The sequence below is a fragment of the Ranitomeya imitator genome, chromosome 1 (genome assembly GCF_032444005.1).
Source record: "Ranitomeya imitator isolate aRanImi1 chromosome 1, aRanImi1.pri, whole genome shotgun sequence".
Classification (NCBI taxonomy): domain Eukaryota; kingdom Metazoa; phylum Chordata; class Amphibia; order Anura; family Dendrobatidae; genus Ranitomeya; species Ranitomeya imitator.
The window spans coordinates 499,523,696-499,812,053 of NC_091282.1; positions in this window are offsets into that span (position 1 = coordinate 499,523,696).

Below are 288,358 nucleotides of genomic sequence, written 5' to 3' on the forward strand. Positions count from 1 at the left end.
CCATCAGAGCGAACTCATGGTACGCACAATGTATACAGCGGTGCAGTCGTCTACGGTAACTAGTCAGTGGAGGACTGACGTGTTTAGTGACTGTAAACTGAAGGATATCATGTACTGTGGAAAGCTGTGAGTAAAGAGACATTAACACGGTGGTGCAGTCGGTTTCGGAGGTGGACTGTCTTGTGCCTGGCAGTGAACCGGAGGTAGACTATCCTGTGCCCGAAGGAGGACTGGCATGTTTAGTGACTGTAATCCGGGGGATATGGTTCCCGGCAGCAATCCGGAGGATACCCGGTACTATGTAGTACTGTGAATTGGAATTTAATGATACATACTTGTGTGAACTGGACATTAATGCTGTGAAGTAACCGCATTAAAGAGTCTTTGATTTGGAACTCTGTTTGGTCACTGCTTCCTTACTACGTAAGTGTGCTACCGATGCACTACAGCAGTGACATACAGTATATCTCCCCTCCTTTACTTTACCAGCGACTTTGTCACACTACATAGAAAAATAGCAGGTATCGAATGCACATGTATGACCTGTCATGATAGAACTATAGCACATATCCATGAGCAACTAGGATGGCAAAATCTCTGACATACTAATTTTTCAGGGGGTGATACCTGGAGTAGTGAGTGTTCTGGAAATTTCATTAAAAGAGTTTAACCAGTGAGTTATAATTGATATTGTGTGAATAACCCTCTAAAGGATTCCTCTCACAGCCCCAAGACCCATGATGTATAGGCTGTCTGAGATGACTTCTTGTGGGCACCTGCTGTGGACCACCAATGATCAGAGAAAGAAAAAAGCAATACAGAGAAAGATGCACACCTAGAGATTAGATGGGTGATTGAAGCTGGATGCAATAGTGTGGGGAGTGTGCTTAATGTGAGAATACTGAATGGGGTAAAGTGGAAAACCCAGGACGTAAGTGTACAGCCTATAAGGAATGGGGGTGCAAGGTCTTGGTGTGCTTTCTGTGGGGAGCTTTGTCTGTCACCAGTAATGGGGGGGTTACTGGATGTGGTTCCTGACTCTCTCAGAGCTCAATGTGGCTCTCGAGGTAAGAAAAGATGGGGACCACTGGTGTAGTACTAAAGTATATTACATTATATCACTACTAGAGTATAGTCATACAGCACTATGTGTGTGGCATACATGACCATAATCATGACATAGCAAACAACATAGAAAACCTCCACCATTATTGATCCAGCCCTGAATAAATAGTCTGAAAAAAAACTTGAGAATGGACGCTTAAACAGGCAGTTGTTCTCCTGTGGCTAATTCTCTTTATTAATGTAATAAAAACAAAGTACCTGTGCATCCTATACTCATACTGCTGATAGTAAAGACATATGGCTCTGCATCTAGGATTTTTTTCCTGCAATCAGTGTAAAAGTAATAATGAAAGTGTTATACAAATATAAGTGGGCTGAATGCCTTTTTTCTTTATTTCCTTCCAGGCATAGATTTTTCTTTTTCTGGTCACCATAATGGAATGAAATGTTTAGTCCTCCCTATTGTCCTCCCTCGGAGCATGAGTTTATTGTTTAATGTTTTAATACATTGCCCATAATGCAGGGGTTTGGGACATCATGATTAGTGATGAGCGAATTTGTTGGGAAAATGATCACCAAACACAAATTCATCATGAATATAGCACATTTGGATTGGTGATCAGAAACACAAGCAAAATTTTATGAAATCGGTAACATTCGATAATAAGAGCAGGAAAATATTTGCGTGGCCACAAAAGTATTTTCAGCACTTTTTCAACTATAATGGTGGTGCATCATTAGCATTTGTTTGATTAGGAGAAGGGGTTTGCAGAGCTCAGAGGCACGGCGTTCTTGTAAACTTTTTTTTGGTCCTAACTTTATGTGTGCACATTGCGGCTAGCCAATCAGAGCATATAAAGAGCGGACATCTTGTTTTAGTGCCATTTTGACACTTTAACAGCTCAGAGAGGCTGCTCCTGACGCTGCCACTGTTAGCAGCAAGGTTTTAGCTAGTTAGCTAGGCGATTGTATATCAGTCAGATAGTGTAGCTAGCTAGTGTCCAGTGTGACTGTTAAAATTACCTTACGGCACTTTTTGGCCATTGTTGAGGTCCACAGACAAATCCAGCAGGACACATGTCCTACAAATGTGTTGTGCACTGCTTCTATTGTGCTTCATGCACTAGTATAGCATTCTAAATAATATTTTTTTTACCAGCTACAGTAAATGTGAAACAGCCTGCTGTATCCCACCTTGTCATTTAGTGCTGTGGTGATATGAAACTGTCTGCAGACCTAACGCCAATTAAAAAAAAATTATAATTTCTCAGTTGCAAAAAGTTAGACAGCTCGCTCTATCACACTTTGTCATTTTGTTGGGTTTAAATTAAGCTGCCTGCAGATCTCACACACATAACAAAAACATTTTTTCTGTTGCCAAACGTCATATAGTAGGGGGCCTGAATTTAAAATACTTTGCAGCATCTAGTGTGTTATAGAGGCCTGATCCAGAGGCCTCCAAAAAATTCTTCTGTTCCTTGTGTCATACAGTAGGGGACCTGACTTTCAAATAGTTTGTAGCATCTAGTGTGTTACGAGGCCTGATCCAGAGGCCACCAAAAAATTCTTCTGTTCCTAGTGTCATACAGTAGGGTGTCTGACTTTAAAATACATTGTAGCATCTAGAGTGTTATAGAGGCCTGATCCAGAGGCCACAAAAAACAATTCTTGTATTCCTAACGTTGTACAGTAGGGGACATCTGACTTTCACATTGTTTGTAGCATATCTTCTTTGTCATACAGGCCTCATCCACGCTCAAACAATTATTTCTTTTGTGACTAAGGTGATCCAGCATGCCATGTTTCACCTTGGAATTTACTGCCGCTGAATTTCAGCTGTTTGCAGAGTTGATAATCTAAATTTTTGTTGCAAATACTGTGCTCCTACCATACTATCTGAGCATCATGCCTGTGAAAAAGCAAAGCCATGGTGGAAGGGGAATTAGGCTTGGTGTTAAAGGTGTACGAGGGGTAGGTGGTAAGGTTAGTGAGGCACTAATAAATCAACGTCATATCCTATGCAGACATCTCACAACTTCTGTTACTGGATGGGCTACTCCACTACCTTTCTATGGCAGATGCACAGTGGTACACCTTGTTTATGAGGCCCAGAAAGAGCATGTGCTCAAGTGAATGGCAAGCGTCGCTTCAAGTGGCCTCTTCTCCTTTTCCTCCACCTCAACATCACACCCAGTACAGTTCACAGAAGTGGCAACCAAATTACTCTTGCTTTTCCCTACGCCCCAACTCTTCAACCATACAATGACCTGTATGGAACCACAGATGGGTAAGTCTGAAGATCTGTTCTCACATTCTATGCCATGGTCATCAGAAGTGTACTCAAAAGCTTCACAGAGTCAAGAGGAGGAAATCTGCACCGATGCCCAAATTTTTTTAGCTTGGATCTGGGACAGGACAAGTAGGGTCTGAACAGCATCCTGACTCTGTCGTCAGATGTTAACCCCTGGGTTAACATCTGCAGACTGTACTGTGCTGTTAGGGCAGGAAGAGGAAGAGGGCGACTCCAATGGCGAGGAATGTGATAACACAGAGGATGACGATGATGAGGTGTTAGATCCCAGTTGACATGAACATAAAGGCACACAGCTGAGTTGATCATCTGAGGAGGAAGATGAGGAAGTTATGTTGCGTTGTACATCACAGACACGTAGTGATGCAGCTATGACAAGCAATGCATCCTCAGTCATAACTGTGGCTGTGACCGGCAGCATCCGCAGGTCTGCAGCTCACAGGGGTTCCAAGGGTTGCCTAGCCTGGGCCTTTTTTAACATTGCAAAGGATGAGCCAACTCACGTAATTGGCCAGCTTTGCAAAAAAAACTGAGTAGAGGTAAAAAGTGCAATAATTCGACTACTACATGTATGAACCTTGACATGCACAATCAAAATGCATTGCCGGGGGAATCCCACTGCATAAAAATGCACTGCTTCTGCCTCCTCTGTTACCCTGCCAGCTATTGTGATGCAGGCCTTAGACTGCAGAACCTTGGTTTCTTTACCTGCTCCAGTCACGCTGACTGAAAGCCCACCGTCAGCTGTAATGGAAGTGGACATGCCTGCTGTTTTTGACCGATCTCAGAGAATAAGCACACCACAACCACAATCCACCATAACATCTCCGCCTGCACATCTTTCATGGTCCAGCAGTTTCTCTGGTTCACCATACTTCGCCCTCAGCACTGCAGCCAGCCCACGATTTCCTCCTATGCATGACAAAACTAAGAGGTTGAACTCCACCATCTCCAATCTGTTGGCAAAAGAAATGCTGCCTTTCCGCCTGGTAGATACAGTTTCCGAAAGCTTATTGCTGTCACAGTACCCCAGTACCAAATGCCCAGTCGCCATTACTTTTCTAAGAAAGCTGTGCCTGTCTTACACCAGCATGTCACAGACAGCATCACTCGTTCCTTTCTATGTCTTACATTTCACAATAGACACTTAGACGAGTAAGCATGGTCAAGGGCAGTACATTTCACTGACTGGGCACTGGGTGACTCTGGTGGCTGTGGGATTAGGCGCTGCTCCACAAGTCTTGGTATCCCCAAGGCTTGCAGAACAAACCTCTACATATAACACTGCTTCTGCCTCCTCCTCTATCTCCTCTAGGGCCTCCACTTGCACCCTCAACCTCTGCCTTAATGAGTCACGAGTTTTAACTGTGCAGAGCAAATCCTCAACACCTCCGTACTGCCAGCGTCGGACTGGAGTAGTGTGGGCCCACCAGAGAAAATCATTCTAAGGGCCCACCATGCTTAAGGGGTACTAGATGCAGAGTCATCCCTTTTTCACTGGATCCTGCATCAAAAAAACGGTCCGTCGGGCAGAGAAAACGTTCAGAGGAACGTTTTTTGCTAGCTACAAAGAGCATCGCTGCGTGGGAACGCCGGTAGGTGAGAATACCGCGATTTTTTTATTATTTTTTTTACCTGGTTTGTGTTGTGTATGCGTTTTCGCAGCGGAAAACCGCTGCGAAGACGCATACACAACAGGTGCACACAGCTTCGACGGGTCCGTCAGAAAGACGGGCCCAGTGCACACGTTTTCCACAATCTGCACAGGATCCGTCATTTCAACGTCTTGATGGATCCTGTGCAGATTTTGAAGATGGAAGTGTGAAAGTAGCCTTAGTTTCCATCTAGCTAAGCACCCTTACCGGCAGCAGATAATTTTATGTAAAACCTAGAACAATGATATTCTATAAGCACAGAAAGATTTTATTATTTAGACATGTGCCACATACACACAATAGACACGACACATACACACCAGTCACACGCTAGACACAGGATACATACATGTGACACACACACCAGTCATATGCTAGCCACATGACACACTCACGTACCATACATACACCAGTCACACACTAGATACAGGATTAGAGATGAGCGGACCCCTAGATGTTCGGGTCCGGCCGAACAGTTAAAAATGAGACCAGGTTCGGGTACCAGAACAGTACCTGGACCCTATTCATTTGAATGGGGGGTCAATACATCCAGTGTTTACCACTCTGTCAGATGCAAGACAGAGCAGCAAACACTGCTTCTGATCCGCCAGTCAGACAGCTGATGTTCACACGCTGTCAAATGATGTGAGCCCACAGCTGTGATCGGAGGTATAAAGTTTACCTCCGTCACTGGCGTCGGCTAACCTCATCGAGGTTACGGCAAGTCACTGAGGCTATGTTCTCAGCCAGGCCCCTGAACTGCGGTGACCTTGGTGAGATCCCCACTAGCACAGTGAGAAAGTCCCACAGTGCAGAGGCGGTGAACTCACCAATGGGCTTTTTCTCACTCCCCCCCTCTTCTCCACACAGCCCTGGATCACCTCTTTTTCCACAAAGCTCATCATCCCCCCTTTTCCACACAGCCTCCTCATCATCCCCCCTTCTCCACACAGCCCCCTCATCGTCCCCCCCCCTTTTCCACAAAGCTCATCATCCCTCCTTTTCCACACAGCCCCCTCATCATCCCTCCTTTTCCACACAGCCCCTCATCATCCCTTCTTCTCCACACAGCCCCCTCATCATCCCTCCTTCTCCACACAGCCCCCTCATCATCCCTCCTTTTCCACACAGCCCCTCATCATCCCTTCTTCTCCACACAGCCCCCTCATCATCCCTCCTTCTCCACACAGCCCCCTCATCATCCCTCCTTTTCCACACAGCCCCTCATCATCCCTCCTCCACACAGCCCCATCATCATCCCTCCTTCTCCACACAGCCCCCTCATCATCCCTCCTCCTCCACACAGCCCCCTCACCATTCCTCCTTCTCCACACAGCCCCCTCATCATCCTTCCTTCTCCACACAGCCCCCTCATCATCCCTCCTTCTCCACACAGCCCCCTCATCATCCCTCCTGCTCCACACAGCCCCCTCATCATCCCTCCTTCTCCACACAGCCCCCTCATCATCCCTCCTCCTCCACACAACCCCCTCACCATCCCTCCTTCTCCACACAGCCCCCTCATCATCCCTCCTTCTCCACACAGCCCCCTCATCATCCCTCCTCCACACAGCCCCCTCATCATCCCTCCTTCTCCACACAGCCCCCTCATCATCTCTCCTTCTCCACACAGCCCCCTCATCATCCCTCCTGCTCCACACAGCCCCCTCATCATCCCTCCTCCTCCACACAGCCCCCTCATCATCCCTCCTTCTCCACACAGCCCCCTCATCATCCTTCCTTCTCCACACAGCCCCCTCATCATCCCTCCTGCTCCACACAGCCCCCTCATCATCCCTCCTTCTCCACACAGCCCCCTCATCATCCCTCCTCCTCAACACAACCCCCTCACCATCCCTCCTTCTCCACACAGCCCCCTCATCATCCCTCCTTCTCCACACAGCCCCCTCATCATCCCTCCTCCACACAGCCCCCTCATCATCCCTCCTTCTCCACACAGCCCCCTCATCATCTCTCCTTCTCCACACAGCCTCCTGATCTCTCCTTCTCCACACAGCCCCCTCATCATCCCTTCTCCACACAGCCCCCTCATCTCTCCTTCTCCACACAGCCCCCTCATCATCTCTTCTTCTCCACACAGTCTCCTCATCATCTCTTCTCCACACAGCCTCCTCATCATCCCTCCTCCACACAGCCCCCTCATCATCCCTCCTCCACACAGCCCCCTCATCATCCCTCCTCCACACAGCCCCCTCATCATCTCTCCTCCACACAGCCCCCTCATCTCTCCTCCACACAGCCCCCTCATCATCTCTCCTTCTCCACACAGCCTCATCCTCCCCCCTTCTCCACACAGCCCCCTCATCATCTCTTCTTCTCCACACAGCCCCCTCATCATCCCTCCTCCTCCACACAGCCCCCTCACCATTCCTCCTTCTCCACACAGCCCCCTCACCATTCCTCCTTCTCCACACAGCCCCCTCATCATCCTTCCTTCTCCACACAGCCCCCTCATCATCCCTCCTTCTCCACACAGCCCCCTCATCATCCCTCCTGCTCCACACAGCCCCCTCATCATCCCTCCTTCTCCACACAGCCCCCTCATCATCCCTCCTCCTCCACACAACCCCCTCACCATCCCTCCTTCTCCACACAGCCCCCTCATCATCCCTCCTTCTCCACACAGCCCCCTCATCATCCCTCCTCCACACAGCCCCCTCATCATCCCTCCTTCTCCACACAGCCCCCTCATCATCTCTCCTTCTCCACACAGCCTCCTGATCTCTCATTCTCCACACAGCCCCCTCATCATCCCTTCTCCACACAGCCCCCTCATCTCTCCTTCTCCACACAGCCCCCTCATCATCTCTTCTTCTCCACACAGCCTCCTCATCATCTCTTCTCCACACAGCCTCCTCATCATCCCTCCTCCACACAGCCCCCTCATCATCCCTCCTCCACACAGCCCCCTCATCATCCCTCCTCCACACAGCCCCCTCATCATCTCTCCTCCACACAGCCCCCTCATCTCTCCTCCACACAGCCCCCTCATCATCTCTCCTTCTCCACACAGCCTCATCCTCCCCCCTTCTCCACACAGCCCCCTCATCATCTCTTCTTCTCCACACAGCCCCCTCATCATCTCTTCTTCTCCACACAACCCCCTCATCATCCCTCCTCCACACAGCACCCTCATCCCTCCTCCACACAGCCCCCTCATCATCTCTTCTTCTCCACACAGCCTCCTCATCATCTCTTCTCCACACAGCCTCCTCATCATCCCTCCTCCACACAGCCCCCTCATCATCCCTCCTCCACACAGCCCCCTCATCATCCCTCCTCCACACAGCCCCCTCATCATCTCTCCTCCACACAGCCCCCTCATCTCTCCTCCACACAGCCCCCTCATCATCTCTCCTTCTCCACACAGCCTCATCCTCCCCCCTTCTCCACACAGCCCCCTCATCATCTCTTCTTCTCCACACAGCCCCCTCATCATCTCTTCTTCTCCACACAGCCCCCTCATCATCCCTCCTTCTCCACACAGCCTCCTCATCATCCCTCCTCCACACAGCCCCCTCATCCCTCCTCCACACAGCCCCCTCATCATCTCTCCTTCTCCACACAGCCTCCTCATCATCCCTCCTCCACACAGCCCCCTCATCCCTCCTGCACACAGCCCCCTCATCATCTCTCCTTCTCCACACAGCCTCATCCTCCCCCCTTCTCCACACAGCCCCTTTCAAGTTACATCAAATAAATTCATCCTCTGACCACTCACACTGAGTCCTGGGTCTTCATTCCTGTCTGTGCAAGGATCCATTGTGCAGACCCTCATTCCTCTCCTCCCACAGTTCCATAGTGCAGCCCCCTCGGTCCTCTACTTACAGGGCTCCAGCAGCCTCAGTCGGCACAGCTCTGCTTCCTGCTATCAGGTCACTGGTCTGATGGAGGCCCCGCCCCTTCCAGTGACATCATGCCCTCAAAAAATCAACTCCGTTCTAGACGCTGTGTGCAGTATCTCACAGCCTGTGGCTCTGTGCTGTGCGTGGCGCTGTGCGGGTTATTCTATACCTGGTGCCGGCCGCCTGCACTGCTCCTCAGTAACATATGATGTGAGGTGAGAGCTTTCTATCACCTGCGCCTGCCGCTTCTATTGATCTCATGAGCACTTGCGCAGCTGAGAGAGCGGCGCCAAGACATCAATAGAAGCCGCAGCAGGTGAAGAGAAAGCTCTCACCTCACATCACATGTTACTGAGTGGTGCAGGCGGCCGGCACCACGTTATGGAATAACACTCACTGCTGGGTGCATGCAATCATAATACAGGACAGAGCAGGAGTCTGGTGAGGGGGAGGGCCCTCTGGGGGGAGGGCCCACCGGAGGATTCTCCGATCTCCCAGTGGGCCAGTCCGACACTGCGTACTGCGCAGCCAGGGCTCACCGCAATCAGGCAGTGTTAAAATTGATATGCCTTGGTGATCGCAGTCATACAGCTGAAGAGTTGTGGACAGCTATTCAGGCTGAGTTTGATCAATGGCTGTCTCCGCTGAATCTGCATCCAGGGAAGGCCGTGTCCGATAACGGTGTGAACCTGGTGGCGGCCCTATGGCAGGGAAAGCTTGCACACGTGCCTAGCATGGCTCACGTCCTCAACCTGGTGGTACAGTGTTTTCTCTGCCATTATCCTGGCCTGGGTGAGATGCTCCAGAAAGCACATAAGCTGTGTGCTTATTTCCGCCAAGTCAGGTCATTGACTTGCATCGATACAGAGGTCTTTGTCCATGCCAGTTAACAGGTTGATATGTGATGTGCCGACACTGTGAAATTCTACTCTGCACATGTTGCAGCAACTGTGGCAGCAGCAACGAGCCTTGATGCAGTATGTCATGTCATGTAGCCTGGACCAACGCAGTACGTGCGTGGTGCATATCACATTTACAGAGTGGGCACAGACTAAGGACCTCTGCACCCTTCTGCACAGTTTTGCCATGGCTACTAAGATGTTTAGCCCTGACTCCGCCATCATCAGCATCACTATTCCGGTCATCTATATGCTGGAGCAGACTTTGAATAGCCTGTGGGAGGAGATGGTGTCCCTGAAGAAGAGGAGGAAGCAGTGGAGGATGCGGAAGGGATAAGTTCCAGACTTGTCACACAGGCGGATGCCAAGATAGGGTGGATTACTGCAATCGAGGGGGGCTGGTGATATCAGACAAACTGTTATTGAAGGTGCAAGATCTGAGGAGCAAATGGAGGAGGAAGAGGTGATGGTCGAGCAACTGTCAGATGAAGAGGATAATCTTCCCCTCTTTGTTGTTTGTGGTTGGCAGGAGTGGTTGAAGGAAACAAGCATCATTGTTACCCAGCCACAACACAGCATGGACTTGGACCTCATGGTAGAGCCTGACATATGAGTGCCTTCTTGCTGCACTATCTGCAACATGATCCCCGTATAGTTATGATTAGGAATACTGCTGAATAGTGATGGGCGAACCCCCCGATGATTGGGATCAGCGGGTTCGCCCTTGTTTTTCTGTAAAGTTCGAGATCAAAACTATGAATTAAAACATGTGGAATTATATACTTAACAAAAAAGTGTGAAACAACTGAAATTATGTCTTATATTCTAGGTTCTTCAAAGTAGCCACCTTTTGCTTTGATAACTGCATTGCACACTCTTGGCATTCTCTTGATGAGCTTCTTCAAGAGGTAGTCACCGGGAATGGTCTTCCAACAATCTTGAAGGAGTTCCCAGAGATGCTTAGCACTTGTTGGCCCTTTTGCCTTCACTCTGCGGTCCAGCTCACCCCAAACCAACTCGATTGGGTTCAGGTCTGGTGACTGTGGAGGCCAGATCATCTGGCGTAGCACCCCATCACTCTCCTTCTTGGTCAAATAGCCCTTACACAGCCTGGAGGTGTGTTTGGGGTCATTGTCCTGTTGAAAAATAAATGACAGTCCAAGTAATCGCAAACCGGATGGAATAGCATGCCGCTGCACGATGCTGTGGTAGCCATACTGGTTCAGTATGCCTTCAATTTTGAATAAATCTCCAACAGTGTCATCAGCAAAGCACCCCCACACCATCACACCTCCTCCTCCATGCTGGTGGGAACCAGGCATGTAGAGTCCATCCGTTCACCTTTTCTGCATTACACAAAGACACGGTGGCTGGAACCAAAGATCTCAAACTTGGACTCATAAGACCAAAGCACAGATTTCCATTGGTCTAATGTCCATTCCTTATGTTCTTTAGCCCAAACAAGTCTTTTCTACTTGTTTGTTGCCTGTCCTTAGCAGTGGTTTCCTAGCAGCTATTTTACCATGAAGGCCTGCTGCACAAAGTCTCCTCTTAACAGTTGTTGGAGAGATGTGTCTGCTGCTAGAACTCTGTGTGGCATTGACCTGGTGTCTAATCTGAGCTCCTGTTAACCTGTGATTTCTGAGGCTGGTGACTCGGATAAACTTATCCTCAGAAGCAGAGGTGACTCTTGGTCTTCCTTTCCTGGGGCAGTCCTCATGTAAACCAGTTTCTTTGTAGCGCTTGATGGTTTTTGCCACTACACTTGGGGAAACTTTCAACGTTTTCCCAATTTTTCAGACTGACTGACCTTCATTTCATAAAGTAATGATGGACACTTGTTTTTATTTATTTAAGGTGAGGTTAAGCTTGAGCCGTTCGGGTCCTCACCATGTGCCACTTGAGGGCTGTTCTTAGCAGCAGACCCACAGGGCCAAAGTAAAGATACGAGGTACCAAAAGCAAAGTCAGAGACGTAGTCAGGAAGTCAGTGGTTGGGGCACGCAGCAAAGGTTCAAAATATGTAGCCAGGGTTTGAAGCAGAGAGAACAGACAAGACGAGAAGACAAGTGGGGTCGGTAACAGGAGGGACAAACAATGAAACACCTTGACTGGGAACTAGATGCAAGCTGCAAACTGGAACCAAAGTTCAGACAAAAAGAGTGGAGGGAGGTGCTGCCTGATATATCCCCTGATGCCAGAGGACAGGTTAGGGAAGCTAACCTCTAAAGGACACAGCAGGGTTAAATTCCTGCAATGTCTGGCCATGCTTCCCTACAGCCAGGTGGAAACAGCAGTGCTTGGTAGTACTGCAAGAGTGAACTCAGATGATCTGACACGAGGAGAAGCAGAGTGTTGAGTGCAGTGAATGCAACAGCGGTGAGAAGGCGTGCAAGTTACTGTCATGACAGTCAAACATCAAATCCAGCTTATGTGGACGATGTGGTCAGATATTTCTTTTTGCAGACCCAGAATGTCTGTACTTATTTTGACAACATCATGATTACTCAGCATTCAATATGGCAAAAAAAAAAAAAACATTAAGAAGGCAATCAGATCACATAGTACTACGGATTAATGGCATCTTAACTGGGAAACATGTACAACTATTTATCTTCCTGTGGTTTTTCTAATTATTGCAAAGTATAGTCACAAAATAATATAAGCGTCCCCCAAAAATAAGTTTAGAAAAAATTGCACTTTTTTGGTTGTTGAACTGGTTATTGTTGTGATATAGTTAAAAATATAAATATTAAAATCTGCACAGTAGTGCAATCATAAAGGTCTGTATGACATAACAGTGGTGAATTATGAGAAGTACTATTCCTGCCTATATGAATGGTAGTCTAGAATTCAGAATAAAATGTCCACTGGATACAATGTTGCAAAATGTTAAGCTTCCAGAGCCACAGGAAAAACATTAACTGTAGACCATTCAAAAGTGCTGTTACTTGCTCAGCATTTGTGAGTTTTGAAGTATCTCTGTAGATGAATGGTCAGCGCGTCAAAGTCTCCCGGCAGCAAACTGCCTAAACGGTGTGACGCCGGAGCACCGCAAGACTTTGACACGCTGACCATTCATCTACAGAGATGCTTCAGAATTTACAAATGCTGAGCAAGTAACAACACCGATGAATGGTCTACAGTTAATGTTTATCCTGTGCACCAGAAGCTTCAATTTTTTGCAATATTGTATGAAGTGGACATATTATTCTGAATTTTAGACTACCATACATATCGGCAGGAAGAGTACTTCTTACAGTTCACCACTGTTATGTCATAGACACCAGGGCCGGATTAAGAGTAGCCGAGGTCCTGGGCAGTTTAGGGGGAGTGGGCCTTCACTGCACCCGATGTACCACATGACATGTCACATGGTTTTCTTTGAGAAATCATGTGATATATGATTAACACACTTGTGCACATGTAAGGCAACGGGGAAAGCGGTCTGCTATGCGCACAAGGCAAATATTTCCCCCTTATGTACAGTGCTATAAATAGTATTCTAAATTATATTTAACACTATGTAATAAAGAAAGATACTATATAATATGGGACAGCGTTATATATAATAGGGCATGCTATATAATATGGGACAGATCGCTCAGTGCGCGTTGTTTAAAGCGGTGGTCCGATATTATATTTTCATCCTAAATTCTATTTAATGTCAAGTCTATTTTTTCTAACATACTTTAATTAAAAAATCCTCTTCCAGCACGCACTACACTAACTAACAGCTTTTTTTTTCTACTACTTCGTATTTGATGACATTTCATGTGAGTATTCCAGTGCACACTAGATAGTGAAACGAAGTGTCAGTGACTACTGCAACCTCTTCCCCATCTCTAAAACGAAGCTTCAATGGTGACTGCATGGTCCCTGCTCTACGGAACATGCGGTGGTTGTCAATTCCGAGGCTCAGTAGATTACTGTCACTGTACACTGTTCTTCTTATTGCATAGTGACAGTGTGCTCGCTCACCGGGTCAGATCAGAAGCCAGCAACAGAATGCAAATTTAGTGCACATTGTAAGGAGAGAATGCAGCGAGCAGAGACCAGCACCACCAGGGCTGAGACAAGGGGTAGGCACCTGATTATGGCACCAACTCCTGCCTACCCGAGGGGGGCGCACTTGAAAAAAAAAAGTTGCCGAATGGCTTTGGCCACCTGGCACTTTCCCCTGGACGCAGACATTCAGCATAGTGACAGCCACAGTGCAGGCACAAAGATGAGTGATGTCAGTCACTGACACTGCTCACCCCTCTCTCTGCCTACACCCTGGCTGTCACTGCCTCCCTGCATTCCACTGTATTCACATCTGTCAGAAGGTAGGGCCCTCAATTCATCATTATTTGCTGTCCCCCACCCTCAATTCATTAACACTTTCCCACCCCCCTACCCTAAATTCATCACCATTTGCTTCCCCCACCCTCAATTCATAATTTGTTCTCCCATCCTCCACCCTCAATTCATTATCATTTATTGTTCCCCAACCCTCACCCTCAACCTTCATCATCTTTTGCTCTCCCCACCTTCAATTAATTATCACTTTCTCTCCCACCCCCTACCCTAAATTCATCATCATTTGCTTTCCCCCACCCTCAATTCATGTATTCTCCCATCCCCCACCCTCAATTTATTATCATTTATTGTTCCCCAACCCTCACCCTCAATTCATCATTATTTTCTCTTCAACACCCCAACCCTCAATTCATCATCATTTGCTCCCCCAAAACCAATTTAATTCGTTTTATTTAAAAAAAAGAAAGAAAAGCTTTTCATACTTATTGTAACACTAGTCACAACCCACAGACAAGTCGTGAGTCAGCGAAGTCAGATGTTCCGAGGTCAATACCAAAAGAGCACGTAGTAAACCAAGGTAAAAAATGAAGTTTTAAGTCAGGTCACATTACAGGGTAAGAATACCAGATAAATAGCAGATAAGCAAAGGGGCAATAACAAATTGGTAGTCAGAACACGGTCCAAAGGTCAGCAGCAGAAGATTAGTACTCACAGCATAGGGATCAAGCGAACACACACCAGGGAGCATAAGCTTTTGACTGGCAGTGATCTGGGCACATGTGGGTAAATATTTGTCCCCACTCATTCATTTTTCTGTAATCTACTTATGGTTCGATTGTACTGCTGGATCTGTTACAGTTCACTGCTCCAGGATCTAGGCACTTGCGAACGTGCTCACCACTACTCGGTACTCTCCCGAGTATCACTCTGCTCGGTGTACTCGGCGAGCACCGAGTATTTCCAGGATTATTCGGCGGGAACTTGAGTCTCTGCCCTGCAATTTTGGCACTCTTTAGAGTGCCAATGACCATGCAGAGATTGTCTGCCATGTACTGTAATGCTGCAGCATTCTTTGTTGTGGTATTACAGTGATTGGCTGGCCGCACAGTTGCATCAGGTCTATGAGACCTGGCGCCGCCCTGCTCGCTGCATTCTGCTCTGGAGTCAGCTAGTGTAGGGAAAGCTGCTGCTGACATAGGGTCAGAATCGTTCTTTTAATTGTGTGGGTCTGCTACTGTTCAGTCCACAAATCCTGATAAACCAACTGTCCTTTTTAGGGCTAATTCGGGGCTACATAGATTGCAGCGCTAGGTAGGCAGGGGAGTCTATGTGCACAGATCCACATCAGTGCAAGGTATGCAGGCATACAGGTGCAGGCAGTACATAGATCTCACTGCATACCTCAGAAAGCTCCATTACCGCCTGCTGCTTATTTTATATATACCTAGCTGCAGTTATCCGTGGCAATTTTTTTTTTGCAGCTTAAACCTGCTCTTTTTACTATACAGCAATCCATAGCCCCCTTTTTTCTACATTTATTTGCTTGGTCACGCTGCAAACTACAGCCAGGTCATTGCAATAGAAGAGCGTGCAAATCTAAGAATTTAATTTTTTTTTGTCCCAGGCATCAGATGTGAGTGTGCCCAAAAATCTGTCCTTTTTTTGTTACTATCGAATATTTTGTAGTGTCTTACAACATTTTTGCAAGTAGAGGAGCTGCGGAGACACCATCATGTGTTTCTCAACGCAGGCAGTGAATAGCCAGGCCTTTCACCGGGAAAAACCCCGAAACAGCTGTCTGTGGATGGATACCATGCTTGGCATAGGTGGTTTTCCTTTATTGGATGTTTTCCTTTATTGGATGCTGCCCTTCCCTTGGTTGTTCCTTCCCGATGAAAGGCCTGGCTATTCACTGCCTGCGTTGAGAAACACGTGATGGTGTCTCCGCAGCTCCTCTACTTGCATTTGCATATTTGGGGGCAGTGTTCTGGATCACTGCGTTGAGAAACACGTGATGGTGTCTCCGCGGTGTTGGATGTTTTGGTCTCCACGAGGTCAATCATCCGTGCCTTTATAGACTTTCTACTAGGCACTGCTCCTGATAGCCAGTTTCCTACTCCACACTGATGAGGGGCAAAAAACCCCGAAACAGCTGTCTGTGGATGGATACCATGCTTGGCATAGGTGGTTTTCCTTTATTGGATGTTTTCCTTTATTGGATGCTGCCCTTCCCTTGGTTGTTCCTTCCCAATGAAAGGCCTGGCTATTCACTGCCTGCGTTGAGAAACACGTGATGGTGTCTCCGCAGCTCCTCTACTTGCATTTGCATATTTGGGGGCAGTGTTTTGGATCACTGCGTTGAGAAACACGTGATGGTGTCTCCGCGGTGTTGGATGTTTTGGTCTCCACGAGGTCAATCATCCGTGCCTTTATAGACTTACAACATTTTTGGACACCATTTTGCTGCCCCAAAAATCCAGGAGCTGACCCCAAATTTTTTAGCTACAGTGCTTAGATTATCACTGAGTTGTATGCCACATGTATCGCATATCATTGCTCAAAATATCTTACAATTTTAGTACTCCAATTTTTTTTATGTCATAGCCAACTTATTGACACAATTTTGGTGGGCCCAAAAACTCAAGGCCACATTTTGATCAGTCTGTTATTTCTGGCTGATGCCTGGTGTATCTGTGGTGTTAAAATCCTTGCTTTGCAGGCATTCGTTGCATAGTTCTGCTTGCATTCTTTGGTCTACTCAGTATTTAGTGTTTTCAAAAATCTAAACTAAAAAACAATTTATACAGTCTGTTATCTCTGTCAGATGCCTGGTGTATCTGTGGGGTAAAAATCTTCACTTCGTAGGCATACGTTTCATTGTTTTGTTTGCTAGCCTTGGTCTACTCAGTATTTAGTGTTTTCAAAAATTACAAAAAAAAAAAAAAAAATGCATAGTCTGTTATCTCTGTCAGATGCCTGGTGTATCTGTGGTGTAAAAATCTTCACTTTGCAGGCATGCATTGCATTGTTCTGTCCGCAAGCCTTGGTCTACTTAGTATTTAGTGTTTTCAAAAATGACAAAAAAAATGTATACAGTCTGTTATCTCCATCAGATGCCTGGTGTATCTGTGGTGTAAAAATCTTTGCTTCACAGGCATACGTTGTATTATTTTGTCTGCTAGCCTTGGTCTACTCATTATTTTTTGTTTAAAAAATATTTAAAAAAAAACCAAAAACATATTTTAACTGTCTGTTATCTCCGTGAGAGGCTCGATGTATCTGTGGTCTCCAAATACTTGTTTTTCAGGCATATTGATCACATATAATTTTTCTCCAAATAAATTCATTTGTATTGATCTTTTCAAATATTTCAGTAGTCCATTTCAAATGGGCAAAGCAAGGGGCAAGGAACTTTGCATCGCAGGCATACGTTTTATTGTTCTGTCTGCTAGCTTTGATCTCAGTATTTAGTGTTTTCAAACATTACAAATTTTTTTTAAATGTATGCAGTCTGTAATCTCCGTCAGACGCCAGGTGTATCTGTTGTGTAAAAATCTTCGCTTCGTAGGCATACGTTGCATAGTTTTGTCTGCTAGCCTTGGTCTACTCAGTATTTAGTGTTTTCAAAAAATGCAAAAAAACATAAAAAAAATGCATAGTCTGTTATCTCTGTCAGATGCCTGGTGTATCTGTGGTGTAAAAATCTTCACTTCGCAGGCATGCGTTGCATTGTTCTGTCTGCTAGCCTTGGTCAACTTAGTATTTAGTGTTTTCAAAAATGACAAAAAAAATCTATACAGTCTGTTTCTCCATCAGACACCTGGTGTATCTGTGGTGTAAAAATCTTTGCTTCACAGGCATACGTTGCATTGTTCAGTCTGCTAGTCTTGGTCTACTCAGTATTTAGTGTTTTCAAACATTACAAAATTTTTTAAAAAAAATTATACAGTCTGTTATCTCTGTCAGATGCCTGGTGTATCTGTGGTGTAAAAATCTTCACTTCGCAGGCATGCATTGCATTGTTCTGTCTGCTAGCCTTGGTCTACTTAGTATTAGTGTTTTTAAAAATTCCCCCAAAAATGTATACAGTCTGTTATCTCCGTCAGACGCCTGGTGTATCTGTGGTGTAAAAATCTTTGCTTCACAGGCATACGTTGTATTATTTTGTCTGCTAGCCTTGGTCTACTCATTATTTTTTGTTTAAAAAATATTAAAAAAAAACCTAAAACATATGTTAACTGTCTGTTATCTCCGTGAGACGCTCGATGTATCTGTGGTCTCCAAATACTTGTTTTTCAGGCATACTGATCACATATAATTTTTCTGTAAATAAATACATTTGTATTGAGCTTTTCAAATATTTTAGTAGTCCATTTAAAATGGGCAAAGCAAGGGGCAAGGGACGGGGAAGTGGACGTGATGCTGATGGTGCATGCAGAGGACAAGGCCATGGCCAAGTTGAAAGTGGGCCACAACAAAGACCAACATCTTCTCGCTCAACCTTCCTGTCCCAGTTCCTAGGGTACCACAGCACACCACTATTGAAGCCAGAGCAGTGTTAAACAGTTGTTGGTTGCATAGTGGATAAAGCTTCCAGTCACTTAGCCGCCGCCACCACCACCACCACCATGTCTTCCACACAGTCAAGTCCGACTAGCCATGAGTGTGGACCTGATATTACTCACCCTGATCCTCCTTCCTGCCACCATGCCGAGTGCCCTGAGACAACTAATTCCACACTTGGACACTCCGAAAAGCAGTTTTGCCTTTAAAGATTCCGAACTCTCTGCTGGTTAACTTGAAGTGGGGCCAGATGAGATCGCATGTAGCAGTGGCCAAAGATTTGAACAGCCACAGTCACACGAAGGTGATGGTGGCAAAGTGACACAAGAGGTTAACAATGATGAGACACAATTGCCAGAAAGTCAGGAGGAGGTTCAGGGTGCGGAGGTGGAAGACAAGGTGGTGGATGACATAGTAACTGACCCAATCTGGCAGGAGGACAGCAGCACACATGGGAAAGGAGGCATATCACCCCAATAGGCAGGAAGAAGCAGTGTGGTGGACACAGACAGAAGGCGTGCATCCGTTCCCCGTAACACCAACATGATGGAAGTTGCCATTCCAACTGTTAGATCTTCCCGAGTCTGGTTATTTTTTAAAGACTCTGCCGATAACCCCAAACAGGCGAGTTGCAGCACCTGCCATGCCCACATCGGCAGGGGTAGCAAAACTACCAGCCTGAACACCACCAGCATGATTAGGCACATGTCAGCAAAGGACCCGACTTCACCGTGCCTGTGAAGATGCCTCAGGCCCTGCACCTGTTGTTGCCCACAATCAACCAGCACTATCATCAATCCCATCCACGTCCTTGTCCCAGCCGAGCCTTCAGTTGTCTATATCCCAGTCATTGGAATGCAAGCTGAAATACCCAGACAATACACCACAGGCCACAGTACTAAATTCTAACATTTCTCATCTGCTTGGGCTGAAAATGTTGCTTTCAGGCTCGTTGAGACAGAAGCTTTCCGCAACCTGTTGGTGGCGTCCGTCCCAATGTACTCAGTCCCCAGTCACCACTATTTCTCGCGGTGTGCTGTACCAGCATTACACCAGCATGTGTCCCACAACATTACCCGTCCCCTCAACAATGCTGTTACTGGGAAAGTCCACCTAACCACAGACACGTGGACAAGTGCTTATGGCCAGGGATGGTGTTATGATAGGCAATTCAGTACCACAATGGACATAGCGGTCAGAGCACATACAGTGATCTGACAATAACCCAAAATCATAGAACGAGCTCTGAGACGTGGGAACTCTGCAGACCGCAATCCCTAATCCTCTCCAAACAACACTAGAGGCAGCCGTGGATTGCGCCTAACTCTGCCTATGCAACTCGGCACAGCCTGAGAAACTAACTAGCCTGAAGATAGAAAATAAGCCTACCTTGCCTCAGAGAAACACCCCAAATGAAAAGGCAGCCCCCCACATATAATGACTGTGAGTTAAGATGAAAAGACAAACGTAGGGATGAAATAGATTCAGCAAAGTGAGGCCCGACTTTCTTAACAGAGCGAGGATAGGAAAGATAACTTTGGGTCTACACAAAACCCTAAAGAAAACCACGCAAAGGGGGCAAAAAGACCCTCCGTACCGAACTAACGGCACAGAGGTACACCCTTTGCGTCCCAGAGCTTCCAGCAAAACAATTAGACAAGCTGGACAGAAAAAATAGCAAACAAATAGCAAAGAAGAACTTAGCTATGCAGAGCAGCAGGCCACAGGAATGATCCAGGGAAAAACAAGTCCAACACTGGAACATTGACAGGAAGCCAGGATCAAAGCATTAGGTGGAGTTAAGTAGAGAAGCACCTAACGACCTCACCAGATCACCTGAGGGAGGAAACTCAGAAGCCGCAGTACCACTTTCCTCCACAAACGGAAGCTCCCAGAGAGAATCAGCCGAAGTACCACTTGTGACCACAGGAGGGAGCTCTGCCACAGAATTCACAACAGGATGGTACATCTCACTGACGGCTCACAGGGTTAACATAGTGGAAGCTGGGACCCAGTCGGACCTTGGGATGGAACACATCCTCCCCACGCCAAGGATTGTGGGCCCTATGTCAATCAGGGTTGCCCCCACAATCTACAGCTCCTGCTCCTCCTCCTCTTCAGCCTCCACCTCTGAAATCAACACATAAGCCAGAAGCTGGTAGCACTGCAGCACTGCCTCAGCCAAGCAGCAACAGGCTGTGTTGAAGCTAATCTGCATAGGTGACAAACGGCACAATGCAGAAGAGTAGTGGACAGCACTCAAAGAGCAGTCAGATATTTGGATGACACCGCTGAACCTACAGCCAGGCATGGTCGTGTATGACAATGGCTGGAACCTGGTGGCGGCTCTGAGGCAAGGTGAGCTCACACACGTACCTTGCTTGGCCCATGTGCTTAACATCGTGGTTTAACATTTTCTGAAAACCTACCCGGAGATGCTGGATCTGCTAGTGAAAGTACGCCATCTGTCTGCCCATTTTAGAAAGTCAGTCAGCTACAGCTTCAGCCGGCCTTGCCATGTTTCATTAGCGTTTGCAGCTTCCGGCTCCCCAACTGGTGTGCGATGTCCCCACGCTCTGGAACTCTACGCTACACAAGTTGGAAAGGATTTGTGATCAGAAGAGGGCAGTTGTTGACTACCAACATCAACAAGGCCGTCGATATTCAGTTCGGACTCCACACATAAGAACTCAGGAGTGGACATGGATGTCAAACATATGTACCAGCCTCCAAAACTTTGAGAACTGCACCAAGATGGTGAGCATCAATAACGCCATAATTAGCATCACCATCCCGCTTCTCAGCATTCTGAAAACCTCTCTGCTCACAATTAAAGAAGATGCATTGCAGGCAGAGCACGAGGACATGGATCAAGGAACCATACAGGGGGATTACACTCAGCGCAGCCTCATGTCTTCCCAATGTGGATTGGTAGGCAATGAGGAGGAGGAGGAGGAAGAACAGGAGCTACTTTCATGCGCTATAGATGGTATTACAAGCACAGCTGTCATACTGTCTGTTCAGCAGGGATGGCCTGAGGACAGGGAGGAAGAGGACAGCATGGTTAGTCATCCTATTAGTGAGGACACGGAAGTCTTGCCTGTTAGCAGTCTGGCATGCATGGCTGACTTTATGTTGTGCTGCGTTTCAGGTGACTCTAGCATTATAATAATTTTGGGTGACAGTCATTACTGGTTGGTAACACTTCTAGACCCACGCTACAAGGAGAACATTCAATCTCTTCTGCCAGAGACAGAGAGGTGTACTAAAATGTTTCAGTACCAGAGGGCCCTTGTAGCGGAATTACTTAGAAATTTCCCATGTGAGAATGCTGGCAGCAGACGTCAGAGTTTGTTGTACAACCAAGAAGGCCAAGTGAAAGAGACAGAAGTGCATTTCAGCTCAGGCAGGGGAACAATGGCAAAGTTCTGGGACAGGTTTCTCAGACCCTCCCATTGTGCCAGGACAGAGGCCAGGACAGAGGCAAGGGTTGGTGTCACAAGAAGAGCAATGTTTGGGAAGATGCTGAGGGAGTTCCGTGCAGATCGTACAAACATCCTCCGGGATTCCTCTGTGCCTTTTAATTATTGGGTATCCAAGCTGGACACGTGGCATGAACTGGTTCTCTATGCCTTGGAGGTCCTGGCCTGCCCTGCTGCTAGCATTCTGTCAGCAGGTTTTTAGTGCCGCTGGTAGAATTATAACAGATAAGTGCATCCGCCTGTCAACTGAAAATGCTGACAGGCTGACTGTTATGAAAATGATTATTTTACCACACCGGTATGCATTTGTACCATACCAGTAGGAAGTGACCCAGAGAAAGAAATTATAAAAATTAAATCTTTATTGATTACGTATATAAAAACAAGAAATAGGTTAAAAAGGCAGGGGAGTGAAGAAATAACCTCCAAATAGATTGGGAAGGAGACAGCAGAATATCCAAAAAGGATACAGTTTTTTGAAAGGAAAAGGATTACAGATATCCAATGTATAGAAGGGCAAATAGTAGAGACTAGACCACTATAAATCCCAAAAATAAAACTCCCTACTTGTAATGCATTTAAACCACAGATATGTAAATAGTTATGCATATAGGTAGGGTGGATACATCATTCTCCGCCACTAGAACACCATGGTGAACATGTTCTGTGCTGCTACAGCCATTCAATTTTTGGCCAAGGGCATCTATGATCCCCATAAATAATTTAAAAAAAATGTAACCCCCATGGGGAAATGTTTGTCAGCCTATACACTTAGTGTATGGATATTACAAGTCTAGGAGACACACTCCTTTGTAATGGGACAGTTTTTTATGAGGCCCTCTTGTTTCTTCCAAAGGGGATTGGGGTGCATGCAAATTTGGGTCAAGGCAGAGCTTGCATAAGGAAACAGTATGGCAGGACCAACTGAAGAATGTGAATGTGGCTTTTCCTGTGGCCATCTAGTACCTAGGTTCAAAGGCTTATTGGGGTGCATATGACTTGATAGCAGGGCAGGCCTTGCAGGCAATACATAGGAAAACAGTATGGCAGGACCAACTGAAGAATGTGAAATGGCTTTTCCTGTGGCCATCCAGTACCTTGGTTCAAAGGCTTATTGGGGTGCATATGACTTGATAGCAGGGCAGGCCTTTCATTCAATGCAATATTTTTTCAGGAGGCCCTTCTGTACCTCTCATGAAAGGGTTATTGGGTTGCATTGTAATTCCTGGCAGCCCAGCCACTCACTGCATAGGCAATAACAGCATAGGAGACACACTGTTTAATAAGGGCCCTTTAAGAATATTAGTGCCGCCTGATGCCCCTCTAAAAATAGACTTTGTGACTTTAAGAGTCCCTCCTTCATAAATGAAACAAGATGTGTCTCCTTATGTGTCACACACCACATGGCCAGCTAGGGTTGTTAAATGTTACAATGACATTTCACAGTAATATATTTGTATTGGTTGAAAGCAATGTTAACCCCTTAGCGACCGCCGATACGCCTTTTAACGGCGTCCGCTAAGGGTACTTAAACCACAGCGCCGTTAATTAACGGCGCTGTGGAAAAAGTAAATAGCGCCCCCCAGAGGCCAATTTTCTCCGGGGTCTCGGCTATCGGGGGTAGCCGAGACCCCAGAGAACGTGATTCGGGGGGTTTTTAACCCACCCCGCATTTGCGATCGCCGGTAATTAACCGTTTACCGGCGATCGCAAAAAAAAATAAAAAAACGCGATCTCTTTTTAATTTCTCTGTCCTCCGATGTGATCGCACATCGGAGGACAGAGAAAAGGGGTCCCAGGTGGCCCCCCAATACTCACCTAGCTCCCCCGATGCTCCTCGTGTCTCCCGGTGGGCGCCGCCATCTTCAAAATGGTGGGCGCATGCGCAGTGCGCCCGCCGGCCGGCACCGGGAGAATCTTTGGTGTCTCGGCTGCTGGGGGTAGCCGAGACCCCAAAGAGCATGATCGGGGTCGGTTTTACCGACCCCTGTTTTGCGATCGCCGGTAATTAACTGTTTACCGGCGACCGCAAAAAAAAAAAAAAAAAAAAAAGTAAAGTGTAATTCTCTGTCCTCTGATGTGATCGCACATCAGAGGACAGAGAAATAGGGGGATTCGGGGACCCTACAATACTCACCTGTGTCCCTGGATCCTCTTGCTGCTCCTCCTGGCCGCCGGCAGAAGAAAATGGCGGGCGCATGCCCAGTGCGCCCGCCATCTGTCTCCATCTGCCGGCCGGCAGGAGAACAGCAGTTGGGGCTAAAATTAGGGTTAGGGTTAGGGGTAGGGTTAGGGGTAGGGTTAGGGTTAGGGTTAGGGTTAGGGGTAGGGTTAGGGTTAGGGTTAGGGGTAGGGTTGGGGTTAGGGTTAGGGTTAGGGTTAGGGGTAGGGTTAGGGGTGGGGTTAGGGGTAGGGTTAGGTTAGGGGTAGGGTTAGGGGTAGGGGTAGGGTTAGGGTTAGGGCTAGGGTTAGGGCTAGGGTTGGGGCTAAATTTAGGGTTAGGGTTGGGGCTAAATTTAGGGTTAGGGTTGGGGCTAAATTTAGGGTTAGGGTTGGGGCTAAATTTAGGGTTAGGGTTGGGGCTAAATTTAGGGTTAGGATTCTTTCACACTTACGTCGGTACGGGGCCGTCGCAATGCGTCGGCCCGACATACCGACGCACGTTGTGAAAATTGTGCACAACGTGGGCAGCAGCTGTAGTTTTTCAACGCATCCGCTGCCCAATCTATGTCCTGGGGAGGAGGGGGCGGAGTTACGGCCACGCATGCGCGGTCAGAAATGGCGGATGCGACGTACAAAAAAACGTTTCATTGAACGTTTTTTTGTGCCGACGCTCCGCCAAAACACAACTGATCCAGTGCACGACGGACGCGACGTGTGGCCATCCGTCACGATCCGTCGGCAATACAAGTCTATGGGCAAAAAACGCATCCTGCGGGCACATTTGCAGGATCCGTTTCTTGTCCAAAACGACGGATTGCGACGGAATGCCAAACGACGCAAGTGTGAAAGTAGCCTTAGGGCTAGGGTTAGGGTTGGGGCTAAAGTTAGGGCTAGGGTTGGGGCTAAAGTTAGGGTTAGAGCTGGGATTAGGGTTAGGGTTTGGATTAGGGTTGGTATTAGGGTTAGGGTTGGCATTAGGGTTACGCTTGGGATTAGGGTTAGGTTTGGGATTAGGGTTAAGGTTAGGGTTGTGATTAGGGGTGTATTGGGATTAGGGTTAGGTTTGAGGTTAGGGTTGAGATTAGGATTAGGGGTGTGTTGGATTTAGGGTTTTGATTAGGGTTATGGTTAGGGTTGACATTAGGGTTGTTTTGGGGTAAGGGTTGTGATTATGGTTAGGGTTAGTGATTAGGATTATGGATCAGGATGGGATTAGGGTTAGGGGTGTGTTGGGGTTAGGGTTGGAGCTAGAATTGGGGGGTCTCCACTGTTTAGGTACATCAGGGGGTCTCCAAACACGACAGCCAATTTTGCGCTCCAAAAGTCAAATGGTGCTCCCTCCCTTCTGAGCTCTGCCGTGCACCCAAACAGTGGGTTACCCCCACATATGGAGCATCAGCGTACTCGGGATAAATTGGACAACAACTTCTGGGGTCCAATTTCTCTTGTTTCCCTTGTGAAAATAAAAACTTGGGGGCTACAATATCTTTTTTGTGAAAAAAAAAATATTTTTTATTTTCACGACTCTGCATTCTAAACTTCTGTGAAGCACTTGGGCATTCAAAGTTCTCACCACACATCTAGATAAGTTCCTTGGGGGGTCTAGTTTCCAAAATGGGGTCACTTGTGGGGGGTTACTACAGTTTAGGTATATCAGGGGCTCTGCAATCGCAACATAATGCCCACAGACCATTCTATCAAAGTCTGCATTCCAAAAAGGCGCTCCTTCCCTTCCTAGCTGTGCCGTGCGCCCAAACAGTGGTTTACCCCCACATATGGTGCATCAGCGTACTCGGGATGAATTGGACAACAACTATTGCAGTCCAATTTCTCCTGTTACCCTTGAGAAAATAAAAACTTGGGGGCTACAATATCTTTTTTGTGGAAAAAAAAATATTTTTTATTTTCACGACTCTGCATTCTAAACTTCTGTGAAGCACTTGGGCATTCAAAGTTCTCACCACACATCTAGATAAGTTCCTTGGGGGGTCTAGTTTCCAAAATGGTGTCACTTGTGGGGGGTTACTACAGTTTAGGTACATCAGGGGCTCTGCAATCGCAACATAATGCCCACAGACCATTCTATCAAAGTCTGCATTCCAAAAAGGCGCTCCTTCCCTTCAGAGCTCTGCCGTGCGCCCAAACAGTGGTTTACCCCCACATATGGCGCATCAGCGTACTCGGGATAAATTGGACAACAACTATTGCAGTCCAATTTCTCCTGTTACCCTTGTGAAAATAAAAACTTGGGGGCTACAATATCTTTTTTGTGGAAAAAAAAATATTTTTTATTTTCACGACTCTGCATTCTAAATTTCTGTGAAGCACTTGGGCATTCAAAGTTCTCACCACACATCTAGATAAGTTCCTTGGGGGTCTAGTTTCCAAAATGGGGTCACTTGTGGAGGGTTTCTACTGGTTAGGTACATCAGGGGCTCTGCAAACGCAACATAATACCCGCAGACCATTCTATCAAAGTCTGCATTCCAAAATGGCGCTCCTTCCTTCCGAGCTCTGCCGTGCGCCCAAACAGTGGTTTACCCCCACATATGGGGTACCAGCATACTCAGGACAAATTGGACAACAACTTTTGGGGTCCAATTTCTCTTGTTACCTTTGTGAAAATTAAAACTTGGGGGCTAAAAAATCTTTTTTGTGGAAAAAAAATTTTTTTTTATTTTCACGGCTCTGCATTATAAACTTCTGTGAAGCACTTGGGCATTCAAGGTTCTCACCACACATCTAGATAAGTTCCATGGGGGGTCTAGTTTCCAAAGTGGGGTCACTTGTGGGGGATTTCTACTGTTTAGGCACATCAGGGGCTCTCCAAACGCGACATGGCGTCCGATCTCAATTCCAGCCAATTCTACATTGAAAAAGTAAAACGGCACTCTTTCTCTTCCAAGCTCTGCGGTGCGCCCAAACAGTGGTTTACCCCCACATATTGGGTATCGACGTACTCAGGAGAAATTGCACAACAACTTTTGTGGTCTAATTTCTCCTGTTACCCTTGTGAAAATAAAAATTTGTGGGCAAAAAGATCATTTTTGTAGAAAAAATGCGATTTTTTTTTTCACGGCTCTACGTTATAAACTTCTGTGAAGCACTTGGGGGTTCAAAGTGCTCACCACACATCTAGATAAGTTCCTTAAGGGGTCTAGTTTCCAAAATGGTGTCACTTGTGGGGAGTTTCCACTGTTTAGGCACATCAGGGGCTCTCTAAACGTGACATGGCGTCCGATCTCAATTCCAGCCAATTCTGCATTGAAAAAGTCAAACGGCGCTCCTTCACTTCTAAGTCCTGCGGTGCGCCCAAAAAGTGGTTTACCCCCACATATGGGGTATTGGCGTATTCAGGAGAAATTGCATAACAAAATTTATGGTTCCATTTCTGTTTTTACACTTGTGAAAATAAAAAAAATAGTTCTGAATTAAGATGTTTGCAAAAAAAGTTAAATGTTCATTTTCTTCTTCCACATTGTTTCAGTTCCTGTGAAGCACGTAAAGGGTTAATAAACTTCTTGAATGTGGTTTTGAGAACCTTGAGGGGTGTAGTTTTTAGAATGGTGTCACACTTCATTATTTTCTATCATATAGACCCCTCAAAATGACTTCAAATGTGATGTGATCCCAAAAAAAAAATGGTGTTGTAAAAATGAGAAATTGCTGGTCAACTTTTAACCCTTATAACTCCCTAACAAAAAAAAATTTTGTTTCCAAAATTGTGCTGATGTAAAGTAGCCATGTGGGAAATGTTATTTATTAACTATTTTTTGTGACATATCTCTCTGATTTAAGGGCATAAAATACAAAGTTTGAAAATTGCAAAATTTTAAACATTTTCGGCATATTTCTATTTTTTTCATAAATAATCGCAAGTAATATCGAAGAAATGTTACCACTAACATGAAGTACAATATGTCACGAAAAAACAGTCTCAGAATCAGCGGGATCCGTTGAAGCGTTCCAGAGTTATAACCTCATAAAGTGACAGTGGTCAGAATTGCAAAAATTGGCCTGGTCATTAAGTACCAAATTGGCTCTGTCACTAAGGGGTTAAAGTTGAAAAACCCTGCGTGTGAACATAGCCCAAGTGATGGAGGAACATTTTGGTCTGGGGTTAATTATTTTGCCTTATATACAAGTCATTACCCTGGAAAAGGATGTTCCTTAACATATTTCCCAGCAAAATCCATTTTGGTTTAGTTTTTGCATGTTTTTTGGGGTACCTGTAAAAATGGCATGAAACTCTGACAACATTGCTTACAGCTGTGACCTTGGAGTCAGAAATGCTTCCAGGGCTAATCCCCATGATGTTCCCATGTCATTTGAGCAGTGTTTCCATCATTTTCACATGTTTTTTAGACCTTTATAGGACCCCCGGAGGAATGCGGTAAAAATACTCGGGTCTCCCATAGACTTACATTGGGCTCGTTGTTCTGGCCGAGTACCCGAGTATTCCAACTTGCTCAACCCGAGCAATGAGCACCCGAGCATTTTAGTGCTCGCTCATCAATACTTATTATTAATGAAAGGGGTCACTGCCAGTGTGAGATGGGATGACTGACATTCTTCTCTCCTGACCTACATGTCTCAAGCTGGTAACTCCCCCTTTTATTTAAATTAAGCTTTAAAGGTAGAGTGGGGGAAGTAAGTATTTGATCCCTTGGTGATTTTGTAAGATGCCCCCGGAAGAAGCTGGCGGCGAAACGCGCGTCAGGGTGAGGGGACGCCAGGATCATCCACGTTGTAGGTAATTATTAACTCTTCACATTGCATTGGCTATGTTATATCGCTTCTAATAGCATTTTACATTAGGAAGATTGTTTGGCATGTATTCCAAGGGCCACTAGGCAGTGTGGGCAGATAAGAATTTTTCTATGTCCCTGTATGATAATTGTAACCCAGGGTATATTTGCTAGTACAGACTGCTTAGGGGATATTTGGGCCTGGGTATATTAATACACATGTTCTGGACTTTTGTTGGATTTATTTTGTTTGTTAAAGACCTTTTGTGGTCAGTGATATAATAAAATATATGTGATCAGTGGGGAATTTTCCTATTTACCTTATATACTCGAGTATAAGCCGAGATTTTCAGCCCACTTTTTTGGGCTGAAAGTCCCCCTCTCGGCTTATACCCGAGTCATACGCAGGGGTCGGCAGGGGAGGGGGAGTGGGGGCTGTGAAATTATACTTACCTACTCCTGGCGCGATCCCTGCAGATCCCTGGCTTCCCCGGCGCTGGCAGCAGCAGATTCTTCCTGTACTAAGTGGTCACACGGTACCGCTCATTGCAGTAATGAATATGCGGCTCCACCTCCCATAGAGGTGGAGCCGCATATTCATTACTGTAATGAGCGGTAACGGTGACTGCTCAGTACAGGATGAAGCTGCGGCATCGGAGAAGCCATGGACCTGCACAGCGCCAGGACCAGGTGAGTATACGGGGAGGGGGAGCGCTGCGCTGCACGATAGTCACCTGCTCCTCGTTCCGGGCGTAGCTCTGTCTTCCGCTGTGATGCTCAGGTCAGAGGGCGCGGTGACGTGGTCAGTGCGCGCCGTCTGCTGAACATCAGTGCGGAAGACAGAGCAACGCCTGGAACAAGGAGCAGGTAACTATTGAAAGTGCCGGGGGCCTGAGCGACAGAGCGGTGAGTATGTGATTTTTTTTTTTTTATCGCAGCAACAGCAAATGGGGCAAGTGTCTATATGGAGCATCTATGGGGCCATAAGGTTTGTGCAGCACTATATGGGGCCATAACATTTGTGCAGCACTATATGGGGTGTTGTGAATTCTGTGGTCAAGCTCCCTCCTGTGGCCATGAGTGGTACTTCGGCTGGTTCTGTCTATGAGCTTCTTCTGGTGGATGTGAGTGGGGCTGCGGCTTCTGAGTTTCCTTCCTCAGGTGACAAGGTTAAGTCGTTAGGTGCTGCTCTATTTAACTCCACCTAGTTCTTTGTTCCTGGCCTCCAGTCAATGTTCCAGTATTGGTCTTGCTCTCTCCTGGATCGTTCTTGTGGCCTGTCTACCCTGCATAAGCTAAGTTTTGCTGGTGTTACTTTTGTTTGCTATTTTTTCTGTCCAGCTTGCTATATTGGTTTTTCTTGCTTGCTGGAAGCTCTGAGACGCAGAGGGAGCACCTCCGTACCGTTAGTCGGTGCGGAGGGTCTTTTTGCGCCCTCTGCGTGGTTGTTTGTAGGTTTTTGTGCTGACCGCAAAGCTATCTATCCTATCCTCGGTCTATTCAGTAAGTCGGGCCTCACTTTGCTAAAATCTATTTAATCTCTGTGTTTATATTTTCATCTTTACTCACAGTCATTATATGTGGGGGGCTGCCTTTTCCTTTGGGGAATTTCTCTGAGGCAAGGTAGGCTTATCTTTCTATCTTCAGGGCTAGCTAGTTTCTCAGGCTGTGCCCGAGGCGCCTAGGTCTGGTCAGGAGCGCTCCACGGCTACCTCTAGTGTGGTATGATAGGATTAGGGATTGCGGTCAGCAGAGTTCCCACGTCTCAGAGCTCGTCCTGTGTTATTAGTAACTATCAGGTCACTTTGTGTGCTCTTAACCACTAGGTCCATTGTGGTTCTGAATCACCAGCTCATAACAGTACTGGAGGCCCAAAGTACTAATGCTTCTCAATAGAGGGAAAAGAGAAGTTCTGAGACCATTTTTTTTTCTCTGCACTGTGTTTTGTCTTTCTTTTCCCCTAGACATTTGGGTGGTTCAGGACACAGGTGTAGTGATGGACATTAAAGGTCTGTCTTCTTGTGTGGATCATCTCACTGCAAGAGTACAAAATATTCAAGACTTTGTGGTTCAGAATTCTATGTTAGAACCAAGAATTCCTATTCCTGATTTGTTTTCTGGAGATGGAGCTAAGTTTCTGAGTTTTAAAAATAATTGTAAACTGTTTCTGGCTTTGAAACACCGCTCCTCTGGTGACCCACTTCAACAAGTTAAGATCATTATTTCCTTATTACGTGGCGACCCTCAAGACTGGGCATTTTCCCTTGCGCCAGGAGATCCTGCATTATGTAATATTGATGCGTTTTTTCTGGCGCTCGTATTGCTTTATGATGAACCTAATTCAGTGGATCAGGCTGAGAAAAATTTGCTGGCTCTGTGTCAGGGTCAGGATGAGGTAGAGATATATTGTCAGAAGTTTAGGAAGTGGTCTGTGCTCACTCAATGGAATGAATGTGCGCTGGCAGCAATTTTCAGAAAGGGTCTCTCTGAAGCCCTTAAGGATGTCATGGTGGGATTTCCTATGCCTGCTGGTCTGAATGAGTCTATGTCTTTGGCCATTCAGCTCGATCGAGGCTTGCGTGAGCGTAAAACTGTGCACCATTTGGCGGTATTATCTGAGCATAAACCTGAGCCTATGCAATGCGATAGGACTTTGACCAGAGCTGAACGGCAAGAACACAGACGTCAGAATGGGCTGTGTTTTTACTGTGGTGATTCCACTCATGCTATCTCTGATTGTCCTAAGCGCACTAAGCGGTTCGCTAGGTCTGCCACCATTGGTACGGTACAGTCGAAATTTCTTTTGTCCGTTACTTTGATCTGCTCTTTGTCATCCTATTCTGTCATGGCATTTGTGGATTCAGGCGCTGCCCTGAATTTGATGGACTTGGAGTTTGCTAGGCGCTGTGGGTTTTTCTTGGAGCCCTTGCAGTATCCTATTCCATTGAGAGGAATTGATGCTACGCCTTTGGCCAAGAATAAGCCTCAGTACTGGACCCAGCTGACCATGTGCATGGCTCCTGCGCATCAGGAGGATATTCGCTTTTTGGTGTTGCATAATCTGCATGATGTGGTCGTGTTGGGGTTGCCATGGCTACAAGTCCATAACCCAGTATTGGATTGGAAATCAATGTCTGTGTCCAGCTGGGGTTGTCAGGGGGTACATGGTGATGTTCCATTCCTGTCTATTTCATCATCCACCCCTTCTGAGGTCCCAGAGTTCTTGTCGGATTACCGGGATGTATTTGATGAGCCCAAGTCCAGTGCCCTACCTCCGCATAGGGATTGCGATTGTGCTATCGATTTGATTCCTGGTAGTAAGTTTCCTAAAGGACGACTGTTTAATTTGTCTGTGCCTGAGCACGCCGCTATGCGGAGTTACGTAAAGGAATCCTTGGAGAAGGGTCATATTCGCCCGTCGTCGTCGCCATTGGGAGCAGGGTTCTTTTTTGTGGCCAAGAAGGATGGTTCGCTGAGACCTTGTATTGATTACCGCCTTCTAAATAAAATCACAGTCAAATTTCAGTACCCCTTGCCGCTGCTGTCTGATTTGTTTGCTCGGATTAAGGGGGCTAGTTGGTTCACCAAGATAGATCTTCGTGGTGCGTATAATCTTGTGCGTATTAAACAGGGCGATGAATGGAAAACAGCATTTAATACGCCCGAGGGCCATTTTGAGTACCTGGTTATGCCATTCGGGCTTTCTAACGCTCCATCAGTATTTCAGTCCTTTATGCATAACATCTTCCGAGAGTACCTGGATAAATTCCTGATTGTATACTTGGATGATATTTTGGTCTTCTCGGATGATTGGGAGTCTCACGTGAAGCATGTTAGAATGGTGTTCCAGGTCCTGCGTGCAAATTCTTTGTTTGTGAAGGGGTCAAAGTGTCTCTTTGGTGTTCAGAAGGTTTCATTTTTGGGTTTCATTTTTTCCCTTTCTACTATCGAGATGCACCCTGTTAAAGTTCAGGCCATTTATGATTGGACTCAGCCGACATCTCTGAAGAGTCTGCAAAAGTTCCTGGGCTTTGCTAATTTTTATCGTCGCTTCATCAATAATTTTTCTAGTACTGCTAAACCGTTGACTGATTTAACCAAGAAGGGTGCTGATGTGGTCAATTGGTCTTCTGCTGCTGTGGAAGCTTTTCAGGAGTTGAAGCATCATTTCATGGTGCGTATAATCTTGGGCGTATTAAACAGGGCGATGAATGGAAAACAGCATTTAATACGCCCGAGGGCCATTTTGAGTACCTGGTTATGCCATTCGGGCTTTCTAACGCTCCATCAGTATTTCAGTCCTTTATGCATAACATCTTCCGAGAGTACCTGGATAAATTCCTGATTGTATACTTGGATGATATTTTGGTCTTCTCGGATGATTGGGAGTCTCACGTGAAGCAGGTTAGAATGGTGTTCCAGGTCCTGCGTGCGAATTCTTTGTTTGTGAAGGGGTCAAAGTGTCTCTTTGGTGTTCAGAAGGTTTCATTTTTGGGTTTCATTTTTCCCTTTCTACTATCGAGATGGACCCTGTTAAAGTTCAGGCCAATTATGATTGGACTCAGCCGACATCTCTGAAGAGTCTGCAAAAGTTCCTGGGCTTTGCTAATTTTTATCGTCGCTTCATCAATAATTTTTCTAGTACTGCTAAACCGTTGACTGATTTAACCAAGAAGGGTGCTGATGTGGTCAATTGGTCTTCTGCTGCTGTGGAAGCTTTTCAGGAGTTGAAGCATCGTTTTTCTTCTGCCCCTGTGTTGTGCCAACCAGATGTTTCGCTCCCGTTCCAGGTCGAGGTTGATGCTTCTGAGATTGGAGCAGGGGCTGTTTTGTCGCAAAGAAGTTCTGATGGCTCGGTGATGAAACCATGCGCCTTCTTTTCCAGGAAGTTTTCGCCTGCTGAGCGCAATTATGATGTTGGCAATCGAGAGTTGCTGGCCATGAAGTGGGCATTCGAGGAGTGGCGTCATTGGCTTGAAGGAGCTAAGCATCGCGTGGTGGTCTTGACTGATCACAAGAACTTGACGTATCTCGAGTCTGCCAAATGATTGAATCCTAGACAGGCTCGTTGGTCGTTATTTTTCTCCCGTTATGACTTTGTGGTTTCGTACCTTCCGGGCTCTAAAAATGTGAAGGCGGATGCCCTGTCTAGGAGTTTTGTGCCCGACTCTCCGGGTTTGCCTGAGCCGGTGGGTATTCTCAAAGAGGGGGTAATTTTGTCTGCCATCTCCCCTGATTTGCGGCGGGTGCTGCAAAAATTTCAGGCTAATAGACCTGACCGTTGCCCAGCGGAGAAACTGTTTGTCCCTGATAAATGGACGAGTAGAGTTATCTCTGAGGTTCATTGTTCGGTGTTGGCTGGTCATCCTGGAATCTTTGGTACCAGAGATTTGGTGGCTAGATCCTTTTGGTGGCCGTCTCTGTCGCGGGATGTGCGTTCGTTTGTGCAGTCCTGTGGGATTTGTGCTCGGGCTAAACCCTGCTGTTCTCGTGCCAGTGGGTTGCTTTTGCCCTTGCCGGTCCCGAAGAGGCCTTGGACACATATCTCTATGGATTTTATTTCGGATCTCCCCGTCTCTCAAAAAATGTCGGTCATTTGGGTGGTTTGTGATCGCTTCTCTAAGATGGTCCATTTGGTACCCTTGTCTAAATTGCCTTCCTCCTCTGATTTGGTGCCATTGTTCTTCCAGCATGTGGTTCGTTTGCATGGCATTCCGGAGAACATCGTTTCTGACAGAGGTTCCCAGTTTGTTTCGAGGTTTTGGCGAGCCTTTTGTGCTAGGATGGGCATTGATTTATCTTTTTCCTCGGCTTTCCATCCTCAGACAAATGGCCAGACTGAACGAACCAATCAGACCTTGGAAACATATCTGAGATGTTTTGTTTCTGCTGATCAAGATGATTGGGTGTCCTTTTTGCCTTTGGCTGAGTTCGCCCTTAATAATCGGGCCAGCTCGGCTACTTTGGTTTCGCCGTTTTTCTGCAATTCTGGTTTCCATCCTCGTTTCTCTTCAGGGCAGGTTGAGTCTTCTGACTGTCCTGGTGTGGATACTGTGGTGGATAGGTTGCAGCAGATTTGGCCCCTTTTAGTGGACAATTTGACATTGTCCCAGGAGAAGGCTCAACGCTTCGCTAATCGCAGGCGCTGTGTGGGTCCCCGACTTCGTGTTGGGGATTTGGTTTGGTTGTCATCTCGTTATATTCCTATGAAAGTTTCCTCTCCTAAGTTTAAGCCTCGTTTCATTGGTCCGTATAGGATTTCTGAGGTTCTTAATCCTGTGTCTTTTCGTTTGACCCTTCCAGCTTCTTTTTCCATCCATAATGTATTCCATAGGTCATTGTTGCGGAGATACGTGGCACCTGTGGTTCCATCCGTTGATCCTCCTGCCCCGGTTTTGGTTGAGGGGGAGTTGGAGTATATTGTGGAGAAGATTTTGGATTCTCGTATTTCGAGACGGAAACTCCAGTACCTGGTTAAGTGGAAGGATTATGGTCAGGAAGATAATTCCTGGGTCTTTGCCTCTGATGTTCATGCTGCCGATCTGGTTCGTGCCTTTCATTTGGCTCATCCTGGTCGGCCTGGGGGCTCTGGTGAGGGTTCGGTGACCCCTCCTCAAGGGGGGGTACTGTTGTGAATTCTGTGGTCAAGCTCCCTCCTGTGGCCATGAGTGGTACTTCGGCTGGTTCTGTCTATGAGCTTCCTCTGGTGGATGTGAGTGGGGCTGCGGCTTCTGAGTTTCCTTCCTCAGGTGACAAGGTTAAGTCGTTAGGTGCTGCTCTATTTAACTCCACCTAGTTCTTTGTTCCTGGCCTCCAGTCAATGTTCCAGTATTGGTCTTGCTCTCTCCTGGATCGTTCTTGTGGCCTGTCTACCCTGCATAAGCTAAGTTTTGCTGGTGTTACTTTTGTTTGCTATTTTTTCTGTCCAGCTTGCTATATTGGTTTTTCTTGCTTGCTGGAAGCTCTGAGACGCAGAGGGAGCACCTCCGTACCGTTAGTCGGTGCGGAGGGTTTTTTTGCGCCCTCTGCATGGTTGTTTGTAGGTTTTTGTGCTGACCGCAAAGCTATCTATCCTATCCTCGGTCTATTCAGTAAGTCGGGCCTCACTTTGCTAAAATCTATTTCATCTCTGTGTTTCTATTTTCATCTTTACTCACAGTCATTATATGTGGGGGGCTGCCTTTTCCTTTGGGGAATTTCTCTCTGAGGCAAGGTAGGCTTATCTTTCTATCTTCAGGGCTAGCTAGTTTCTCAGGCTGTGCCCGAGGCGCCTAGGTCTGGTCAGGAGCGCTCCACGGCTACCTCTAGTGTGGTATGATAGGATTAGGGATTGCGGTCAGCAGAGTTCCCACGTCTCAGAGCTCGTCCTGGGTTATTAGTAACTATCAGGTCACTTTGTGTGCTCTTAACCACTAGGTCCATTGTGGTTCTGAATCACCAGTTCATAACAGTGGGGCCATAACATTTGTGCAGCACTATATGTTGCCATAACAGTTGTGCAGCACTATATGGGGCCATAACATTTGTGCAGCACTATATGGGGCCATAACATTTGTGCAGCACTATATGGGGCCATAACATTTGTGCAGCACTATATGGGGCCATAACATTTGTGCAGCACAATATGGGGCCATAACATTTGTGCAGCACCATATAGGGCCATAACATTTGTGCAGCACTATATGGGGCCATAACATTTGTGCAGCACTATATGGGGCCATAACATTTGTGCAGCACTATATGGGGCCATAACATTTCTGCAGCACTATATGGGGCCATAACATTTGTGCAACACTATATGGGGCCATAACATTTGTGCAGCACTCTATGGGGCCATAACATTTGTGCAGCACTCTATGGGGCCATAACGTTTGTGCAGCACTATATGGGGCCATAACGTTTGTGCAGCACTATATGGTGCCATAATGTTTGTGCAGCACTATATGGGGCCATAACGTTTGTGCAGCACTATATGGGGCCATAACATTTGTGCAGCACTATATGGGGCCATAACGTTTGTGCAGCACTATATGGGGCAAGTGTCTGTATGGGGCCATAATTAACGTTAGTGGAGCATTACGGTATATGGGGCAAGTGTCTGTATGGAGCATCTTATAGGGTCATAATCAAGGTTTGTGCAGCACTATATGGGGCAAATACCTTTATGGAGCATCTTATGGGGCCATAATCAGCATTTGTGCAGCATTATATTGGGCAAATGTGTCATCTTATGGGGCCATTATTAACCTTTATGCAGGATTATATGGGGTATATTTTAATATGGAGCATCTTATGGGGCCCATCATAAACTGTATGGAGCATTTTATGGGGCTCCTGATTCAATATGGATATTCAAAAACACTTAACCTACTGATGTCTCAATTCATTTTACTTTTATTGGTATCTATTTTTACTTTTGACATTTTCCGGTAGCTGCTGCATTTCCCACCCTAGGCTTATACTCGAGTCATTAAGTTTTCCCAGTTTTTTGTGGCAAAATTAGGTGGGTCAGCTTATACTCGGGTCGGCTTATATGCGAGTATATACGGTAAGTTAATCTGGCATCCCCTAGACGGCATTTTGCTTTTTTATTATTGTTTTTTATAGTATATTGTTATTTGTGATTTTAATAAAGAAAATTGTGGTTTTAATATGGCTATGTGGATCTCTTCTTCGTCCCTAGCATTTAATAATGTGGGATTTTTGTTGTTTTGCATTCGATGAAGTTCCCTTAAAATATTGAAGGATGTTAATTGATTGATTTTGTAAGTTTGCCCACTGACAAAGACATAAACATTCTATAATTTTAAGGGTAGGTTAATTTTAACATTGAGATATAGAATATCAAAAATAAAATCCACAAAATCACATTGTATAAATTATATAAATTTGTTAGCATTTTGCAGTGAGAAATAAGTATTTGAACCCCTACTAACCATTAAGAGTTCTGGCTCCTACAGACCAGTTAGACGCTCCTAATTTACTCGTTACCTGCATTAAAGACAGCTGTCATAAATAGTCACGTTTATAAAAGACTCCTGTCCACAGACTCAATTAATCAGTCATACACTAATCTCTACAATATGGGCAAGACCAAAGACCTTTCTAAGGCTGTCAAGGACAAGATCATAGACCTGCACAAAGCTGGAATGGGCTACAAAAGCATAAGTAAGATGCTGAGTGAGAAGGAGACAACTGTTGGTGCAATATAACGAAAATGGAAGAAAAACAAAATGACTGTCAATCAACATCGATCTGGGGCACCATGCAAAATCTCACCTCATGGGGTATACTTGATAATGAGGAAGGTGAGAGATCAGCCTAAAACTACACGGGGGAAACTTGTTAATGATCTCAAGGCTGCTGGAACTCACAGTCACCAAGAAAACCATTGCTAACACATTACTCCATAAAGGTTTAAAATCCTACAGTGCCCGCAAGGTCCCCCTACTCAAGAAAGCACATATGCATGCCCGTCTTAAACTTGCAAATGAATACCTGGATGATTCTGTGAGTAATTGGGAGAAAGTGCTGTGGTTATATGAGACAAAAATTGAGGACTTACTTTAACTCAACTCGCCATGTTTGGAGGAAGAGTATTGCTGCCTATGACCCAAAGAACACTGTCCTCACTGTCAAGCATAGAGGAGGAAACATTATGTTTTAGGAGTGTTTCTCTGCTAAGGGCCCAGGGCTACTTCACCGCATCAATGAGAGAATGGATCGAGCCATGTACCATAAAAATCCTGAGTGACAACCTTCTTCCCTCCGCTAGGACATTAAAAATGGGTGGTGGCTGGGTCTTCCAGCAAGACAATGACCCAAAACATACAGCCAAGGCAACAAAGGAGTGGCTCACAAAGAAGCACATTAAGGTCATGAAGTGGCCTAGCGAGTCTCCAGACCTTACTCCCATAGAAAACTTATGGAGGGAGTTGAAGCTCTGAGTTGCCAAGCGACAGACTCAAATCTTTATGATTTAGATATGATCTGCAAAGAGGAGTGAATGAAAAAGAAGCAACACGGCACTCGTACTAATAATCAGAATAGGTGCTCAAGTAGGGTATCCAGCCCAGGAATCCTAAATCAGAAAAAACTTGGCACTCAAGAAGAATTTTGGTGTAAAGAAGAAGATCCTTTAATGTGCATCCACAAAGATATAAGTTTGAACATTTTCGGTCCACATCCGGACCTTCATCGGAACAATTTTATTGGCATAGTAGGTAAGCATGTATGGGGTCAGTGTTGGTTCGAAATTGATTATTCAACTGGCCTGGATGCAATGGGAGATCCTGTGGATGTCAACGCACGTGGAATGCGGCGGAAGGGATCAAATACTTATTTCCCCCACTGTAAATCTGTCTGGCTTATATATCTTAACAGCATATTGAGAAAAATGTGCATTTCTCTGGAATAAGACATTAGATCACAGATATCAAGGTATCATTTTATACAACATTCTATGACCTGCTTGCTCATACTAAGACATTAGATCACACATATCAAGGTATCATTTTATACAACATTCTATGACCTGCTTGCTCATACAGATGGCTTAGGAGGGTTAATGCTACTGACAGATGTCCTTTTAGCTCAAAATTGTCATCGTCACTAAGGGTTTACACAACACAATACAACATCAAGTCAATTAAACATCAGAGGTAGATCTTCAACATGTTGAGTTAGTTTCAGGTACATTTCAGAAAAGTAAAGACAATAAGTGCATCATAGTGCCACTCTATTATTACAACCCAGAATACAAAAATGCCCAGATGTTGGGAAGAAGAGCAGAGAGACAAAGTCAAAGGAAAAAGTGTTGAAGGTGTCACTCACAATTTACCCCCACCTTGCTGGTTTATACTCAGAGATTAACACCTATTAGTGCCTTTTGAGTAAATGGTAGTGGTGTGTATTGCTGTAATCCCAAATGGTGCCAATTTCTAATTTTGAAGCATAAGCAATTGTGAGTCATTTTCATCTATTTTGATTCAAATGATAGTGAAAACAGGTGCACTGGTGAGCCAACAGAAGACAACCCCCCAAAAAAGGAATGGTTTTGCAGTTGGTGGCAGCTGATAATTACTATTTGCTTATCTGATTGATTTTTTTTGTAGTTTTTCATAAATGCTGGGGTCCTTGCCAGTAATGGAAGGATGAAGCAGTACCAGCAGATAATTCAGGTTGAATAAGTACATCTATATGTGGTTTTTCAAGAAGGTTTGTTGTGTCTCCCGGCATGGTCTCAAGAACATGGAGCAGATACCATGCCACCAGTCATTAGATGAGGAGAACTAGGCAAGGCTATAGAAGGATTTCAACCCAACCATGCAGAAGGATTCCTTGATCCAGGTCTCTAAGGAGATCCCCAGGACACCATCTGCCATCTCATGAGGAGCATTCTCAGATGTTGTTGGAGTGTATGCTTTCATGGGGGGGTCAAACACACTGCTGAGTCACACTATGAGTTGCTGTGATGAAATTCCAGCAAATTGGATCTGCCTGTGCATTCATTTTTTTCCTTTGATTTTCACTGTGATTTGGTATACAACCCTCAGTTTGTCAATGATTTTGGTTACCATTGACCTTCAATGTCATATTTTGGTCTCACTATTTATAACTTTTGTTCATTGAGATACAATGTAAGATTGTGCGAAAGACTTAGTGTGAATGGCCTAATTTATTTTGGCAGTATTTGTACGCCAAAACTTGGAGTGGAGTCTACTGAGAGGAAAAGTCCAATTTAAAATGTGATCATCTTTACTGCACTGTGATATGCCAAGTTTACCTAAATTTTGAGGCTAAATTACCTACTAAATATAATGATTTTTTTTTACCTATGCCTCATGTACTCTACTCTGCGGAATCTCTAAAAGACTGGTAAGCATATTCTGACTTAAATGTACAACAATAAACCAACAAGTCAAAATTAATGACACTCAAATAATTGGTAGCTTACTAATTCCCTAATTATTTGTGAGATATTAATTATTTATATAATGTGATAATTTCCCATGGTGCAACAATATGCTTCATTGTATTCATCGCAATTTGAAGTTGCTGGAAATCCACAGCTGTGGAACAAAAGTTATTCTTCTGTTGTCTAAGGTCTGAATGCCATTTTCTTAATAACCATTCTTTCTAATACCATGATAAACAGAAGCCATATAAAATGAACTGCACGTCTAAAACAAAATCACTTACAGTAATTAAGCAATTAAGTTATAATAAAGCGAGCAATTACTATCCAGTTTAGCCCTCAAAGAGTGAGCTTAGCCAACAATTGACCTAAGAGAAAAGTGATTTTTTTTAAAACTTTTCATAGTTTAAAAGGCATCACTGCTTATTTTTCTATTAATTATTACTGTTTTATAAAGTAGGGGACTTTCATGTTATTAGAATCTACAAAACCAAGACCTTTCTCCTAACAAAACACATTAATATTGAATTCAAATAGTTGATGCGTTGCTAGAGCTAAGTCAGAAGGGTAACAATGAATACAATATTAATCTCCTTTGACATGGCCTGTTGTACGTTGTTAATGGAATAAGAGATATCCAATAATATGCTGAAGACGAACTCCGACTAAAGATTATTCTGTTTTATTGAATAAACAGTATCTTAATGGGTAATTATAGACCATAAAGAATTGGGACAAATTTGACTTTCCTCCATTCATAATGCTGCCTGCTTATCCATGATCTAAGGCATTTCACAACTTTTTATTACACTTATGGGGAATTTACTAAGACTGGCATTTTATATGTTGGACTGAAAGGGGACGTGTCACTATTGTAATCGCACAGAAATGCAAACTTGCTTACATGCCTTAGCCTGCTATCAATAAGTTTATTAATAGTTGTTTAACCCCTTTACCCCCAAGGGTGGTTTCCACTTTAATGACCAGGCCAATTTTTACAATTTTTACAAATTTTTTCCCACAAAAATTATTTTTTAGCCCCCAGTTTTGTATTTTCCCGAGGGTAACAGGAGAAATTGGACCCCAAAAGTTGTTGTACAATTTGTCCTGAGTACGCTGATACCCAATATGTGGGGGGTGACCACCGTTTGGGCGCATGGGAGGGCTCGGAAGGGAAGGAGCGCCATTTGGAATGCAGACTTAGATGGAATGGTCTGCAGGCGTCACATTGCGTTTGCAGAGCCCCTAATGTACCTAAACAGTAGAAATCCCCCACAAGTGACCCATATTGTAAACTAGACCCCCCCAAGGAACTTATCTAGATGTGTTGTGAGAACTTTGAACCCCCAAGTGTTTCACTACAGTTTATAACGCAGAGCCGTGAAATTAAAAAATCCTTTTTTTTCCACAAAAATTATTTTTTAGCCCCCAGTTTTGTATTTTCCCAAGGGTAACAGGAGAAATTGGCCCCTAAAAGTTGTTGTCCAATTTGTCCTGAGTATGCTGATACCCCATATGTTGGGGTAAATCCCTGTTTGGGCACACAGGAGAGCTCGGAAGGGAAGGAGCATTGTTTTACTTTTTCAAAGCAGAATTGGCTGGAATTGAGATCGGACGCCATGTCGCGTTTGGAGAGCCCCTGATGTGCCTAAACAGTGGAAACCCCCAATTATAACTGAAACCCTAATCCAAACACACCCCTACCCCTAATCCCAACGGTAACCCTAACCACACCTCTAACCCAGACACACCCCTAACCCTAATCCCAACCATATTCCCAACCGTAAATGTAATCCAAACCCTAACCCTAAATTTAGCCCCAACCCTAACCCTAACTTTAGCCCCAACCCTAACTGTAGCCTTAACCCTAGCCCCAACCCTAGCCCTAACCCTAACCCTAGCCCTAACCCTAGCCCTAACCCTAACCCTAGCCCTAGCCCTAACCCTAGCCTTAACCCTAACCCTAACCTTAATGGGAAAATGGAAATAAATACATTTTTTTTTATTTTTTAATTTTTCCCTAACTAAGGCGGTGATGAAGGGGGGGTTTGATTTACTATTTATAGCGGGGTTTTTAGCGGATTTTTATGATTGCCAGCCGTCACACACTGAAAGACGCTTTTTATTGCAAAAAATATTTTTTACATTACCACATTTTGAGAGCTAGAATTTTTCCATATTTATAGAATTTTTTTATGTTTTGGCGCTTTTATACGATAAAAACTATTTTATAGAAAAAATAATTATTTTTGCATCGCTTTATTCTGAGGACTATAACTTTTTTATTTTTTCGCTGATGATGCTGTATGATGGCTTGTTTTTTGCGGGACAAGATGACGTTTTCAGCGGTACCATGGTTATTTTTGATTGCGTGTTATTCCACTTTTTGTTTGGCAGTATGAGAATAAAGCGTTGTTTTTTGCCTCATTTTTTTTAAATTTTTTTTACTGTGGCATTTTATATGTTGGACTGAAAGGGGACGTGTCACTATTGTAATCCACAGAAATGCAAACTTGCTTACATGCCTTAGCCTGCTATCAATAAGTTTATTAATAGTTGTTTAACCCCTTTACCCCCAAGGGTGGTTTGCACTTTAATGACCAGGCCAATTTTTACAATTCTGACCACTGTCCCTTTATGAGGTTATAACTCTGGAACGCTTCAACGGATCCCGGTGATTCTGACATTTTTTCTCGTGACATATTGTACTTCATGATAGTGGTAAAATTTCTTTGATATTACTTGCGTTTATTTGTGAAAAAAATGGAAATTTGGTGAAAATTTTGAAAATTTTGCAATTTTCCAAATTTGAATTTTTATGCAATTAAATCACAGAGATATGTCACACAAAATACTTAATAATTAACATTTACCACATGTCTACTTTATATCAGCACAATTTTGGAACCAAAATGTTTTTTTTGTTAGGGAGTTATAAGGGTTAAAAGTTGACCAGCAATTTCTCATTTTTACAACACCAATATTTTTTAGGGACCACATCACATTTGAACACATTTTGAGGAGTCTATATGATAGAAAATTACCAAGTGTGACACCATTCTAAAAACTGCACCCCTCGCGGTGCTCAAAACCACACTCAAGAAGTTTATTAATCCTGCAGGTGTTTCACAGGAATGTTTTAAAAAAAATTGCATTTAACTTTTTTTCACAAAAAATTTACTTCAGCTCCAATTTGTTTTATTTTCCCAAGGCTAAGAGAAGAAATTGGACCCCAAAAGTTGTTGTGCCATTTGTTCTGAGTATGCCGAGACCCCAGATGTGGGGGTAAACCACTGTTTGGGCGCATGGCAGAGCTCGAAAACGAAGGAGCGCCGTTTGACTTTTCAATGCAAAATTGACTGGAATTGAGATGGGACACCATGTTGCGTTTGGAGAGCCCCTGATGTGCCTAAACATTGAAACCCCCCACAAATGACACATTTTTGGAAAGTAGACCCCCTAAGGAACTTATCTAGATGTGTGATTAGCACTTTAACCCACCAAGTGCTTCACAGAAGTTTATAATGCAGAGCCGTAAAAATAAAAAATCATATTTTTTCACAAATATGATCTTTTCGCCCCCAATTTTTTATTTTCCCAAGGATAAGAGAAGAAATTGGACCCCAAAAGTTGTTGTGCCATTTGTACTGAGTATGCCGATACCCCAGATGTGTGGGTAAACCACTGTTTGGGCGCACGGCACAGCTCGGAAGGGAAGGAGCGCCGTTTGACTTTTCAATGCAAAGTTGACTGGAATTGACATGGGACGCCATGCTGTGTTTGGAGAGCCCCTGAGGTGCCTAAGCATTGAAACCCCCCACAAGTGACACAATTTTGGAAAGTAGACCCCCTAAGGAACTTATCTAGATGTGTGGTGAGCACTTTAACCCACCAAGTGCTTTACAGAAGTTTATAATGCAGAGCCGTAAAAATAAAAAATCATATTTTTTAACAAATATGATTTTTCGCCCCCAAGTTTTTATTTTCCCAAAGGTAAGAGAAGAAATTGGACCCCAAAAGTTGTTGTGCCATTTGTTCTGAGTATGCCGATACCCCACATGTCGGGGTAAACCACTGGTTGGGCGCATGGCAGAGCTCAGAAGGGAAGGAGTGTTGTTTGACTTTTCAATGCAAAATTGACTATAATTGAGATGGAACACCATGTCCCGTTTGGAGAGCGCCTGATGGGCCTAAACATTGAAACCCCCCACAAGTGACACCATTTTGGAAAGTAGACCCACTAATGAGCTTATCTAGCTTATGACAGCTTTGAACCCCCAAGTGTTTCACTACAGTTTATAATGCAGAGCCGTGAAAATAAAAATTATTTTTTTTCCCAAAAATTATTTTTTAGCCCGCTGTTTTGTATTTTCCCAAGGGTAACAGGAGAAATTCGACCCCTAAAGTTGTTATCCAATTTGTCCTGAGTACGCTGATACCCCATATATTGGGCACATGGCAGAGCTCGGAAGGGAAGAAGGGCCATTTGGAATGCAGATTTAGATGGATTGGTCTGCAGGCGTCACGTTGCATTTGCAGGGCCCCTGATGCATCTAAACAGTAGAAACACCCCACAAGTGACACCATTTTGGAAACTAGACCCCCAAGGAACTTATCTAGATGTGTTTTAACAGCTTTGAACCCCCAAGTGTTTCACTACAGTTTATAACGCAGAGTCGTTAAAATAAAAATTAATTTTTTTCTCACAAAAATGTTTTTTAACCCCCCAAATTTTTATTTGCCCAAGGGTAACAAGAGAAATTGGACACCAATAGTTGTTGTCCAATTTGTCCTGAGTATGCTGATACCCTGTATGTTGGGGTAAACCCCTGTTTGGGCGCTTGAGAGAGCTCGGAAGGGAAGGATCACTGTTTTACTTTTTCAACGCAGAATTGGCTGGAATTGAGATCGGACTCCATGTCGCGTTTGCAGAGCCCTGATGTGCCTAAACAGTGGAAATTCCCAATTCTAACTGAAACCCTATCCCAAACACACCCCTAACCCTAATCCCAACCATAGCCCTAACCACATCCCTAACCCTGACACACCTCTAACCCTAATCCCAACCGTAAATGTAATCGAAACCCTAACCCTAACTTTAGCCCCAACCCTAACCCTAACTTTAGCCCCAACCCTAACTTTAGCCGCAACTCTATCCCTAACTTTAGCCCCAACCCTAACTTTAGCCCCAACCCTAACTCTAATTTTAGCCCCAACCCTAACTTTAGCCCCAACCCTAACATTAGCCCCAACCCTAACCCTAACTTTAGCCCCAACCCTAACTCTAACTTTAGCCCCAACCCTAACCCTAACTTTAGCCCAAACCCCAACCCTACCTTTAGCCCCAAACCTAACTTTAGCCCCAACCCTAACCCTAACATTAGCCCCAACCCTAGCCCTTACTTTAGCCCAACCCTAACTTTAGCCCCAGCCCTAACTCTAGCCCCAACTCTAACCCTAGCCCCAACCCTAACCCTAGACCGAACCCTAGCCCCAACCCTAACCCCAATCCTAGCCCCAACCCTAGCCCCAACCCTAGCCCTAACCCTAGTCCCAACTCTAGCCCCAACCCTAACCCTAACCCTAACCCTAGCCCTAACCCTAGCCCTAACCCTAATAGGAAAATGGAAATAAATACTTTTTTTTAAATTTATTATGTTTCCCTAACTAAGGGGGTGATGAAGGGGGGGTTTGCTTTACTTTACTAGCGGGTTTTCTAGTGGATTTTTATGATTGGCAGCCGTCACACACTAAAAGACGCTTTTTATTGCAAAAAATATTTTTTGCATTACCACATTTTGAGAGCTATAATTTTTCCATATTTTGGTCCACAGAGTCATGTGAGGTCTAGTTTTTTGAGGGACGAGTTGATGTTTTTATTGGTAACATTTTCGCGCATGTGACATTTTTTGATCGCTTTTTATTCCGATTTTTGTGAGGCAGAATGACCAAACACCAGCTATTCATGAATTTCTTTTGGGAGGGGGGGGCGTTTATACTGTTCCACGTTTGGTAAAATGGATAATGCAGTTTTATTCTTTGGGTCAGTACGATTACAGCGATACCTCATTTACATTTTTTTATGTTTTGGCGCTTTTTATACGATAAAAACTATTTTATAGAAAAAATAATTATTTTTGCATCGCTTTATTCAGAGGACTGTAACTTTTTTATTTTTTCACTGATGATACTGTATGGTGGCTTGTTTTTTGCGGGACAAGATGACGTTTTCAGCAGTATCATGGTTATTTATATCCGTCTTTTTAATCGCGTGTAATTCTACTTTTTGTTCAGCGGTATGATAATAAAGCGTTGTTTTCTGCCTTGCTTTTATTTTTTTTTGTTCAGTGAAGGGGTTAACTAGTGGCATAGTTTTATAGGTCGGGTCGTTATGGACGTGGCGATACTAAATATGTGTACTTTATTGTTTGTTTTTTTATATAGATGAAGAAATGTATTTATGGGAACAATATTTTTTTTACACATCTAAAAAAAATTTTTTAAACTTTTTTACTTTGTTCCAGGAGGGACATCACTGTATAGTGACAGATAGCTGATCTGACACTTTGCAGAGCACTGTGTGAGATCAGTGATCTGGCGTGCCCTGTTGCAGGCTTACAGGCGCCTGCTCTGGACCCAGAAGAACTCCCTGCAGGACCCGATAGTAGCCCCGTGGCCATTTTGGATCCGGGGCCTGCAGGGAGGAGACGCTCGGTACAAGGTGAGCACATTGCCTTGTACCGATCGTCTCAGGGAAGCACGCAGGGAGCCCCCTCCCTGCGTGATGCTTCCCTGTACCGCCGGCACACTGCGATCATGTTTGATCGTGGTGTCCTCAGGGTTAATGTGTCGGGCGTGGTCCGTGACCGCTCCTGGCATATAGTGCTGGATGTCAGCTGCGATAGTCAGCTGACACCTGGCCGCGATCGGCTGCGCTCCCCCTGTGAGCGCAGCCGAACGCGTATGACGTACTATCCCGTCGGTGGTCATACAGGCCCACCCCACCTCGACGGGATAGTACGTCATATGTCAGAAAGGGGCTAAATACTTTTTTCCCCACTGTAACACAAAGGTCAATAGCCTGACAATAAAGAAATTTTGAGATATACAGTCGAAACCAGAAGTTTACATACCCTATATAAGAAGACACATATGCATGTTTTTCTCAAGATCTGACAAGAAATCAGAATAAACCTTTCCCGGTTTAGGTCAATGTTGTGAATTCTGTGGCAGAGCTCCCTCCTGTGGTCACAAGTGGTACTTTGGCTGATTCTCTCTGGGAGCTTCCGTTTGTGGAGGAAACTGGTACTGCTGCTTCTGAGTTTCCTCCCTCAGGTGATCTGGTGAGGTCGTTAGGTGCTTCTCTACTTAACCCCACCTAATGCTTTGATTCATGCTTCCTGTCAATGTTCCAGTGTTGGACTTGTGTTTCTCTGGATCATTCCTGTGGCCTGCTGCTCTGCATAGCTAAGTGCTTCTTTGCTATTTTTTCTGTCCAGCTTGTCTATTTGTTTTGCTGGAAGCTCTGGGACGCAAAGGGTGTACCTCCGTGCCGTTAGTTCGGTACGGAGGGTCTTTTTGCCCCTTTGCGTGGTTTTCTTTAGGGTTTTGTGTAGACTGCAAAGTTATCTTTCCTATCCTCGTTCTGTCTAGAATATCGGGCCTCACTTTGCTGAATCTATTTCATCCCTACGTTTGTCTTTTCATCTTACTCACAGTCATTATATATGGGGGGCTGCCTTTTCCTTTGGGGTATTTCTCTGAGGCAAGGTAGGCTTATTTTTTCTATCTTCAGGCTAGTTAGTTTCTCAGGCTGTGCCGAGTTGCATAGGTAGCGTTAGGCGCAATCCACGGCTGCCTCTAGTTGTGTTTGGAGAGGATCAGGGATTGCGGTCTGGAGAGTTCCCACGTCTCAGAGCTCGTTCTATTATTTTGGGTTATTGTCAGATCACTGTATGTGCTCTGACCTCCATGTCCATTGTGATACGGAATTGCCTTTCCCAACAGTACAGGAAGCCAAAAGTACTAATGATTCTCAATAGAGGGAAAAAAGAAGTTCTGAGACCATTTTTTTTTCTTGGCTTTGTGTTTTGTCTTTTTTTTCCCCTAGACATTTGGGTGGTTCAGTACACAGGTGTAGCGATGGACATTAGAAGTCTGTCTTCATTTGTGGATCAGCTCTCGGCAAGAGTACAAAAGATTCAAGACACTATTGATCAGAAATCTATGTTAGAACCAAGAATTCCTATTCCTGATTTGTTTTTTGGAGATAGAACTAAGTTTCTGAGTTTCAAAAATAATTGTAAGTTATTTCTAGCCTTGAAACCTTGTTCCTCTGGTGATCCAGTTCAACAGGTTTTGATTATTATTTCTTTTTTACGCGGCGATCCTCAGGACTGGGCATTTTCTCTTGCGCCAGGAGATCCTGCATTGAGTAATATCAATGCGTTTTTCCTGGCGCTCGGATTGCTGTACGATGAGCCTAATTCAGTGGATCAGGCAGAAAAAAATTTGCTGGCTCTTTGTCAGGGTCAGGATGAGATAGAGGTATATTGCCAGAAATTTAGAAAATGGTCAGTGCTCACTCAATGGAATGAATCTGCACTGGCAGCTATGTTCAGAAAGGGTCTCTCTGAAGCCCTTAAGGATGTCATGGTGGGATTTCCTATGCCTGCTGGTTTGAATGAGTCTATGTCTTTGGCTATTCAGATCGGTCGACGCTTGCGTGAGCGTAAATCTGTGCACCATTTGGCGGTATTACCTGAGCTTAAACCTGAGCCTATGCAGTGCGATAGGACTTTGACCAGGGTTGAACGACAAGAACACAGACGTCTGAATGGGCTGTGTTTCTACTGTGGTGATTCCACTCATGCTATCTCTGATTGTCCTAAGCGCACTAAGCGGTTCGCTAGGTCTACCACCATTGGTACGGTACAGTCAAAATTTCTTCTGTCCGTTACCTTGATCTGCTCTTTGTCATCATATTCTGTCATGGCGTTTGTGGATTCAGGCGCTGCTCTGAATTTGATGGACTTGGAATATGCTAAGCGTTGTGGGTTTTTCTTGGAGCCCTTGCAGTGTCCTATTCCATTGAGAGGTATTGATGCTACGCCTTTGGCCAAGAATAAGCCTCAATACTGGACCCAGCTGACCATGTGCATGGCTCCTGCACATCAGGAGGATATTCGCTTTCTGGTGTTGCATAATCTGCATGATGTGGTCGTGTTGGGGTTGCCATGGCTACAAGCCCATAATCCAGTATTGGATTGGAAATCCATGTCGGTGTCCAGCTGGGGTTGTCAGGGGGTACATGGTGATGTTCCATTTTTGTCAATTTCGTCATCCACCCCTTCTGAGGTTCCAGAGTTCTTGTCTGATTACCGGGATGTATTTGATGAGCCCAAGTCCGATGCCCTACCTCCGCATAGGGATTGTGATTGTGCTATCAATTTGATTCCTGGTGGTAAATTCCCAAAAGGTCGACTGTTTAATTTATCCGTGCCTGAGCACACCGCAGTTATGTGAAGGAATCCCTGGAGAAGGGGCATATTCGCCCGTCATCGTCGCCATTAGGAGCAGGGTTCTTTTTTGTAGCCAAAAAGGATGGTTTGCTGAGACCTTGTATAGATTATCGCCTTCTTAATAAGATCACTGTTAAATTTCAGTACCCCTTGCCTTTGTTATCTGATTTGTTTGCTCGGATTAAGGGGGCTAGTTGGTTCACCAAGATTGATCTTCGTGGTGCGTATAATCTGGTGTGAATCAGGCGAGGCGATGAATGGAAAACTGCATTTAATACGCCCGAGGGTCATTTTGAGTATCTAGTGATGCCATTCGGACTTGCCAATGCTCCATCAGTGTTTCAGTCCTTTATGCATGACATCTTCCGAGAGTACCTGGATAAATTCCTGATTGTGTACTTGGATGACATTTTGATCTTATCGGATGATTGGGAATCTCATGTGAAACATGTCAGAACGGTTTTTCAGGTCCTGCGTGCTAACTCTTTGTTTGTGAAGGGATCAAAGTGTCTCTTTGGTGTGCAGAAGGTTTCATTTTTGGGGTTCATCTTTTCCCCTTCTACTATCGAGATGGATCCTGTTAAGGTCCAAGCTATCCATGATTGGACTCAGCCGACATCTCTGAAAAGTCTGCAAAAGTTCCTGGGCTTTGCTAATTTTTATCGTCGCTTCATCTGCAATTTTTCTAGTATTGCCAAACCATTGACCGATTTGACCAAGAAGGGTGCTGATTTGGTCAATTGGTCTTCTGCTGCTGTGGAAGCTTTTCAAGAGTTGAAGCGTCGTTTTTCTTCTGCCCCTGTGTTGTGTCAACCTGATGTTTCTCTTCCGTTCCAGGTCGAGGTTGATGCTTCTGAGATTGGAGAGATTGTCGCAGAGAGGTTCTGATTGTTCAGTGATGAAACCATGCGCTTTTTTTTCCAGGAAGTTTTCGCCTGCTGAGCGGAATTATGATGTGGGCACCGAGAGTTGCTGGCCATGAAGTGGGCATTCGAGGAGTGGCGTCATTGGCTTGAGGGAGCTAAGCATCGCGTGGTGGTATTGACTGATCATAAGAACCTGACTTATCTCGAGTCTGCTAAGCGTTTGAATCCTAGACAGGCCCGTTTTGACTTTGTGATTTCGTACCTTCCGGGCTCTAAAAATGTGAAGGCGGATGCTCTGTCTAGGAGTTTTGTGCCCGACTCTCCGGGTTTATCTGAGCCGGCGGGTATCCTCAAGGAAGGAGTAATTGTGTCTGCCATCTCCCCTGATTTGCGGCGGGTGCTGCAAAAATTTCAGGCTAATAAACCTGATCGTTGTCCAGCGGAGAAACTGTTCGTCCCGGATAGGTGGACTAATAAAGTGATCTCTGAGGTTCATTGTTCGGTGTTGGCTGGTCATCCTGGAATCTTTGGTACCAGAGAGTTAGTGGCTAGATCCTTTTGGTGGCCGTCTCTGTCGCGGGATGTGCGTTCTTTTGTGCAGTCCTGTGGGATTTGTGCTCGGGCTAAGCCCTGCTGTTCTCGTGCCAGTGGGTTGCTTTTGCCCTTGCCGGTCCCGAAGAGACCTTGGACACATATCTCTATGGATTTTATTTCGGATCTTCCCGTTTCTCAAAAGATGTCAGTCATTTGGGTGGTCTGTGATCGCTTTTCTAAGATGGTCCATCTGGTACCCTTGTCCAAGTTGCCTTCCTCCTCTGATTTGGTGCCATTGTTCTTCCAGCATGTGGTTCGTTTGCTTGGCATTCCAGAGAATATCGTTTCTGACAGAGGTTCCCAGTTTGTTTCGAGGTTTTGGCGAGCCTTTTGTGGTAGGATGGGCATTGACTTGTCTTTTTCCTCGGCTTTTCATCCTTAGACTAATGGCCAGACCGAACGAACCAATCAGACCTTGGAAACCTATCTGAGATGCTTTGTTTCTGCCGATCAGGATGACTGGGTGTCCTTTTTGCCTTTGGCTGAGTTCGCCCTTAATAATCGGGCCAGCTCGGCTACCTTGGTTTCGCCATTTTTCTGCAATTCTGGGTTCCATCCTCGTTTCTCTTCAGGACAGGTTGAGTCTTCGGACTGTCCTGGTGTGGATACTGTGGTGGACAGGTTGCAGCAGATTTGGACTCATGTAGTGGACAATTTGACCTTGTCCCAGGAGAAGGCTCAACGTTTCGCTAATCGCAGACGCCGTGTGGGTCCCCGACTTCGTGTTGGGGATCTGGTTTGGTTATCTTCTCGTCATATTCCTATGAAGGTTTCCTCTCCGAAGTTTAAACCTCGTTTCATTGGTCCTTATAGGATTTCTGAGGTTCTCAATCCTGTGTCTTTTCGTCTGACCCTCCCAGATTCTTTTTTCATACATAACGTCTTCCATAGGTCATTGTTGCGGAGATACGTGGCACCTATGGTTCCATCTGTTGACCCTCCTGCCCCGGTTTTGGTGGAGGGGGAATTGGAGTATATTGTGGAGAAGATTTTGGATTCTCGTGTTTCAAGACGGAAACTCCAGTATCTGGTTAAATGGAAGGGTTATGCTCAGGAGGATAATTCCTGGGTTTTTGCCTCTGATGTCCATGCTCCCGATCTTCTTCGTGCCTTTCATGTGGCTCATCCTGGTCGGCCTGGGGGCTCTGGTGAGGGTTCGGTGACCCCTCCTCAAGGGGGGGGGTACTGTTGTGAATTCTGTGGCAGAGCTCCCTCTTGTGGTCACAAGTGGTACTTCGGCTGATTCTCTCTGGGAGCTTCCGTTTGTGGAGGAAACTGGTACTGCTGCTTCTGAGTTTCCTCCCTCAGGTGATCTGGTGAGGTCGTTAGGTGCTTCTCTACTTAACCCCACCTAATGCTTTGATTCATGCTTCCTGTCAATGTTCCAGTGTTGGACTTGTGTTTCTCTGGATCATTCCTGTGGCCTGCTGCTCTGCATAGCTAAGTGCTTCTTTGCTATTTTTTCTGTCCAGCTTGTCTATTTGTTTTGCTGGAAGCTCTGGGACGCAAAGGGTGTACCTCCGTGCCATTAGTTCGGTACGGAGGGTCTTTTTGCCCCTTTGCGTGGTTTTCTTTAGGGTTTTGTGTAGACCGCAAAGTTATCTTTCCTATCCTCGTTCTGTCTAGAATATCGGGCCTCACTTTGCTGAATCTATTTAATCCCTACGTTTGTCTTTTCATCTTACTCACAGTCATTATATGTGGGGGGCTGTCTTTTCCTTTGGGGTATTTCTCTGAGGCAAGGTAGGCTTATTTTTTCTATCTTCAGGCTAGTTAGTTTCTCAGGCTGTGCCGAGTTGCATAGGTAGCGTTAGGCGCAATCCACGGCTGCCTCTAGTTGTGTTTGGAGAGGATCAGGGATTGCGGTCTGCAGAGTTCCCACGTCTCAGAGCTCGTTCTATTATTTTGGGTTATTGTCAGATCACTGTATGTGCTCTGACCTCCATGTCCATTGTGATACGGAATTGCCTTTCCCAACAGGTCAATTAGGATTGCTATAATTATTAATGTTTGCCAGAATAATGAGAGAGAGAATGTTTTAAGGCATTTTTATTACCATATATACTCGAGAATAAGTCGAACTGAGTATAAACCGAGGCACATAATTCAGCCACGAAAAACTGGGAAAACTTATTGACTCGAGTATAAGCCGGGTATGCATTGTCCCCTTATCCTTATCCTGGTATACATGGCTCCCCATCCCCTTCCTTGTATGCATGGCTCCCCGTCCCTGTATGCATGACTCCCCGTCCTTGTATGCATGGCTCCCCATCCCTGTTTGCATGACTCCCCAGCCCTGTCCTCGTATGCATGGCTTCCCGTCCCTGTATGTATGGTTCTCCATCCCTGTATGAATGTCTCCTTATCCCCATCCTTGTATGCATGGCTTGTCATCCTTGTATGCATGGCTCCCCATCCTAATATGCATATCTCCCCGTCCTTGTATTCATGGCTCCCCATCCTTGTATGCATGGCTCCCCATTCCTGTATGCATGACTCCTTATCCCCGTCCTTGTATGCATGGCTCCTTATACCCTATCCTTGCATGCATGGCTCCCCGTCCTTGTATGCATGGTTGCCCATACCCGTTGTAAGATTGCTCTCACTAAGTGTATTGGGGGACACTCGCTTGGCACGGGATTTACGTAGTCAGGCACGATTTTTGAACACAAAACAGTCCATACGGTTTATTAAAGGGTCATAAACCGAATATGCACAGTTCATATTATACCTTCAAACACAATAGACACCAACTGGTGATATTGACTTGCAGCAACTAAAGACGCTTCTTTTACGGCTTTGATCCATGGACACTAAACATGCTGGGCCTCTCACTTCGCCCAGTACCATGGGTGTCCGTACGCCGTACACTCCACCAATGTCCATGGAGCACAACAGGCACCAACATGCGACATTACAGTTTGCAGCAACTAAACACGCTGGTCCTCTCCTGACCAGTTGCCGTGGGTTACCACACAGTTCATATCACAAGTACCAACAGTCTGTACAGGTACCTGACGGGAGCTCCTGCTCCACCTGCTGATTCCTTGTCAGTCCTCTGGGAAAGCTGCCTCACGGGAATCACCAACTTGCCTTTGCAGCATATCTTAGTCAGTCCAGATCCACCGAAGGACATTTGCTTCCCCACATGAACCGCACATGTGACCTGTCCAGGTGCTATTCAGGACCTTGTCCAACACCCCAGGCTACCAGGTCAGTCCAAAGCCTCACCATGTGCTCTTCAGGACTCCTACTCCCAGGAAATCCAACACAGGTAGTTCAGTGTGCTATTCAGGGATCCAGTCCTACTCCCAGGACCTCCCAACACACAGGCTCTCCAGGACCTTCCACACAGGAACTTCACAACCACCATACACAGGGACCATGTGACCCACACCCTGGTCACAGTATATATCCTTAACCACTCCCCTGGGTGGGAGTGTGGATGTGTGGCTAGTTTGTCCCACCCATCTCACATAACTAGTCCTGCCAAACCTCCCATGACTATTATACAACACTATAACTATAGGACTACAGGTCCCAGAACACCACATCGCTTCAGGCTGGCAGCGCAGAGTCTCCTCCACTGTGACACATATATCGGCCATTCACCACAATGCCGGACTTTGTCACATAATCACATCCATGCATGCAACTGCCATGCACTCTCACAGCCTCAATACGCCTCTGTGCGTACACTGGGGAGACCATGCAGCGCCCCCTACCTGTTACAGGGGTCACTGCATCACACCGTATGCATAACTCCTTATCCCCATCCTTGTATGCATGGCTCCTCATACTTGTATGCATGGCTCCTCATCCTTGTATGCATGGCTCCCTGTCTTTGTATGCATGAAGCCCCGTCCTTGTATGCATGGCTCCCTGTCCCTGTATGCATGACTCCTTATCTTCGTCCATGTATGCATGTCTCCTTAAACCCTATCCTTGTTTGCATGGTTCCTATAAAAAAACAAGTCCTACTTATTTTTCCTGCATGCACTTGCTGCATCTCATTCCTGCCCCAACAGCTCTTACGTCCTAGCGATCTCATGTCCCCGAACATTAAAGTAATGAATATTCACTCCACACCTATGGGAGTGGAGAGGGGTGAATATTCATTACCTCAATTAGCGGGGGACATGTGGTAGCTTGGCCGCAAGACTGGCACCAGAAGGAGATGCAGCGAGGGCTGCGGCTGTAACTGTGTGCGCCATAAGAGAAATGAATATTCACTGCCAGCGCAGTGAATATTAATTTCTCTTTAGCAGTGGGCACATTTACAGCTGCAGCCGCTGGCTCCTGCCTCTGTGACCCGCTGCTTCGTGGCTCCCCCTCCCCTTCGTCTTTCCGAGTGGGGGCATTTTCACCACAAAAAAGTGCTGAAAAACTCGGCTTATACATGAGTATATACGGTACTTACTGCAAGGTCAAGATAACATATGTTTCATTAGTATTTGGTACCATTACCTTCAAACTGAATGACTTGGGTCAAACCATTGGGATATCCTTGCACAAGCTTCTCACAATAGTTGGTCGGAATTTAAGTCTTTTCCTTCTGACAAAACTGGTGTAACTGATCCAGGTTTTAGGTTGCTTTGCTGGCACTTGCCTTTTCAGCTTTGCCCATAAATTTGCAATTGAATTGAGATCAGGGCTTTGTGATGGCCAATCCAAAACATTGACTTTGTTATCCTTAAGCCACTTTGTTACCATTTTGGCAGTATGCTTTGGGTTATAAAAGCTAAAAGTTGGACATTTTTCATTTAATTTGCTAAAGAATAAGGCTAGGTTCACATTGCGTTAGGGCAATCCGTTTAGCGCATAGTGCTAGCGGATTGCGCTAACGCAATGTCTTTATAGGGGTCGCATTTGTAGTTCCCGCTAGTGCAAATCCCCGATCTGCGCTAGCGAGGAACGGACCTCGGACGCACCTCGGATGCTGCAAGCAGCGTCCGAGGTCCGTCACAAAATAATGGCACATCGCTAGCGCATGCCGAAAATGGCATGCGCTAGCGATGCGCTACAGAGAAAAATCACATTGCTGTCATTGGGTGCGCTAACGGACCTGTTGCACGGCGATAATTGCGACAATTTCGCCATGCAACGCAGTCCGTTAGTGTTAACCCATTAATGCAATGTGAACCTAGCCTAACTCATTTACGAATTGATGGCAGAAACACATCTCAAAAAATTTGGAATAGGGTTAACAGAAGGCTGAAAAATTAAGTGGTAACATAGTAACATAGTAACATAGTTAGTAAGGCCGAAAAAAGACATTTGTCCATCCAGTTCAGCCTATATTCCAACAACTTGAGGGACTATTTTGAACTACAACACATGAATATGCATAAAAAGAGCATATCAAAGGTCATTTTAGCACTGAAACATGTACGAAATGGAAGTTGCGGATAAGTGATGTTGTATTAGATCCGACAGGTGAAAACAGATATAAGTGATCCTATATCTGTTTTCACCTGTCGAATGTTATAAAACATCACATCAGCAACTTCCGTTTCATACACGTTTTCAGTGCCGAAGTGTCTTTTGATATTTCAATGTCTTTACTCATTCTTCAGACCACAAATTTGCCATTTTGCAGTGAAGCAAGCTTATATATATATCTATAAAAAGATCATGTTAGAGAGGTAGAGTCTCTCAGAAGCAAAGATGGTCAAAGGTTCATCAATCTGTGAACAAATGCATCTAGAAATTCCAAAACTATTTCAGAAAATTATATACAATATAAAAGTGTTTCTCACAAAATTAGAATATCATCAAATCGTTAATTTATTTCAGTTCTTCAATACAAAAAGTGAAACTCATATATAGTCATTACAAACAGAGTTTTTATTTATGTTAATGATTATGGCTTGCAGCCAATGAAAACCCAAAAGTCATTATCTCAGTAAATTAGAATAAATAGCACAAAACACCTGCAAAGGCTTTCAAAGCATTTCAAAAAGGTTCCTTAGTCTGTTTCAGTAGGCTCCACAATCATGGGGAAGACTGCTGACTTGACAGGTGTCCAGAAGGCAGTCATTGACACACTCCACAAGGAGGGTAAGCCACAAAATGTCATTGCTAAAAGGTCTGTCTGTTCGCAGAGTGCTGTATCCAAACATATTAATGGAAAGTTGAGTGAAAGGAAAATTATAACATATAATAATCTAATATAATATATGAGTTTCCTTTTTTATTGAAGAATTGAAATAAATTAACTTTTTGATGGTGTTCTCATTTTTTGAGAAGCACTTGCAGCAGATTTGTATAGTAGAGCTTGATTTAACAGTGCTGTAACCTTGACATAGCAGACTTGTACAGTGGGACTTGATGTATTAATGCAGGAAGTACAGTTATATAGTGGATCTTGATCTAGGAGAGCTGGAACCATGAAATAGCAGAGTTATCTTTGCAGTGGATTGAAGGACCATTACTCACCTTTGAAATCATCCCACATCTCATCCAGCCTTTATGTTCCTTCCGAAATAACTTGGTGTACAGCCACATGACTACTGTAGCCAACCACTTGTGTCTACATTATTAGAGCCAGGAGCGGACACAAGCAGAAGAAGGTCCCTATACAAGAACAATGTATGGGAACTTTGCAGACCATTATCTCAACATAATGCTCAATTATCATCTATTTTGAATGTGGATGTGGTCTCTTTACCCCTTGGACCCCTAGTAAGTCCACTCGTGTGTACAGCATAAGACTCAAGACTCCTATAGTGAGTGTTTAGCTGCAGCAGTTACAGGAATGTGCAGCTTGTCAACTTTGTTTCTGTAAACAGAATAAAACCTTTTCTGCATGCTATTTCTCTAATTTTACACCTAAATGCCTGGATAAGGCTAGGTTCACATTGTGTTTAGTACAATCCGTTTAACTGATCCGTTAAACGCATGTACTGAAATGAGCCAAATTTGGTGAAAATTTGGCTTACGTTAACGCTGCGTTATGACATTTTGCTGTCCGTTTGCGAAGCATTCGTTTGTCTGCCTTCAGGCACTGTCAATAAAGTTGTTCTCTTTTTTTTTCTATTTTGTCAGCGTTGGGTGTGTGGATATAACATTCTCCATTTTGAAAGCATTGAGTGAACTTCTGCTACAAGCAAGATTTTTTTGTCTGAGCTTGTTAGATTTCGCCTGATGCAGTTGCGACTTCGGAGGAGAAGGCGTATTTCCCAAAGGAGATATTGGATCCATGAATTTTTTACGGAATACATATGGTGCCTTTCACACCCTGTAAGTTCAGCTTCGGGATCATCCCTTTAAATTTCAACGTTATCTTCGGATGTTCATTGAAACCTTTGATATTCTGCTCTCACATGTGAAAGACGAGATACATCGTCAGCGCAGCACTTTCTGTGATAGTATTTGTGCGGAGCAACGTTTAGTGGTGACTCTTAGGTAATTATCTTTTTATTTTTAACATTTTTCTATTGACAAAGACAGGATGTAATTTATCGTGGAGCATGCCTTTTAATTATGTACACTTTGGCAATTGTCCTATTCCATTTTAACTTGCCTTTATTTTCGTTGTCCTTAAAAATCTTAACAATATGTCCATAGTGCTAATTTTTTTTTTTTTTTGATTGTCGACAGATATCTGGCTACCGGAGAATCTTTTGCATCACTGCATTTTCAATTTCGACTGGGGAAATCAACCATTTGCCAACTAGTTCGTGAAACTTGTGATGCCATTTGGAACAACTTGCAACCACTTGTGCTACCAGCCCCGTCAACAGAAATGTGGCTATCGATTTCCAAACATTTGAGGATGTGGCTAATTTCCCCAATTGCATTGGTGCCGTGGACGGCAAGCACATTCGGATTCAGAAACCAGTGCATAGTGGATCCCTATACTATAACTACAAAAAATACTTTTACATTGCATTGATGGCTATTGCGGATGCTAGATACCGTTTTGTTGCTGTGGATATTGGTGCATATGGACGGACGAACGATTCCAGAGTCTTCAAAGAGTCCAACATGGGGAAATGTTTGTACAGCAACAGCTTCAACATACCCTCAGCATGACCACTTACGGGGACTGAATGGCCCAAGTTTGCCTTATGTTTTAGTTGGGGATGAGGCCTTCCAACTTGGATGCAATCTCCTAAAGCCGTACTCAAGCCGTAGTCTAAACAACACAAGACACATTTTTAATTACAGCTTGAGCCGGGCAAGACAATATGTGGAATGTGCCTTTGGTATTTTGACCGCAAAATGGCATATCTTACTAACTTGCATGCAACTGCAACCTGAAAATGTGGACCGGGTAGTGAAGGCATGCATCTCTCTGCACAAATTTGTTTCCAGACATGAACCCCAGGTGGTTGACCCCGATGACTATGAGTCAAACCTCAAGAGCATTGATTCGACTACTGTTCGGTCTACAGTTGAAATAATGAGGATTCGTGATCAATTTGCAAATTACTTCATGCATGAAGGTCTTGTTCCATGGCAAGACATACACGTATGAAAATGTTAAAGACTGTTTATACTGGTGCAATGTGTGGGGCAATTCTTTGTTAATTTTTTTTTTTTAGTTTATATAACCTTAATAAATTTTAAAAAGTTCAATCCATACAAGAATATGAAATGTTTAATAACAGCAAAATTTACTAAAAATGTTTTGAAGACATTGGTCGTTCAACCTGATTGTTGGTAGACATTTTAACATTTGTGATCCAATAGGGATGAACAAAAATATACACAATTAACTTTGGTACACAAAAATTTAACACAAACATTTTAAAGGCTGTAATTGCCAAAGTTTGGTGATTTTTTAAACAGTAGTTACAGACTGTGATATTGCGCAGGCGTATTCTCTGCCCAACTGTACGCTGGACTGATACATTGCCTTTGCATTTCCATACTCGATTCATCCTGGCCTCTGTATTGTGGTTTGTATGATGGCATGTCCATGGTTCTTGGTCTCGAGGAAGTGGGTTCCTGAGGGGCCAAAAATTCCTCGAAGAGGTCATGAAATCTTTGCCTAAACATTAACTTTCTGTGCGGCGGTATCTTTTGGGCTACAGGCACATATGACAAAAACAGGAGCTTCCACTCATTGGCTGCATATACTGATTCACGGGATTGCAATTCCATAATTTTCCGCCTTAGATCTCTGTGTTCACTGCGAAACAGATCCTGTAACCGTTGGAGTCCATCGACAATTATGGCATCGACTTCATCTTTGGCAGATGATCGCTTGCGTCCGCGGTGTGCTTGCAAATGGGCACTGACAACAGGAGCCACAGTACTACTCTCCATTGATCGTGGCTCGCTCAGGCCAGACACATCTTCAGCGCCGGTCTGCTGGCTTGTTTCCTGTTGAGATGGCTCCGGTTCCTCTGCCTCTCGAGGCGCAGCAGCACTGCATATCGTTTTATAACAAAAAAAAAATATATATATATATATATATATATATATTTCAGAGATTTTAATTAAATATTTGGTCCTCTTTCACACCGTAAACTTTTTACTTACGAGCACTGGGACGTTTTTTGTAGAAACAACAATTGCTCATAATGAACAAAAGGGGTGACACATTTGCCACCAGATCCACTGGGGGTGTTTTGGCTGCTGCGGAAGTCCTGTACAAATCGATCTCTAATGGATCTCCACCGGGTATGGACAGCATCGGCTTCAAAGAAAAAAACAAAACAAAAAATTATTTGAGAGCTTCCAAACTTTGCATTTTAGCAATTTTGAGTTCAGCAATAATTACCAATTTTTTTCATAGAGGATGCGGACTTATCCAAATACTATGGGTCCAACTGGCATATTATTTTCTCCTACAACTTCCGGTTTTTAATAATATCGCTGTGGGAGCTGTCACTTTGATCCCATATGGATGGATTCGCTTCCACTAGTGTTATTAGTTTTCTATGTCCAAGGGCTTTTCGTCAACCGCAATGTTCCTTCTTTTTTTGGCGGGCTGCTTGGACTATGTAAACACAAAACTTTATATTAAAATGTATACGTTAATTTTTGGTTGCATACATTTATCTCATCCCAACACTATATTATTTTTAAGGACAGTTTTCCACATTTTTTACATTTTTTAACACTTTTAACTTTTAACAAATTATATTGCAATGTTTAATCATTTATTTTTGTTGGTTGTCCTTGTACTGTTTGGTTAATGTTATGACATGTATGTAGTTTTTAAACCAGGGTTTTAAATGTTGTTTTATATATATTTTTTTTGTGTTATGCTTGTTTTGTATGCTTAATGATTTATTATAAAAAAAAAATAAACTAATTTAGTATTTTTTTTTCAAAAAGGTATATTTTGCGTGATATTTACCACTTCTAGGTGAGGTGAAGACAGACGGCGAGGCTGATTTTTTTTTTTTCCTTTTTCAGCAACCTGCAGTGTAGTAAAAGGCAAAAAAAAAATTGCAATTCATGTATCAATTAATTTATGTGTAAAAAGACACAGAATTTGTGGCATATATCTTCTTGGACACTTTGGACACTTTTTTTGGGGGTGGCCTGGCAGGTTCGGGATCAGAAGATTCCTATTTGCAATAAAAACATGATTACACATTTTTACCTCAATACACTCGAGTGACACACAACATTTATTGTGGCTTTTTAAATCGAAAGCCTACCGATTGTGATGAGAAGACTGCAGACACGCTGCTGCTGCTCGATCCCTCACTATCCGACATCTGCGTACAAACAAAACAATACATTTAGTACACATACATCTGACGGCCACTGCACATTCAAATGATGTATACAGAAATATTTGATACATAGAATTGTACTTACATTGCCTCTGATCGCTCACAAGATACACACACTGTGTTGCTGGCGTTTTCAGAGTGTGTTTGCAGAGTCTTTGCTCCAAAATGACTGAAATCATATTTCCTGTCACATGACCCCATGAACTACCCTCATTAACGCAATCCAACGCATGGTTTAATTTGGACATTTTGCTTAATTTGCGTCTTTCTGCATTAGCAATAGGCTTCAATGGCAGAATTAACGCTTCCATTACTCTTGCGTTAGCTTGACCGGACCCGAAAAAGCTGCAGGCCGCGTTGGAAGGTGCGTCATAAAAAAATGGAATGTTGCAAACGCATGCCAATTTTGACATGCGTTACGATGTTGTTCATAGAAATGCAAGTCTATGGGTGCCTTACAATGTCCGTTATATTGCGTTTTGCCAACCTAAAAACGTGTCCGTTAGACGGACTGCCCTAGCGCAATGTGAACCTAGCCTAATAAAATATAACAGAATGGATTTTTCATCCAAATGCCCCAAACTTTGCCAACGCTGCATTGAGTGTTCAGAGTCTTTCTTGTAATAGCGATTTTTGAAGTAGAGTTTTTCAACACACAATTAATTCCAAACATACTTTGGAGTATAGGGAAAGATATATTCTCATGTAATAATATCAAGAATAAATATTTTGCTCCAAAATACCTTTAAACTATCCAACAGAACATGGCAAAAATCATAATAAATCTGCACTCAAAGTGAACCACGGTGGCTCAGTGGTTATCACTGTTGCTTTGCAGCCCTGGGGTCCTGGGTTCAAATCCCAGCAAGGACAATATCTACAAGGTGTTACACCCGGTCCGGTCTCTGTACCTTTGCGGGGTCCCGGTCGGGACTCCCGCTCTGTGCTGGCTCCACGCGGTCTGGATGCAGCTTCTTCCTCTCCTGTTTCCTGGTGTGCTGCCAGCCAGTTCTCAGGCAGAGTGCTTAGGGTGCGCGCTCGTTCCCGGTCTCTTAAAGAGACAGTGTGCATTTTTAAAAATATGCTCCTGGCCAATGACGTGTTATTCATTGCTATTTCTAGCTCCTCCACCATAGGGAGGGCGCCGGAGCAGCAAGTACCCACTGTTGCTTACTTTCGGATCCTGTCTGCATGTGCTCCTGTTTCTGAAGTGCTTTTGCTAGTACTCCGCTTATTCTGTCTGTTTCCACAGATCATCAGCTACCGGTTACCCGGCTATCCTGGACGACGACTGTTCTATCTACGCAATCCCCTCTCGTCCCGCCAATCTGCCATCATCATATCCGGACAATGCCAGTACCATTGGAACCAGCTTACCCGTACATCCGGTATCACCTGGTTAGCTCCACGTCTCCCGCTAACCCCGCTTGTCCGATTGTCCCGCTGGGACAGCTGCCATGAGTTCGGGGTCTAACTGGAGGTAACACCCGTGTCCCCCAGGCTTCCCACTCTGTCCCTGTTTGAGGGGACTTACCACGAGTGTCTGGAGCTCATGTAGTCATGCCCCCTTCGGAACCTCCCGGACCGTGGTCCCGAGGTTCCACATTAAACCTAAATAAAAACGAATGTGAACTTCAACTTCTGTGCCTCTGTTTCCATTTGTTACACAAGGAGCTTGTATGTTCTCCTTGTGCTTGCGTGGGTTTCCTCTGGGTTCTCCGATCTCCTCCCACACTCCAAAGACATACTGGAATTTAGATTGTGAGCTAACAATTGGGACAGTGCTCATAATGTCTGTAAAGCGCTGCGGAATATGATGGTGCTATATAGGCAAAGCCTAATAAATACTTCCCTCCCTGTACTTATCTCTATTACAAGTGAAGAACTGAAAAATGTTCAACTTCCTTCTGCAGGTGGATTAGCACGAGAGAATGTGCATGGGGAGCAATTTGTGCATATTGGGGGTAACCATGAAAATCAGCTTGTGTTTTTGTGTGCGAGATGATCATTTCTTCCCTGTAACTAGGGCTAATATATCAACTTTAGAAACAGTGAAAAATAGGGATAAATAAAAACAAATTTATATAACGGCTACAAACAATAAAATAGAGATATTTATTATGAAATCAAGAAAGGAAAGAAATTGCTGCCTAATTGCCCAAACCACAGCTTTCAGCCCTGTCCCCATCAAATCAGTGATGTAGAATTGATTGCCTAATTGCTGAAATCAGATATAACATATTGAAAATAAAATGTTACATATTGTTATATTTTTGGGGGCTTTATTTTGTATGATTTTTTACATAGCAATTTTATTGTGCTAGCCGTATCCCAACTCTAAGTGTAATCATAGCCTCAAACCTAACCCTAGCTCTAAGCCAAACCCTAAGCATTACCCTAAGCCTAAATATTTCCCTAGCCTTAACCCCAGATCGGATTAGAAAAGAATAAGGCCTCTTTCACACGTCAGAGTCTACAGTACGTGTGATGTCAGTTTTCACAAGTACCGGAGACACTAACTGTGTTTTTTCATGGACCGTGTGTTGGGGGTCGAGTTCCCGCCTCTGCACAGGGAAATCTCGAGCCATCTCCTCTGCGGTCTCCCATTCTTCTCCTGCCGCAGTGGAGCCTGCTCAGTGGAGATGTCAGTCCCAGTGTCTTGCTCAGTCTCACTCTGTGCAAAGGGTTACTGCTGCTTTTCCAGCTTCTGTCATTGAAGCCAGTGCTGGGCAGTGGCGAGCAGACTCTTTTGGGACTAAGTCCTGCTTTTCCCCTTCTGAGCATGCCCAGGGCAAGATCTCCCATTGGGGATCGAGGGTCACATGCTCAGATACTGCAGCAGATCCCATTGGTCCTCCAGGAAGGTCCTGAAGGTACTCAACTTCTGTAGCAGCCTCCCATTGGTCCTTCTGGGAAGGTCCTGTACATGCTGCAGCTATATAAGGTTCACATGACCGCACGGCCATGCGCTAGTGTACATTTGTATACGTGTGTGTGTGGTTGAGTGAAAGTCGTTCTTTAAAATCCCCTCCCTATTGTATGACTGTTCGCATATGGTGTATGGCTGCTATCTAGCGCCCGACTGAACTCACAGCGTTAACACACGAAACAGCATCTACTGCTGTGACCTCCAGTGCAGCGCCACGTGCCATTAGTGCTCTTCCTTAGCCCAAATCTGAGTGGTTAGTGGCATCCGCCAGTATGGCACAGTTTGCACTCTTGTGCTCTAACTATTATTTAAGTTCACCTCTTACACCCAGTAGCGGTGTCGAGCGCAAGTAGTCTAGACGGACTCAAATCCCAAGTCTTGGGACTGAGCTCAGTGACTATTTGCTTGCGCTCTTTTGTGCGGTACCACGGCCCTGTGATGACTTAACAGGGTTCGCTTACACCAGCCATATAGCGCTGCCATTTGCTAGCAGCAGGTTCTCACCTGCATGGTGGACCCCGGACTGCGAACACACCTAATAACATCTCACCTTTTTCTCGGTGCGTTCCGCCAGTCCTAACACCGTGTGTCCGAGTGACCCACACGTAGACAAGTCTGTTTTTGTGCAGCTGCACGGACCCATTCAAGTCAATGGGTATGTGTAAACACGTACCACACACGAATGCCGTCCGTGTGATGCATTAGTATCACACGGACAGCCGCCAGGGAAGAAGCATTACAGTAAGCACTGTTCCCCGGCGGCAGGTGATAAAGCCGGCTCTCATCATTCTCCCCTGCTCTGCCGGCAATCCACAAGAGCAGAGGAGAATGATGACAGTTATATTAAAGTCTGAACAATGACAGCATGTGGGGGCTTTTGGGACTCTTACCCCCATCATCCAATACCTGCTGCCGCTAGTAAAAGTGTCAGCAGGAGCGGATGATCCACAGCTGCCGCCTGCGATCTAACTAAATAAATGAATGAAAAACCAGATGTGGGTTCTCGCCTATTTTCATGAACCAACCAGGCAAAACTCACAGCTTTAAAAAAAATGTGTGGGGTCATCCCCATTTTGAACAACCAGCCTTCCCGAAGCTCACAACTGGGGGCTGCTATTCTCAGACTGGTAAGGGGCCATTGCTATAGGCCCCCCAGCCTAAAAATAGCAGCCTGCACCTGCCCAGAAAAGTCACATCAATTTTCTATTTTCTGGTGCTTTGCCCGGCTCTTCCCACTTGCCCTGTAGCGGTAGCAAGTGGGGTTAACCACTGGTGAATGAGCTGCTGAGAGCGGTAACATCATCGAGGCCGGGCTGAACTGCGGTGACGACAGGACCATGGGAAAAAGCCAGTGATGATGTCACCGCTGGTGAATAACGCTGTGCTCTCAGCAGCTCATTCACCAGTGGTTTTCAGTGGGGACGGTAGCATCTTGGCACCTTTGTGGGACAGAACGACGGACAGGAATGGTATATTGTTTTTTTATTTTATTTTTATTACAGGAGATTGAGGGCTTTGGGGAATTACATGTTGCAGTAAGTATAGTTTAATTTAGAATATTAAAGGAGTCTGTGCAAATTTTTCAAATAAAGGATTTTATTCTGGCTGTGTCTTCATTTAACACATAACTATAGGATTAGTAATGGAGAGGTGTCTTATAGACACCTCTCCATTACTAAGCCATGGGCTTGATGTCACCTGACATTACAGAGGTGACATCAACTCCACAAATATTAACTCCACTTGTCACCGATACGAGGCAAGTGGGAAGAGCCGGGCAAAGCGCTAGAAAAGGTGCATCTATAGTGCCTTGCAAAAGTATTCGGCCCCCTGGAACTTTTCAACCTTTTCCCACATATCATGCTTCAAAAATAAAGATACCAAATGTACTGTAAATTTATGGTGAAACATCAACAACAAGTAGAGCACAATTGTGAAGCTGAACGAAATTTATTGGTTATTTAAAATTTTTGTGGACATTCAAAAACTGAAAAGTGGGGCATTCAATATTATTTGGCCCCTTTAACTTAATACTTTGCTGCGCCATCTTTTGCTGCGATTACAGCTGCAAGTCGCTTGGGGTATGTCTCTATCAGTTTTTAACATCGAGAGACTAAAATTCTTGCCCATTCTTCTTTGGCAAACAGCTCAAGCTCAGTGAGGTTTGATGGAGATCGTTTGTGAACAGCAGTTTTCAGCTCTTTCCACAGACTCTCGATTGGATTGAGGTCTGGACTTTGACTTGGCCATTCTAACACCTCAATATGTTTATTTGTGAACCATTCCATTGTAGATTTTGCTTTATGTTTGGGATCATTGTCGTGTTGGAAGACAAATCTCCATCCCAGTCTCAGGTGTTTTGCAGACTTCAACAGGTTTTATTCAAGAATGGTCCTGTGTTTGGCTCCATCCATCTTCCCATCAATTTTATCCGTCTTCCCTGTCCCTGCTGAAGAAAAGCAGGCCCAAACCGTGATTCTGCCACCACCATGTTTGACAGTGGGGATGGTGTGTTCAGGGTGATGAGCTGTGTTGCCTTTATGCCAAACATATCGCTTGGCATTGTTGCCCAAAAGTTCGATTTTGATTTCATCTGACCAGAGCACCTTCTTCCACAATTTTGGTGTGTCTCCCAGGTGGCTTGTTGCAAACTTTAAACAACACTTTTTATGGATATTTTTTGCCACTCTTCCATAAAGGCCAGATTTTTGCAGTGTACGGCTGATTGTTGTCCTATGGACAGACTGTCCCACCTCAGCTGTAGATCTCTGCAGTTCATCCAGAGTGATCATGGGCCTCTTGGCTGCATCTCTGATCAGTCTTCTCCTTGTTTGAGATGAAAGTTTAGAGGGACGGCCGGGTCTTGGTAGATTTGCAGTGGTATGATACTCCTCCATTTCAATATGATCGCTTGCACAGTGCTCCTTGGGATGTTTAAAGTTTTGGAAATCATTTTGTATCCAACTCTGGCTTTAAACTTCTCCACAACAGTATCATGGACCTGCCTGTTGTGTTCCTTGGTCTTCATGATGCTCTCTGTGCTTCAAACAGAACCCTGAGACTATCACAGAGCAGGTGCATTTATACGGAGACTTGACTACACACAGGTGGATTATATTTATCATCATTAGGCATTTAGGACAACATTGGATCATTCAGAGATCCACAATGATCTTCTGGAGTGAGTTTGCTGCACTGAAAGTAAAGGGGCCGAATAATATTGCACGCCCCACTTTTCAGATTTTGAATTTCCACAAAAAGTTAAAATAACCAATAAATTTCATTCAGCTTCACAATTGTTTTCCACTTGTTGATTCTTCACCAAAAATTTACATTTGGTATCTTTATGTTTGAAGCATGATATGTGGGAAAAGGTTGAAAAGTTCAAGGGGGTCGAATACTTTAGCATTCACTGTAATAGAAGTGCCTTTTCTGGGTAGCCGCGGGCTGCTGTTTTTTTAAGGCTGGGGGAGCTATATCAGTGGCCCCTTACCAGCCTAAGAATATCAGCCCCCAATTGTGAGCTTTAGCAATGCTGGTTGTCAAAAATGGGGGGGACCCCACACCGTTTTTTTCAGTTATTTAATTAAAAAAAACAGCCTGGGAACCCCTTTATTCTAGATAACCAACCTTGCTGAAGCTGACAGCTTAGGATTGCAGCCCCCAGCTGTGAGTTTTGCCTGGTTGGTTCAAAAAAATAGGGGGGAACCCACGTCAGATTTTTCATTCATTTGTTTAGTTAGATCGCAAGTGGCGGCTATGGAATACCCCGATCATTCACTCCTGCTGTCACTGTTATTAGCGGCAGCAGGTGTTAGATGATGGGGGTAAGAGTTTGAAAAGCCCCCACCTGCTATCATTGTTCGGACTTTAAGATAACTCTCATCATTCTCCTCTGCTTGCGCCGATTGCCAGCAGAGCAGGAGAGAATGATAAGAGCCGACATCAGCACCTGGCTCCAGGGAACAGCGCTTACTGTAGCGCTTCTTCCCCGGCGGCCTTACGTGTGGTACTTATGTGACACAAGGGTGGCACACTGTTGCCACACGTAGTACACACATGGACACGTTTTTTTCCGGTACTGGAAATTAACTGATGTGTGAAATCGGCCTAAAACTGTAAATTTTATTAGTGAATGTGTAGAGCACTTATTTCAGTGCTGCCTTCATTCATTAGCAGCTTATATTCTGTCATCTTGGTTTCTGCCTATTTGCCGCGCAATATCACTGAGAGAGAAAAAGCAGCCATACTTGCAATACCATGTCCAGTCACAAATGCACAAACAGGATGCAGCAGGTCCCCCAAGATAAAAGCAGGCTCAGCACAGGTGCAAAATACTGGGGTCATCTTGCATACACTGCTATTCTGAGGTCTAGCCATAGATGTTCAATGATGTTCAGATCACGGGACTGTGAGGGCCATTGTAAAACCTTCAGCTTGTCCCTTTTCAGGTTGTCTATCTTGGATTTTGATGTATGTTTAGAATCATTAATATCCATTTGTAGAAGCCATCCTATTTTCTACTTCAACTTTTTTACAGATGGTGTTTTGCTTGCATCAAGAATTTGTTGAAATTTCATTGAATCCATTCTCCCTTCTACCCATGAAATGTTCCCCGTGTCACTGGCTGCAACACAACCCCAAAACATGATTGATCCACCCCATGCTTAATGGTTCACGAGATGTACTTTTTTTCTGAAATTCTGTGTCTTTTTTTTCCACGTATACAGTACTTTTGATCATTGTGACCAAAGAGTTCTATTTTAACCTCATCCGTCCACAGGGCTTGTTTCCAAAGTGCATCAGGCGTGTTTAGATGTTATTTTGCATACTTCTGATGCTGAATGTTATGGTGAGGATGCAAGAGAGGTTTTCTTCTGATGATTCCAGAGTCTGTTAAATCTTTCTGAAGGTCTTTTGCAGTCAAGCAAGGGTTCAAGGGTTGCCTCTCTAGTAATCCCACAAGCAGATCTCACTGACATTTTGCTTGGTCTTCCAGACCTTATCTTGACTTCCACTGTTCCTGTTAACTGCCATTTCTTCATTATATTTCGAACTGAGGAAACGTTAACTTGAAAACCCTTTGCTGTCTTCTTATAGCCTTCTCCAGCTATGTGGGCATCCCCCATTTTCATTTTCAGAGCGCTAGGCCACTGCTTAGTAGAACCCATGACTGCTGTTTTTTTGGCACAAGGTTAGAGTAGGCTGTGTTTTTATAAAGCTGGGAAATTTGCACCACCTGGCCTTTCCTAATGATGATAGTGAAAACGCTATTTAAGGTCTCAAACATTGGTCAAAGTTATCTGAGCACACAAATCTCCAAGGGTGCCCAAACTTTTGCATAGGCCCATTTTCCTTTTTGCAATGAAAATGTGTAATTTTTAACTTTAGGCCTTATAGAGATGATTTAATCTTCAACTTTTTCACAATAACAGTAATTTTGACCAGAGATGCCCAAACTTTTACATGACCCTGGATACTACCGTAACTGATAGTGGACACAATTGAAGGTGGTTTCATATCGTGTTTAGGTACCCATTCAGTATTATGGGGGATACGGACATATGTGCCGAAGGGGCGATAGACTATAATAGTGCTGACAGAGTGAACATGCGCTCTGCCGTGCTTAATTATCTGGCAAATATGCCTACTGGAGGTGGACACTCAGACGTAGGTATCTGTGTCTGGGTGTTCAAGTCCAGTAGGTGTACACCCCCATTTTGCAGGGTATTCGAACAACTGGGCCACTGAACGGGTGTCTAAACGCAATGTGAAAGCACCCTTAAAAAAGTACATTTGTCATCTTGTGCTATATTTACATTTTCTTGTGATATTACAAAAATACTTTTATAAAAATGACCTAAACATAAAACTCCGTGTATTACAAGCAAAAGCTGCAAAAATATTTCAAAGAGAAAAACTTTACAGCTTTCATACACACATGTCCTTAAAAATATGTCGGGTAAATAACAGGGATAAATGATCTGGTCTTAAACTACAATGTAAATTGTAGGCTTACAGAGAAAATGCAACAAAATCACAACATTTCTGCAACTTGGAGAATGTCAGAACAACTGTAATCGAGCCCTGAGAGTTTTCATTTAACATGGCATTTTGTTGCCACTCCATCAGCAGATGTTGTCAATGTTTACATAGGCCTCTTCAAAGCTTTGATCATTATGCTATCACTCTGCTTGTGCTTACAGGTGACTTATCTCCTGAAAATTAATTCACAGTGACAGTGTCTGATAAATGTTTTAGACTGAAATTTAATTAAGTGAAACCCTGGGAATCAGCATGCACCTTGGTTGCTTCTTCTCTCTGTTTATCTCTGTAATTTTAACACTACATGATGCATTTTGAATTGCATAAATGCTCCATAAAGAAAACAGTCACTTAAAGCTGAAGTGAAATTAAATAGGCACACATGATTTTCTTTTTTGTTTTTAGCTTCTTTTGGTGACATTTGTTCAGAAATGAATCAATATCCAAGTATGGTTATCCTCAGTTGTGGCAAAACAACTATAGTGCCATTTCAGGGGCTACTTTCTAGATGCAACTAGAATCTTTGCATATTGTACACTGCTCCAAAAAAAAAAAGTGCACAGTTAAATCTCTCTTCAGATCTTTAACCTCTTAGTGACAGAGCCAATTTGGTACTTAATGACCAAGCCAATTTTTAGAATTCTGACCACTGTCACTTTATGAGGTTATAGCTCTGGAAAGCTTGAATGTATTCCACTTATTCTGAAAATGTTTTTTCAGAACATATTATACTTCATGTCAGTGGTAAGATTTATTTGATATAACTTGCGCTTATTTTTGAAAAAAAATGAAATTTTGCAAAAAAATTTCAAATTTAGCAATTTTCAAATTTTTAATTTTTGAACCCTTAAATCAGAGAGTGGTGTCACACAAAATAGTTAATAAATAACATTTCCCCATGTCTACTTTTCATCGGCACAATTTTGGAAAACATATTTTTTTTGGTAGGACATTATTAGGGTTAAAATTTGACCAGCGATTTATAATTTTTCCAACAAAATTTACAAAACCATTTTTTTTAGGGACCACCTCAAATTTGAAGTGAGTGTGTGGGATCAATATAGCAGAAAATACCCAAAAGTGATGCCATTCTAGAAACTGCACCCCTCAAGGTGTGCAAAAACACATTGAAGAAGTTTATTGACCCTTCAGGTGCTTAACGAGACCTAAAGCAATGTGGAAGGAAAAATGAACATTTTACTTTTTTCACCAAAAATTTATTTTGGAACCATTTTTTTTTTAATTTTCACAAGGGTATCAGGAGAAAATAGACCACAAAATATGTTGTGCAATTTCTCCTGAGTACGCCAATACCCCATATGTGGGGGAAAACCTCTATTTGGGCACATGGCAAGGCCCAGAAGGGAGGGAGATCCATTTCACTTTTTGAGCTCAAAATTGGCTGGAATCAATGGTGGTGCCATGTCGCATTTGGAGACCCCCTGATGTACCTAAACAGTGGAACCCCCAATTCTAACTCCAACATTTACCCCAACACACCCCTAGCCCTAATATAAACTCTAACCATAACGCTAACCACAAACCTAACCCTAACACACCCCAACCCTTATCCCAACCCTAACTGTAATCCCAACCATAGCCACAACCCTAAACCTAGCCCAACCCTAAGTTTAGCCCAACCCTAACTTTAGCCCCAACCCTAACCCTAGCCCGAACCTTAACGCTAGCCCAACCCTAACCCTAGCTTTAGCCCAACCCTAGCCCTAGATTTAGCCCAACACTAACCCTAGTTTTAGCCCAACAGTAACCCTACCTTTAGCCCAACTCACTTTAGCCCAACTCTAACCCTAATGGAAAAATGGAAATAAATATATATTTTTTATTTTATTATTTGTACCCAACTAAGGGGGTGATAAAGGGGGTTTTATTTACTATTTTTTTTATTTTGATCACAGTGATCAAAATGAACCAAAAGGAAAAATGTTCTATTGTTGCCGGGTGCCGGCAGGCAGATCTCGGCGGGCGCACCGCACATGCATTCGCCATTTTCTTCCCAGAAGAAGACTCCTCTGGCCCGGGGGAATCCATAGGGGGTTGCAGGGACATCGGAGGTACCAGTGGGGATCTGGGAGGGATCTCTCCTCTGATGTGCTGAGACCGTGGAGAAATTCCGACTCTGAGGGGCGCTATACACTTATTTCCCAGCGCCGTTAAAAAGTGGTGCTGAGGCATAAGTACCCTTAATTGCTGCCGTTAAAAGGCATATCAGAGGTCATCAAGGGGGTAAGAAAGGAAAAATAGCATTGAAAAAGTTAATAATGTTACTTGCTTCTACTAATCTTCCCCCTTCCATCACGATCTTGCATTTCCCTACTCATGTTGGATGTACCCTTCCCCTCTTTTAACCAGCTGTTTCACAACCCTAAGCCCAGACCTGTCAGTAACCGGTCAATAAATTAACAATCAATATATATTTGTAGAAAGGATTCAGATTCAGACATGTGGGATGGTGTCTGTAGCAAACCATTAGCAGAAAGAATTTAGATTCAGAAATGTCGCCTGGAGTCTTATTATTTTACTATGGGCCTAAAACAGGGCCTAAAACAGTCAGGTAGTTTTTGTGCACAGCGGCTATCTCTGTTGGTACAGACCGTTCGCAAACTGCCAGCAATTCAGTGACTTCTGCTGACATCACGATGACAGAGCACTGTTGACGGGGTGTGCCTGATGACTTCATGCTGATTGACAACCATCTTCCTGCTGTCCATATTTAGGGAGCTGGCTGTCAATTAGCATAATGTCAGAGTCACACCTCATCGACAGAGCAGCCCGGAAGAAGAAGAGCTACTCTGTTGATGTTGAGCACCTGAATCGTCGTTACAAGTAGGGTTGAGCGAAACGGATCGGTCATTTTCATAAGTTGCCGACTTTTGGCAAAGTCGGGTTTCATGAAACCCGATCCCTGTGTGGGGTCGGCCACGCGGTTGGCGACCTTCGCGCCAAAGTCGCATTTCTATGACGCGTTCAGCGCCATTTCTCAGCCAATGAAGGTGGACGCAGAGTGTGGGCAGCGTGATGACATAGGTCTCAGTCCCCACCATCTTGGAGAAGGGCATTACAGTGATTGGCTTGCTTTCTGCGGCATCACAGGGGCTATAAAGGGGCGTGCACGCCGACAGCCATCTTACTGCTGCTAATCTGAGTATAGGGAGAGGTTGCTGCCGCTTCGTCAGAAGCAGGGATAGCGTTAGGCAGGGTACATTAACCCCCAAACTGCTTGTGCTGTAGCGATTTCCACTGTCCAACACCATCTTTTGTTTGCAGGGACAGTGGAGGCTAGATTTTTGTTCCTCAGCTCTGTAGCTCATTGGGCTGCCCTAGAAGGCTCCCTGATAGCTGCATTGCTGTTTGTACACCGCTGTGCAAACCAACTGCTTCTTTCAAAGCACAAATCCTGTTGTTCCTTCCTTTCTGCACAGTTATCTTGTTTGTTTGTCCACACTTTTGTGTGCAGCAGTCCTTTTTATTGCTGCCTGCCATACTTTTCTGAGATTACTGTAGGAAGATAGTAATTGTAGTACAGTCCCTTTTTTTTGTTATATCTCTTCAAGCCACTTTCTGCCACAGAAAATATACTCTAATACAGTGGCCCAGATTTATTCACTAGTCTCCCCGAAAAAAAAGGTGGCAGATTAAAATTGCCAAATCTGCAACAGTGCCAGTGGCATCTGTCTTTCATTTTCTGCCACAGAAAATATACTGTATTACAGTGGGCCTGATTTCTTCACAATTCTCCCAGAAAAAATAAAACAAGTGGGAGATTAAGATTGGCAAATCTGCATCACTGCCAGTCCTGTCTGTGGCATCTGTCTTTCATTTTCTGCCACAGAAAACCTACTGTATAACAGTGGGCCAGATTTCTTCACAATTCTCCCAGAAAAAATAAAACAAGTGGGAGATTAAGATTGGCAAATCTGCATCACTGCCAGTCCTGTCTGTGGCATCTGTCTTTCATTTTCTGCCACAGAAAACCTACTGTATAACAGTGGGCCTGATTTCTTCACAATTCTCCCAGAAAAAATAAAACAAGTGGGAGATTAAGATTGGCAAATCTGCATCACTGCCATTCCTGTCTGTGGCATCTGTCTTTCATTTTCTGCCACAGAAAACCTACTGTGTAACAGTGGGCCTGATTTCTTCACAATTCTCCCAGAAAAAATAAAACAAGTGGGAGATTAAGATTGGCAAATCTGCATCACTGCCAGTCCTGTCTGTTGCATCTGTCTTTCATCTTCTGCCACAGAAAACCTACTGTATAACAGTGGGCCTGATTTCTTCACAATTCTCCCAGAAAAAATAAAACAAGTGGGAGAATAAGATTGGCAAATCTGCATCACTGCCAGTCCTGTCTGTGGCATCTGTCTTTCATTTTCTGCCACAGAAAACCTACTGTATAACAGTGGGCCTGATTTCTTCACAATTCTCCCAGAAAAAATAAAACAAGTGGGAGATTAAGATTGGCAAATCTGCATCACTGCCAGTTCTTTCTGTGGCATCTGTCTTTCATTTTCTGCCACAGAAAACCTACTGTATAACAGTGGGCCTGATTTCTTCAATATTCTCCCAGAAAAAAATAAAACAAGTGGGAGATTAAGATTGGCAAATCTGCATAACTGCCAGTCCTGTCTGTGGCATCTGTCTTTCATCTTCTGCCACAGAAAACCTACTGTATAACAGTGGGCCTGATTTCTTCACAATTCTCCCAGAAAAAATAAAACAAGTGGGAGATTAAGATTGGCAAATCTGCATCACTGCCAGTCCTGTCTGTGGAATCTGTCTTTCATTTTCTGCCACAGAAAACCTACTGTATAACAGTGTGCCTGATTTCTTCACAATTCTCCCAGAAAAAATAAAACAAGTGGGAGATTAAGATTGGCAAATCTGCATCACTGCCAGTCCTTTCTGTGGCATCTGTCTTTCATTTTCTGCCACAGAAAACCTACTGTATAACAGTGGGCCTGATTTCTTCACAATTCTCCCAGAAAAAAATAAAACAAGTGGGAGATTAAGATTGGCAAATCTGCATCACTGCCATTCCTGTCTGTGGCATCTGTCTTTCATTTTCTGCCACAGAAAACCTACTGTATAACAGTGGGCCTGATTTCTTCACAATTCTCCCAGAAAAAATAAAACAAGTGGGAGATTAAGATTGGCAAATCTGCATCACTGCCAGTCCTGTCTGTGGCATCTGTCTTTCATCTTCTGCCACAGAAAACCTACTGTATAACAGTGGGCCTGATTTCTTCACAATTCTCCCAGAAAAAATAAAACAAGTGGGAGATTAAGATTGGCAAATCTGCATAACTGCCAGTCCTGTCTGTGGCATCTGTCTTTCATTTTCTGCCACAGAAAACCTACTGTATAACAGTGGGCCTGATTTCTTCACAATTCTCCCAGAAAAAATAAAACAAGTGGGAGATTAAGATTGGCAAATCTGCATCACTGCCAGTCCTTTCTGTGGCATCTGTCTTTCATTTTCTGCCACAGAAAACCTACTGTATAACAGTGGGCCTGATTTCTTCAATATTCTCCCAGAAAAAAATAAAACAAGTGGGAGATTAAGATTGGCAAATCTGCATCACTGCCAGTCCTGTCTGTGGCATCTGTCTTTCATTTTCTGCCACAGAAAACCTACTGTATAACAGTGGGCCTGATTTCTTCACAATTCTCCCAGAAAAAATAAAACAAGTGGGAGATTAAGATTGGCAAATCTGCATCACTGCCAGTCCTGTCTGTGGCATCTGTCTTTCATTTTCTGCCACAGAAAACCTACTGTATAACAGTGGGCCTGATTTCTTCACAATTCTCCCAGAAAAAATAAAACAAGTGGGAGATTAAGATTGGCAAATCTGTATCACTGCCAGTCCTGTCTGTGTGGAATCTGTCTTTCATTTTCTGCCACAGAAAACCTACTGTACAACAGTGGGCTTGATTTCTTCAATATTCTCCCAGAAAAAACAAAAAGGGGGAGATTTTTATTGATAGTGTGTGCATCTGCGTCAGTCCTGTTAGTGGCATATCTGTCTGCCACTTAAGCTGTGTACTGTTATACAGTGGGCCTGATTTTCCCTGCAGTCTCACCCACCTATAAAGGGAGATATAAATTCACCACAAGTTTGAGTACACCTTGTAACTGGTTTTACAGTAACAAATACCGTTTGTTTGTTTGGCTACGTTTTTCAAACAATGAGGAAGTCTGGTGGAAGAGGTCGTGGCCGTGGGCGGTCATTGCAAGCAGGTAATGATGGTAGTGGTGGTGGAGCATCAGGTGGTCGTGGGAAAAGCAATATAGCACCTATGTCTTGAGTTGTTGAGCCAGCGTCATCGTCTGGCTACACAAGGCCTCGAACGCTCCCTTTTCTGGGAGTAGGAAAACCGCTTTTAAAGCCGGAGCAGCAGGAACAAGTTTTGGCTTTCCTTGCTGACTCTGCCTCTAGCTCCTTCGCCTCCTCTTCGGAAACTGCTAAATGTAAAAGTAGCGTGTCGTCAGTGAATGTTCACGGTCAGGGACAAGTCGCTTCCTTGACTTCTTCACCAAGAGCAACAGAGAAGGATGCATCAGGCGACACAACGGGTTACTCCATGGAGCTCTTTACACATACCGTTCCTGGGTTAGAAAGGGAAATTGCTAACAGGCAATGCCCATTACCAGATGAATCGGACATGGAGTGCACAGATGCACAGCCACAGCCAGATTACTATGCTGTTCCTTTGACTCAGATCAGAACATTGCCCTCGCAGTGTACTGATCCAGAATCTGACCCTGATGAGACTATGGAGCCCTGTCATGAACGCTATAGCACCGGCTTACACGGTGACACAGAGGAAGTTGCACATGACATAGAAGAGGAGGTCATAGATGACCCAGTTGTTGACCCCGATTGGCAGCCATTGGGGGAACAGGGTGCAGGCGGCAGTAGATCTGAAGCGGAGGAGGAGGAGGAGCTGCAGCAGGCATCAACATCGCAACAGGTTCCATCTGGCAGGCCCGTATCTGGCCAAAAACGTGTGGCAAAACCTAAACCAGTTGTAGGACAGCGTGGCCATCCGGTTAAAGAAACTCAGTGTGCAATGCCTGAAAAGGTATCCGAGACTAGGAAGAGTGCAGTCTGGCATTTTTTTTAAACAAGATCCAAATGATCAGCGCAAAGTAATCTGTAAAAAATGTTCAAGGGCCTTCAGCAGAGATCAGAATGTTAAAAGTCTAAATACAAGTTGCAAGCGTAGACATTTAAACACCATGCCCTTGCAAGCCTGGACTAACTACCAAACGTCCCTTAACGTTGTTGTACCCTCTCACAATGAAGCTAGTCAGCAACGCTACATCCCTTCCCTCACTGTAAGCCCTCCGTTTACCGCACCACCTGCACTAAATGTGGAGGTTTCGTCGCAAGGCAAAAGCAGTCAGGGAATCACCAGGTTCGTGGTAGGAAACACTGTATGTAGGGCACCAGCAAGAATACCATCTCCAACCCTCTCTGTCTGCCATGTCCACCGGCACCCCCGCTAGTTCCACCATCTGCAGCTCTCCAGTCCAGCTCACCCTACATGAGACTCTCGTTAGGAAAAGGAAATACTCATCTTCGCATCTGCGTACACAGGGTTTGAACGCCCACATTGCTAGACTAATCTCGTTAGAGATGATGCCTTACCGGTTAGTTGAAAGCGAAGCTTTCAAAGCCCTGATGGACTACGCTGTACCACGCTACGAGCTACCCAGTCGACACTTCTTTTCGAGAAAAGCCATACCAGCCCTCTACCAGCATGTAAAAGACTGCATCGTCCATGCACTCAGGCAATCTGTAAGTACAAAGGTGCACATGACAACAGATGCATGGACCAGTAGGCATGGCCAGGGCCGTTACGTCTCCATCACGGCACACTGGGTTAATGTGGTGGATGCAGGGTCCACAGGGGACAGCAATATTGGGACAGTTCTGCCTAGCCCACGGTCTAGGAAACAGTTGGCTGTAGGAATTCACCCACCCTCCTCATCCTCGTCCTCCTGCAGAAGCGAGAGCTCGTCCACAGACCGCAGTCGCACGAGCACTCCATCCGCAGCTGCCACTGTTGCACACGAGGTGTCCCATTATAGGACAGCTAGTGGCATGCGTCAGCAGGCTGTATTGGCAAAGAAGTGTTTGGGCGACAACAGACACACCGCAGAAGTCCTGTCCGAGTTCTTGCAGAAAGAAACTCAGTCATGGCTGGGCACTGTACATCTTGAGGCAGGCAACGTAGTCAGTGATAACCAAAGGAATTTTATGGCTGCCATAGCCCTTTCACAACTGAAACACATTCCTTGCCTGGCTCACACCTTAAACCTGGTGGTGCCGTGCTTCCTGAAAAGTTATCTGGGGTTACCCGACCTGCTCCTCAAAGTGCGCAGACTTTGCTCGCATATCCGCCATTCGACCGTACACTCCAGCCGTATGCAGAACCATTAGCGGTCTTTGAACCTTCCCCAGCATCGCCTAATCATCGACGTTGCAACAAGGTGGAACTCCACACTGCACATGCTTCAGAGACTTTGCGAACAGAGGCGTGCTGTTATGTATTTGTGGGAGGATACACATACACGGGCAGGCAGTTGGATGGCAGACATGGAGTTGTCAGGTGTGCAGTGGTCGAAGCTACAAGACCTGTGTCAAGTCCTTCAGTGTTTTGAGGAATGCACGCAGCTGGTTATTGCAGACAACGTCATAATAAGCATGAGCATCCCCCTATTGCGTCTGCTGATGCAACGTTTGACGCACATAAAGGAGCAGGCGCCTGCAGCCGAGGATGAGGGAAGCCTTGATGACAGTCAGCCATTGTCTGTTCAGGGCAGTCTACAGGACGAGGTGGCGGGCAAAGAGGAGGAGGACGAGGAGGATGATGGGGATGAGTATTGTTTGGATGAGGAAGCTTCTCAGGGCTACAGAAACTGGTGGCATAGCAAGGCCAGGTTCAGGGTTTTTGAGGGAGACAAGTGACGTTGATTTGCCAGAAACTGCCCCTCAACCCAGCACAAGCACAGATTTGACAACTGGAACATTGGCCCACATGGCGGATTATGCCTTGCGTATCCTCAAAAGTGACCCACGCATTATAAAAATGATGACCGATGACGATTACTGGTTGGCCTGCCTCCTTGATCCTCACTATAAAGGCAAATTGCAAAATATCATGCCACATGAGAACCTCGAACAAATATTGGCAACCAAACAAGCAAGTCTTGTAGACCGTTTGATTCAGGCATTCCCAGCACACAGCGCTGGTTTTCACACGAGCTGCAGGGGGCAACAGGGCAGAAGTGTTAGAGGTGCACAAATCAGAAGTGGCGTTGGACAGAGGGGTTTTCTGACCAGGTTGTGGAGTGATTTTGCAATGACCGCAGACAGGACAGGTACTGCAGCATCAATTCAAAGTGACAGGGACATTTGTCCAGTATGGTTACTAACTATTTTTCATCCCTTATCGATATTCTCCCTCAACCGTCATTCCCATTTGATTACTGGGCATCCAAAATAGACACCTGGCCTGAATTGGCAGAATATGCATTGCAGGAGCTTGCTTGCCCAGCAGCTAGTGTGCTATCAGAAAGAGTATTCAGTGCTGCTGGTTCAATATTGACCGAAAAAAGGAGTCATCTGGCTACCCAAAATGTTGATGATCTAACCTTCATTAAAATGAACCACTCATGGATTTCTAATTATTTTGCCCCACCTTTCCCTGCTGACACCTAGCATTCCTATAAAAAGGTCTTGCTTGTGGAATGGTCTTACTGACTGTCCCAATCTCTTAATTTGCAGTTGCTGTTTGTCAAGCATATGACATGTTTACACCTCCCTAAATGGGCTAACTCATCCCACGGGGCCGTGGTCTCGCCACTTGGTGCAAGCACCCGTGAGAGTGCCATTTGTCTGAAGAGGTGGGTGTGCCCTCTTTTGGTCGACGGCACTGCCACTGGGTCTGTCATAGTACAATGAAGTGTCTCTGGCGGTGGTGGCGCGCACCCAACGTCAGACACACCGTTGTAACATGAGGGGCACTGGGCCTGTACCGCCGGCCACAAGAGAGTGTTCCCCCCAGCTCAAACAGTGCTCTACCACTTGCAAAAGTATCTCTCACAGCTCCACCAATGTTTAGTCTATGGGCTGAAATCTTTCAATGCCTGGCACTGACAATACCAATTTGTTGACATGTATGATGCTAGTTAAAATAGTCAGGGGCCGTGTCCTATATTTACACCAGTAAATACTTTGCGCCAAATTACTATGTCTGAAAGTCAGCAGAGGAGCCCACCCCTGTACCTAAGTATGCCACCCTTTTTTTTTTGTTTTGTTGTTTTGCGAGACATTAACATCTATTTATTTTTTGGGAGTACTAACTGTGTCAGACACTCCTTCCAATTGTCCTCCGCTGACCACACCAATGCTGCCTGTGTACCCCTACCACATAATTCTAACTGCATTGAGCAAAATTTTTTTATTTTAGGCCTACTAAGTTTGTCTGCGGTCCCTCCTTCCAATTGTCCTCCGCTGACCACACCAATGCTGCCTGTGTACCCCTACCACATAATCGAAGCTGCATTGAGCCTAATTTATTTATTTTAGGCCTACTAAGTCTGTCTGCGGTCCCTCCTTCAAATTGTCCTCTGCTGACCACACCAATGCTGCCTGTGTACCCCTACCACATAATCGAAGCTGCATTGAGCCTAATTTATTTATTTTAGGCCTACTAAGTTTGTCTGCGGTCACTCCTTCCAATTGTCCTCCGCTGACCACACCAATGCTGCCTGTGTACCCATGTAACCTTTTTTAAACCTGCAGCGAGCCAACTTTGTGTTGTAAGGCCTACTAGCAGTGTCTGTCTGCGCCACTCAAAACAGCTGTCCTCCTCTTAAAAAAAAAAAAATGAGCTGCAATTGTCTGGTTTTCAGCCTGTCGGAATTTTAAAACTGCATTGGGGCCACAAGGTTCGTTGGTGTCTACAAACTGTGTCTGCAGCTCCAAGGTGTTCTCCAGGTTGCCTCTCTCTAGCTTCTATCTTCAAGCTCTCGTTAAGTAGTTGTTGAAACAACACTGCATTAGGCCTACAAGTTGGGTCGGGGTTGTAGAGACGGTGTCTTCCGCTCCAAGGTGTTCTCCAGGTTGCCTCTCCCTAGCTTCTATCTTCAAGCTCTCGTTAAGTAGTTGTTGAAACAACACTGCATTAGGCCTACAAGTTGGGTCTGGGTTGTAGAGACGGTGTCTGCCGCTCCAAGGTGTTCTCCAGGTTTCCTCTCCCTAGCTTCTATCTTCAATCTCTCGTTAAGTAGTTGTTGAAACAACACTGCATTAGGCCTACAAGTTGGGTCTGGGTTGTAGAGACGGTGTCTGCCGCTCCAAGGTGTTCTCCAGGTTGCCTTTCTCTAGCTTCTATCTTCAGGCTCTCGTTAAATTGTTTTTAATATAACACTGCATTTGGCCTACTTGTTTTGTTGGCCCTACTAACGGTGTCTGCCGCTCCTTGCTGTTCTCCTCCACTGAGCAAACCAGTGCCGCCTGTTTACTACTGTTGCCAATTTTGAACTGCATTTAGCCTACTTACTGATTTGGGCCTACTCACTGTGCCAGCCTCTCATTACAGTTGTACTCCACTGAACAAAGCCATGCCCCCTGGTTAGTCCTGTTACCAATTTTGAACTGCATTTAGCCCACTTTATTATTTGGGCCTATATCTGTGTGTTTCCTCCTCATCTTGCCAATTGCCCAGCCAGTGATAGATGAGTCTGCTGGTACATTGACCCAGAACGCTACATTCCCCGTGCATGCTACACAGCCAGAATGTGACCCTGCTGAAAGTCAGGTTCCCTTTCCCGCATACTATACCACCTTACACAGGGACAAAGAGTGAGGTGCAGATGAAAGTAGGAAAAAACAAAATCCAGCTCACCATACCGACATTCCCAAGAGCTCGGAGCACGGAACCGCTGTGTCAGGGCGTGGACGAACAGGAAAGAGAAGGAGATCCAGCTCAACGAAATAGTGAAAAATCCATAATTTATTTCACTTAAAATATAGTGAAAGGACAAAACATCAGCATACAAAAAAATTTAAAACCAAGGTCAACGCGTTTCCGGTGACTAAGCACCCTTAATCATGATACCTGGTACAAGACATGTCTATACTTTTATACTAGTATCCAGTCATCACTCCAGTGTTGCAATTGGTAGAATTGTCTAATCAAGCAAAAATAGGCACACATGATAATGGAAGCAAGACAAGTTTGATAGAAATACAAAAACAAATGTTTTAGCTAAACAGAAATGCAGAGAAAACAGAAATAGCACAAAATACAAGGACTATATACAGAATGAAAAAACGAAATGACATTGCAATAATCATTAAATAAATCCAAGAATATGATAGTAACATAGTATGTACAGTGTCATATGTCGTGAACCCACATAACAATATAGAAAAAAACTATATTAGTCAAGAAAAAAAAACAAAAAAAAAAACATCCTTAAATAGACACAAACTCGTGTGAGTTCTTGAGAAAATAAGACATACATGTAAGTCTCGTAATGAATAAAACTACAGAATTCCCTAGTACCTTTGAAAATAGCGAGCTCACAGACTAGCATAGATGGAAAAACAGAACAGTCAATGGCAGGAATCTCCCAAACAGGGAGCTGTAACAGCCAAAATAGGTTGGAGCAAATAGGTAAAAGCACAGCTGCAGACGCCGTGACAATGTCACAGCGGCCGGCAAGCAAGGGGAAACAAAAGGGCAAATTGATAGCTATTAGCCTCACAAAAGAGTCGTTGATTATACAGGAAATATAAACTACAAATTTAGTTACTAGATGTCAGAAAAACTATATTAGTCAAGAAAAAAAGAAAAAAAAAAAATGATGAAAGTGCAGGTTCATTCATCAGGTGGGGGGGGGGAATACTCGTTGGCGACGTCACTGGCACAGGGCCCCTCATAGTACGCAAAAGTGTCGCTGCCTGTGGGAGGCGCCCCCGCTGTGCAAACACACCGCCATACTTTGAGGGGCCCTGTGCCAGTGCCAATGCCAACGAGTGGGCCCCCCCTGCTTGCTCAGGATCACAGCACTTGCAAAGTTGAAATACTTACCTCTCCCTGCTCCACTGCCGTGACGTGGTCCACATTTCCTGGGCCCACTAAATACTTGAACCAGCCCTAACCCCCCAACTTTAGCCAAATGACCACCAATTTCCAATGCCTAACTATTATTATAAGGTAAATTAAGATTGGCAAGCTTCAGTAACAAGAATGGATGTTTTTGCCATTAAAATGGGCACTGTAGGTGTTTTCCTGGCCCCCACTCACTGCCGATTAGGCTTCCCCATTGACTTGCATTGGGTTTCGTGTTTCGGTCGATTTCACTCGACTCGAGTTTTGAGATAGTCGGGTTTCGCAAAACCCGACTCGACCCAAAAAAAGGAAAAGTCGCTCAACCCTAGTTACAAGCAGTCAATGACCACTCCGAGCCAGTACCAGGTAGAACAGTCAGATAGTTAGCAATAACTGCTTGTTTAGGCCCATAGTAAAAGAAGGAGTCCTGGATAAACCCTTTAACCAGTTGAGGGCTGGATTCCTAATCAAAATAAATAATTGAAACCATTGGTGGATCCAATTTGTGTGAATTTATTTTTAAAAGCTCATCATGTGTCTCAGTATTGTGTACCTTAATGTGATTGCATGCACTCCTGAAGATATCTGAGAAAGCTCCTAATTCTAAAAGATATCCTCCAAGTCCTGGATCAAGGCATCAGTGAGCTCCAAGATAGGCTATGGGACTACCTAATGGTGTCTTGGCTATCTGGAATCTTTTTAGCAGAATTTAGCAGCTTGAAAATAAACACTAGAGGTAGAAAGGAGGAATAGTAGAGATCTATTATATAATTGTCTAAGGTCCACTTCCTTCTTTCTGTCTGTCTGTCTTTCTGTAACGGAAATCACAAGTCGCTGATTGGTCGCGGCAAAACAGCCACGACCAATCAGCGATGGGCACAGTCTGGCGGCAAAATGGCCGCTCCTTACTCCCCGCAGTCAACGCCCGCTCCATACTCCCTGCAGTCAGCGCTCACACAGGGTTAATGGCAGCGTTAGCGGACCGCTTTATGCCGCAGTGTAATGCACTCTGTTAACGCTGCTATTAACTCTGTGTGACCAACTGTTTACTATTGACGCTGCCTATGCAGCATCAATAGTAAAAAGATCTAATGTTAAAAATAATTTAAAAAATAAAAAATAGTTACCGTATATACTCGAGTATAAGCCGACCCGAGTATAAGCCGACCCCCCTAATTTTGCCACAAAAAACTGGGAAACTTATTGACTCGAGTATAAGCCTAGGGTGGAAATGTAGCATTTACCGGTGAATTTCAAAAATAAAAATAGATCATTATTGCCCCATAGATGTGCCATATAGTGCTCTGCATGTTCATTCTTGCCCCATAGCTGTGCCATGTAGTGCTCTGCACCGTTCATATTTCCCCATAGCTGTGCCATATAGTGCTCTGCACCGTTCATATTTCCCCATAGCTGTGCCATATAGTGCTCTGCACCGTTCATATTTCCCCATAGCTGTGCCATATAGTGCTCTGCACCGTTCATATTTCCCCATAGCTGTGCCATATAGTGCTCTGCACCGTTCATATTTGCCCATAGCTGTGCCATATAGTGCTCTGCACCATTCATATTTCCCCATAGCTGTGCCATATAGTGCTCTGCACCGTTCATATTTCCCCATAGCTCTGCCATATAGTGCTCTGCACCGTTCATATTTCCCCATAGCTCTGCCATATTGTGCTCTGCACCGTTCATATTGCCCCATAGCTCTGCCATATAGTGCTCTGCACCGTTCATATTTCCCCATAGCTGTGCCCCATATAGTGCTCTGCACCGTTCATTATTGCCCCATAGCTGTGCCATATAGTGCTGTGCACCGTTTCATATTTCCCCATAGCTGTGCCATATAGTGCTCTGCACCGTTCATATTTCCCCATAGCTCTGCCATATTGTGCTCTGCACCGTTCATATTGCCCCATAGCTCTGCCATATAGTGCTCTGCACCGTTCATATTTCCCCATAGCTGTGCCATATAGTGCTCTGCGCCGTTCATAGTTCCCCCATAGATGCTCCACATAAATCTGTGCCGCTGCTGCTGCAATAATAAAAAAAAAATGCCATACTCACCGTTCTTGCTTGCAGCTCCCAGCGTCCGGTCCCGGCGTCTCTCCGCTCTGACTGATCAGGCAGAGGGCGACGCGCACACTATATGCCTCACCTGAACAGTCAGAGCGGAGAGACGCCGGGAAGATGGAGCGGCGCCGGGAAGATGGAGCGACACCCGGCGTGTGGAACGGGGATAGGTGAATATGCAATACTTACCTGGTCCCGGTGTCCGGCTCCTTCTCCCGCACAGCTGGTCTTCGGTGCCGCAGCTTCTTCCTCTATCAGTGGTCACCGTTACCGCTGATTAGAAAAATGAATATGTGGCTCCACCCCTATGGGAGGTGGAGCCGCTTATTCATTTCTTTAATGAGCGGTCCCACGTGACCGCTGAACAGTGGAAGAACTGCAGCACTGAAGACCGTGGGACGGCAGGGGGAGCGCCAGGATCGCTGGAAGCAGGTAAGTATGCCTCAGCACCCTCACCCCCTCACCCGCAGACCCTGCCACCCACCTTGACTCGAGTATAAGCCGAGAGGGGCACTTTCAGCCCAAAAATTTGTCCGCTACGTCATCATCTCGCGAGACCGCAATGCACTCTTGGGAACGGACCATGCGAGGAGCATCGGAAAACGCTTTGCCTGGATCCGGGGGCTAATGGAAGGTGAGTATATAACTATTTTTTATTTTAATTCTTTTTTTTTAACAGGGATATGATGCCCACATTGCTACGTGGGCTGTGCAATATACTACGTGGGCTGTGCAATATACTACGTTGGCTGTGCAATACACTATGTGGGCTGTGCAATATACTATGTGGGCTGTGCAATATACTATGTGGGCTGTGCAATATACTACGTGGGCTGTGCAATATACTGCGTGGGCTGTGCAATATACTGCGTGGGCTGTGCAATATACTACATGGGCTGTGCAATATACTGCGTGGGCTGTGCAATATACTGCATTGGCTGTGCAATATACTGTGTGGGCCGTGCTATACACTACGTGGGCTGTGCAATATACTATGTGGGCTGTGAAATATACTACTTGGGCTGTGCAATATACTATGTGGGCTGTGCAATATACTATGTGGGCTGTGCAATATACTACGTGGGCTGTGCAATATACTACGTGGGCTGTGCAATGTACTACGTGGGCTGTGCAATGTACTACATGGGCTATGCAATATACTATGTGGAGGTGCAATATACTACGTGGCTGTGCAATATACTACATGGGCTGTGCTATATACTATGTGGGCTGTGTTATACACTATGTGGCCTGTGTTATACACTACGTGACCTGTGTTATACAATACGTGGGATGTGTTATACACTACGTGGGCTGTGTTGTATACTGCGTGCGTGGTCTGTTATATACTACGTGAGCTGTGTTATATGCTACGTCGGCTGTTATAAACTACGTGGCTGTGTTATATGCTATGTGGGCTGTTATACACTTTGTGGGCTGTGCTATATACTACATGGCTGTGCTATATACTCCGTGGGCTGTGTTATATACTATGTGGCTGTGCTATATACTCCGTGGGCTGTGCTATATACTCCGTGGGCTGTGCTATATACTCTGTGGCACTGCTATATACTACGTGGCTGTCCAATATACTACGTGGCTGTGCAATATATTATGTAGCTGTGCTATTTACTACGTGGGCTGCTATATACTACGTAGCTGTTGTCACGATCGCCAATACTTACCAGTCCGGCCGGCGCGCTCCCAACGTCCCTCCTCTTTCTGGTCGGCTCGGCTTCTCTGCTTCTCGGCGCATCTGCGGTCCGCGCATGCGCCGTAGGGTCTCTTCTGCCGCTCTGCCTGCTGGGAGGTTGTGACCCGGTGGCTCCGTCTCCAATATGGCGGCGCCCACCGGGTATTTCTGTTCGGCGCTTCCTCAGGTAAGCGCCTGCATATCTTCGCTGTAGCGTTCCTGCTAGCGCCAGCGTCGTATTTGGGCCCATCCTGAGGATTCCTTTCTGGGTTCCGTTTCTCCGGTTTCTCCCTGTTCCTCCGGTTTTCCTCTGTTCCCTGTTCCTGCTGGTTCCTGGTTCTGCCTTATCCTAACATTAGTGTTTTTTCCTTTTCAGCTCTCCACCTCGTCTCCCTCTGCGTTCCTGCTCTGCTGCTTCACCCAGTCGTCCCTTTGGCTCCGGCAGTTGCGGTTCCATCCTCCTTGGGCCTGCTCCTAACACTCCCTGTATAGGGGGTGCATCCATCAGGTTTGCTCGCCCTGGGGGGCTCTGGGACCGTGACCCAGAGGGTCCACTATTGGGTTCACTACATCTCGTCTTCTCACCCCCGTGTAGCGTAATAGCTGTGCTATATACTACGTGGCCGGCCGCGAAAAATTCAGCGACAGGCGCAGTCTGGCCGTGAATTGGCGCGGGATTGAACCACGCTTCGCTAATTGGTCACGGCCGGCCGAATCCTGTGTATTCAATGTATTATTCTAAAATCTTCATAAATAAACTACATACATATTCTAGAATACCCGATGCGTTAGAAATGGCCAACCATCTAGTAATTAGATATTTGGCTGGAGCAGAGCAAAGAGGAAGGTGAAGCAACTCCAGACAATCACATTGTTGCAAACATTATACTTTCTTAATATCCAGATAATGGACAGTTGCCTAAGTGGCCTTGAAAGGCCTAGGATATATCAACGGTGCTTTCTGGAATAACACAGTAAACCGATGTGGACTAGTACAAAGGGAGCCAGCCATAGGAAAAGGAAACGAGACCCAGTGCTGGAGGCACAACAGGTCGGTAAAAGTATTATCATTTATTATTACTTATTATAGCGCCATTTATTCCATGACACTTTACATGTGAAAAGGGATATACATAGCAAAAACAAATACAATAATCTTGAACAAAACGAGTCACCGACTGGTATAGGAGGAGAGACAACCCTGCCCGCAAGGGCTCACAATCTGCAAGTGAATGGTGAGGATACAGAAGATGAGTGTAATTAACCATTTACCGGCGATCGCAAAAAAAAAAAAAAACGCGATCTCTTTTTAATTTCTCTGACCTCCGATGTGATCGCACATCGGAGGACAGAGAAAAGGGGTCCCAGGAAGCCCCTCAATACTTACCTATCTCCCCCGATGCTCCTCGTGGCTCCCGGTGGGCGCTGCCATCTTCAAAATGGCGGGCGCATGCGCAGTGCGCCCGCCGACCGGCCCCGCGAGAATCTTTGGGGTCTCGGCTGCCGGGGGTAGCCGAGACCCCAAAGAGCATGATCGGGTCGGTTTTACCGACCCCTGTTTTGCGATCGCCGCAAAAAAAAAAAAAAAAAAGTCAAAGTGTAATTCTCTGTCCTCTGATGTGATCGCACATCAGAGGACAGAGAAATAGGGGGATTCGGGGACCCTGCCATACTCACCTGTGTCCTCCTGCTGCTCCTCCTGGCCGCCGGCAAAAGAAAATGGCGGGCGCATGCGCAGTGCGCCCGCCATCTGTCTCCATCTGCCGGCCGGCAGGAGAAGAGCAGTTGGGGCTAAAATTAGGGTTAGGGTTAGGGGTAGGGTTAGGGTTAGGGGTAGGGTTAGGGGTAGGGTTAGGGGTAGGGGTAGGGTTAGGGTTAGGGGTAGGGTTAGGGGTAGGGTTAGGGGTAGGGTCAGGGGTAGGGTTAGGGCTAGGGTTAGGGGTAGGGCTAAATTTAGGGTTAGGGTTGGGGCTAAATTTAGGGTTAGGGTTGGGGCTAAATTTAGAGTTAGGGTTGGGGCTAAATTTAGGGTTAGGCTTCTTTCACACTTACGTCGGTACGGGGCCGTCGCAATGCATCGGCCCAAAATACCGACACACGTTGTGAAAATTGTGCACAACGTGGGCAGCGGATGTAGTTTTTCAACGCATCCGCTGCCCAATCTATGTCCTGGGGAGGAGGGGGCGGAGTTACGGCCACGCGTGCGCGGTCAGAAATGGCGGATGCGACGTACAAAAAAACGTTACATTGAACGTTTTTTTGTGCTGTCGGTCCGCCAAAACACTGATCCAGTGCACGACAGACGCGACGTGTGGCCATCCGTCACGATCCGTTGGCAATACAAGTCTATGGGCAAAAAACGCATCCTGCGGGCACATTTGCAGGATCTGTTTCTTGTCCAAAACCACGGATTGCGACGGATGCCAAACAACGCAAGTGTGAAAGTATCCTTAGGGCTAGGGTTAGGGTTGGGGCTAAAGTTAGGGCTAGGGTTGGGGCTAAAGTTAGGGTTAGAGTTTGGATTAGGGTTAGGGTTTGGATTAGGGTTGGTATTAGGGTTAGGGTTGGCATTAGGGTTACGCTTGGGATTAGGGTTAGGTTTGTGATTAGGGTTAAGGTTAGGGTTGTGATTAGGGGTGTATTGGGATTAGGGTTATGTTGTGAATTCTGTGGCTGAATTCACTCCTGTGGTCACAAGTGGTACTGCAGCTTCTGAGCTTCCTCCCTCAGGTGTTCTGGTGAGCTGTTGTGAATTCTGTGGCTGAATTCACTCCTGTGGTCACAAGTGGTATTGCAGCCTCTGGGCTTCCTCCCTCAGGTGTTTTGGTGAGCTCGTTGGCTGCCTTGCTATTTAACTCCACCTGAGTGTGTCTTCCTTGCTCCTTGTCAATGTCCCAGTGTTGGATCTGAGCTACTGCATCTTTCCTGTGGCCTGCTGCTCTGCTAGATAAGTGTTACTTTGTTTTTGTTTCCGTTTTTTCTGTCCAGCTGTGCTATTCTCTTTTGCTGGAAGCTCTGAGACGCAAAGGGTGCACCGCCGTGCCGTTAGTTCGGCACGGTGGGTCTTTTTGCCCCCCTTTGCGTGGTTCTGCTTTAGGGTTTTTTGTAGACTGCATAGTTCTCTTTGCTATCCTCGCTCTGTCTAGAATATCGGGCCTCACTTTGCTGAATCTATTTCATTCCTACGTTTTGTCTTTTCATCTTGCTAACAGTCATTATATGTGGGGGGCTGCCTATTCCTTTGGGGTATTTCTCTGAGGCAAGTCAGGCTTGTATTTCTATCTTCAGGCTAGTCAGCTCCTCAGGCAGTGCCGAGTTGCATAGGTAGTGTTAGGCGCAATCCACTGCTGCTTTTAGTTGTGTGAGGATAGGTTCAGGTATTGCAGTCTGCAGAGATTCCACGTCTCAGAGCTTGTTCTATTGTTTTTGGGTTATTGCCATATCACTGTATGTGCGCTGATTACTGCACACTGTGTTGCCTGATAGCACAGCATAACAGTACAAGGAGCCAAAACCAATGATTCTCAATAGAGGGAAAAAAGAAGTCCTGACATCATTTTTTTTTCCTCAGCTCTGTCTTCAGTTTTTTTTTTTTTTTTTTTCCCTAGACATTAGAGTGCTTCAGGACACAGCTGTGGACATGGATATTCAGGCTCTGTGCTCCTCAATGGATAATCTCGTTATAAATGTACAAAAGATTCAAGATACAATTGATCAGAAATCTATGCTAGAACCAAGAATTCCTATTCCTGATTTGTTTTTTGGTGACAGAACTAAGTTCCTGAGCTTCAAAAATAATTGTAAGCTATTTCTGGCCTTGAAACCTCATTCTTCTGGTAATCCTATTCAACAGGTTTTGATTATTATTTCTTTTTTGCGCGGCGACCCACAGGACTGGGCGTTTTCTCTTGCGCCAGGAGACCCTGCATTGAGTAATGTTGATGCGTTTTTCCAGGCGCTTGGATTGCTTTACGATGAGCCTAATTCAGTGGATCAGGCTGAGAAAAATTTGCTGGCTTTATGCCAGGGTCAGGATGATGTAGAAGTATATTGTCAGAAATTTAGGAAGTGGTCAGTACTCACTCTGTGGAATGAATCTGCACTGGCGGCTTGGTTCAGAAAGGGTCTCTCTGAAGCTCTTAAGGATGTCATGGTGGGATTTCCTATGCCTGCTGGTTTGAATGAGTCTATGTCCTTGGCCATTCAGATCGGTCGTCGCTTGCGCGAGCGTAAATCTGTGCACCATCTGGCGGTATTGTCTGAGAGTAAACCTGAGCCTATGCAGTGCGACAGGACTATGACTAAAGTTGAACGGCAAGAACACAGACGTCTGAACAGGCTGTGTTTCTACTGTGGTGATTCCACTCATGCTATTTCTAATTGTCCTAAGCGCACTAGGCGGTTCGATAGCTCTGCCGTCATTGGTACTGTACAGTCCAAATTCCTTCTGTCCATTACCTTGATATGCTCTTTGTCATCGTATTCTGTCATGGCGTTTGTGGATTCAGGCGCTGCCCTGAATCTGATGGATTTGGATTATGCTAAACGTTGTGGATTTTTCTTGGAGCCTTTGCGGTGTCCTATTCCGTTGAGAGGAATTGATGCTACACCTTTGGCCAAGAATAAGCCTCAGTACTGGGCCCAGCTGACCATGTGCATGGCTCCTGCACATCAGGAAGTTATTCGCTTTCTGGTACTGCATAATCTGCATGATGTGGTCGTGTTGGGGTTGCCATGGCTACAAACCCATAATCCAGTATTAGATTGGAACTCTATGTCGGTAACCAGCTGGGGTTGTCAGGGAGTACATGGTGATGTTCCATTTTTGTCTATTTCGTCATCCATTCCTTCTGACATCCCAGAGTTCTTGTCTGACTTTCAGGATGTATTTGAAGAGCCCAAGTCTGATGCCCTACCTCCGCATAGGAATTGTGATTGTGCTATCAATTTGATTCCTGGTAGTAAATTCCCTAAGGGTCGTTTATTTAATTTGTCCGTGCCTGAACACACCGCTATGCGCAGTTATGTGAAAGAATCCCTGGAGAAGGGACATATTCGCCCATCGTCATCACCATTGGGAGCAGGGTTCTTTTTTGTAGCCAAAAAGGATGGTTCGCTAAGACCGTGTATTGATTACCGCCTTCTTAATAAGATCACTGTTAAGTTTCAGTATCCCTTGCCATTGATATCTGACTTGTTTGCTCGGATTAAGGGGGCTAGTTGGTTTACTAAGATTGATCTTCGTGGTGCGTATAATCTGGTGAGAATCAGGCAGGGAGATGAATGGAAAACGGCATTTAATACGCCCGAGGGTCATTTTGAGTATCTGGTGATGCCGTTCGGACTTGCCAATGCTCCATCTGTTTTTCAGTCTTTTATGCATGACATTTTCCGTGAGTATCTGGATAAATTCCTGATTGTTTACTTGGATGACATTTTGATCTTCTCTGATGATTGGGAGTCTCATGTGAAGCAAGTCAGAATGGTTTTCCAGGTACTGCGTGCTAATTCCTTGTTCGTGAAGGGATCAAAGTGTCTCTTCGGTGTGCAGAAAGTTTCATTTTTGGGGTTCATCTTTTCCCCTTCTACTATCGAGATGGATCCGGTTAAGGTCCAGGCCATCCAGGATTGGACTCAGCCGACATCTCTGAAAAGTCTGCAGAAATTCCTGGGCTTTGCTAATTTTTATCGTCGCTTCATCTGTAATTTTTCTAGCATTGCCAGACCATTGACCGATTTGACCAAGAAGGGTGCTGATTTGGTTAATTGGTCTTCTACTGCCGTGGAAGCTTTTCAGGAGTTGAAGCGTCGTTTTTGTTCTGCCCCTGTGTTGTGTCAACCAGATGTTTCTCTTCCGTTCCAGGTCGAGGTTGATGCTTCTGAGATTGGAGCAGGGGCGGTTTTGTCACAGAGAGGTTCTGGTTGCTCAGTGTTGAAACCATGTGCTTTCTTTTCCAGGAAATTTTCTGCTGCTGAGCGTAATTATGATGTGGGCAACCGAGAGTTGCTGGCCATGAAGTGGGCATTCGAGGAGTGGCGTCATTGGCTTGAGGGAGCTAAGCATCGCGTGGTGGTATTGACTGATCATAAGAATCTTACTTATCTCGAGTCTGCCAAGCGCTTGAATCCTAGACAGGCCCGTTGGTCGTTATTTTTTGCTCGTTTTGATTTTGTGATTTCGTACCTTCCGGGCTCTAAAAATGTGAAGGCGGATGCTCTGTCTAGGAGTTTTGTGCCCGACTCTCCGGGGTTATCTGAGCCGGCGAGTATCCTCAAGGAAGGAGTCATTGTGTCTGCTATCTCTCCTGATTTGCGGAGAGTGTTGCAGAAATTTCAGGCTAATAAACCTGATCGTTGTCCGGCCGAGAAACTGTTCGTCCCTGATAGGTGGACTAGTAAAGTTATCTCTGAACTTCATTGTTCGGTGCTGGCTGGTCATCCAGGAATCTTTGGTACCAGAGAGTTAGTGGCTAGATCCTTCTGGTGGCCATCTCTGTCACGGGATGTGCGTGCTTTTGTGCAGTCCTGTGGGATTTGTGCCAGGGCTAAGCCCTGCTGTTCACGTGCCAGTGGGTTGCTTTTGCCCTTGCCGGTCCCGAAGAGGCCTTGGACACATATTTCGATGGATTTCATTTCTGACCTTCCCGTTTCTCAAAAGATGTCGGTCATTTGGGTGGTCTGTGATCGCTTTTCTAAAATGGTCCATCTGGTGCCCTTGGTTAAATTGCCTTCCTCCTCTGATTTGGTGCCTTTGTTCTTCCAGCATGTGGTTCGTTTGCATGGCATTCCTGAGAATATTGTTTCTGACAGAGGTTCCCAGTTTGTCTCGAGGTTCTGGCGAGCCTTTTGTGGTAGGATGGGCATTGACCTATCTTTTTCCTCGGCCTTCCATCCTCAGACTAATGGCCAGACCGAACGAACCAATCAGACCTTGGAAACATATCTGAGATGTTTTGTTTCTGCTGACCAGGATGATTGGGTGTCATTTTTGCCGTTGGCTGAGTTCGCCCTTAATAATCGGGCCAGCTCGGCTACCTTGGTCTCTCCATTTTTCTGCAATTCTGGGTTCCATCCTCGTTTCTCTTCAGGACAGGTTGAGTCTTCGGACTGTCCTGGTGTGGATTATGTGGTGGACAGGTTGCAGCAGATCTGGACTCAGGTAGTGGACAATTTGACCTTGTCCCAGGAGAAGGCTCAGCTTTTCGCTAATCGTAGACGCCGTGTGGGTCCCCGACTTCGTGTTGGGGATCTGGTTTGGTTATCTTCTCGTCATATTCCTATGAAGGTTTCCTCTCCTAAATTTAAACCTCGTTTTATTGGTCCGTATAGGATTTCTGAGATTCTCAATCCGGTGTCTTTTCGTCTGACCCTCCCAGACTCCTTTTCCATACATAATGTATTCCATAGGTCGTTGTTGAGAAGATACGTGGCACCTATGGTTCCATCTGTGGAGCCTCCTGCCCCTGTTTTGGTGGAGGGGGAATTGGAGTATATTGTGGAGAAAATTTTGGATTCTCGTGTCTCTAGACGGAAACTCCAGTATCTGTCAAATGGAAGGGTTATGCTCAGGAGGATAATTCCTGGGTTTTTGCCTCTGATGTCCATGCCCCAGATCTTGTTCGTGCCTTTCATGTGGCTCATCCTGGTCGGCCTGGGGGTTCTGGTGAGGGTTCAGTGACCCCTCCTCAAGGGGGGGGTACTGTTGTGAATTCTGTGGCTGAATTCACTCCTGTGGTCACAAGTGGTATTGCAGCCTCTGGGCTTCCTCCCTCAGGTGTTTTGGTGAGCTCGTTGGCTGCCTTGCTATTTAACTCCACCTGAGTCTGTCTTCCTTGCTCCTTGTCAATGTTCCAGTGTTGGATCTGAGCTACTGCATCTTTCCTGTGGCCTGCTGCTCTGCTAGATAAGTGTTACTTTGTTTTTGCTTCCGTTTTTTCTGTCCAGCTGTGCTATTCTCTTTTGCTGGAAGCTCTGAGACGCAAAGGGTGCACCGCCGTGCCGTTAGTTCGGCACGGTGGGTCTTTTTGCCCCCCTTTGCGTGGTTCTGCTTTAGGGTTTTTTGTAGACTGCATAGTTCTCTTTGCTATCCTCGCTCTGTCTAGAATATCGGGCCTCACTTTGCTGAATCTATTTCATTCCTACGTTTTGTCTTTTCATCTTGCTAACAGTCATTATATGTGGGGGGCTGCCTATTCCTTTGGGGTATTTCTCTGAGGCAAGTCAGGCTTGTATTTCTATCTTCAGGCTAGTCAGCTCCTCAGGCAGTGCCGAGTTGCATAGGTAGTGTTAGGCGCAATCCACTGCTGCTTTTAGTTGTGTGAGTATAGGTTCAGGTATTGCAGTCTGCAGAGATTCCATGTCTCAGAGCTTGTTCTATTGTTTTTGGGTTATTGCCATATCACTGTATGTGCGCTGATTACTGCACACTGTGTTGCCTGATAGCACAGCATAACAGTGAGCTCGTTAACTGCTTCATTACTTAACTCCGCCTGATGCTGCTATCCTTGCTCCTTGTCAATGTTTCAGTGTTGGATCTGAGCTTCTCCTGATTGTTCCTGTGACCTGCTGCTCTGTATAGCTAAGTGCTTTTTGCTTTTTTGTTGCTTTTTTTCTGTCCAGCTTGTCTTTTGTTTTGCTGGAAGCTCTGAGACGCAAAGGGTGTACCGCCGTGCCGTTAGTTCGGCACGGTGGGTTTTTTTTTTTGCCCCCTTTGCGTGGTTTTGCTTTAGGGTTTTTTGTAGACTGCAAAGTTCGCTTTACTGTCCTCGCTCTGTCCTAGAATATCGGGCCCCACTTTGCTGAATCTATTTCATCCCTACGTTTTGTCTTTTCATCTTACTCACAGTCATTATATGTGGGGGGCTGCCTTTTCCTTTGGGGAATTTCTCTGGGGCAAGTCAGGCCTATTTTTCTATCTTCAGGCTAGCTAGTTTCTTAGGCTGTGCCGAGTTGCCTAGGTAGTTGTTAGGCGCAATCCACAGCCGCTTTTAGTTGTGTTTAGGATAGGATCAGGTGTGCAGTCTACAGAGTTTCCACGTCTCAGAGCTCGTTCTTGTATTTTTGGGTATTTGTCAGATCACTGTGTGCGCTCTGATCGCTAAGCACACTGTGTTTCTGGATTGCCTTCATAACCCCTGTCATTAGCAAACATAACAGTACAAGGAGCCAAACTAATGATTCTCAATAGAGGGAAAGAAAAAGTTCTGACATCATTTTTTTTTTTTTTTCTGCTCTGTGTTCACTTTTTTTTTCCCCCCTAGACATTTGGGTGATTCTGGACACAGGTGTGGACATTGATATTCAGGGTCTGTGCTCTTCAATGGATAATCTCGTTATAAATGTACAAAAAATTCAAGATACTATTGATCAGAAATCTATGTTAGAACCAAGAATTCCTATTCCTGATTTGTTTTTTGGAGATAGAACTAAGTTTATGAGTTTCAAAAATAATTGTAAATTATTTCTGGCCTTGAAACCTCGCTCCTCTGGTAATCCTATACAACAGGTTTTGATTATTATTTCTTTTTTGCGCGGCGACCCTCAAGACTGGGCATTTTCTCTTGCGCCAGGAGACCCTGCATTGAGTAGTGTCGATGCGTTTTTCCTGGCGCTCGGATTGCTGTACGATGAGCCTAATTCAGTGGATCAGGCTGAGAAAAATTTGCTGGCTTTGTGCCAGGGTCAGGATGATATAGAAGTATATTGTCAGAAATTTAGGAAATGGTCAGTACTCACTCAGTGGAATGAATCTGCGCTGGCAGCTTTGTTCAGAAAGGGTCTCTCTGAGGCTCTTAAGGATGTCATGGTGGGATTTCCTATGCCTGCTGGTTTGAATGAGTCTTTGTCTTTGGCCATTCAGATCGGTCGACGCTTGCGCGAGCGTAAATCTGTGCACCATTTGGGGTACTGCCTGAGGTTAAACCTGAGCCTATGCAGTGCGATAGGACTATGACTAGAGTTGAACGGCAGGAATACAGACGTCTGAATGGTCTGTGTTTCTACTGTGGTGATTCCACTCATGCTATTTCTGATTGTCCTAAGCGCACTAAGCGGTCCGCTAGGTCTGCCGTCATTGGTACTGTACAGTCCAAATTCCTTCTGTCCATTACCTTGATATGCTCTTTGTCGTCGTTTTCTGTCATGGCGTTTGTGGATTCGGGCGCTGCCCTGAATCTGATGGATTTGGATTATGCTAAACGTTGTGGGTTTTTCTTGGAGCCTTTGCGGTGTCCTATTCCATTGAGAGGAATTGATGCTACACCTTTGGCCAAGAATAAACCTCAATACTGGGCCCAGCTGACCATGTGCATGGCTCCTGCACATCAGGAAGTTATTCGTTTTCTGGTGTTGCATAATCTGCATGATGTGGTCGTGTTGGGGTTGCCATGGCTACAAACCCATAATCCAGTATTGGATTGGAATTCCATGTCGGTATCCAGCTAGGGTTGTCAGGGGGTACATGGTGATGTTCCATTTTTGTCGATTTCGTCATCCACCCCTTCTGAGGTCCCAGAGTTCTTGTCTGATTATCAGGATGTATTTGAAGAGCCCAAGTCCGATGCTCTACCTCCGCATAGGGATTGTGATTGTGCTATCAATTTGATTCCTGGTAGTAAATTCCCTAAAGGTCGATTATTTAATTTATCCGTGCCCGAACACGCCGCTATGCGCAGTTATGTGAAGGAATCCCTGGAGAAGGGACATATTCGCCCATCGTCATCACCACTGGGAGCAGGGTTCTTCTTTGTAGCCAAGAAGGATGGTTCGCTGAGACCGTGTATTGATTGCCGCCTTCTTAATAAGATCACTGTTAAATTTCAGTATCCCTTGCCATTGTTATCTGACTTGTTTGCTCGGATTAAGGGGGCTAGTTGGTTCACTAAGATAGATCTTCGTGGTGCGTATAATCTGGTGAGAATCAGGCAAGGAGATGAATGGAAAACTGCATTCAATACGCCCGAGGGTCATTTTGAGTATCTAGTGATGCCGTTCGGACTTGCCAATGCTCCATCTGTGTTTCAGTCTTTTATGCATGACATCTTCCGTGAGTATCTGGATAAATTCCTGATTGTTTACTTGGATGACATTTTGATCGTCTCAGATGATTGGGAGTCTCATGTGAAGCAGGTCAGAATGGTTTTTCAGGTCCTGTGTGCTAACTCTTTGTTTGTGAAGGGATCAAAGTGTCTCTTCGGTGTGCAGAAAGTTTCATTTTTGGGGGTTCATCTTTACCCCTTCTACTATCGAGATGGATCCAGTTAAGGTCCAAGCCATCCAGGATTGGATTCAGCCGACATCTCTGAAAAGTCTGCAAAAGTTCCTGGGCTTTGCTAATTTTTATCGTCGCTTCATCTGTAATTTTTCTAGCATTGCCAAACCATTGACCGATTTGACCAAGAAGGGTGCTGATTTGGTTAATTGGTCTTCTGCTGCTGTGGAAGCTTTTCAGGAGTTGAAGCGTCGTTTTTGTTCTGCCCCTGTGTTGTGTCAGCCAGATGTTTCTCTTCCGTTCCAGGTCGAGGTTGATGCTTCTGAGATTGGAGCAGGGGCGGTTTTGTCACAGAGAGGTTCTGATTGCTCAGTGATGAAACCATGTGCTTTCTTTTCCAGGAAGTTTTCGCCCGCTGAGCGTAATTATGATGTGGGCAATCGAGAGTTGCTGGCCATGAAGTGGGCATTCGAGGAGTGGCGTCATTGGCTTGAAGGAGCTAAGCATCGCGTGGTGGTATTGACTGATCATAAGAACTTGACTTATCTCGAGTCTGCCAAGCGCTTGAATCCTAGACAGGCCCGTTGGTCGTTATTTTTTGCCCGCTTCGACTTTGTGATTTCGTACCTTCCGGGCTCTAAAAATGTGAAGGCGGATGCTCTGTCTAGGAGTTTTGTGCCCGACTCTCCGGGTTTATCTGAGCCAGCGGGTATCCTCAAGGAAGGAGTCATTGTGTCCGCCATCTCCCCTGATTTGCGGCGGGTGCTGCAAAAATTTCAGGCGAATAAACCTGATCGTTGTCCAGCAGAGAAACTGTTCGTCCCTGATAGGTGGACTAATAAACTTATCTCTGAACTTCATTGTTCGGTGTTGGCTGGTCATCCTGGAATCTTTGGTACCAGAGAGTTAGTGGCTAGATCCTTCTGGTGGCCATCTCTGTCACGGGATGTACGTACTTTTGTGCAGTCCTGTGGGATTTGTGCTAGGGCTAAGCCCTGCTGTTCTCGTGCCAGTGGGTTGCTTTTGCCCTTGCCGGTCCCAAAGAGGCCTTGGACACATATTTCGATGGATTTCATTTCTGACCTTCCCGTTTCTCAAAAGATGCCAGTCATTTGGGTGGTCTGTGATCGCTTTTCTAAGATGGTCCATCTGGTGCCCTTGGCTAAATTGCCTTCCTCCTCTGATTTGGTACCTTTGTTCTTTCAGCATGTGGTTCGGTTGCATGGCATTCCTGAGAATATTGTTTCTGACAGAGGTTCCCAGTTTGTTTCAAGGTTTTGGCGAGCCTTTTGTGGTAGGATGGGCATTGACCTATCCTTTTCCTCGGCTTTCCATCCTCAGACTAATGGCCAGACCGAACGAACCAATCAGACCTTGGAAACATATCTGAGATGTTTTGTTTCTGCAGACCAGGATGATTGGGTGTCCTTTTTGCCGTTGGCTGAGTTCGCCCTTAATAATCGGGCCAGCTCGGCTACCTTGGTTTCTCCATTTTTTTGCAATTCTGGGTTCCATCCTCGTTTCTCTTCAGGACAGGTTGAGTCTTCGGACTGTCCTGGTGTGGATTCTGTGGTGGATAGGTTGCAGCAGATCTGGACTCAGGTAGTGGACAATTTGATCTTGTCCCAGGAGAAAGCTCAACTTTTCGCTAATCGCAGACGCCATGTGGGTCCCCGACTTCGTGTTGGGGATCTGGTTTGGTTATCTTCTCGTCATATTCCTATGAAGGTTTCCTCTCCTAAATTTAAACCTCGTTTTATTGGTCCGTATAGGATTTCTGAGGTTCTCAATCCTGTGTCTTTTCGTTTGACCCTCCCAGACTCCTTTTCCATACATAATGTATTCCATAGGTCGTTGTTGCGGAGATACGTGGCACCTATGGTTCCATCTGTTGAGCCTCCTGCCCCGGTTTTGGTGGAGGGGGAATTGGAGTATATTGTGGAGAAGATTTTGGATTCTCGTGTTTTTAGACGGAAACTCCAGTATCTGGTTAAATGGAAGGGTTATGCTCAGGAAGATAATTCCTGGGTTTTTGCCTCTGATGTTCATGCTTCCGATCTTGTTCGTGCCTTTCATGCGGCTCATCCTGGTCGGCCTGGGGGCTCTGGTGAGGGTTCGGTGACCCCTCCTCAAGGGGGGGGTACTGTTGTGAATTCTGTGGCTGAATTCACTCCTGTGGTCACAAGTGGTACTGCAGCTTCTGAGCTTCCTCCCTCAGGTGTTCTGGTGAGCTCGTTAACTGCTTCATTACTTAACTCCGCCTGATGCTGCTATCCTTGCTCCTTGTCAATGTTTCAGTGTTGGATCTGAGCTTCTCCTGATTGTTCCTGTGACCTGCTGGTCTGTATAGCTAAGTGCTTTTTGCTTTTTTGTTGCTTTTTTTCTGTCCAGCTTGTCTTTTGTTTTGCTGGAAGCTCTGAGACACAAAGGGTGTACCGTCTCTTTGCTATCCTCGCTCTGTCTAGAATATCGGGCCTCACTTTGCTGAATCTATTTCATTCCTACGTTTTGTCTTTTCATCTTGCTAACAGTCATTATATGTGGGGGGCTGCCTATTCCTTTGGGGTATTTCTCTGAGGCAAGTCAGGCTTGTATTTCTATCTTCAGGCTAGTCAGCTCCTCAGGCAGTGCCGAGTTGCATAGGTAGTGTTAGGCGCAATCCACTGCTGCTTTTAGTTGTGTGAGGATAGGTTCAGGTATTGCAGTCTGCAGAGATTCCACGTCTCAGAGCTTGTTCTATTGTTTTTGGGTTATTGCCATATCACTGTATGTGCGCTGATTACTGCACACTGTGTTGCCTGATAGCACAGCATAACAGTGAGCTCGTTAACTGCTTCATTACTTAACTCCGCCTGATGCTGCTATCCTTGCTCCTTGTCAATGTTTCAGTGTTGGATCTGAGCTTCTCCTGATTGTTCCTGTGACCTGCTGCTCTGTATAGCTAAGTGCTTTTTGCTTTTTTGTTGCTTTTTTTCTGTCCAGCTTGTCTTTTGTTTTGCTGGAAGCTCTGAGACGCAAAGGGTGTACCGCCGTGCCGTTAGTTCGGCACGGTGGGTTTTTTTTTGCCCCCTTTGCGTGGTTTTGCTTTAGGGTTTTTTGTAGACTGCAAAGTTCGCTTTACTGTCCTCGCTCTGTCCTAGAATATCGGGCCCCACTTTGCTGAATCTATTTCATCCCTACGTTTTGTCTTTTCATCTTACTCACAGTCATTATATGTGGGGGGCTGCCTTTTCCTTTGGGGAATTTCTCTGGGGCAAGTCAGGCCTATTTTTCTATCTTCAGGCTAGCTAGTTTCTTAGGCTGTGCCGAGTTGCCTAGGTAGTTGTTAGGCGCAATCCACAGCCGCTTTTAGTTGTGTTTAGGATAGGATCAGGTGTGCAGTCTACAGAGTTTCCACGTCTCAGAGCTCGTTCTTGTATTTTTGGGTATTTGTCAGATCACTGTGTGCGCTCTGATCGCTAAGCACACTGTGTTTCTGGATTGCCTTCATAACCCCTGTCATTAGCAAACATAACAGGGTTAGGTTTGAGGTTAGGGTTGAGATTAGAATTAGGGGTGTGTTGGATTTAGGGTTTTGATTAGGGTTATGGTTAGGGTTGACATTAGGTTTGTTTTGGGGTAAGGGTTGTGATTATGGTTAGAGTTAGTGATTAGGATTATGGATCAGGTTGGGATTAGGGTTAGGGGTGTGTTGGGGTTAGGGTTGGAGCTAGAATTGGGGGGTTTCCACTGTTTAGGTACATCAGGGGGTCTCCAAACACGATAGCCAATTTTGCACTCAAAAAGTCAAATGGTGCTCCCTCCCTTTTGAGCTCTGCCGTGCGCCCAAACAGTGGGTTACCCCCACATATGGGGCATCAGCATACTCGGGATAAATTGGACAACAACTTCTGGGGTTCAATTTCTCTTGTTACCCTTGTGAAAATAAAAACTTGGAGGCTACAAAATCCTTTTTGTGGAAAAATATATATATATTTTTTTTATGACTCTTCATTATAAACTTCTGTGAAGCACTTGGGCATTCAAAGTTCTCACCACACATCTATATAAGTTCCTTGGGGGGTCTAGTTTCCAAAACGGGGTCACTTGTGGGGGGTTACTACTGTTTAGGTACATCAGGGGCTCTGCAAACGCAACATAACGCCCACAGACCATTCTATCTAAGTCTGCATTCCAAAACGGCGCTCCTTCCCTTCCGAGCTCTGCCGTGCGCCCAAACAGTGGTTTACCCCCACATATGGGGCATCAGCATACTCAGGATAAATTGGACAACAACTTTAGTGGTCCAATTTCTCCTGTTACCCTTGTGAAAATAAAAACTTGGGGGCTACAATATCTTTTTTGTGGAAAAAAAAAATATTTTTTATTTTCACGACTCTGCATTCTAAACTTCTGTGAAGCACTTGGGCATTCCAAGTTCTCACCACACATCTAGATAAGTTCCTTGGGGGGTCTAGTTTCCAAAATGGGGTCACTTGTGGAGGGTTTCTACTGGTTAGGTACATCAGGGGCTCTGCAAACGCAACATAATGCCCGCAGACCATTCTATCAAAGTCTGCATTCCAAAACGGCACTCCTTCCTTCCGAGCTCTGCCGTGCGCCCAAACAGTGGTTTACCCCCACATATGGGGTACCAGCATACTCAGGACAAATTGGACAACAACTATTGGGGTCCAATTTCTCTTGTTACCCTTGTGAAAATAAAAACTTGGGGGCTAAAAAATCTTTTTTGTGGAAAAAAAAATATTTTTTATTTTCACGACTCTGAATGCCCAAGTGCTTCACAGAAGTTTATAATGCAAAGTTCTCACCACACATCTAGATAAGTTCCATGGGGGGGTTTAGTTTCCAAAATGGGGTCACTTGTGGGGGGTTTCTATTGTTTAGGCACATCAGGGGCTCTCCAAACGCGACATGGCGTCCAATCTCAATTCCAGCCAATTCTACATTGAAAAAGTAAAACGGCGCTCGTTCACTTCCAAGCTCTGCAATGCGCCCAAACAGTGGTTTACCCTCACATATCGGGTATCGACGTATTCAGGAGAAATCGCACAACAACTTTTGTGGTCTAATTTCTCCTGTTACCCTTGTGAAAATAAAAATTTGTGGGCGAAAAGATCATTTTTGTGTAAACAAAAGCGATTTTTTTATTTTCACGGCTCTACGTTATAAACTTCTGTGAAGCACTTGGGGGTTCAAAGTGCTCACCACACATCTAGATAAGTTCCTTAAGGGGTCTAGTTTCCAAAATGGTGTCACTTGTGGGGAGTTTCTACTGTTTAGGCACATCAGGGGCTCTCTAAACGTGACATGGCGTCCCATCTCAATTCCAGCCAATTCTGCATTGAAAAAGTCAAACGGCTTTCCTTCACTTCTAAGTTCTGCGGTGCGCCCAAAAAGTGGTTTACCCCCACATATGGGGTATTGGCGTATTCAGGAGAAATTGCATAACAAAATTCATGGTTACATTTCTGTTTTTACACTTGTGAAAATAAAAAAAATGGTTCTGAATTAAGATGTTTGCAAAAAAAAAGTTAAATGTTCATTTTTTCCTTCCACATTGTTTCAGTTCCTGTGAAGCACGTAAAGAGTTAATAAACTTCTTGAATGTGGTTTTGAGAACCTTGAGGGGTGTAGTTTTTAGAATGGTGTCACACTTCATTATTTTCTATCATATAGACCCCTCAAAATGACTTCAAATGTGATGTGGTCCCTAAAAAAAATGGTGTTGTAAAAATGAGAAATTGCTGGTCAACTTTTAACCCTTATAACTCCCTAACAAAAAAAATTTTGTTTCCAAAATTGTGCTGATGTAAAGTAGACATGTGGGAAATGTTATTTATTAACTATTTTTCATGACATATCTCTCTGATTTAAGGGCATAAAAATACAAAGTTTGAAAATTGCAAAATTTTAATTTTTTTTGCCATATTTCCGTTTTTTTCATAAATAATCGCAAGTAATATCGAAGAAATGTTACCACTAACATGAAGTACAATATGTCACGAAAAAACAATCTCAGAATCAGCGGGATCCGTTGAAGCGTTCCAGAGTTATAACCTCATAAAGTGACAGTGGTCAGAATTGCAAAAATTGGCTTGGTCATTAAGTACCAAATTGGCTCTGTCACTAAGGGGTTAATATGCCCTCATGGAGTTATTGCTACCCACGATGGAAAGACCTGGTGTTCATTTCTTGCATAAGTTCTTTCAGCTCAACAGTAATGATGTAAGAATCAGAAAGGAACTGGTCTCTCCAAGGACCACATGACTGTAGAATTTCTCTGTACTTTGTACACCCTTATTGAAAAGCTATATGGCAGCCAACATCAGTTTTTTTTTTTTGCAAATACAGTACATACACTATTTATGTTTTATTTTTTCAAAGTACATCTCCAGTATATATTTTTATTTCAGCACCTAAATAGTATCACTAATGTCTTTTCCTTATTTGAGGTAAAATACCTAGGGTATGAGTCACGATATATATAACGACCCCATGGGGTTTGGCAGCGGACGTCACAACACACACAATAGGATGAAAAAGGGGGGGTTGGGGGGTGGAAGGCCCTATCAATAGGGAAATGAAGGAATGGTCACCTCCTGCTCAAACCTGAGCCTGTTCCTGGACTCCCCTAACACTGTAAGTGGGTCATTCCCCCCACCGTCAATCAGGAACCTTGTCCCTCGCTGTGACCTCACACTGCCCTGGCTAGTGCACTGGCTGGCAAGGTGCGCTAGCCTCACCACTGCAGATAGTATCACACAGGAGACAGTGACAAACGGAAAGGTGACAAGGAGAAAACACCGCACTTAGCTTCCGAACTCTGCTGCCAAGCTCCACATTGCAGGTGACACAGAAGCCAGACTCCAAACTCCAGAAACAGCAGACACCAGAGAGCTGTCACTACAAGGCTGGTCTCCATAGAGAAACTCTATCACCAACAGTCAGCTTATGCATCAAGTGCCCTTTAAAGGATGGTGGGAGTGGTCACAACCACATCAGCTGACCCAACAGCACTGCAATTACACCAGATTTCCAGCAGGGGGGTAGGTGGGGGGACTGACATTAACCCTCGATGGTCCTGAAAGGAAAAGGCAACATTTAAAACAGAGAGGAACCAGAGCTGCCACGAATCCAAAAATGAATCATGAGAGTATGTGCATATGTTTAGTTTTAGCAGCTGAGAAATCTGCTACAAATACTGATATGTTGGCAGGAAATACGTAGCATAAAAATGCACTCTTTTTTGCCCATTTTTTATGAGGTTTTTCTTGTTTGCGTTTTTGATGCATTTTTCTAAATTCATTAACCCCTTCATGACTGGAGGTATATTCATTTTTGCACTTTTGTTTTTTGCTCCTCTTCTTCTCAGAGCAATTACTTTTTTTATTTTTCAGTCAAAATGGCCATGTGAGGGCTTGTTTTTTGCAGGACAAGTTGTACTTTTGAACGAAACCATTGGTTTTATAACATATCTGGTACTGAAAAATGGGAAAATATTCCAAGTGTGGTGAAATTGCAAAAAAAGGGCAATCCCACAGTTGTTTTTTGTTTTGCTTTTTTATTATGTTCAATAATTGCTAAAACTGACCTGCTATTATGATTCTCCAGGTCATTATGAGTTCATAAACACAAACATGTATAGGTTATTTTTTATCTAAGTGGTGAAAAAAATACCAAACTTTGTTAAAAAAAGCACCTTTTTCTAATACCCGTAGCTAGAGTTGAGCGACCTTGACCTTTTTAGAGTCGAGCCGGGTTTTGCGAAACCCGACTATGTCCAAAGTCGGGTCGAGTGAAATCGGCCGATTATGACGTAAAGTCGGGATCGACCGAAACACGAAACCCAATGCAAGTCAATGGGGCAGCATAGTCGGCAGTGAGTGGGGGCCAGGAAAACACCTAGAGTGGCCATTTTAATGTCAAAACCATCCATTCTTCTTAATGAAGCTTGTCAAGCGTAATTTACCTTATAATAATTGGAAGGCATTTGAAATTGGGGGTCATTTGGCTAAAGTTGTGGGGGGTAGGGCTGGTTCAAGTAATTAGTGGGCCCAGGAAATCTGGACCACGTCACGGCAGTGGAGCAGGGAGAGGTAAGTATTTCAACTTTGCAAGTGCTGTGAACCTGAGCAAGCAGGGGGGGCCCACTCGTTGGCATTGGCACTGGCACAGGGCCCCTCAAAGTACAGCGGTGTGTTTGCACGGCGGGGGCGCCTCCCACCGGCAGCAACACTTTTGCGTACTATGAGAGGCCCTGTGCCAGTGACGTCGCCAACTAGTATTCCTCCCCCCACCTGATGAAGGAACCTGCACTTTCATCTGCACCTTCCTCTTTGTCCCCGTGTAAGGTGGTATGGTATGCGGGAAGAGCAACCTGACTTTCAGCAGGGTCACAATGTTGTTGTGTAGCGTGCACGGGGAATGTTGCGTTATGGGTCAATGTACCAGCAGACTCATCTATCACTGGCTGGGCAATGGGCACGATGAAGTGGAAACACAGATATAGGCCCAAAGAAGAAAGTGGGCTAAATGCAGTTCAAAATTGGTAACACAGGAATAACCAGGGGGCATTGCAGTGGAGGACAACTGGAATGAGAGGCTGACACAGAGAGTAGGGCCAAATCAGTAAGTAGTCGAAATGCAGTTCAAAATTGGCAACCGTAGTAAACAGGCGGCACAGCTTTGTTCAGTGGAGGAGAACAGCAAGGAGTGGCAGACACCGATAGTAGGCCCCAAACCAACTAGTACGCCAAATGCAGTTGTTCCATTTAACCACAATTTAATGAGAGCCTGAAGATAGAAGCTCAGGAAAGGCAACCTGGGGAACACCTTGGAGTGTAACACACCATCTCTCTCCACCCCATACCCATTTTGTATGGCCTAATGCAGTGTACTTTTCTACAACTACTAAACGAGAGTCGGAAGACCGAAGCAATGGCAAGGAAACCTGGGGAACACCTTAGAGTGTAACACACCCTCTCTCTACACCCCATACCCAATTTGAAGGCCTAATGCAGTGTAGTTTCCAAGAACTACTAAACGAGAGCCGGAAGATCGAAGCTCAGGAAAGGCAACCTGGGGAACACCTTGGAGTGTAACACACCCTCTCGCTACACCCCATACCCAATTTGAAGGCCTAATGCAGCGTAGTTTCCAACAACTACTAAACGAGAGCCGGAAGATCGAAGCTCAGGAAAGGCAACCTGGGGAACACCTTGGAGTGTAACAAACCCTCTCTCTACACCCCATACCCAATTTGTAGGCCTAATGCAGCGTAGTTTCCGACAACTACTAAACGAGAGCATGAAGATCGAAGCTCAGGAAAGGCAACCTGGGGAACACCTTGGAGTGTAACACACCCTCTCTCTACACCCCATACCCAATTTGTAGGCCTAATGCAGCGTAGTTTCCGACAACTACTAAACGAGAGCCGGAATATCGAAGCTCAGGAAAGGCAACCTGGGGAACACCTTGGAGTGTAACACACCCTCTCTCTACGCCCCATACCCAATTTGTAGGCCTAATGCAGCGTAGTTTCCGACAACTACTAAACGAGAGCCGGAATATCGAAGCTCAGGAAAGGCAACCTGGGGAACACCTTGGAGTGTAACACACCCTCTCTCTACACCCCATACCCAATTTGAAGGCCTAATGCAGTGTAGTTTCCAAGAACTACTAAACGAGAGCCGGAAGATCGAAGCTCAGGAAAGGCAACCTGGGGAACACCTTGGAGTGTAACACACCCTCTCGCTACACCCCATACCCAATTTGAAGGCCTAATGCAGCGTAGTTTCCAACAACTACTAAACGAGAGCCGGAAGATCGAAGCTCAGGAAAGGCAACCTGGGGAACACCTTGGAGTGGAACACACCATCTCTCTACACCCCATACCCAATTTGAAGGCCTAATGCAGAGTAGTTTCCAAGAACTACTAAACGAGAGCCGGAAGATCGAAGCTCAGGAAAGGCAACCTGGGGAACACCTTGGAGTGTAACACAACGTCTCTCTACACGACGGAAGGGCTGATTCTTAGGAAGGAAGGCTGTTGGAAATAAGCATTGCGCGTCCGAGGGTGATTATATTCTTATTAGGTATATACTCACCCTCGGACGCGCCCTGCTTCTTTATTTGGAATGAATGTTTATTTGCAATGTGGTGTTGACTTTCTCTATTATTTTGGTAATTAATGATTTTATTATTTTCATTATTTTGCATCTTCTCGGCAATAATATAAAGAAGACGCGACAGGACAACACTCGGTGGATGCCATATGTGTGTTTTCAATTTAAAAAAACTTTCAGTTAACTACTTGCAGGAGAAAGTAATTGTAGCTGGTGGCCATTTTTAGTACTGTACCAGATTAGAGTTGTGTGTTTGTTTTTAATGTTAAAATGTCTGCATTTGATATCTCACCAGTATTTTCTTTTTTATAAGCAAAATACTTATTTTTATATTTTCTGATGTTGGTTCCAGGGGTACACGGCCAGCAGTGCCCTGGTCAGTGTAGTAGTAGTTGAAAGAATGGACCGCAGACAGGCATCGAAGGCCTAAAATAATAACACATGGCTGTAGGCAATTTTAAATTGGTTCCAGGGGTACACGGACAGCAGTGGTGTGGTCAGTGGAGGCCTAGTGGAAGGAGTGACCGCAGACAGGCATCGAAGGCCTAAAATAATAACACATGGCTGTAGGCAATTTTAAATTGGTTCCAGGGGTACACGGGCAGCAGTGACCTGGTCAGTGTAGTAGTAGTTGAAAGAATGGACCGCAGACAGGCATCGAAGGCCTAAAATAAAAAAATTGGGCTGGCTGTAGGCAATTTTAAATTGGTTCCAGGGGTACACGGACAGCAGTGGTGTGGTCAGTGGAGGCCTAGTGGAAGGAGTGACCGCAGACAGGCATCGAAGGCCTAAAATAATAACACATGGCTGTAGGCAATTTTAAATTGGTTCCAGGGGTACACGGACAGCAGTGGTGTGGTCAGTGGAGGCCTAGTGGAAGGAGTGACCGCAGACAGGCATCGAAGGCCTAAAATAATAACACATGGCTGTAGGCAATTTTAAATTGGTTCCAGGGGTACACGGACAGCAGTGACCTGGTCAGTGTAGTAGTAGTTGAAAGAATGGACCGCAGACAGGCATCGAAGGCCTAAAATAAAAAAATTGGGCTGGCTGTAGGCAATTTTAAATTGGTTCCAGGGGTACACGGGCAGCAGTGGTGTGGTCAGTGGAGGCCTAGTGGAAGGAGTGACCGCAGACAGGCATCGAAGGCCTAAAATAATAACACATGGCTGTAGGCAATTTTAAATTGGTTCCAGGGGTACACGGACAGCAGTGACCTGGTCAGTGTAGTAGTAGTTGAAAGAATGGACCGCAGACAGGCATCGAAGGCCTAAAATAAAAAAATTGGGCTGGCTGTAGGCAATTTTAAATTGGTTCCAGGGGTACACGGGCAGCAGTGACCTGGTCAGTGTAGTAGTAGTTGAAAGAATGGACCGCAGACAGGCTTAGAAGGCCTAACATAACAAACTTGGGCTGGCTGTAGGCACTTTTAAATTGGTTCCAGGGGTACACGGGCAGCAGTGGTCTGGTCAGTGGAAGTCTAGTGGAAGGAGTGACCGCAGACAGGCTTCCAAGGCCTAACATAACAAACTTGGGCTGGCTGTAGGCACTTTTAAATTGGTTCCAGGGGTACACGGGCAGCAGTGGTCTGGTCAGTGGAAGTCTAGTGGAAGGAGTGACCGCAGACAGGCTTCCAAGGCCTAACATAACAAACTTGGGCTGGCTGTAGGCACTTTTAAATTGGTTCCAGGGGTACACGGGCAGCAGTGGTCTGGTCAGTGGAAGTCTAGTGGAAGGAGTGACCGCAGACAGGCTTCCAAGGCCTAACATAACAAACTTGGGCTGGCTGTAGGCACTTTTAAATTGGTTCCAGGGGTACACGGGCAGCAGTGGTCTGGTCAGTGGAAGTCTAGTGGAAGGAGTGACCGCAGACAGGCTTCCAAGGCCTAACATAACAAACTTGGGCTGGCTGTAGGCACTTTTAAATTGGTTCCAGGGGTACACGGGCAGCAGTGGTCTGGTCAGTGGAAGTCTAGTGGAAGGAGTGACCGCAGACAGGCTTCGAAGGCCTAACATAACAAAATTGGGCTGGCTGTAGGCACTTTAAATTGGTTCCAGGGGTACATGGGCAGCAGTGTATGGTCAGTGGAAGTCTAGTGGAAGGAGTGACGGCAGACAGTCTTCGAAGGCCTAACATAACAAAATTGGGCTGACTGTAGGCACTTTTAAATTGGTTCCAGGGTAACACGGCCAGCAGTGGCCTGGTCAGTGTAGTAGTTGTAGAAAGAAGGGACCGCAGACAGGCTTCGAAGGCCTAACATAACAAAAATGTCAAAACAATGGTATTGTCAGTGCCAGGCATTGAAGGATGTCAGCGGCTAGACTACACATTGGTGAAGCTGTGAGAGATAATTTTGCTAGTGGTAGAGCACTGTTTGAGCTGGGGGGGGGAACTGTCTTGTGGCCGGCGGTACAGGCACAGGGCCCCTCATATTACAACGGTGTGTCTGACGTTGGGTGCGCACCACCACCGCCAGAGACACTTTATTGTACTATGAGGGACCCAGTGGCAGTGCCGTCGACCAAAAGCGGCCACACCCACCTCTTCAGACAAACAGCACTCTCAAGGGTCCAAGCGCAAAGTGGCGATAGCACGGCCCCGTGTGGGGAGTTTGGCCATTTCGTGAGGTGGAAACATGTCGTATGCTGGACAATCAGGTGAAGAAAATTACGAGATTGGAAAAGTCATTCAGAATAGTCCACAGGCAAGACCTTTTCATAGGAAAGCTAGGTGTCAGCCGGGCAGGGTGGGGCAAAAGATTTTGAAATCCAGTTGTGGTTCATTTTAATGAAGGTTAGATCATCTACATTTTGGGTAGCCAGACGAGTCCTTTTTTCTGTTAGTATTGAACCTGCAGCACTGAATACTCTTTCTGATAGGACACTAGCTGCCGGGCAAGCAAGCTCCTGCAATGCATATTCTGCCAATTCTGGCCAGGTGTCTAATTTGGATGCCCAGTAATCAAATGGGAATGACGGTTGAGGGAGAACGTCGATAAGGGATGAAAAATAGTTTGTAACCATACTGGACAAATGTTGTCTCCTGTCACTTTGAATTGATGCTGCAGTACCTGTCCTGTCTGCGGTCATAGAAAAATCACTCCACAACCTGGTCAGAAAACCCCTCTGTCCAACGCCACTTCTGATTTCTGCCCCTCTAACACCTCTGGTCTGCTGGCCCCTGGAGCTCGTGTGAGAACGATCACGGGCGCTGTGTGCAGGGAATGCCAGAAGCAAACGGTCAACAAGAGTTGATTGTTTTGTTGCTAATATTAGTTCCAAGTTCTCATGTGGCATAATATTTTGCAATTTGCCTTTATAGCGAGGATCAAGGAGGCAGGCCAACCAGTAATCGTCATCGTTCATCATTTTTGTAATGCGTGTGTCCCTTTTGAGGATACGCAAGGCATAATCCGCCATGTGGGCCAAAGTTCCCGTTGTCAAATCTGCGGTTGTGCTTGGTTGAGGGGCAGTTGCAGGCAAATCTACGTCACTTGTGTCCCTCAAAAAACCAGAACCCGGCCTTGCCACGCCACCAATTTCCCGTGCCCCCGGGAAAGCTTCCTCATTAAAAATATACTCATCCCCATCATCCTCCTCATCCTCCACCTCCTCTTCGCCCGGTACCTCGTCATGTACACTGCCCTGACCAGACAATCGCTGACTGTCATCAAGGCTTTCCTCTTCCTCTGGTGCAGACGCCTGATCCTTTATGTGCGTCAAACTTTGCATCAGCAGACGCATTAGGGGGATGCTCATGCTTATTATGGCGTTGTCTGCACTAACCAGCCGTGTGCATTCCTCAAAACACTGAAGGACTTGACACATGTCTTGAATCTTCGACCACTGCACACCTGACAACTCCATGTCTGCCATCCTACTGCCTGCCCGTGTATGTGTATCCTCCCACAAAAACATAACAGCCCGCCTCTGTTCGCACAGTCTCTGAAGCATGTGCAGTGTTGAGTTCCACCTTGTTGCAACGTCTATGATTAGGCGATGCTGGGGAAGGTTCAAAGAACGCTGATAGGTCTGCATACGGCTGGAGTGTACAGGCGAACGGCGGATATGTGCGCAAAGTCCACGCACTTTGAGGAGCAGGTCGGATAACCCCGGATAACTTTTCAGGAAGCACTGCACCACCAGGTTTAAGGTGTGAGCCAGGCAAGGAATGTGTTTCAGTTGGGAAAGGGAGATGGCAGCCATGAAATTCCTTCCGTTATCACTCACTACCTTGCCTGCCTCAAGATCTACAGTGCCCAGCCACGACTGCGTTTCTTGCTGCAAGAACTCGGACAGAACTTCCGCGGTGTGTCTATTGTCGCCCAAACACTTCATAGCCAATACAGCCTGCTGACGTATGCCAGTAGCTGCCCCATAATGGGAGACCTGGTGTGCAACAGTGGCAGGTGCGGATGGAGTGTTTGTGCGACTGCGGTCTGTGGACGAGCTCTTGCTTCTGCAGGAGGACGAGGAGGAGGAGGAGGAGGGGGTGCGAACGGCTACAGACAACTGTTTACTAGACCGTGGGCTAGGCAGAACTGTCCCAAACTTGCTGTCCCCTGTGGACCCTGAATCCACCACATTTACCCAGTGTGCCGTGATGGACACGTAACGTCCCTGGCCATGCCTACTGGTCCATGCATCTGTTGTCAGGTGCACCTTTGTGCTCACAGATTGCCTGAGTGCATGGACGATGCGCTCTTTAACATGCTGGTGGAGGGCTGGGATGGCTTTTCTGGAAAAAAAGTGTCGACTGGGTAGCTCGTAGCGTGGTACAGCGTAGTCCATCAGGTCTTTGAAAGCTTCGCTTTCAACTAACCGGTAGGGCATCATCTCTAACGAGATTAGTCTAGCTATGTGGGCGTTCAAACCCTGTGTACGCGGATGCGAGGCTAAGTATTTCCTTTTTCTAACCATAGTCTCATGTAGGGTGAGCTGGACTGGAGAGCTGGAGATCGTGGAACTAGCGGGGGTGCCGGTGGACATGGCAGACTGAGAGACGGTGGGAGATGGTATTGTTGCCGCCGGTACCCTAGATGCAGTGTTTCCTACTACGAAACTGGTGATTCCCTGACCCTGACTGCTTTGGCCTGGCAAAGATACCTGCACAGATACAGCAGGTGGTGCGCTAAATGGTGGTCCTACACTGCCGGAAGGGATGTTGCGTTGATGACTAGCTTCATTGGCCGAGGGTGCAACAACCTTAAGGGACGTTTGGTAGTTAGTCCAAGCTTTCAAATGCATGGTGGTTAAATGTCTATGCATGCAACTAGTATTGAGACTTTTCAGATTCTGACCTCTGCTTAAGGAAGTAGAACATTTTTGACAGATGACTTTGCGCTGATCAATTGGATGTTGTTTAAAAAAATGCCAGACTGCACTCTTTCTAGCATCGGATACCTTTTCAGGCATTGCAGACTGAGCTTTAACCGGATGGCCACGCTGTCCTCCACCAGGTTTTGGCTTTGCCACGCGTTTTGGGCAAGATACGGGCCCGGCAGATGGAACCTGTGGCGATGTTGATGCCTGCTGCGGCCCCTCCTCCTCCTCTGCTTCAGAACTGCTGCCGCCTGCACCCTGTTCCCCCAATGGCTGCCAATCGGGGTCAAGAACTGGGTCATCTAATAACTCTTCTTGTACCTCCTGCGCAACTTCGTCTGTGTCACCGTGTCGTTCGGTGGTATAGCGTTCGTGATGGGGCAACATAGTCTCATCAGGGTCTGATTCTTGATCAGCACCCTGCGAGGGCAATGTTGTGGTCTGAGTCAAAGGACCAGCATAGTAGTCTGGCTGTGGCTGTGCGTCAGTGCACTCCATGTCAGATTCAATTTGTAATGGGCATGGACTGTTAACTGCTTCACTTTCTAAGCCAGGGACGGTATGTGTAAAGAGCTCCATGGAGTAACCCGTTGTGTCGCCTGCTGCATTCTTCTCTGTTGTTGTTTTTGCTGAAGAGGACAAGGAAGTGACTTGTCCCTGACCGTGAACATCCACTAACGACGCGCTGCTTTTACTTTTACCAGTTTCACGAGATGAGGCAAAAGAGCTAGAGGCTGAGTCAGCAAGATAAGCCAAAACTTGCTCTTGCTGCTCCGGCTTTAAAAGCGGTTTTCCTAATCCCAGAAAAGGGAGCGTTCGAGGCCTTGTGTAGCCGGACGACGAACCTGGCTCCACAGCTCCAGACTTAGGTGCAATATTTTTTCCCCCACGACCACCTGATGCTCCACCACTACCACTACCCTCATTACCAGCTGACAATGAACGCCCCCGGCCACGACCTCTTCCACTAGACTTCCTCATTGTTTTAAAAACGTAACCAAACTAACGTTATTTGTTGCAGTCACACAACTTACACGGTGAGCTATAACTTCAGTATGATTTAGCTACCCCTTTACAGGTTGGTGAGACCACAGCGAAAATCAGGCCCAATGTTACACACTCTTTTTTTGGTGGCTGCAAATTAGAGAGATGCCCCACACGCAGGACTGTCACTGAAGCACAAATGTTAATATTAATGTCACACTATTATTTTTTTTTTATTTTTATTTTTTTCAGGAACACTTTAGAAACCCCCCAAAAAAAAAAAATAGATTTTTGCAGGGAGAATTTAGAAAACAAATGTAACAAACTATATGCTTTCTATGGGCCACTGAGTGAGAGATGACGCACACAGGAATCAGGAGTGGCACACAAGCCCAGAGGCCAATATTTTTCTACCAATGATTGATGGAGTTATTTTCTCTGGTAGATTTTGGAACCCAAATCAAGGAAAAAAAATGTAGGCTTTCTATGGACCACAATTGGAGAGAGAGAGAGAGAGAGATGGCACACCCAGGAGTCAAGACTGGCACACAAGCAGAAAGGCCAATATTAATCTCCCACTGTTTTTTTTTTTTTTTTTTTTTTTTTTTTTTTTTTCAGGGAGACTTTAGAAAAAAAAATAATAAAAAAAATATGATTTTATCAGGAAGAATTTAGAAACCAAATAAAATAAAATGATTTTTTCAGGGAGAATTTATAAAACAAATAAAAACAAAAATAGGCGTTCTATGGCCCACTGACTGAGAGATGACGCACACAGGAGTCAGGAGTGGCAAACAAACCCAGAGGCCAATATTTTTCTACCAATGATTGATGTAGTTATTTTCTCTGGTAGATTTTAGAACCCAAATCAAGGAAAAAAAATATAGGCTTTCTATGGACCACAATTGGAGAGAGAGAGAGAGAGAGAGAGAGAGAGAGAGAGAGAGAGATGGCACACCCAGGAGTCAAGACTGGCACACAAGCAGAAAGGCCAATATTAATCTCCCACTGTTTTTTTTGGTTGTTTTTTTTTTTTTTTTTTTCAGGGAGACTTTAGAAAAAAAAATAATAAAAAAAATATGATTTTATCAGGAAGAATTTAGAAACCAAATAAAATAAAATGATTTTTTCAGGGAGAATTTATAAAACAAATAAAACCAAAAATAGGCGTTCTATGGCCCACTGACTGAGAGATGACGCACCCAGGAGTCAAGACTGGCACACAAGCAGAAAGGCCAATATTAATCTCCCACTGTTTTTTTTGGTTGTTTTTTTTTTTTTTTTTTCAGGGAGACTTTAGAAAAAAAAATAATAAAAAAAATATGATTTTATCAGGAAGAATTTAGAAACCAAATAAAATAAAATGATTTTTTCAGGGAGAATTTATAAAACAAATAAAACCAAAAATAGGCGTTCTATGGCCCACTGACTGAGAGATGACGCACCCAGGAGTCAAGACTGGCACACAAGCAGAAAGGCCAATATTAATCTCCCACTGTTTTTTTTTTTTTTTTTCAGGGAGACTTTAGAAAAAAAAATAATAAAAAAAATATGATTTTATCAGGAAGAATTTAGAAACCAAATAAAATAAAATGATTTTTTCAGGGAGAATTTAGAAAACAAATAAAACCAAAAATAGGCGTTCTATGGCCCACTGACTGAGAGATGACGCACACAGGAGTCAGGAGTGGCACACAAACCCAGAGGCCAATATTTTTCTACCAATGATTGATGTAGTTATTTTCTCTGGTAGATTTTAGAACCCAAATCAAGGAAAAAAAATATAGGCTTTCTATGGACCACAATTGGAGAGAGAGAGAGAGAGAGAGAGAGAGAGAGAGAGATGGCACACCCAGGAGTCAAGACTGGCACACAAGCAGAAAGGCCAATATTAATCTCCCACTGTTTTTTTGGTTGTTTTTTTTTTTTTTTTTTCAGGGAGACTTTAGAAATAAAAATAATAAAAAAAATATGATTTTATCAGGAAGAATTTAGAAACCAAATAAAATAAAATGATTTTTTCAGGGAGAATTTAGAAAACAAATAAAACCAAAAATATGCGTTCTATGGCCCACTGACTGAGAGAGAGAGAGAGATGGAACGCTTAGTACTGGCACACAAGCCCAAAGGGCAATATTAATCTCCCTTTTTTTTTCCAGGGAGAATTTCTGAAACCCAAAAAAAAAATAAAATAGGCTTTCTATGGCCCACTATTTGTGAGAGAGATGGGACGCTCAGGACTGGCACAGATGGCACGCTCAGGACTGGCACAGAAGCCCAGAGGCCAATATTAATCTCCCTTTTTTTCTGGGAGAATTTATAAAACCAAAAAAATATTTAAATAGGCTTTCTATGGCCCACTATTTGTGAGAGAGATGGCACGCTCAGGACTGGCACAGATGGCACGCTCACAACTGGCACACAAGCCCAGAGGCCAATATTAATCTCCCTTTTTTCAGGGAGAATTTCTAAAACCCAAAAAAAAAATAAAATAGGCTTTCTATGGCCCACTATTTGTGAGAGAGATGGGACGCTCAGGACTGGCACAGATGGCACGCTCAGGACTGGCACAGAAGCCCAGAGGCCAATATTAATCTCCCTTTTTTTCTGGGAGAATTTATAAAACCAAAAAAATATTTAAATAGGCTTTCTATGGCCCACTATTTGTGAGAGAGATGGCACGCTCAGGACTGGCACAGATGGCACGCTCACAACTGGCACACAAGCCCAGAGGCCAATATTAATCTCCCTTTTTTCAGGGAAAATTGATAAAACAAAAAAAAAAATTAAATAGGCTTTCTATGGCCCACTATTTGTGAGAGAGATGGCACGCTCAGGGCTGGCTGGCACAGATGGCACGCTCAGGACTGGCACACAAGCCCAGAGGCCAATATTAATCTCCCTTTTTTTCTGGGAGAATTTATAAAACCAAAAAAATATTTAAATAGGCTTTCTATGGCCCACTATTTGTGAGAGAGATGGCACGCTCAGGACTGGCACAGATGGCACGCTCACAACTGGCACACAAGCCCAGAGGCCAATATTAATCTCCCTTTTTTCAGGGAAAATTGATAAAACAAACAAAAAAATTAAATAGGCTTTCTATGGCCCACTATTTGTGAGAGAGATGGCACGCTCAGGGCTGGCTGGCACAGATGGCACGCTCAGGACTGGCACACAAGCCCAGAGGCCAATATTAATCTCCCTTTTTTTCTGGGAGAATTTATAAAACCAAAAAAATATTTAAATAGGCTTTCTATGGCCCACTATTTGTGAGAGAGATGGCACGCTCAGGACTGGCACAGATGGCACGCTCACAACTGGCACACAAGCCCAGAGGCCAATATTAATCTCCCTTTTTTCAGGGAAAATTTATAAAACAAAAAAAAAAATTAAATAGGCTTTCTATGGCCCACTATTTGTGAGAGAGATGGCACGCTCAGGGCTGGCACAGATGGCACGCTCAGGACTGGCACACAAGCCCAGAGGCCAATATTAATCTCCCTTTTTTTCAGGGAGAATTTATAAAACCAAAAAAAAAAATAAATAGGCTTTCTATGGCCCACTATTTGTGAGAGAGATGGCACACTCAGGACTGGCACACAAGCCCAAAGGCCAATATTAATCTCCCACTGTATTTTTATCAGGGAGAATTTATACACCCCACAAAAAAAAATACAGAAAAATGAAAAGGCTTTCTATGGCCCACTATGTGAGAGAGATGGCACACACAGGGATGGCACTCTAGCAGAAATGCCAAATTGCCAATCTTAATCTCCCACCAAAAAAAAAAAAAAAAAAAAAACAGGGAATGTCCTACAATTACTATCTCCCTGCCTGCAGTAATCTCAGCCAGGTATGGCAGGCAGCTACTATCTCCCTGCCTGCAGTAATCTCAGCCAGGTATGGCAGGCAGCAATAAGGAGTGGACTGATGCACAAATGAAATAAAAAGTGTGGACAAACAAAAAAGATAGCTGTGCAGAAAGGAAGGAACAAGAGGATTTGTGCTTTGAAAAAAGCAGTTGGTTTGCACAGCGGCGTACACACAGCAATGCAGCTATCAGGGAGCCTTCTAGGGCAGCCCAATGAGCTACAGCGCTGAGGGGAAAAAAAAAAAAAAAAAAACTTCCACTGTCCCTGCACACCGAGGGTGGTGTTGGACAGTGCAAATCGCTGCAGCACAAGCGGTTTTGTGGTTAATGGACCCTGCCTAACGCTATCCCTGCTTCTGACAAAGCGGCAGCAACCTCTCCCTAAGCTCAGATCAGCAGCAGTAAGATGGCGGTCGGCGGGAACGCCTCTTTATAGCCCCTGTGACGTCGCAGACAGCAAGCCAATCACTGCAATGCCCTTCTCTAAGATGGTGGGGACCAGGACCTATGTCATCACGCTGCCCACACTCTGCGTTTACCTTCATTGGCTGAGAAATGGCGCTTTTCGCGTCATTGAAACGCGACTTTGGCGCGAAAGTCGCGTACCGCATGGCCGACCCCGCACAGGGGTCGGATCGGGTTTCATGAAACCCCGACTTAGCCAAAAGTCGGCGACTTTTGAAAATGTTCGACCCGTTTCGCTCAACCCTACCCGTAGCGTCTCCATTTCTTGTGATCTCAGGATGGGTGAGGGCTTTTTTTTTGTGCACTGATATGAAGTTTTTAATTATACCATTTTGGTGCAGATATGATCTTTGGATCGCCCGTTATTGCATTTTAATGCAATGTCGCAGGGACAAAAAAAAACATAATTCTGGCGGTTTTCTTTTTTTCTCGCTACCCCGGTTAGCGATCAGCTTAATCCTTTTTTATTGATAGATTGGGTGATTCTGAATGTGGTGATACCAAATATGTGTATTTTTGTTTTTTTTATTTATTGTTTTATTTTGAATGGTGCGCATGGGGGTTGATTTGAACTTTTATAACTTTTCATTTTTCAAATATTTTTTTAATTTTTATTTTTTAACTTTCGCATCCTTTAATAGTCTCTATGGGAGACTAGAAGCTGCCATAATCCAATCGGTTCTGCTACATACAGGCGATGATCAGATTACCTGTATGTAGCAGAATTACTCACTTGCTATGAGCGTCTACCACTGGTCGGCGCTCATAGCAATCTGTCAGTGACAACCATAGAAGTTGTCATGCCAACCCATCAGTGAGCTGCGATCATGTGACACGGGTGCCGATAGGTGGAATTTCAGGCACGGTTGCAGGAAGCGCGTGTTAAATGCCGCTGTCAGAGTTTGACAACGGCATTTGACTGGTTAACAGCCACGGGTGGATCACAATTCCACTCGCGGCTGTTCCGGGCACATGTCAGCTATTCAAAATAGCTGACCTGTGCTGGAAAAGATGTGGGCTCAGTGCCAGAGCCAAAATCAAAGGGAGGGTGTCCGACTAACACTGAGAGAACTAGTGACCATTAACGCTGATTTCCAGTCAGTCACAATTGTGGTCAGAAAATACTGGAGAAGGCCTGGAGCAGCACCAACACAAGCAACTGGTAAGTATTTTATTACACAAAGCTAACAGACATTAATGATACCATGCTGGTGCAGAAATAGAAATAAATACTCATGAGTGGTACTTTTAGGCTCTGTGCGCACGCTGCGGATTTGCATGCGGAAATTTCTGCGTGATTTCTGCATCTCTTGGCAGAAAACGCAGTGGAAATTCTGCACGTTTTTATGCAGATTTTATGCATTTTTTATGTGGTTTTTCATGTGTTTTTGTAAATCCATAGAGCTAAATAAAGTATATTAGTAAAAAAACAAAGTCTTGCGTTGTCATTTCCTTGTTCAATCTCTTCTGCCAGATACCCTTGTTAATATTAAATAAAGAGAGAGACACACACACAGTCACCAGCCTATGTAGGAACATTAACATAATTAACCTACATATGCTGTAACAAAACAGCAACTGGTTAGTTTACAGGGGAATGCCAGAAAAAAATTGACATGCGGTCCCCCTATAAAATCGAGCCAGCAAAGGCTAGGCAGACTGCTGTGGGCTGATATTAATAGCCTGGGAAGGGGCCATGGATATTGGCACCCCCCAGGCTAAAAACATTAGCTCTCAGCCACCCCAGAAATGGTGCATGTTATAGATGTGCCAATTCTGGCACTTAGCCTCACTCTTCCCACTTGCCTTGTAGTGATGGCAAGTGGGGTTCATATTTTTGGGGTTGATAACACCTTTGTATTGCCAGGTGACATCAAGCACATAGGATAGTAATGGAGAGGCATCCTATAGTTAAATAAACTATAGGCAAATAAAGACATGGCCAGAATAAAGTCCTTTATTTGAAATAATCACACTGACTCCTTTATTGAATCTAAATTTACCATACTTACTGAATGCCTAATTCCCGCCACTCTCGTCTCCTGCAAACAATACAAAATAATAAACCAACATATAATACTATCCTGTCCGACGTAGTCCATTTAATACCGAGTGTCCATCGGCGATCTCATGTGTAGAACAGTCACATCAGGAGATGTGACCACTCTACTCGGCCGCTGGTGATAAACTGTCAGGAGGTAATCAGTCCCACAGTTTATCACTACAATGCCGTAAGAGTTCACAGGAGTTCATAAGCTCTGGTGCTCTCAATTACAGCACTACCGCTGTCTGAGAACTTTCCCACACATCGGTGCCATAAGTCAGAGCACCGGAGCTGATCAGCTGATGAACTCTGTTGAACCCTCATGGTGGATCAGTGATACACTGCAGGAGCGATCATCTCCTGTCAGTGTATCGCTGTCGGCCGGGTGAGATTGATGTGGGACACTCGCCATTAAATGGACTACGGCGGGCAGATGAGTATATGTTGGTTTATTATTTTGATTGTTTGTGAGTATGTATTATGTATGTGAATATGTAAATGTTTTGATTTACAATTGAACACAGGCTGATGGGACTATTCTCCCATCATCGGGTCATGCTGCCTCTGTTATATGAGACAAAAGACGTAGCCGGATGAGAGTAGTAGTCCCATCAGATGATGCCTGGGTACACAAACACACACAGACAGACACAAGCACATATTCTCCACCCACACATAGAAACACACGCACATATTCTTCACCCACACACAGAGAAACACACATTCTCCACCTACACACTCTTCCTCCTTCTGACATAATTTCCCTTTGACAATTCGCAGTGTTTTTGGCAGCAAATCTGCAGCAAATATGCAAACCTTTTTACACCTGTGTTTTTGCTGCAGATTTGACTGACTCAAACACCGCAGATCCGCAAAAAGAATTGACATGCTGCGGAAAATAAAATGCTGCAAATAAGGATGGAAATTTCAGGATCATATGCACAACACTTCAGAAATGTCATTAACTAACATTGCTTAAGTAATCCATTGCGTTTTTGGAGCGTTTCCACCTGGAAAAAACGTTGCAGAAATACTACAATTCCACATCGTGTGCACATAGCCTAGAGAGGTTGTCCGGCGTAGAAGTACAAGTCTGCAGCCACTCTGTGATGTGCCAACTAGCCGTGTGTGGCCCAGTTCAAAATAACTGAATTGAGCAAGGCTAAATACATCTAGTTGGAATATGACCAGGAATCTGCAAATCCCATGCTTGCCACCCACTCCCGGAGAATCCTCACAGCACACACTGTGCTTGTTGTGAAGATTCAGAAGTCTGCAGCCACATTAAGTGACTCCAGACATGTATTCCAAGGACAGACAACCCTTTTAGGCCGGTTTCACATGTCAGTGGCTCCGGTACGTGTAGTGACAGATTTCTCACGTACTGGAGACACTGACACACGTAGACCCATTCAAATGAATGGGTCTGTGCACATGTCTCCGTGTTTTCACGGACCATGTGTCCGTGTTGAAAACACGGAGACATGTCAGCTTTTCTCCGGCAGCATGGTCCGCAAATCGTCCCGCACATGTGCACACAGAGAACCGTGTGCACGTACCGTCCGCAGGAGTGACAGCGCTACAGTAAGCACTGTCCCCCCTGCGTGTGGTGCTGAAGGCGGCATTCATCTCTTCTCCCTGCAGCGCTGCATGCTGGAGAGAAGGGATGAAAAATCAATTTTTGTTTGTTAAAAATAAAGTTTGGGGGTCACCTCCCGCCTCTCACCTCCCAAGCACATGCCCGCTTGCAGAGAAATACTCACTCATCTCATAGGGGTGGAGCTGCATATTCATCACTGCAATGAGCGGTACCACGTGACCGCTCACACAGGACAAGCTGCCGGCGCTGAGAGAAGGCATCGCGGGAGCTGGGTGAGTATTTCTCTGCAAGCGGGCGGGTGCGCGGGGGGTGGGGAGGGGTGGTACTCGGGAGGTTACCCCAAACTTTATTTTTAACAAAAAAACTTCATCTTTCATCCCTTCTCTCCTGCAAGCGCTGCATTCAGCCGAACAGGACAGAAGGGATGAATGCCGGCTTCAGCACCACACGCAGGGGACAGCGCTTACTGTAGCGCTGTCTCTCCTGCACGGTCCGTGTGGTCCTCAGGCGGCACACGGCTGCTGCACGTGTGCCACAATATTGTGCCACGTGAGCACACGGACACACGGACATGGATAACTCCGGAACCGTTTTCTCCGGTACCGGAATTATCTGGACGTGTGAGACTGGCCTTAAGCAAATTGTGTCTATTGGAGCAAGTAACTGAAGTATAACCTTTTCCCCCAAAATAAGATTAAAATGTAATAATTGAGAACAAAAATTAATAGATTATTTCATAGGATGACCGAAGTATGTAATTATAATAAAGTGCCGATATGATTGAGCAGGTGCCACATTTGCAGGATACTCTTCTATCAACTCTAATGAGGCAGAGTGCACACTAGACTAGATTATGGTCACATAGTTCCTGCTAATGGTAATATGGATAAAGTTGCAGTGTATCAGGGGACTGGACTGATATAAAATGTGATGCAACAACAATGATAAATCCTTATTTTTTGCCCTACAGCAAATTTTCCCCATGCTCAGGCAATTTTTTTCTCACCAACCTTTATAAATCAGTTCTCTGAGGATTTTTCAAGGTATCTCAAAATTGTAGAAAACATATTGAACACCTCCACTTGATTGCAGTCCCAATCTGCGGTATTCCAATCAATACATGAATAAAAAGTCTCCCATGAAACCTTCAAGAATCATCATCTAAACATTTGCGCTTGTGCTGAAACTTGCCTCCAGCACAACACATTTTTATGACTTTCAGAAAATAGCTGGCCTGCAAGCAAATTTCATAAAAAAATTTTGTACATCTTTATCATTTCCATCAAGGTACAAAGTTCCCTTTGCCTCTGTTTATGTGGATGTGCATTCACTAATTGCCATGGACGGCAAGGATATTCACAACATATAAAGTTGGCTACAATTCAGACTAATAATTTATTGTTAACTAGTCTTCTTCAGTTCTTCATATATGCACATATAGGATGTAAGCATATTACTTTGATTCATGCCATATGTCTCTTATATGGAATCATATATACAATAGTATGCAATGAAAATAAAAATGAGAAAATCAATTTAGCATTTAGCTGTATGGTTACAATTCCATACTCTGTGTCGTAAATTCAAGGTGACCAATAAAATGTCTACTATGGTTACTTTAGCTTCTTTCAAAGTGCTAAAACTAATCGAAAAATGTGCAGCTTTTCTGTACACACGATCAAATAACCCTTTCATGTCTAGAGGGTTTTTACAACCTCATTAGTAGCACAAACTTGTTATGCTACAATCTATATATGGCTGTTTTTATTTATTAACCTTCCAAAAAATAACTACATGCTAAAGATGTTGAACAATATTGCTGAGCACATATAAGACTTACTGGATACATTATTCATTTCTATTGCAGCAGGGGCGGATACTGACAGCTTGGGGACCCTGTGCTAGACGTGTTTGGGCTCCCCTCCTTTTATGGCAACAAAGCTACAGATATGTATATATATATATATATATATAGCCACACACACACCTATATATTTATATATATCTTACATAGTCTCCTTTATTATGTAAGAGCCTATTGTGCCCTAAGCAGTAATCATTATGATGTGTATTGTATTGTCATTGTAAGGCTGGAGTCACGCACAACGTATAAAAAAATCGGTCCATTTTAGGGCAGTCTCACACGTCCAGATAATTCCGGTACCGGAAAAATCGGTACCGGAATTATCCGTGTCCGTGTGCCGGTGCGTTTCTGTGGCACATCAGTGTGGCACACGTGCGGCACGTGTGCCGCCCGTTTGCCCACTGGGTACCACACGCACCGTGCCGGAGACAGCGCTAAAGTTTAGCGCTGTCCCCTGCATCGTGCTGAAGCCCCATTCATATCTTCCCTGCAGCAGCGATTGCTGTAGAGAAGATATGAATAATTGCGTGTAAAATCCAGATCCAGGTCCCCACCAACCTCCCACCCCCTGTGCGCCCCCCTGCTGTGATTAAAATACTCACCCAGCTCCCGGCTCCCTCGCAGCGTCCTGTCCTGGCTGCACCTTGTACTGTAAGAGCGGTCACGTGGGGCCGCTCATTTACAGTAATGAATATGCGGCTCCACCCCTATGGGAGGTGGAGCCGCATATTCATTACTGTAAATGAGCGGCCCCAGGTTGGGGACCTGGATCTGGATTTTATACACTATTATTCATATCTTCTCTACAGCGAACGCTGCTGCAGGGAAGATATGAATGGCGGATTCAGCACCAGTGGGGGGGACAGCGCTTAATGTAGCGCTGTCTCCTGCACGGCACACGGACTGCACACGGACAACGTCCGTGTGCGGTACGTGTTTTACACGGACCCATTGACTTTAATGGGTCCGTGTAATCCGTGCGCTCCCACGAACACTGACATGTCTCCGTGTTTGGCACACAGAGACACGGTCCGCAAAAAATCAATGACATCTGCACAGATGCATTGATTTTAATGTGTGTACATGTGTCAGTGGCTCCGGTACGTGAGGAAACTGTCACCTCACGTACCGGAGCCACTGACATGTGAAACCGGCCTTACACGGACAAGAATCGCAGACATGTTCCCTGAACAGTGATTCATATGTCATCCGTGTGCAGTGCGAGGATGCGATTTTATCGCATCTTGACATCCGTATGACATCTGTTTGGTGAGATTTTCTCACCGGCTTTCAAAATGGACATATAATGGATCCATGGGCGCAAATATTCGTGAAAGCATATATATATATATATATATATATATATATATCAGTGAGACACACACATATATAGCTCAAACAAATATGAGAACATGAGTCAAAATGTATCTCAAAATATAAATATTTTATTAAAGGCAGACATTTACCACATAGACTAAATACAAATATATATAATTGGATGTAATAAAATAGTGTGATCCCAAAAGAAAGTAACAGTCACAGGGTAGATCAGCACGACATATTATGATAAAAAATTACATATACATGTGGAAAGCAATGTATACAAGCAATTTAACATAAACAGGTGGAACAAACAGTCACTTGTCACTACCAAGATTAATCAGTTCCACCTACAACCGCCATGTGTAGTGCCAACATGCATTGCTAAAACCATTACAATGTATCAAGCATGAATAGCATAAAGTATGCATAGATAAATCAAGGGTTAATTACCCATGTTATGTCTCCTCTTGTCCGCGAAGTGACCGCAATCCCGCCCGCGTTTCACGAGTATGGACACTCGCTTCCTCGTACACTATTTAGTTTATGTGGTAAATGTCTACCTTTAATAAAACATTTATATTTTGAGATACACTTTGTCTCATGTTCTCCTCATATTTGATTGATTCTTTTGAGTCTATATTTTTTTATATTTTTGATTGTATATATACTGGTGATAACATATATATTGCTATTGCATTTTCCCAGGCTGAATAGTTCATATGAGTTCGTGCCACCAGGGGTCGCAGCTTTGGTGATGGCACCGCTTGTCACTGAAGCTCCACTGCAAGAAAGGAGAGAAGCCAGCGCTGCCTATGGTCAGAACGCAATACATAAAGTGCAAATGCACATATTGATTTCTAACTGTATTTCAAAATGAGACATTTAGCAAACAATTGATCAATTCTTTGAGCTACCCCGCCACTTCACGGCAATCTCATAATGGGGCAGTCCTACGCTACGTTTTTTACATTCGCTGTGCCATAAAGGCCTCCTAAATAAAAACGTAGTGTAGGACTGCCCCATTATGAGATTGCCGTGAAGTGTCTTATTGACACCTCTCCATTATTAACCAGGCTTAATGTCACCTTACAATAGCAAGGTGACATTAACCTCTTTCTGACCTCGGACGGGATAGTACGTCCGAGATCAGATACCGCGCTTTGATGCAGGGCTCCGACGGTGAGCCCGCATCAAAGCCAGGACATGTCAGCTGTTTTGAACAGCTGACATGTGCCCGCAATAGCGGTGGGTGAAATTGCGATTCACCCACCGCTATTAACTAGTTAAATGCCGCTGTCAAACGTTGACAGCGGCATTTAACTGGCGATGCCGGGCGGCCGGAAATGAGCGCATTGCTGACCCCCGTCACATGATCGGGGGTCAGCGATGCTTCTGCATTGTAACCATAGAGGTCCTTGAGACCTCTATGGTTACTGATGCTGGCCTGCTGTGAGCGCCACCCTGTGGTCGGTGCTCATAGCACACCTGCATTTTTGCTGCATAGCAGCGATCTGATAATCGCTGCTATGTAGCAGAGCCGATCGCGTTGTGCCAGCTTCTAAAGTATGGCAAAAGGAAAAAAAAGTTAAAAAAATGTGAAAAAAATAAAAAAATATAAAAGTTAAAATCAGCCCCCTTTTGCCCCATTCAAAATAAATCACTTAAAAAAAAAATCAAACCTACACATATTTAGTATCACCGTGTTCAGAATCGACCCGGTCTATCAATAATGAAAAAGGATTAATCTGATTGCTAAACGGCGTAGCGAGAAAAAAATTTGAAACGCCAGAATTACATTTTTTTAGTCGCCGTGACATTGCATTAAAATGTAATAACGGGCAATCAAAAGAACGTATCTGCACCAAAATGCTATCATTAAAAACGCCAGCTCAGCACGCAAAAAATAAGCCCTTATCCGACCCCAGATCATGAAAAATTGAGATGCTACGGGTATCAGAAAATGGCACAATTTTTTTTTATTTTAGCAAAGTTTGGAATTTTTTTTCACCACTTAGATAAAAGAGAACCTAGCCATGTTTGGTGTCTATGAACTTGTACTGACCTGGAGAATCATAATGGCAGGTCAGTTTTAGCATTTAGTGAACCTAGTAAAAAAGCCAATCAAAAAACAAGTGTGGGATTGCACTTTTTTTGCAATTTCACCGCACTTGGATTTTTTTTCCCGTTTTCTAGTACACGACATGCTAAAACCAATGATGTCGTTCAAAAGTACAACTTGTTTCGCAAAAAATAAGCCCTCACATGGCCATATTGATGGAAAAATAAAAAAGTTATGGCCCTGGGAAGAAAAAAACGAACACGGAAAAATGGAAAATCCCAAGGTCATGAAGGGGTTAACCCCTTATCACCCATATGCCAATGCTACAGGGCAGTGGGAAGAGAGAGGCTAAGTGCATCTTACAGATGCGCCTTTTCTGGGGTAGCTGGGGGCAGATGTTTTTAGCTGGAGGGGTGCAATTGTTAGAATCTGTTTAGTTTGTTACTATCCACCATTTTCTTGTGGAGTTCTGGCTGCTGTTTTTTTTCCTCTGGTGCTGGGTTTGTCTTGGGTCAGGTGTTTGTTTCACTCTTTATTAACCAGCACCTGCCTCCCAGTTCTTGCCGGACAACAGTGTTTATCTGCTTGAGCTCTAGCTTGGTGCTTTGCTGTGTGTTCTGAGTGTGTTAAGGGTACTTTCACACTAACGTTTTTTTTAATCTGTCACAATGCGTCGTTTTGCAGAAAAAACGCATCCTGCAAAAGTGCTTGCAGGATGCGTTTTTCCCCCATAGACTTGTATTGACGACGCATTTGCGATGGATTGCCACACTTCGCATCCGTCTTGCGATGGATGCGTCGTGCTTTGGCGGACCGTCGGGAGCAAAAAACGCTACATGTAACGTTTTTTTCTCCTGACGGACCGCTTTTTCCGACCGCGCATGCGCGGCCGGAACTCCGCCCCCACCTCCTCGCACCTTACAATGGGGCAGCGGATGCGCCGGAAAAATGCATCCGCTGCACCCATTGTGCAATGCAGCAAACGCTAGCGTCGGAATCTCTCCCCGACGCATTGCGACGGGGAGATTCCGACGCTAGTGTGAAAGAAGCCTTATTTGTGCAGTGCTCGTACCTCTGGTTCTGCTAGCCTTAATTTCTGTTTTGTATAGGTTTCTGCAGCCTTCTCTTTGTTTTCTATTAGGAGGTGACCTGTTTTTGTACCCAGTCCTTAGTTCTTTTAGGGTACCCCCTTCCCCTTATCTATAGGTCTTCGCTTGAGATTAACCTAGGATCATCGGTGGGTCTGTTCGCAAAGAATGGGTCGTCCACTCCATCATAGGGTTTCAGCCTAGTCATAGTGCAGGGTCAGTTTTCCCCCTTCTACCTTAGTCCTGTGTTGCAGATCCGTACCAGTTTTTCCTGCCAGAAAGAAGTATGAAAAAAAAAAACCCTCCCGGATTTCTGCAACATGAACAGCGTTCAAGATCTTCCTCAGCGTCTGCAAGGGTTAATGTTGGAAGTTGCCAGCTTACAGCAGCATGTGAGTAATTGCCCTTGAATCTGCTCTGAAGAACCTAAGGTAGGTTGTGGTAGTTCAGCCCAGGGGGGGTGGGGGGTTGCTTCACCCCCCCCATGGCTACGATCGCTCTGATTGGCAGTTTCACTTTCAACAGCCAATCAGAGCGATTTGTAATATTTCACCTATTAAAACTGGTGAAATATTACAATCCAGCCATGGCCAATGCTGCAATATCATCGGCCATGGCTGGAAACACTGGTCTGCCCCCCCCACCCCACTGATCGCCCCCCCAAGCCACTGATCTGTCCTGTACACTGCTCTGCTCCCCTCCGTCCTCCTGTCTGCTCCCCCCGTGCTCCAATCCCACCCCCGTGCTCCGATCCAACCCCCCTGCACTCCGATCCACCCCCGTGCTCCGATCCACCCCCCGTGCTCCCCCCACCCCATCATACTTACCGAGCCTCCCGTCCGTCTTCTCCATGGGCGCCGCCATCTTCCAATGGCAGATTCGTTCCAATGTGCATTTTGATCACTGTGATAAAACATCAGTGATCAAAATAAAAAAAATTGTAAATGACCCCCCCCCCTTTGTCACCCCCATAGGTAGGGACAATAATAAAATAAAGAAATTTTTTTTTTTCCACTAAGGTTAGAATTAGAGTTAGGGTTTCGGTATGTGCACATGTATTCTAGTCCTCTGCGGATTTTTCTAAAAAATCTAAACCGCTGCGGATCTTTGGCGGATTTACCGCGGTTTTTCTGCGCATTTCCCTGCGGTTTTACAATTGCGATTTTCTATTGGAGCAGTTGTAAAACTGCTGCGGAATCCGCAGAAAGAAGTGACATGCTGCGGAATGTAAACCGCTGCGTTTCCGTGCAGTTTTTCTGCAGCATGTCTACAGCGATTTTTGTTTCCCATAGGTTTACATTGAACTGTAAACTCATGGGAAACTGCTGCCGATCCGCAGAGTTTTCCGCAGCGTGTGCACATACCTTTAGAATTAGGCTATGTGCACACGGTGCGGATTTGGCTGCGGATCCGCAGCGGATTGGCCGCTGTGGATTAGCAGCAGTGTTCCATCAGGTTTACAGTTCCATGTAAACCTATGGAAAACCAAATCCGCTGTGCCCATGGTGCGGAAAATACCGCGTGGAAATGCTGCGTTGTATTTTCCGCAGCATGTCAATTCTTTGTGCGGATTCCGCAGCGTTTTACATCTGTTCATCAATAGAAATCCGCAGGTGAAATCCGCACAAAAAACACTGGAAATCCAAAATGCAGTGCGTTTTACCCGTGGATTTTTCAAAAATGGTGCTGAAAAATCTCACATGAATCCGCAACGTGGGCACATAGCCTTAGGGTTAGGGTTGGAATTAGGGTTGTGGTTAGGGTTGTGATTAGGGTTATGGCTACAGTTGGGATTAGGGTTAGGGGTGTGTTGGGGTTAGTGTTGGAGGTAGAATTGAGGGGTTTCCACTGTTTAGGCACATCAGGGGTCTCCAAACGCAACATGGCGCCAATCTTGAATTCAAAAAGTCAAACGGTGCTCCCTCACTTCCGAGCCCTGAGGTGCACCCAAACAGTGGTTTACCCCCACATATGGGGTACCATCATACTCAGGACAAACTGCGCAACAATTACTGGGGTCCAATTTCTCCTGTTACCCTTGTGAAAATAAAAAATTGCTTGCTATAACATCATTTTTGAGGGAAGAAAAATGATTTTTTATTTTCACGGCTCTGCGTTGTAAACGTCTGTGAAGCACTTGGGGGTTCAAAGTGCTCACCACATATCTAGATAAGTTCCTTGGGGGGTCTAGTTTCTAAAATGGGGTCACTTGTAGGGGGTTTCTACTGTTTAGCCACATCAGGGTCTCTGCAAACGCAACGTGACACCCGCAGACCATTCCATCAAAGTCTGCATTTCAAAACGTCACTACTTCACTTCTGAGCCCCGGCATGTGCCCAAACAGTAGTTTACCCCCACATATGGGGTATCACCGTACTCAGGAGAAACTGGACAACAAATATTGTGGTCAAATTTCTCCTGTTACCCTTAGGAAAATTAAAAAATTCTGGGCTAAATAATTATTTTTGAGGAAAGAAAAATTATTATTTTCATGGCTCTGCGTTATAAACTTCTGTGAAGCACCTGGGGGTTTAAAGTGCTCAACATGCATCTAGATAAGTTCCTTGGGGGGTCTAGTTTCCAAAATGGGGTCACTTGTGGGGGAGCTCCAATGTTTAGGCACACAGGGGCTCTCCAAACGTGACATGATGTCCGCTAACAATTGGAGCTAATTTTCCATTCAAAAAGTCAAATGGTGCGTCTTCCCTTCCGAGCCCTGCCGTGTGCCCAAACAGTGGTTTACCCCCACATATGAGGTATCGGCGTACTCGGGAGAAATTGCCCAACAAACATTAGGATCCATTTTATCCTATTGCCCATGTAAAAATGAAAAAATTGAGGCGAAAAGAAAATTTTTGTGAAAAAAAAAGAAGTACTTTTTCATTTTCACGGATCAATTTGTGAAGCACCAGGGGGGTTTAAAGTGCTCAACATGCATCTAGATAAGTTCCTTGGGGCGTCTAGTTTCCAAAATGGAGTCACTTGTGGGGGAGCCCCAATTTTTAGGCACACGGGGGCTCTCCAAACGTGACATAGTGTCCGCTAAAGAGTGGAGCCAATTTTTCATTCAAAAAGTCAAATGGCGCTCCTTCCCTTCCAAGCCCTGCCGTGCGCCCAAACAGTGGTTTACTCTGACATATGAGGTATCAGCGTACTCAGGACAAATTGGACAACAACTTTCGTGGTTCAGTTTCTCCTTTTACCATTGGGAAAATTTAAAAAATGTTGCTAAAAGATCATTTTTGTGACTAAAAAGTTAAATGTTCATTTTTTCCTTCCATGTTGCTTCTGCTGCTGTGAAGCACCTGAAGGGTTAATAAACTTTTTGAATGTGGTTTTGTGCACCTTGAGGGGTGCAGTTTTTAGAATGGTGTAACTTTTGGGTATTTTCAGCCATATAGACCCCTCAAACTGACTTCAAATGTGAGGTGGTCCCTAAAAAAAAAATGGTTTTGTAAATTTCGTTGTAAAAATGAGAAATTGCTGGTTAAATTTGAACCCTTATAACTTCCTAGCAAAAAAAAAAATTTGTTTCCAAAATTGTGCTGATGTAAAGTAGACATGTGGGAAATGTTATTTATTAACTATTTTGTGTCACATAACTCTCTGGTTTAACAGAATAAAAATTCAAAATGTGAAAATTGCAAAATTTTCAAAAATTTTCAAAATTTCCATTTTTATCACAAATAAACGCGGAATTTATTGACCTAAATTTACCACTTACATGAAGCCCAATATATCACGAAAAAACCGTCTCAGAACCGCTAGGATCCTTTGAAGCGTTCCTGAGTTATTACCTCATAAATGGACACTGGTCAGAATTGCAAAAAACGGCCAGGTCATTAAGGTCAAAATAGGCTGGGTCATGAAGGGGTTAAAAATGCATGTTTACTTTATTTTCGGCTTAGACCCAGGTCTTCAGGGGCTGAATTACAGCGTGTGCAGGGGCGGATTATAACAGGGTCAATCTGGGCGGTAGCCCAGTGGTGTGGGGGGACCCTGGGCCACTGCTCAGATTGCTTGCCGCCATCAGAGCATTACTGCCCTGACTGGCGTATTGGTCTGGTGGGCAGAGGGGGCCCGCATTGGGCCCCGTCTCATCTGCTCACCAGGTCCCTACCGGCGCTGAGGCAGTTTCACCTATTGACGTGTGGGCGCGCGCCCGCACATCAATAGTTAACAACAGCCTCCAGCCAATTGGGGGCTGGCAGCTGAAGTCTGCCACAGGCGCAGCGCACATGTTGCCGGCGTCTGATGTCATTGTTAGTTGCCGGTGAGTCCGCGCTGCTGGAGGGAGCTCGCTGCTGGAGTGCCGGTCAGGTAAGGAGAACTTTTTTTTTTTTTTTTTTTGCGAACGGCAATCCGGGGGGCCCGGGGCAATATGCTGGACATACTGGGGCAGATTGCTGGACACACTGGGGGCAATATGCTGGAGTCAGACCCTGGGGAAGATTGCTGGACACACTGGGGCAATATGCTGGACACACTGGGGAAATATGCTGGACACACACGGGGGGCAATAAGCTGGAGACACTGGGGCAGAGATGCTGGACACATTGGGGCAGAGATGCTGAACACTGGGGGCAGAGATGCTGGACACACTGGGGGCAGGACTGGAGACATGGGCATTATATAGATACAGGGCATGATTGGAGACACGGGGCAGAATGAAAGACATGGGGCAGGATTGGAGACAGATCGTGCAGGATCATGGGGCAGGATGGATACGATGGAGACTGATGGGGCAGTATGGGGAGATCATATGGGGCAGGATGGATACTCATGAGGGCAGGATGTGAGAACATTTGGCTGGAGCCAGGAATGAGATACATGGGGCCAGGATGGGGTGTATTTTTATTACCATAGGGGCTAATTAAGGGATATTATTACTGCAGTGATGTATTTATTTTATTTTTTGAGGACATTGTTTTAAATGGGGGGGGGGTCCTGTTACTGTGTAATGTGACACTGTCGCCTCTTTTTCTTCATGTGGTGTAATGTAGAATTTGGGAAAAATGTAGTAATGTGTTCCACAAGTGGAGCTCGAGATAACTGTGTTATTTCCTGCAGAGACGAGTCCTGGCTGGATGAAGTGATGGTGGTCTGTGCTGGATGAAAGATGAAGGACTTCACCTAGAGATGTCACTGGTGAGTCAGTGTTACCTATACACTGTATACTATATACTGAACTGAAGGGTAAGTTGACTAGATCAATGGATGTTTGACAGGTTATAGTTTCACACAGCAACTATTTTTCTGGAATAATTTGGTTCAGGTATATGATGACCCCATCGCATAACCCCGTCACATGACTGGGGGGCCCACATTGTCTGAACAGCCCAGGGCCCTGGCTACCCATAATCCACCCCTGAGCTTGTGGGGATTATTATGTCGTTATTGCTAGGTGAGCCCCAAGTTTGGGCATTTTCATTGCGTCCGAATGACCCGTTTGATGTCTGTAGAAGCGTTTTATTTTTTGCTATGGGGGGTGTTATATGATGATCCTGATTGGGTCACTACCGCCGAGGCAGAACTCAGGCAGCTGAAACAGGATTCTGGCGACGTTGAGAGATATTGTACCCAGTTCATACGATGCAGAGGTCAACTGGAATTATCCAGCACTCAAGAGTCAGTTTTTTAGCAGGTTTGAATGACAGGGTAAAAGATTTGCTCATTGCATATCCTGCACCTGCTATGCTTGAGGCTGCTATGCAATTAGCTATCCTGGTGGATAGGAGATTAAAAAGTAGACCGAATGAGGGGGAGGTTTCAATTTTGCTAGAGAGCCCCGTTGACTGTGGGAGCCGATGCAACTTGGGGCGATGTCCTCTCGTTCCGAGGAAACGCAGAGAAGATTCTCTGAGGGGCTATGTCTTTATTGTGGTAAGGCTGACCATTTTATTAAGCAACGTGAAGGATGCATAGACAAGGAAAAGAGAAAAAAAAGGTCAATTAGAATAACCCTCCCTTTCGCATTGCATTTTTACGGTCAGTAGGAGTTTCTTTTTCTGGTAGTTCTACCTGTCGTGGTTATTCAATTGATTTTCAAGTGATGGTGGACTGTGGTTCTGCTCTTAATTTGATTGATCAACAATTTCTAGACAAGTATAAGATTGATTCTGTACCTTATCATGCCCTTTTCCTATAGTGGAGATTGATAACACTCCTCTAGAGCATGGGTGCGTTTCTCGAAAGGTCACCGGTAGAGTTGAGCGACCTTGACCTTTTTAGAGTCGAGCCGGGTTTCGCGAAACCCGACTATCTCAAAAGTCGGGTCGAGTGAAATCGGCCGATTATGACGTAAAGTCGGGATCGACCGAAACACGAAACCCAATGCAAGTCAATGGGGGAGCATAGTCGGCAGTGAGTGGGGGCCAGGAAAACACCTAGAGTGCCCATTTTAATGTCAAAACCATCCATTTTTCTTAATGAAGCTTGTCAAGCGTAATTTACCTTATAATAATTGGAAGGCATTTGAAATTGGGGGTCATTTGGCTAAAGTTGTGGTGGGTAGGGCTGGTTCAAGTAATTAGTGGGCCCAGGAAATCTGGACCACGTCACTGCAGTGGAGCAGGGAGAGGTAAGTATTTCAACTTTGCAAGTGCTGTGAACCTGAGCAAGCAGGGGGGGCCCACTCGTTGGCATTGGCACTGGCACAGGGCCCCTCAAAGTACAGCGGTGTGTTTGCACGGCGGGGGCGCCTCCCACCGGCAGCAACACTTTTGCGTACTATGAGAGGCCCTGTGCCAGTGACGTCGCCAACTAGTATTCCTCCCCCCACCTGATGAAGGAACCTGCACTTTCATCTGCACCTTCCTCTTTGTCCCCGTGTAAGGTGGTATGGTATGCGGGAAGAGCAACCTGACTTTCAGCAGGGTCACAATGTTGTTGTGTAGCGTGCACGGGGAATGTTGCGTTATGGGTCAATGTACCAGCAGACTCATCTATCACTGGCTGGGCAATGGGCAGGATGAGGAGGAAACACAGATATAGGCCCAAAGAATAAAGTTGGCTAAATGCAGTTCAAAATTGGTAACACAGGAATAACCAGGGGGCATTGCAGTGGAGGACAACTGGAATGAGAGGCTGACACAGAGAGTAGGCCCAAATCAGTAAGTAGTCGAAATGCAGTTCAAAATTGGCAACCGTAGTAAACAGGCGGCACAGCTTTGTTCAGTGGAGGAGAACAGCAAGGAGTGGCAGACACCGATAGTAGGCCCCAACCCAACTAGTAGGCCAAATGCAGTCTAACATTAACAACTACTTAACGAGCGCCTGAAAACGGAATTTCAGGACAGGAAACCAGGAGAACAGCAAGGAGTGGCAGACACCGATAGTAGGCCCCAAACCAACTAGTACGCCAAATGCAGTTGTTCCGTTTAACCACAATTTAATGAGAGCCTGAAGATAGAAGTTCAGGAAAGGCAACCTGGAGAACACCTTGGAGTGGAACACACCATCTCTCTACACCCCATACCCAATTTGTAGGCCTAATGCAGTGTAGTTTCCAACAACTACTAAACGAGAGCATGAAGATCGAAGCATTGGCGAGGAAACCTGGGGAACACCTTGGAGTGGAACACACCATCTCTCTACACCCCATACCCAATTTGTAGGCCTAATGCAGTGTAGTTTCCAACAACTACGAAATGAGAGCCGGAAGATCGAAGCTCAGGAAAGGCAACCTGGGGAACACCTTGGAGTGGAACACACCATCTCTCTACACCCCATACCCAATTTGTAGGCCTAATGCAGTGTAGTTTCCAACAACTACGAAACGAGAGCCGGAAGATCGAAGCTCAGGAAAGGCAACCTGGGGAACACCTTGGAGTGGAACACACCATCTCTCTACACCCCATACCCAATTTGTAGGCCCAATGCAGCGTAGTTTCCAACAACTACTAAACGAGAGCCGGAAGATCGAAGCTCAGGAAAGGCAACCTGGGGAGCACCTTGGAGTGTAACAAACCCTCTCTCTACACCACGGAAGGGCTGATTCTTAGGAAGGAAGGCTGTCGGAAAGAAGCAGGGCGCGTCCGAGGGTGATTATATTCTTATTAGGTATATACTCACCCTCGGACGCGCCCTGCTTCTTTATTTGTAATGAATGTTTATTTGCAATGTGGTTTTGACTTACTCTATTTTTTTGGTAAATAATGATTTTATTATTTTCATTGTTTTGCATCTTCTTGGCAATAATATAAAGAAGACGCGACAGGACAACACTCGGTGGATGCCATATCTGTGTTTAAAATTGAAAAAACCTTTCAGTTAACTACTTGCAGGAGAAAGTTATTGTAGCTGGTGGCCATTTTTAGTACTGTACCAGATTTTTGTTGTATGTGTTTGTTTTTAATGTTAAAATGTCTGCATTTGATATCTCTCCAGTATTTTCTTTTTTATAAGCAAAATACTTATTTTTATATTTTCTGATGTTGGTTCCAGGGGTACACGGGCAGCAGTGGTGTGGTCAGTGGAGGCCTAGTGGAAGGAGTGACCACAGACAGGCATCGAAGGCCTAAAATAATAACACATGGCTGTAGGCAATTTTAAATTGGTTCCAGGGGTACACGGGCAGCAGTGGTGTGGTCAGTGGAGGCCTAGTGGAAGGAGTGACCGCAGACAGGCATCGAAGGCCTAAAATAATAACACATGGCTGTAGGCAATTTTAAATTGGTTCCAGGGGTACACGGGCAGCAGTGCCCTGGTCAGTGTAGTAGTAGTTGAAAGAATGGACCGCAGACAGGCATCGAAGGCCTAAAATAAATAAATTGGGCTGGCTGTAGGCAATTTTAAATTGGTTCCAGGGGTACACGGGCAGCAGTGGTGTGGTCAGTGGAGGCCTAGTGGAAGGAGTGACCACAGACAGGCATCGAAGGCCTAAAATAATAACACATGGCTGTAGGCAATTTTAAATTGGTTCCAGGGGTACACGGGCAGCAGTGCCCTGGTCAGTGTAGTAGTAGTTGAAAGAATGGACCGCAGACAGGCATCGAAGGCCTAAAATAAAAAAATTGGGCTGGCTGTAGGCAATTTTAAATTGGTTCCAGGGGTACACGGGCAGCAGTGGTGTGGTCAGTGGAGGCCTAGTGGAAGGAGTGACCGCAGACAGGCATCGAAGGCCTAAAATAATAACACATGGCTGTAGGCAATTTTAAATTGGTTCCAGGGGTACACGGGCAGCAGTGGTGTGGTCAGTGGAGGCCTAGTGGAAGGAGTGACCACAGACAGGCATCGAAGGCCTAAAATAATAACACATGGCTGTAGGCAATTTTAAATTGGTTCCAGGGGTACACGGGCAGCAGTGGTGTGGTCAGTGGAGGCCTAGTGGAAGGAGTGACCACAGACAGGCATCGAAGGCCTAAAATAATAACACATGGCTGTAGGCAATTTTAAATTGGTTCCAGGGGTACACGGGCAGCAGTGCCCTGGTCAGTGTAGTAGTAGTTGAAAGAATGGACCGCAGACAGGCATCGAAGGCCTAAAATAAAAAAATTGGGCTGGCTGTAGGCAATTTTAAATTGGTTCCAGGGGTACACGGGCAGCAGTGGTGTGGTCAGTGGAGGCCTAGTGGAAGGAGTGACCGCAGACAGGCATCGAAGGCCTAAAATAATAACACATGGCTGTAGGCAATTTTAAATTGGTTCCAGGGGTACACGGGCAGCAGTGGTGTGGTCAGTGGAGGCCTAGTGGAAGGAGTGACCACAGACAGGCATCGAAGGCCTAAAATAATAACACATGGCTGTAGGCAATTTTAAATTGGTTCCAGGGGTACACGGGCAGCAGTGGTGTGGTCAGTGGAGGCCTAGTGGAAGGAGTGACCACAGACAGGCATCGAAGGCCTAAAATAATAACACATGGCTGTAGGCAATTTTAAATTGGTTCCAGGGGTACACGGGCAGCAGTGCCCTGGTCAGTGTAGTAGTAGTTGAAAGAATGGACCGCAGACAGGCATCGAAGGCCTAAAATAAAAAAATTGGGCTGGCTGTAGGCAATTTTAAATTGGTTCCAGGGGTACACGGGCAGCAGTGGTGTGGTCAGTGGAGGCCTAGTGGAAGGAGTGACCGCAGACAGGCATCGAAGGCCTAAAATAATAACACATGGCTGTAGGCAATTTTAAATTGGTTCCAGGGGTACACGGGCAGCAGTGGTGTGGTCAGTGGAGGCCTAGTGGAAGGATTGACCGCAGACAGGCATCGAAGGCCTAAAATAATAACACATGGCTGTAGGCAATTTTAAATTGGTTCCAGGGGTACACGGGCAGCAGTGCCCTGGTCAGTGTAGTAGTAGTTGAAAGAATGGACCGCAGACCGGCATCGAAGGCCTAAAATAAAAAAATTGGGCTGGCTGTAGGCAATTTTAAATTGGTTCCAGGGGTACACGGGCAGCAGTGGTGTGGTCAGTGGAGGCCTAGTGGAAGGAGTGACCGCAGACAGGCATCGAAGGCCTAAAATAATAACACATGGCTGTAGGCAATTTTAAATTGGTTCCAGGGGTACACGGGCAGCAGTGGTGTGGTCAGTGGAGGCCTAGTGGAAGGAGAGACCACAGACAGGCATCGAAGGCCTAAAATAATAACACATGGCTGTAGGCAATTTTAAATTGGTTCCAGGGGTACACGGGCAGCAGTGGTGTGGTCAGTGGAGGCCTAGTGGAAGGAGTGACCGCAGACAGGCATCGAAGGCCTAAAATAATAACACATGGCTGTAGGCAATTTTAAATTGGTTCCAGGGGTACACGGGCAGCAGTGGTGTGGTCAGTGGAGGCCTAGTGGAAGGAGTGACCGCAGACAGGCATCGAAGGCCTAAAATAATAACACATGGCTGTAGGCAATTTTAAATTGGTTCCAGGGGTACACGGGCAGCAGTGGTGTGGTCAGTGGAGGCCTAGTGGAAGGAGTGACCGCAGACAGGCATCGAAGGCCTAAAATAATAACACATGGCTGTAGGCAATTTTAAATTGGTTCCAGGGGTACACGGGCAGCAGTGGTGTGGTCAGTGGAGGCCTAGTGGAAGGAGTGACCGCAGACAGGCATCGAAGGCCTAAAATAATAACACATGGCTGTAGGCAATTTTAAATTGGTTCCAGGGGTACACGGGCAGCAGTGCCCTGGTCAGTGTAGTAGTAGTTGAAAGAATGGACCGCAGACAGGCATTGAAGGCCTAAAATAAAAAAATTGGGCTGGCTGTAGGCAATTTTAAATTGGTTCCAGGGGTACACGGGCAGCAGTGGTGTGGTCAGTGGAGGCCTAGTGGAAGGAGTGACCGCAGACAGGCATCGAAGGCCTAAAATAATAACACATGGCTGTAGGCAATTTTAAATTGGTTCCAGGGGTACACGGGCAGCAGTGGTGTGGTCAGTGGAGGCCTAGTGGAAGGAGTGACCACAGACAGGCATCGAAGGCCTAAAATAATAACACATGGCTGTAGGCAATTTTAAATTGGTTACAGGGGTACACGGGCAGCAGTGGTGTGGTCAGTGGAGGCCTAGTGGAAGGAGTGACCGCAGACAGGCATCGAAGGCCTAAAATAATAACACATGGCTGTAGGCAATTTTAAATTGGTTCCAGGGGTACACGGGCAGCAGTGGTGTGGTCAGTGGAGGCCTAGTGGAAGGAGTGACCGCAGACAGGCATCGAAGGCCTAAAATAATAACACATGGCTGTAGGCAATTTTAAATTGGTTCCAGGGGTACACGGGCAGCAGTGGTGTGGTCAGTGGAGGCCTAGTGGAAGGAGTGACCACAGACAGGCATCGAAGGCCTAACATAACAAAAATGTCAATACAATGGTATTGTCAGTGGCAGGCATTGAAGGATGTCAGCGCATAGACTAAACATTGGTGGAGCTGTGAGATAATTTTGCAAGTGGTAGAGCACTGTTTGAGGTGGGGTGGGGGGAAACTGTCTTGTGGCCGGCGGTACAGGCCCAGGGCCCCTCATATTACAACGGTGTGTCTGACGTTGGGTGCGCACCACCACCGCCAGAGACACTTTATTGTACTAGGAGGGACCCAGTGGCAGTGCCGTCGACCAAAAGCGGGCTCACCCACCTCTTCAGACAAACTGCACTCTCACGGGTGCTGTCGCCAAGTGTCGATACCACGGCCCCGTGTGGGGAGTTTGGCCATTTAGTGAGGTGTAAACATGTCGTATGCTGGACAATCAGGTGCAGAAAATTACGAGATTGGAAAAGGCATTCAGAATAGTCCACAGGCAAGACCTTTTCATAGGAAAGCTAGGTGTCAGCCGGGCAAGGTGGGACAAAAGATTTCGAAATCCAGTTGTGGTTCATTTTAATGAAGGTTAGATCATCTACATTTTGGGTAGCCAGACGAGTCCTTTTTTCTGTTAGTATTGAACCTGCAGCACTGAATACTCTTTCTGATAGGACACTAGCTGCCGGGCAAGCAAGCTCCTGCAATGCATATTCTGCCAATTCTGGCCAGGTGTCTAATTTTGATGCCCAGTAATCAAATGGGAATGACGGTTGAGGGAGAACATCGATAAGGGATGAAAAATAGTTTGTAACCATACTGGACAAATGTTGTCTCCTGTCACTTTGAATTGATGCTGCAGTACCTGTCCTGTCTGCGGTCATAGCAAAATCACTCCACAACCTGGTCAGAAAACCCCTCTGGCCAACGCCACTTCTGATTTCTGCCCCTCTAACTCCTCTGGTCTGCTGGCCCCTGCAGCTCGTGTGAGAACGATCACGGGCGCTGTGTGCAGGGAATGCCAGAAGCAAACGGTCAACAAGAGTTGATTGTTTGGTTGCTAATATTAGTTCCAAGTTCTCATGTGGCATTATATTTTGCAATTTGCCTTTATAGCGAGGATCAAGGAGGCAGGCCAACCAGTAATCATCATCATTCATCATTTTAGTTATGCGTGTGTCCCTTTTGAGGATACGTAAGGCATAATCCGCCATGTGGGCCAAAGTTCCAGTTCTCAAATCTGCGGTTGTGCTTGGTTGAGGGGCAGTTTCAGGCAAATCCACGTGACTTGTGTCCCTCAAAAAACCAGAACCCGGCCTTGCCGCGCCACCAATTTCCAGTGGCCCCGGAAAAGCTTCCTCATTAAAAATATAATCATCCCCATCATCCTCCTCGTCCTCCTCCTCCTCTTCGCCCGCTACCTCGTCCTGTACACTGCCCTGGCCAGACAATGGCTGACTGTCATCAAGGCTTTCCTCTTCCTCAGCTGCAGACGCCTGATCCTTTATGTGCGTCAAACTTTGCATCAGCAGACGCATTAGGGGGATGCTCATGCTTATTATGGCGTTGTCTGCACTAACCAGCCGTGTGCATTCCTCAAAACACTGAAGGACTTGACACATGTCTTGAATCTTCGACCACTGCACACCTGACAACTCCATGTCTGCCATCCTACTGCCTGCCCGTGTATGTGTATCCTCCCACAAAAACATAACAGCCCGCCTCTGTTCACACAGTCTCTGAAGCATGTGCAGTGTTGAGTTCCACCTTGTTGCAACGTCTATGATTAGGCGATGCTGGGGAAGGTTCAAAGAACGCTGATAGGTCTGCATACGGCTGGAGTGTACGGGCGAACGGCGGATATGTGAGCAAAGTCCACGCACTTTGAGGAGCAGGTCGGATAACCCCGGATAACTTTTCAGGAAGCACTGCACCACCAGGTTTAAGGTGTGAGCCAGGCAAGGAATGTGTTTCAGTTGGGAAAGGGAGATGGCAGCCATGAAATTCCTTCCGTTATCACTCACTACCTTGCCTGCCTCAAGATCTACAGTGCCCAGCCACGACTGCGTTTCTTTCTGCAAGAACTCGGACAGAACTTCCGCGGTGTGTCTGTTGTCGCCCAAACACTTCATAGCCAATACAGCCTGCTGACGTTTGCCAGTAGCTGCCCCATAATGGGAGACCTGGTGTGCAACAGTGGCAGCTGCGGATGGAGTGGTTGTGCGACTGCGGTCTGTGGACGAGCTCTCGCTTCTGCAGGAGGACGAAGAGGAGGAGGAGGGGGTGCGAACGGCTACAGCCAATTGTTTCCTAGACCGTGGGCTAGGCAGAACTGTCCCAAACTTGCTGTCCCCTGTGGACCCTGCATCCACCACATTTACCCAGTGTGCCGTGATGGACACGTAACGTCCCTGGCCATGCCTACTGGTCCATGCATCTGTTGTCAGATGCACCTTTGTGCTCACAGATTGCCTGAGTGCATGGACGATGCGCTCTTTAACATGCTGGTGGAGGGCTGGGATGGCTTTTCTGGAAAAAAAGTGTCGACTGGGTAGCTCGTAGCGTGGTACAGCGTAGTCCATCAGGGCTTTGAAAGCTTCGCTTTCAACTAACCGGTAGGGCATCATCTCTAACGAGATTAGTTTAGCTATGTGTGCGTTCAAAACCTGTGTACGCGGATGCGAGGCTAAGTACTTCCTTTTTCTAACCATAGTCTCATGTAGGGTGAGCTGGACTGGAGAGCTGGAGATCGTGGAACTAGCGGGGGTGCCAGTGGACATGGCAGACTGAGAGACGGTGGGAGATGGTATTGTTGCCACCGGTGCCCTAGATGCAGTGTTTCCTACTACGAAACTGGTGATTCCCTGACCCTGACGGCTTTGGCCTGGCAAAGAAACCTGCACAGATACTGCAGGTGGTGCGGAAAATGGTGGCCCTACACTGCCGGAAGGGATGTTGCGTTGCTGGCTAGCTTCATTGGCCGAGGGTGCTACAACCTTAAGGGACGTTTGGTAGTTAGTCCAGGCTTGCAAATGCATGGTGGTTAAATGTCTATGCATGCAACTTGTATTGAGACTTTTCAGATTCTGTCCTCTGCTTAAGGTAGTTGAACATTTTTGACAGATGACTTTGCGCTGATCAATTGGATGTTGTTTAAAAAAATGCCAGACTGCACTCTTTCTAGCATCGGATACCTTTTCAGGCATTGCAGACTGAGCTTTAACCAGATGGCCACGCTGTCCTCCAACAGGTTTTGGCTTTGCCACGCGTTTTGGGCAAGATACGGGCCCGGCAGATGGAACCTGTTGCGATGTTGATGCCTGCTGCGGCCCCTCCTCCTCCGCTTCAGAACTGCTGCCGCCTGCACCCTGTTCCCCCAATGGCTGCCAATTGGGGTCAAGAACTGGGTCATCTATTACCTCTTCTTGTAGCTCGTGTGCAACTTCGTCTGTGTCACCGTGTCGGTCGGTGGTATAGCGTTCGTGATGGGGCAACATAGTCTCATCAGGGTCTGATTCTTGATCAGCACCCTGCGAGGGCAATGTTGTGGTCTGAGTCAAAGGACCAGCATAGTAGTCTGGCTGTGGCTGTGCATCAGTGCACTCCATGTCAGATTCAACTTGTAATGGGCATGGACTGTTAACTGCTTCACTTTCTAAGCCAGGGACGGTATGTGTAAAGAGCTCCATGGAGTAACCCGTTGTGTCGCCTGCTGCATTCTTCTCTGTTGTTGTTTTTGCTGAAGAGGACAAGGAAGCGACTTGTCCCTGACTGTGAACATCCACTAACGACGCGCTGCTTTGACATTTACCAGTTTCACGAGAGGAGGCAAAAGAGCTAGAGGCTGAGTCAGCAAGATATGCCAAAACTTGCTCTTGCTGCTCCGGCTTTAAAAGCGGTTTTCCTACTCCCAGAAAAGGGAGCGTTCGAGGCCTTGTGTAGCCAGACGACGAACCTGGCTCCACAGCTCCAGACTTAGGTGCAATATTTTTTTTCCCACGACCAGCTGATGCTCCACCACTACCACTACCCTCATTACCAGCTGACAATGAACGCCCCCGGCCACGACCTCTTCCACCATACTTCCTCATTGTTTTAAAAACGTAAACAAACTAACGGTATTTGTTGCTGTCACACAAATTACACGGTGAGCTATAACTTCAGTATGATTTAGCTACCCCTTTACAGGTGAGTGAGACCACAATGAAAATCAGGCACAATGTTACACACTCTGTTGTTGGTGGCAACAAATGAGAGAGATGCCACACACGCAGGACTGTCACTGAAGCACAAATGTAAATATTAATCTCCCACTGATTTGATTTTTTTTTTTTTTTCAGGGAGACTTTAGGAAAAAAAAAATAGAATAAAATGATTTTTTCAGGAAGAATTTAGAAACCAAAGAAAATAAAATGATTTTTTCAGGGAGAATTTAGAAAACAAATAAAACAAAAAAAGGCTTTCTATGGCCCACTGAGTGAGAGATGACGCACACAGGAGTCAGGAGTGGCACACAAGCCCAGAGGCCAATATTTATCTCCCACTGATTGATGTAGTGATTTTTTCAGGTAGATTTTGGAACCCAAATCAAGCTAAAAAAATAATAGGCTTTCTATGGCCCACGATTGGAGAGAGAGAGAGAGATGGCACACCCAGGAGTCAAGACTGGCACACAAGCAGAAAGGGCAATATTAATCTCCCACTGATTTTTTTTTTATTTTTTTTTTTCAGGGAGACTTTAGGAAAAAAAAAAAAAGAATAAAATGATTTTTTCAGGAAGAATTTAGAAACCAAATAAAATAAAATGATTTTTTCAGGGAGAATTTAGAAAACAAATAAAACAAAAAAAGGCTTTCTATGGCCCACTGAGTGAGAGATGACGCACACAGGAGTCAGGAGTGGCACACAAGCCCAGAGGCCAATATTTATCTCCCACTGATTGATGTAGTGATTTTTTCAGGTAGATTTTGGAACCCAAATCAAGCTAAAAAAATAATAGGCTTTCTATGGCCCACAATTGGAGAGAGAGAGAGAGAGATGGCACACCCAGGAGTCAAGACTGGCACACAAGCAGAAAGGGCAATATTAATCTCCCACTGATTTTTTTTTTTTTTTTTTTTTCAGGGAGACTTTAGGAAAAAAAAAAAAAGAATAAAATGATTTTTTCAGGAAGAATTTAGAAACCAAATAAAATAAAATGATTTTTTCAGGGAGAATTTAGAAAACAAATAAAACAAAAAAAGGCTTTCTATGGCCCACTGAGTGAGAGATGACGCACACAGGAGTCAGGAGTGGCACACAAGCCCAGAGGCCAATATTTATCTCCCACTGATTGATGTAGTGATTTTTTCAGGTAGATTTTGGAACCCAAATCAAGCTAAAAAAATAATAGGCTTTCTATGGCCCACAATTGGAGAGAGAGAGAGAGAGAGAGAGAGAGAGATGGCACACCCAGGAGTCAAGACTGGCACACAAGCAGAAATGGCAATATTAATCTCCCACTGATTTTTTTTTTTTTTTTTTTCAGGGAGACTTTAGGAAAAAAAAAATAGAATAAAATGATTTTTTCAGGAAGAATTTAGAAACCAAAGAAAATAAAATGATTTTTTCAGGGACAATTTAGAAAACAAATAAAACAAAAAAAGGCTTTCTATGGCCCACTGAGTGAGAGATGACGCACACAGGAGTCAGGAGTGGCACACAAGCCCAGAGGCCAATATTTATCTCCCACTTTTTTTTTTTTGTTCCAGGGAAAATTTATAAACCCAATAAAAAAAATAATAAATAGGTTTTCTATGGCCCACTATCTGAGAGACAGAGAGAGATGGCACGCTTAGGACTGGCACACAAGCCCAAAGGCCAATATTAATCTCCCTTTTTTTTTTAAGGGAGAATTTATAAAACCAAAAAAAAATAAATAAATAGGCTTTCTATGGCCCACTATTTGTGAGAGAGATGGCACGCTCAGGATTGGCACACAAGCCCAGAGGCCAATATTAATCTCCCACTTTTTTTTTTTTTCCAGGGAAAATTTATAAACCCAATAAAAAAATAAATAAATAGGCTTTCTATGGCCCACTATCTGAGAGAGAGAGATGGCACGCTTAGGACTGGCACACAAGCCCAAAGGCCAATATTAATCTCCCACTGATTGATTTATTGATTTTTTCAGGTAGAATTTAGAACCGAAATAAAGCAAAAAAAAAAAAAAAAAAAGGGCTTTCTATGGCCCACTGAGTGAGTGATGATGCACACAGGAGTCAGGAGTGGCACACAAGCCCTGAGGCCAATATTTTTCTCCCACTGATTGATGTAGTGATTTTTTCAGGTAGATTTTATAACCCAAATCAAGCCAAAAAATAAATAGGCTTTCTATGGCCCACTGAGTGAGAGATGACACAGACAGGGATGGCACTCTAGCAGAAATGTCAATCTTAATCTCCCACAAAAAAAAAAAAAAAACAGGGAGTGTCCTTCAATTACTATCTCCCTGCAGTAATCTCAGCCAGGTATGGCAGGCAGCAATAAGGAGTGGACTGATGCACAAATTAAATAAAAAGTGTGTACAAACCAAAAAGATAGCTGTGCAGAAAGGAAGGAACAAGAGGATTTGTGCTTTGAAAAAAGCAGTTGGTTTGCACAGCGACGTACACACAGCAATGCAGCTATCAGGGAGCCTTCTAGGGCAGCCCAATGAGCTACATCGCTGAGGGGGAAAAAAAAAAAAAAATGTAGCTTCCACTGTCCCTGCACACCGAAGGTGGTGTTGGGCAGTGGAAATCGCCACAGCACAAGCGGTTTGGTGGTTAATGGACCCTGCCTAACGCTATCCCTGCTTCTGACGAAGCGGCAGCAACCTCTCCCTAAGCTCAGATCAGCAGCAGTAACATGGCGGTCGGCGGGAACTCCCCTTTATAGCCCCTGTGACGCCGCAGACAGCAAGCCAATCCCTGCAATGCCCTTCTCTAAGATGGTGGGGACCAGGACCTATGTCATCACGCTGCCCACACTCTGCGTTTACCTTCATTGGCTGAGAAATGGCGCTTTTCGCGTCATTGAAACGCGACTTTGGCGCGAAAGTCGCGTACCGCATGGCCGACCCCGCACAGGGGTCGGATCGGGTTTCATGAAACCCGACTTTGCCAAAAGTCGGCGACTTTTGAAAATGAACGACCCGTTTCGCTCAACCCTAGTCACCGGGTTTCCACTCACTGTGAATATGGAACACCAGGAATCTTTAAATTTTGTTTGTACTTGATAAATTGCCTTTTCCAGTTGTCCTGGGGTTACCCTGGTTAAAAATGCACAATCCTGTACTGGATTGGTCGTCAAGTACGATAAGATTCTGGGATCAGGAGCGTTATGGGAAATGTTGTGATGTACACATTGCTGCTGTTGTGAAAAAATAGCTACCTGGAGCTATTCAGGAATTCTGTAAAGTCTTTTCAGAAGTGGAGTCACAAGCTCTCCCTCCTTATAGAGATTACAATTGCGCTATTGAGTTTGTCCCAGTTGCTACTCTCCTCAAGAGTCGTTTTTTTAATCTGACAATTACTGAGAGGGAGGCCTTAAAGGAATACCTGCAGACTAGTCTTGCTGCAGGTCATATAAGACACTCTAAGTCCCCTGTGGCAGTGGGGTTCTTTTTTGTAAAAAAAAAAAAAAAAAATGGGGGTCTAAGGCCATGTCTGGATTTCAGAAAGATTAATGAGATCACTGTGAGCAATCCTTGCCGCTAATTCCGGATTTGTTTAACCAATTAGTTGGAGCCAAGTGGTTCTCTAAGATCGATCTCCGTGGGGCATATAATTTGCTGCGCGTTAAAGAAGGCGATGAATGGAAAACGGCCTTTAATACCCCGGAAGGTCATTTTACGCGTCTAGTTATGCCTTTCGGCCTTACAAATGCTCCAGCGTTTTTTCAAAATTTAATTAACGACATCCTGAGGCCGTTGATCGGTAGGAGGGTGTTTGTTTATTTGGATGATATTTTTATCTATTCACCCGATCTGGAGTCGCAGTGGCAGAGAGTCCGTGAAGTTCTGCAGATTCTGAGAGAAAACACACTCTTTGCTAAACTGGAGAAATGAGAGTTTGCGGTACAGAAAATTAGTTTTTTTGGGGTACTTTGTTTCCAGTGATGGTTTTGAAATGGACCCGGTGAAGGTTCAGGCGGTATTGAAGTGGCCTAGACCTGAATGCTTGAAGTCGATTCAGAGATTTTTGGGGTTTGCTAATTATTATAGAAAATTCATAAAGAATTTTTCTGTTAACGCAAAACCCCTTACTGCTCTTACTAAGAAGGATTCCAATACTGTCCAATGGTCCCCTGAGGCTGTTAAGGCTTTTGAGTATCTCAAGAAGAGATTTAGCTCTGCTCCTGTCTTGATCCAGACAGATGAGACTAAGCCCTCTCTGCTAGAGGTGGAGGCCCCATCAGTCAGAGTGGGGGCTGTTCTGTCCCAGGAGGGGGAGGATGGGGTGCATCCCTGTGCTTTCTTTTCTAAAAAGACGGAGCTCAACTACGATGTTGGGAACCAAGAATTGCTGGCTATTAAGCTTGCATTTGAGCATTGGCAACATTTTTTGGAAGGCTCTGCACATCCTATACAAGTCTTTACTGATCATAAGAACCTGATCTACCTGGATGCTGCTAAACGTTTGAATGCCCGTCAAGCTAGGTGGGCATTGTTTTTTGCCCAGTTCCATTTCTCTGTGACTTATATCCCTGGGACAAGAAATGTTAAAGCTGATGCTTTGTTTCAAAGTTTCTCCCCAGCGGTTAATACTGAATAGGAAGAATCTATTCTGCAGAGAGGGGTGGCCATGGCAGCATTAGGTTCTGAGTTGGAAAATAGCATTCTCAAAGCCCAGGATGCGGCACCAGATAACACTGCATATGGGAAATTATTTGTGCCTAAAGCCCTGAGGAGAGCTTTGTTTACGGAATGTCATGAGTCTTGTTTGGCTGGTCATCCAGGGATTTCCGAAACAAGAAAGTTGATCAGTCAGAGTTTCTGGTGGCCGGGGTGGATGAGAGAAATTGTCAAGTGGGTGCGTTGGTGTACCGTGTGCGCTAGGTTTAAGGCTTCTCATGCTTCGGCAGCAGGGTTGCTTTGCCCATTAGAGGTTCCTACTAGTTCTCCATGGACGCATCTTGCAATGGATTTATCTCCGACCTGCCGGTCTCTGAGGGTTTTTCTGTTATCTGGATCGTTGTGCACCGGTTTAGTAAGATGTGTCATCTGGTCCCATTCAATAAATTACCCTGCATTAAGACACTTGCCAGGGCATTTGTGAAAGAGATTGTCAGACTCCTTGGTGTTCCCACGGACATTGTCTCCAATAGGGGACCACAGTTTGTGGCTTGCTTTTGGCATGCCTTTTGTGACAGACTTAAGGCTCATTTGTCATTTTTTTTTTTTGACTATCATCCGCAGTCCAATGGACAGACCGAGAGGAAGAACCAGAATGTTGAGCAGTTTTTGAGATGTTTTGTAGCGGACAATCAGGAGATGTGGTCGGAATATCTACCATTAGCTGAGTTTGCTCTCAAAAATCATACGCCTTCTTTGGCTGGGTGTTCTTTCTTTTGTTGTTCTGGGAAGAATCCATCTTTCGGTCCTTTTTTTAGGATTGGGGTGGTGGTGCCTGAGGAGGAGAGTTTTTCTGGAAATTTGGAAAGAGTTTGGACCAGTGTGCGCCATAATCTTAAACAGGCTAATAGGATATCTAAGAAATTTTTGACAAGAGTAGAAGGGAGGTGAGGTTTGTTGTTGGGAACATGGTTTGGTTGTCCTCTAGGAATCTGATTTTGAAGATCCCTTCTAAAATGTTGGGGCCGAAGTTTGTAGGACCTTTCAAAGTGGTTCACATTGTCAATTCGGCAGCTGTGAGATTAGACCTTCCTTCGTCCTGGAAAATTAATTCAGTTTTTCATGTAACTTTGCTGTAGAAGGTTGACACGCCAGATAAGGTGGCTATGCCGTCTGCTCCTCTGAAGAAGGCCCGGCCTAGAGGATAGAGAGATCCTCGTTAAAGGGGAGGTACTATTAGAATCTGTTTAGTTTGTTACTATCCGCCATTTTCTTGTGGAGTTCTGGCTGCTGGTCTTTTTCCTCTGGTGCTGGGTTTGTCTTGGGTCAGGTGTTTGTTTCACTCTTTATTAACCAGCACCTGCCTCCCAGTCCTTGCTGGACAAGAGTGTTAATCTGCTTGAGCTCTGGCTTGGTGCTGTGCTTAGTGTTCTGTTATTTGTGCAGTACTGGTACCTCTGGTTCTGCTAGCCTTAATTTCTGTTTTGTATAGGTTTCTGCAGCCTTCTCTTTGTTTTCTATTAGGAGGTGACCTGTTTTTGTACCCAGTCCTTAGTTCTTTTAGGGTACCCCTTCCCCTTATCTATAGGTCTTCGCTTGAGATTAACCTATTATCATCGGTGGGTCTATTCGCAAGGAATGGGTCACCCACTCCATCGTAGGGTTTCAGCCTAGTCATAGTGCAGGGTCAGTTTTCCCCTTCTACCTTAGTCCTGTGTTGCCGATCCGTAACAGCAATAACCATGGTCCCTTTCAAGGCTATTAATATCTGCCCTGAGTCACTGGCCTTCCCTCTCTGGTGGCAAAAATTGCGCGGGAGCCCACACCAGTTTTTTCCGTGATCTAATCCTTTAATTTAACACCTACAGCCAAATTTTACAAACACACAGTACTAACATTATTAGTGAGGGATATATAAAAATATAACAGATATGCAATGGTTTACTGTATGTATGTATGTATGTACTGTATGTAAACCATGTCTCAGGCTGGTTTTACATTTGCGTTTAGAAATGCAGCGTTTAAAACGCAAACGCATTTGGTGAAAAAACGCGTTTAAACTCAGCGTTTTATAGGCGCATGCGTTTTTGCATGCTTTAACGCAAATGCGGTGTTTTGACGCGTTTAAACGCATTTTTTCCTGCGTTTGCGTTTATGAAACGCATGATGAGAAGTGTGTGACAGCTGCCAATCATCAAAATCAACTAGAAAACCCACTATAAACATAAATACTTAGGGTTAGGATCCCTAGTAACCCTAGGGATCCTAACCCTAATGCAAACCCTAACGCAAACCCTAACGCAAGGGTTAGGATCCCTTAGGGTTAGGATCCCTTAGGGTTAGAATCCCTTAGGGTTAGGGTCTCTTAGGGTTAGGATCCCTTCTTGTGTTTTTCTATAAAAACGCATGCAAACCCATGTGCTTAAAAACGCATGTGTTTACATAGACATCAATATGTTTTTTGGCCGCGAAAAAACGCATGCTTTTTTTGCGGCAAAAAAAGCCGCAAAAATTACTACATGTTGCATTTCTGCAACACAACGCACAGGGGTGGATTATCAGAGGGTCAATATGGGCAGTAGCCCAGGGCCCAGTGGTCTGGGGGGCCCTGGGCTACCGCATAGATTGACCCTCTGATAATCATCTGTGAATGCCGGCGGCCGCCGCCGGCATTTATGTGCCCCCGCCGTATCCGGTGGGCAGAGAGAGGGGGCCCGCATCGGGCCCCTTCTCATCTGCTCACCGGGCCCCTTCCGGTGCTGCGGCGGTTTCCTATTGACGTGCGGGCGCGCGCCCGCACGTCAATAGTTAACAACAGCCGCCAGCCAATTGGAGGCTGGCAGCTGATGTCGGCCGCAGGCGCACACGTCGCCGGCGTCTGACACAATTGTCAGTCGCCGGCGAGTGTGCTCTGTTGGAGGGAGCTCATCGCTGGAGCGCGGACAGGTGAGGAGACTTTGTTTTTTTTTTGTTTTTTTTTATAACGGTGGACACACTGAGGGCAATGCTGGAGGACACTGGGGCAGATTGCTTGAGGACACTGGGGCAGATGATTGCTGGAGGACACTGGGGCAGATTGCTGGAGGACACTGGGGCAGATTGCTGGAGGACACTGGGGCAGATTGCTGGAGGACACTGGGGCGGATTGCTGGAGGACACTGGGGCAATGCTGGAGGACACTGGGGCAGATGGCTGGAGGACACTGGGGCAGATGGCTGGAGGACACTGGGGCAGATGATTGCTGAAGGACACTGGGGCAGATTGCTGGAGGACACTGGGGCAGATTGCTTGAGGACACTGGGGCAGATTGCTGGAGGACACTGGGGCGGATTGCTGGAGGACACTGGGGCAATGCTGGAGGACACTGGGGCAGATGGCTGGAGGACACTGGGGCAGATGGCTGGAGGACACTGGGGCAGATGGCTGGAGGACACTGGGGCAATGCTGGAGGACACTGGGGCAGATTGCTGGAGGACACTGGGGCAGATTGCTGGAGGACACTGGGGCAGATTGCTGGAGGACACTGGGGCAGATTGCTGGAGGACACTGGGGCAGATGGCTGGAGGACACTGGGGCAGATGGCTGGAGGACACTGGGGCAATGCTGGAGGACACTGGGGCAATGCTGGAGGACACTGGGGCAGGTTGCTGGAGGACACTGCGGCAGATTGCTGGAGGACACTGGGGCAGATTGCTGGAGGACACTGGGGCAATGCTGGAGGACACTGTGGCAGATTGCTGGAGGACACTGTGGCAGATTGCTGGAGGACACTGGGGCAGATTGCTGGAGGACACTGGGGCAGATTGCTGGAGGACACTGGGGCAGATTGCTGGAGGACACTGGGGCAATGCTGGAGGACACTGGGGCAGATGGCTGGAGACACTGGGGCAGATTGCTGGAGACACTGGGGCAGATTGCTGGAGACACTGGGGCAGATTGCTGGAGACACTGGGGCAATGCTGGAGACACTGGGGGAAATGCTGGACATACTGGGGGAAATGCTGGACATACTGGGGCAGATTGCTGGACACACTGGTGGTAATATTCTGGACACACTGTCTGGGGGCAATGCTGGATGCACTGGGGCAGATTGCTGGACACACTGTCTGGGGGCAATATGCTGGACACACTGGGGCAATATGCTGGACATACTGGGGCAGATTGCTGGACACACTGGGGGTAATATGCTGGACACACTGGGGCAGATTGCTGGACACACTGGGGCAGATTGCTGGACACACTGGGGGCAATGCTGGACACACTGGGGGCAATATGCTGGAGACACTGGGGCAGATTGCTGGACACTGGGGCAATATGCTGGACATACTGGGGCAGATTGCTGGACACACTGGGGGCAGGACTGGAGGCATGGGCAGAATGTAGACACGGGGCATGATTGGAGACACGGGGCAGAATGAAAGACATGGGGCAGGATGGATACGATGGAGACAGATGGGGCAGGATGGGGAGATCATATGGGGTAGAATGGATACTCATGAGTGCAGGATGCGAGAACATATGGCTGGAGCCAGGAATGAGACACACGGGGCCAGGATGGGGAATATTATTACCATAGGGGCTAATTAAGGGATATTATTACTGCAGTGATGTATTTATTTTATTTTTTGAGTATACTGTTTTAAATGGGGGTCGGTCCTGTTACTGTGCAGAGAGACACTATATCGCCTTTTTTTCTTCATGTGGTGTAATGTAGAAGTTGTGAAAAATTAAGTAATGTGTTCTGCAAGCGGAGCTCGAGATAACTGTGTTATTTCCTGCAGAAACGAGTCCTGGCTGGAAGAAATGATGGCGGTCTGTGCTAGATGAAAGATGAAGGACTTCACCTAGAGACGTCACTGGTGAGTCAGTGTTAGGGTATGTGCACGCGTCAGGATTGCATCAGGATTTTGTCAGGATTTTGTCAGGATTTTTCATCAGTATTTGTAGCCAAAACCAGGAGTGGGTGATAAATGCAGAAGTGGTGCATATGTTTCTATTATACTTTTCCTCTAATTGTTCCACTCCTGGTTTTGGCTACAAATACTGATGAAAAATCCTGACAAAATCCTGACAAAATCCTGATGCAATCCTGACGTGTGCACATACCCTTACCTATACACTGACACTATACACTGTATACTATATAGAGGTCCTGTGTATAATACCACCAGTGATCTCTGTATTACCTCTACACAGACACTGCATACTAAGTACAGATCTCCTGTGAATACTGGCACTTATGGTGATAGTATTGTGTTGTTGTTTTTTACTGATCAGTATTGTAGTATTCAGTCACTATGTGGTGGTAATATGTGGTCTGGAAATGGTGTTGTGGTATTTGTCCCTTGTATGTGCTATTTGGTCACCAAGTGGTGGTAATATGTGGTCTTGACATGGTGCAGTGGTATTTGTTCCTTGTATGTGATATTATTCGATCACTGTGGTTGTAATTTGTGGTCTGGTCATGGTGCGGTGGTATTTGTTCCTTGTATGTGATATTATTGGTCAAAATATACCTAAATTGTATTGCAGATTCTAACAAATATTTAATAGGTTACAGTAGAGTAGGGCCCGGCCATTTTTCTGGAATAATATGGTTCGGGTATATCATGACCCCCGTCACATGACCCCCATCACATGACCCCCATCACATGACCCCCGTCACATGACCCCCGTCACATGACCCCCGTCACATGACCGGGGGGGCCCACAGTGTCTGAACAGCCCGGGGCCCTGGCTACCCTTAATCCACCCCTGACAACGCATGCAGAGCATGCGTTGCAAAAATGCGTCAAAATGCATGCAAATAAAGCATGCGTTTTTAATGTTAAATATAGGGAAAAGAAACGCAAAAAAAACCCTGCAAATGTGAAACCAGCCTCATATCCTGTCGGGTTCTGCATTGATTTTATGATTTTACAGAACCCGACAAATGAATTATTGGCTATTCTGCTATCTAACTCTCTATAAAGTATAAAATATCTATCTATCTACTACTGTATATGTAGAACCAGCAACACATGGGCTACTTGCACATTGAACAAATCTGTAGAAACCTGTTCACACACCACCAAAAAACTTGAAGACAAAAAAGAGCACAGTGAGGTCAAAACAGACTTGTTCAATGTGCAAGTAGCCCATGTGTTTCTGGTTCTATAATTGTTCTCTTGTTTCTACAAGACTGTGGAATCCATCACTCCTCTGTGGGTCATTTGCATTTAAGCTGTTCCATCCTGCATGTCCACATGGATATTCCTTCTCTGAACCCTGCTGATACAGGTACTATACAGATGATCAGGTTTTAAATACACCAGATAGGGATTATATACATTAAATAGGACTGCTCTATAAGGGTATACCTTGACGATTGGTGGAGCAGCTTAGTATACATTTTTTTGCAAAAAAACATATCAACTAAATACCATGTTTTTTTCCCATCTTTTGACAAGCACTTGCTTATTACTGTGATTTTTTTTTTTTTTACAACTGAGTATTTTTGACCTCACTGTGCTCTTTTTGACTACTGTATATGTGTAGACATTTATTTTATCTATTCTAACCTGTCAGCGTGATTTTACTGTACACCACACTGAATTGCCGGATTTTCTAAAGGACACCAGTGCGTTTTTCTCGCAAGTCACACTGAAGGTCCGTGTGGTGTGCGAGGTTTTTCTCACACCCATAGACTTTCATTGGTGATTCTCAGCCGATATATGGGGCAAATCGCAGCATGCTGTGATTCTCTCGCTCGTATAATACGGCTGAGAAAACAACGGATATAGGAGCTGCCCCATAGATTAGCATTGGTCCGAGTGCTATGCAATATTTTATCGCTTAGCACTCATCCGTATTATACGGTAGTGTGACTCCAGCCTAATTAGGATTACAGCAAACATTTCCATCTCTACTATTAAGCATTTACCAGTTTTTCTGCTCAGTATATTTAATCCTTTATAATTGTAGTGATCTTCAGTATAACCCTTGCACAGCGTGTTTTTCGTTTTCAGTTTAGCATATGTTGCCATCTCCTTCTTTAATTATGTCTTTTTAACTCATTTGTTAAATAAAAATCAATACTTTTTAGACATTATTTTGGAGTATCTTTTTCCTGCATTGGTTTTCTCCTTTATTATGTATATGTAGGAAGCCGGAGCCAGGGCTACAGTCATGGCCGACGGAAACCCTTGTATCGCTCCCTGGCCCCCTCCCAGCACAAGATCATGTTTTCTTCTCTTAGTACCTCGGTGCTGCTTCTTTGTGTCATATGGGATCTCCCGGCACGAGAGTGTGTTCCCTACAGAGGGTTCTGTAATTAAAGAGTCAGTCTGGCTTCACTTTAACTTCATCTTCTTTACTTAACTCAGCATTTTCCAGAGCACAGTCAATCATAACAATTGGCAATGCTTTTCCTTGCCTCTCCTCTCTGCCGCTAAGCCTGTCCCCGGGACAGTTCGCATCCTCTGGTCCCTCAGTGTCCTCAATGCCAAGAAATCCTACTTCTCATGGTAGTAATACTCTGCCGTTTCGCCCTGGTACTTAGAATAGCGGCCCACACAAAAATCTGCCACATCTTGGATACCTTGCTCCCGTACTGCTTAGCCTTCTTCCCGTAGCACTGCAGTCCCACTTATACTGCACCGCTATCTCTGGTGTCGCTGTGCTTCATTCTGTACTCTGGCCCCCTGGATACTGACTGCTGGGCACACTCTTCTGACAAACGTTGTGGGGCACGGTGTTGCCCTGGGATAGCCAGCCCTGAGTTCCACACGGGCGCCCCGGCCCCAACTAACTAAAACCAGGAAGACCTCTCTAACTTATCCCACCGTGCCCCTCCTACAATTAACTGCTTGCTATTCTGTCCTACACTATATCTATAATGCCCCCATCTAGTGGCCAACTTGGGATACTGCTCCCCTAACACTAAATCTCAAGACTGGCCCGGGGTACTTGCTTTCACTATCAAACAGTAAATGTGCAGACATGTACATATACAGAGTAATACACTCAAGGTGTAGCAGTATTTATATACAGGGGTTACAATACAGCAAATAGTGTAGAAGTATCACATAATGTGCAAGACATATTAAAGACATAGTGTCACATTCCTTACCTTATATTGCTGCCTCTTATTACACAGTGCCCTCTCTTGTTATCTACAGCTTCGTCCCTTACATACTGGGTTATTTATAGTGCCCCTTGTTTTTACTACATACCGTCCTTTCTTGTTAGATATATAATGCAATGACAGTTGATGGAACATGGGAAAGCTTCTATTTTAATGGAGGAGGTTGATGGACTAGTCTTCTGGTCACCGACTGCTCCATCAGCTCCTCCATCAGAGGTCATTTTATATAGAGGCGACTATGTAATACTTTAAAAGAGGGCACTGTGATTAAGAAAAATAACAAGAATACTCTATGTAAGAGACAGCACTGTACATATCAGCAGAGGAAGCTGTTAGGGATGGCACCATATATAACTAGAGAGGATGCTAATTAATAAGGGACTGTGCCTTACATAATAGAGGAAACTATGTAACTAAGTACAGAACTATACATAACATGTGAGTACACTATATACTAAGGGACTGTGCTATACATAACAAGGCTACATTACTGTAACCATGTGAAATCTCATCTGATTAGTCGCTTTCTGCTGTTTTTTCTCCATCTGGTCAGACCCTCATATTGACCTCCCCAGCCATGACTCATTGTGTCATGATGATTGTCGCAGCCCTGAAAATAACAAGGTCACATATATTGTATGCATACATGTTTCTTTCCGCACTGCACCCCTAACTACAGATATCTATCCCACCATTAATATACTATAAGCCACACACCAATCAAAATATAAAGTGATAAGCAGCACTGTGCCCCCAATTAAATGTAATTTCTACCACCCAATGATATAAACTATTCAGTCTCTGACTCTCCTCAATTAACTGTAAGGCTTTGTATACACGGAAAATATGCAAGGGATTACATTGCAAGCAAAGTGAATGAGATCCCTGAACTCTCATGCACATTTGCTTAATTTTCTTTGCAGATTTGCAGGAAATTAAAATCTGCATAATGTCAAATTCTTGCAGTGTATTTCATCCGTCCTAGTGAGTTGGGGAAATTATGTAACAAAAGCATGTAAAAAATGTAGCAAAAAAAATGTAGTTTACGCAAGTTTCTTCTTGCCAACAAATTAGGATATGCAGCAGAATTTTCTCCTGCAAATCCTGAACGTTTGCACATAGCCTGTCCTGTGTCCCCCCATTCATTATAAGTCCTTGATAGCATCATAATGACTTTGAGGGTGGGAGAAGACATTATCAGGTACTGAACATCCTCCGCCACCTCCCAATTCATTACAAGTCCCTGACAGCGTCTTCTAACATCTTTCAATTCATTATAAAGTGTCCTATGCACCATACCCCCTCTCCTCCCACTCCCCAATAAATTTTAAGTCCCTGATAGTGCCATAATGAATTGTAAGATGGGGAAGACGTTAAGGGCTTAGCATCCTCCTCCACCACCTAATTCATTTTACATCCATATCTAACTTCCTCCTCCCGCTCCCCTGTCCATAAGTCCATTATAAGTCCCGCTTACTCTGATCTCAATTACACAACCTCCTCAATGTTCTCTCCCCACACCTTCATTGTTCTCCCCACCACATCTTAGTATTCTCTCCATCAACCCAATCATTGTTCTCCCCCCACCACCCCATCATTGATCATTGTTCTCCCCTATCCTCATCATTATTCTCTCCCACCCTCATCTTTGCTCTCCGGAACCACACCTCAGTGCCCTCCCCATCACCTCCATCATTGTTCTCCCCACCACACCTCAGTGTCCTCTTCACCAGCCCCATCATTGTTCTCCATCACCCTCATCATTGTTCTCTCCCACCACCCCATCATTGTTCTCTTGTACCCTTATCATTGTTTTCCCCACCACACCTCAGTGTCCTCTCCCCTACCCTCATCATTGTTCTCTCCCACCACACTTCAGTTTCCTCTCCTCCACCCTTATCATTGTTCTCCCCGGTATATTGGTTAAAAAAAACCCCAAACACACACATTCCCCGCAGCATCGTCATCGCCGGCATCTTTCTCTCTGCCACTCAGCGTGCTGCTTGCTGATGTCATCAAGCCACATCAGGGAGAAAGCACCAGGCAGGAAGCAGAAGACAAATCCGCTGGCATTTTCTTCTGTAGGCAGTGGAGCTGCAGGAAATGCTCCCTGCCCACCGCTTATGATGAGGGCAATCTGGCCATGGGCTCCTCGGAGCCTCGGGCTCCGATAAACAGGCCGGATTTCCCTCAGTATTAGCTGCCCTGCCAGGGCCCCACTTCATCTCTGGACCCCGTTGCAACTGCATTGCACCTTATTTATATGCTTATTTGAACAATGTTGAAAGTTCATCAATAATTTCTTAAAGTTAACTTGTCTTGTGAAAAAAAATACAATTATCCTGTAGATGTGGGGTTAATCTGCATGTTAATAGCATTCAAAAGCCGCTGTAACCACACACCAACACTGACTGACAGCTGACTCAGCAGTGCATTAGTACAGAACTGGCTGTCAGTCAATGCCATAGCGTGGTTACTGAAGCCATGCCAACTGTGCCTCTATGACTTAAAGCTGTCAGGAGGAAATGAACTTTATTCACTCTGTGTGACTACAGACTTATGAATTCCGAAAGGGCATTCACTATTCACTGCAAGGATTTGCTAGTTTCTGAGTCGTGACTGCAGGGTATGTATGCACTACACATACTCCCCGCCACGACTCTACGGCCGGCGTCACACTGGCGTTTAAAACGGCCGAGTGCAATGTGATAAAAAAATCGCATTGCACTCGGACCAATATTAAGTTATGGGGCCGCTCCCAGCAGCCGACTTTTTGTCGGCCGTTTTTCTCGGTCCGAGACAATCGCAGCATGCTGCGATTGTCTCGGACCGAGGAAAACTCTCGGCTCACTCGCACCCATATAAGCCTATGGGTGCGAGTGAGACAGCGCACACCACTCGGATATCATCCGAGTGATGTGCGCTATAAGCGGACCCCAGCAATGGAGGAGATGGAGAAAGTCATTTCTCCGCCTCCTCCGCAGTTGTGCTCTGGTCCTCCCTGTGCGAGAGAATCGGAGCACAGACGCGTGACACTCGGCTCCTGCTCTGCTGCGAGCAGGAGCCGAGTGTCATTAGCATATCGCATCCGATGCTCTCGCATCGGATGCAATACGCTAGTGTGACGCCGGCCTACTAGTTGACACGGCCTTGCTCTATACACTTGTATTGAGCAAGGCGGCGCCCCAAATAGAGATGTGGTCATCCAGTGGGTGGTGAATCCTTGTACTGCACAGTGCATACGCTTAGGGATTCACAAGTCTGCAGTCACACAGAGTGGCTGCAGACTTATCGGTTTGGACAGGACACCTTTAACCTCTTCCCGACCGGTGATGCCACATAGGCGTCATGAAAGTCGGTGCCAATCCGACCTGTGACACCTATGTGGCGTCATGGAGGGATCGCGTCCCTGCAGATCGAGTGAAAGGGTTAACTCCAATTTCACCCGATCTGCAGGGACAGGGGGAATGGTACTTCAGTCCAGGGGGATGGCTTCACCCCCCCCCCCCCGTGGCTACAATCGCTCTGATTGGCTGTTGAAAGTGAAACTGTCAATCAGAGCAATTTGTAATATTTCACCTATGAAAACACGTGAGATATTACAATCCAGCCATGGCCGATGCTGCAATATCATCGGCCATGACTGGAAACCCTGATCTGCTCACCCCCCCCCCACCGCCACCGATCTCTTCCCCAGTCCTCCATCCTGTTCTCACGGTGCAGATTTGGCTGCAGATCCGCAGCGGATTGGCCGTGGATCCGCAGCGGATTGGCCACTGCGGATTCGTAGCAGTTTTCCATCAGGTTTACAGTACCATGTAAACCTATGGAAAACCAAATCTGCTGTGCCCATGGTGCGGAAAATACCGCGTGGAAACGCTGCGTTGTATTTTCGCAGCATGTCAATTCTTTGTGCGGATTCCGCAGCGTTTTACACCTGTTCAATAGGAATCCGCAGGTGAAATCCACGCAAAAAAACACTGGAAATCCGCTGTAAATCCGCAGGTAAAAAGCAGTGCCTTTTACCTGCGGATTTTTCAAAAATAGTGCGGAAAAATCCGCAACGTGGGCACATAGCCTTAGGGTTAAGGTTGGAATTAGAGTTAGGGTTGGAATAAGGGATAGGGTTGGAAATAAGGTTAAGATTAGGCTTGTGGTAAGGGTTAGGGTTATGGGTGTGTTGGGGTTAAAGTTGTGGTTAGGGTTGGGATTAGGGTTGTGATTGGGGTTAGGGTTGTGGTTAGGGGTGTGTTGGGGTTAGGGTTGTGATTAGGGTTATGGCTACAGTTGGGATAAGGGTTAGGGGTGTGTTGGAGTTAGTGTTGGGGTTTCCACTGTTTAGGCACATCAGGGGCCTCCAACTGCAACATGACGCCACCATTGATTCCAGGCAACCTTGCGTTCAAAAAGGGAAAAGGTGCTCCCTCCCTTCTGAGCCCTGGCGTGCGCCCAAACAGTGGTTTACCCCCACATATGGAGTACCAGCGTACTCAGGACAAACTGGGCAACAACTATTGTGGTCCAATTTCTCCTGTTACCCTTGCGAAAATAAAAAAATTGCTTGCTAAAACATAATTTTTGAGGAAAGAAAAATGATTTTTTATTTTCACGGCTCTGCGTTATAAACTTCTGCGAAGCCCTTGGGGGTTTAAAGTGGTCACCACACATCTAGATTAGTTCCATGGGAGGTCTAGTTTCCAAAATGGGGTCACATGTGGGGGAGCTCCAATGTTTAGGCACACAGGGCTCTCCAAACGCGACATGATGTCCGCTAACGATTGGAGCTAATTTTCCATTCAAAAAGTCAAATGGCGCTCCTTCCCTTCCGAGCCCTGCCGCGTGCACAAACAGTGTTTTACCCCCACATGTGAGGTATCAGTGAACTCAGGAGAAATTGCCCAACACATTTTAGTATCCATTTTATCCTGTTGCCCATGTGAAATGAAAAATTGTGAAGCACCTGGGGGTTCAAAGTGCTCACTATGCATCTAGATAAGTTCCTTGGGGGGTCTAGTTTCGAAAATGGGGTCACATGTGGGGGAGCTCCAATGTATAGACACACAGGGGTTCTCCAAATGCGACATGGTGTCCACTAACGATTGGAGCTAATTTTTCATTCAAAAGTCAAATGGCGCTCCTTCCCTTCCGAGCCTTGCCGTGTGCACATACAGTTGTTCCCCCCCACATATGAGGTATCGGCGTACTCAGAACAAATTGTACAATAACGTTTGTGGTCCAGTTTCTCCCCAGAGGACCCCTTAAAGCAGCGTCGGTCCCCACTGATCGAATACCACAGGTGGCGTCACGAACATAAACTTTATTCAAGTAAAAAAGAAAGAAAAATGTTCCAGCTTCTTGATAAAATGTAAATCTTTAATCCATCATATAAAATAGTAGAAGACACACTCCTGGGACAATGCCATATCACAAGTGAAGAAAGCTACGTGTTTCGACCATACGGTCTTTGTCACAGCATAAACTTTATTCCCTTTAAAGACCTTTCCCTTTTACATGGGTGCCCAGGGCCATGGACCGGGTCGCAGCCACTGTGACATCCCCCTGTGAACGCAGGACCCGATAACAAGTACCCCATGGCCATGGCGGGCGACTCACATATACATCACAGAATAGGGTGGGCAAATACATCACAGGAGGGGCTGGGCATATACATCACAGGAGGTGCTGGGCATATACATCACAGGAGGTGCTGGGCATATACATCACAGGAAGAGCTGGGCATATACATCACAGGAGGCACTGGGCATAAACATCACATGAGTAGCTGGGCATATATATCACAGGAGTGACTGGGCATATAAATCACATAATACACTGAAATATATACATCATAGGAGATGCTGGAGCTGGGGTATGTATACATCAAAAAAGACACTAGAGCTGGGACATATATACATCAAACGAGGCAATGGACCTGTGGCATAAATACTTCAAAGAAGTTGCTGGGGCTGCCGCAGTTGTGTTGGTCGGTGGGACTGGCGGGCTGTCTGCATGCTGACTCTGCCCACAAAGTACGTTATTCACTGCACACGCCACTGCATTCTGTACTGAACGAACACTGTGGTCACATGCTCACACTAAAGGACCGGCGTTTGTGAACACTGCAGTCCCTGGGAATCTGTTCAAGGGTCAAATAAATGGACCCCGGCGGTCGTAAATAGCCTGCTGGCTAGAGGTTCCCCACCACCTTTATAATATACTAAACAGGAATTTTAACATTTTGGGTGATTTAAAAGACATACTACACTAGTACAAAAAAATGAATGTGTTGTAAATGTTATAAATTATTGCTTTTGCCATAGTTTGTATTTAATAAAAAAAGCACAATTACTGACGTGTAAATAGACTTTTAGATTTGTAATAAATTTACTGTGATATAAGAAAACATAAGATATGTAGCATAGATAAATTGTTTACATTTTTTAATTTGGAGGGTGCATCATGTGAAAAGCAAATATGTTTAACATTATCAGTCAGAGAGATTAAAATAATTTGCTTGCTTAATTCCCCCCCCCCCCCCAAAAAAAAAAAAAAAAAAAAGATTTGGAAATCAAGATACATCTATATGCTGAATCTGAACACAAGTGAATTCCGGTTCAGTACAAAAACAAGTCAAAGCTGACAGTTGCTTGTGATGTTTACACTGAGTGAGTAGCTTATGTTTCGTACCGATCAGAAATATTTTCCCAAAATGTGTCAGTGGCAGAAATCAAAATAACAGGTAGTAAAGGTCAAATGGATATTAATTCACCAAACGCCATCTACTGACAGAAAATGTATCACAATGTACTGTCTGTATATAATATAGCAATTCAGTTTCCAGAAATGTTGATTGCATAAGTTATGGCTAAATTTACACGGTGGACATTAAACCCATGTGAAGTTTTTCATCTTGAGTCTTATGGGTAACTCTTATTTGCTTCATTATTCATAGATTTTTTTTTCCAGAATGTTTTGTTCAGCTATATGTACAATGATCGGCATAAATGAGCACACCCCTTTTGAACAGTAAGAGTTTAATTAATATCTCACTGAATACAAGAACAATTAAAAAAAATACTAGACTGACTTTCATAGAACATTTTTTAACCCATACCATGAAACTAAGGTTAATATAACTTTCATTACAAAATCTTCAGTTTTACTCAAACTACGTGATGCAAAAATGAATACATCCCACATAAAATGCTGCTATAGCTAGTATTTTGTATAAACTTCATTATTTTTAAAGAGAATCTGTCAGCACGATATTGTAATGTAAAGTATAGACATGTAATGGCACTGTAAAGGTTATGTGCACACGTTGCAGATTTCCTGGCAGCTTTTTTTTCCGCGCAGAAACGCTGCAGATCTGCAAGTGATTTACAGTACAATGCAAATCAATGGCAAAAAAGAAATGCTGTGCTAATGGTGCGGAAAAATCTGCACGGAAAACGCAGCAGAAGTAGCATGTCACTTCTTTTGTGCAGATCTGCTGCGTTTCAGCACCCATTCCATAATCGAAATCTGCACAAAAATCCGCAACGTGTGCACATACCAAAAAAAGTGCAGATTCTGACCTGCATTTTCTGCCAAGAAATGCAGAATCTGCACAGAAAATTTCACAGTCAAATCTGCAACGTGTGCACATAGCCTTATACAGATTCAATGTATTTCATTGGTGAAGAAATCCACTTTATTGTTCTTTTTTTTAACCACTTCCGACTGCATACGACATGTTGCATTTCAAGAGCCCTTGATGTGCTTAAACCGTGGCAACCCCTCCACAAGTGACACCATTTTGGAAACTAGGCCCCTCAAAGAATTTATCTAGATGTGTGGTGAGCACTTTGAACCCCCAGGTGCTTGACATATGTTAAGGTTTTTAATATTAGACCGCTCTAGACAGTCCCGATCAGAGTTACGGTACCTTGTCGTGGTGGGATGGCTTTTATGCTATTTTTGATCAAAAACAGTATTACTAAAAACTCTGTGTTATTTAGATTTACTTTTAGCATTTTACTGAATATAGCAGGGTTTTTGCTCATTTTTCTCTTGTAGGTTTTATGTTTTATGGCCAATGTGAACCAACTTAAGTCAAGCTCAATTTTTGTGTTTTTTTCTTTAAATATGTTTATAATGTAGAGCCATGAAAATATAAAATCATATTTTTCCTACAAAAATGTTTTTATCCCCATTTTTATTATTTTCACAAAGATAACAGGAGAATTGTCCAATTTTTCCTGAGTATGCAGATACACCATATGTGAGGGAAAACTACTGTTTGGGCACACGGCAGGGATCGGAAAGGAAGGAGTGTCATTTTGGAAAGCTGATTTTGATGGAATGATCTGGTGGTGTCATGTTACATTTGAAAAACCCCTAATGTGGCTAAACAGTAAAACCCCTCACAGGTGACCCCATTTTGGAAACTAGACACCTGAAGGAATTTACCTAGATGTATGGTGAGCACCTGCAACCCACAGGTGCTTCACAGAATTTGACAATGTTGATCTGTGAAAATGAAAACATTTTATTTTTCCCATAAAGATGTTGTTTTAGCTCCATTTTTTTCAAGGATGGCAGGAGAACATGAACCCTAAATTTCTTTTTGTACAATTTCTCCTGAGTACACTGATACATGCAGCGCCAGAATCCCTGGGATCTACTCCACGCAAGAAACCCTGCACCCGGAATCTGTACAGCTACATCGCATGCTGTATAGCACCCTGCATCCATAGATAAGCTAACAGCTGCGCACATTTGTCACGCTCTCTGGGTTCAGCGTGAGCTGTAGTTGCGACTCCATTACATTCCCCCTGTTGTCACATACGGGCCCTCGGGGAGTCTTCTAGTACATTAACTATAATGCCACAAGGTGACTGGGCACAGTATGAGTTAGGTGGCCTACTACACATTTATTTGTGTGTATATATTTATATAATCTTTGAAGGATCGACATTACTGCGCTGTTTATCTTGTGTTGTTTTTATGTACCAAGCCTCTAGCGCGGCATCATTCTAGAAGATGCAATGTATTTTTTGAGCAGAAACCAGTTAAACACATTATGGATCCAAAAGGTTGGCAGCAAAGCAAGGTGGTAATGCGACAGGATTGCGGAAAGCAACAATCTTATGAGGACCAATGAACCTGAGACCCAGTTTCCAAGAGGGAATTTCCAACTTAATGTTCCTTGAAGACAACCACACTAAATAAGCAACACACAGGTCCGAACCCACCAAACGTCTCCGATCAGCCACACTCTTATATTTGGACTCCATCTTCTTCAAATTATTAAGAACCTCTTGCCACACAGATGTAATAGATAATGAAAATCATTCCTCTTCAGGTATTCCTGAAAATTTTTTCCTATTAAACAAGCTGAACTGAGGATGAAACCTGTATGCCCTGAAGAACAGAGACTTACCAGTAGACTCATGACAACGGTTATTCACCACAAATTCAGCTACAGTAAAGGTAAGTATGTAACCCAATACTCCTGATTTTCAGGCACAAAACACCTAAGATAAGTCTCAAGATTCTAGTTAGCACATTTAGTTTGCCCATTAGACTATGGATGAAATGCTGAAGAAACGACAGATGGATCTCCAAACGAGCGCAAAACATATTCTAAAATTTGGAAATAAATTGCACGCCTCGATCAGAAGCAAAATTGGTAGGAATCCCATTTAATATTACGATCTCTTTGATGAAAATTTTGCGCAAAGGTCTTGGCGTTATGTAAAACATGAAGCGCAATGAAATGTGACATGTTACTGAATCTGTTCACCACTACCAAAATTACAGTATTACCTTCTAACACGGGTGAGTCAGTGATGAAATCTACTGATAAATGAGTACAAGGTTTACTGGGAATCGACAATGGTTGGAGAGACCAAGATGGACAAGTATGAGAGGTGTTAGAACTAGAGATAGGTAAACCTGAACAGTAAAGTTCGGGGTCTGTACCGAACACCTACTGCTCAGCACAGACCAAGAAAATGGACTATAAATAGCAGCCTGCAGCCACCCAGAAAAGATGCATCTATTAGATGCACCATTTCTGGCACTTTGCCTGGCTCTTCCCACTTGCCCTGTGGCTAGGGCCGTATTTGCCACTAGGCACTTGAGGGCACGTGCCTAGGGCGGGGATGATGCGGGGGGCGGCACCTGAGCAAGGGTTTTTATTTTATAGAGTCCGGGTCGGGGTCACCTTAATTCCCCCCCGCCTGCTTGCCTGCCCGCTTGCCTGCCTCTGAGTCCTTGCCATCACACAGTATGAGTCATACATACTCACCTAGCTACTCCAGCGATGCCTGGTCTGGTCTCAGTGACGGCCGCTTGTCCTGTGTGAGCGGTCAGGTGGTACCGCTCATTAAGGTCATGAATATGTCGCATATTCATGACCCTAATGAGCTGTACCACCTGATCTTTCAAACAGGACGAGGGTGCTGCGCCGTAACAGAGGTGGAGGATTCCCTTCTTCGCTCCATGCGCGGTGAGTATGATGTTAGCCAGGGAGGATGGGGGGAGGATGAAGGAGGACCGTGGACGGGGACCCGAGTCATTCAAGATGGGAGCGGCGCCGGCGGGGAGCCGATGACGATGAGCCATGCATGGAGGGGGCGGCTGGCCAGGGGGGAGGGAGATGACGAGCCATGCAAGATGGGAGCCGGCGATGAGCCATGCATAGGGGGGTGTCATGATCCCAATGGCAGGGGATCACAAAAGGACAAGCACAAAAACAAAACAAGCTCTAGGGTGATAGAACCTGAGCTGACCGCGATCCTGAACCTAAACACACAACTAGCAGTAGCCGGGGAACATGCCTACGATGATTCCTAGACGTCTCGCACCAGCCGAAGGATTAACTTCCCCTATAAGAAGAAACACAGACCTCACTTGCCTCCAGAGAAACACCCCACAGAAATAGCAGCCCCCCACATGTAATAACGGTGAAATGAGAGGAAAGCACATACGTAGTTATGAAAATAGAATCAGCAAAAATGAGGCCCGCTAAAGCTAGATAGCAGAGGATACAAAAGTGAACTGCGCGGTCAGCGAAAAACCCTTCAAAAAACCATCCTGAAATTACTTGAACTCATGTGCCAACTCATGGAACATGAGGAGTAATTTCAGCCCACTAGAGCAACCAGCAGCAAGGAATCACATATCTGCAAGCTGGACTAAGACAAAAATTAAGCAAAACGTGGAACAGGAAAATCAAAACTTAGCTTGTCCTGAAGATAACAGACGCAGGGAGCAGAGGTAAAAAGACACGCTGATTACATTGATAGCCGGCGAGGAAATGACAAAAAAGCCAGGTTAAATAGGAAACTCCCATAACCTGATGGAACAGGTGGACACCAGAAACCGCAGAGAACACAAGTCACCCAGTACCATCAGTAACCACCAGAGGGAGCCCAAAAACAGAACTCACAACAGTACCCCCCCCTTGAGGAGGGGTCACCGAACCCTCACGAGAACCACCAGGGCGACCAGGATGAGCCCTATGAAAAGCACGGACCAAATCGGCAGCATGAACATCAGAGGCCATCACCCAAGAATTATCCTCCTGACCATAACCCTTCCACTTGACCAAATACTGGAGTTTCCGTCTGGAAACACGAGAATCCAAGATCTTCTCCACAACATACTCCAATTCACCCTCCACCAGCACCGGAGCAGGAGGCTCAAGCGAAGGAACGACAGGTACCTCATACTTCCGCAACAACGACCGATGGAACACATTATGAATAGCAAACGATGCCGGGAGATCCAAATGAAACGACACAGGGTTAAAAATTTCCAAGATCCTATAGGGACCGATGAACCGAGGCTTGAACTTAGGAGAAGAGACCTTCATAGGAACAAAACGAGAAGACAACCACACCAAGTCCCCAACAAGAAGTCGAGGACCCACGCGGCGACGGCGATTAGCAAACTGCTGAGCCCTCTCCTGGGACAACTTCAAATTGTCCACCACATGACTCCAAATCCGATGCAACCTATCCACCACCATGTCCACTCCAGGACAATCAGAAGGCTCCACCTGACCAGAGGAAAAACGAGGATGAAACCCCGAATTACAAAAGAAAGGAGAAACCAAGGTAGCAGAACTAGCCCGATTATTAAGGGCAAACTCGGCAAGCGGCAAAAAGGAAACCCAGTCATCTTGATCAGCAGAAACAAAACACCTTAAATAAGTTTCTAAAGTCTGATTAGTTCGTTCCGTCTGGCCATTCGTCTGGGGATGGAATGCAGACGAAAAGGACAAATCAATGCCCATCTTAGCACAGAACGTCCGCCAAAATCTAGACACAAACTGGGATCCCCTGTCAGAAACGATGTTCTCCGGAATGCCATGCAAACGGACCACGTTTTGAAAAAACAGAGGGACCAACTCAGAGGAGGAAGGTAACTTAGGCAAGGGTACCAGATGAACCATCTTAGAAAAGCGGTCACACACAACCCATATGACGGACATTTTTTGAGAGACAGGGAGATCCGAAATAAAGTCCATGGAAATGTGCGTCCAAGGCCTCTTCGGGATAGGCAAAGGTAACAACAATCCACTGGCCCGAGAACAGCAAGGCTTAGCCCAAGCGCAAACTCCACAAGACTGCACGAAAGAACGCACATCCCTCGACAAGGAAGGCCACAAAAAAGACCTGGCCACCAAGTCTCTAGTACCAAATATTCCAGGATGACCTGCCAACACAGAAGAATGGACCTCGGAGATGACTCTACTGGTCCAATTATCCGGAACAAACAGTCTTTCCGGCGGACAACGATCAGGTTTATCCGCCTGAAACTCCTGCAAAGCACGTCGCAAGTCTGGGGAGACAGCTGACAAAATCACCCCATCCCTAAGGATACCAGTGGGCTCAGAATTTCCAGGGGAGTCAGGCACAAAACTCCTAGAAAGAGCATCCGCCTTCACATTCTTTGAACCTGGCAGGTATGAAACCACAAAATTGAAACGGGAGAAAAACAGTGACCAACGAGCCTGTCTAGGATTCAGACACTTGGCAGACTCAAGGTACATCAGATTTTTGTGATCAGTCAAGACCACCACACGATGTCTAGCACCCTCAAGCCAATGACGCCACTCCTCAAATGCCCACTTCATGGCCAAAAGCTCCCGATTACCAACATCATAATTCCGTTCAGCGGGCGAAAATTTTCTAGAAAAGAACGCACATGGCTTCATCACTGAGCCATCGGAGCTTCTCTGTGACAAAACCGCCCCCGCTCCGATCTCGGAAGCATCAACCTCAACCTGAAAAGGAAGCGATGTATCTGGCTGACGCAACACAGGAGCAGAAGAAAACCGGCGCTTAAGTTCCTGAAAGGCCTCCACAGCCGCAGGAGACCAATCAGTAACATCAGCACCCTTTTTAGTCAAATCCGTCAAAGGCTTAACAACACTAGAAAAATTAGTTATGAAGCGACGATAAAAATTAGCAAAGCCCAAGAACTTCTGTAGACTCTTAAGAGATGTAGGCTGCGTCCAGTCACAAATAGCCTGAACCTTGACGGGATCCATCTCAATAGTAGAAGGGGAAAAAATATACCCCAAAAAAGAAATCTTCTGGACTCCAAAGAGACATTTAGAACCCTTTACAAACAAAGAATTGGCCCGCAGGACCTGAAACACCTTCCTGACCTGCTGAACATGAGACTCCCAGTCATCAGAAAAAAACAAAACATCATCCAAATACACGATAATAAATTTATCCAGATATTCACGAAAAATATCGTGCATAAAAGACTGGAAGACAGAAGGAGCATTAGAAAGTCCAAAAGGCATCACCAAATACTCGAAATGGCCCTCAGGCGTATTAAATGCGGTTTTCCACTCATCACCCTGCCTTATCCGCACAAGATTATACGCACCCCGAAGATCAATCTTAGTGAACCATTTAGCCCCCTTAATGCGAGCGAACAAATCAGTCAACAATGGCAAAGGATACTGATATTTGACTGTAATCTTATTCAAAAGACGATAATCTATGCAAGGCCTCAAGGAACCATCTTTTTTGGCCACAAAAAAAAAAACCTGCTCCCAAAGGGGACGAAGATGGACGGATATGTCCCTTTTCCAAGGACTCCTTAACATAATTCCGCATAGCAGTATGCTCTGGCACTGACAGATTGAACAAACGACCTTTAGGGAATTTACTGCCAGGAATCAAATCTATAGCACAATCGCAATCCCTGTGAGGAGGAAGCGAACTGAGCTTAGGCTCCTCAAAAACCTCCCGATAATCAGACAAAAATACCGGAACCTCAGAAGGAGTAGATGAAGCGATAGAAATCGGAGATGCATCATCATGAACCCCCTGACATCCCCAGCTTAACACAGACATTGTTTTCCAGTCCAGGACTGGGTTATGAGTTTGTAACCATGGCAGACCAAGCACTAAGACATCATGTAAATTATACAGTACCAGGAAGAGAATCACCTCCTGATGAACGGGAGTCATACGCATGGTCACTTGTGTCCAGTACTGAGGTTTATTCATAGCCAAAGGTGTAGAGTCAATTCCTTTCAAAGGAATAGGAACTTCCAGAGGTTCCAGACTAAACCCACAGCGATTGGCAAATGACCAATCCATAAGACTCAGGGCAGCGCCTGAATCCACATAGGCATCGATGGAAATGGATGATAATGAACAAATCAGCGTCACAGACAGAATGAACTTAGACTGTAAAGTACCAATGGCAACAGACTTATCAACCTTTTTTGTGCGTTTAGAGCATGCTGATATAACATGAGCTGAATCACCACAATAAAAACACAATCCATTTTTCCGCCTATAATTTTGCCGTTCACTTCTGGACTGAATTCTATCACATTGCATTATCTCAGGTGCCTGTTCAGAAGACACCGCCAAATGGTGCACAGGTTTGCGCTCCCGTAAACGCCGATCAATCTGAATAGCCATAGTCATGGACTCATTCAGACCTGTAGGCGCCGGGAACCCCACCATAACATCTTTAATGGCCTCAGAAAGGCCATCTCTGAATTTTGCAGCCAGAGCGCACTCATTCCACTGAGTAAGCACCGACTATTTCCGAAATTTCTGACAATATATTTCTGCTTCATCTTGCCCCTGAGAGAGAGCCAATAAAGCTTTTTCAGCTTGAATCTCTAGGTTAGGTTCCTCATAGAGCAAACCCAATGCCAGAAAAAACGCATCCACATTGAGCAACGCAGGATCCCCTGGTGCCAATGCAAATGCCCAATTCTGAGGGTCACCCCGCAGGAAAGATATAACAATCTTGACCTGCTGAGCAGGGTCTCCAGAGGAGCGAGATTTCAAGGAAAGAAACAACTTGCAATTGTTCCTAAAATTCAGAAAACTAGATCTATCTCCAGAAAAAAACTCTGGGACAGGAATTCTAGGTTCAGACATAGGCGTATGTACAACAAAATCTTGTATATTTTGAACCTTAGCAGCAAGATTATTCAGGCTGGAAGCCAAACTCTGGACGTCTATGATAAACAGCTGAGGTCAGAGCCATTCAAGGATTAAGAGGAGGAAAAAAGCAGTCAAGCTGCAATTAAGGCTAGGCAGCAAACACTGAGGAGGGGAGAAAAAAAAAAAAAACTTCCTCAGACTACTTTTCCTCCTACTTCAGCCAAAACGATGACCCATTTTTTTCGGGCCGGCTATACTGTCATGATCCCAATGGCAGGGGATCACAAAAGGACAAGCACAAAAACAAAACAAGCTCTAGGGTGATAGAACCTGAGCTGACCGCGATCCTGAACCTAAACACACAACTAGCAGTAGCCGGGGAACATGCCTACGATGATTCCTAGACGTCTCGCACCAGCCGAAGGATTAACTTCCCCTATAAGAAGAAACACAGACCTCACTTGCCTCCAGAGAAACACCCCACAGAAATAGCAGCCCCCCACATGTAATAACGGTGAAATGAGAGGAAAGCACATACGTAGTTATGAAAATAGAATCAGCAAAAATGAGGCCCGCTAAAGCTAGATAGCAGAGGATACAAAAGTGAACTGCGCGGTCAGCGAAAAACCCTTCAAAAAAACATCCTGAAATTACTTGAACTCATGTGCCAACTCATGGAACATGAGGAGTAATTTCAGCCCACTAGAGCAACCAGCAGCAAGGAATCACATATCTGCAAGCTGGACTAAGACAAAAATTAAGCAAAACGTGGAACAGGAAAATCAAAACTTAGCTTGTCCTGAAGATAACAGACGCAGGGAGCAGAGGTAAAAAGACACGCTGATTACATTGATAGCCGGCGAGGAAATGACAAAAAAGCCAGGTTAAATAGGAAACTCCCATAACCTGATGGAACAGGTGGACACCAGAGACCGCAGAGAACACAAGTCACCCAGTACCATCAGTAACCACCAGAGGGAGCCCAAAAACAGAACTCACAACAGGGGGGATGGGAGATGAGCCAGATGCTGATCCACCCACACATACAGGGAGGGGGACATGAGCCATGCATACAGGGGAAGGATGGGAGATGAGCCAGAGCCACCCATGCATACAGGGAAGGGGACATGAGCCACGCATACAGGGGGATGGGAGATGAGCCAGAGCCACCCATGCATACAGGGAGCAAGACATGAGCCACGCATACAGGGGAAGGATGGGAGATGAGCCAGAGCCACCCATGCATACAGGAGGGAGACATGAGCCACGCATACAGGGGAAGGATGTGAGATGAGCCAGAGCCACCCATGCATACAGGGAGGGGGGCATGAGCCACAGATACAGGGGGATGGGAGATGAGCCAGAGCCACCCATGCATACAGGGAGGGGGACATGAGCCACGCATAGAGGGGGGATGGGAGATGAGCCAGAGCCACATGTGCATACAGGGAGCGGGACATGAGCCACGCATACAGGGGGATGCGAGATGAGCCAGAGCCACCCATGCATACAGGGAGGGGGAGATGAGCCACCCATGCATACAGGAGGGGTGAGATGAGCCATGCATACAGGAGGGAGGAGAGATGAGCCAAGCATGATGGGAGCGGGGAGACGATGAGCCATGCATGGGGGGGAGATGAGCCATGCATACAGGATGAGAGGGGGGTGGGCCACTATACAGTATGCGTGGTGCATCATATGTGGCCATTATACAGTATGAAGCATCATGTGTGGCTATTATACAGTATTGAGCATCATGTGTGGCTATTATACAGTATGGAGCATCATGTGTGGCCATTATACAGTATGGAGCATCATGTGTGACCATTATACAGTATGGAGCACTGTGTGGCCATTATACAGTATAGAGCATCATGTGTGGCTATTATACAGTATTGAGCATCATGTGTGGCTATTATACAGTATGGAGCATCATGTGTGGCCATTATACTGTATGGAGCATCATGTGTGGCCATTATACAGTATGGAGCACTGTGTGGCCATTATACAGTATGGAGCATCATATGTGGCCATTATACAGTATAGAGCATCATGTGTGGCTATTATGCATTATTGAGCATCATGTGTGGCTATTATACAGTATGGAGCATCATGTGTGGCCATTATACAGTATGGAGCATCATGTGTGGCCATTATACAGTATGGAGCACTGTGTGGCCATTATACAGTATGCAGCATCATATGTGGCCATCATACAGTATGGAGCATCATGTGTGGCTATTATACAGTATTGAGCATCATGTGTGGCTATTATACAGTATGGAGCATCATGTGTGGCTATTATACAGTATGGAGCATCATGTGTGGCCATTATACAGTAATGAACATCATGTGTGGCCATTATACAGTATGGAGCACTGTGTGGCCATTATACAGTATGGAGCACTGTGTGGCCACGTTGTCTTTTGGCTATAATTATTGTATATGAAATAGTGTGATCAGCAGTGCTAAATGGGTGTGGTTGGGACGTGGATATGGGAGTGACTAGTTGTGAAATGGGTGTGATCAGAAGCGTGGCCTAAAATTTGCCGTGGTGCACTACGTACTTTATACCGCTTTCCCTTCTTCAAAAGTTGGGAGGTATGGTACCACATTTGCCAGATCACGGCAAGTGCCGCAAATCCCATAGGGAATAAATGAGGCCAAACACACAAACACAGTGTTGCTGTAAGTGATCTGTTACGCGGCAGATGCAGAAAAACTGCCGGATCTGCTGCAAAAGGCTACTTTCACATCAGCGATTCTTGCCAAAGTCACTGCCGATAGTGTCATACTCAACAAAGGGGAGGCAGCGCTAAAAGTACCTAGGGCAGCAGAAACTCTAAATACGGCCCTGCCTGTGGCAGAGGCAAGTGGAGTTCATATTTCTGGGGTTGATGTCACCTTTGTATTATCTGGTGACATCAAGCCCACAGCTTAGTAATAGAGAGGCATCTATAAGACGTCTATCCATTACTAATGCTATAGTTATATTGTAAATAAACACAGAGCAAGAATAAAGTCTTATGCTTGAAATAAAAAAAACACATTTCTCTTTTTATTTAACAATAACAAACACAGTTATACTCACATAATGTCCATTCCGTTGAAGCCCTCAGCTCTTGTCCATTATTCTGTCCCACGCCATACTCCATGTCAGGGGGTAAACAGTTTTCAACCTGGACGGTGCCGAGATGTGACCGTCCAGGATGAGAACCACTGAGGAATGAGCTGCTGAGAGCGCAACCTCAATGACTAGCAGTGATGTCATTGAGGTTAGCGCAGGTCAATGAGGCTGCATTCCCAGCCAGGCCCCTGAACTGCAGTAACCTTGGTAAGATCACCGTTAGCACAGTGAGAAAAAGTCTTGGCATCCCTTCTCCAAAAGCACATACCCAAAGTCAGATAGGTACAGTACTGATCCCTTGCTGATTTTGTAAGTTTGCCCACTGACAAAGTCATGGACAGTCTATAATTTTAAGGGTAGGTTAGTTTTAACATTGAGAAATGGAATAAAGAAAATAAAATCCAGAAAATCACATTGTATAAATTATTTTTCCCACTGTATTTAGGGACAGCCGTGTGTCCAAGCAGTGTCATTGACAATACTCGCTCCACTTTACCACCTCCCGAGTGTGCCAATCTACCACAGGGTTGTGCAGCGTGAGTCAAGGTAGTCCGAGAACCACAGGAGAGAGCAGACCCTCTAGCACGCAACAGTCTGTACCTTCTGAGTACATATCCCCTACCTGTAGATGTAACCCTAAGAAGACTTGAGTAAAATACCTCTGGATCAAGGGTGCAGAGTCAATGGGTATCATGGGCATCTGTCTAGACAGTGTATGTCGTTTGAGACTCAGGGCCTGGACGAACCTAGTGTCAATCAAATTAAACCCTGCCCCACTGTCCATAAAGGCACAAATATCCACCTTATTTTTGCACAGATGGATCTCTGCTGTAAAGAAAAAATTGTGACCTACCCACTGAGGAGGGTATGTACACCCAAATTGCTAATCTCTCATCAACCCGGTCTCTTTTTCCGGTGTCTGTTTACGATTAGATAGGGAAGGACAAGCACCAACGAAATTACCCTTCCTACTGCAGTAAAAATAAATTTCCCCTTTACACCGAACAGCAGTTTGATCAACAGAACGAGTCACCCCACCAAACTGCATGGGTTTCACAGATGGTTCAGATCAAGTTTCCCTTAAGCCCAGACCCCCTGCAAATTGGGGTGTCTCTTTATGTCTCTGGTGAAAATGGTGATCCACCCAGATAACAAGACATAGCCGCCTCAAGGGAAACCAGAGTCTCATACAAGGCAAAGGCATCCTTCACCTTTACAGATAGCTGTTGACAGAACTGGCTACTGAGTGCAGGGTCATTCCACTTAGTGCTGATAGACCACCTTCGAAATTCAGATCAATACTCCTCCGCTGGCTGGTCTCCCTGCGCAAGCTGAAGAAGTGTGAACTCAGCCAAAGAGACATGGAGAGGGTCTTTGTATATATGACCCAGTGCCAGAAAAAAATCCTCTACCATACGGAGCAAATGAGAGTCTGAAAATGCCCATGCTTGGGAGTCATCCTGAAGGAGCAAGATTATTATCCCCACCTGTTGCTCCTCAATTCTTGAGGAATATGGAGGTAACTTAAAGTATAGCTTACAGGCCTCCCTGAAAGCCACAAACCTATCACAACCCCAGAGAACCTGTTAGGCAATGCAGTCTTAGACTCCACTTGTGGTTGCCTGGGATTCAGTCTTGGGTGTTGCAAAATGAGAGAGCGTAGATTTACCACCTCCAGGCTGAGTTGCTGCAGCTGCCCTGTCAAAGCAGTTATAGCATCCATGATGGATCAAAAAACAGTTTCGGCCAGAGTTAATGTCACAACTCTATTGTTGTTGGGTAAACAGGGTCAAGGAGCTCCTTCCCTGTCCCTAACACTAGGGGCGTCCTAGATATCCCTGTTCCCCAGATTACTTCTAATGGTGAAGACGCCGGGGCCATGTACCTTGCTGAGCTACTGAATACGCCCTGAGTCTGTTCCTTTCCCCCATCCATGAAAGAGGGGAGTAGTAGTGTATGGCAATACACCAACCAGACTAACAAGATAATACAAAGAGACATAAAGGAAATATGAATCATACAAAATTGCATAGAAAAAGTCAACCACCAGCACTCGGATGCAGGATGCACGCTCAAGGGTCCCAGGATCCAATCGGGCCCAAAATCACAAATAAAGAAAAAAAGCAGCATCCATAACACAGATTGTTAAAAAAGTACACAGAGCTGGAAGTACACATCAAAAGAGGCAGACGATCCGAAGATACCAACTTTGTATGCATTTTAAATGGACATAACAAAAAAGGCCATTGCCTATATATTACATCTACATTAAGACATACAAATATGAAGATTATAATCTACATTCAACCCCTTGGGTTGTAGAGTCTCTAAGACCGAGATCCACCTCAACTCTTTCTGTTTAAGTTTCAATATCCTATCTCCACCTCTCCTCCAAGCTGGGACCCCATCAATGACCCTAAAGCGCAGTTGATTAATAGAGTGTCTACATTCACTGAAGTGTTTAGGTATGGGAAGTTCATGTAAATTAGTTCTTATTGTGCTCTTATGTTTAGTTATTCTAGTTTTGACTTCCGTTGTTGTCTCACCAACATACATAAGTCCACATGGGCATACTATTAGGTAAACCACAAATTTCGATGACATGTGTACCGATCTTTAATCATAAATTTTTTGCCAGTCTGAGGATGATGGAAACTATCCCCCTTAAGCATATTCCCACAACATGCACAGTTGAGGCAGGGAAAGTTGCCCATCCGCGGAGGACATAATGTCCGCTGGATGGCAACCCTGCCAGTACCAACATCTGACTTCACCAACTGGTCCTTCAGATTACGCCCCCGTCTATAAGACAAAATAGGCCGCGAGCGGAAGTCCTGAATGTGAGGTAAACCTTTCTGTAGTAGCCCCCAGTGTCTATTCAAAATATTGGATAGACCACTGCTGGCCGGGCAATACGTGGAAACGAATGGTATGCGTTTCTGTTTAGCCTTCCTTCCATGGGTCAAAAGCTCACCCTCAGTTGATCTGGTGACTTTTTCCTTATGCCCCAACATCATCTCCCTTGGATACCCTCTATGCATAAATTTCTCACACATTTCTGTCAATCTCCTGTCACAGACCTCATCATCTTTGACAATTCTCCGTACCCGAACCAACTGGCTCCAAGGTAATGAATTCATCATTCTTTTAGGATTATAACTGTCGTAACACAAAAGGCTATTCCTATCCGTCGTCTTTGTGAATAGATCAGTCCAGAGATTATCGCCATGCTTGTACACCATGGTATCCAAAAATTGTACCCTGTCCACCGAGTACGTCATGGTGAACTTCAACTCTGGATGCAAATTTTTCAGCTCATTCAAGAAACCAAAAAGATCCTCCTGGGTCCCCTCCCATACACAAAAGATATCATCGATATAGCGCCACCAGGCCCGGACATGGCAACAGAAGCTGGATCCGTACACATGTTGGTCCTCGAGCACCGCCATGTAGATGTTGGCATATGTGGGGGCCACATTGGACCCCATGGCAGTACCCCGTAACTGCTGGTAGTAATCATCCCCAAAGAGGAAAAAATTCCTCCCGAGGATGAACTCCAGCAGTGTGAGGACCAACTGTGCACAATCCAGTGCCACGTCCGAGCCCAACAGCGCCACACCGACAGCGTGTAGACCCCTTTTGTGTTCAATAGATGTGTACAAAGATACTACATCGAAGGACACCAAAAAGGTAGAGGTACTCACAGGGATGGTACTAACTTTTTCCAAGAAGTCACTAGTGTCTCTAATGTAGGAACGAGCAGAAGTAGAGAAAACACGAAGAATTTTGTCTAAGAAAATGGCCACTTTGTTACACATAGACCCCCTACCAGATACGATAGGGCGCCCGGGGGGGTTATCCAAGTCCTTGTGTATTTTTGGCAATGTGTATAGGACTGGAGTGATTCGCGCACTGACAAATAGATACTCGGCCAACTTCTGATCGATGAGTCCATTGTGTAAGGAGTCATCAATCAGAAGTTGTAATTCCCTCTGAAACACACTAGTGGGGTCACAATTGAGTTTCCTGTACACCGCAACATCTGACAATTGTTTCAAAATTTCCGCTTTATATTTGACAGTATCCATAATGACAACTGCTCCGCCTTTATCGGCCGGCTTGATTGTAAGATCAGTGTTACTGGACAGACGATCTAAGGCCTGTCTTTCAATGTTGGACAGATTATTATATCCAACATTCCGAAACCTTTCCTTATACTGTTTGACATCCCTCTCCACCAATATAATATAAGACTCAACAAAGTGATTTTTCACCTGGGGTTGAAAAGAGCTCTTATTGAACAAACCAGCTTCTTTAAAACCCTGCTGTTCTGTTCGGTCTGGGGAGACCTATTTTGAACTTTGGTATTTTTTGGGGTGTTCAAGATGCGGTTCTGAAACTTGTGGTTGATTGACTTAAATGAGGATGGGTCGGTCGGCCACGGGTTTCAGAGCCGCATCTTGAATATTTTAAAGAATATTGAAGTTCAAAGTCGGTCATTTTTGACCAACAGAACAGCAGGGTTAAGTGTAAAACCCCCCGTCTTATCACCCGTGGATTCCTCAGTTTTCAAATCTGTCTCTGAAAAGAAAGAGGTTAGCCGAAGTCTCCTATAAAAGGCAAATAGATCACATTCAATTTGAAACCAGTCAGGATAATTTTTGGGACAAAAAGAAAGTCCTTTAGACAAAACATGACATTCAATGTCCGATAATTGTATAGACGAAATATTTACCACTAATTCGTTGCGGTTCAGTTCACTTTCCGTCGTTCGTCCATATTCCGTGTGCGCATGGGGGACCTTTGGTTCTTCCTCCTCTCCCTGTTCATGCCGTCTCCTCTTGTGCTTCCTACCGCCTCTGCGGTTCCTCCTTTTGTTGTTGTTGCCTCCGATTGCCTTGTTCCTAAAAAACTCAAGGAAGAAGAAGAAGTTCCCAGATTCGAATCATCAGTAGAATCAGATTCTGCCGTTGTAAAACCAAACTTATGCAAATTCCTCTCCTGTGGCCTCCTTCGTTGTTTCTGTTGGGAGGTTTTAAATTTCTTTCTCTGGAATGCCACTTGTGCACCAGGATGCCATGAAAAAACACGGCCCGATCACGGAACCACTTGGATCTCTTAGTTTTTTCAATATCTGCACGAAATTTGGCAAGATTCTCATTTGTTTTAGATTTATAGGTTTCAAGCTCATGTGCTGACATCAGCGTAGCCAATTGTTGTTCCAACTCCACCACAGATGCTTTCACCTGCTCCATCTCCTTCCGGAGAAACTCAATGTTCAAGAGCATTAGATCAAAAGAAAACTTGTTCGTGATGGACTCGAACTTATTGCAAAACTGGACATTATCTACCAACAAAATTGGGCGCAGATGAGGGCGTAAGCCACGAGGTATCCTCCGGGCCTTATAATATTCAGTGAGTGTAGTCACATGAAGTTCCAAAGAGATCACTCTCCTCTGCTCACCCTCATATCTCTAACATATCATGTCCGCAGTAGGTTTACTTAAAAAAGCATTATCATTGGAGGACCCAGCCAGGATCCGTATCGCATCCTCTTCTGTGTACGAAAAAGTTATGGCATTGTCCAGTTCACCCACCTCTGGATTACTGATCGGCTCCATGGCCATTAGTCCGGTGCACGTTGGTTAGGATCCAAATCACAACCACATAGAAAAAGTCAACCACCAGCACTCGGATGCAGGATGCACGCTCAAGGGTCCCAGGATCCAATCGGGCCCGAAATCACAAATAAAGAAAAAAAGCAGCATCCATATGGATGCTGCTTTTTTTCTTTATTCATACAAAATTGCAGTCACAAACAACATAGGGGATCACTGGAGAGTGAAGGATGGGAAATGGATGGGAAAAGTAGGAGAAGGAGAGGATTTTCACATAGCCAAAGCCTAGCAACAAGATAAATCCACCAAATGCCTTCTCAAACAACAACTCCCAACTCCTGAACTATGTAGCAATAAAGCTAGATTTGCCAGAGTCCAGCTGAGAGCATTAAGGTATGTAAGCTTCCAGGAGCTTTACCTGAGTAGAATAACCCCTGCTCTGTCAGAAGAAACCTGCCCCGTTTAATGTGAAGGTGAAGTGCTTCTAGTCACTGCAGGAGAAATCAGACGGCGCGGTCTTCTGGCTCCTCTCTGTCCCAGCAACCTTGTGACAATGTGATTCATATGAAACACCCAAGGGATTCATTCACTATAATGAGGGAGCAGCATTACTCTGGACTCCATCTGGCTACTGTTCTGCGTTATCCTTCTATTCAGAAGTGCACAAAACTGTGGTCGACTGCACTTTTATGCACGCCTAAAAAGACGGACACCGCTGAATTATAGGCCAGATGGCGTCCGCAGTGTCCCCATCTGCCTAATTATAGCGAATTATCCACCGGGCGTTCTGTCTGAATCACGTATTTCAGAGATTTACATGGAAAACCCTGTGCAAGCGCTCAGCGTAGAGCGCAGGATAAATGTGTGCCGAGCCATACTGTGATCTTTGAGAGGCAGAATTAACAAACCAACAGCGAGTGAAGAATTGGTTTTATTTATTTTTTACGCTGTTCCTCATGTGGTATTAGTGATTAAACAACTTTATTCTTTGGGTCGGTGCGATTACAGCGATACCAGATTTATATATATTTTTCTGTTTGGCTGCTGTTGTATACTTAAAGATGCGTTATTGCAAAAACAAATTTTTGATTTGCCATATTTTGAGGGGTATAATTTTCCTAAATTGAAGCCAACGGAGTCATTTTAGGGCTTGTTTTTTGCGAGACGAGTTGATGTTTTTATTGGTACCATTTTCGGTCACATAAGTTTTTGATCGCTTCCTATTCCGATAAGCATTTTGGATCATTGTTTATGATGTCTACTACAACAGCTATTTACAGTGCTAGTACCAATAATTCATTCCTATTTATGAACAACTGTCTCAACCCTTCAGTCATTTGTTACCTATTGATCACAATTCCTTCTTTTACATATGTAGCCACCAAATTTCTTCTGTACCGTGACTATAATAGGTAGCTACTTGTTGTGAATTCTGTTTTGGAACTCCCTCCTGTGGTCATGAATGGTGCTTCGGCGAGTTCTGTCCATGGACTCCCTCTGGTGGCTGTGAGTGGAGTTGCTGGTTCTGAGGTTCCTTCCACAGGTGACCTGGTTAATTATTTGGCTGGCTGCTCTATTTAACTCCACCCAGATCGTTACTCCATGCCACCTGTCAATGTTCCAGCACTGGTTCAGTTCGCTCTTGGATCTTTCTGGTGACCTGTCTATGCCAGCAGAAGCTAAGTCCCTGCTAGTTTATTTTGTTGCTCTTGTTTTCTTGTCCAGCTTGCTAATATGATTCTGTCTGGCGAGCTGGAAGCTCTGGGATGCAGAGTGGCACCTCCCACACCGTGAGTCGGTGCGGGGGTCTTTTTGCACACTCTGCGTGGTCTTTTGTAGTTTTTTGTGCTGACCGCAAAGTTACCTTTTCTATCCTCTGTCTGTTTAGGTAGTCTGGCCTCCCTTTGCTTAAACCTCTTTCATTCCTGTGTTTGTGTATTTCATCTTAACTCACAGTCAATATTTGTGGGGGGCTGCCTTTTCCTTTGGGGAATTTCTCTGAGGCAAGGTAGGCTTTACTTTCTATCTCTAGGGGTAGCTAGCCCTTAGGCTGTGCCGAGGCGTCTAGGCCTGTTAGGTACGCTCCACGGCTATTTCTAGTGTGTGTGATAGGATTAGGGATTGCGGTCAGCAGAGTTCCCACTTCCCAGAGCTTGTCCTGTGAGTTTAACCATCAGGTCATTCCGGGTGCTCCTAACCACCAGGTCCATAACAGCTACTATCCTTACCCTCCGTTGCATTTATTATTCATGCCTATCGCGCCCATTGTTTCTTTTTTTATAGTCATATATTATATCTATGTTTATTTATTTTGTATATTCAATAAATAAATTCAATGCAATTGTTTGCTATAATTCGTGTCTGGCATTTTTTCTTCCTCTTTTTCCTGTGACTATCATTTAATTTCAGGGCCTTGCAATAATTGTTTAGCCAGTGCGAGTTTATATAGATGGATCTAAGCCCAACTGTACAGTCACAACCATAACTAACAAGCCTTAGAGGCTTACAAATTATAAATGGCAAAGGAATATTTTTGACAAGCTATAAAATTGATCATATTGTAGTAAAAAGTTATCATGTATGGCCTTTTCATTGGCTTTTATGCTTAGTCCACTTGAAATGTGTGACAGAGTTACATGCAGCAACATATAAAATCTGCACTGTGCTGTAGTATAACTCAATCAGTTGGCATATAGCTCATAATGCTGTGTTTTTATGAAGACAGATGACACTTGCAAGTGACTGGAATTCCTTTCTATTGTGCAATACCACATCAACTCTTTAGAACAAACTCCTATCAAGCTAAAACAAGGCTTTGAACAAGCCCCTATCAAGCTAAAAGTCTTTGAAAAAAATTTATGATAAAGAGTTGAGTTTTATAACCCAGCCTGCAGCAGACCAGACATAAGTCTAGTAAGCAATGCCTGATGATCTAAAAGCAGATACTTGCAGACATGCACTTTTGATTTTACATATGAAGCATATACTGTACATACACAAGGTACAGCAGCCAATATCCAGAATTTTAAGGCTGCTGACTTCACAGCCAACTACTTACTTAACTCCTTCCCGTCAAAGCCCCTGTGACCTACCTGACCAGTCAAAATTTTTCATTCTGACGGGTGTCATTTTATGTGATAACTCTGTAACACTTCAACGTGACGTATTGTACTTTAATAGTAGTAAATTTAGGTCAATAAGATTTGTATTTAATTATGAAAATATCTAAAATTTGCCAAAAATTTCATATATTTTGCAAATTTGGAACTGTGAATTTTTTTGCTCTTAAGACTAAAGAGTTAATAAATAATATTTACCACATGTCTACTTTACATCAGAAACATTCTTGAAACAGCTTTTTTTGTTAGGATGTCAGAAGGGTTAACATTTTAGAAATCCACCACAAATATAAATAATATGTTATTAATATAGGTGGACATTGATATTAGGTATATGATAATGTACACATAAGGAGGGGAGGTGAATCAAAAAAATATGTAATTTTATTGATATGTAAAGATTAAAATATGCAAACATTAACATCGTGGGGGGCAAAACACAAAAGAAAATTCACAAAAAATGTTTCACAAAAGGGTATAGCATAAATAATAGAGTTTTATTCTCTAAAACTATTTGTATGTGTATACAATATACAGCAAAAAGTATGTAGTATTAAAGGAAATATAAACAGATACACAAAATGAATAGATTATTAAATAGATAAATAAATCATCAATATGGTCTAAATATATTGCATTTATCAAACAGCAGACATTTCATAGAAAAGAGAACAACAAATAAATTAGGACTCCAAGATTCTAACAGATGTTTTGCTTTGGCTTTCTCACTCCTTGTGTTGGTTAAAATTTTAACCGCAGTTTTTATTCTGTTTTAGTCAAATTTGCGAAACCTTATATTTTTAGGGACTACTTCACTCTTGAAGTGAATTTGTGGGCCAAAATGTCAGAAAGCCAGAAAACAAAATTCCATTTTAAAATCTGCATCTCTCAACATATTCAAAATCGCATTCAGAAAGTTTGTTAATTCTTTAGGTACTTCACAGGAATTAATGCAAATTGGAAGACAGAAATAGAAAAATACTTTTTTTTAACTAAAATGTTGTGTTGCTTTAGCCTAAAGATTTGAATTTTCACAAGGGTAAAAGGAGAAAATTGATAGTGCAATTTGTTGTGCAATTTATTATGAGTAGGGTTGAGCGAAACGGGTCGAACATTTTCAAAAGTCGCCGACTTTTGGCTAAGTCGGGGTTTCATGAAACCCGATCAGACCCCTGTGCGGGGTCGGCCATGCGGTACGCGACTTTCGCGCCAAAGTCGCGTTTCAATGACGCGAAAAGCGCCATTTCTCAGCCAATGAAGGTAAACGCAGAGTGTGGGCAGCGTGATGACATAGGTCCTGGTCCCCACCATCTTAGAGAAGGGCATTGCAGTGATTGGCTTGCTGTCTGCGACGTCACAGGGGCTATAAAGAGGCGTTCCCGCCGACCGCCATCTTACTGCTGCTGATCTGAGCTTAGGGAGAGGTTGCTGCCGCTTTGTCAGAAGCAGGGATAGCGTTAGGCAGGGTCCATTAACCACAAAACCGCTTGTGCTGCAGCGATTTGCACTGTCCAACACCACCCTCGGTGTGCAGGGACAGTGGAAGTTTTTTTTTTTTTTTTTTTCCCCTCAGCGCTGTAGCTCATTGGGCTGCCCTAGAAGGCTCCCTGATAGCTGCATTGCTGTGTGTACGCCGCTGTGCAAACCAACTGCTTTTTTCAAAGCACAAATCCTCTTGTTCCTTCCTTTCTGCACAGCTATCTTTTTTGTTTGTCCACACTTTTTATTTCATTTGTGCATCAGTCCACTCCTTATTGCTGCCTGCCATACCTGGCTGAGATTACTGCAGGCAGGGAGATAGTAGCTGCCTGCCATACCTGGCTGAGATTACTGCAGGCAGGGAGATAGTAATTGTAGGACATTCCCTGTTTTTTTTTTTTTTTTTTTTTTGGTGGGAGATTAAGATTGGCAATTTGGCATTTCTGCTAGAGTGCCATCCCTGTGTGTGCCATCTCTCTCACATAGTGGGCCATAGAAAGCCTTTTCATTTTTCTGTATTTTTTTTTGTGGGGTGTATAAATTCTCCCTGATAAAAATACAGTGGGAGATTAATATTGGCCTTTGGGCTTGTGTGCCAGTCCTGAGTGTGCCATCTCTCTCACAAATAGTGGGCCATAGAAAGCCTATTTTATTTTTTTTGGGGTTTTATAAATTCTCCCTGAAAAAAAGGGAGATTAATATTGGCCTCTGGGCTTGTGTGCCAGTCCTGAGCGTGCCATCTGTGCCAGCCCTGAGCGTGCCATCTCTCTCACAAATAGTGGGCCATAGAAAGCCTATTTATTTTTTTTTTTGGTTTTATAAATTCTCCCTGAAAAAAAGGGAGATTAATATTGGCCTCTGGGCTTGTGTGCCAGTCCTGAGCGTGCCATCTGTGCCAGCCCTGAGCGTGCCATCTCTCTCACAAATAGTGGGCCATAGAAAGCCTATTTAATTTTTTTTTTTGTTTTATAAATTTTCCCTGAAAAAAGGGAGATTAATATTGGCCTCTGGGCTTGTGTGCCAGTTGTGAGCGTGCCATCTGTGCCAGTCCTGAGCGTGCCATCTCTCTCACAAATAGTGGGCCATAGAAAGCCTATTTAAATATTTTTTTGGTTTTATAAATTCTCCCAGAAAAAAAGGGAGATTAATATTGGCCTCTGGGCTTCTGTGCCAGTCCTGAGCGTGCCATCTGTGCCAGTCCTGAGCGTCCCATCTCTCTCACAAATAGTGGGCCATAGAAAGCCTATTTTATTTTTTTTTTGGGTTTTAGAAATTCTCCCTGGAAAAAAAAAGGGAGATTAATATTGCCCTTTGGGCTTGTGTGCCAGTACTAAGCGTTCCATCTCTCTCTCTCTCTCTCTCAGTCAGTGGGCCATAGAACGCCTATTTTTGGTTTTATTTGTTTTATAAATTCTCCCTGAAAAAATCATTTTATTTTATTTGGTTTCTAAATTCTTCCTGATAAAATCTTTTTTTTTTTATTATTTTTTTTTCTAAAGTCTCCCTGAAAAAAAAAAAAAAAAACAGTGGGAGATTAATATTGGCCTTTCTGCTTGTGTGCCAGTCTTGACTCCTGGGTGTGCCATCTCTCTCTCTCTCTCTCTCTCTCTCTCTCCAATTGTGGTCCATAGAAAGCCTATATTTTTTTTCCTTGATTTGGGTTCTAAAATCTACCAGAGAAAATAACTACATCAATCATTGGTAGAAAAATATTGGCCTCTGGGTTTGTGTGCCACTCCTGACTCCTGTGTGCGTCATCTCTCAGTCAGTGGGCCATAGAACGCCTATTTTTGGTTTTATTTGTTTTCTAAATTCTCCCTGAAAAAATCATTTTATTTTATTTGGTTTCTAAATTCTTCCTGATAAAATCACATTTTTTTTATTATTTTTTTTTCTAAAGTCTCCCTGAAAAAAAAAAAAAAAAACAGTGGGAGATTAATATTGGCCTTTCTGCTTGTGTGCCAGTCTTGACTCCTGGGTGCGTCATCTCTCAGTCAGTGGGCCATAGAACGCCTATTTTTGGTTTTATTTGTTTTATAAATTCTCCCTGAAAAAATCATTTTATTTTATTTGGTTTCTAAATTCTTCCTGATAAAATCATATTTTTTTTATTATTTTTTTTTCTAAAGTCTCCCTGAAAAAAAAAAAAAAAAAACAACCAAAAAAAACAGTGGGAGATTAATATTGGCCTTTCTGCTTGTGTGCCAGTCTTGACTCCTGGGTGTGCCATCTCTCTCTCTCTCTCTCTCTCTCTCTCTCTCTCTCCAATTGTGGTCCATAGAAAGCCTATATTTTTTTTCCTTGATTTGGGTTCTAAAATCTACCAGAGAAAATAACTACATCAATCATTGGTAGAAAAATATTGGCCTCTGGGTTTGTGTGCCACTCCTGACTCCTGTGTGCGTCATCTCTCAGTCAGTGGGCCATAGAACGCCTATTTTTGTTTTTATTTGTTTTATAAATTCTCCCTGAAAAAATCATTTTATTTTATTTGGTTTCTAAATTCTTCCTGATAAAATCATATTTTTTTTATTATTTTTTTTTCTAAAGTCTCCCTGAAAAAAAAAAAAAAAAAAAAAAAAAAAAAAAAACAGTGGGAGATTAATATTGGCCTTTCTGCTTGTGTGCCAGTCTTGACTCCTGGGTGTGCCATCTCTCTCTCTCTCTCTCTCTCTCTCCAATTGTGGTCCATAGAAAGCCTACATTTTTTTTCCTTGATTTGGGTTCCAAAATCTACCAGAGAAAATAACTCCATCAATCATTGGTAGAAAAATATTGGCCTCTGGGCTTGTGTGCCACTCCTGATTCCTGTGTGCGTCATCTCTCACTCAGTGGCCCATAGAAAGCATATAGTTTGTTACATTTGTTTTCTAAATTCTCCCTGCAAAAATCTTTTTTTTTTTTTTTGGGGGGTTTCTAAAGTGTTCCTGAAAAAAATAAAAATAAAAAAAAAATAATAGTGTGACATTAATATTAACATTTGTGCTTCAGTGACAGTCCTGCGTGTGGGGCATCTCTCTAATTTGCAGCCACCAAAAAAAGAGTGTGTAACATTGGGCCTGATTTTCGCTGTGGTCTCACCAACCTGTAACGGGGTAGCTAAATCATACTGAAGTTATAGCTCACCGTGTAAGTTGTGTGACTACAACAAATAACGTTAGTTTGGTTACGTTTTTAAAACAATGAGGAAGTCTAGTGGAAGAGGTCGTGGCCGGGGGCGTTCATTGTCAGCTGGTAATGAGGGTAGTGGTAGTGGTGGAGCATCAGGTGGTCGTGGGGGAAAAAATATTGCACCTAAGTCTGGAGCTGTGGAGCCAGGTTCGTCGTCCGGCTACACAAGGCCTCGAACGCTCCCTTTTCTGGGATTAGGAAAACCGCTTTTAAAGCCGGAGCAGCAAGAGCAAGTTTTGGCTTATCTTGCTGACTCAGCCTCTAGCTCTTTTGCCTCATCTCGTGAAACTGGTAAAAGTAAAAGCAGCGCGTCGTTAGTGGATGTTCACGGTCAGGGACAAGTCACTTCCTTGTCCTCTTCAGCAAAAACAACAACAGAGAAGAATGCAGCAGGCGACACAACGGGTTACTCCATGGAGCTCTTTACACATACCGTCCCTGGCTTAGAAAGTGAAGCAGTTAACAGTCCATGCCCATTACAAATTGAATCTGACATGGAGTGCACTGACGCACAGCCACAGCCAGACTACTATGCTGGTCCTTTGACTCAGACCACAACATTGCCCTCGCAGGGTGCTGATCAAGAATCAGACCCTGATGAGACTATGTTGCCCCATCACGAACGCTATACCACCGAACGACACGGTGACACAGACGAAGTTGCGCAGGAGGTACAAGAAGAGTTATTAGATGACCCAGTTCTTGACCCCGATTGGCAGCCATTGGGGGAACAGGGTGCAGGCGGCAGCAGTTCTGAAGCAGAGGAGGAGGAGGGGCCGCAGCAGGCATCAACATCGCCACAGGTTCCATCTGCCGGGCCCGTATCTTGCCCAAAACGCGTGGCAAAGCCAAAACCTGGTGGAGGACAGCGTGGCCATCCGGTTAAAGCTCAGTCTGCAATGCCTGAAAAGGTATCCGATGCTAGAAAGAGTGCAGTCTGGCATTTTTTTAAACAACATCCAATTGATCAGCGCAAAGTCATCTGTCAAAAATGTTCTACTTCCTTAAGCAGAGGTCAGAATCTGAAAAGTCTCAATACTAGTTGCATGCATAGACATTTAACCACCATGCATTTGAAAGCTTGGACTAACTACCAAACGTCCCTTAAGGTTGTTGCACCCTCGGCCAATGAAGCTAGTCATCAACGCAACATCCCTTCCGGCAGTGTAGGACCACCATTTAGCGCACCACCTGCTGTATCTGTGCAGGTATCTTTGCCAGGCCAAAGCAGTCAGGGTCAGGGAATCACCAGTTTCGTAGTAGGAAACACTGCATCTAGGGCACCGGCGGCAACAATACCATCTCCCACCGTCTCTCAGTCTGCCATGTCCACCGGCACCCCCGCTAGTTCCACGATCTCCAGCTCTCCAGTCCAGCTCACCCTACATGAGACTATGGTTAGAAAAAGGAAATACTTAGCCTCGCATCCGCGTACACAGGGTTTGAACGCCCACATAGCTAGACTAATCTCGTTAGAGATGATGCCCTACCGGTTAGTTGAAAGCGAAGCTTTCAAAGACCTGATGGACTACGCTGTACCACGCTACGAGCTACCCAGTCGACACTTTTTTTCCAGAAAAGCCATCCCAGCCCTCCACCAGCATGTTAAAGAGCGCATCGTCCATGCACTCAGGCAATCTGTGAGCACAAAGGTGCACCTGACAACAGATGCATGGACCAGTAGGCATGGCCAGGGACGTTACGTGTCCATCACGGCACACTGGGTAAATGTGGTGGATTCAGGGTCCACAGGGGACAGCAAGTTTGGGACAGTTCTGCCTAGCCCACGGTCTAGTAAACAGTTGTCTGTAGCCGTTCGCACCCCCTCCTCCTCCTCCTCCTCCTCGTCCTCCTGCAGAAGCAAGAGCTCGTCCACAGACCGCAGTCGCACAAACACTCCATCCGCACCTGCCACTGTTGCACACCAGGTCTCCCATTATGGGGCAGCTACTGGCATACGTCAGCAGGCTGTATTGGCTATGAAGTGTTTGGGCGACAATAGACACACCGCGGAAGTTCTGTCCGAGTTCTTGCAGCAAGAAACGCAGTCGTGGCTGGGTCCACAGGGGACAGCAAGTTTGGGACAGTTCTGCCTAGCCCACGGTCTAGGAAACAATTGGCTGTAGCCGTTCGCACCCCCTCCTCCTCCTCTTCGTCCTCCTGCAGAAGCGAGAGCTCGTCCACAGACCGCAGTCGCACAACCACTCCATCCGCAGCTGCCACTGTTGCACACCAGGTCTCCCATTATGGGGCAGCTACTGGCAAACGTCAGCAGGCTGTATTGGCTATGAAGTGTTTGGGCGACAACAGACACACCGCGGAAGTTCTGTCCGAGTTCTTGCAGAAAGAAACGCAGTCGTGGCTGGGCACTGTAGATCTTGAGGCAGGCAAGGTAGTGAGTGATAACGGAAGGAATTTCATGGCTGCCATCTCCCTTTCCCAACTGAAACACATTCCTTGCCTGGCTCACACCTTAAACCTGGTGGTGCAGTGCTTCCTGAAAAGTTATCCGGGGTTATCCGACCTGCTCCTCAAAGTGCGTGGACTTTGCGCACATATCCGCCGTTCGCCTGTACACTCCAGCCGTATGCAGACCTATCAGCGTTCTTTGAACCTTCCCCAGCATCGCCTAATCATAGACGTTGCAACAAGGTGGAACTCAACACTGCACATGCTTCAGAGACTGTGCGAACAGAGGCGGGCTGTTATGTTTTTGTGGGAGGATACACATACACGGGCAGGCAGTAGGATGGCAGACATGGAGTTGTCAGGTGTGCAGTGGTCGAAGATTCAAGACATGTGTCAAGTCCTTCAGTGTTTTGAGGAATGCACACGGCTGGTTAGTGCAGACAACGCCATAATAAGCATGAGCATCCCCCTAATGCGTCTGCTGATGCAAAGTTTGACGCACATAAAGGATCAGGCGTCTGCACCAGAGGAAGAGGAAAGCCTTGATGACAGTCAGCGATTGTCTGGTCAGGGCAGTGTACATGACGAGGTACCGGGCGAAGAGGAGGTGGAGGATGAGGAGGATGATGGGGATGATTATATTTTTAATGAGGAAGCTTTCCCGGGGGCACGGGAAATTGGTGGCGTGGCAAGGCCGGGTTCTGGTTTTTTGAGGGACACAAGTGACGTAGATTTGCCTGCAACTGCCCCTCAACCAAGCACAACCGCAGATTTGACAACGGGAACTTTGGCCCACATGGCGGATTATGCCTTGCGTATCCTCAAAAGGGACACACGCATTACAAAAATGATGAACGATGACGATTACTGGTTGGCCTGCCTCCTTGATCCTCGCTATAAAGGCAAATTGCAAAATATTATGCCACATGAGAACTTGGAACTAATATTAGCAACAAAACAATCAACTCTTGTTGACCGTTTGCTTCTGGCATTCCCTGCACACAGCGCCCGTGATCGTTCTCACACGAGCTCCAGGGGCCAGCAGACCAGAGGTGTTAGAGGGGCAGAAATCAGAAGTGGCGTTGGCCAGAGGGGTTTTCTGACCAGGTTGTGGAGTGATTTTTCTATGACCGCAGACAGGACAGGTACTGCAGCATCAATTCAAAGTGACAGGAGACAACATTTGTCCAGTATGGTTACAAACTATTTTTCATCCCTTATCGACGTTCTCCCTCAACCGTCATTCCCATTTGATTACTGGGCATCCAAATTAGACACCTGGCCAGAATTGGCAGAATATGCATTGCAGGAGCTTGCTTGCCCGGCAGCTAGTGTCCTATCAGAAAGAGTATTCAGTGCTGCAGGTTCAATACTAACAGAAAAAAGGACTCGTCTGGCTACCCAAAATGTAGATGATCTAACCTTCATTAAAATGAACCACAACTGGATTTCAAAATCTTTTGCCCCACCCTGCCCGGCTGACACCTAGCTTTCCTATGAAAAGGTCTTGCCTGTGGACTATTCTGAATGACTTTTCCAATCTCGTAATTTTCTTCACCTGATTGTCCAGCATACGACATGTTTCCACCTCACGAAATGGCCAAACTCCCCACACGGGGCCGTGCTATCGCCACTTTGCGCTTGGACCCTTGAGAGTGCTGTTTGTCTGAAGAGGTGGGTGTGGCCGCTTTTGGTCGACGGCACTGCCACTGGGTCCCTCATAGTACAATAAAGTGTCTCTGGCGGTGGTGGTGCGCACCCAACGTCAGACACACCGTTGTAATATGAGGGGCCCTGTGCCTGTAACGCCGGCCACAAGACAGTTCCCCCCCCCAGCTCAAACAGTGCTCTACCACTAGCAAAATTATCTCTCACAGCTTCACCAATGTGTAGTCTAGGCGCTGACATCCTTCAATGCCTGGCACTGACAATACCATTGTTTTGACATTTTTGTTATGTTAGGCCTTCGAAGCCTGTCTGCGGTCCCTTCTTTCTACAACTACTACACTGACCAGGCCACTGCTGGCCGTGTTACCCTGGAACCAATTTAAAAGTGCCTACAGTCAGCCCAATTTTGTTATGTTAGGCCTTCGAAGACTGTCTGCCGTCACTCCTTCCACTAGACTTCCACTGACCATACACTGCTGCCCATGTACCCCTGGAACCAATTTAAAGTGCCTACAGCCAGCCCAATTTTGTTATGTTAGGCCTTCGAAGCCTGTCTGCGGTCACTCCTTCCACTAGACTTCCACTGACCAGACCACTGCTGCCCGTGTACCCCTGGAACCAATTTAAAAGTGCCTACAGCCAGCCCAAGTTTGTTATGTTAGGCCTTGGAAGCCTGTCTGCGGTCACTCCTTCCACTAGACTTCCACTGACCAGACCACTGCTGCCCGTGTACCCCTGGAACCAATTTAAAAGTGCCTACAGCCAGCCCAAGTTTGTTATGTTAGGCCTTGGAAGCCTGTCTGCGGTCACTCCTTCCACTAGACTTCCACTGACCAGACCACTGCTGCCCGTGTACCCCTGGAACCAATTTAAAAGTGCCTACAGCCAGCCCAAGTTTGTTATGTTAGGCCTTCGAAGCCTGTCTGCGGTCCATTCTTTCAACTACTACTACACTGACCAGGTCACTGCTGCCCGTGTACCCCTGGAACCAATTTAAAAGTGCCTACAGCCAGCCCAAGTTTGTTATGTTAGGCCTTGGAAGCCTGTCTGCGGTCACTCCTTCCACTAGACTTCCACTGACCAGACCACTGCTGCCCGTGTACCCCTGGAACCAATTTAAAAGTGCCTACAGCCAGCCCAAGTTTGTTATGTTAGGCCTTGGAAGCCTGTCTGCGGTCACTCCTTCCACTAGGCCTCCACTGACCACACCACTGCTGTCCGTGTACCCCTGGAACCAATTTAAAATTGCCTACAGCCATGTGTTATTATTTTAGGCCTTCGATGCCTGTCTGCGGTCACTCCTTCCACTAGGCCTCCACTGACCACACCACTGCTGTCCGTGTACCCCTGGAACCAATTTAAAATTGCCTACAGCCAGCCCAATTTTTTTATTTTAGGCCTTCGATGCCTGTCTGCGGTCCATTCTTTCAACTACTACTACACTGACCAGGTCACTGCTGCCCGTGTACCCCTGGAACCAATTTAAAATTGCCTACAGCCATGTGTTATTATTTTAGGCCTTCGATGCCTGTCTGCGGTCACTCCTTCCACTAGGCCTCCACTGACCACACCACTGCTGTCCGTGTACCCCTGGAACCAATTTAAAATTGCCTACAGCCATGTGTTTTTATTTTAGGCCTTCGATGCCTGTCTGCGGTCCATTCTTTCAACTACTACTACACTGACCAGGTCACTGCTGCCCGTGTACCCCTGGAACCAATTTAAAAGTGCCTACAGCCAGCCCAAGTTTGTTATGTTAGGCCTTGGAAGCCTGTCTGCGGTCACTCCTTCCACTAGACTTCCACTGACCAGGTCACTGCTGCCCGTGTACCCCTGGAACCAATTTAAAATTGCCTACAGCCATGTGTTATTATTTTAGGCCTTCGATGCCTGTCTGCGGTCACTCCTTCCACTAGGCCTCCACTGACCACACCACTGCTGCCCGTGTACCCCTGGAACCAATTTAAAATTGCCTACAGCCAGCCCAATTTTTTTATTTTAGGCCTTCGATGCCTGTCTGCGGTCCATTCTTTCAACTACTACTACACTGACCAGGTCACTGCTGCCCGTGTACCCCTGGAACCAATTTAAAATTGCCTACAGCCAGCCCAATTTTTTTATTTTAGGCCTTCGATGCCTGTCTGCGGTCCATTCTTTCAACTACTACTACACTGACCAGGTCACTGCTGCCCGTCTACCCCTGGAACCAATTTAAAATTGCCTACAGCCATGTGTTATTATTTTAGGCCTTCGATGCCTGTCTGCGGTCACTCCTTCCACTAGGCCTCCACTGACCACACCACTGCTGTCCGTGTACCCCTGGAACCAATTTAAAATTGCCTACAGCCATGTGTTATTATTTTAGGCCTTCGATGCCTGTCTGCGGTCACTCCTTCCACTAGGCCTCCACTGACCACACCACTGCTGTCCGTGTACCCCTGGAACCAATTTAAAATTGCCTACAGCCAGCCCAATTTTTTTATTTTAGGCCTTCGATGTCTGTCTGCGGTCCATTCTTTCAACTACTACTACACTGACCAGGTCACTGCTGCCCGTGTACCCCTGGAACCAATTTAAAATTGCCTACAGCCATGTGTTATTATTTTAGGCCTTCGATGCCTGTCTGCGGTCACTCCTTCCACTAGGCCTCCACTGGCCACACCACTGCTGTCCGTGTACCCCTGGAACCAATTTAAAATTGCCTACAGCCATGTGTTTTTATTTTAGGCCTTCGATGCCTGTCTGCGGTCCATTCTTTCAACTACTACTACACTGACCAGGGCACTGCTGGCCGTGTACCCCTGGAACCAACATCAGAAAATATAAAAATAAGTATTTTGCTTATAAAAAAGAAAATACTGGTGAGATATCAAATGCAGACATTTTAACATTAAAAACAAACACACAACTAAAATCTGGTACAGTACTAAAAATGGCCACCAGCTACAATTACTTTCTCCTGCAAGTAGTTAACTGAAAGTTTTTTTAAATTGAAAACACACATATGGCATCCACCGAGTGTTGTCCTGTCGCGTCTTCTTTATATTATTGCCGAGAAGATGCAAAATAATGAAAATAATAAAATCATTAATTACCAAAATAATAGAGAAAGTCAACACCACATTGCAAATAAACATTCATTCCAAATAAAGAAGCAGGGCGCGTCCGAGGGTGAGTATATACCTAATAAGAATCTAATCACCCTCGGACGCGCAATGCTTATTTCCAACAGCCTTCCTTCCTAAGAATCATCCCTTCCGTGGTGTAGAGAGACGTTGTGTTACACTCCAAGGTGTTCCCCAGGTTGCCTTTCCTGAGCTTCGATCTACCGGCTCTCGTTTAGTAGTTGTTGGAAACTACGCTGCATTAGGCCTTCAAATTGGGTATGGGGTGTAGAGAGATGGTGTGTTCCACTCCAAGGTGTTCCCCAGGTTGCCTTTCCTGAGCTTCGATCTTCCGGCTCTCGTTTAGTAGTTCTTGGAAACTACACTGCATTAGGCCTTCAAATTGGGTATGGGGTGTAGAGAGAGGGTGTGTTACACTCCAAGGTGTTCCCCAGGTTGCCTTTCCTGAGCTTCGATATTCCGGCTCTCGTTTAGTAGTTGTCGGAAACTACGCTGCATTAGGCCTACAAATTGGGTATGGGGTGTAGAGAGAGGGTGTGTTACACTCCAAGGTGTTCCCCAGGTTGCCTTTCCTGAGCTTCGATCTTCATGCTCTCGTTTAGTAGTTGTCGGAAACTACGCTGCATTAGGCCTACAAATTGGGTATGGGGTGTAGAGAGAGGGTTTGTTACACTCCAAGGTGTTCCCCAGGTTGCCTTTCCTGAGCTTCGATCTTCCGGCTCTCGTTTAGTAGTTGTTGGAAACTACGCTGCATTAGGCCTTCAAATTGGGTATGGGGTGTAGCGAGAGGGTGTGTTACACTCCAAGGTGTTCCCCAGGTTGCCTTTCCTGAGCTTCGATCTTCCGGCTCTCGTTTAGTAGTTCTTGGAAACTACACTGCATTAGACCTTCAAATTGGGTATGGGGTGTAGAGAGAGGGTGTGTTACACTCTAAGGTGTTCCCCAGGTTTCCTTGCCATTGCTTCGGTCTTCCAACTCTCGTTTAGTAGTTGTAGAAAAGTACACTGCATTAGGCCATACAAAATGGGTATGGGGTGGAGAGAGATGGTGTGTTACACTCCAAGGTGTTCCCCAGGTTGCCTTTCCTGAGCTTCTATCTTCAGGCTCTCATTAAATTGTGGTTAAATGGAACAACTGCATTTGGCGTACTAGTTGGTTTGGGGCCTACTATCGGTGTCTGCCACTCCTTGCTGTTCTCCTCCACTGAACAAAGCTGTGCCGCCTGTTTACTACGGTTGCCAATTTTGAACTGCATTTCGACTACTTACTGATTTGGCCCTACTCTCTGTGTCAGCCTCTCATTCCAGTTGTCCTCCACTGCAATGCCCCCTGGTTATTCCTGTGTTACCAATTTTGAACTGCATTTAGCCCACTTTCTTCTTTGGGCCTATATCTGTGTTTCCACTTCATCGTGCCCATTGCCCAGCCAGTGATAGATGAGTCTGCTGGTACATTGACCCATAACGCAACATTCCCCGTGCACGCTACACAACAACATTGTGACCCTGCTGAAAGTCAGGTTGCTCTTCCCGCATACCATACCACCTTACACGGGGACAAAGAGGAAGGTGCAGATGAAAGTGCAGGTTCCTTCATCAGGTGGGGGGAGGAATACTAGTTGGCGACGTCACTGGCACAGGGCCTCTCATAGTACGCAAAAGTGTTGCTGCCGGTGGGAGGCGCCCCCGCCGTGCAAACACACCGCTGTACTTTGAGGGGCCCTGTGCCAGTGCCAATGCCAACGAGTGGGCCCCCCCTGCTTGCTCAGGTTCACAGCACTTGCAAAGTTGAAATACTTACCTCTCCCTGCTCCACTGCCGTGACGTGGTCCAGATTTCCTGGGCCCACTAATTACTTGAACCAGCCCTACCCCCCACAACTTTAGCCAAATGACCCCCAATTTCAAATGCCTTCCAATTATTATAAGGTAAATTACGCTTGACAAGCTTCATTAAGAAGAATGGATGGTTTTGACATTAAAATGGGCACTCTAGGTGTTTTCCTGGCCCCCACTCACTGCCGACTATGCTGCCCCATTGACTTGCATTGGGTTTCGTGTTTCGGTCGATCCCGACTTTACGTCATAATCGGCCGATTTCACTCGACCCGACTTTGGACATAGTCGGGTTTCGCAAAACCCGGCTCGACTCTAAAAAGGTCAAGGTCGCTCAACTCTAATTATGAGTACACCAATAACTCAATTGGGGTCAGAAACTGCTGTTTGGGCACATGGCAGGGCTAAAAAAGGCAGGAATACTGATTTTTTTGCAGGGTAAATTTTTACAGAGTTGACAAAAGAAGTTTCACGATAAATTGTGGGGTCATTTATCTACTGAGTATGCCGATACCCCACATGTGGTTGGAAACTATTGTTTGGACACATGGCAAGGCTCTGTAGGCAAAGAGCGCCATTTGACTTTGAAAGCACATTTTTTTGGAACAGTTTATACACACCAGATTGCATTTGTTGAGCCCACAATGTGAAAAACAGCTGAAACCCCACACCCACACCCCCAGAAGAATTTATTTATTTGCATAGTGAGAATTTTAAACCAACACGTGATTTGTGGAATATTATAAAATTGGGTCTTGAAAATCACGTTTTTTCCACAAAAATGTTGCCTTAGCCTCACACTTCTCATTTTCACAATGATAACAAGAGAAAATGGATACTGCAATTTGTTGTGCAATTTCTTATGAGTACACCGATACCCCAAGTGTGGTCAGAAACTGCTGTTTGGGCACATGGCAGGACTCAGAAGTAGAGATTCGTGGGCACCTGGATGTTTGGGTCCGGCGGGTTCGGCCAAACAGTTACAAAAATTCTGGGTTCAGGTACCAGAACAGTAACAGGACCTTAGCACGAACCCATATCGCGTTCACTTGAATGGGGGACCCAAAGATCCAGTGTTTGCCACGCTGTCATGTGCATGACAGTGTGGCAAACACAGCTTCTGATCAGTGGTGAAATCATCCTCGCCGGTCAGAGAGCCGCAGTTTCCACGCTGTCAGCGTGAGCGTACAGCTGTGATCGGAGGTATAACGTTTACCTTCGTCACTACTGTCGGCTGATGAGACTACTGCACCCATCAGCCAACACCTGATGCTTCTAATAACAGTGAGAGCAGGAGCAACTTATGAGAGTATTCATCAGCCGGCGCCCGTACTTTAATTAAATGATTAGCAGCATTGACATCAGCTTGTAGGGTCAGTGATATACAGGCCCTTTCTAGAAACCATCCTAATACACAGATATATGAGGACAGAGTCCTGTTAAGGCCTGACCCAGCTTATCTTGCTAAGGTAGCATTAAAATTTCATTGGAGTCAAGAAATTATCCTGCCCTACTTCTGTAATAACACTAAGAATTCAGGGGAGGAGAAATTTCATAATCTTGATGTTAGAAGGGCACTGTTACAGTATAAATCTATGACTAGCCAGTGGAGGAAAGCCCAGTCCCTGTTTGTAGCCTTTCAGGGTAATAGGAAGTTTTATGGGGTAACAAAAGGCAACATTGCAAGATAGATTAAGGAAGTAATTAGTTTAGCCTACTCTGCTAGTGGTGCTCTGATCCCTGACAGCATCAAGGCTTATTCCACCAGAGCCGTGGGAACCTCCTGGGCAGAGAAAGCGGAGGTATTGATTGATCAAATTTGTAAGGATGCTACCTGGCCCAGTTGCTTTCTTTAAGCACTACAAGCTGGATCTGTCCTCCTCTGCTTACTTAACCTTTGGTAGAAGGGTGCTGCAAACGATGGTCCCTCCCTAAGATGCTTCAAATTCTTCAGAAATATCTCAGGTGTACTGTCATGGATGAAGGGAAAAGACCAAGGTTACTTAATGGTAGCTGGTTTTCCCAGAACCCATGACAACACCTGTACATCCCCCACCTTTCTCACCATATGGGTGTGCACTATAGATTGGGAGATTTTGTGATGTGGTGTTGGGTATGTATGTAATTAATCTGGAGGTCCTCTCATGCTCTGTAACCCAACTGATGCGGAGAATAGGTACCGCCCTTTCATTTCAGTACATTTCCTGTCCTTGCGGGGCAGATCTCTCTCAGGTGTGCTGTCATTGGTTCTGGAAAAAACAGCTACCGGTGAGTAAGCTTGGTGCTTTTGCACTATAAGATGCACCGGACCATAAGACGTACCTAGGTTTTACAGGAGGAAAAAAATTGAAGCAAAACATATTGTCATTACTGTTATGGGGGGGATCTGCTGCTGACATTGTTATAGGGTTAATCTCCCCCAATTCTGTACTAATATCCCCCATACTGGTATATATATATATATATATATATATATATGTCCCCATCCTGGCATATGATCCCCATCCTGGTACATATGTGTCCCCACCCAGGTATATATGGCCCCCAATCTATGTATACATGACCTCCATCCTCATCCTGGTATCCATGGCCCCCATCCCTAACCGGGGTATCCATGGGCACCATCCCCATCCTGGTATCCATAGCCACCATCCTCATCCTGGTATCCTTGACCATAATCCACATCCTGGTATATATGGCAACCATTCCCATCCTGGTATGAATGACCACCATCTCCATCCTGGTATACACAGCCACTATCACTGTCCTGGTGTACACATCCACCATACCCATCTTGGTATACATGGCCACCATCCCCATCCTTATGTACATGGCCACCTCATCCCCATTCTGGTAAACATGACTCCCATGCCCATCCTGAAAAACATGTCCCCCATCATGATGCAAACATATAAAAAAATATTCTATTCACCGTTCTTCTCTCCCTCACAGCGCTGCATTCTGTGCTGATGCCCGCAGTTGATTTCAGCGAGTAGCAGCACATGACAACACACACACCCTCACATGTCGAGATCAGCTACCGTTATATTCACTGCTCCCCACGCCCAGGACTATGGTCGTGGAGAGCAGTAAATATTCATACTGTTTAATAGCAGGCACTTTGTTAGCTGCAGCCGCCGGCTTCCTGAAACATCTGGGCAATCACGTTTGCCCAGTGTCAGACTGAAGAACATTGGGCCCACCACAGGATTTGATTTTGAGGGCCCACCTTTCTCCTCCACTGAAGAGTCCCATAGCAGCTGCAAGGTTTGCACTATGAACTCTCCTGAATGAGAATCCAGGGCCCACCGGAGGATTCTTTGGTTCTGTGGTGGGCCAGTCCAACCCTGCGTGTGCCCGCTATTAAACAGAATAAATATACACTGCTCCCCACGCCCATAGTCTCTCCCATCTCTCAGTGTTGGCTACAGTGCATAGAGGTAGGAGGGACTTTGGGCATGGGGAGCACTGAATATTGATTTTCTTTAGCAGCGGGCACAGAGATAGCTGCAGCCGCTTGCTTCTACCTCCTGTGACCCACTGCTCCGCTGCTGCTGGCCCTATCCACAGCCAGGTTACAAGATAAGGTACATCATGACTATAAGATGCACCCCCCACTTTCCTCCAAAATTTTGTAGGAAAAAAGTGCGCCTTATAGTCAGAACAATACTGTATATATATTTATATATTTGTATGGTATATACATACATTATATATATATATATATATATATATATATATATATATATATATATAGTGCATCTACTGTTTAGCATCATCTTTGCTTCGCTTCAGTCTCCATTTTGACTGACAGATTTCCCTCTAGATTTTATTCCTCTATGCTCTGTTATAAATCTCATGATGTTTCATTATAGCAACACAGGGGCAGCTAGAGCAATTGCCATCTCTACCGGTGCAAAACCGGCTAAATAAGATTAAAATAGATAAATCTCCGGGTCCGGATGGCATACACCCACGAGTACTAAGAGAACTAAGTAATGTAATAGATAAACCATTATTTCTTATTTTTAGTGACTCAATAGCGACAGGGTCTGTTCCGCAGGACTGGCGCATAGCAAATGTGGTGCCAATATTCAAAAAGGGCTCTAAAAGTGAACCTGGAAATTATAGGCCAGTAAGTCTAACCTCTATTGTTGGTAAAATATTTGAAGGGTTTCTGAGGGATGTTATTCTGGATTATCTCAATGAGAATAACTGTTTAACTCCATATCAGCATGGGTTTATGAGAAATCGCTCCTGTCAAACCAATCTAATCAGTTTTTATGAAGAGGTAAGCTATAGGCTGGACCACGGTGAGTCATTGGACGTGGTATATCTCGATTTTTCCAAAGCGTTTGATACCGTGCCGCACAAGAGGTTGGTACACAAAATGAGAATGCTTGGTCTGGGGGAAAATGTGTGTAAATGGGTTAGTAACTGGCTTAGTGATAGAAAGCAGAGGGTGGTTATAAATGGTATAGTCTCTAACTGGGTCGCTGTGACCAGTGGGGTTCCGCAGGGGTCGGTATTGGGACCTGTTCTCTTCAACATATTCATTAATGATCTGGTAGAAGGTTTACACAGTAAAATATCGATATTTGCAGATGATACAAAACTATGTAAAGCAGTTAATACAAGAGAAGATAGTATTCTGCTACAGATGGATCTGGATAAGTTGGAAACTTGGGCTGAAAGGTGGCAGATGAGGTTTAACAATGATAAATGTAAGGTTATACACATGGGAAGAGGGAATCAATATCACCATTACACACTGAATGGGAAACCACTGGGTAAATCTGACAGGGAGAAGGACTTGGGGATCCTAGTTAATGATAAACTTACCTGGAGCAGCCAGTGCCAGGCAGCAGCTGCCAAGGCAAACAGGATCATGGGGTGCATTAAAAGAGGTCTGGATACACATGATGAGAGCATTATACTGCCTCTGTACAAATCCCTAGTTAGACCGTACATGGAGTACTGTGTCCAGTTTTGGGCACCGGTGCTCAGGAAGGATATAATGGAACTAGAGAGAGTACAAAGGAGGGCAACAAAATTAATAAAGGGGATGGGAGAACTACAATACCCAGATAGATTAGCGAAATTAGGATTATTTAGTCTAGAAAAAAGACGACTGAGGGGCGATCTAATAACCATGTATAAGTATATAAGGGGACAATACAAATATCTCGCTGAGGATCTGTTTATACCAAGGAAGGTGACGGGCACAAGGGGGCATTCTTTGCGTCTGGAGGAGAGAAGGTTTTTCCACCAACATAGAAGAGGATTCTTTACTGTTAGGGCAGTGAGAATCTGGAATTGCTTGCCTGAGGAGGTGGTGATGGCGAACTCAGTCGAGGGGTTCAAGAGAGGCCTGGATGTCTTCCTGGAGCAGAACAATATTGTATCATACAATTATTAGGTTCTGTAGAAGGACGTAGATCTGGGTATTTATTTATTATGATGGAATATAGGCTGAACTGGATGGACAAATGTCTTTTTTCGGCCTTACTAACTATGTTACTATGTTACTATGTTACCTGGTGAGGGGGCAATGTTATTTCCTGCCCTCAATATTCTTCTAAATAGGCTAAAATAATATCAGTATAAAGAAAAGGAGGGATGAATTATGATTTCTTTCATACTTATCTTTAGGGGCCAATAACAATGGGCTGGGCGGCGCTCATAGTAATCCGGGAATGACAACCACAGGGGTCTGCTGCAGACCCTGGGTTGTTATGCCAACCCATTGGCAACCTGCAATCATGTGACACGGGCACCGATGGGTGGGATTAGTGACGCGCTTCCGGCATGATCACATTAAATGCTGCTGTCAGAGATTTACAGCGGCATTTAGCAGGTGAATAGTCGTAGGTGGATCTCGATTCCTCTCGTGGCTGTTAGGAGCACATATCAGCTGTTCAAATCAGCTGACATGAACCGGGAAAGATGTTGGCTCATCGCCGGAGCCTGCACCAAAGGGAGTGGCTCGATATGTACAGTACATGTATTGCTCATGTCATGAAGGGTTAAAGAAAAAAAGCAATCAAAACATCACATGTACCCTAAATTAATATCAATAAATCTGCCAGCTTGCTACACAAAACACAAGTTCTCACATAGCTCCCAGATGGAAACATGAAAACTTTTTGGGTCTTATAAAATGGGGACCCAATTTCAATTCTTTTTCTTTGAAAACTTCTGATTTTTTTTTCACCACCTAATAATAAAAAAAATCTATGCAATTTTGGAACTGCCGTAATCATACTAACCTGGAGGACAATGATTACTGGTCATGTTTACCATAGAATGAACATTGTAAATACAAATCACCAAAAAACATGGTGGAATTAAATTTATTTTTCATTATTTCATCTCACTTTGACTTGTTTCCCCATTCTCTAGTACATTGTATGGTAAAATTAATGTTGTTGTTCAAAGCTACAAATTATCCCACGAAAAAAAAAACCCTCATATAACTATGTCAATGGAAAAATATGCACATTTTTTATGAAGAACACAAGGAAAAAGCAAAACAAAAACATAAAATTACCTGGTCCTTAACCCCTTTCTGACATTAGGCGTAATAATCCATCCTTGTGCCCTGGGCCTATTTGACCAGGGACGGATTATTACGTCTGTGCGATCACCCGCCCACGAGGCGTGATGCGGGGTCCCGATTGTTGCCATGGTGACTGTATGTCGTCATGACAACATCCGGGTCACCAGAGCTAGGAAGCATGCTGATCATGCGCAGTGCAGAGCTGACAGTTTCTACAGCAAGGGGATGCATCTCCATGCTGTAGCAACGATCAACCTGCAAAAAATGATTGTCCCATAGTAGGACAAAGTAAAAAAGTAAAAAAAAGTAAAACATTTTTTTTTTAAATAATTGTAAAAATATATATATAAAAAATAACAATAGTAAAAAAAATCAAAACATATTGTATCTATAAATAAATACTTGCATGAAAAAAATATAAACAGTGAAAGCACACATATTTGGTATCACCGCATCCGCAACGACACAACCTATAAAACTGTCCCCCAAGTTAACCCCTTTAATGAACCCCATAAAAAATAAATAAAAAACAAGGCAAAAAACAATGCTTTAGCATCATACTGCTGAACAAAAAGTGGAATAAATTGCGATAAAAAAGATGGATATAGCTAACCATGGTACAGCTGAAAACATCATCTTGTCCCACAAAAAACAATCCACTATACAGCTCCATCAGCGAAAAAATTAAAAGTCATAGCTCTCAGAATAAAGGGATGCAAAAATAATTATTTTTTCTATAAAATAGTTTTTATTGTGCAAAAGCGCATAAATATAAGAAAATGATACAAATGGGGTATCGCTATAATAGTACTGACCTGGATAAGAAAACTGCCTTATCAATTTTACCACACACAGAACGGCAAAATCCCCCCAAAAAGAAATTCCTTTATTGTTGTTTTTTTCAATCTGCCTCCCAAAATTTGGAATAGGAAGAGATCAAAAAATGTCATGTGCCTGAAAATGGTACCATTAAAACGTCCCACAAAAAACAAGCCTCTGTCGGCCAAAATCAGGAAAAATTATAGCTCTCAAAATGTGGTGATGCAAAAACAATTTTTTGCAATAAAAAGTGTCTTTTAGTGTGTGAAAGTAGCCAAACATAAAAACGCGATATAAATCTGGTATTGCTATTAATCACACTGACCGGAAAAATAAAGTTGCCTAATCACTTATACCACACGAGGAATGGCGTAAAAAATAAGTAAAACCAATTCTTCACCTACTGTTTAGTTTTTTATTTTGCCTCCCAAAGATCGCAGTAAGGCTCGGCGCACATTTATCCTGCGCTCTGCGTTGAGCGCTTACATCGGGGTTTCCATGTAAATCTCTGAAATACGTGATTTAGACGGAACCTTCAGCGGAAGATTCCCTATAATGATGCAGATGGAGGCACTGTGGATGCCAAAGGACCTGTGATCTGGCGGTGTTTGTCTTTTTTGGATTGCATTAAAGTGCTGTCAGCCACAGTTTTGTGCACCTCTGAAAAGAAGGACACCACTAAACAGAGGCCAGAGGGAGTCCAGAGTAACTCTGCTGCCTCATTATAGTGATTGGATCCCTCAGGTGTTTCATCTGAATAAACTCACTCAGAGATTTAGATGGAAACCCAAAGTAAGTGCTCAGTGTAGAGCGTCAGATAAATGTGATCCCAAACGTTATATAACATGTTCCCAATAAAAGCTTCAACTCGGTCCACAAAAAAAGCAAGTCCTCACTCAGGTCGGTCATCTGCTAGTGGAAATATAGGGGGCTTCCACGTTACTGGTAGCACAAAGTCTCAGGAAAAGCAAAATGGCTCCTCACCACCAAAACAAAATTCAGCAAATTCTGTGCTCCCAAATGCAAATGTCCCCTACCTTCTGTGCCGTACAGTGTACTTAAACCACATATAGCGTCCACATGTTTGGCATTTCTAGAGCGATGAGAGCCTGCCTAAATTACAAGTGCATGCTTTCAGAAGCACGTGCTGGGCATAATGTACTGGCGACTGCAACGTACTGGTCACTACAGCGTACTAATCACTATAGCAGTAGTTTGCAATTTTCACTTGGCAACAGAGGCGTAGCTAGGGTTTTGGTTCAGAGGGGCGAAACGTCTGAGTGGGCCCCTAACCAGGTAACCTTGATTACAACTGGGTGACGCATCCTAAAAGTGGAGGAGAACCTCAGCAGATGATCACGCTGTTGCTGAAAATAATCTCTATATCAAAATCAATATTGATATTAATGCCATATGGTCAGTGGTAAATAATACCAGCCCTACTAAACATATAAGAGATTACTGCATAGTTACAGATAATGACTTCCCACTGATGTTCTTTCTGCTGGAATCGTTCACTTTTCCCGTCTTTTCCATCTGGCCCAGATCGACATGACAACTTCTTCCAGCCAGGACTCGTCTGTAGAGAATACAACAAATATGGAACCAATATCAAAGTGAACATACAGTTAGAGCAACAATAAAGAAAAAATATATACTTTAAAATAAATTTTATTGAAGATTAAAATCAAATCTACAACATTAGGACAACTAACAATACTACACCATATTACAAAATATATATTAAATGCAAAGATCAGATCCATATAACATAATAAAAGATACCAGAAAAAATATTATATACTCCAAAGTGAAAAAAGACCAAATAGACGACTATAATATGCTGTCTATCTACATTTCAATAAAGTGCATGTGCATTTGTAATGGATAATATAACTAAGCCAAAAAAGTGCATAAATATCTTTACCTATGTGAAGATGATCTGTGACCCAAAGGGACTCTGACTCCAACGTACGTTTCGCCTTAGTGGCTTTTTCAACTCCTTGAAAAAGCCACTAAGGCGAAATGTACGTTGGAGTCGTAGTCACATTGGTACTAGTATTTCTCTAAAGATATTTATGCACTTTTTTGGCTTAGTTAGATTATCCATTACAAATGCACATGCACTTTATTGAAATGTAGATAGACAGCATATTATAGTCATCTATTTGGTCTTTTTTTTCACTTTGGAGTATATAATATTTTTTCTAGTATCTTTTATTATATTATATGGATCTGGTCTTTGCATTTGATATATATTTTGTAATATGGTGTAGTATTGTTGGTTGTCCTTCTGTTGTACATTTGATTTTAATCTTCAATAAAATTTATTTTAAAGTATATATTTTTTCTTTATTGTTGCTTTAGCTGTATGTTCACTTTGATATTGGTTTCATATTTATTGGTGGACATTATTCACTAGGGTGAATTTTTTGTGTATTGAGAATACAACAAAGACACATCTCACATTTTCAGCACCGGCACCAATGGGACTATTCCCACGGTGCACAAATTCCTCATCCTGCTGATACCCCAATGCTGATAGACAGCCTATATATTATAATGCAGCCCCCCTCTCATAAGCAGCCTCTGTATTATGATGCTGCCCCCTTCTCATAGGCAGCCTCTGTATAATAATGCAGCTCCCCTCTCATAGGCAGCCTCTGTATTATAAAGCAGCCTTCCTCTCATAGGCAGCCTCTATATTTTAATGCAGCCCCCCTCTCATAGGCAGCCTTTGTATTATAATGCAGCCCCCCTCTCATAGGCAGCCTTTGTATTATAATGCAGCCCCCCTCTCATAGGCAGCCACTGTATTATAAAGCAGCCTTCCTCTCATAGGCAGCCTCTATATTTTAATGCAGCCACCCTCTCATAGGCAGCCTATATATTATAATGCAGCCCCCCCTCTAATAGGCAGCCTCTCTATTATAATGAAGCCCCTCATAGGCAGCCTCTCTATTACAATGCAGCCTCCCCAGGCAACAGAAACACCCACCAGGGCCGTGGGGTACTCGGTACCAGGTCCGGTACTTAAAAAGGGATGTCATGGTGGCGTCGACCCAGTCCGTGGCCCTGGACTCCCATGGTAAAGGGAAAGTCCTTAAAATGGTTTTGTGAATAAAGTTCATGACGCCACATGTGGTATTCGGTCAGTGGGGACCGATGCTGCTTAAAGGGGACCTCTGGGGTGATGTTATGGCAGCTAAGATTGTATAACTTCCCACAGGTGAAGTTGGATCCCCAGGGCACCTGGTGTGTAGATGGAGATGGTGGGTAGTATAGAAAGAAACGGAGGACACAGGTTTGCAGTCTCTTTACCTGGTTTACTGAAGACTTCAGGCAGCCACAGTCCAGGGCACCGGATTACAGATACAGTCAGGGTCCAACCAGCTTGGAAGTGAGTTCAGAGTCCCCTTTACCAGGTGCAGTTAAAAGCCTTCCTACTAGCGATGTGGTGTAGTCCCTTGCTGCCTGTGGCTTCTTTCAATGTCCTCACAGTTCTCTCTGTCCTCCATAAAGGTGGGACACTAACCTGTATGACAGGTGGCTGGAGCCTTTTTACAGGGTGTCTATCACGACCCGGGCTCTATGCACCACTGTGTCTCCTGGGTATTTGGGTGGACAGGTGATGTGTAATCCAGCTGTCCTGTCAGTTTCTGCTGTGCCTCCTAGAGTCCGACACAACCTCAGCCTTCCAGCTACCAGAATCTGCACTCTGCAGGGAGTTAGTCCAATCGCAACTGTCCTCCCCAGGTATCACTTTCCTGTGCTTCGCTCTCCTACACGCTCACTACAACCTGTTCTTCTTTCTGTGTTATCTCTGTCCATGAGCTGCAGCACCCTTGTGGCTGCATGGCCCCTCACTTTCCTCTCTGCCTTAGACTGCTCCAGTCTGCTGTCTGGCACTCATTGACTAACTTTCCCTTCAAGCCAGAATCTTTATCTAGGGGAGCCACTCACAAGCTTTATCAGAGCTCCCCCTTCTGGCCTGGAGTGTGAACATATCGTATGCTTGTGTTTACCTGATGAGTGAGATCTTCCTTCACTTCCAAGCGTTACATCACTCTCTCAGTGAGGAAAGCAATGCCACTGTAACAACCAGGACCCTGGGGTGTTACACAGCTTCTCTATTATAATTCAGCCCACTCTCATAGGCAGCCTATTATAATACAGCCCCCCCATAGGCAGCTTTTCTATTATAATGCAGCCTTCTCTCATAGGCAGCCTCTCTATTATAACGCAGCCCCCCTTTCATAGGCTGCCTCTCAATAATAATGCAGCTCCCCTCTCATAGGCAGCCTATTATAATGCAGCCCCCATAGGCAGCCTCTCTATTATAATGCATCCCTCTCTCATAGGCAGTCTCTCTATTATAATGCAGCCCCCTCTCATAGGCAGCCTCTCTATAATAATGCATCTCCGCTCTCATAGGCAGCCTATTATAATGCAGTCCCCATAGGCAGGCTCTCTATTTTAATGCAGCCCCCATAGGCAGGCTCTCTATTATAATGCAACCCCCATAGGCAGCTTCCCAATTTATTGCAGCCCCCTCTCATAGGCAGCCTCTCTATTATAATGCAGCCCCCCTCTCATAGGCAGTCTATTATAATGCAGCCCCCCAGAGGCAACCTCTCTATTATAATGCAGCCCCCATAGGCAGCCTCTCTATTATAATGCAGCCTCCCATAGGCAGCCTCTCTATTATAATGCAGCCCCCCATAGGCAGCCTCTCTATTATAATGCAGCCCCCCATTGGCAGCCTCTCTATTATAATGCAGCCCCCCATTGGTAGTCTCTATATTGTAATGCAGCCCCCCATAGGTAGCCTCTCTATTATAATGCAGCCCCCATAGGCAGCCTCTCTATTATAATGCAGCCCCCCATAGGCAGCCTCTCTATTACAATGCAGCCCCCCATAGGCGGCCTCTCTATTATAATGCAGCCCCCATAGGCAGCCTTTCTATTATAATGCAGCCCCCATAGGCAGCCTCTCTATTATAATGCAGCCCCATTAAAAAAATAATAAATACTCACCTCTTTACCTCCTGCTTCCTCCGTTGCTCTGAGCTCCGAACCGCTCATCTCCTGACAACGAGTGCCGGGTAGTGACATGAGCGCACCCGCTGTCAGTGTCTGAGTCAGACGCTGAGAGGGGGGTGATGGGAGATGGAGCATAGCACAGCGCTCCTTCTCCCATCAATGAGGTCAGCTGTATCGGCATCCAGCCAATACAGCTGACCCTGTGATGACTGCTGGCACTGCGCCCCCCCCACCTCCTTAGGGGCCCCATAGTGGCCGGGCAGCAGAGCAGGGAGATCGTGTCTCAGAATGTCAGAATGTAACTGTATTGGTGTGCTGTGCATAGCGTAGCTCCGGGTGGGCCCCCTAAGAGCGCTGGGCCTGGGGCGCCTGCACCCTCTGCCCCCTGGTAGCTACGCTACTGCTTGGCAACATTCATTGCTGCTTGTTTCTGGAAAATACCCATGGAGTCAAAATCAGCACTACACCTGTAGATAAATTCTCAAAGGGTATAATTTCCAAACTGGGGTCACTTGAGGGGGATTCTGCTCTTCTAGCAATTAGGGGCTCTGTATATTGAGTCCGCAAACTTTTCTAGGAAAATCTGCGTTCCGGGAGACAAATAGCACTCCGTTCCTCCTGAGTCTCTCTGTATGGCTAAGTATTACTGTACAGCCACATGTGGGGTATTTCTACATTCAGTAGACATAGCCGGACACATTTTGGTGCCATTTTTACCCACTTGTTGTGTGAAAATGTAAAACATGGGGCTAAAACAACATTTTGATGGTAAAAATGTAGTTATTTTTTCTTCACTGCTCAATGGTATAAAATTCTGTGACACACCCGTGGTGCTAATATGATCACTGCACACCTAGATTAATTCATTAAGAAGTTTAGTTTGTAAAATGGGGTCACTTATGGTGGTTCTGCTGTTCTGGCACCTCATGGGCTCTCCCAGTGAGCCATGGTACCTGCAAACCATAACAGTAAAATCTGGCACTCCTTGCCTTCTGACCTTTGCACTGTGCCTGAAAAATATTTCCCAATTACATGTAGGGTATTGCTGCACTCAGTAAAAAAATGGAAAAAAATTCACTTCAGTTTGTTGCAAGAAAATGTCCTATTAGCCCTTAAAAAAATAATAAATTCGGGGCTAAAACAACATTTTTGTGAGGAAAATGTGTTTTCATTATTTTCATGGCTCAATGTTATAAACTTCTGTGAAGCACCTGGGGGTTCAAGGTGCTTACCATGCTTCTAAATGCATTCCCTGAGGGGTCTATTTTCCAAAATGGGGTCACTTGTGGGAGGTTTCCACTGTTTAGGCCCATCAGGGGTTCTCCAAATGGGACATGACATCCGCTAATGATTCCAGGAAACTTTTCATTCAAAAAGTCAAATGGCGCTGCTTACCTTCCGAGCCCTGCCATGCGCCCAAACAGTAGTTTTCTTCCTCATATTGGATATCGGCTTACTCAGGAGAAATTGCACAACAAATTGAATGGTGCAATTCCTCCTGTTACCTTTATGAAAATGCAATATTTTGTGCTGAAAACATATTTGTTGGGAAAATTTGATTTTTTTAATTTTTACAGCTCAACGTTATAAACTTCTGTGAAGCACCTGAGGGTTCAATGTGCTCAACACACATCTAGATCAGTTCCCTGAGGGGTGTAGTTTCCAAAATAGTGTCACTTATGGGGGATTTTTACTGTTTAGGCACATCAGTGGCTCTCCAAGCGTGACATGGCGTCCGCCAATTGTTCCAGCAAATTTTGCATTCAAAAAGTCAAATGGCGCTCCTTCCGATCTGAGATCTGTCGTGCACCATTAGAGTGGTTTTCTCCCTCATATGGGGTATCAGCATGCTTAGGAGAAACAAATTTTGGGTTCCATTTTTTCCTGTTACTCTTGTCAAAATAAATAAAAATGGCTCTGAAGTAATTTTTTTGTGATAAAACATTAAATATTAATAAAAAAAAAAATTCTTGTGGAGCACCTGAAGGGTTAATAAACTTATTGAATTTGGTTTTGAGCACTTTGACGGGTGCAGTTTTTAGAATGGTGTCACTTTTGGGCATCTTCTTTCATATATTGACTTCAAATGTGATGTGGTCCCTAAAAAAATTGGTTTAGTTAATTTTGTTGGAAAAATGAAAAATCACTGATCAATTTTTAACTCTAATAGCTTCCTTACATGAAAAAAAATTGTCTGACATATTTTTGCGATTTAAGGGCATGGAAATTCAAAGTTTGAAAATTGTGGAATTTTCGCCAAATTTCCATTTTTTCACAAATATACGTAAGTCATACCAAAGAAATTTTACCACTTTTATGAAATACAATATGTCACAAAAAAAAAATCTCAGAATCACCAGGATCCGTTGAAGCGTTCCAGAATTATAACCTCATAAAGGGACAGTGGTCAGAATTGTAAAAATTGGCCCGGTCATTAACGTGCAAACTACCCTTGGGGGTAAAGGGGTTAAAGGGAAACTGTCCCCAGATTGTTGGTACCCCATCCAGAGATGTATCACTTAAAGAGCTGCTTGCTTCAATTTTGATAAAATGACTGTTTTCTCTGCTGCAAATCTACCGGTTCTCTGAATGCTGAGCCTGCCCACATCACTGAGTGACAATTTTATGTGTACACTGTCTATAAGCAGAAAGCTGCCAATCAGTGGGGAGGGCACAGTTATACAGAGCTAATGAGTAAGGAGGACTACATCATAGCAGTTTTACTAGTCCTCTAATGATAATCTCCTGCTAATAAAATAGCGATTTTATCAAAGTTACATCAAGTAGCCTCAAAACTGACACATCGGTGGAACTAGGATGTCTGTCTCTGCATTATTCTGCAATCAGATTGTGCAATGACTGTGGTTACCAGGATCACCCACCAGGAGGCACTTAAGAGCATAGTGAAAAATATATTCTTGGGATGAGTGGGGGAAGTATGTACAGGACATGTTTATTTAACTCTATTGTAACCTGGGGGAATGAAGATAATTAGTTCTTGCCTACTTGTTGATCAATATTTCAAGATATAGCATTCGTATTTACATACATTTTGTTCAGGCTTTGACTTTAGATTTGGATGATTACACATACTGCTGCAAATCTTTCTCTTCAAATAGGCTACAATATGCAGACTTTGTGTAGCCAACTCCACTCAGCTGGTCTCAAGGGCATTTTGGTGTTATTCACCCTTTCACTCCCATACAGTCATCTGGCTTTTGCATCCTTGGAATAGATGTTAACTGGTGGAGCAAGTTGAGAGAAAATTTAACTTCTATCTAGATCAATAACAAAGAGCCAGAAATAATGGTAGATATGGGTATCAGAAGCTTTAACAAAGGATCAAGCATAGAAATGAGGCAGAAATATAATCAGACAATTCAAGGGTCGAATTCAGAAAGATATCCATTGGTTAAGCAGCAGAGCATATGAAGAACAGTACATCAGAGATGTAAAACAATACAATCAAGGGGCGTTTGGAAAATGGGGATATAAATACTGCGCTGTGTGACTCCATTGCCCTGCCATTCATCAACGGACTGGTCACAAGACCGTCATCTACATATACCACATTGTTATGACATGGGTGGACAGAGGTCAACGGGCCAAGGACGAGAAGATGACACTACTCCTTCAGTACCACCCACAGAACTGTAGTTTTGATGCATGTCTAAATATAAAAGTTACATCAAATAAGGTAGCTGACGTGGTGTCTCCCCAATATTTTGCAGTGCTGATCAACACTACAGTAAGACCTACAGTTCATACAGTACAACTACATTAATTCTCAAAGGGGTTTTCTGGGCCATGTATAATACCAGTGGAGAAGTCTAACATGCTGAATCTTAATATTATGTAACATACTCACTGTTAGGCCGGAGTCTCACAATTGTAAGAGAATCGGGCCAATTATGCCAGTGACTCAAACTGTGTCATAGTTTGATCCGAGTTTCATCTTCGGCTGCCGTCACACTAGCAGTATTTGGTCAGTATTTTACATCAGTATTTGTAGCCAAAACCAGGAGTGGAACAATTAGAGGAAAGGTATAATAGAAACATATGCACCACTTCTGTATTTATCACCCACTCCTGGTTCTGGCTTACAAATACTGATGTAAAATACTGTCCAAATACTGCTAGTGTGACTGCAGCCTTCTCCAATTTTTCTGTAAACAGATGTTGGACTGCACTCGGATGACATCGGAGACACGTATGGGTGCACATGATCCGATCATCGGATTCACTTGCAGCATGACGCAATTATTTTCTCATCCCGAATCGGCATGAGAAAAAAATCGCAGATCGGAGCTGCCCAAGTGCTATAAAACATCAGAAGAGAAAGACGTCTGTACGTGATCGCATATGAGCAGTACCTTGATAGACGCAGGGAATGTGAAATATAGTAGAATCCTAACAATAAGTATATTACCAGCTATTAGGATTCCACATGTTAGCATCCCACTATACTTTTATATATGGCCTAGACAACCCCTGTAAAATAGAGACACACACTACCCTGTATCCTGAAGTACATAACATTTCCAGCCTTACCACAAGATTAAACTTTTTAAAATAATTAAATTTTATGTATTCAAATATTCTTCCTGTACATTTGTTACAGACTAGCACTCAATTGCTATAATAAAATGTTTCCTTTTTTTTCTCCGCATTTACCTGGAAGAAAACATGTGCTTAATAAATGGAGAAATGACCTTTTTACGTGTCATTAATTCTCGCTGAAAACAACAATAGAAATGGTGTTATATTGTATATTTATGTCTTATAGTAGCTACATCCAAAAAGTTTTTCTCCATAAATTTGTATGTTTTATTGCTTTGCTAAAGGAGTTATCTGGCGAGAATTTTTTTTAATGCTGAGGATGGATAAATTAAAGTAATTGCTCTCATTCCAAAACTGATTAGTTTCCCATCAGTCCCTGTTCCTGCTGTCCTGCTGCAGCAATCACTTCCCGGCAAAGGGACTACTTCAACCAAGCATTTTTTAGTTTGGACACATCATTTTTTTGGAAGAAGGAAATAGAAAAGAAACAATTCTGCATAAAAAGTATTTATACAGGGTGACAATGTCTGATCACATGGATGCTGCTGTCATTATTAAACAATCTAATATAGTTAAATGCCTGGTATTAGGTCACATGTTCAGTATTTTACATCAGTATTTGTAGCCAAAACCAGGAGTGGAACAATTAGAGGAAAAGTATAATAGAAACATATGCACCACTTCTGTATTTATCACCCACTCCTGGTTTTGGCTTACAGATACTGAGGTAAAAAATTCACCAAATACTGAACGTGTGAACGAGGCCTTAGAATAACTCTGATGCTGGCTGTTGGAGCCAGAAATTGGCCCTCACTGCTGATTTTGGTGTAAAAAAAAAGTCGTACAACTATGACATTTTGAAGTAAAAGGTTAGAGTCAAACATAATTGCACATTTGGTACCGAGTTCCAACAAAAAACATTTCTAATTAATATTTTGGATACGTGATCAATGTTAGATTTGTGGGGATTCCAGTAGTCAGACATCCACCTGTCTACTATGATCACTTCTTTATTGGGAAGGAGATGAACTGCTATAAGTAATTAATGCTGGTTAGGTAACAAGTATTTTACTTTGCTTACTCAAAAGTTCTACTCAAAGCATTAATTTGGCTAATTAATGGGAACATACAGTATCAGCACTTACATGCTGACCAAACCACAGAAAGCATAAATATATCTACAAGCTTTCTCATGGAAGAAAACTGTTTAATTCTGGTGTTTGAGAGAAAGCATAGAATAAAAAAAAAACCACAGAGATTAGGGGGGAGAGCTTACCTATAACATCTTCCCACCCAGCTGAGTTTGATCAACAGGTAATCTTTATTTATTTTTTATATAGCGCTAACATATTCCGCAGCGCTTTACAGTTTGCACACATTATGATGGCTGTCCCCGATGGGGCTCACAATCTAAATTCCCTATCAGTATGTCTTTGAAGTGTGGGAGGAAACCGGAGAACCCGGAGGAAACCCACGTGGAGAACATACAAACTCTTTACAGATGTCGTCCAAGGTGGGACTAGAACCCAGAACTCCAGCTCTGCAAGGCTGCAGTGCTATCCACTGAGCCACCAACAGCATGCCCAGGTCTCTCTATTAACGCATATGCAAGGATCTCTCAATCATACCGAGCTGAGCAAGAAGAAGATGGACAGAGCTTAATAGTGGACTCATCTTTTCTTGCCCTTCTTCTTTTTCATACTATTTTTTTCCGAACTATGACAATGTTTTAAAGTAAAACATTGCTTTCTCTAATGAGCTAACCTGTGCCTTATTCGAGCAGCATGAATAGGTTTCCTTCAAAGTAACTGCAAAAGTAAACTTCTTAATGAACTAAATACTACATTCTCTAAACATTAAAATTGGTTTGCATCAATGAACAGAACAAAGTGAGTGGTTCTGAGTCTTTCTGTCATGAGTAGTGTTGAGCGATACCGTCCGATACTTGAAAGTATCGGTATCGGATAGTATCGGCCGATAACCGAAAAATATCGGATATCGCCGATACCGATATCCGATACCAATACAAGTCAATGGGACATCAAGTATCGGAAGGTATTCTCATGGTTCCCAGGGTCTGAAGGAGAGGAAACTCTCCTTCAGGCCCTGGGATCCATAGGGATGTGGAAAATAAAGAATTAAAATAAAAAATATTGATATGCTCACCTCTCCGGCGGCCCCTGGACTTCACGCTGCTAACCGGGAGGCTTCTTTGTTTAAAAAGCGCGCCTTTCGGACCTGTGAATGACGTCACGGCTTCTGATTGGTCGCGTGCCGCCCATGTGACCGGCACGCGACCAATCAGAGGCCGCGACGTCATTCACAGGTCCTCAATTCCTATAATTAGCAGTTTTGTGAATGAGAATGACGTCGCGGCTTCTGATTGGCCGCGTGCCGGTCACATGGGCGGCACGCGGCCAATCAGAAGCCGCGACGTCATTCTCAGGTCCTGAAGGCGCTCATTTTAAACAAAGAAGCCGGCCGGTTACCAGCGTGATGTCCAGGGGCCGCCGGAGAGGTGAGCATATCAATATTTTTTATTTTAATTCTTTATTTTCCACATCCCTATTGATTCGATACCGATACCCGATATCACAAAAATATCGGATCTCGGTATCGGAATTCCGATAGCGCAAATATCGGCCGATACCCGATACTTGCGGTATCGGAATGCTCAACACTAGTCATGAGGTTTGAGAAACCAGTAGTTAATGGTGAACTTATGTTGGACATTCGTTATATCTTGCAAGCCGTAAGATTAGCCCATTTTTACAGAATTAGACATGCATTACATGTTGTATCCGGTATGTGAATGCCACTGTCCAGTACCATCCATGATCTCAGGATAAACCAAAATTTGTTAGAAAATGTAAGCGTGAATAAGTTGTTCATTACTCTGAAGGAAACCAAATTAAGGGAGACAATCCTGCCCCACTGGAATGATGAACCTGAGAACAGTCAGATGTCACATCTGTGATTGCTAACCCACTGCCAGAAGCTGAGAAACCGTGCTGGAGAACAGTAGGCTCTAGTGTGGATATCTGATGCCAGGCTGTATTTTATCCCAGTGATGATGGATGGCTAGGTCAGTTACTAGCTGTATTACTTTTCCTCTTGGTGGCATGTTGCCTGCTTCTCGTGTGCAGCTCTGTGACCAGTTCTTTCCCCCCCGTCATAATTATCTCGACTTGGATATTTGTCTTGAGCATTTTGTGTGCCTCTGTTGGTAACTGTAGAAATGGCTGCTGTATTAAATTAGCTGGAAATCTGAATCCTGATCTGGACAAGAGGAATTTGGAACATAACCATCATTTTCCCCTAATCTAACCCGCTAAGAATGATCCACTGTTCTACAAGGCTCATGTTTTTTATTTCTTCGAGTTAGTTGTAAGCACAATATATTTATGAACTATTCTGTTTTGTTCTTGTTTAACCCTCCTGCTGCTATCTATCTATGTATGAAATACGCAACTTCCTTTTTAAGATTGCATAGTAACAAATTTGACAATGTACAGCTTCATTTTATAGCTCGGTTTTCAAGATATGAAATCATTTGGCCATACAATACATTTTTTTTATTTTTCTCTCTGCTCGGCAATGCTGATAATTTGCAGACAAGAAAGAAAAGACTTTCTCGTATTCAACTGAAGCCTAAAATCACCTAAGCATAATTTATATAAAAATATATAAACCAACAACAACTATTACTGCATTTACACACTGAAGCTTTCAATCACTGGGTAATCTACGCACAATAATAAAAGGAACTGTACCCAGAGTTTGCTTAGATCATAAATATAGTGCTTATAGAGATGAGCTGCGAATCAATCTGTGGAGCATGGAGTCAAATTTCCTGAAATTCGTGGTTCCATGTGAATTTGAACACTTTTACATTCCTCTAGAGAGTCACAATACAAAAAGTTGCCTGGCATAATTTCCCATATTTCCAAAACATCAGTGTTTTACGTGGCCGAGTGGGATTCCCCATATTGACCACCAGCTATTATATCACATCCCAGTTTATAAATTAGATTTTCATACCTTGTACAGTGGTAGCCAGTGCACCACTGGGACATCGGAGATCAGTGGTTCCCAGTGTAGTACAGTCGTGCCCAGATTCAATGCATAAGTGAACTTGACAGATCACATGGAAACAACATGTCTCCCTCTCCTCTTTCCTTTCCCTCCCCCTCCCTCTTCCTGTCCAGTACTGAAATCTGCACAAATGTATTAATCAAAAATCAAAGTTTTTGGGAAAATTTGTGAACCCTAAGTTGAAAAAGATTTGTTCATCTCTAAGTGCTTATAAAATTGTTGAAAAAAATACTTTTTCACAGCCCCCTTATTGTTAGAGCCAATTTTCTATCTTTTGTGAAAATTACAAAGATATCACAATGCCTAAGATATCGCAATGAAAAAAGTGTGACTCGAATCGTATATGAGGACTTTTTTGCTTGAAGATAAAGGCCACGATTCATCATTTGCATTTTTTTAAGTCACTTTCCTTTTTTGTCCTGTTGTATTAGTTGCCGTTTAGTTGTGAGTAGAGTTGAGCGACTTTTACTTTTTTAGGATTGAGTCGGGTTTCGCTAAACCCTACTTTGTCAAAAGTCGGGTCGGGTGAAATCGGCCGATTATTTCGAAAAGGTGGGGGCTGACCGAAACACGAAACCCAATGCAAGTCAATGGGGAATCAAAGTCGGCAGAGAGTGGAGGACAGGAAAACACCTACAGTGCCCATTTTAATACCAAAAACATCAATTCGTATTACTGAAGCTTGTCAAGCTTAATTTACTTTATAATCATAGTTAGGCATTAGTGTTGAGCATTCCGATACCGCAAGTATCGGGTATCGGCCGATACTTGCGGTATCGGAATTCCGATACCGAGATCCGATATTTTTGTGATATCGGGTATCGGTATCGGAAGTGTAAAATAAAGAATTAAAATAAAAAATATTGTTATATTCACCTCTCCGGCGGCCCCTGGACATCAGCGGGAGGATCCGGCGTCCGGCACGGCTTCTTTCTTCAAAATGCGCGCCTTCAGGACCTGTGGAATGACGTCCCGGCTTCTGATTGGTCGCGTGCCGCCCATGTGACCGCCACGCGACCAATCAGAAGCCGCGACGTCATTCCTCAGCTAAAGTCCTAGAATGAGCGCCTTCTAGGACCTGAGGAATGACGTCGCGGCTTCTGATTGGTCGCGTGGCGGTCACATGGGCGGCACGCGACCAATCAGAAGCCGGGACGTCATTCCACAGGTCCTGAAGGCGCGCATTTTGAAGAAAGAAGCCGTGCCGGACGCCGGATCCTCCCGCTGATGTCCAGGGGCCGCCGGAGAGGTGAATATAACAATATTTTTTATTTTAATTCTTTATTTTACACTTTAATATGGATCCCAGGGCCTGAAGGAGAGTTTCCTCTCCTTCAGACCCTGGGATCCATGAGGATACATTCCGATACTTGATGTCCCATTGACTTGTATTGGTATCGGATATCGGTATCGGCGATATCCGATATTTTTCGGGTATCGGCCGATACTATCCGATACCGATACTTTCAAGTATCGGACGGTATCGCTCAACACTATTAGGCATTGAAAACAGAGGGTCATTTGGCTAAAGTTGTGGGGGGGTAGGGCTGGCTCAAGATTTTCGTGGGCCCAGGAAACGCGGAATACGTCACGGCGGTGGAGCAGGGAGAGGTAAGAATTTCAACTTTGCAAGTGCTGTGATCCTGAGCAAACAGGGGGGGCCCATTCCTTGGCACTTGGCACTGGCACAGGGCCCCTCATAGTACGGCGGTGTGTTTGATGGCAGGTGGCGCCTCCCACTGCCAGAGACACTTTTGCATACTATGAGGGGCCCTGTGCCAGTGACGTCACGAACGAGTATGCCCCCCACCTGATGAAGGAACCTGCACTTTCATCTACACCTTCCTCTTTGTCCCCGTGTAAGGTGGTATAGTATGCGGGAAGGGGAACCTGACTTTCAGCAGGGTCAGATTCAGGCTGTGTAGAGTGCAAGGGGAATGTAGTGGTCTGGGTCAATATACCAGCTGACTCATCTAGAAGTGGCTGGGCAGTGGGCAGGATGAGGAGGAAACACAGATATAGTCCCAAATAATAAAGTAGGCTAAATGCAGTTCAAAATTGGTAACAGGACTAAACAGGCGGCATTGCTTTGTTCAGTGGAGGACAACTGTAATGAGTGGCGCAGACACAGTTTGTAGGCCCACAGTAAAAAAGTATGCTAAATGCAGTTCAAAATTGGTAACAGGACTAAACAGGCGGCATAGCTTTGCTCAGTGGAGGACAACTGTAATGAGTGGCGCAGACACAGTTAGTAGGCCCAAAATAAAATGTAGGCTAAATGCAGTTCAAAATTGGTAACAGGACTAAACAGGCGGCATAGTTAGGTACTGGGGTGGGCTCCTCTGCTGAGTAGCAGACAGTGGTAGTAGGCGCAAAGTATTAACTGGTCTAAATGGAGGCCAGGGCCCCTGTATATTTTAACTATCATCTATCATTTCAACAAATTTGTATTGACAGTGCCATTGAAGGATTTAACAGCACAGACTACACAGTGGTGGAGCAGGGAGAGATAAGTATTGCAAGTGGTAGAGCACTGTTCGAGCTGGGGGGGGAACACTCTCGTGGGCGGCGGTACTGGCACAGGGCCCCTCATATTACGACGGTGTGTCTGACGTTGGTTGTACACCACCACCGTCAGAGACACTTCATTGTACTATGAGGGACCCTGTGCCAGTGCCGTCGCCCAAGAGTGGGCGCATCCACCTGTCCAGGCAAACGGCACTCGCACGGCTACTTGCGCCAGGTGGTGACCATGGCCATGTGGGGGGAGTCAGCCATTTAGGGAGGTATAAAAATGGCCTATGCTGGACATTCAGCAGCTGCAAATGGCGGAATTGGAGAAGTCAGTAAGAGGAGGCCAAAAGCAAGACATTTTTCAGGCAAGCTACATGTCAGCAGGAGAAGGAGGGGCAAAATAATTTGAAATCCATGATTGGTTCATTTTAATGAAGGTTAGATCATCAACATTCTGGGTATCCAGATGTGTCCTTTTTTCGGTCAGTATTGAACCAGCAGCACTGAAGACTCTTTCTGATAGCACACTAGAAGCAGGGCAAGCGAGCTCCTGTAATGCATATTCTGCCAATTCAGGCCAGGTGTCTTTTTTAGATGCCCAGTAATCAAAGGGGAATGACCTGTGAGGGAGAACATCGATAAGGGAGGAAAAGTAGTTCATAACCCTACTGGACAAATGCTGTCTCCTGTCCTGTCACTTTGAATCGATGCAGCAGTACCTGTCGTGTCTGCGGTCATTGCGAAATCACTCCACAACCTGGTCATGAAACTGCTCTGTCCAACGCCACTTCGGATTTGTGCACCTCTAACACCTCTGCCATGTTTCCCCTACGGCTCGTGTGAGAACCATCACCGCCGCTGTGTGCTGGGAATGCCTGAACCAAACGGTCTACAAGAGTTGCTTGTTTGGTAGCCAATATTTGCTCAAGGTTCTCATGTGGCATGATATTTTGTAATTTTCCTTCATATCGTGGATCCAGGAGGCAGGCCAACCAGTAATTGTCATCGGTCATCATTTTGATAATGCGGGGGTCCCTTTTTAGGATACGCAAGGCATACTCAGCCATGTGGGCCAATGTCCAGATGCCAATTCACTGCTTGTGCTGGGTTGAGGAGCACTTTCTTGCAAATCAACATCACTTGTGTCCCGCAAAAACCCTGTACCTGACCTTGCAACGCCACCAGTTTCTATTGCCCCCTGAGAAGCATCCTCCTCCCATAAATATTCATCCCCATCATCCTCCTCCTCCTCCTCTTCGTCCGCCACCTCATCCAGGAGAGATCCCTGTGTAGACAATGGCTGACTGTCATTAAGGCTTCCCTCCTCCTCGGCTGCAGATGCCTGCTCCTTAATGTGCGTCAAACTTTGCATCAGCAGACACATTAGTGGGATGCTCATGCTTATCATGGCGTCATCTGCACTTTCCAGCCATGTGCATTCCTCAAAACACTGAAGGAATTGACAGAGGTATTGGAGCTTCGACCACTGCACACCAGACAACTCCATGTCTGCCATCCAACTGCCTGCCCGTGTATGTGTATCCTCCCACAAATAAATGACAGCACGCCTCAATTCGATTATTAGGTGGTGTTGGGGAAGATTCAGCAATCGCTGATGGTTCAGCATACGGCTGGAATGTACGGGCGACCGGCGGATGTGCGAGAAAAGTCTTCACTAGGGTTGAGCGAAACGGATCGGAAAAATTCAAAAATCGCCGACTTTCGGCAAAGTCGGGTTTCATGAAACCTGACCCAATCCTAGTGTGGGATCGGCCATGAGGTCGGCGATCTTCGCGCCAAAGTCGCATTTCGTTTGACGCTTTCTGCGCCATTTTCCAGCCAATGAAGGAGGACGCAGAGTGTGGGCAGCTTGATGACATAGGTCTCGGTCCCCACCATCTTAGAGAGTGGCATGACAGTGATTGGCTTGCTTTCTGTGGCATCACAGGGGCTATAAAGGGGCGTGCACGCCAACCGCCATCTTGCTTCTACCGATCGTAGCATAGGGAGAGGTTGCTGCAGCTGCATCAGAAGAAGGGATATAGTTAGGGAGGGAAGATTAACCCCCGAAACTGCTTGTGCTGTAGCGATTTCCACTGTCCAACACCACCATTTGTTTGCAGGGACAGTGGAGGTTATATTTTTGTGCAGCAGCTCTGTAGCTTATTAGGCTGCCTTATAAGGCTCCCTGATAGCTGCATTGCTGTTTGCACGTTGCTGTGCAAACCAACTGCTTTTTTAAAAGCAAAAATCCTGTTGCTCCTTTCTGCACAGTTATCTTGTTTATTTGTCTACACTTTTGAGTGCAGCAGTCCTTTTTATTGCTGCCATACTTTTCCTAAGATCATTGTAGGGAGATTGAAATTGTACTACAGTCCTTGTATTTTTTCATATAACTTCCAGCCACTTTCTGCCACTTAGACTGCATTGTTTTATACACTGGGCCTGAGTTTTGGGTCAGTCTCCCCCCAAAAAACGGATTTTCAAATTCTCACAAAGTGGATCTACTGCAGTCCTGTTAGTTTGGTGTATGTCAGCCAGCCACTTTCTGCCACTTAGGCCTCTTTCACATGTCAGTGTCTCGGGTGCATGTACTGACAGTTTTCTCACGTACCTGAGACACTGACACACGTAGACCCATTCAAATGAATTGGTCTATGCACATGTCTTCGTGTTTTCACGGACCGTGTGTCCGTGTGCAAAACACGGAGACATGTCCGCTTTTCTCCGGCAGCATGTACGGCAATACGTCCCGCGCACATGCACACGGAGAACAGTGTGCACTCTCCTCCATGTGCACGTACCGCCCGCAGGAGAGACAGCGCTACAGTAAGTGCTGTCCCCCCTGCATGTGGTGCTGAAGCCAGCATTCATTCCTTCTCCCCGGCAGCTTTCACTGGAGAGAAGGAATGAAAATTCAAGGTTTTTTTTGTGTTAAAAATAAAGTTTGTGGGTCACCTCCTTCCTCCCATCCCCTGTGCACCCGCCCGCTTGCCGAGAAATACAAACCCAGCTCCGGCGATGTATGCTCTCAGCGCCGGCAGCAGGTCCTGTGTGAGCGGGTACATATGCGCATATTCATCACTGTAATGAGCGCTACCATGTGACCGCTCACACAGGACCTGCTGCCGGCGATGAGAGCATACATCACAGGAGCTGGGTGAGTATTTCTCGGCAAGCGGGTGGGCTTACAGGGGATAGGAGGCAGGAGGTGACCCACAAACTTTATTTTTAACACAAAAAAACCCTTGATTTTTTATTCCTACTCCCCAGCGAACGCTGCTGGGGAGAAGCAATGAATGCCGGCTTCATCACCAAAAGCAGGGGACAGCGCTTAACTGTAGCGCTGTCTCCTCCACGATCCGTGTGGTCCTCAGTCGGCACACGGGCAGCATACGGCTGCCACACGTATGCCACACTGATGTGCCACGTGAGCACACGGATAACTCCGGTAACGATTTCTCCGGTACCGAAATTATCTGGACGTGTGAAAGAGGCCTTAGATTGCGTTGTTTTATACACTGGACCTGAGTTTTGGGTCAGTCTCCCCCCCCAAAAAAAGAGAGTTTCAAATTCTCAGAAAGTGGATCTACTGCAGTCCTGTTAGTTTGGTGTATGTCAGCCAGCCACTTTCTGCCACTTAGATTGCATTGTTTTATACACTGGGCCTGAGTTTTGGGTCAGTCTCCCCCCAAAAAAGGGAGTTTCAAATTCTCACAAAGTGGATCTACTGCAGTCCTGTTAGTTTAGTGTATGTCAGTCAGCCACTTTCTGCCACTTAGATTGTGTTGTTTTATACACTGGGCCTGAGTTTTGGGTCAGTCTCCCCCCAAAAAAGGGAGTTTCAAATTCTCACAAAGTGGATCTACTGCAGACCTGTTAGTTTGGTGTATGTCAGCCAGCCACTTTCTGCCACTTAGATTGTGTTGTTTTATACACTGGGCCTGAGTTTTGGTTCAGTCTTCCCCCAAAAAAGAGAGTTTCAAATTCTCACAAAGTGGATCTACTGCAGTCCTGTTAGTTTGGTGTATTTCAGCCAGCCACTTTCTGGCACTTACATTGCGTTGTTTTATACACTGGGCCTGAGTTTTGGGTCAGTCTCCCCAAAAAAAGGGAGATTCAAATTCTCAACAAGTTTATATACTGTACATCTTCTACCTTGTTTTACAGTACCATATAATGGTTGTTATTTTGGTTAGATTTTCCAAAAAATGAGGAAGTCTCATGAAAGAGGCCGTGGGCGATGGTTGCCAGCTGGTACTGATGGTGGTGGTGGTGGTGGTGTATCTGGTGGTAGTGGCAAAAGCACATTAGCACCTAAGGCTGGAGGTGTTGAGCAGGCATCATCGTCTGGCTACACAAGGCCTCAAAGGCTCCCTTTTCTGGGATTAGGAAAACAGCTTTTATAGCCGGAGCAGCAGGAAACAGTTTTGGTTTTCATTGCTGACTCAGCCTCTAGCTCTTTCTTCAGAAAGTTCCAAATATTAAAGCAGCGAGTCGTCAGTGGATGCTCCCGATCAGGATCAAGACATTTCCTTGTGTCCTTCACCCAAGCCAAAAGTGAAGGATGCATCAGGCGACACTACAGGCTACCCCATGGAGCTCTTTACACATACCGTGTCTGGGTTAGAACGGGAAATTGTTAACTGCCCATTATAAGATGAATCGGACATGGAGTGCACAGATGCACAGCCACAGCTAGATTATAATGCTGTTCCATTGACTCAGATCACTACATTGCCTTCGCAGTGTACTGAGCCAGAATCTGACCCTGATGAGACTATGGTGCCCCGTCCCGAACGCTATAGCACCTTACACGGTGACACAGAGGATGGTGCACATGACATTGAAGAGGAGGTGATAGATGACCCTGTTGTTGACCCAGATTGGCAGCCATTGGGGAAGAGGGTGCCGCTGCCAGTAGCTCTGAAGCGGAGGAGGATGATCCGCAGCAGCCATCTACATCACAACAGCTGTCATCTCACAGGGCCGTATCAGGCCAAAAACGTTTGTCAAAAACAAAAACAGTTTTAGGACAGCGTGGCCATCCGGTAAAAGTAGCACAGCGTGCAATGCCTGAAAAGGTATTCCATAGTAGGAAGAGTGCAGTGTGGCAATTTTTTAACCAAGATCCGAATGATCAGTCAAAAGTTATCTGTAAGAAATGCTCAAAGACCTTTAGCAGAGGGAAGTATCTTCAAAATTTAAATACAATGTGCATGCTTAGACATCTAACCAGCAGGCACTTGGAAGCATGGACTAACTACCAAACGTCCCGTACCGTTGGTGCACCTGCTCAGAATGAAGGTAGTCAGCGACGCTACATTGCTTCCCTCACTGTAAGCCCACCGGTTAGGAAACCACCAGCAGCAAATGTGGAGGTATCGTCGCAAGGCCAAAGCAGTCAGGGAATCACAAGGTTATTGGTAGGAAACACTATGTAGGCCAACATCGAGAATACCATCACCAACCTTCTCTCAATCCGCCATGTCCACCACCACCACCACCGCTAGTTCCACCATATGCACCTCTAAAGTCGAGCTCACCCTACAAGAGACTCTCGTTAGGAAAAGAAAGTACTCATCCTCTCATCCGCATACACAGGGTTTGAACACCCACATTGCTAGACTAATCTCGTTAGAGATGATGCCCTACCGGTTGGTTGAAAGCGAAACTTTCAAAGCCCTGATGGCCTACGCAGTACCAAGCTATGACCTACCCAGTCGACACTTCTTTGCGAGAAAAGCCATCCCAGCCCTCCACCAGCATGTCAAAGACCGCATTGTCCATGCACTGAGGCAATCAGTCAGTAGAAAGGTGCACCTCTCAACAGATGCATGGACCAGTAGGCATGGCCAGGGACGTTACGTGTCCATTACGGTACACTGGGTTAATGTGGTGGATGCAGGGTCCACAGGGGACAGCCATAGTGGGACAGTTCAGCCTAGCTCACGGTCTAGGAAACAGTTGGCTGTAGGCGTTCGCCACCCCTCCTCCTCCAGAAGCAAAAGCTCGCCACAGAGTGCAGTCGCACAACCACTCCATCCGCAGCTACCAGTGTTGCACACGAGGTGTCCCATTATGGAACAGCTAGTGGTAAGCGTCAGCAGGCTGTATTAGAAATGAAGTGTTTGTGCGACAACTGACACACAGCGGAAGTACTGGCCGAGTACTTGCAACAACAAACTCAGTCATGGCTGGGCAGTGTACATCTTGAGGTAGGCAAGGTAGTCAGCGATAATGGAAGGAATTTTATGGCTGCCATAGCCCTTTCAGAACTGAAACACATACCTTGCCTGGCTCACACCTTGAACCTGGTGGTGCAGTGCTTCCTGAAAAATGATCCGGGGTTACCAGCCCTTCTCCTGAAGGTGTGAAGACTTTGCTCACACATCCGCTGTTCGCCCATACACTCCAGCCGTATGCTGAACCATCAGCGATCGCTGAATCTTCCCCAGCACCACCTAATAATCGACGTTGCAGCAAGGTGGAACTCCACACTGCACATGCTTCAGAGGCTGTGCGTACAGAGACGTGCTGTAATTAATTTGTGGGAGGATACACATACACGGGCAGGCAGTTGGATGAAAGACATGGAGTTGTCTGGTGTGCAGTGGTCGAAGCTCCAAGACCTCTGTCAAGTCCTTCAGTGTTTTGAGGAATGCACACGGCTGGTAAGTGCAGACGACGCCATCATAAGCATGAGCATCCCACTAATACGTCTGCTGATGCAAAGTTTGAAGCAGATTAAGGAGCAGGCATCTGCAGCCGAGGAGGAGGGAAGCCTTGATGACAGTCAGCCATTGTCTGCTCAGGGAACTCTCCTGGATGAGGTGGCGGACGAAGAAGAGGAGGAGGAGGATGATGGGGATGAATATTTATGGGAGGAGGATGTGTTAGAGGTGCACAAATCCGAAGTGGCGTCGGACAGAGGGGTTTTATGACCAGGTTGTGGAGTGATTTCGCAATGGCCGCAGACACGTCAGGTACTGCTGCATCGATTCAAAGTGACAGGAGACAGCATTTGTCCAGTATGGTTATGAACTATTTTTCCTCCCTTATCGATGTTCTCCCTCACAGGTCATTCCCCTTTGATTACTGGGCATCTAACATAGACACCTGGCCTGAATTGGCAGAATATGCATTACAGGAGCTCGCTTGCCCAGCTGCTAGTGTGCTATCAGAAAGAGTCTTCAGTGCTGCTGGTTCAATACTGACCGAAAAAAGGACACGTCTGGCAACCCAAAATGTTGATGATCTAACCTTCATTAAAATGAACCAATCATTGATTTCAAATTATTTTGCCCCACCTTCCCTAAGCTGACACGTAGCTTGCCTGAAAAATGTCTTGCTTTTGGCCTCCTCTTACTGACTTCTCCAATTCCGCTATTTGCAGCTGCTGAATGTCCACCATAGGCCATTTTTATACCTCCCAAAATGGGCTGACTCCCTCCACAGGGCCGTTGTCACCACTTGGCGCAAGCACCCGTGCGGGTGCCGTTTTCCTGGACAGGTGGGTGTGCCCACTCTTGGGCGGCGGCACTGGCACTTGGTTCCTCATAGTACAATGAAGTGTCTGATGGTGGTTGTGCACAACCAACATCTGACACACCATCGTAATATGAGGGGCCCTGTGCCAGTACCGCTGCTCACGAGAGAGTGTTCCCCCCAGTTCGAACAGTGCTCTACCACTTGCAAAACTTATCTCTTCCTGCTCTACCACTATGTAAGGATTCTGGACTTTCCTGGTGTCTGTTCCCCCTGATCCAAGATGGAGTCTTGGATCTCACCCTGTCATGGAACTTCCTGTCTGTTCTGACTATTTAAGTCTGGGTCTTGTGTTCACCTGTGCTTGAGTATTTTGTGCTGCTGGCTCCTGAGCATCTGCCTGCTTGCTGGCTAACTCCCTGCTTCTGCTGTTTACTACTCGGTGGCCTGCTTCACCCCATTCAGCTACCTCTCGCCTCTGGAACTGCTGCGACATGCAGTACACCAGTGGAAGGATTTCTTTTGTGTACCAAACTTTTCCCAGTGTTGTGGCTCTTTGCACAACCACACTAGGTGATTCAAGCTGTGCTTTTCTCTCCAAGAAAGATGTACTCATCTACTACGCTTAGATAGCGCTCTCCCTCTTTCTCCCCTCGTCCTCTCTTTTCCAGGACGTCATTAACATGCCGCATCATCTGTGAACAATTGGACTTCTACTAAAAAGTACTGTGCACACGTGTGAGCAAGTTTTGCTGGACTTCGTCATTTAAGTACTGTGTGCATTTGCACTATAACCTTATTGGACTTCCTCGTTTAAGTGTCTTGTTTGCTTCCACATAATTTCCTTGCTGGACTGGTTCACATTAGCGGTCGCGCCCCGATACTCCGTTTGCTGTGATTTTCTATATAGAGCTGAGGACCTCGTTACTATTGCAGGAATATCTGTACCATGTTTTGTTCGCTATTCTGTTTGCTGTGACTTTCTATATAGAGCTGAGGACCTCATTACAATTGCAGAAATATCTGTTAGTTCTGTTAGTTCTGTTTACATTTCTGTTTTTGAGTAAATACATCTTTTGTTGCAACTTTGCTCTCAGACTGGCTTTATCCCATGCTATCAGATTCCGTAGTCCCCTTATTCTTATTACACACTATGTAGTCTGTGCTGTTAAATCCTTCAATGGCACTGCCAATACAAATTTGTTGAAATGATAGATCATAGTAAAAATATACAGGGGCCCTGGCCTCCGTTTAGACCAGTTAATACTTTGCACCAACTATCACGGTCTGCTACTCAGCAGAGGAGCCCACCCCAGTACCTAGCTATGCCGCCTGTTTAGTCCAGTCCTAGTCTATGCCACCTGTTTATTCATGAACAATTTTTTGGCAGACATTTAGCCCACTTTATTATTTTGGCCTACTAATTGTGTCAGCCACTCAATACAGTTGTCCTCCACTGAATAAAGCAATGCCGCCTGTGTACTTCTGTTACTAATTTTGAACTGTATTTAGCCTACTTTTTAATTTTGGGCCTACTAAGTCTTCTGCGCCACTCAATATAGTTGTCCTCCACTACACAAAGCAATGCCGCCTGTGTACTCCTGTTACCAATTTTGAACTGCATTTAGCCTACTTTTTAATTTTGGGCCTACTAAGTCTCTCTGAGCCACTCAATACAGTTGTCCTCCACTGAACAAAGCAATGCCGCCTGTGTACTCCTGTTTCCAATTTTGAACTGCATTTAGCCTACTTTTTTATTTTGGGCCTACTAAGTCGGTCTGCCCCACTCATTACAGTTGTCCTCCTCCACTGAACAAAGCAATGCCGCCTGTGTACTTCTGTTACCAATTTTGAACTGCATTTAGCCTACTTTTTTTTTTAGGCCTACTAAGTCTGTCTGTGCCACTCATTACAGTTGTCCTCCTCCACTGAACAAAGCAATGCTGCCTGTGTACTCCTGTTACCAATTTTGAACTGCATTTAGCCTACTTTTTCATTTTGGGCCTACTAAGTCTCTCTGCGCCACTCAGTACAGTTGTCCTCCACTGAACAAAGCAATGCCGCCTGTGTACTCCTGTTACCAATTTTGAACTGCATTTAGCCTACTTTTTTATTTTGGGCCTACTAAGTCTGTCTGCGCGACTCAATACAGTTGTCCTCCACTGAACAAAGCAATGCCGCCTGTGTACTCCTGTTTCCAATTTTGAACTGCATTTAGCCTACTTTTTTTTATTTTGGGCCTACTAAGTCGGTCTACCCCACTGATTACAGTTGTCCTCCTCCACTGAACAAAACAATGCCGCCTGTGTACTCCTGTTACCAATTTTGAACTGCATTTAGCCTACTTTTTTATTTTGGGCCTACTAAGTCTGTCTGTGCCACTCAATACAGTTGTCCTCCACTGAACAAAGCTATGCCGCCTGTGTACTCCTGTTACCAATTTTGAACTGCATTTAGTCTACTTTATTATTTGGGCCTATATCTGTGTTTCCTCCTCATCCTGCCCATTGCCCAGCCACTGCTTGATGAGTCTGCTGGTACATTGACCCAGACCACTACATTCCCCTTGCACTCTACACAGCCAGAATCTGACCCTGTTGAAAGTCAGGTTCCCCTTCCCGCATACTATACCACGTTACACGGGGACAAAGAGGAAGGTGCAGATGAAAGTGCAGGTTCCTTCATCAGGTGGGGGGGCATACTCGTTGGCAATGGCACCGGGCCCCTGATAGTATGCAAAAGTGTCTCTGGCATTGGGAGGCGCCACCCGCCATCAAACACACCGCCGAACTATGAGGGGCCCTGTGCCAGTGCCAACTAGTGGGCCCCCCTGCTTGCTCAGGATCACAGCACTTGCAAAGTTGAAATACTTACCTCTCCCTGCTCCACCTCCGTGACGTATTCCGCGTTTCCTGGGCCCACGAAAATCTTGAGCCAGCCCTACCCCCCCACAACTTTAGCCAAATAACCCCCTGTTTTCAATGCCTAACTATGATTATAAAGTAAATTAAGCTTGACAAGCTTCAGTAATACGAATTGATGTTTTTGGTATTAAAATGGGCACTGTAGGTGTTTTCCTGTCCTCCACTCACTGCCGACTTTGATTCCCTATTGACTTGCATTGGATTTCGTATTTCGGTCGGCCCCCGACTTTTCGCAATAATCAGCCAATTTCACCCGACCCAACTTTTGAGAAAGTCGGGTTTCGCGAAACCCGACTCGATCTTAAAAAAGTAAAAGTCGCTCAAATCTAGTCCAGACTGCTGGGTCAGAAGAGATTGATTGTGGGACCAGGGTGGGGATAATTTGGCAGCTGGGGCCAGCACACCAGGGGGTGGTTAAATGATCAAACACATTGTGGCTGGCAACATGCTATGACACCTTCCACCTGATAGTATCTAGAGTGTCCACACTAGTGTCCACTAGAGTGTCATGGATATACATCAAACAGTGAGTAAATCGTACAATGCAACCAATGAATTATACCAATCATTAAGCAGGTACATTAAAATATGTTGCTAGATGGTAGAGTGGCAGATGACAGACTAGGCAACTAGGGCTAGGCAACCCTTGCTGACTCTGCAGTCTCGCAACCAGTGCTGGCCACAGCCAGAGTTGAGGCTGAGGATGCAGTGCTTGTCGTCGTTGTATCACTACGTGTCTGTGCGGCAATCTGCAGCATAGCCTCCTCGTCTTCCTTATCCTCCACTTCCTCTGCTGAGATGCTCAGCTGCATGCCTCTGGGTTCACACCAAGTGGGATATACAACCTTATCTTCATCCTCTCTCTTCTCCCACTCCTTTACCTGAGAGATACCCTTCTCCTCTTCCTGTCCTAACACCACAGTACAGTATGCATGTGCGTCTGGTATGTGAGTCTCATCAGGATCACCTCAACCCGTCTGGTGACGTGGGTGTGGATTTTGCTCAGACCCGGATCCAACATGAAAAAATTTGGGGCATCAGTGTAGATGCTTTCATCCTTTGGATTATGTAAACCTTTGGAGCAGACCACTGATGTCCATGGAATAAAATGTGTGAGCGGCTCTGCAGAATGGCCTATCTGTAATTCCCCATAGTCAGTTGGACTTTTGGAAATTTGTGATGCAGAGGGAAACAAGGGTGATTGGGGTGCCACCTCTGAGGATTGTACTGTGTTTGATGTTAAAGGGAACCTGTCACCCCAAAAATCGCGGGTGAGGTAAGCCCACCGGCATCAGGGGCTTATCTGTAGCATTCTGTAATGCTGTAGATAAGCCCCCGATGTTACCTGAAAAAGGAGAAAAAGACGTTAGATTATACTCACCCAGGGGCGGTCCCACTGCTGGTCAGGTCAGATGGGCGTCTCTGGTCCGCTGCGGCGCCTCCCATCTTCATTACAAGACGCCCTCTTCTGATCTTCAGCCACGGCTCCGGCGCAGGCGCACTTTGCTCTGCCCTCTTGAGGGCAGAGGATAGTACTGCAGTGCGCAGGCGCCGGAAAGGTCAGAGGCCCGGCGCCTGCGCACTGCAGTACTTTGTCTGCCCTCAACAGGGCAGAGCAAAGTACGCCTGCACCGGAGCCGTGGCTGAAGATCAGAAGAGGACGTCTTGTAATGAAGATGGGAGGCGCCGCAGCGGACCAGAGACGCCCATCCGACCTGACCAGCAGCGGGACCGCCCCTGGGTGAGTATAATATAACGTCTTTTACTCCTTTTTCAGGTAACATCGGGGGCTTATCTACAGCATTACAGAATGCTGTAGATAAGCCCCTGATGCCGGTGGGCTTACCTCACCCGCGATTTTTGGGGTGACAGGTTCCCTTTAAGGTGGAGGAAGAGGAAGAGGAGGAGAAACCACTTAATGCAGCACTTGCCATGCACTGGAGAACATGCTCTTTCTGACCCTCATCTACAAGGCATATATCTGTGCTGCTGCCAAAGAAAGGGAACCAAGTAGCCCGCCAGTAACAGATGATGTCAGTGATTTTTAGTTAGGAGATGGTGTTTATTCAGTTGAGTTTCATTAACCTTAACACCTAATCCATGTAAACGTCGAACACCAAGCCTATTCCCCCTTCCAACATGATCTCGCTTTTTTCCACTCATTTTGTATGTGCCCTTTCCCTCTTTTTACCTGCTATTTTACCATCTTTGGCCCATAACTGTCAGTCACCTGTTACTAAATGAACAATCACTATTTATTTTCTTAGTGTGCCTGAACAACACTGTTATACCTAATGATTTTGATGAGCAAATGGGGCCTCCTGATTCCTTACTGCAACACAGTTATATCCCATACGATTTGGATTTGGAAATAGGCCTACTATTGGAATTCAGCCAGGATGCCCTAACGATTTTGAGGAGCAAATAGGGCCTCCTGATTCCTTACTGCAACACAGTTTTAGCACAATCTAACCACATGCTGGAAGATCGATTTCACACAGGATAGGATCCTATCTAACTAAATGACAGGTTCTCTTGCAGCAGCAGTCTCTCTGTGCTGTTACACTGAGAAAGTAGAGATAGCAAAACAAGATGTATGCTTTTTCTATGGACAAGGACATGTGACTTCGGCAGCAAATCACAGAAGACCTTGTGTCATGACATTGTGGATGACTTTATTGGTTGCCGGAATGCACACACTAAGTTATTGCAAATTTTTTTAAAAAATTACACTCCTCCGCTTCACAGACACACCCTCACCTCATAAAACTTGTTCCCCCCGCTTATCATACAGCACCACTATCATAGACAAAGTAAAAAAAAAAAGCATTAGTGGAAACGTGGTCATTTACCGGTCTGTGACCGAATTTTGCCGACTTTGAGAAAAAAATGCTCAGGAAACTGAACATGAATCTGGATATGCTACGTTTCTGCCGCATTTGAGATTGTTGAACATTTCCTGAGCAAGTTCGTTCATCTCTAGTCAATAACTTAGAACAGGTTTCTTAGTATTAGACATGTAAAAACAGACAGTCTGATCTCACTGATCTCACTGCAGACCTGTATGTGATTACAAAATGTTGGGAGTTGAGCAGAGAAGCTTGATTACATACACCTTTCAGCTTTCATCTCACTTCAGTCAGTGATGGAGCTAAGCTTTCATTTATTACAAACACCTCTGCCGCTGCAGCTCTCTTCTCTCTGTGCTGTCAGTTTTGCTGTATCTCCTTGGCCCACACAAGCTGCCAAGAGATGAAAGCTGAAAATGTTAGTAATTTCTGCTCTGTTTTACATCAGGCACTTGTAATCACACACAGCTCTATGGTAAAATCAATCAGGAGAACAGACTGTCTGCTACTACATTGCCCTCAGTATGTTGCTGATTGATTATGGGGAATCAGTCAGGTCATTTTAGTAGACCCTACTAATAGTATACTGAAATAAGGCGTGGGCAACCCTTTCAGGAAACATAACTTTTATTGTTGAACATTTCACCATTAGGTTGATGTGAGCTCCAGAAAAATATATTGTTGCACACCTGCAAGACAAGCGTATGTTAATACCAAATGAATACCCACCCATTCCCCTGCTCATAATCCCACCCACCCTTCTGCTGGTGTCACTGATTCGGTCAGACTGCTGTACGCCCGAGGATCACAATCTGGCTGGAGGGTATCCTGACCTAAGCATGACACTTGCATAGAAATACATGTTGTCATGCTCAGGTTCGAAGAGCAGACAACCTGTCTGAGCATTGCGATGCGATCCATAGAAGAGTAATATGGCAGTCTGTCTGAATCAGTGATGCCGGCACAGAGGGTTAGGCGGGAATATAAGAAGGGATGAATATTTATTTTGCATTTACATGTGCGCTGGCTATTCAAGTGCATATAAATGTCAAATGAATATTCATCCTTTCCCCACCTATAATCCCTCCCACCCCTCAGCAGTGGCATCACTGATTGGCTGCAGTCAGACTGCCATATTACCCGCCTGAGCATCGCAATCTTCCGACTGGCTGTCTGCTCTCCTGAGAGTGACAGCTTGTATTTCTATGCAGCCATCACACTCAGGTCAGGAAAGCAAACTGTCAGTCCAAGGATTGCGATGAGATCCTCGGGCATACGACAGTCTGTCTGAATCACTGACATTGGTAGAGGGGTGGGCTTTTTGGCTGGGAAGGAGCAAATATTCATTTTGCAAAAACATATGTTTGACTAGCCGGTGCACGACTACAAATGTTTAGGGGCTTAAATTAACACTGTTGTGGAGACAAAAATAAAAAGAAAGCCAGCACCATTCAACCTGTGTGCTTTAACTTGTTATTAAACTAAGCTTTGGACTGAGCAATCATGCCTGCAGGTATCGGATGCTCACATAATAAGGTGCAAACATATATATGAGAAGAAAAAATAGTGGCACTCACCAATCCTGTTAAATCCAATGTCTTTATTCAGAAAAACATGTTTAAAAACTTGCTGCAGTGAGTGAAGGAGCACGTGTGGACAATGATCTTTCTGCTCTCCTGCACTTCTACTGGTCTTGATTGGCAGTAACCACCGGTAGATTGTTACCAAAAAAAGTTACCGCCGTCAGAGCGCTGCTGGGTCATTCTGTCAGATGTTAGCATGACCCCGCAAAGATACTGTAAACCGCAGCGGTGACCCATGGTTAAAAGCTTACCTCAGGTCAACAGGCGCTGTCTAATGAGAGGCTACACCTCCCATCAGCCTAGTTCTGCAGTCTCTGATAACAGTAATAAAAGGAGCCGCTGATGGGAGAAGTAGTCTCTCATCAGCCGGCACCTGTGCTCAAAGTGAAAAAAAACCCCACATGTAAATTAGATAAATATAAATTCAAATAAAAATAAGAAACATCATTATACTCACCCAATGCCCAATCCCTAATGCCCTCATCTCCTATAAAAAAATCAAAAATAATAAACCGTCATATACTCACCTGTCTGACGTAGTCCACATAATTCAGAGTTTCCCATGGCAATCTCAAGTATAGAACAGTGACATTGGGAGATGTGACATCTCTAACTGGCCACCGGTGATACATAATCGCTCCCACAGTGCATAGCGCTGGGCTGCCGTAAGGGAGATCACCAGAGCTGATCAACTGATGAACTCAGGCCATTATTGAAATCACCGTGGATCATCAGCTGATGAACTCCAGTGAACTATCTCACCGCAGCTCATTGCTATACACTGCAGGAGTGATTACCTCCGCGAATAGTGTGTAGCTGGCTGTCTTTGAGAGCAGTCACATCTGTCATCATCAAGATCATCGTCAGACATTATGGATTATTTCCTTCTTGGCGAACAGGTGAGGAATATTGTGGTTTATTTATTTATTTATTATTTTACAGGAGAGGTTGGCTTCAGTGGATTAGGCGTTCGGTGAGTATGGTTTAATTTAGATTCAATAAAGAAGTCAGTGTCATTATTTCAATTAAAAGACTTCATTCTATGTGTGTGTTTTTTTAATAATATCACTATGAGGTTAGTAATGGGGGTGTCTTATAGACGCCCCTCCATTACTAACCTGTGGTCTTCATGTCACCTGACAATAGAAAGGTGACATCAGCCCTCTCCAACCATTACCCCACTTGCCACCGCTACAGGGCAAGTGGGAAGAGCGAGGCTAAGCACCAGATTTGCTGCATCTTCTAGATGCGCCTTTTCTGGGGTGGCTGAGAGCTGATGTTTTTAGGCTTGGAGGGGGCCAGTATCCATGGCCCCTTCCTAGGCTATTAATAACAGCATGCAACTGTCTCCCTTGTCTTTGCTACTTAGATTTTATAGGGGGACAATATGAAGACATGTACCGTAAAATCCTGAGTGACAACCTCCTTCCCTCCACCAGGACATTAAAAATGGCTCATGGCTGGGTCTTCCAGAAAGACAATGACCCAAAACATACAGCCAAGGCAACAAAGCAGTGGCTCAAAAAGAAGCACATTAAGGTTATGGAGTGGCCTGGCTAGTCTCCAGACCTTAATTTCATGGAAAACCTATGGAGGGAGTTGAAGCTATGAGTTAGAGATGATCTGCAAAGAAGAGTGAACCAAAATTCCTCCTGACATGTGCACAAACCTCATCATTAACTACAAAAAAAATCTGACTGCTGTGTTTGCCAACAAGGGTTTTGCCACCAAACATTAAATCTTGTTTGCCAATGGGATCAAATACTTAATTCTCACTCCAAAACGCAAATAAATTTATATAATTTATACAATGTGACTTTCTGGATTTTATTTTTGATATTCTATCTCTCAATGTTAAAATTAACCTACCCTTAAAATTATAGACTGTTCATATCTTTGTTAGTGGGAAAGCTTACAAAATCAGCAAGGAATCAAATACTTATTTCCCCCACTTATATATATATATATATATATATATAAATTTTTCTAATTTTGGTTCTTGACATTACCACAATGAATTTTAAACAAAACAATTCAGATGCAGTTAAAGTTCAGACTTTCAGCTTTCATTTGAGGGTATCCACTTTAAAATTGGATGAAGGGTTTAGGAGTTTAAGCTCCTTAACATGTGCCACCCTGTTTTTAAAGGGACCAAAAGTAATGGGACAATTAACTCCAAAGCTAATTCATGGACAGATGTGGGCAATTCCTTCGTTATGTCATTCTCAATTAAGATAAAAGGCCTGGAGTTGATTTGAGGTGTGGTGCATGCATTTGGAAGGTTTTGCTGTGAAGTAAACATGCGGACAAAGGAGCTCTCCATGCAGGTGAAGCAAGCCATCTTTAAGCTGCAAAAACAGACAAAACCCATCCGAGAAATTGCTACAATGTTAGGAGTGGCAAAATCCACAGTTTGGTACATCCTGAGAAAGAAAGAAAGAAAGCAGTGGTGAACTCATCAATGCAAAAAGACCTGGGCGCCCACAGAAAACAACAGTGGTGGATGATCGCAGAATAATCTCCATGGTAAAGAGAAACCCCTTCACAACAGCCAACCAAGTAAACAACTTTCTCCAGGAGGTCGGCGTATCAATATCCAAATCTACCAGAAAGAGAAGACTGCATGAAAGTAAATACAGAGGGTTCACTGCACGGTGCAAGCCACTCATAAGCATCAAGAATAAAAAAGCTAGAGTGGATTTTGCCAAAAAACATCTAAAAAAGCCAGCACAGTTCTGGAAGAACATTCTTTGGACAGATGAAACCAAGATCAACCTCTACCAGAATGATGGAAAGAGAAAAGTATGGCGAAGGCGTGGTACAGCTCATGATCCAAAGCATACCACATCATCTGTAAAACACGGCGGAGGCAGTGTGATGGCTTGGGCATGTATGGCTGCCAGTGGCACTGGGTCACTAGTGTTTATTGATGATGTGACACAGGACAGAAGCAGCCGAATGAATTCTGAGGTATTCAGAGCCATACTGTGTGCTCAGATCCAGCCAAATGCAGCCAAACTGATTCATCGTCATTTCATACTACAGATGGGCAATGACCCAAAACTAGTGTTGAGCATTCCGATACCGCAAGTATTCCGCTACCGAATTCCGATATTTCCCGCGTATCGGATACCGGAATCGGAAGTTCCCAGAATTCAAAACTGCACGCAGCAGCCAATGAGGAATGAATGGAAGTGTGGGCACATCCTGTTTAGCATGGTGGGCATGTAACTACTACAAGGCTGTGATTGGCTGCTGAAATGATGTCACTATGCACTATAAAAAACGCTGCCGCCATTTTGCGCTCACTCTGCTGTGATTTCAGTTAGGGACAGGATGCTGTGTTCTAACTGAGGGCCAGTTGAGATAGCGAATTGCTTCATTGCGCTTTTCCCAGGCTAATTTAGCAAACGCTGTGTGTTCACCTTGCTCTTGCCTTGCAGCGCTGTTTTAACAGCGTTCTGCAAGGTCTCTCTCAGTGTGTGTGTGTGTGCAGCTCACTCTGTAGTCTGTGTGCAGCCATATACCCGGTTGTATTCAGCTCAGGGGGAGTTCACACTGCCTCATACTGTTCTATCCATTGTCCTTTTTTGCTCATAGTGCAGCCTTCTGCACATTTTTTCAAAAATTTCCTATTAGTGTCTTTCCACCCGTCTCTAGCTAAATTGTGGAAAAACACTACATAGGATAACCTATAGGAGGGTTTTTGGGCCTTGCAGCGCCGTTTACGGCTGTCTGCACGGTCTCCGTGTGAGCGCAGCTCGCCCTGTAGTCTGTGTGCAGCCACAGCCGGTTGTATTCAGCTCAGGGTGCGTCACTGCCTCATACCATTAAATAACTTTTCATTTTTTGCAAATAGTGCAGCCTGCTGCAAATTTTTTCTAAAATTTCCTATTAGTGTCTTTCCACCCGTCTCCAGCTAAATTGTGGAAAAACACTACATAGGATAACCTAGAGGAGGGTTTTTGGGCCTTGCAGCGCCGTTTACGGCTGTCTGCACGGTCTCCGTGTGAGCGCAGCTCGCCCTGTAGTCTGTGTGCAGCCACATCCGGTTGTATTCAGCTCAGGGTGCGTCACTGCCTCATACCGTTAAATAACTTGTCCTTTTTTGCAAATAGTGCAGCCTGCTGCAAATTTTTTCTAAAATGTCCTATTAGTGTCTTTCCACCCGTCTCCAGCTAAATTGTGGAAAAACACTACATAGGATAACCTAGAGGAGTGTTTTTGGGCCTTGCAGCGCCGTTTACGGCTGTCTGCACGGTCCCCGTGTGAGTTAAAGTCGCTCTGTAGCCCGATCTGCAGAAAAAAAAAGTAAAGTTCACCAATCACCACTTAACACTTGTGTAGGCCACATTTTATCAATAATAAATTCTAGTCCACACTTTACAAAATTAGTGTTTCTTACACCTGTTAGGAGGAGCATTTCAGGAATAAGCACACTAAGGCCTTAGTACTTTTCTGCTTATCTTTATCTGTCAACCAAGATGAAGAGGGCAGGGAGTAAGGCACGTGGGCGTGGGCGTGGAGCAGGGAGAGGAGCAGGGAAAGGACGTGGTGATTCTGTGCCTGCTGCGGGCACCGGTGACTCATCATCACTCAGTTTCAGCAGGGAACAGTCCTTCATGCGCAGCTTTGTCGGAGAGCGCCGTGCACCGCTGCTGCGTGAAGATCAAATTGAAGCCGTTGTCGGATGGATGGCAGCTAACGCATCGGCATCGACTTCAATTAGTGCCACATCCTCTCAGGCACAGACCACTGGAGAGCAGCCATCTGTCTCTTCACCACCTGCCAAATTGGCCAGGCAGTCAGAGAGCCCAGGACAGGAGCCATCTCTACTTCTGTTCTCTGAATCTCTTGGCTTGGAAACAGGGGGCCAGCCAAGCAGCATTGGAGAAATGGATGAAGAGGCAGTGTGCAGTGATGCCCAACAGCTTTGTCATGGACCCGTAGAAGCGCCTCCGCGCGAAACGGCCGTCGTCTGTCTCGTCACTGCACCCTCCCGCACGCCTCCCTCTCATGCCGTAGCCTGTACTGTACCAAGTTTGGAACATTGTGCCATGCCTATTAAAGGACTTGTTCACATCTGAAGAATTGGGGTGAGTGCTGCTTTCTTTAGATCTTTGTTTCTATGGAGAAATGGAAGAAGAGGCAGTGTGCAGTGATGCCCAACAGCTTTGTCTCTCTGACTCTGAAGAGGCGGGTGGGCCAGTGCCTGCGGTGACCACAGCACAGTACGCATCTGATGATGAAACTCAGGTGCTGCTTTCTGGTGCGTACTGTGCTGCCGAGACTACCCAGGAGGAGCAGTTGGTGGCAGAGGGTAGTGGAGATGATGAGGTCCTTGACCCATCGTGGTGTGAGGAACAGGAAGGTGGTGGGAGCAGCTCTGAGGAAGAGATTCCCCTAACGGGCCAAAGAGGGAGAGGGAGGGGGAAGACTGCGGAGCCTGTAGCCTCCACTTTGGCACCCGTTAGGAGCCTGTCTCTTCCAAATGCCAAAAAGGGCGCTCCCAAGACTTGCAGTGCCTGGTCCTTTTTTGACACAGTTGCAGATGACATTTGTTTTGTCAAATGCAAGCTGTGTCATCAGAAAGTCAAAAGAGGTAAAAGTGTCAGCAACCTCAATACCACAAATATGTGGAAACATGTGTGGACCAGGCACGCGGTGGAGTTACAAAAACACACTGAAGACCTAGGCCAACCAACAGCGGCAGCTACCACCTCTTCAGCTCGTGTTGCCTCTTCCTCCAGCTCACGCACAGCTGGTTCGGCTTCCTCCCAGGATCGCCATGGAAGAACCTCTGGCACTGTTGTCCAGAGACCTAGTGTAATTCCACCCACAGCACCACGTTCCCAGTCATCCTCACACTCCCAGCCTAGTCTACAGCCATTGGTAGTACAGGCATGGGAGAAAAGGCTGGCATTCTCGGCCAACCACCCCCGAGCACAGGCTCTGAATGCAGGCATTGCCAAACTTCTGTCACTGGAAATGCTCTCATTCAGGCTGGTGGAGACTGACAGCTTCCGTGACTTGATGGCACTGGCAGTCCCACAGTACAAGGTGCCCAGCCGCTTTTACTTCAGCAGGCAAGCTGTCCCTGCCCTGCACAAGCATGTGGAGGGACACATAAAACACGCGCTACTGAACGCCGTCAGTAGCAAGGTCCACCTCACCACCGATGCGTGGACCAGACAACATGGACAGGGGCGATACCTTTCCCTCACTGCCCATTGGGTTAATGTTGTTGAGCCAGGTACAGATCGTGCGAGTGGCGCAGGACGTGTCCTGCCCACTCCAAGGATTGCAGGAATCCAGTCTGTACGCATTGACTCCTCCTCATACCCAAGTTTCTCAGAATCATCGCTGCAGGAGCCGTCACAGTCCACCTCCACATGGACCCGTGAACGTTTACCTGTTACGACCGACATGAGCACAGCCGTGGCCAAACGTCAACAGGCCGTCTTGAAACTAGTTTCTTTGGGGAATCGAAGCCACACAGCGCAGGATCTCTGGAATGCCATCAAGCAGGAGAGCGATGTGTGGTTTGTGCCAGCGAATCTCCAGCCAGGCATGGTAGTGTGTGACAATGGCCGAAATCTGGTGGCAGCTTTGGCCATTGGAAACCTCACTCACATCCCATGTCTGGCACATGTGCTCAATTTGGTTGTGCAGAGTTTTCTGAGGGACTATCCGGATCTTGATGCACTGCTGCACAAGGTCCGCCTAGAGTGTGCTCACTTGCGGCGGTCCAGCTTGGCAAGATCCCGCATTGCTGCTCTGCAGGGCCGATTCCGCCTTCCGGAACACCGCCTCATATGTGACCTACCTACCAGGTGGAATTCCACGTTACATATGTTGGAGCGGTTGGGTGAGCAGCAGCAAGCAGTAATGGAGTACCAGCTGCATCAGGCGCAAAGAAGTCGCAGTCAGTGCCGATCAGACTTCACAACCACAGAGTGGGCCACTATGAAGGACGTCTGCCAGGTTTTGCATCCTTTCGATTATTCCACGCGGATGGCAAGTGCAGATGATGCACTAGTCAGCATGACTGTCCCCCTTATCTGCCTGCTTCAACAAACACTGCAAGCGTTAAGGGATGATGTTGTGGAAGAGGTGGAGGATGAGGAGTCACCTTTTCCATCAGCTTCTGGAGAGTCAGCGCCACGTGGTTCCTCACAAAGGGGTAGGCAGGGGCCACTTTGTGAGGAGGATGAGGAGGAGTCAATGGAGGAGGAAGAGCTCCGTCCAGAGGAGGGAGTTACACAATTGTCCAGTGGTCAGTGTGTACAGCGAGGGTGGGGTGATGACGAGCGGGCAGAGATCATGTCTCAAGCAGGGGACAGCATTTCTGGGCCAGTTGGTAGTCTGCAGCACATGGTTGATTTCATGCTGCAGTGCCTGAGAAACGACCGCCGCATCGACCACATTCTCAACATGCCTGATTATTGGGTGTTCACCCTCCTCGATCCTCGCTACCGGGACAACGTCCAAAACCTCATCCCAGCGTTGACCCAGGAGCGTAAAATGCGGGAGTACCACGACACACTGGTGAATTCCATCATCTTCTCCAGTCCAACTGAGAGGAGTGCTGTTAGTGCTTTACAAAGCAGCTCAGTGCGTCGAGGCAGGGGAGGAGGCTCTGCACAAAGAGGGAGCAGAAGCAGTGCCTCTGCCCAAGGCAAGACCAGTATGGCACAACTGTGGCAAACCTTTGTGTGCCCTCCCCAAATGTCTACACCATCACCGGCGGCTCCAGTCAGCAGGAGGCAACGGTTCCGTCAGATGGTGACATACTACATGTCTTGCCCTCTTACTGTACTCCCAGACAGCTCTTCCCCGTTCAAGTTTTGGGTCTCTAAGCTGGATACATGGCCAGAGCTAAGCCAGTATGCATTGGAGGTGCTGGCTTGCCCTGCGGCTAGTGTCTTATCGGAACGTGTCTTTAGTGCCGCAGGTGGTGTACTAACAGACCGTCGCATGCGACTATCCTCCGATAACATTGACCGGCTTACTTTTCTGAAAATGAACCAGGCCTGGATCTCGCAGGAATTTGCCACACCTCTGCCTGATTTAGTAATTGGGTGTCATCCAGGTCTCGTGATGTGTTCATCTTTCTACAACCTGAACTGCTATTCCTGGGCTCCAACACCGCCAGTTGCGGCTCAGAAGTGCAGGCTGCACAGTCAAAACATACGACCCAGTGTTATTGGGTTTCAGTAACGTCAGCTGATCCCCAGCTGTGTAGCCGGCAATGTGTCCTGCGACCGCCACGCTGGCACAACAACCTAAATGTAAGGGAACCTGTCCCCCCCCCCGGCGTTTGTTACTGAAAGAGCCACCTTGTGCAGCAGTAATGCTGCACAAGGAAAAGGTAGCTCTTTTAGTTTAGCTCCTTGCACACGCAGAACTTAACACTTATAAAATGTGTTCACTGATACCGTTATACCGTCCCGGAGCTGGGACTTTCCTTTGTAATATGACGCAGCACAGCCGTCATTCCTACCCCCTTGGTGCCATGCGCTGCCTCCTCAGCGTTGTTTTAAGCTGTCCCGGACCCTGCGCTGTTCTGTTATCCCTTGGCCATGCCCAATTTGCGCTGCCTGTCTTCTGACATAATTTGGTGTCAGGCTGGCTGCGCCTGTGCGGCCGCGCTGCCCGAAATCCCGCCTCGCAGTGTCTTCTGATTGAATCACACTGCGGGCCTGGGATCCATGGGCATGCGCAGTGCATATCTTCCCCTCAGGCTCTCGCTCATCTACCTCCGCCTTCTTCAGACTGTGCGCCGTCAGCTGATCCTTAATAGCATGCCACGGCCGTGACGCCGCACAGTCTGAAGAAGAGGGAAGGAGGGGAGTGAGAGTCGAGGATATGCACTGTGCATGCCCATGGATCCAAGGCCCGCAGTGGGATTACATTAGACGACACTGCGAGGTTGGATCTCGTGCAGCGTGGACGCACAGGCACTGACAGCCTGACACCTAAATGATGTCAGAAGACGGGCTCCGCTAAGTGTGCATGGCCAAGGGATAACATAACAGCGCAGGCTCCGTGACAGCTTAAAACAACGCTGATGAGGCAGCGCACGGCACCAAGGGGATAGGAATGACAGCTGTGCTGCGCCCTATTACGAAGGAAATTCCCACCTCTGGGACGGTTTTACGGTATCAGGGGACACATTTTAAGTGTTTACTTCTGTGTTTGCAAGGAGCATAATTAAAAGAGCAACCTTTTCCTATTGCATCCTTAGTGCTGCACAAGATGGTTCTTTCAGCTACAAACGTCTTGGGGGGGGTTAAAGGTTCCCTTTCAACTTGCTCCAATCAGGCTTCGGCCTACACTCTGTTCCTCTGCTACTCGTGCTGTCCCTGGGCTCTAACACCGCCAGTTGGTGCCTGGAAGTGCTGTCCGCACAGTTAACAGTCGCTCCTCTGTTATTGGGGTTCAGTAACGTCAGCTGATCCCCAGCTGTGTGTGCGGCAATACCTCCAATCTGCTCCTCCTGCTGTCCCTGGGCTCTAACACCACCAGTTGGTGCCTGGAAGTGCTGTCTGCACAGTCAACAGTCGCTCCTCTGTTATTGGGGTTTAGTAACGTCAGCTGATCCCCAGCTGTGTGTGCGGCAATACCTCCAATCTGCTCCTCCTGCTGTCCCTGGGCTCTAACACCACCAGTTGGTGCCTGGAAGTGCTGCCTGCACAGTCAACAGTCGCTCCTCTGTTATTGGGGTTTAGTAACGTCAGCTGATCCCCAGCTGTGTGTGCGGCAATACCTCCAATCTGCTCCTCCTGCTGTCCCTGGGCTCTAACACCGCCAGTTGGTGCCTGGAAGTGCTGTCTGCACAGTCAACAGTCGCTCCTCTGTTATTGGGGTTCAGTAACGTCAGCTGATCCCCAGCTGTGTGTGCGGCAATACCTCCAACCTGCTCCTCCTGCTGTCCCTGGGCTCTAACACCGCCAGTTGGTGCCTGGAAGTGCTGTCTGCACAGTCAACAGTCGCTCCTCTTTTATTGGGGTTCAGTAACGTCAGCTGATCCCCAGCTGTGTATCCGGCAACGTGTCATGCGACCGCCACGCTGGCACAACAAAAATGTAAGGGAACCTGTCCCCCCCACCCCCTAGGCGTTTGTTACTGAAAGAGCCACCTTGTGCAGCACTAATACTGCACAAGGAAAAGGTCGCACTTTAAATTATGCTCCTTGGAAACGCTGAACTACACACTCATGTAATGTGTCCCCTCACACCGTTAAACCGTCCCGGAGGTGGGACTTTCCTTTGTAATGTAATGCAGCACAGGCATCATTCCTACCCCCTTGGCCCCTTGCGCCGCCTCCTTAGCGTTGATTCTGTCACGGACCCTGTGCTATTATGTTCTACCTTGGCCATGCACAGTTTGCGCTGCCCGTCCTCTGACATCATTTGTTGTCGTCCTGGCTGCGCCTGTGCGTCCACGCTGCCCGAAATCCCACCTCGCAGTGTCATCTAATGTGATCCCACAGTGGGCCTGGTATCCATGGCCATGCGAAGTGCATATATTAGCCTCTCACTCCCCTTCTTCACGCTTCTTCAGACTAGGCGGCGTCAGCTGATCCCTAATAGCATGCCACAGCCATGACGCCGCACAGTCTGAAGAAGCAGGAAGGAGGGGAGTGAGAGGCGATGATATGCACTGCGCATGCCCATGGATCCCAGGTCCGCAGTGGGATTACATTAGATGACACTGCGAGGTTGGATCTCGGGCAGCTTGGATGCACAGGCACTGCCAGCCTGACACCTAAATGATGTCAGAAGATGGGCACCGCTAAGTGTGCATGGCCAAGGGATAATATTACAGCACGGGCTCCGTGACAGAATCAAACAACGTTGAGGAGGTGGCGCACTGCACCAAGGGGGTTGGAATGACGGCTGTGCTGTGTCACATTACAAAGGAAAGTCCCACCTCCGGGACGGTTTAACAGTGTGAGGGGACACATTATATGAGTGTGTACTTCAGCGTTTGCAAGGAGCATAATTTAAAGAGCCACCATTTTCCATTTGCAGTATTACTGCTGTACAAGATGGCTCTTTCAGCAACAAATGCCTGGGGGGGGGTTAAAGGTTCCCTTTCAACTTGCTCCACTGCAGGCTTTGGCTTACACTCTGCTCCTACTGCAGACCCTGTGCTCTAACACCACCAGTTGTTGCCCGGAAGTGCTAGCTGCACAGAGAAAAACACCCATCAATGTGTCAGTGGGGTTCAGCAATGCCAGCTGTTCCTCTTCTGTGTAGCCGGCAACGTGTCCAGCACAAGCCACGCTGGCACAATAACAGACATTTTCCTGCCTCCAGTGCAGGCTTCGGCCTACACTTTGCTCCTCTTTGATGCCCTGGGTTTCAACACTGTCAGTTGTCACCTGGAAGTGTTGTCTACACAGAAAAAACACTCGCTGATGTGTCAGTGGGGTTCAGCACCGCCAGCTGTTCCCCTGCTGTGTAGCCGGCAACGTGTCCTGCAAATGCCACGCAGGCACAACAGACCTAAAGCTGCCACCAGTGCAGGCTTCGGCCTACACTCTGCTCCCCTCCTCCTCCTGCTGACCCTGGGCTCTAACACCGCCAGTTGTTGCTCGGAAGTGCTAGCTGCACAGAGAAAAACACCCGCCAATGTGTCAGTGGGGTTCAGCACCGCCAGCTGTTCCCCTGCTGTGTAGCCGGCAACGTGTCCTGCAAACACCATGCAGGCACTTGAACTGAAATTAAAGGGAACCTGCCCCCCCAGGTGTTTCTATGTATAACAGCCACCTTGTACAGCAGTAATGCTGCATTTGTACAAGGTGGCTAACTTTTTCTCCTTGCCCACGTCGAACGCAACACTTACAAAATGTGTCTCATTACAGACCATTACATTGTCCCTGAGGTGTGACTTTCCTTTTTAATGACACGCAGCAACCCCCTTGGTAACGCTGCCCGTCTTCTGACATCATTGGTTGGCTGGCTGTGCCTGTGCGTCCACCCTGCCCAACACAATGACCCTCGTTGTCTGATATATTTTGACTGCGAGGGTGTGATTGATGGGCATGTGCAGTGCATATGTTCGCCTGACTTGACTCATCTCCTTCCGCCTTCTTCAGACTGTGCGGCCTCATGGCCGCGCCATGCGATAAGGGATCAGCGGAGGCCGCCCAGTCTGAAGCAGGTGTAAGGACATGTGCGAGCTGCGAACATGTTTACTGAACAAGGCCTTGATTCCAAGTCCCGCAGTGTGAGTTGGGGCCAGTTGGGGCCCAAAAGTGTTGGCTGCACAGAGAAAAACATTGTGTCAGTGGGGTTCAGCAACGCCAGCTGTTCCCCTGCTGTGTAGCCGGCAACGTGTCCAGCACAAGCCACGCTGGCACAACAGACCAAAAGCTGCCACCAGTATATATATTTTGACTGCGAGGGTGTGATTGATGGGCATGTGCAGTGCATATCTTCGCCTGTCTTCACTCATCTCCTTCCGCCTTCTTCAGACTGTGCGGCCCCATGGCCGCGGCATGCAATAAGGGATCAGCGGAGGCCACCCAGACTGAAGCAGGTGTAAGGACATGTGCGAGCAGCGAACATATTTACTGCACAAGGCCATGAATCCAAGGCCCGCAGTGTGAGTTTTTTAAAATACACTGCGGGTCTGGGATTCATGGGCATCGCTAACCGCAACGGTCAACATGAAATGAGGTCAGAAGACGGGCAGCGCTAACAGGGCATTGCCAAGGGATAACACAAGAGCGCAGACTCCTGTACAGCAAATAAGAACGCTTATGAGTCTGCGCCCACCACCTAGGTGTAAACTTTGACACCTCTGCTGCGTCTCCTTAAAAAGGCAAGTCAGTCACGCCTCCAATACAGTTTGACTTTATAATGGGCAAAATTGTGTACGTGTTTCATTCAGCGTGTGCAAGTAGAAAAATTCATAGAGCAACCTTTGACTTGTGCAGCATTAATGCTGCACAAGGTGTGGCTCTTGTACTGTGCAACACCTGAGGGGGGGTTAAAAGTTACCTTTGAAATTGATTCTACTAGGCTTAGGCCTACACTCTGCTCCTCCTGCAGACCCTGGGCTCTAACTACACCAGTTGGGGGCCGGAAGTGCTGGCTGCACAGAGAAAAACACCCGCCATTATGTCAGTGGGGTTCAGCAACACCAGCTGTTCCCCTGCTGTGTATCCGGCAACGTGTCCAGCACAAGCCACGCTGGCACAACAGACCAAAAGCTGCCACCAGTGCAGGCTTCGGCCTACACTCTGCTCCTCTTTGATTCCCTGGGTTTCAACACTGTCAGTTGTCACCTGGAAGTGTTGTCTACACAGAAAAAACACTCGCTGATGTGTCAGTGGGGTTCCGCAACGCCAGCTGTTCCCCTGCTGTGTAGTCGGCAATGTGTCCAGCACAAGCCACGCTGGCACAACACACCAAAAGCTGCCACCAGTGCAGGCTTCGGCCTACACTCTGCTCCTCTCCTCCTCCTGCTGACCCTGGGCTCTAACACCGCCAGTTTTTGCCCGGAAGTGCTAGCTGCACAGAGAAAAACACCCGCCAATGTGTCAGTGGGGTTCAGCACCGCCAGCTGTTCCCCTGCTGTGTAGCCGGCAACGTGTCCTGCAAACGCCATGCAGGCACCTGAACTGAAATTAAAGGGAACCTGCCCCCCCCAGGTGTTTCTATGTATAACAGCCACCTTGTACAGCAGTAATGCTGCATTTGTACAAGGTGGCTGACTTTTTCTCCTTGCCCACGTCGAACTCAACAAACACGTACAAAATGTGTCTCATTAGAGACCATTACAGTGTCCCTGAGGTGTGACTTTCCTTTTTAATGACACACAGCACCCCCCTTGGTAATGCTGCCCGTCTTCTGACAACGTTGGTTGGCTGGCTGTGCCTGTGCGTCCGCCCTGCCCGACACAACGCCCCTCGTTGTCTGATATGTTTTGACTGCGAGGGTGTGATTGATGGGCATGTGCAGTGCATATGTTCGCCTGTCTTCACTCATCTCCTTTCCGCCTTCTTCAGACTGTGCGGCCTCATGGCCGCGGCATGCGATAAGGGATCAGCTGAGGCCGCCCAGTCTGAAGCAGGTGTAAGGACATGAGTGAGCGGCAAACATATTTACTGTGCAAGGCCATGAATCCTAGCCCTGTGGTGTGACTTTATGAAAAGACACTGCGGGTCTGGGATTCCTGGCCATCGCTAACCGCACCGGCCGACATGAAATGAGGTGAGAAGACAGGCAGCGCTCACAGCGCATGGCCAAGGGATAACTAGAGCGCAGACTCCTGTACAGCAAATAACAACGCTCAGGAGGCTGCGCCCAGCACCAAGGCGTTTTTTTTGGACACAAGTGTTGCGTCTCCTTAAAAAGACAAGTCACGCCTACGATACAGTCTTACTGTATAATGGGCAAAATTGTGTACGTCTTTCATTCAGCGTGTGTAATGAGCAAAATTTAAACAGCAACCTTTCACTTGTGGAGCATTACTGCTGCACAAGGTGTGGCTCTTCTACATTGTAACACCTGAGGGTGGGTTAAAGGTTACCTTTGAAATTGGTTCAATTAGGCTTTGGCCTACACTCTGCTCCTCTCCTCCTCCTGCTGACCCTGGGCTCTAACACCGCCAGTTTTTGCGTGGAAGTGCTAGCTGCACAGAGAAAAACACCAGCCAATGTGTTAGTGGGGTTCAGCACCGCCAGCTGTTCCCCTGCTGTGTAGCCGGCAACGTGTCCTGCAAACGCCACGCAGGCACCTGAACTGAAATTAAAGGGACCCTGCCCCCCCAGGGGTTTCTATGTATAACAGCCACCTTGTACAGCAGTAATGCTGCATTTGTACAAGGTGGCTGACTTTTTCTCCTTGCCCACGTCGAACTCAACAAACACGTACAAAATGTGTCTCATTAGAGACCATTACAGTGTCCTTGAGGTGTGACTTTCCTTTTTAATGACACGCAGCACCCCCCTTGGTAACGCTGGCCCTCTTCTGACAACGTTGGTTGGCTGCCTGTGCCTGTGCGTCCGCCCTGCCCGACACAACGCCCCTAGTTGTCTTACTTATTTTGACTGCGAGGGTGTGATTGATGGGCACGAGCAGTGCATATCTTCGCCTGTCTTCACTCCCCTCCTTCCGCCTTCTTGAGACTGTGCGGCCTCATGGCCGCGGCATGCGATAATGGATCAGCTGAGGCCGCCCAGTCTGAAGCAGGTGTAAGGACATGAGTGAGCGGCAAACATATTTACTGCGCAAGGCAATGAATCCCAGCCCTGCAGTGGGACTTTATGAAAAGACACTGCTGGTCTGGGATTCATGGCCATCGTTAACCGCACCGGCCAACATGAAATGAGGTCATAAGACGGGCAGCACTAACAGGACATGGCCAAGGGCTAACAAGAGCGCAGACTCCTGTACAGCAAATAACAACGCTCAGGAGGCTGCGCCCAGCACTAAGGTGTTATTTTTGGACACCTGTGCTGCGTCTCCTTAAAAAGACAAGTCACGCCTCTAATACAGTTTTACTGTATAATGGGCAAAATTGTGTACGTCTTTCATTCAGCGTGTGCAATTAATAAAATTTAAAGAGCAACCTTTTACTTGTGGAGCATTACTGCTGCACAAGGTGTGGCTCTTCTACATTGTAACACCTGAGGGTGGGTTAAAGGTTACCTTTGAAATTGGTTCAATTAGGCTTTGGCCTACACTCTGCTCCTCTCCTCCTCCTGCTGACCTTGGGCTCTAACACCGCCAGTTTTTGCCTGGAAGTGCTAGCTGCACAGAGAAAAACACCAGCCAATGTGTTAGTGGGGTTCAGCACCGCCAGCTGTTCCCCTGCTGTGTAGTCGGCAACGTGTCCAGCACAAGCCACGCTGGCACAACAGACCTAAAGCTGCCACCAGTGCAGGCTTCGGCCTACACTCTGCTCCTCTCCTCCTCCTGCTGACCCTGGGCTCTAACACCGCCAGTTGTTGCCCGGAAGTGCTAGCTGCACAGAGAAAAACACCCGCCAATGTGTCAGTGGGGTTCAGGACCGCCAGCTGTTCCCCTGCTGTGTAGCCGGCAACGTGTCCTGCAAATGCCACGCAGGCACCTGAACTGAAATTAAAGGGACCCTGCCCCCCCAGGGGTTTCTATGTATAACAGCCACCTTGTACAGCAGTAATGCTGCATTTGTACAAGGTGGCTGACTTTTTCTCCTTGCCCACGTGGAATTCAACACGTAAAAAATGTGTCTCATTAGAGACCATTACATTGTCCCTGGGGTGTGACTTTCCTTTTTAATGACACGCAGCACCCCCATTGGTAGCGCTGCCCGTCCTCTGACATCGTTGGTTGGCTGCCTGTGCCTGTGCATCCGCCCTGCCCGACACAACGCCCTTCGTTCTCTTACTTATTTTAACTGCGAGGGTGTGATTGATGGGCACGAGCAGTGCATATCTTCGCCTGTCTTCACTCCCCTCCTTCCGCCTTCTTCAGACTGTGCGGCCTCATGGCCGTGGCATGCGATAAGGGATCAGCTGAGGCCGCCCAGTCTGAAGCAGGTGTAAGGACATGTGTGAACGGCGAACATATTTACTGCACAAAGCCATGAATCCCAGCCCCGCACTGTGACTTTATAAAAAGACACTGTGGGTCTGGGATTCATGGCCATCGTTAACCGCACCAGCCAACATGAAATGAGGTCATAAGACGGGCAGCGCTAACAGGGCATGGCCAAGGGATAACAAGAGCGCATACTCCTGTACAGCAAATAACAACGCTCAGGAGGCTGTGCCCAGCACCAAGGAGTTATTTTTGCTGCGTCTCCTTAAAAAGACAAGTCACGCCTCCAATACAGTTTTACTGTACAATGGGCAAAATTGTGTACGGCTTTCATTCAGCGTGTGCAATGAGCAAAATTTAAAGAGCAACCTTTTACTTGTGGAGCATTACTGCTGCACAAGGTGTGGCTCTTCTACATTGTAACACCTGAGGGTGGGTTAAAGGTTACCTTTGAAATTGGTTCTACTAGGCTTCAGCCTACACTCTGCTCCTCCTGCAGACCCTGGGCTCTAACACTGCCAGTTGTTGCCCGGAAGTGCAGGCTGCACAGAGAAAAACACCCGCCATTGTGTCAGTGGGGTTCAGCAACGCCAGATGTTCCCCCGCTGTGTAGCCGGCAACGTGTCCTGCAAACGCAACGCAGACACAAAGCTGCCTCCAGTGCAGGCTTCGGCCTACACTCTGCTCCCCCTGCTTACCCTTTGCTCCAACACCGCTAGTTGGGGCTCTAGGAAGACAATCTTGAATAGGCAACGCATCCGGGTTCCAGCACCGTCAGCTGGTTCTCGGCAGTGTCTTTGTCACGGGTACTCCCTCGTGCCCAGCCTGGGTCCAGCACCGTCAGCTGGTTTCGGGTAGTGTCAAGGTCACTTAGACGCCTATGCGTTGCCCCGTCGTGTTGCGGTCGGGTTAGCCAACTCCATGGTGCCTCCAGTTTAGGAGCTTCCTATGTGGGCTGCGGGAATTGGCAATCAAGGCTGGTTCTGTAGTGCCAGTAGGCCAAGCTCCCCCTGTAGGACTGTTGGTGTTCGGTAACTGCGGCAGCCTCGCGGCCTAGCTGTTCTCTCCTCTCCTGTGGACCTTCTGGTCCACATCCTGGTTCCAGCACCGTCAGCTGGTTCCGGGCAGAGCCTTTGGCTTAGGTGCCTCCTTCTGGGTATCCGAGTTCCGCCAACGCCAGGCGGTCCTTGGTAGTGCTTTTAAGCGCGGGTACCTACAGCTTAGTAACCGGGTTCCAGCACCGTCAGCTGGTTCTCGGTGCCATTGGCTCTTGCACACTTGGGCAACGCATCCGGGTTCCAGTACCGTCAGCTGGTTCTCGGCAGTGTCTTTGTCACGGGTACTCCCTCGTGCCCAGCCTGGTTCCAGCACCGTCAGCTGGTTCCGGATAGTGTCAAGCTCACTGAGACACCTATGCGTTGCGCCGTCGTGTTGCGGTCGGGTTAGCCAACTCCATGGTGCCTCCAGTTTAGGAGCTTCCTATGTGGGCTGCGGGAATTGGCAATCAAGGGTGGTTCTGTAGTGCCAGTAGGCCAAGCTCCCCCTGTAGGACTGTTGGTGTTCGGTAACTGTGGCAGCCTCGCCCCCTAGCTGTTCTCTCCTCTCCTGTGGACCTTCTGGTCCACATCCTGGTTCCAGCACCGTCAGCTGGTTCCGGGCAGAGCCTTTGGCTTAGGTGCCTCCTTCTGGGTATCCGAGTTCCGCCAACGCCAAGTGTTCCTTGGTAGTGCTTTTAAGCGCGGGCACCTACAGCTTAGTAACCGGGTTCCATCACCGTCAGCTGGTCCTCGGTCGTTCCATTGGCTCCTGCACAGTTGGCCAACGCATCCGGGTTCCAGTACCGTCAGCTGGTTCTCGGCAGTGTCTTTTGCTCTTGTACCTTCTGCTCCCCATCCTGGTTCCAGTACCGTCAGCTGGTTCCGGGCAGAGCCTTTGGCTTAGGTGCCTCCTTCTGGGTATCTGAGTTCCACCAACGTCAGGTGGTCCTTGGTAGTGCTTTCAGGCACGGGTACCTCCTGCTTAGTAACCGGGTTCCAGTAACGTCAGCTGGTCCTCGGTAGTTCCATTGGCTCTTGGACCTTCGGCTACCCATCCGGGTTCCAGTACCGTCAGCTGGTTCTCGGCAGTGTCTTTTGCTCTTTTACCTTCTGCTCCCCATCCTGGTTCCAGTAACATCAGCTGGTTCCGGGCAGAGCCTTTGGCTTAGGTGCCTCCTTCTGGGTATCCGAGTTCCGCCAACGTCAGGCGGTCCTTGGTAGTGCTTTTTAGCACGGGTACCTCCTGCTTAGTAACCGGGTTCCAGTAACGTCAGCTGGTCCTCGGTAGTTCCATTGGCTCTTTGACCTTCGGGTAGCCATCCGAGTTCCAGTTCCATCAGCTGGTTCTCGGCATTTTCTCAGCCTTCTTGTACCTTCTGCTACATTTCCAAGTTCAAGACCCTAAAGACAACGACCCGGAAGACCACCCCTAAGATGACGACGACACCAGAGACGACAACCGCTGAGATGACGACGACCCTGGAGATGACGACCCTGAAGTCCACCCCGATGACGACGACGACGGCGGAGACGATGACGGCAGAGACGACGACCCTGGAGACGACGACCCTGGAGACGACGACATGGAAGACCGAGAAGCAGAAGAACAAGAGGCTGCAGAACAAAGAGCAGAAGAACATTAAGCATAACACTTAATATCAGAGCAAAAGATATTATCTAAATTATATGCAGAAGAAGACTAAGCAGTGTATGGGGGTGAGTCCGTTCCTCCTCGTGGTGCCCCTGGATAAAGCCTGATGCTGCAGGCCAAACTGAACGCGGACAAATGTAACTTTTGTGACAGGCAGAACGGAAGGTGTAATCTTCAAACTTTTATAGATAACAACTACGGGAATGCCTGTCACAAATGAGAATATGATGAAGAAGTAGAATAGGAAGAATAATAATAGTTGAAGAAAATGAATATGAATAATGTAATAAAAAAAAATGTAGAAGATGAAGAATAAGATGAATAAGGTGAAGAAGAAGTTGATGTCAAAGATGCTGATGATGATGAAGATGAAAGTGTGGGAAAAGTAAAAAAAAAGAAGGGGAAGGGCGTGGAATAGTGAAACATCAATATCTGACAAAATAAAAAAAAAATTACATTGTCAATATCTTTGTAACTCCGAACGTCTTTAAAAAAAAATAAAATTCCTGCTATTCTATTTGATTGGGCTAAACCTCTATGCCTTTAACGTCTCCGCCACCTCCCCAAATACATCCTGCATTATTCTTAGTTGTTTTCCTTCATGTAGAATGAACCTACAAGGAAAGAAAGGGTTTATTTTAATTCCGATATTTTGGTCCCATTGACTTGTATTGGGATCGGGTATCGGCGATATCCGATATTTTTTGAATATCGGCCGATCCAATCCGATACCGATACTTTCCGATATCGGAAGGTATCGCTCAACACTACCCAAAACATAAAACCTAAGCAACCCAGTAGTTAATTAAAGCAAAGAACTGGAATATTCTTGATTGGCCAAGTCATTCACCCGATCTCAACCCAATTGAGCATGCATTTCACTTGTTAAAGACTAAACTTCAGACAGAAAGGCCCACAAACAAACAGCAACTGAAAACCACTGCAGTGAAGGCCTGGCAGAACATCAAAAAGGAGGAAACACAGTGTCTGGTGATGTCCATGATTTCAAGAGTTTAGGCAGTCATTGCCAACAAAGGGTTTTCAACCAAGTACTAGAAATGAACATTTTATTTACAATTATTTAATCTGTCCAATTACTTTTGGTCCCTTTAAAAACAGGGTGGCGCATGTTAAGGAGCTGAAACTCCTAAACCCTTCATCCAATTTTAATGTGTATACCCTCAAATGAAATCTGAAAGTTATATGAAAATTATATGCACCCAAAAATTGTGTCAATGATAAATACAACCCATCATGGAAGTATTAAGTCATCCGAAAGCTACAATGACAGACAAAATTAAAATATTATAGCTTCTGGAATGCAATGATGGAAAAACATAATTAAAAAAAATGCTTTGTCCTAAAGACCCCAAATCAGTGCGCTATTCATTTTTGCCATTTATAGCAAGTGGATGCTGCAAAATAAAAGGCAAAGTCTGAAAATGATGGTGTCTATTTATGGATTGTATCTTTACAGGAACGTTGAACTGTGTTTTGACCATTATGAAAGAGAGGAGACTTTTTTTCTCTAAATAATCTTTAGTCTATTTTTTTCCAGACACATAAAAACCAAATGTAAATTCCGTTTCAGCTGTTACTGTGATCTCTATCTATGTAACTAATATAGCTTTAGCTTTATCAACAGTCTGCATAACTTTCTCCCTATTGTATAGTTAGGAAAAGTTCTCATTCATCAGTTTTGTTCTTCCAATAATGCAAACAGATTTTCGGTTGTGATCTTCGGAGCTCCCCAGTGTTAGGCGATAATTTACAGTTTGTGTCATCTTTGTGCCAAAGCAGGTAAACGCCAAGTGGAACAGAACTCAGGACTCGGTCTTCAAACTTCCATTCACAAAAGCACAGACTTGGCTTTATTCCACTGCTATTCTAAAAATGTCTGGTATCCCCCTGGCCCTGTGATTGTGAGACATTTTACACCAGCTCTCAAGATTAAAAAAGGAAGGAGCAGTTTGACAGTAAAATGTACATGGAAACTCTAATGCCAAAGAGACTCCGCTTTCTGTCCTGCAAACACAACCTGAATGCTAACTATACTTTACATGAGTCTTCCAAACATTTGGTGTGATGTGGGCAATTGCATTGTCTCTTGGAGCTAAAATAGTTAAGTTGCATTTAAAGGCATCTCATTTGGGGATTATTTTCCCTTTCGCCACTGGCACAATATTCTATAAGGCCCTCGCTGAATTTAATATAGTTGTGAGGGTCTGGGGAATTTATTGATCTCTGTTAAGAAAGAAGAACATTACATGCCTCTTACTCTGTTATACTGAAAGAAGAATGCAGATAATTACTTTGGAAAGGGTATTTGATTAGATATAAGAGTTTCCATTTATATAAGGCTTCTAAAAACTGTTGTAATTAAAAAGAAAAGTCTAAATTGACTGGATTCTTCGACGGTTTAATGGATGAAATAAGTAGAAAACTGCTGTAGATTCTTGAATCGTTTTATCAGAATTATCAGCTGTACTAGTTGTAGTTTGTTGGTACCAAGCTTTTTGAATGGGATTTTTCACTAATTTTACACCTCCTTCCTCCTTGTGGGCTTCAGCTTGGGTATACAGTCGGTGCTGGTAAAATATTGCTACACTTAACTCAAAAAAGTTTTAATCTTTTTCTTTTCGTATGTAAATTTCATTGAAAAATGTAATGTGATCTCACCAAGCTTGCATTGATTGTCACTACAGTACCTCCAGATGAAGCAGTAAGTGTTTGGCAGGATTAGTAAAATCACAGAACACTTCTATGTTTAGGATAGCACAGTGGACAATTAAAAATTAACTGCTCATATTAACACTGCATTGATTCGGTCAATTTAGGTTTAACAAGCCACCGCTGAGCTCAATGATTTGTTCCAGCAGTGATGTGAGCTGTCAACTCAATGTCATCACCTCTGCCAAAATACAGAGACTGGAGTCAAGGTGGACAGCCAACATTGGACCTGTGTAGGATGAGTACAACTTTATATAACATTATTACTTTGCATTTTACCAAACATTTTGGGTCCATGTTTCTAAAAGTGGATAACCCCTTAAAGTTGTCAACTCATACATATAACTTTTTATCTACTCTAGATGATTCCAATTAAAAGGAATTTCTCATAAAATTTTTTCATTTTAACCCCTTCCCGACCTGTGACACAGCGTATGCGTCATGAAAGTCGGTGCCAATCCGACCTGTGACGCATATGCTGTGTCACAGAAAGATCGCGTCCCTGCAGATCGGGTGAAAGGGTTAACTCCCATTTCACCCGATCTGCAGGGACAGGGGGAGTGGTAGTTTAGCCCAGGGGGGGTGGCTTCACCCCCTCGTGGCTACGATCGCTCTGATTGGCTGTTGAAAGTGAAACTGCCAATCAGAGCGATTTGTAATATTTCACCTAAAAAAATGGTGAAATATTACAATCCAGCCATGGCCGATGCTGCAATATCATCGGCCATGGCTGGAAATACTAATGTGCCCCCACCCCACCCCTCCGATCACCCCCCCAGCCCCCCGATCTGTGGCCCGCTCCCCTCCGTCCTGTGCTCCGCTCCCCCGTCCTCCTGTCCGCTCCCCCGTGCTCCAATCACACCCCCCCGTGCTCCAATCAAACCCCCCCGCACTCCGATCCCCCCCGTGCTCCGAACCACCCCCCCTGCACACCGATCCCCCCCCCCTGCACACCGATCCACCCGCCCGCACACCGATCACTCTCCCCCATGCTCCGATCCCTCCCCCCCCGTGCTCCGACGCCCCCCCGTGCCCTGATCTCCCCCCCCTGTGCCCTGATCTCCCCCCCTTATACTTACCGATCCTGGCGGGGTCCGTCAGTCTTCTTCCCCGAGCGCCGCCATGTTCCAAAATGGCGGGCGCATGCGCAGTGCGCCCGCCGAATCTGCCGGCCGGCAGATTCGTTCCAATGTGAATTTTGATCACTGTGATATAATCTATCACAGTGGTCAAAATAAAAAAACAGTAAATGACCCCCCCATTTGTCCCCCATAGATAGGGACAATAATAAAATAAAGAATTTTTTTTTTTTTTCACTAAGGTTGGAGTTAGAACTAGGGTTAGGGGTAGGGTTAGGGGTAGGGGTAGGGTTAGGGTTAGGGTTAGGGGTAGGGTTAGGGTTAGGGGTAGGGGTAGGGTTAGGGGTAGGGTTAGGGGTAGGGGTAGGGGTAGGGTTAGGGGTAGGGGTAGGGGTAGGGTTAGGGGTAGGGGTAGGGTTAGGGGTAGGGTTAGGGTTAGGGTTTCGGTATGTGCACACGTATTCTGGTCCTCTGCGGATTTTTCTGCAGCGGATTTGATAAATCCGCAGTGCTAAACCGCTGCGGATTTATGGCAGATTTACCGCGGTTTTTCTGCGCATTTCACTGCGGTTTTACAACTGCGATTTTCTATTGGAGCAGTTGTAAAACCGCTGTGGAATCCGCAGAAAGAAGTGACATGCTGCGGAATGTAAACCGCTGCGTTTCCGTGCAGTTTTTCCGCAGCATGTGTACAGCGATTTTTGTTTCCCATAGGTTTACATTGAACTGTACACTCATGGGAAACTGCTGCGGATCCGCAGCGTTTTCCAAAGCGTGTGCACATACCTTTAGAATTAGGCTATGTGCACACGGTGCGGATTTGGCTGCGGATCCGCAGCGGATTGGCCGCTGCGGATCCGCAGCAGTGTTCCATCAGGTTTACAGTACCATGTAAACCTATGGAAAACCAAATCCGCTGTGCCCATGGTGCGGAAAATACCGCACGGAAACGCTGCGTTGTATTTTCCGCAGCATGTCAATTCTTTGTGCGGATTCCGCAGCGTTTTACACCTATTCCTCAATAGGAATCCGCAGGTGGAATCCGCAGGTGAAATCCGCAGGTAAAACGCAGTGCCTTTTACCCGCGGATTTTTCAAAAATGGTGCGGAAAAATCTCACACGAATCCGCAACGTGGGTACATAGCCTTAGGGTTAGGGTTGGGTTGGAATTAGGGTTGTGGTTAGGGTTAGGGGTGTGTTGGGGTTAGGGTTGTGGTTAGGGGTGTGTTGCGGTTAGGGTTGTGGTTAGGGTTACGGCTACAGTTGGGATAAGGGTTAGGGGTGTGTTGGCGTAAGAATTGAGGGGTTTCCACTGTTTAGGCACATCAGGGGGTCTCCAAACGCAACATGGCGCCACCATTGATTCCAGCCAATCTTTTATTCAAAAAGTCAAATGGTGCTCCTTCCCTTCCGAGCCCCGACGTGTGCCCAAACAGTGGTTTACCCCCACATATGGGGTATCAGTGTACTCAGGACAAACTGGGCAACAATTACTGGGGTCCAATTTCTCCTGTTACCCTTGAGAAAATAAAAAATTGCTTGCTAAAACATCATTTTTGAGGAAAGAAAAATGATTTTTTATTTTCACGGCTCTGCGTTGTAAACGTCTGTGAAGCACTTGGGGGTTCAAAGTGCTCACCACATATCTAGATAAGTTCCTTGGGGGGTCTAGTTTCCAAAATGGGGTCACTTGTGGGGGGTTTCTACTGTTTAGGCACACCAGGGGCTCTGCAAACGCAACGTGACGCCCGCAGACCATTCCATCAAAGTCTGCATTTCAAAAGTCACTACTTCCCTTCTGAGCCCCGACGTGTGCCCAAACAGTGGTTTACCCCCACATATGGGGTATCAGCGTACTCAGGAGAAACTGGACAACAACTTTTGGGGTCCAATTTCTCCTGTAACCCTTGGGAAAATAAAAAATTCTGGGCTAAAAAATTATTTTTGAGGAAAGAAAACGTATTTATTATTTTCACTGCTCTGTGTTATAAACTTCTGTGAAGCACTTGGGGGTTCAAAGTGCTCACCTCACATCTAGATAAGTTCCTTTCGGGGTCTAGTTTCTAAAATGGGGTCACTTGTGGGGGGTTTCTACTGTTTAGCCACATCAGGGACTCTGCAAACGCAACGTAACGCCCGCAGAGCATTCCATCAAAGTCTGCATTTCAAAATGTCACTACTTGACTTCCGAGCCCCGACATGTGCCCAAACTGTGGTTTACCCCCACATATGGGGTATCAGCGTACTCAGGAGAAACTGTACAACAACTTTTGGGGTCAAATTTCTCCTGTTACCCTTGGGAAAATAATAAATTGCAGACTAAAAAATCATTTTAGAGAAAATAAAATTTTTATTTTATTTTCATGGCTCTGCGTTATAAACTTCTGTGAAGCACTTGGAAGTTCAAAGTCCTCACCACACATCTAGATTAGTTCCTTTGGGGGTCTAGTTTCCAAAATGGGGTCATATGTGGGGGATCTCCAATGTTTAGGCACACAGGGGCTCTCCAAACGTGACATGGTGTCCGCTAATGATTGGAGCTAATTTTCCATTTAAAAAGCCAATTGGCGTGCCTTCCCTTCCGAGCCCTGCCGTGCGCCCAAACAGTGGTTTACCCCCACATATGGGGTATCAGCGTACTCAGGACAAACTGGACAACAACATTTGCGGTCCAATTTCTCCTATTACCCTTGGCAAAATAGGAAATTCCAGGCTAAAAATCATTTTTGAGGAAAGAAAAATTATTTTTTATTTTCATGGCTCTGCATAATAAACTTCTGTGAAGCACCTGGGGGTTTAAAGTGCTCAATATGCATCTAGATAAGTTCCTTGGGGGGTCTAGTTTCCAAAATGGGGTCACTTGTGGGGGAGCTCCAATGCATAGGCACACAGGGGCTCTCTAAACGCGACATGGTGTCCGCTAACAATTGGAGCTAATTTTCCATTCAAAAAGTCAAATGGCGCGCCTTCCCTTCCGAGCCCTGTCGTGTGCCCAAACAGTGGTTTACCCCCACATATGAGGTATCGGCGTACTCGGGAGAAATTGCCCAACAAATTTTAGGATTCATTTTATCCTATTGCCCATGTGAAAATGAAAAACTGAGGCGAAAAGAATTTTTTTGTGAAAAAAAAAGTACTTTTTCATTTTTACAGATCAATTTGTGAAGCACCTGAGGGTTTAAAGTGCTCAATATGCATCTAGATAAGTTCCTTGGGGGGTCTAGTTTCCAAAATGGGGTCATTTGTGGGGGAGCTCCAATGTTTAGGCACACGGGGGCTCTCCAAACACGACATGGTGTCCGCTAACGATGGAGATAATTTTTCATTCAAAGAGTCAAATGGCGCTCCTTCCCTTCCGAACCTTACCATGTGCCCAAACAGTGGTTTACCTCCACATGTGAGGTATCGGTGTACTCATGAGAAATTGCCCAACAAATTTTAGGATCCATTTTATCCTGTTGCCCATGTGAAAATGAAAAAAATTGAGGCTAAAAGAATTTTTTTGTGAAAAAAAAGTACTTTTTCATTTTTACGGATCAATTTGTGAAGCCCCCGGGGGTTCAAAGTTCTCACTATGCATCTAGATAAGTTCCTTGGGGCGTCTAGTTTCCAAAATGGGGTCACGTGTGGGGGAGCTCCAATTTTTAGGCACACGGGGGCTCTCCAAACGTGACATGGTGTCCGCTAAAGAGTGGAGCCAATTTTTCATTCAAAAAGTCAAATGGCGCTCCTTCCCTTCCAAGCCCTGCCGTGCGCCCAAACAGTGGTTTACCCCCACATATGAGGTATCAGCGTACTCAGGACAAATTGGACAACAACTTTCGTGGTTCAGTTTCTCCTTGTACCATTGGGAAAATAAAAAAAATGTTGCTAAAAGATAATTTTTGTGACTAAAAAGTTAAATGTTCATTTTTTCCTTCCATGTTGCTTCTGCTGCTGTGAAGCACCTGAAGGGTTAAAAAACTTCTTGAATGTGGTTTTGAGCACCTTGAGGGGTGCATTTTTTAGAATGGTGTCACTTTTGGGTATTTTCATCCATATAGACCCCTCAAACTGACTTCAAATGTGAGGTGGTCCCTAAAAAGAATGGTTTTGTAAATTTCGTTGTAAAAATGAGAAATCGCTGGTCAAATTTTAACTCTTATAACTTCCTAGCAAAAAAAAATGTTGTTTCCAAAATTGTGCTGGTGTAAAGTAGACATGTGGGAAATGTTATTTATTAACTATTTTGTGTCACATAACTCTCTGGTTTAACAGAATAAAAATTCAAAATGTGAAAATTGCGAAATTTTCAAAATTTTCGCCAAATTTCCGTTTTTATCACAAATAAACGCAGAATTTATTGACCTAAATGTACCACTAACATGAAGCCCAATATGTCACGAAAAAACAATCTCAGAACCGCTAGGATCCGTTGAAGCGTTCCTGAGTTATTACCTCATAAAGGGACACTGGTCAGAATTGCAAAAAACGGCCAGGTCATTAAGGTCAAAATAGGCTGGGTCATGAAGGGGTTAATGAATAGATCTTGGAATAATTTTTTTTTCCACAATTGGAAATTGGAAGCAAAGAAGAGTATACAAACAGAGAGCAGGGGATTGCAAATGATTATTTTTGGGAAGTAAAAAATTGCTTAAAAACAAGAAGCTACATCTTTTACCATAAAAAAATAATCATTTGCGATCCCATGCTGCCCTGTTTGTATACTCTCTTTTGCCACCTGCCGGGCCGGAAATATGGTATGTTCATATGTTCCTGCATGGTAAGACACAGCCATTACACAGCACACAGTAAGACTGTCTCAGAAAAGGAGACATTTTTTTAAACGCATCCAATTGAAGAGCTTATTTTTATTCCAAGATCTATAGTTTGAAATGTAATTTTCTTGTGTGAAAAACTTATGTGCTTCCTTATGAATCAGTAAGTATTAAGGAGTAAGTAAACTACAAGTTTGGCTCCTATCCTAGTAATTTCAAACAAAAACTTCAAATAATCAAATACAGCAAATGCCCTGTCCCCTAACAAAAAAAAAATGGTATTTTTATTTGTGCAAATGTAAAAAAACCTAAATGCATCTATACATTGTTCAATGTTAGAAGTTATTTTTTCAAAATTATGAGAATCTATAAAAATTTGCCCCAATATTTCAACCCTTAAAACTCTCATGTGAAGACAGATGCCTATGCGGCATCAATAGTAAAAAAATGTAATTTTAAAAATAATAAAAAAACAAAAAACCTGGTATACTCACCCTCCGTAGTCCGCCGAGCCACTCGCGCCTGCCGCCATCTTCCATTCGCAGTGATGCATTGCAATATTACCCAGAAGACTTAGCGGTCTCGCGAGACCGCTAAGTCATCTGGGTAATTTTGCAATGCATCCTGGGAACGGGAGATGGCAGCAGCCGTGCGCGCATCGGGACAGCTTTGCTGGATAGCATCCCGGCGGGTGAATATAGAACTATTTTTTATTTTTTTAAACAGGGATATGGTGCCCACACTGCTATATACTACGTGGGCTGTATTATATACCGCGTGGCTCTGTGCTGTATACTACCTGGCCAGTGTTATATACTATGTGGGCTGTGTTATGTACTGTGTGGGCTGTGCTAGATATTACGTGGCCAGTGTTATATACTATGTGGGGAGTGTTATATACTACGTGACTGGACAATATACTACGTGGCTCTGTGCTGTATACTATGTGGCTCTGTGCTGTATACTACGTCGCTGGGCAATATACTACGTGACTGGGCAATATACTACGTGTCTTTGCTGTATACTATGTGGCTCTGTGCTGTATACTACATCGCTGTGCAATATACTATGTAGCTGGGCAATATACTACGTGACTGGGCAATATACTACATGGCTGGGCAATATACTACGTGACTGGGCAATATACTACGTGACTGGGCAATATACTACGTCGCTGTGCAATATACTACGTAGCTGGGCAATATACTACATGACTGGACAATATACTATGTGGCTGGGTAATATACTACGTGACTGGGCAATATACTACGTGACTGGGCAATATACTACATTGCTGTGCAATATAATACGTAGCTGGGCAATATACTACGTGACTGGGCAATATACTACGTGGCTGGGCAATAAACTACGTAGCTGGGCAATATACTACGTGGCTGGGCAGTATACTACGTGGCTGGGCAATATACTACGTGACTGGGCAATATACTACGTGGCTGGGCAATATACTATGTGACTGGGCAATATACTATGTGACTGGGCAATATACTACATGACTGGGCAATATACTTTGTGGCTGGGCAATATTCTACGTAGCTGGGCAATATACTATGTGGCTGGGCAATATGCTCTGTGCTGTATACTACATTGCTGGACAATATACTACGTGACTGGGCAATATACTACGTCACTGTGCAATATACTACGTAGCTGGGCAATATACTACATGACTGGACAATATACTATGTGGCTGGGTAATATACTACGTGACTGGGCAATATACTACATGGCTGGGCAATATACTACGTGGCTGGGCAATATACTACGTGACTAGGCAATATACTACGTGACTGGGCAATATACTATGTGACTGGGCAATATACTACGTGGCTGGGCAATATACTACATGGCTGGGCAATATACTACGTAGCTGGGCAATATACTACGTGGGCTGTGCAATATACTACTTGGACATGCATATTCTAGAATACCTGATGCGTTAGAATCGGGCCACCATCTAGTTACTACAGAAGCATTTCAAAATAAAGGGTTACATGCATAAGAGGTTGAACTCAAGTGATTATGATGTTATGCTTTACTGATGCTTATCAAAAGAGACTTTTTATCTCTATAGAAACCACAATTATCCAGAACATTGAAGCATGCGGCATCAATAGTAAAAAAAGTGTAATGTTAAAAATAATAAAAAAACTAAAAACCTGCTATACTCACCCTCCGTAGTCCGCCGAGCCACTCGCGCCTGCCGCCATCTTCCGTTCGCAGTGATGCATTGCGATATTACCCAGAAGACATAGCAGTCGATGGCGGCAGCCGTGCGCGCATCGGGACAGCTTCGCTGGATTGGATCCCGGCGGGTGAGTATAGAACTATTTTTTATTTTTTTAAACACGGATATGGTGCCCACACTGCTATATACTACATGGGCTGTATTATATACCGCGTGGCTCTGTGCTGTATACTACCTGGCCAGTGTTATATACTATGTGGGCTGTGTTATGTACTGTGTGGGCTGTGCTAGATATTACGTGGCCAGTGTTATATACTATGTGGGGAGTGTTATATACTACGTGACTGGACAACATACTACGTAGCTCTGTGCTGTATACTACGTCGCTGGGCAATATATTACGTGACTGGGCAATATACTATGTGACTGGGCAATATACTACGTGTCTGTGCTGTATACTATGTGGCTTTGTGCTGTATACTAAATCGCTGGGCAATATACTATGTAGCTGGGCAATATACTACGTGGCTGGGCAGTATACTAAGTGGCTGGGCAATATACTACGTGACTGGGCAATATACTACGTGGCTGGGCAATATACTACGTGACTGGGCAATATACTACGTGACTGGGCAATATACTATGTCGCTGTGCAATATACTACGTAGCTGGGCAATATACTACGTGACTGGACAATATACTATGTTGCTGGGTAATATACTACGTGACTGGGCAATATACTACGTGACTGGGCAATATACTACGTCGCTGTGCAATATACTACGTGACTGGGCAATATACTACGTGACTGGGCAATATACTACGTGGCTGGGCAATAAACTATGTAGCTGGGCAATATACTACGTGGCTGGGTAACATACTACGTGACTGGGCAATATACTACGTGGCTGGGCAATATACTACATGACTGGGCAATATACTATGTGACTGGGCAATATACTACATGACTGGGCAATATACTTTGTGGCTGGGCAATATACTACGTAGCTGGGCAATATACTACGTGACTGGGCAATATACTATGTGGCTGGGCAATATGCTCTGTGCTGTATACTATATTGCTGGGCAATGTACTACGTGACTGGGCAATATACTACGTGGCTGGGCAATATACTACGTAGCTGGGCAATATACTACGTGGCTGGGCAATATATTACGTGGCTGGACAATATACTATGTAGCTGGGCAATATACTACATGGCTGGGCAATATACTACGTGACTGGGCAATATACTACGTGACTGGGGAATATACTATGTGACTGGGCAATATACTACGTGACTGGGGAATATACTATGTGACTGGGCAATATACTACGTGGCTGGGCAATATACAACATGGCTGGGCAATATACTACGTGGCTGGGCAATATACTACGTAGCTGGGCAATATACTATGTGGGCTGTGCAATATACTACGTGGACATGCATATTCTAGAACACCTGATGCGTTAGAATCGGGCCTCCATCTAGTTACTACAGAAGCATTTCAAAATAAAGGGTTACATGCATAAGAGGTTGAACTCAAGTGATTATGATGTTATGCTTTACTGATGCTTATCAAAAGAGACTTTTTATCTCTATAGAAACCACAATTATCCAGAACGTTGAAGCAGACTCAGGAACAGAGCTTGCTCCACACAGGACAGATTCCAGCTATGTTTGATAGCTGGCATCTACCTCTAACAGCACCAACTGATGTGTCCACCGATCGATACTGTTGACCTCTTAAATACCACTATCAATCACTCTTAGAGGCATTTAAGCATCGTGATCAGGCACAAAGGTTATTTCGAGCTCCTATCACTCCCCCACAAATCGCAACATGGTTGTGTGAAGCCGATGGTTTGCAATGACAGCCAAAGAGCCATCTAAATAACCCAATGCCTGTCATGATATTTTTCCTATGATGCCATAGGTTTCATTATTGCTATATACAGCAATACTCTGACATTGCTGTATATAGCACAAGCAATCAGAGAATTACAAGTTCAAGTCCTCTAAGGGGACTAACAATTAACTTTAAAAATCTGAAAAAAAGTTTTTGAAAATGAAAAAACAAAAACAAAATATGATTCACCCCGCTTTACCTCAAAGAACATAAAGGAAATGTAATATATATATATATATATATATATATATATATATGTTAGGGCTAGCGGAACGCACCGAGTAGAAATAGATATTTATTATTAATGGTGCGTTCGCAGCCCGGGGTCCACCGTACAGGAAGAACCTGCTGCTAGTGAATGGTGGCACAATATGGCGGTGTAGACTAGCTCTGTTACCTCACAGAGCAGCCGCGAGAGGAAAGCACTGCGCCCTGTTAGCCTCACAGGAGCACAAGCTTACTGCCAAGCTGATAGCAGTCTGTGGCTAAGCAACACGCAATCTCCTCACCGGAGAAGCCGGTATTCTAGGGGCTTATTTCAGCCGGGTCCCTGAACACACTCATACAATCTCCTCACCGGAGGTGCCGGTATTCTAGGGGCTTATTTCAGCCGGGTCCCTGAACACACTTATGCTAACCACACTGGCGCAAAGCACATATGACTTGATACTAGCGCATGGCCGTGCGGTCATGCGCAGTTTATATAGCTGCAGCACAGGAAGTGGCTATAGAACTTTTGCCCTTCCAAGACCTGCCAAGAGGACCAATGGAATGTGCCGCAGAGCCTGAGCACATGACCCTCGATCTCCAACGGGAGATCTTGCCCTGGGCATGCTCAGTGTGTGCAGATAAGGACTTAGTCCCAGAGAAGTCCGCTCGCTGCTGACCAGTATAGGCTTTAAAGGCAGAAGCTGGAGAAGCAGCAGTAACTCTTCTCACAGAGTCAGACTGAGCGAGACGCTGGGATCGACGTCCCTGCTGAGTAGACTCCACTGCGGCTGGAGGAGAATGGGAGACCGCAGCGGAGATGGATCGAGATTCCCCCTGTGCAGCAGAGGAAACTCGACTCCTAACATTACCCCCCCTCCTAGGGCCCCCCCCTCCTTGGGCCTCGCTACGTTCGAAGGCAGCAATGAGCTGCGGAGCCCGAATGTGCTCAACAGGCTCCCAGGACCTGTCCTCGGGACCATAACCCTTCCAGTCCACCAAATAAAATTATTTACCACGCACCACCTTGCACCCCAGAATAGCGTTCACCTCATAATCGTCCGAAGACGAACCCGATGTCCCAGCAGATGACTCGGAGAACCGGGACATATACACGGGTTTCAAGAGGGACACATGAAAGGTGTCGGTGATACCCAGGTGTGGCGGAAGGGCCAAACGATAGACCACAGGATTAACCTGCTCGAGGACCTTGAATGGGCCCAAGTAGCGAGGAGCAAATTTAGTGGACTCAACTCGCAGCCTGATGTTACGGGCGGAGAGCCACACCAAGTCGCCAGGAGCAAAGGTCGGGGCAGGGCGCCGATGTGCATCGGCGGAGGACCTCATTCTCTCCTTCGAGGCCCGAATGGCATCCTGAGTGCGGTCCCAAATGTCCCGTGCCTCCACTGCCCAGTCTGCCACCCTGGAGTTAGCAGAGGACACGGGCATAGGCACAGGAACCCGCGGATGCTGGCCGTAATTAAGGAGGAAAGGAGTCTGACCGGTGGAGTCGGCTACAGCGTTATTAAGGGCGAACTCTGCCCATGGTAATAAAGATGCCCAGTCATCCTGCCTGGCAGAAACAAAATGTCTTAGATATGTGACCAGAGTCTGATTGGCCTTCTCTACCAATCCATTCGTCTCGGGATGATATGCGGAAGAGAGATTTAACTCAATGCTGAGAAGACGACAAAGCTCTCTCCAGAACCGAGACGCAAACTGGGGACCCCGGTCACTGACAATTTTGTCTGGCATGCCGTGTAGGCGGAAGATGTGTCTTATGAACAACGCTGCCAAGGCCCGTGCAGAAGGTAACCGTGGGAGCGGCACCAAGTGCACCATTTTCGAGAAATGATCGGTAATAACCCAAATGACGGTACAGCCGCGAGACTTGGGCAAACCCACTACAAAGTCCATCCCGACCATCTCCCAGGGCCTGTCTGCCACCGGCAAGGGATAGAGTAACCCAGACGGCCGTTGTCGAGGAGACTTATTTTTGGCGCATGAGACACACGCCAGAACGTAATCTCTGACATCTCGCAGCATATGCGGCCACCAGTACGTCCTCGCCAGCAGCTCAGATGTCCTTTTTGTCCCAAAGTGTCCACCCACCCTGGAGGAATGAGCCCAAGAGAGAACCTCCGGTCGCAAATTTATGGGCACAAAAGTCTTGCCCGGAGGCACAGACTCAAGCGACACCGGAGCCACGGTTCTCAAGCTCTCAGAAGGAACAATAAGCCGAGGCTCTCCTTCCTCCTCCTCAGATGACACAACAGAGCGAGAAAGAGCATCAGCTCGAATGTTCTTCTCCCCAGCGACATAATGGAGGGTGAAGTGGAATCGGGAGAAGAATAAGGACTGTTATGGCTGGCAATCAGGCAACACAGCGTGCAGTAATCAGCGCACATACAGAGATCTGGCAATAACCAAAAACAATAGGACGAGCTCTGAGACGTGGAATCTCTGTAGACTGCAGTACCTGATCTATCCTCACACAACTATAAGCAGCAGTGGATTGCGCCTATCACTACCTATGCAACTCGGCACTGCCTGAGGAGCTGACTAGCCTGAAGATAGAAATACAAGCCTGACTTACCTCAGAGAAATACCCCAAAGGAATAGGCAGCCCCCCACATATAATGACTGTTAGCAAGATGAAAAGACAAACGTAGGAATGAAATAGATTCAGCAAAGTGAGGCCCGATATTCTAGACAGAGCGAGGATAGCAAAGAGAACTATGCAGTCTACAAAAAACCCTAAAACGAAAACCACGCAAAGGGGCAAAAGACCCACCGTGCCGAACTAACAGCACGGCGGTGCACCCCTTTGCTTCTCAGAGCTTCCAGCAAAAGTTAATAGCAAGCTGGACAGAAAAAACAGAAAACAAACTAGAAGCACTTATCTAGCAGAGCAGCAGGCCCAAGGAAAGATGCAGTAGCTCAGATCCAACACTGGAACATTGACAAGGAGCAAGGAAGACAGACTCAGGTGGAGCTAAATAGCAAGGCAGCCAATGAGCTCACCAAAACACCTGAGGGAGGAAGCCCAGAGACTGCAATACCACTTGTGACCACAGAAGTGAACTCAGCCACAGAATTCACAACAGTACCCCCCCCTTGAGGAGGGGTCACCGAACCCTCACCAGAACCCCCAGGCCGACCAGGATGAGCCACATGAAAGGCACGAACAAGATCTGGGGCATGGACATCAGAGGCAAAAACCCAGGAATTATCTTCCTGAGCATAACCCTTCCATTTGACCAGATACTGGAGTTTCCGTCTAGAGACACGAGAATCCAAAATCTTCTCCACAATATACTCCAATTCCCCCTCCACCAAAACAGGGGCAGGAGGCTCCACAGATGGAACCATAGGTGCCACGTATCTCCTCAACAACGACCTATGGAATACATTATGTATGGAAAAGGAGTCTGGGAGGGTCAGACGAAAAGACACCGGATTGAGAATCTCAGAAATCCTATACGGACCAATAAAACGAGGTTTAAATTTAGGAGAGGAAACCTTCATAGGAATATGACGAGAAGATAACCAAACCAGATCCCCAACACGAAGTCGGGGTCCCACACGGCGTCTGCGATTAGCGAAAAGCTGAGCCTTCTCCTGGGACAAGGTCAAATTGTCCACTACCTGAGTCCAGATCTGCTGCAACCTGTCCACCACAGAATCCACACCAGGACAGTCCGAAGACTCAACCTGTCCTGAAGAGAAACGAGGATGGAACCCAGAATTGCAGAAAAATGGAGAGACCAAGATAGCCGAGCTGGCCCGATTATTAAGGGCGAACTCAGCCAACGGCAAAAATGACACCCAATCATCCTGGTCAGCGGAAACAAAACATCTCAGATATGTTTCCAAGGTCTGATTGGTTCGTTCGGTCTGGCCATTAGTCTGAGGATGGAAGGCGGAGGAGAAAGATAGGTCAATGCCCATCCTACCACAAAAGGCTCGCCAGAACCTCGAGACAAACTGGGAACCTCTGTCAGAAACAATATTCTCAGGAATGCCATGTAAACGAACCACATGCTGGAAGAACAAAGGCACCAAATCAGAGGAGGAAGGCAATTTAACCAAGGGCACCAGATGGACCATTTTAGAAAAGCGATCACAGACCACCCAAATGACCGACATTTTTTGAGAAACGGGAAGGTCAGAAATGAAATCCATCGATATATGTGTCCAAGGCCTCTTCGGGACCGGCAAGGGCAAAAGCAACCCACTGGCACGTGAACAGCAGGGCTTAGCCCTAGCACAAATTCCACAGGACTGCACAAAAGCACGCACATCCCGTGACAGAGACGGCCACCAGAAGGATCTAGCAACCAACTCCCTGGTACCAAAGATTCCTGGATGACCGGCCAGCACCGAACAATGAAGTTCAGAGATAACTTTACTAGTCCACCTATCAGGGACGAAATAGACAAAAATGGAACATCACCATGTACTCCCTGACAACCCCAGCTGGTTACCGACATAGAGTTCCAATCCAATACTGGATTATGGGTTTGTAGCCATGGCAACCCCAACACGACCACATCATGCAAATTATGCAGTACCAGAAAGCGAATAACTTCCTGATGTGCAGGAGCCATGCACATGGTCAGCTGGGCCCAGTACTGAGGCTTATTCTTGGCCAAAGGTGTAGCATCAATTCCTCTCAACGGAATAGGACACCGCAAAGGCTCCAAGAAAAATCCACAACGTTTAGCATAATCCAAATCCATCAGATTCAGGGCAGCGCCTGAATCCACAAACGCCATGACAGAATACGATGACAAAGAGCACATTAAGGTAATGGACAAAAGGAATTTGGACTGTACAATACCAATAACGGCAGAGCTATCGAACCGCCTAGTGCGTTTAGGACAATTAGAAATAGCATGAGTAGAATCACCACAATAGAAACACAGTCTGTTCAGACGTCTGTGTTCTTGCCGTTCTACTTTAGTCATAGTCCTGTCGCACTGCATAGGCTCAGGTTTACTCTCGGACAATACCGCCAGATGGTGCACAGATTTACGCTCGCGCAAGCGACGACCGATCTGAATGGCCAAGGACATAGACTCATTCAAACCAGCAGGCATAGGAAATCCCACCATTACATCCTTAAGAGCTTCAGAGAGACCCTTTCTGAACAAAGCCGCTAGTGCAGATTCATTCCACAGAGTGAGTACTGACCACTTCCTAAATTTCTGACAATATACTTCTACATCATCCTGACCCTGGCATAAAGCCAGCAGATTTTTCTCAGCCTGATCCACTGAATTAGGCTCATCGTAAAGCAATCCCAGCGCCTGGAAAAATGCATCAACATTACTCAATGCAGAATCTCCTGGTGCAAGAGAAAACGCCCAGTCCTGTGGGTCGCCGCGCAAAAAAGAAATAATAATCAAAACCTGTTGAATAGGATTACCAGAAGAATGAGGTTTCAAGGCCAAAAATAGCTTACAATTATTTCTGAAGCTCAGGAACTTAGTTCTGTCACCAAAAAACAAATCAGGAATCGGAATTCTTGGTTCTAGCATCGATTTCTGATCAATAGTATCTTGAATCTTTTGTACATTTACAACGAGATTATCCATTGAGGAGCACAGAGCCTGAATATCCATGTCCACAGCTGTGTCCTGAAGCACTCTAATGTCTAGGGGAAAAAAAAGACTGAAGACAGAGCTAAGAAAAAAAAATGATGTCAGGATTTCTTTTTTCCCTCTATTGGGAATCATTGGTATGGCTCCTTGTACTGTTATGGCTGGCAATCAGGCAACACAGCGTGCAGTAATCAGCGCACATACAGAGATCTGGCAATAACCAAAAACAATAGGACGAGCTCTGAGACGTGGAATCTCTGTAGACTGCAGTACCTGATCTATCCTCACACAACTATAAGCAGCAGTGGATTGCGCCTATCACTACCTATGCAACTCGGCACTGCCTGAGGAGCTGACTAGCCTGAAGATAGAAATACAAGCCTGACTTACCTCAGAGAAATACCCCAAAGGAATAGGCAGCCCCCCACATATAATGACTGTTAGCAAGATGAAAAGACAAACGTAGGAATGAAATAGATTCAGCAAAGTGAGGCCCGATATTCTAGACAGAGCGAGGATAGCAAAGAGAACTATGCAGTCTACAAAAAACCCTAAAACGAAAACCACGCAAAGGGGCAAAAGACCCACCGTGCCGAACTAACAGCACGGCGGTGCACCCCTTTGCTTCTCAGAGCTTCCAGCAAAAGTTAATAGCAAGCTGGACAGAAAAAACAGAAAACAAACTAGAAGCACTTATCTAGAAGAGCAGCAGGCCCAAGGAAAGATGCAGTAGCTCAGATCCAACACTGGAACATTGACAAGGAGCAAGGAAGACAGACTCAGGTGGAGCTAAATAGCAAGGCAGCCAACGAGCTCACCAAAACACCTGAGGGAGGAAGCCCAGAGACTGCAATACCACTTGTGACCACAGAAGTGAACTCAGCCACAGAATTCACAACAAAGGACCATCTGGCCTGGCGAGAATTTAGCCGCTGGGCTGTTTGCAAATATAGCAAATTTTTGTGGTCTGTAAATACTTGAAAGGGAAAACGAGCCCCCTCCAAGAGATGTCTCCACTCAGAGAAAGCCAATTTCATCGCTAGCAACTCCCTGTCCCCGATGGAATAATTCCTCTCCGCTGGTGTGAAGGTCTTGGAGAAGAAGAAGCACGGATGCTTCCGACCTTGAGCATCCTTTTGGAAGAGGACTGCTCCAGCACCAACGGAAGAGGCATCCACCTCCATTATAAACGGCTTATCGACATCGGGACGATGTAGGATGGGAGCGCTAGCAAAATGAGACTTAGTAGAAGAAAAGGCCCTGGAGACATCTTCAGACCACACTTTGGGATTTGCTCCCTTCTTGGTGAGGGCTACCAAGGGAGCTACCAAAGTTGAGAAATGGGGAATGAACTGGCGGTAATAATTAATGAACCCCATAAAGCGCTGCACCGCTTTAAGTGAATGAGGTTCTTGCCAGTCCATCACAGCCTGTAGTTTGGCAGGATCCATAGCCAATCCCTGGGCAGAGATGATATAGCCCAGGAAAGGTAAAGACTCCTGCTCAAACACACACTTCTCCAACCTTGCGTAAAGAGAGTTTGCCCGTAAGAGGTCGAAGACTCTGCCAACATCTCTCCGGTGGGAGTCAATATCTGGAGAGAAGATGAGAATATCATCCAGATAGACTACGACCGAGGTGGAAAGCATATTCCGGAAGATGTCGTTGACAAAGTCTTGGAAAACGGCTGGGGCGTTACAGAGCCCAAAGGGCATCACCAGATACTCATAGTGCCCATCTCTGGTGTTAAACGCCGTCTTCCATTCGTCCCCCTCACGAATGCGAATCAGGTTATAAGCTCCCCGCAGGTCTAATTTGGTAAATACCTTAGCTCCCCGTAGCCTATCAAAAAGCTCAGAAATCAGGGGCAGCGGGTACTTATTCTTAACGGTGATGGCGTTAAGACCCCTGTAGTCTATGCAAGGACGCAATTCTCCATTCTTCTTCTGTACGAAGAAGAACCCTGCCCCTGCTGGTGATACTGACTTCCTAATAAATCCTCTTGCCAAATTCTCCTGGATGTATTGGGACATAGCCTCCGTCTCCGGGAGAGAGAGGGGATAGACACGTCCCCGAGGAGGTTCTGCTCCAGGCAAGAGATCTATAGGACAGTCATAGGGACGGTGAGGCGGAAGGGTCTCCGCGGCCTTTTTGGAGAAGACGTCTGCATAAGACCAATAGTATTTGGGGAGAGTAGAGAGATCTGCGGGTATCTCAGTGGTGGAAACCTGAACGCACTCTTTCACACATCTGCCCTTACAGGATTCACTCCAACCCAATATCCTCCCAGAGGTCCACTCAATATGTGGGGAGTGGAAACGGAGCCAGGGTATTCCCAGCAGAATCTCATCCATTCCCTCGGGAAGGACAAGAAGGGAAATAATCTCCTGGTGGGATGGGGACATGGCTAACGTGAAAGGGACAGTCTGATGTGTGATCTGTAATGGAAGTGTCGACCCATTCACCACTCTAACGGTTACTGGTTTGGCAAGCATAACCAGAGGTATTGCGTGGCGCAGAGCAAAAGCAGAAGACATAAAATTTCCCTCTGCTCCTGAATCCACACAAAGCTCTACTGTAAGAGTGGATGTGCCTAACAGGATTGTCCCTTTAAAGGACAATTTTGAGGAAAATGCCGCAGTGTCCAGTGAACCTCCTCCAATGGACACTAGACGCGATCGTTTTCCCGACCGCCGTGGACATTTATTAGCGTAATGTCCCGGTTGCTGGCAATTTTTACATACCACAGGTACTCGAACGGTCTGAGACCTAGGTCCCGCTCGAGAAACCTCCATGGCCTCATGGGAGTCGGACGCCATAACAGGAGGTTCTAGAGGTTTGGCAAAGGTGGGAGCCAGCCGAAACCTCTGCCTACACTGGGTCCGCTCCAACCTCCGCTCGTTAAAACGGAGATCGATGCGGGTAGCTATAGTAATAAGCTCCTCCAGTGTGGCGGGAATCTCCCTGGTGGCCAAGGCATCCTTCACATGATCTGCCAGTCCTTTCCAGAACACCGGAATAAGGACTTTATCCGGCCATTCCAGCTCAGAAGCTAGAGTCCGGAATAGGATGGCAAACTGGCTGACCATGGACGAAGCCTGAGTAATTGCCAACAATTGGAGCGCGGTATCGTGGGTGACACGGGGTCCCAGAAAGACCTGCCTCAGAGCGTCCAGGAAGATAGGAGCACTCTGTACCACACGATCACCACGTTCCCAAAGCGGCGTTGCCCACTCCAACGCCCTGCCCGACAAGAGAGATATAATGAATCCCACTTTTGCCCGTTCCGTAGGAAAACGTGCAGCCAGCAGCTCGAGATGTATGGAGCACTGGCTCACGAATCCCCGACATAGCTTACTGTCACCAGCAAACTTGTCTGGAAGCGGGAGACGGGATAAGGTCGGAGCAGGGGTGGCAGCGGACAAACTGGCTGCAGCTGCACTTGCAGCCTGAACAGCGACAGCAGTAACGTCCAGAGCTGAGGTTGTGCGCTCGAGAGCCGCCAACCTACCCTCCAGCTGCTGGATGTACTGCTGTAGACGCTGACCGTCCGCCATTTACTAGCCAGACCCTGGCGCTAGTATTATGTTAGGGCTAGCGGAACGCACCGAGTAGAAATAGATATTTATTATTAATGGTGCGTTCGCAGCCCGGGGTCCACCGTGCAGGAAGAACCTGCTGCTAGTGAATGGTGGCACAATATGGCGGTGTAGACTAGCTCTGTTACCTCACAGAGCAGCCGCGAGAGGAAAGCACTGCGCCCTGTTAGCCTCACAGGAGCACAAGCTTACTGCCAAGCTGATAGCAGTCTGTGCTTAAGCAACACGCAATCTCCTCACCGGAGAAGCCGGTATTCTAGGGGCTTATTTCAGCCGGGTCCCTGAACACACTCATACAATCTCCTCACCGGAGGTGCCGGTATTCTAGGGGCTTATTTCAGCCGGGTCCCTGAACACACTTATGCTAACCACACTGGCGCAAAGCACATATGACTTGATACTAGCGCATGGCCGTGCGGTCATGCGCAGTTTATATAGCTGCAGCACAGGAAGTGGCTATAGAACTTTTGCCCTTCCAAGACCTGCCAAGAGGACCAATGGAATGTGCCGCAGAGCCTGAGCACATGACCCTCGATCTCCAACGGGAGATCTTGCCCTGGGCATGCTCAGTGTGTGCAGATAAGGACTTAGTCCCAGAGAAGTCCGCTCGCTGCTGACCAGTATAGGCTTTAAAGGCAGAAGCTGGAGAAGCAGCAGTAACTCTTCTCACAGAGTCAGACTGAGCAAGACGCTGGGATCGACGTCCCTGCTGAGCAGACTCCACTGCGGCTGGAGGAGAATGGGAGACCGCAGCGGAGATGGATCGAGATTCCCCCTGTGCAGCAGAGGAAACTCGACTCCTAACATATATATACATACGTGCAGGTGCTTCTCAAAAAATTAGAATATCATGAAAAAGTTAATTTATTTCAGTTCTTCAATACAAAAAGTGAAACTCATATATTATATAGAGTTATTACGAACAGAGTGATCTACAGGTGCATCTCACAGAATTAGAGTATCATCAAAGAGTTAATTTATTTCAGTTCTTTAATACAAAAGTGAAACTCATATATTAGATAGAGTCATTACAAATAGAGTGGTGTACTTCAAGTGTTTTTTCTGTTAATGTTGATGATTATGGCTTACAGCCAATGAAAACCCAAAAGTCATTATCTCAGTAAATTAGAATACTTTATAGCACCAGCTTGAAAAAAATGATTTTAACATCCGAAATGTTGGCCTACTGAAATGTATGTTCAGTAAATGCGCTCAATACTTGGTCGGGGTTCCTTTTGCATCAATTACTGCATCAATGCGGCGTGTCATGGAGGCAATCAGTCTGTGGCACTGCTGAGGTGTTTTGGAAGCCCAGGTTGCTTTAATAGCAGCATTTAGCTTGTCTGCATTGTTAGGATTAGGGTTAGGTTAGGGTTGGGATTAGGGTTAGGGGTGTATTGGGATTAAGGTTAGGTTTGAGGTTAGGGTTGAGATTAGGATTAGGGGTGTGTTGGATTTAGGGTTTTGATTAGGGTTATGGTTAGGGTTGAGATTAGGGTTGTTTTGGGGTTAGAGTTGTGATTATCATTAGTGTTGTGATTAGGATTATGGATCAGGTTGGGATTAGGGTTAGGGGTGTGTTGGGGTTAGGGTTGGAGTTAGAATTGAGGTGTTTCCACTGTTTAGGTACATCAGGGGGTCTCCAAACACGACAGCCAATATTGTGCTCCCAAAAGTTAAATGGTGCTCCCTCCCTTCTGAGCTCTGCAGTGCGCCCAAACAGTGGTTTAACCCCACATATGGGGCATCAGCGTACTCGAGATAAATTGGACAACAACTTTTGGGGTCCAATTTCTCCTGTTACCCTTGTGAAAATAAAAACTTGGGGGCTAAAATATCTTTTTTGTGGAAAAATTTTTTATTTTATTTTCACGACTCTGCAATATAAACTTCTGTGGAGCACTTGGGCATTCAAAGTTCTCACCACACATCTAGATAAGTTCCTTGGGGGGTCTAGTTTCCAAAATGGGGTCAATTGGGGGGGTTTCTACTGTTTAGGTACATCAGGGGCTCTGCAAATGCAACATAATGCTCGCAGACCATTATATCAAAGTCTGCATTCCAGAACGGTGCTCCTTCCCTTCCGAGTTCTGCCGTGCGCCCAAACAGTGGTTTACCCCCACATATCGGGTACCAACATACTCAGGACCAATTGGACAACAACTTTTGGAGTCCAATTTCTCTTGTTACCCTTGTGAAAATAAAAAAAGTGGGGGCTAAAAAATCTTTTTTGTGGAAAAATTTTTTATTTTTATTTTCACGACTCTGCATTATAAACTTCTGTGAAGCACTTGGGCATTCAAAGTTCTCACCACACATCTAGATAATTTCCTTGGGGGGTCTAGTTTCCAAAATGGGGTCACATGTGGGGGGTTTCTACTGTTTAGGCACATCAGGGGCATCAGATCTCAATTCCAGCCATTTTGACATTGAAAAAGTAAAACGGCACTCCTTCTCTTCCAAGCTCTGCGGTGCGCCCAAACAGTGGTTTACCCCCACATATTGGGTATTGACGTACTCAGGAGAAATTGCACTACAAGTTTTGTGGTCTAATTTCTCCTGTTACCCTTGTGAAAATAAAAATTTGGGGGCAAAAAGATAATTTTTATAGAAAAAATGCGATTTTTTATTTTCACGGCTCTACGTTATAAACTTCTGTGAAGCACCTGGGGGTTTAAAGTGCTCACCACACATCTTGATAAGTTCCTTAAGGGGTCTAGTTTCCAAAATAATGTCACTTGTGGGGGGTTTCCACTGTTTAGGCACATCAGGGGCTCTCCAAACGCGACATGGCGTCCGATCTCAATTCCAGCCAATTTTACATTGAAAAAGTAAAACGGCACTCCTTCTCTTCCAAGCTCTGCGGTGCGCCCAAACAGTGGTTTAACCCCACATATGGGGTATCAGCGTACTCAGGAGAAATTGCACAACAACGTTTGTGGTCTAATTTCTCCTGTTACCCTTGTGAAAATAAGAATTTATGGGTGAAAATATCATTTTTGTGTAAACAAATGCAATTTTTTATTTTCACGGCTCTACGTTATAAACTTCTGTGAAGCACTTGGGGGTTCAAAGTGCTCACCACACATCTAGATAAGTTCCTTAAGGGGTCTAGTTTCCAAAATGGTGTCACTTGTGGGGGGTTTCCACTGTTTAGGCACATCAGGGGCTCTCTAAACGTGACATGGCGTCCAATCTCAATTCCAGCCAATTCTGCATTGAAAAAGTCAAACGGCGCTCCTTCACTTCCCAGCTCTGCGGTGCGCCCAAACAGTGGTTTACCCCCACATATTGGGTATCGGCGTATTCAGGAGAAATTGCACAAGAAAATTTATGGTTAAAGTTACCCTTGTGAAAATAAAAATTTTGGGGCAAAAAGATAATTTTTATAGAAAAAATGCGATTTTTTATTTTCACGGCTCTACGTTATAAACTTCTGTGAAGCACCTGGGGGTTTAAAGTGCTCACCACACATCTTGATAAGTTCCTTAAGGGGTCTAGTTTCCAAAATAATGTCACTTGTGGGGGGTTTCCACTGTTTAGGCACATCAGGGGCTCTCCAAACGCGACATGGCGTCCGATCTCAATTCCAGCCAATTTTACATTGAAAAAGTAAAACGGCACTCCTTCTCTTCCAAGCTCTGCGGTGCGCCCAAACAGTGGTTTAACCCCACATATGGGGTATCAGCGTACTCAGGAGAAATTGCACAACAACGTTTGTGGTCTAATTTCTCCTGTTACCCTTGTGAAAATAAGAATTTATGGGTGAAAATATCATTTTTGTGTAAACAAATGCAATTTTTTATTTTCACGGCTCTACGTTATAAACTTCTGTGAAGCACTTGGGGGTTCAAAGTGCTCACCACACATCTAGATAAGTTCCTTAAGGGGTCTAGTTTCCAAAATGGTGTCACTTGTGGGGGGTTTCCACTGTTTAGGCACATCAGGGGCTCTCTAAACGTGACATGGCGTCCAATCTCAATTCCAGCCAATTCTGCATTGAAAAAGTCAAACGGCGCTCCTTCACTTCCCAGCTCTGCGGTGCACCCAAACAGTGGTTTACCCCCACATATTGGGTATCGGCGTATTCAGGAGAAATTGCACAAGAAAATTTATGGTTAAAGTTACCCTTGTGAAAATAAAAATTTTGGGGCAAAAAGATAATTTTTATATAAAAAATGCGATTTTTTATTTTCACGGCTCTACGTTATAAACTTCTGTGAAGCACCTGGGGGTTTAAAGTGCTCACCACACATCTTGATAAGTTCCTTAAGGGGTCTAGTTTCCAAAATAATGTCACTTGTGGGGGGTTTCCACTGTTTAGGCACATCAGGGGCTCTCCAAACGCGACATGGTGTCCGATCTCAATTCCAGCCAATTTTACATTGAAAAAGTAAAACGGCACTCCTTCTCTTCCAAGCTCTGCGGTGCGCCCAAACAGTGGTTTAACCCCACATATGGGGTATCAGCGTACTCAGGAGAAATTGCACAACAACGTTTGTGGTCTAATTTCTCCTGTTACCCTTGTGAAAATAAGAATTTATGGGTGAAAATATCATTTTTGTGTAAACAAATGCAATTTTTTATTTTCACGGCTCTACGTTATAAACTTCTGTGAAGCACTTGGGGGTTCAAAGTGCTCACCACACATCTAGATAAGTTCCTTAAGGGGTCTAGTTCCCAAAATGGTGTCACTTGTGGGGGGTTTCCACTGTTTAGGCACATCAGGGGCTCTCTAAACGTGACATGGCGTCCAATCTCAATTCCAGCCAATTCTGCATTGAAAAAGTCAAACGGCGCTCCTTCACTTCCCAGCTCTGCGGTGCGCCCAAACAGTGGTTTACCCCCACATATTGGGTATCGGCGTATTCAGGAGAAATTGCACAAGAAAATTTATGGTTAAAGTTACCCTTGTGAAAATAAAAATTTTGGGGCAAAAAGATAATTTTTATAGAAAAAATGCGATTTTTTATTTTCACGGCTCTACGTTATAAACTTCTGTGAAGCACCTGGGGGTTTAAAGTGCTCACCACACATCTTGATAAGTTCCTTAAGGGGTCTAGTTTCCAAAATAATGTCACTTGTGGGGGGTTTCCACTGTTTAGGCACATCAGGGGCTCTCCAAACGCGACATGGTGTCCGATCTCAATTCCAGCCAATTTTACATTGAAAAAGTAAAACGGCACTCCTTCTCTTCCAAGCTCTGCGGTGCGCCCAAACAGTGGTTTACCCCCACATATTGGGTATGGGCGTATTCAGGAGAACTTGGTTAAAAATAGAACTTGGTTAAAGTTCTATTTTTACACTTGTGAAAATAAAATAAAATGGTTCTGAATAAAATGTTTGCAAAAAAAGTTAAATGTTCATTTTTTCCTTCCACATTGTTTCAGTTCCTGTGAAGCACGTAAAGGGTTAATAAACTTCTTGAATATGGTTTTGAGAACCTTAAGGGGTGCAGTTTTTAGAATGGTGTCACACTTGGTTATTTTCTATAATATAGACTGCTCAAAATGACTTCAAATGTGATGTGGTCCCTAAAAACAAATGGTGTTGTAAAAATGAGAAATTGTTGGTCAAATTTTAACCCTTATAACTCCCTAACAAAAAAATTTTGTTTCCAAAATTATGCTGATGTAAAGTAGACATGTGTGAAATGTTATTTATTAACTATTTTTCGTGACATATCTCTCTGATTTAAGGGCATAAAAATACAAAGTTTTAAAAATTTTCACCATATTTCCATTTTTTTCATAAATAATCACAAGTAATATCGAAGAAATGTTACCACTAACATTAAGTACAATATGTCACGAAAAAACAATCTCAGAATCAGCGGGATCCGTTAAAGCGTTCCAACCTAGTTATAACCTCATAAAGTGACAGTGGTCAGAATTGTAAAAATTGGCTTGGTCATTAAGTACCAAATTGGCTCTGTCACTAAGGCGTTAACCTACTGATATCTCAATTAATTTTACTTTTGCTGGTATCTATTTTTATTTTTGAAATTTACCGGTAGCTGCTGCATTTTCCATCCTAGGCTTATACTCGAGTCATTCTCAAAGTTTTTTGTGGCAAAGTTAGGGGTTTCGGCTTATACTCGGGTCAGCTTATACTCGAGTATATACGGTATTCTAATTTACTGAGATAATGACTTTTGGGTTTTCATATTGCTATAAGCCAATATCATCAACATTAACAGAAATAAACACTTGAAATAGATCACTCTGTTTGTAATGACTTTATATAGTATATGAGTTTCACTTTTTGTATTGAAGAATTGAACTACATTTACTTTTTGATGATATTTTTATTTAGTGAGAAGCACATTTTGCATGTTTTGTATCACTCTGTCCATAAAAGTCTAATCTATCAAAATATTTAAGTGAGAGCATAGTACGTGCCCCAAAATTGTATAAATAAAAAAGCAGCTCACCACACAAAAAACAAACCCCCACAGAGCTGAATAGATGAGAATATAAAAAAAGAGTATGGGCCTCTAGAAATGTAAAAAGAAACCAATGTTTTTTTTTTTTACGATATTCAGAATTTTTTTTTCATAGAATAGTAAAAAAGTAAACATGTTTGGTACGTCCATAATCGCACTGACTTGGAGAATAATATTTCCAGGTAATTTTTACTGTAAAACGAACACCATAAAGAGCAAACCCCCAAAACCATTGAATGGTGTTATTGGAAATTACATCTTATTATGCAAAAAAAAAATCTTTCATATGTTTATGCCATTGCAAAAATAAAAAAAATATGGTTATCTAAAAAAGGAGAGAAAAAAAGAAAATTGCAGGGTAGGGAAAATCAAAATTAGTTATCTTGCAATTCTCACAGTGGCAACTGGAGCTTTTTTAGACTCACTCTTTCTGTCCTCTCAGGAAGAATTTTTAGGATGGCTTCTTATCAGCAGGATTGACCAATCACAATAGGCAATATCACAGCAGACCTTGTTCCCCGTTCTTTTGCAAATGTTCATTTGACGCTACAATAGAAAAGATAAGGTCAATGTCTGTTGTAGCTAATGTACATACAGTTAGGTCCATATATATTTGGACAGAGACAACATTTTTCTAATTTTGTTTACAGACATTACCACAATGAATTTTAAACAAAACAATTCAGATGCAGTTGAAGTTCAGACTTTCAGCTTTCATTTGAGGGTATCCACATTAAAAATAGATGAAGGGTTTAGGAGTTTCAGCTCCTTAACATGGGCCACCCTGTTTTTAAAGGGACCAAAAGTAATTGGACAATTGACTCCAATGCTATTTCATGGACAGGTGTGGGCAATCTCTTTGTTATGTCATTTTCAATTAAGCAGATAAAATGCCTGGAGATGATTTGAGGTGTAGTGCTTGCATTTGGAAGGTTTTGCTGTGAAGTAAACATGCGGTCAAAGGAGCTCTCCATGCAGGTGAAACAAGCCATCCTTAAGCTGCGAAAACAGAAGAAACCCTTCCGAGAAATTGCTGCAATATTAGGAGTGGCAAAATCTACAGTTTGGTACATCCTGAGAAAGAAAGAAAGCACTGGTGAACTCATCAATGCAAAAAAGATCTGGGCGCCCACAGAAGACAACAATGGTGGATGATCGCAGAATAATCTCCATGGTGAAGAGAAACCCCTTCGCAACAGCCAACCAAGTGACCAACACTCTCCAGGAGGTCGGCGTATCAATATCCAAATCTACCATAAAGAGAAGACTGCATGAAAGTAAATACAGAGGGTTCACTGCACGGTGCAAGCCACTCACAAGCATCAAGAAGAAAAAGGCTAGACTGGACTTTGCTAAAAAACATCTAAATAAGCCAGCACAGTTCTGGAAGAACATTCTTTGGACAGATGAAACCAAGATCAACCTCTACCAGAATGATAGAAAGAGAAAAGTATGGTGAAGTCGTGGTACAGCTCATGATCCAAAGCATACCACATCATCTGTAAAACACGGCGGAGGCAGTGTGATGGCTTGGGCATGCATGGCTGCCAGTGGCACTGGGTCACTAGTGTTTATTGATGATGTGACACAGGACAGAAGCAGCCGAATGAATTCTGAGGTATTCAGAGACATACTGTGTGCTCAGATCCAGCCAAATGCAGCAAGACTGATTGGTCGTCGTTTCAAACTACAGATGGACAATGACCCAAAACATAAAGCCAAAGCAACCCAGGAGTTTATTAAAGCAAAGAAGTGGAATATTCTTGAATGGTCAAGTCAGTCACCTGATCTCAACCCAATTGAGCATGCATTTCACTTGTTAAAGACTAAACTTCAGACAGAAAGGCCCACAAACAAACAGCAACTGAAAACCACCGCAGTGAAGGCCTGGCAGAGCATGAAAAAGGAGGAAACACAGTGTCTGGTGATGTCCTTGAGTTCAAGACTTCAGGTAGTCATTGCCAACAAAGGGTTTTCAACCAAGTACTAAAAATGAACATTTTATTTAAAATTATTGAATCTGT